Source organism: Desmodus rotundus, chromosome 5, assembly GCF_022682495.2.
Source record: "Desmodus rotundus isolate HL8 chromosome 5, HLdesRot8A.1, whole genome shotgun sequence".
Taxonomy (NCBI): domain Eukaryota; kingdom Metazoa; phylum Chordata; class Mammalia; order Chiroptera; family Phyllostomidae; genus Desmodus; species Desmodus rotundus.
The window spans coordinates 80,972,935-81,261,292 of record NC_071391.1 but is presented as its reverse complement, the minus strand read 5'-3'; the positions used below and the strand labels follow the sequence as shown (position 1 = coordinate 81,261,292).

The 288,358-nt window shown below is 38.1% G+C and overlaps 2 protein-coding genes and 3 pseudogenes across 2 annotated transcripts; 3 read left to right on the top strand and 2 right to left on the bottom strand.

The window, feature by feature from the left end:
• Nucleotides 1-3,701: 3,701 nt before the first annotated feature.
• Nucleotides 3,702-4,853, bottom strand: LOC112314417 (obg-like ATPase 1 pseudogene; annotated as a pseudogene).
• A 116,482-nt stretch (nucleotides 4,854-121,335) lies between these two features.
• Nucleotides 121,336-122,237, bottom strand: LOC112314394 (prostaglandin E synthase 3-like). Its single transcript, XM_045204088.3, is given in 1 exon segment — nucleotides 121,336-122,237. A coding segment is annotated over 1 exon segment (483 nt). The 5' UTR covers nucleotides 122,204-122,237; the 3' UTR covers nucleotides 121,336-121,720.
• Nucleotides 122,238-136,265: 14,028 nt separating this feature from the next.
• ARHGAP20 (Rho GTPase activating protein 20) lies at nucleotides 136,266-258,798 on the top strand. Its single transcript, XM_024570834.4, has 15 exons — nucleotides 136,266-136,580; nucleotides 156,401-156,483; nucleotides 198,128-198,286; nucleotides 205,307-205,456; nucleotides 223,907-223,948; nucleotides 224,844-224,928; nucleotides 227,784-227,861; nucleotides 230,185-230,251; nucleotides 234,358-234,546; nucleotides 242,495-242,673; nucleotides 244,269-244,430; nucleotides 248,082-248,191; nucleotides 252,573-252,762; nucleotides 253,883-253,997; nucleotides 255,080-258,798. The coding sequence occupies exons 1-15, from the start codon at nucleotides 136,476-136,478 to the stop codon at nucleotides 256,942-256,944; spliced, it is 3,579 nt and encodes a 1,192-aa protein (XP_024426602.2). The 5' UTR covers nucleotides 136,266-136,475; the 3' UTR covers nucleotides 256,945-258,798.
• On the top strand, nucleotides 191,997-192,462 carry LOC112314215 (large ribosomal subunit protein eL21-like; annotated as a pseudogene).
• Nucleotides 217,333-219,086, top strand: LOC112314302 (eukaryotic peptide chain release factor GTP-binding subunit ERF3A-like; annotated as a pseudogene).
• Nucleotides 258,799-288,358: the final 29,560 nt, after the last annotated feature.

Here is a 288,358-nt window from a genome sequence, read left to right as displayed (position 1 = left end):
ATTTATTCAGAGGAATTGGCAAACATGATTACAAAGATTGAGAATTCCCAAGATCTGCAGTCCAAAGGCTTGAGAACCAGAAGAGCGGATGGTTCAAGTTCCAGTCTGAGTCTGAGTCCAAATGCAGAAGAACAATGTCTCAGCTTGACCATCAGGCAGAGAGAGTGAATCCTGTCTTGTTCAGCTTTTTGCTCCATTTGGGCCTTCAGAGAATTGGATGAGGCCCATCCACACTGAGGTGGACAATGTACTTTACATTGATTCAAATGCTAACCTCATCCACACTCTTACACACATCCCAAAATGATGTTTCACCAAGCATCTAAGCACCCCATAGTCCAATCAAGTTGACACACATATGTAACCATCACACAGCTTGAGGACAGAATAAAATCCTCAGCGGAGGTAGCTGAAAGTCTATTGCTACGGAGACAGACTGGAATCTATCTCACTGGGAGTCCATCTTACAGAGATCATTCTTGGATCCAAAATGTCTGCGGATGAGGCCACTCTGATGGCTCCTAGACTTGACTTTATCATTCCTCTTGAAAAAGCCATTGTTGATATAGGAAGAAATATGGTTTTTGAACACTAACACCCATTAAGGATGAAAAAGTGTCTGAAGCAATTTTATGTTCTTTTGGTTAATAGCAAATTCAGGGAGATGGGGAGAGAAAATTTGGAAACATTTTTGTCTCATGACGATTTGGCAAGAGAAACGGCATGCTCTTGGCAGTTTCATGTAGCTTCGATGGCATAATAAGAGGACACCAGTTTCAGGCTTTCTTCTGGAAGTAAGGTCCCAGGGCATGGAAAAGACTCAAAGGCTGATTTTTCTTTAAAATAAGTTGATTCTATGCTATTAATGAAAACTCTGTTTCTCATATGAAGCTGCTTTAGAATATAAAAAGCCTGGAGGAGTCTATCCCTTTGCAAAATTTGGCAAGCAAATATAAGACAGGAGTATTTAATGATCATCTTAAAAGAAGTTTTGCTGTTCTGGTTAGTCTAAGTTAGCCTTTTCAGCATGTGATTTGAAAAAGATCCATAATTCACTCATTTTCCTAACTTGCTTCAAGCAATCATAATTTTCCATTGACTTAGAATTTCTCCATCCCCGGACAAACACCAGTGCAACAGAAAATCAGTAAGTCTGAATGGCAGCTGAATTAAAATATTATTCCTTTAATACTGTATTATAATGTATATTCAGACAAGGATTATCCCCACTTACTAAACAGCAAGTTTTTGGCATAGTTCATCCGTAAGTCACCTGTCAAGACTCTGTGGGAAGCAAATTTACCTCAAAACCAGCTTAAATTAATAATGTAAAACAGAAACTATAAAAATAAAAAACTAACCTATTATTAAAAAAAACAGCAATGTGTTTGGTTCTAGATTTAGTTTTAAGTAAAAAATCAGAATATTAAATTGTCTGAAAGTATCCTGCCATCCTCCTCCTGATCCTCTAGTATACTCACAAAGCAAGTGTCATGTTTGTGCTGGATTGGGTAAATTTAGGAAACAAATTTGAGTTATAGGGTGTTACAGGCTTTTGGAAGAAAGAAAGTGCTGTCAGAATAGAAGATGTTGTTCTTAACTTTTTCCATGACACTTGTCTATTAGACTACAGTTTGTGACCATGTTTTATAGTTGGCTGACTGCTCTCTCCTTCCCCCAATCCCTGCCCTCTTATTAAACAAAATACTTGCATGTTCTGGGAAGTGTTGGCAACTCACCCATGTCACTGTCATCCAGGCAGTGCTGTGATGTGGTGAAAAAAATCCCAAGGCTGGAACTTCAGAACAGCTAAGCAACTGTGGGGTATGTGCAGTGGGCTCTGCACAAGCCCCATGCCAGATGCTGGTGTGGGCCAATGGCAGCAAGGGACAGCTGTGGGGAAAGAAGTATACTGCAGCTTCACCTGCAAGTGCTAAAATACCTTCTCTCCCTCTCCCCTCTATTCTCACCAAGACTCCTTGGCTATTTCTGCCAGCTATTCATCTGTTTTTCCATCTCTAACCAACTTGTCTCTATTTCACCACCTCAGATTCATTTATTCAACAAATATTTATTAAGCACCTACTATGCAAGGCACACACTCTTCACCACACCTCAGTCTGTCCTTCATCCTCACTTCTTCCTGAAACTGGTCTGGACTAGGTCACCTATTTATTGTTAAACTCACAGATACATTTCCAGTGCTCTCTCTCTGCAGCATCTGAAAGTGTTGATCTCTCTGCATTTCATAAAACATTCTCATCCTTTGCCTTCCTTAATAACCCTCTCTCCTCATTTTGCTCCTTCCTTGGATGACTTTTTCTTGGTCTCTTTCTTGTTTCTTGTCATTTTGCTGCCTCTTCAGTGTTCATATGCTCCAGGATTACATTATTAACCTTTTTTCAAGTCTACACACCCCTGTGGATAACCCCATGTCTTCTTAAGGCTTCAGCTAAATTTACTCTGAGGGCTAAATTTCCAGCCCACATCTCTCTCCTGAACTCCAGACATATTTAGTCAACTGCTTGCACAATACAACCATCTGTTCCAATTACTACAGCTGCATAGCAAGTCATCCCAAACATTAGTGCTATAAAAGAACCATTGGTTGGGTCACAAACTCAGTACACAACAAAGATAGTTGTTTCTGCTGTATGATGTCTGGAGCCTCATCTGAGATGACTTAAAGGCTGGAATGATTTAATAAATGGAAACTGGAATCATCAGGAAATTTCTCCATTCACATGTATAATGGTTGATGTCTGTGATATTTTACATGAGTGTTGGCTGGGACCTCATCTGGGACTGTCAGCCAGAATACTTACAATGGCTTCTCCATGGGGCCTAGACTTCCCCATAGAATGGCAACCTCAGGTCATTAGAATTCTCAAATGGCAGCTCAGGACACCAAAGATGGATGTCCCAGCTAACAATGCAGAAGCCATGTTGCCTTTTATGACCTAGCCACAGAGAGCACTCAGTGTCACTTCCATCACTTTATATTTGTGACTAGCAAGTCCCAAGCCCACCGATATTCAAAGAGAGAGGATTCGACTCTATTTGGTGACAGGGAATGGTGGCCAGACTGTAAAAGATCATGTAGGACAGGAGCTATTGTTGCAGTTGTCTTTGGAAAGTACAGTTCGTCACATCACTCCTCTCCACCCCCATCCTCACGGTTCTCCAACTATATTATGTATCACAGTGCTTCATACACCCCTTCTCTCCATGCTTTTGCACATACCATTCCCTCTGACTAGACTGTCTTTTCCTACCTGCTAGCCCCCCTACCATCTGATTGATTGATATTCCAATGTTTTATTGAGTGTAGGCATCTGAAGTATAGCAAAACATGGATTATCTGTAGATTCAAAAAGGAGCAAGCCACATTGCCCTCACTGTCAAATGTGACAGAGATTACTGAAGTATCATAAGAGTAATATGGTTCCTGGAAGCTTCTACAGTTTGGAGTAGGGTCTTAGTCATGCAAAAAGCAAAGCTGTTCACATTAGAGACTTTGCATTTCACTGAAGGTACAGAGTATTTTAATTTTAAAATGAATAAAAATAATTCTGTTTGTAGAAGATTCCCATCCTCCCAACTTTGTCCCTTTAGTTTTCAGAAATTTTAATTAAAAAAAATCATATACCTTTTGGAAATTGTACATTTATCTAAGTAATAACTAAAATTTATTTATTCTTCTATTGCTGGGATGTATTAAATTTGAAGAGGATATTATCTCCACTTTCATCAATACCTATTTCTGCCTTGTCTGTACTTTTAAGCAGCCTTGACCAAATTTTCAGAAACTTCCTCTTGAAAATATTTATATTTCATTACTTCAACCATAATGAATCATTTTTCAAAATCTGTGTGAGTCTTCTGCAGCTTGAGGAGCCTCCATGCCCTCCCTGAGTACAGGACACACTTCATCTGGGCCTGCAGTGAAAGAGCATTCTGGTTGGAGTGTTGCAAACCCAGCCTTAATGAACTTTGGCAAAGCACTTTGTGTCTTGTTCTTTTTCAGATACTTCTGTCTCTCCTCAGCACTCAATTCTTGCAACTAGCATTCCAACATCCCACTGAAAGGAATAACCAAGGCACCTGGGTCATACCTGTCCACTCATTCATTAATTTTTATCAACCATTTGTTTTTCCTTCTAATGTAGTCCTTTCCAGAAGGATTAACCAAGTAGACTATTATTTTTAAAGTCAGAAGTAAGTTATTCAGCACTTTAATCTCTTTGTCATTCCAATCATGATAGAAGCAAACAGGTTCTTTTGATCTATAGCCCAGGATTTGACTTTGCACATTATATCAAATTCAGGTTTTGTTTTTTTATCTCTTCCTCTCACAGCCCCTTCTTCCAGTTCATCTATAATGAGCCAATCATTTCCTCATCTTTAAGCTGAAGCTCTTTGTGTATTACTTCTGTCTCAAATAGGAGCTACACGTCCTTCAACATGCATGGCATCATCTTCAAAAGCACGTGTTAGATGAAAGATTCCATCACAGGCACTAATGTGAGTAAAAAGGCATTTCCCAGGCCTTGGCCATTGTGAGCCCCTTTTACAAGACCAGCAATATCCCCTACATTTAGAAAGGCAGGAGTCTTGCCTGCTGGTCTGTGGTACTGGCAAAGAAAATCACACCTTTCATCTGGCACAGGTACTCTGCTGTCATTAGGATCAATAGTGCAGAATGGGAAGTTTTATGCTGAAGACTGACTATTGTTTCACGCATTGAAGAAGGTAGATTTCCCAACATTTGGCAATCCGACAATAAAAGGAGGTTCCAAATCTTCCAATGATTGGGGTGGTTTAATTCCATCACCTCCCCTTTTGGGAGACATTGTGCTCAAAGCGGTGTGGGAATGGAGTCCCAGAGGCAGTGGCAGATGGGTCTTACTGACAGCAGGAGACAGGGAGAAAGGATGAAAGAGAGTGAAGACCAGTCACTTCCACAGAGCAAAACACTTAATAGCAGTGGTGGTGGAACAGGAGGGTGGATCACCTGGCATCACCTGTGTGCAGGTGCCCTGCCCTGCCACTAACTGATTTTTAAATCTAACTTCTATCTGTCCTTCAAGCCTCATCTTAAATGCCAATTTATTCAGACCCAAGATCACTTATAGGAGAAATACAGTGACTATCACCTCATCTTGCTTTCCTCCCTCTTGGTTCCCTTTATTTATCCAACAACTGGATGTGGGGAGGAACATCCCATGCCTGAATTCTGAGTTACTTAACCTAGTTCAAAGTCTGGTTCCACCATGTGCTGATTGTGCAAACTTGAGCAATTTGTTTAACCTCATAAAGCAGGGGTGTCAAACTCATTTTCACCGGGAGCAACATCAGCCTCGTGGTTGCTTGCAAAGGGCTGAATGTAATTTTAGGACTGTATAAATGTAACTACTCCTTAACAGTTAAGCGAGAGCTTGGTGCTGCCGCTGGGTAGAAACAAGGTGCTGGGCTGGATAAAACAAGGTGGAGGGCTGGATTTGGCCCGTGGGTCTTGTGTTTGTCACCTGTGTCATAAAACTTTAGTTTGCACATCTATAAAATGAGGAAATTATTCTATTACCACATGGAACTGAGGGTTAAATGGAATGATGCAAAGATATTAGCCTAAAGTTGCTTTAGTAAAAACTAGTCATTATATCATCCTGAGACTAACTGTATGGGTTAAAGTTTACTTTTAAGAACTGACGACTTAATGCAAACATTTCCCCTCTAATTCTAAGGAGCTATATTGCTCAAAGAAAATGAAAGGAAAAAAATAACCTTTTTGAAATACCTTTACTATAAAGGCATCCATTGTCTGTGTTTCTATACTTTTTTTGTTTTAATGGTTATAATTTATGTACATTCAGTAGTTAAACAGCTAGTTTTAAGTACAAGCATTTGCATATGATGTTCTATATTTAGCATAGCTCATTATTTCTCTCCAAGTATATGCTTTTACTCCTACCATTATGAGAGAGAATCTTTCTGCTTTCAAAAAGACACTTGCCCTAGCTGTCTCTCCTATGAAGTGCATCTCACCTTCTTCTTGTACCATTGGTCCAAGAAAAGCAGCAAATTCAGCATAATTACTACCTGCATTTGACTTTTCTTTCTCTCCATTAATCACTGTGCTTGGCACTCACCATGCATGGTTTTGGTCTGCTCTGAAGATTAAATACAAGGTTCCCCAACATTTTCCTTGTGTAGGAAATAGTCCCTGGTGAAATATTTGCAGTGAAAGAAGCACATTTTTGTAGTGATTTCAAGGTGTTATTGATGCAGGCATTCTGAGGGTCCCAGGGTCTGGGTATTCTGTGGGTTCTTGGCCTCACACAGAAAAGAATTCAAACCATAGGCAGCTTTAAAGTGAAAGGGAGTTTATTAGTTAAGCAATGAGACAGAGAATGGGCTACTCCATAAACAGAGCATCCCCTCTTCAGTGGACTTTGCTTCCTTTATTGAGATTCATTTAATCAGGGGATAGGGTTTTCATTAAGGAGAGGAATGTTCAGGATTTTCCCTGGGAAAGGGGTGGAGATCTCTCAGAGGAGCTCCAGGGGCCACATTGTGTCCTTATATGGGCTTTCCATTTCCAATCACAGTGGTGTGAGGTGTGTCATTTACCATGCTAATGTATACAGCCATGTATATTGAGGCTAGGGGTTACTGGTAGGTGAAATTAGGCACCATGTTGGATCAGCTGGTCTCTGCAAGTTTTAGTCATAAAACCAGTGGGGGGTGGTCATCCTTCTTCTTGACAGTTTCTGTCACTTTTATCAATTGCAGCTGTTCTGCCGTATACCCTATCTTGGTATTTTGGTTTTGTGGTATTTTTGTTTTTTATGTTTTTGTTTTGTTTCTTCTCATTGATTTTTTCTAACTTACCAGTCAGTTACTATTTGCACAGCTTGTGTAGTTGGGCTGTTTGTTTTATGCATCACTGTGTCAAGGAAGGGAAGCTTTCAATGTTTAAAGGCCATACATGAAATAGGCTGAAATTCCAGCTCTATACCTGTTTGAGCAGAGTACATAAAATAAATAAGAGCAATTGAGAAATCATTACAGGGAGATAGACATTGGCTATCTGTATAAATAGAGACATTCAAAGAATGACATGAGTCACCTGCCTTAAGGAGGCAATGAGGTCTCTGTATGGGCTTTTTCAATCACTGGTTAGTCAGCAAATTGAAAGAAAAGTTAAAAAATTAGTGAATAATTGAATTAAGATGGTTTATTCTTCCAAGATTGTATAATAAAATTCCAAGGAATATATACTCCACTACAATTGCTGGACAGGCCCTCAAAACTGCATTGTCTGGGATTTAGAGAAAAATAGAACTTGAAGAGCAATCTCTGTCGATGAAAAATTTAATGGTCTCCATTTATTGTGAAGGTGAGAAGTTTAAGTGTGACTGAGACACAGAGAAAGGAGAGAACCCAGAAAAATGGCATATTCTACAGCTGTTTGAGTCTTCACCAAATACCTAGAGAGAGCCTATATATTAGAATTCTCTTAATCTGTTCTTTTAAATTCAAAATCAGGTTTGTCTCCATCACCAATACTGTGCACTTGTCCTCAGTCATCCCTTTAGTACTCAGACTGGAGATGTTGTGTTAGCAGATTAACCAAGGAGGCAAAGCAGGCTGACAAGAATGAGTACACAGGAAGTTACAAAAAGGGGTGGAACACATATAGAGACATCGCCACCTCATCCATTCTTGTAGGAAACAGTATTGGGTGATCTGGGCTGCGACCCTGTGTGCCTCTTGTGTAACAAGAGTCACCTGTGATAGAAGTTGTTTTCAATCCGTAAAACCACAACCCATCCCTGTGCCTCGATATCACCATAAGAATTTAAATAGTGTTTAAAGTGGGAATGTGGTCACAGGATTTCAAAGCCAAAAAGGTAGTTGCAAAATATTTAATCCAATCATTATATTTTACAGGTCTCAATTTAATGTCACTTCTTCAAATAAACTTTTTCTAGATTTCTGGACTACATTGAGTCTCTTTTACATGCTCCACAACACACTGTTCTTTCACTTAATAATACTTAATATGATTATAACTAAAAATAAATTGTATAATAATTTGCACAAAATCTGTATCCCCAATAATCTTCATGTTCCAAAAGGAAAAGGATTGTATCTCAGAGTTCTTGACATCAGGTGCTCAATTCTTTTCTGTTTAATTAGTTACATAAAAGCTGAATTCACATAAATTGAGAAAAAAAATATTAAGTGAATGTCATAGTCCCAACACATACCTCATTTCCAATACCCAGTGCAGTGTTGTAGTTTGGATGAAGAAAAATAAAATGAAGGAGAATTGAGGAAGTTTATCTGTTACCTCAGGTTTTCCAAGAGTCTATGAAATAACAAAGTATGCATGCTTCATCTCATTTCAGGATGCTTTTATCTACCCATCCCCACGTATTAAATAAACATTTCTTTAGTGCCTATAAGAGTAAGACACAAAATTAAATGCTGGAGATACAAATAGTGAAAAAAATAGTGAGCAAGACAAACTTGTTTCTGCCATGTACTTGTGCACTAATGGTTTGCCTCTCTAGAACACTGTTCCCAGGTCTGCACATGACTGGATCCTTCCCCTCATTTACGTAATGGCTTAAGTGTCACCTCTTTAGATATGATGTCCCTAACCATCCCTAGTCACTGTCTATCCAACAATCATGTTGTATGTTCTCTATAGAACTTAACACTTTCACATTTTTCTTTATTCTTCATTTAATTATATTGTTGTGTATCCTTCTCCCACACGAATACATATTCATCCAAACTAGACTTCAGGCTCCATGAAAGCAAGGGCCCTGCATTTTATTCATTAAATCTTCAGTGCCTATATTAATATCTATTCATCCATGAATATGTGTTAAATGCAATAGTGGCCTAGATCACATGTGATTGTGGCCTAGAATGTGATGTATAGCTGGAGGACACTGAGAGTGAAAAGTAACCCAAGAGCCTGAGAATATCCTTACAAAAATTCTGCTAATTTTTTACCACTTTCAAAGTTTTCCCTTGAAATCAGTTTGCTATACATTCCTATTCCCTTTTACACAGGATAATTTTTTTTATCTGCACCCGAGGACATGATTATTGATTTTAGAGAAAGCGGAAGGAAAGGAGAGAGAGGGAGAGAAATATCAGTGTGAAAGAGAAATATCAATCAATTGCTTCTTGTATATGCCCCAACATGGAACCAAACCCACAACCTAGACATGTGCCCCAACAGGGGATCAAACCTATAACCTTTCAGTTTATGGAATAATACTCCTACCAACTGAGCCACGGCAGCCAGGGCACATAATAACTTCTTTTATCCATAACAAGGATGACCACTTTCACAACTTCTATTCAATGTTGTACTGGAAAGTGCTAACCAGAGAAATTAAACAAGAAAAAAATAAAAGACATCAGCCACATTGAAAAGGAAGAAGAAAAATGTCTGTTTGCAGACAACATGATCTTATATGATCTTATATGTAGAATACCCAAAAGATTTCACAAAAATAAAAACTGTCACAACTAATAAACAAATCCAGAAAAATTTCAGGATACAAAATCAGCATACAAAAATCAGTTGTATTGATTTTTGTTAGTTCTATACACTAACAATAAACAATGCAAAAAGGAAACAATTCTACTTATAATAGCACTAAAAAGAATAAAATACCTAGGAATAAATTTAATCACGCAGGCAAGACTTATACTCTGAAAATTATAAAAACAATGCTGAAGGAATTAAAAACACAAGTAAATGGAAAGTCAACCTGTGTTCATGGATTGGAAGATCTAGTATTATTAAGATATTAAGATTACCCAAAGCAAATGGATTGGAAGATCTAATATTATTAAGATGTTAAGGTTACCCAAAGCAAGCTACGGGTTTAATTCAACCTCTATCAAACTTCAAACAGCATTTTGTGAAGAAATAGAAAAATCCACTCTAAAATTCATGCCAAATCTCAAGGAACTCTGAATCACCAAAACAATCTTGAAAAAGATGACCAAAGCCAAAGGTCTCATACTTACTGATTTCAAAACTAGCTTAAGACAGACATATAAACCAATGAAATAAAATAGAAAGCCAGAAATAAACCCTCACTTATATGACCAAATAATTTTCTTCAAGGATAGCAAGACCATTCAGTGGGAAATGATCAGCTTTTTCAATAAATGATTTTAGGAAAACTAGATATCTACATGCAAAAAAAAAAAAAGAAGAAGAAGAAAAAGAAATTGGACCTTTACCTTGTACCATATACAAAAATAAATAAAAAGCTGATCAAAGACCTAAACCTAAGAGCTAAAACTATAAAGAAACTAGAAAACATAGGGGGAAAGTCTTCATGGCATTGGATTTGGCAATGATTTCTTGAATATGACACCAAAAGCACATGTGACAAAAGAAAAAAGTAGATAAACTGGACTACACCAAAGTTAAAAACTCCTGTGCATCAAAGACATAATCAACAGAGTAAAAAGGCATCCTCAGAATGGAATAAAATATTTGCAAATTATATATCTGATATGGGTTAATATCCAGAATACAAAAAAGCTCCTGTAAATCAAGATTAAAAAAATGACCAGATTAAAACTTGTGCAGAGGACTCGAGTAGATATTTCTCCAAATATGATATACAAATGGCCAATAGGCATATAAAAATGCTGAACATTGCTAATCATTAGGGAAATACAATCAGTACCGTTAGATAATCATCTAATATTCATTAACATGATTACTTTTTTTAAAGTGTTTATTTATTTATTTTTAGAGAGGGAAAAGGAAGGAGAAAGAGAAGGAGAAAAACATCAATGTGTGGTTGCCTGTCACGCGCCCCTTACTCGGAACCTAGCCCGAAACTCAGGTAGGTGCCCTGACTGGGAATTGAACAGGTGACCCTTTTGATCACAGGCCAGCAGTCAATGCATTAAGCCACACCAGCCAGGTCAATGATTACTTTTTTGTTGTTATTGTTATTGCATATTACAGATATATACTTTTAATAATTATTATTAATTTTCTTTCAACTTTGTGACTTAGCTGTTTACAATAATTCTTGATGTTCAATACAGCCATATTTTTATCCATAAATATTTTAGAGCATTCTATATGCTCAGTATTTGGCCAAGCATTAAGGACCCAGTGGTGAGAAAGGTAGGCAAGTTGCCTGTCCACATTAAGTGCAAATTCCAACCAATAACTTAAGAAGGTTTCTTGGCTTCTTGTTTTATAAACATATTACTAGATTTTTAATTTTTGTGTCATCACAACAGATGTTATATTCCTGATAGTTAAAATATACAGTAGTCACAGTCTAATCCCTGCTCAGCAATTAAATATAAAATATCAATACACAGTTGCATCTGACAAATATAGTTGACAATATAATTTTTAAAGGGGTGAGAAAATGTGATTGATTTTTTATTTTTAACCCAAAATATTTATTTTTTCTTTTTTAACATTTTTTTCACATTTTTTATTGTTCAAGTACAGTTGTCTCCATTTCTCTCCCACCATCCCCCCGAACCCAGCCATCCCCACTTTGAGTTGGTGAGAAAATAGAAAACTTGGAACCCTTGTTCACTGTTGGTAGGAATGCAAAATTGTGGAGCCACTGTGGAAAACAGTATGTCAATCCCTCAAAATATCAAAAGTAGAATTACTTTATAATCCAGCAATTCGACTTGGGGGTATATTACTCAAAGAAGTTGAAAACAGGGTCTTGAAAAATGATAGAGAATGATTCCAGGAAGCAGAGAACTAACTTAAATAGGATGGTCAGGGAACACCTTTTTGAACAACTGAGATTTGATCAGCAAGCTGACTGACACAAAACGATGTGGACATTCAAGGATCTGGGACCAAATGAACAGAAAGTCCAGAGGCTCTCAAGCAAGATTAACTTGGTGTTCAAAACAGAAGGCCCTTGAGACTGGACCATAGTGAAGGAGGGGAAGAAATAGGGGAAATAAGCAAGGTCATATTATAGACCCTATAGAGGGTCTTTAGACAAAGTTTAGGAGGTTGAATTAGTCTAATCACAATGGGAGCCTACAAAATTTTTTATTTATAAAATTTGATTTATAGCAACTGCTCATAATCCAACCTCTCTCTAAGCTTCAATTTCTTCATCTGCAAAATTCTTGCAATAATAGTAGCTACTTGATAGTTTTGTTAAGAATATTCAGTTTGGCTGACAACAACTCAATATATATTAGCTATTATTACTATTATTATTTTTTTAAGTATTAGGTGTAGCAGAAGAGATAAGTAGTATTTGGTGAGTTAACCCAGGTGCCCAACACACACAGAAATATCTAAAATTATGACATTTTAATATGATGTCATAATAAGAAATATCACAATCAGTTATACTATATAATGCTCATAGCTTACATTGAAGGTGTAGATTGCATATTGACACAGATTCCCTGCAGACTTCAGTTGCAAAATCCACTTGCAAAATCTGAAGGTATTTCCTGTTTTGTGACTCAAGTTTTATTCCATAGAAGAGGTAGAAGAGAACTTAAACTTCTTCAGTAGATATTATGTTTCTGTCCCTCCAATTTTTTCCTCTTTTTCCTCTTTGCAGTTGGGTGTCCAAAAGGCCTCTCTGGCTTAGTCCTCTAATCCCCCTCCATAGTTGTGGCAGAAACCATTAGCTGTTCACCAAACCATTTCTTCGTCCTCCTGGGCTCACAGCTGGATTGCCTTTCCCAGCTGCCTTAAGCCACTCAGTGGCAGCCCAGAAACTAAATGTGACTAAATGTGACTAAATATGACCAGACGTGACTTATACCACTTTTGGTCAGGCTTGTTCAGAAGTGGTACCTAACATCCTCCTTGCTTATTTCCCCTTATTCTGGTGAGAAGTCCATGCCCAGGGCAGTGTTGAAACCTATGTATAAAAGATGGTGGAACTGCCATTAATCGGGGTCCCTACCTGATTTGCAGTCCTCAGCCCTACCTTGGAACTACCTTGGACTTATGAATTCTATCAGCTACAATAGTTAGCCAACTCTAATACAATGGTGAATTTCTAACATCTCCTAATGTCAGAAATCTCCTCACAAATGTTTGTGACCTAATTTCTGAAAATACGTGGTCCTTAAAAGAAAGCTTTCAGTAGATACTCATAAGATCCCAGAGGATCACTCTGCAGGAAAGTATGGTTTGATGGACTTTGCTGCATCTGCCTACCAGACTCTCTTTTAGACAGCAGCATAAAAATTGCTGTGCTGGATCACTTTCTAGTTCAGTGATGGGTAGCAAAAGGTTCCTCTAGTTAGAGAACTTCATCCATAAACTTAACTTCTCCTAGAAATTATTTTTAGATTCAGCCTATTCTGTGCTCTCAGTATACTGTGCTTCCTTCAGCAGACAGCTCATCACACTGCAGTTTTGTCTGTCTCCTCTCCCGCAGCTCCTGAGAGCACACTGATGTCTTGTTCAGCTTCCTGTCCCCAGGACCTAGCATTGTCACTAGCCTTTAGGGGGTGCTCAGGGGCTTGAATTAATTTGGGGAGTCGAGACTCTCATTTTTTTAAACTTACTACTTTGATATAGAGGTTAAACTCTTCTGTAGTAGTATTTAGTTATCATTAACCAACATCCAACTACAACTAATATCTTAAACTCACTTTAGGAATGTTCCCAAAGCAACAGCTCTCAGTCACCAATGCACTCACCCAAGCTTCAGAACAGTGCTGTGATGTCTATGTCATATCCACAGCACTTTCTTTGTGTGGGTCAGGAGCTCTAACTGGATGTGGTGACAATGGCAGCTCACCACCATGCTAAGCCTGATAAATATCTCTGCAACTCCTGGCTTCCCTTCGGTGCCCACAGGAAAGCAGATGGTGCCCGTCATCCAAGTACAGAGCTACATTCTCTACATGTTGGAGGATCAATAAAATTAAGTGTTGGGCCCGTTCAAATTTTTAAAAACTTTTTGGCTCTCCAAGCAGTCTTGCTTGATTTTGGCAAAAGAGGAAGAAATCACCATGATTCTGTTCAATGTAATTTTTTGTTTTAGATATGAAAATTCCAAAGAGAAGTAGTAAAGACTTTGAGGAGCAGTAGTTTAGTGGATAAGGGCAAAGACTTGGGAATTTAATAGAACCAGATTTGAACTCAGATGCAATACTTACTAGCTTTTCAACCTGAGCAAGTTGCTTCAACAGGCTAAGCCTCATTTTCCTCTCCTGGGAAGAGAGAGTGAAAACAGTACCCAAATCAAAGGATTGCTAAGTGAAATAATGTACGTGCTTACCACAGTGACTGCCATGTAGTAAGTAATCAGTGCATATTACCTATAATAATTATTAGCATCATCTTGCTTTAGATGATTACTGAGGCCCTTAATTTTATAATTGAGTGAATTGAATCCTAAAGGGATTAAGTGATTTATACAGCTAATTAAAAGCAGGACAACTGCAATGAATCAGATTAGTCCAGGTCTCACTTTGGGATTCTGCCCTTTACAACACAGTTTATTTCTCAAAACTCCAGGTTCTGACTATCAATGTAGTGCTCCCCTGATTTGGAAATGGTAATGTTTGCTTTCAAGACTTTCATACCAATTGTAAAAAGAGATAGTTTTCCTGTCTTCGAGATGCTCATAATCTAACCGCAAGGTAAAACTTTTGAATATAGAGGGAAATACAGGGCATCCAGACCTCATACTAAATTGGTCAACAGATGATCCAATATGATTTCCAGACAATTGCCATAGGATGAAGCTGGATATAGTTTGGAACCTTTCTAATAGGCCTTGGAATATGGAGAAAGTAGACCCTGAAGACATATGTAAATAAAATTAAGGGAAGGTGAGGTCAGAAATATCTTCCACCCTCAGGGAGCAACAGGAAAGAAAGACTGAGGGAGAATAATATCCACTAATGGTGAGAAAACTCTAAGAAGTTGGTACTCACAAACCACAAAAGTCTTAGACTGGACTCGTTCTCAGTGTGCCCTTACTTGATTCCATTATATCAACTTCCTTGCCACACTTCAATCTGTTCCTTCTGCCATTGACTCCATTGATGGCCTTTCAATCTTCTGCCCTCAGAACTAGAAATCTTTGCTTCTCCCATCTTCTCCTTCTTCCTCATACCCAGCCATCTCCAAATTCTGTTGGTACAAAAAAAAATAAGTCCACATTTTGAAAATGGCCTTAACTCCCATCTCTCTCCACTGCCCTCCTGGAGCAGGGGCTTCACCTGTAGGAGGTACCCCAGCAGCCTGCTAACTGACTAACCATCTTAAATACAGCAATTAGCACCATAGAGTATAAAATCTGTCAGCTACTTAATCAGTAAGAAAGTTTTGCTTTGTTTTTAAGTGATAAACATCTATACATGATTGTAGAATAGAAGCTTATTTTTGTCTTTTTAACTTAAAAAGTAACCAAACATTTTTATATTAAGAATTTTCCATCTCCTTCTAGACTTATGTCAAGACCTTTTAACATGGAATGAAAATGAATGAATGGTATAATACTTCTGAAAGGAAGATACAACATTTAAATCTTTCAAGTGTTTAGTGCCTTCTACACATTGAATTCTTTGTCAGGTACTGTAATTGTTGCAAAACAATTTTAAGACTTTGTCCCTGCTCTGAAGGACCACACAATCTCATCCTGCTGATAAAGAATGATACTATTGGAGATTAATACATGTTGTCATCCTGTAGTATTAAGCCTAAGATAAATAAATAACCACCAGAACAGGACATGAGGCTAATCTATAAACACCTTGTTCTACCTTCACAGTACCATGTATTTCTAGAACATTAAAATTTGATACAGCCCATTTTTAAATGCTTTGTGAAGTTTCAAGGTTATTTTGGGTGAACATGCTCATCTGTTATCTCAAAATATTTCCATTCTAAAAATATGTAGTAGAGTTTACTAGAATTTTGCTTGTACTGTTTTTAAATCATTTTTTCTCCTGTAATCAGATATCGGAAAAAATATACATCTTTTTAACGTTTTTATTATTTATTTGTTTATTTTAAATTTTTATTGTTATTCAATTACAGTTGTATGCCTTTTCTCACCATCCCTCCACCCCACCCCAGCAGCACAATTTACAATAGCCAAGTACTGGAAGCAACTTAAGTGCCCATCAGCAAAATATACATCTTTAGAATCATGAATCTGCTTGTTATAAGGCAACATGAGTACTTGAGAAAAATGAACTTTTTTAAAAATCAAGGTCTTTTTCTTATTACTAAAGCAATCCATGCTAATTATGCAGAAAAGACCAAAAAAGTAGACAAGCTAAAAAATATAAACACTTAAAATCATCTTCTACTAATATGTATATATATTTTTAAAAAAGAACAAGATAATATAACATACCATTTTGTAACCTGTTATTGTAATATACCATGAATATTTTTCCTTATCAACAAATAAATTTTTGTGACATTTTAATGACTGATAATATTTCACATTTATGGACCATAATGTATCAAATTCAGTGATTTTTTCACACTTTTGGACTTAGGACTCCTTACATTCCTTTTTTTTAACTTTTTATTGTCATTCAATTACATTTGTCTGCCTTTTCTCCCCATCTCTCCACCCAACCCCAGCCAAACCCACCTCCCTCCCCCACCTCCACCTTCCCCCTTGATTTTGACCATGTGTCCTTTAGAGTAGTTCCTGTAATTCCCTCTCCCCACTGTCCCCTCCTCACTTCCCCCTGGCTATTGTTAGACTGTTCTTTACTTCAATGTCTCTGGTTATATTTTGTTTGCTTTTTTTCTTCTGTTGATTATGTTCCAGTTAAAGGTGAGATCATATTGTATTTGCCCCTCACCACCTGGCTTATTTCACTTAGCATAATGCTCTCCAGTTCCATCCATGCTCTTGCAAAGGGTAGGGGCTCCTTCTTTCTCTCTGCTGCATAGAATTCCATTGCGTAAATGTACCATAGTTTGGGGATCCACTCGTTTGCTGATGGGCACTTAGGTTGCTTCCACTACTTGACTATTGTCAATTGTGCTGCTATGAACATTGGGGTGCATAGGTTCTTTTGGAATGGTGTTTCAGCGTTCTTAGGGTATAATCCCAGCAGCGGAATTGCTGGGTCAAAAAGCAGTTCCATTTATAGTTTTCTGAGGAAATTCCATACTGTTTTCCACAGTGACCTCACCAGTCTGCATTCCCACCAACAGTGCACTAGGGTTCCCTTTTCTCTGCATCCTCTCCAACATTTGTTTTGTTGATTTCTTTATGTTGGTCACTCTGGTCGGTGTGAGATGGTACCCCGCTGTGGTTTTAATTTGCATCTCTCTGATGGCTAGTGATGCTGAGCATCTTTTCATATGTCTCCGGGTCCTCTGTATGTCTTCCTTGGAGAAGTATCTGTTCAAGTCCTTTGCCCATTTTTTAATTGGGTTGTTTGTCTTCTTGGAGTGGAGTTGTGTGAGTTCTTTATATATTTTGGAGATCAGGCCATTGTCTGAGGTATTATTGGCAAATATGTTTTCCCATACTGTTGGTTCTCTTTTCATTTTAATGCTGTTTTCTTTAGCCATGCAGAAGCTTTTTATTTTGATGAGGTCCCTTTTGTTTATTCGTTCCTTTATGTCCCTTGCTTTAGGGGATGTGTCTGTGAGGATGTTGCTGCGTAGAATGTCTGAGATTTTCCTGCCAATGTCTTCCTCTAGGACTTTTATGGTGTTATGACTTATATTTAAGTCTTTTATCCATCTTGAATTTATTTTTGTGCATGGCGTAAGTTGGTGATCGAGTTTCATTTTTTTGCACGTAGCTGTCCAGATGTCCCAACACCATCTGTTGAAGAGGCTGTTTTGCTCCATTTTATGCTCCTGCCTCCTTTGTCAAATATTAATTGACCATAAAGACTTGGGTTTATTTCTGGGCTCTCTGTTCTGTTCCATTGGTCTATGTGCCTGTTTTTATGCCAGTACCAGGCTGTTTTGATGACAGTGGCCTTGTAATACAGTTTGATATCAGGTATTGTGATCCCTCCTGCTTTGTTCTTCTTTTGCAAAATTGCTGCAGCTATTTGGGGTCGTTTATGGTTCCATATAAATTTCTGAATTGTTTGTTCTATATCTGTGAAATATGTCATGGATACTCTAATAGGGATTACATTGAATCTGTAAATCGCTTTGGGTAGTATGGCCATTTTGATGATGTTAATTCTTCCAATCCATGAGCATGGTACATGCTTCCATTTGTTTGTGTCTTCCTTAATTTCTTTCTTCAGCGTTGTGTAGTTTTCTGAGTACAGGTCTTTTACCTCCTTGGTTAGGTTTATTCCTAGGTACTTTATTTTTCTTGTTGCTATATCAAATGGGATTTTTTCCCTGATTTCTGATTCTGCAGTTTTGTTGTTGGTATACAGCAATGCCTTTGATTTCTGAGTATTGACTTTGTATCCAGCTGTTTTGCCAAATTCATTTATTAGGTCAAGTAGTTTTTTGGTGGAGTCTATAGGATTTTCCATGTACATTATCATGTCATCTGCAAACAGTGACAGTTTCATTTCCTCCTTTCCAATTTGGATGCCTCTTATTTCTTTTTCTTGTCTGATTTCTGTGGCTAGGACTTCCAATACTATGTTGAATAGGAGTGGTGAGAGAGGGCATCTTTGTCTTGTTCCTGATCTTAGTGGGAAAGCTCTAAGATTTTGTCCATTGAGTATGATGTTGGCTGTAGGTCTCTCATATATGGCCTTTATTATGTTGAGGAATGCTCCCTTTATTCCCAGTTTGCTGAGGGTTTTTGTCATAAATGCATGCTGTACCTTATCAAATGCTTTTTCTGCATCTATTGATACAGTCATGTGATTTTTGTCTTTGCTGTTGTTTATGTGATGTATTATGTTTATTGATTTGGGAATGTTGTACCATCCCTGGGATGAATCCCACTTGGTCATGGTGTATGATCTTTTTAATGAGTTGCTGGATGCAGTTTACCAATATTTTGTGGAGAATTTTACCTTCTATGTTCATCAGCAATATTGGCCTCAAGTTTTCTTTCTTTGTTGTGTCTTTATCTGGTTTTGGGAAAAGGATGATGCTGGCTTCATAAAAAGAGTTTGGGAGTCTTCCATTAGTTTAGATTTTTTTGAATAGTCTGTGAAGGATAGGGGTTAGCTCTTCCTTAAATGCTTTGTAGAATTCTCCTGTGAATCCATTTGGTCCAGGGCTTTTGTGTATTGGGAGTTTTTTGATTACTGCTTCAATTTCACATGCTGTGATTGGTCTGTTCAGGTCTTCTGCTTCTTCTTCATTCAGTTTTGGAAGATTATATTTTTCTAGAAATGTGTCCATTTCACCTAGGTTTTAAAATTTCTTGGCATACAGTTCTTTGTAATAATTTGTTACAATCCTTTGTATTTCTGTGGTATCAGTTTTAATCTCTCCTCTTTCATTTATAATTGTGTCTATTTGGATCCTCTCTCTTAGGACTCCTTACATTCTTAAAAATTACTGAAGACCCCAAAGACCTTTTGATTTTATGAGTTGTACCTGTCAGCCACATCATAAATTAAAACTGAGAAATTTTAAAATATTTTATTATTTTAAAATGTCAATAATAAACCAATTTCCTGTTAATATAACATTATGAAAAACAACTGTATTTCCAAAACAAAAAAAGGTGCTGAGAAAAGTAACATTGCTTATGTTCTTGCAAATGTCTCTAATGTCTGGCTTAAAAGAAGACAGCTGATTTCCCATATCTGCTTCTTCATTCAATCTCTTGTAATGTAACACATCAAGTGGCCTCTAGAAAATTCATAGTAGATTGGGAGAGAGAAGGACAAATATTATCATAGTATTCTCAAGAAGAGGATTTTATGTTTCAGATTGCATGGAAGTGTCTTGGGGACCCTCCTAAAAGAGTCTAGGGCCCCCCAGGGATCCCTGAACTATGTTTTAAGAAATGCTGATCTAACCAATGCCCAATTTGGGAATATCTATATTGTTTATAAACTGCATCTTGATAATTGTATCACTTTCAAAATGTTTGAGCACATTGTTTACTAGGCCAAGTGAAAAGCTAAAATATTCTCATTCATTAGCATTGCAGCAGAAATTTTCAATAATAAAACAACCATTTACTAATTACTTTGTACATAGTAGACACTTCACTAAGGACTTGAGGCATTTTTGACTAAATTCTTATAACAATGTAAATTAGAGTATTTTGTTTTTAATGGGAAAAAATCCAGAAAGTTTAGCAATTGCCTGTGTTTCAACTTAGGTTGTTCAAACTGGAAAGTCCATACTGTCAATCACAACATTCATACTGCCTCCCATGAGGTAGAGAGGATAGACTCAGGGGAGAGAGCAGATGAGAAGTGGAGGGGGTGGTATGTAAAATCATAATTTGTTATTATCTTTAATATATCAATAGCATGATTTATTAGAGCTTAATTAATTGTAGAGATTTGATTTTTCAAAATATTTTCATTATACCTGCTAGAGTTACAGTGAGATCAAAATCAACATATTTATAATAGAATCACCTATATGATACATGTAATTTTTCTGTAGATGTTTCTGCTACATCTTGCTTGCTTTTACTATAACCTCTCATTATTCTATACACTTGTCTTTTCACACCAATGAATAAGTTCACTGATATGCTGATGGGAGTAGTAATAACACATAAAAGATTCCCTTGTTAAGAAACTTCTAAGCACTGAGACTGTGCAAAATGCTTTGTATATGTTATCTGTATTTAATCCTTACATCACATCTACAGAGTAGGTATTAATTACCACCATTTTACAGAAGAAGAAACTGAGGCTCAAAGAGGAAAGAGGTTTTAGGTGGAGGAAATTAGGACTAAACCAAAGCCTGTGTTTTCAAGTGCTTGCTATCACTTCCACCAAGATCATATTTCCTCCATTTTTATGCTCTATAGCGCACAGTAAATCCAATGAAGTGAATAATGAGGATGTGAGATAGAAACAACCAGCATCCCAAAGTGTTGTACTTTGGCCCGAGGTCCGTGAGCCCCTCCATGCAGAAGACAGAAAATCTGCACTCAGTCTTGTTTGACTTGGTCCAGTGTTCAAGATCTGGCCAGTGTCTCTCATCTGATATACCATGGTGACAAGCCAAGGAGCACAGCATGCACTATGATTACTTCTTACTTTTAAAACAGCATCAGTCATTTCAGAAAGGTTGGATTATACAACATGTTGGAAATTCATAACATTTCTGTGTGGAGTTGACACTGACCATTGACTCAGATAGCTATATCAGGTTCTGGCATTGTGCCATGTTTTTAGAAAGAAAACAATTTCCTGTGAGAGCATTTGAGGTGGGTATGATCATAACAACCCCATGATAATTATGGTACATAGGGATGGTGCTTCTAAAATAGGTGAAGTTTATAATGTACACTGAAACTTCTAAAATAACCAAAAGGCTTTGGGTGAAAAGTTTTGTGTATAATAAAAAATCACATATAAAGCCAAGAGGCTATAATATGTATATACATAATTATTTATTCATAGTAACACATGAATGAAATGTAGCATACTGAGAATATATTTATTTCGATAGAAGGAAATATATGCATATAGACAAGATAGCACCTTGACACGGATCCCGGCCCGCAGGATCCTGGGTTGTGGCTGCAACAGACAAATACACACGGACTACAGAAATCCTGTGGAGAAAAAGGGATGGCATGGCCACTCTCTAAGTGAGATAGGGAGAGAGGGCTAGGGAGAGCCCAAGAGAGGGAGAGCCAACCCCCAGTCTGGACAGGCTTTTATTGCTTTTCTGGGCACATTACATCAAGGATGGTCCTCATTTACTATGCACAGGTTCACCACAGGTGATTACCTTTTAAGGACAACAAAGGACAGAATACTGATAATTACTTCAAAGAGAAGGATGTTATAGCTCAAGGAGGAAACTGCTCACACTACATACTTGGTTGCTTTAGCACAGATTTTAGGAAGATAACAATACTCAGTAAACATTTGCTGCCTCAGTTCAGGGTGAGGGAGTTTTAGCAAGAGCAAGTCTCATAGCAGTCAAGGTACAATGCAGGCCTGATTCCCAACGGAAGAACCTATTCATGGTCGTGGGTCCTGCCCGCCAACCTCACTCCCCACTGGCTTTTCCGAGTGGGGGCTGAGCCACATTTCCCATGCGTGGAACAGTTCCCCACAGCGTTACAAAACAGATGGGGGGATGGCTCACGATAAATTATTCCAGAAAGGATCCCCCCTTTCTTTCTCTGGAGGTTCCCCCCCCACACACACACCTACTAGGTTCAAAATGCCCGCTGCCAGAGGAAAGACGTCTCTCAATGCCAGAGACTGGTAAAAAGGAAAGAAATTATTTATTTAAAAGTTATATAGACTTAGGGTAATGCCTTAATGTCTTCATTAAGATACTAAAGTCCTCTAGAATACCCACAGATGCACAGTCCTTCCCTCTCCCTCAGCCCAGTCCAGGGTACCATATCTCAGGAAAAGAAGTAGAAGTCCGTGATTCAGGCTCCTGGCACCATCAGCTGGGTAGCTGCCACAATCTCCAGTTTATCCAAAGCCATGTGGCACCTTCTTATGGCCCACCAGCAAGAGTCCTTTCTCTCCTTTTTTCCTGGCAAAGTCTCCCCTGCTGCCTAAGCTGTGTGGCAAAAAGAAGCACTCCAAAACCACATGGTCTCTCCTGTTTACTCTGCCAAAGCTGCATGATCCTCTCCTCTTCTCCAGAACTGCGTGGTCCTCTCTATTCACTTCAGAACCATGTGGTCCTCTCCTGTTCACTTTAGAATCACATGGTCCTCTCTCTCTACGGCTGCTGCGCCTAGGTTTAAATCCCAGCAGCCATCTTCCTTTGCAGTCCCATTTCTGACTCTTCCTACAATCAGTTACACCTGCCAGCATCCCCATATTCTTCCAGCTTTACTGGGCTGCCATAGTAAGTCTGGGCAGGTCTGGCCCCATGACATGGAGCCAATCATCTCCAAGCTCTCACACAGGCCCTGTAACCAGGGGGAGTTGCTTCCCAGTCCCATCTTGGGTGGAATTCGCTCCCATCCCCGTGGCTCAAAGCCTGGCCACAGCTATTTAACATATCTATGAAACCAGTTAAAGATTATAGATATGTTAAATGACTGTGCCAGGGGTTAGCTGCAAAGCTGTTGCTACCCAAAACAGCTCTGAATGGCCCTGTTCCATGTGTCCCTTCCCCTGGCTCAGGCTTGTGGTGGTGAGGACATCCTATATATATTTTTCTAATATTTCCTGGACACCTTGAGTTTTGGACCCCATTACAAATCTCTTCTTGGGGCCCTCCTCTTGGCTGTACCCTGCTTCAACAGCACCTTGGGCCTGTTGTCCCTGGGAGATCTGAATCAACATGACCTGAGCCCAAATCCACAGACTGGGGAAAGTCCAGCACACACACACACACACACACACACACACACACACACACACACACACACACTTTTTATGTCCTCTGGGACATTTTCCATCAGGCCTTTCTCTTCCTTTCTATTCATACTGCCTCAATTCCATACCATGTCAATCCAGGCACAAAGCCCAGCCCCTGTACCACATCCTGCCCTGCACCACACCCAATACACACACACACACATACACACAAATCCACTTAAACTCAAGCATTTTGAAAGTTTATTAACTTTACTAATGATTTGTGGATAATAAGGTTGAATAATTTGGTGACTCATGTGTCCAAAATCACCTCTTTCCTCCGTTTTTCTTTCTCCTTTCTCTCCCACTACATTAATGTGGAGATTTTTGCCTTACACATGAATAGAAATTCCACTTATATCTGGCAGTCTCAGTTCTCTTCCTCTCAATAAATGCTGTCTCCTTCCTAAGAGGAGCTCTGGGGGAAACATTGTTTCCATCTTCTTACTTGTGTACATGTGGATGGACCATAAGAATGCATGGAGAGTCTATGGCTCACAATGACTCTGTATATGGGTTAGGGATCCGGTTAGGAAGGGGCTGCAACCCACTCAAAGTGGCTTATGTGAACAAGGGAACTTATGGGCTCATGAAATTTTAAAGTCTAAGAGTATACTAATCTCAGGTAAAGTTTGATATAGGGGCTCAATTGAATCATCAGGGCATCTCTACATTACTCAGCTCTGCTCTCTTTCTAAGGTAGGTGTGCAATATGCCTTAAGACTCCAGTCTTGGAAAGTTGATCACATAATGTTTATTTGTGCTTGGTGCCTCGTACATTGCCTGCCACATAATGAAGACCCAATAAATATTTGCCAAATTCAATTGTTTGTTTAGCTGATATTTATTGAGTACCTTGATATTTATATGTCTGCCTTGTGATTACAGTAGTAAACCACACAAAATCTGCTCTCATTCAGCATAGATTCTGCTGAATGAAGATAGATAATAAACATATTAGATAATGTCACATAGTGAAAGCACTATGAATAAATTAAATAAGGCAAAAGAATAGATGGTGACTAAGGTGTAGCAGAAGGTACCCTTAGACAGGGTTAGAGAAGGATCTCTTTGAAGAGAAAATATTTGAGCTAGATCTGAATGATAAGAAAGAGCCAACTTTGTGAAAATAGAGAAGAATGTTCTAGGCAAAGGGAAAAGCAGAGCAAAAGCCCTGTGGCAGGAATGAGATTAGCAGGTTCAATATATGAGAAGACTGATGACATTAGAACATACTGAGCAAGGAGAGGGCTCTCACACGAGGTCAGGGGGGTCGGCAGGCGCTAAATCAGTGAGGCCTATCAGTCATGAGAGGTCATTTGGGTGACAAAGTTGCTTCCACGTTTTAGCTATTGTGAATAATGTACAAATATCTCTTCAAGACCCTACTTTCAATTGTTTGGAGATATATTCAGAAGTGGAATTGCTTGATCATAGGTGGTTCTATTCTTAATGTTTTGCATGTAGAAAACTGCAATACCTGCACCATTTCACATTCCTTCCAAAAGTGCATAAGAGTTCCCATTTCTCTACATCCTCACCAACACTTGCTATCTTCTGGGTTTTTTTTCACACCTATCCTAATGGAGGTAAAGTGGCATCTCACTGTGGTTTTCATTTGTATTTCCTTAATGATTATTAATATTGACCATATTTAATGTGTTTGTTGGCCATTTGCATATAATCTTTGAAGAAATGTCTATTCAAATGCCTACTTTTAATTGGGTTATTTTGGGTTTTTTGTTGTTGAATTGCAGGAATTGTTTATATATTCTGTACATCCACCCTTTATCAGATATATATGGCTTGCAAATATTTTCTCCTATTCTGTAATTTCCATTTCATTCCATTGATTATGTCTTTTTATGCACAGAAGTTTTTCATTTTTATGTAGTCCAATTTATCTGTTTTTTCTTTTGTTGCCTATGTTTTTGCTGTCATATCTAAGAAATCAGTGCCCAATCCAATTCATGAGGCTTTTACCCTATTCTAGGAGTTTTATAGTTTTAGCACTTACATTCAGGTCAACTGCCATTTTTAAAAGATTGCTTTGACTCTGGGTGAGAAATATATTGTAGAGAGGCAAAAATGGAGGTACGGAGTTCAGTTAGGAGGCTCTTACTGTATAGCAAGATATGATGGTCACTTGGGCCAGGATTGCGGTGTGGAGATGGTTCTATCCAACTGAAAACATTTATTGAGTGCCTTCTCCATGGTAATACCAACTGTTGAGTGTTTGCTGTCTGCCAGCTGTAGCAGAGGCTGCTGGTTGTTTACATAATATCCATATTCCTTCTCTTCCCTATGAGAACCCCAACCTTGTTTATGATGCCAAAATGCCCAACTAAAATTTGCCCTCTCAGATTCCCTTAGTCAGGGGAGGCCACATGAAAAGCTTTGCTCTCTGATACATAAACAAAAGTCTGATAGAGATTTCAAGGTAAATTTTTGTTTTCCTGATAAAGGTATTATCCTCTTCTTTCTTCCTTTTTTCTTCTTCCTGACCTGAATATGAGGCTGGAGGTAGAGAGGCCATCTTGTAATTATGACTCAATAAACATTAGAAACAAAAACCATATGCTAAGAAAGGCAAAGGAGAAAGTTCGCAGGAGCCAGGACACAGCACCATCCTAGGGTCTCTATACCAGCCCTGTACTGCTTTCTGATATGCCAGGAAAACAACCCCCAATGTGATTAAGCCATGAGTCTGAGTTCTATGATGCACAGCCAAACACAATTCTAACCCACACACAGGAACAGTGATAAGCATTTAGACGCATTATTGCTTTGAATCCTCAAAACAACTCTATTGAGTATGTAGTATTAGTTCCCATTTTATAGATGACAACATTGATGCTTATATATAAAACTGTGTCCTATATGTGAGACATTGGGCTGAACAATAAGAAAACAGAGAAAATTATATTTTTATGAGCAATAACAATCCAGGCATCTCATTAATTGTATATAAGTAGGAAAAATTAAATAATTCAAAAGGAAAATGGACAACAGTGATTATCTCACTTGTCTGGTAAACATCTACTCATCTTTCAAACCCAGCCAAAATGCCATCTTCTCAGTGAAATCTTCTCAGACCCCTCCATGTCTGAGTACCAACTTTGCAGTCCTCTCTCCTCACATGGCCCCCTGTAGTAACATTTATTGTTTTATTATAATTGATATGCTTAAATGGTGTGCCTCAACCACCAGTCTATGAGCTCTTTAAGGGTAGTAACCAGGTCTTATTCATTTGGATCTTTCTAGAGGCAAACACAATGACTGGCATAATGGGTACAGTGCATGGTTTTTCAATTGAATTAGCAAAGTCTTAGAAACATTTTACAGAAAACAAAATCCTGGTGTTTTCTGATTTTCAAACTGAGATCCACAGCAAATGTTGGGGTCCTATGAAGCAGCTCTAAGAACTGAAAACAAATTACAAATATAGGAAATTAATTATTAGGAGGAATCATGAGAAAAATGAATTCACTGAAAATGGCAATACAAACTAGGGGTTTCCCTGGATTTATGTGGAAAGACAATGTCTGAAGAATTTACAGCAAAGCCAGAAGCATCTGCCTTGCCTTAGTATCTGAGTATCTGAGAACTCTTTTTGGCAGCTGCCTTTAATAAGACCAGAGTCATGAATGCCTCCTTTCCTTTCCTTTCCTTTCCTTTCCTTTCCTTTCCTTTCCTTTCCTTTCCTTTCCTTTCCTTTCCTTTCCTTTCCTTCCTTTCCCTTCCCTTCCCTTCCCTTCCCTTCCCTTCCCTTCCTTTCCCTTCCCTTCCCTTCCCTTCCCTTCCCTTCCATTGCCTTCCTTTCCCTTCCCTTTTCTTCCTTCTTTCCCTTTTTGGCAAGGTATACAAAAGTAAATATTTGAAAACCTCAATATATGACAAGTATTGAAAGGTAGGTAAGGGACCATGCTGATCTTGTAGTAACATATATGTGCTATACAACTGAGAAATACAAAAGCATCAGTAACGAAATTCCAGTCAGTCAGTAGTACTCCTTGACACAAGGCAAGTAAGGTCCTGCCTTCGGCTCCACACTTTAGAGGCTACATTCTGGGCTCCACAATATGTTCCTCCCCTGTGGACAAAAAGTCCACAGAGCAAAAGGACATCTACCCAGAGCCTGTGTCCCCACTTCTAGACTGTGCTTCAGGTTTTTAGAATTCTAGAATTTTCTACATAAATGGCTTCAATCCTATTTCTGGGACCAAATGCAGCCTGTTCCTTGGGCCAGTCCTTCTGAGTGCAGACTGGACTAGGCCCAAAAATGGCCAAGTGGCTACTAGTTGGGTACAGGAGGTGAACAAAGCTTAAACATGGAGGCAGGATGTCCCCAAATTTGCCCCCATGGTACCTCACTCACTGGCCTGAGGCAGAGAAAGATGTCCCACAGACCAGTGCCATCTCTCTAAAATGATGGATTACAATGAAGAACTCCAAGCCAACTAGTAATTGTAAACTCTAACATCACCTTCTAAGTGGGATGCTTGCGAGATATTTTTGTCAAACTAGAAAGATAAAACATCTTTTATTTAATAGTTTGTTATCCTGACTTATAACTTAATAATTAAGACATGTAGTAACTAGACCTCCATTTATACTCTTGCCCCAGGTACTACTAATGTGAGGAGTCAGTAAAGACAAAAGTCAGTAAATAAAATTAAGATAGAAGAATATAACACCTAAAAGACTACCATATTGAAAGACTTTCTTTCTGAGTTCACAATAAATGTGAATTCTAATATGGGAAGGACCTCAGAGCCTGCCTAAGAGCCCATGGCATAAAATAGATTTTCATTAAATATCTGTGGAATGAATTGATGAGGAGCAAACATGTTTACTGCTTGTTCTTTTTGACAACTAACACTGCCCATATGATACAATTTGGGGTATCTACAGGGAAGTTCAGTGTGACTAGCACTACCTTCCTACCAACACCAGCTCTTCTGTATTCCCCATGCTATTGATGGGGTAACCATTCTCTTGGTCTCCCTGACCTTGACCCATGAGCAATATTTTGACCTCATAACTCATTCAATCTCACCCTCAGCCAATCAACAGCCAATACCAAAAACTCCCAGTCCCTGCCCATTCCCCAAATTCCTGTCACAGTCACCATATAAGTCTCACCATTATAGGGAAGCCAGTGAATATTTTTCCCTATTATATGACAACAATGTCTTATATTTATTTGCCTTCCCATAGCACCTCGCATAGGGCTTCACAGCCAATTGACCTAGAGGAAAGTTTGTTGGCTATTCATTGAGTGAATTTTGGATGCAACAGAACTATTTTAAAACAGTTTTATGTTCTTAATTAATTCATGAATACTTTGTGTTTTAAGAGTATAGGTTCTGCAGTCAGATCGTTTGGATTCAAATCTCTGCCTAGCCACTTCCTACTTGTGTCATCTTCTACAAATCAGTCTCAGTCACTCCTAGAAAATGGAAATGATGGTAACACATACCCAATAGAATTGTCATGACAATTGAGTTCACATGAGTGACATAACAAGTGCTCAGAACAGTGCCTGGCACATAATAAGAATTTGATACGTGTTAGTTCTTATTTTTATTTTCCTTACTCTTCTCAACAACCTTACTTGGTATGTTTTATTGTCCTCATTTTATTGATATGGAGACTAGTGCTTGGAGGACTCAAGGAGCATGCCCAGTATCATGGAGCTAGCCAGCACATTGAAATCTAAACCTTGATAAACCCGCACCAGACTTAGAGCAACTCACCCCTCCATACACTACTACAGGCCACATAGTAGTCATGCATGCCTGGTGACTCAGGATGACAATAACAATGCTGTAGACACTAGACAAGAACAAACCCATCAGCCCAAACTGCTCTGTGGTTTTACCCCCTGGAAATAGGGAAGCATGACTGGGGTAATTCCTCAAATCACACTGCCCTTTGAGTCAGGCCTGGGAATAAATGTGAACTGAATATTTGCCTTCTACAAGTCCTCAGATCTGCCCTACGACTTCCTCTGGCACCAGAAACATGCTGTGTCTGGATTTGGTTGCACACCACCACCACTCGGACTATATAGAGAGCCACGTGTCAGTCACAGGAAAAGAAATTTGAGATTTGCAACTGGTACCAAAACAGCTTGATATTTAATATCTTTAGAAGCAGGAGGCTGGCTAAAATTTCTTATTTTTCAAAAGTTTCCATTAGTCATGTAATTCCATCATGTTTGCATACTTTGGTGAATCAAATTTAGCAATTTCTATTAGCTCAAATCTTCAGGAACTGGCTATGGTTTAAGTAACAGGAACAAAAAGCTACAATAATTTAAGTCAATTCAAATTGAAAAAGTAATGTTAACCAAGGAATTTGGCTCTATTTTCTAAAGTTAAAGACAATAACTAGGTTTCCTAGTCAAGATGGCAGCATAGGTACTTGCATCCTCCCAAAACCACATCAAAATTCCAGCTAAACTACAGAACAATCGTCATTCAGAACCACCTGAAATCTATCTACACAGAAGCCCTACAACTAAGGGTATAAAGAAGAAGCCACAACAAGACTGGTAGGAGCAGAGATGGGGACAGGCTGGTTCCACACCCATATGTGGCAAATAAAAATCAGGAGGGATATCTTGGCTGTGCAGGTGCCCCCAGAGGAGTTAAGGATCCAGCCCCCTACCAAGCCCCCCAGCCCAGGGTTTTGCACTGGGAGGAAAAGTCTCCATAACTTCTGGCTGTGAAAATCAATGGGGATTGTGTCTGAGTGAGATGGAGAGCTTCTGGAGTTCCAGATGTTCTTGTTAAAGGGCCCATACACAAACTTGCTTGGACTCACTCACTCTGAGCTTCAGCACTGGGGCAGCTGCAGAGACATATGGCAAGAGATGGAGAGGCAGCTTTCTCCCAGACAGAAGTGCTAGCAGAGACAATTGTTGCTTTTCTTAGCCCTCCCCTCACAGAGCCAGCAGGCAGGTGCCATAGTAAAAGAGTCTTTGTCAACCTGGCTAATACTTTTTGCCCTACCCTGGTGATTCCCTGAGACCTCTCCCCACCCAACTTTTGGACCCACACAAGCTGTTTTCAGTGGCTTTTTCATTCAAATGGCCCATCTTGGCTCATGCTTCAGACTTCTAAAATCTCTCAAACAGGCAGCATCTGTCCTCTGCATGCCCCACACCTCTTGCTAAGTGGCCCCAGGCCAAGCACTGGTATCATCCAGCCTTGATTTGCAGCTTGGCCTACCCTGGGCATGTCCAAGCTCAGTACAAGTAGCAGGCATAAGCAAATTACTTGGTAGCTCATGCTGGGTTGCCCTGGGAAGAACACAGATAATAGCTGCCTTGGCCTGTACCTCCTGTGAGGTCTCAGAACAAGTTCACCTGGTGGATAGCTTTAGGCCATGCTGGGTAGTAAGGGAGGCTGTGCCACGGAACCCTACAGAACACCTACTACATAAAGCCACTCTACCAAGCCCAGGAGATGTAGCAGCTCTTCCTAATACATAGAAACAAACACAGGGAGACTTCCAAGATGAAGAAACAAGGAAACATACTCCAAATAAAAAAACAAAATAAGACTCCACAAAAAGAACTAAATAAAATGGAGATAAGCAATCTACTAGATGCAGAGTTCAAAACACTGATTATAAGGATACTCAATGAACCTTGGGGAAAAATAAATGAACTTAGTGAGAACCTCAACAAAGAGATATGAAACATGAAAATGAAACTATAAAACATAAAAGGGAACCAGTCAGAAATAAAGAATACAGGGTTCCGGCCAAGATGGACCCATAGTCTGAAATGCTTCATTTCCTCACAAGACCAAAAGAAGGACAGCAACCAATTTAAAAACAAAGAACAATTGGAACTGCCAGAAAATCATTGCATGGAAGTCCAACAACCAAGGAGTTAAAGAAACATTCATCCAGACCTGTATGAGGGGTGGAGATGGGCAGCCGGGGCAGAGAGGGCACGGGGCAAGGCAAGGCAGCAGACAAATTGGGAGAGCCCATAATCGTGTGCAGATAAGCTGGGAGGAACAACAGGGGAGCGAGGCAGACCATGAAACCCAGGGTTTCAGCACAGAAAACTAAAGACTCAAAACCCCTGGCTGTACAAAAATCTATGATGGTTGCAGTGGTGAGGGAAACTCCCAATCTCACAGAAGAGTCTGTGTTGGAGAGGCCCACAGAGTACTAAAATGTACGCAAACCCACCCAGCACCTGAATCAGCACCTGAAAGGGCACAATCCGCTTATGGGAAGCAAGGGAAGTGACAGAAATTGGGATGAGAGCCAAGCAAGCAGCATTGTTCTTTCTCTGACACCTCCCCAACAGACAGCACCACAACACAGCCATGTAGGTTGCTCCATCCTGATGAATACCTAAGGCCCCACCCCTTACTACACAACAGGTGCCTTGAGACAAAGAAATATGGCCCAAATAAAAGACGAGATCAAAACTCCAGAAAAAGAAGTAAGCAAAGAGGAAATAGCCAACCTATGAGATGCAGAGTTCAAAACACTTAATCAGGATGCTCACAGAAATGATTGAGTTCAGTTACAAAATGAAGGAAGAAATGATGGCTATACAAAATGAAATAGAGAAAAATATATAGGGAACCAAGAGTGAAGGGAAGGAAACCAGAACCCAAATCAATAATTTGGAACAAAATGAAGAAATAAGCATCCAACTGGGATAGAGTGAAGAAACAAGAATTCAAAAAAAAAATGAGGAGAGGCTTAGGAACCTCCAAGACAACTTTAAACATTTCAACATCCAAATCATAAGGGTGCTGGAAGCAGAAGAAGAGCAAGAAATTGAAAACTTACTTGCAAAAATAATGCAGGAGAACTTGCCCAATCTGGTAAAGGAAATAGACTTCCAGGAAGTCCAGGAAGCTCAGAGAGTGCCAAAGAAGTTGGACCCAGGGAACCACACACCAAGGCACATCATAATTACATTACCCAAGATCAAAGATAAGGAGAGAATCCTAAAAGCAGCAAGAGAAAAGGAGACAGTTATCTACAAAGGAGTTACCATAGACTGTCAGCTGATTTCTCAAAAGAAACCTTTTAGACAAGAAAGGGCTAGAAAGACTTATTCGAAGTCATGCAAGACAAGGACCTACATCCAAGATTACTCTATCCAGCAAAGCTATCATTTAGAATGGAAAGGCAGATAAAGTGCTTCCCAGATAAGGCAAAGTTAAAGGAGTTTATCATCACCACCTCCTTAATGTATGAAATGTTAAAGGGTCTTTTCTAAGAAATAGAAGATCAAAAGCTATGAACAGTAAAATGACAACAAACTCACAAGTATCAACAACTGAGTCAAAAAATAAAAACTAAGCAAGCAACTAGTACAGGAACACAATCACAGAAATTGAAATCACATGGAGGGTTACCAGTGGGGTGGGGGAATTGGGGGTAAAGATATAAGGAATAAGAAACATAATAGGTAGGCACAGAATAGACAGGAGGAGGTTCAGAATAGCATCAGAAATTGAGAAGCCAAAGAAGTTATATGTACAATCCATGAACATGAACTACGGGGGTGGGGGAGGCAATGCTGGAGGATGGGGGTTGTACAGAGGAGGGGGATAAAAGGGAGAAATAAATTGGGACAACTGTAATAGCATCATCAATAAAATATACTTAAATTTTTTTAATAAAAATAAAAAGCCATCTTACTAATAAAAAAATAAATGAAGAATACATTAGGAATTAACAGTGGAGTAGATGAAGCAGAGGATCAAAACATAGATATGGAAGATAAGGAAGCAGAAAGTACCCAATAGAACAGTACAAAGAAAAAAGAATCCAAAAATATGCTTCTAGGACAACTTCAAACATATCAACATTTTCATCATAGGGGCGCCAAACCGAAGAGAGCAAGAAATTGAAAACCTATCTGAAAATATAATGACAGAATAGTTCCCTAACCTGGTGAAAGAAATAGACATACAAGTTCAGGAAGCACAGAGTCCTAAACAAGATGTAGCCAAAGACACTCACACCAAGACACATCATTTTTAAAATGCCAAAGCTTAAAGACAAAGAGTGAATCTTAAAAGCAGTAAAAGCAGTTAGCTACCCACAAGGGAATTTCCATAAGTCTGTCAGTTGGTTTCTTAACAAAAACTTCAGACCAGAAAGGCTTTCCACGAAATATTCAGAGTGATGGGAAAAAAAGATATACAATCAAGTTTACTTTATACACTATAACTATCATTAGAATTGAAGGACATACAAAGAGCTTCCCAGACAAGTAAAAGCTAAAAGTGTTCATCACCACCAAACCAGCATTACATAAAATGTTAAAGGGTCTTCTTTAAGAAGAAAATGAAAAAAATGATAAAAATATGAACATTAAATGGCAATAAACACATATCTATTAATAATTGAATATGAAAAATAAAGTGAACAAGCAGAACAGAAACTGCCTCATAAATACAGATAATATTTTGATGGTTGCCAGATGGGAGAGGTGGTTAGGGGTATGGGTGAAAAAGGTAAAGGGAATAAGAAGTACAAATTGATAGTTACAGAATAGTCATGGGGGTGTAGAGTACAGCAGAGGGAATGTAATCAATAATATTATAATAACTATGCATGATTTCAGATGAGTACTGGATTTTTCAGGATGGTCACTTAGTGAGTTACATAGTGTCTAATCATTGGGTTGTACACCTGAAACTAGTATAATATTGTATGCCAACTGTAGTTGAAAAATTCACTAAAAAAGAATCTAACTAGAAAACTTTTTTCCCTGAGTTCTATACTTATAGTCATGAAAATGAAAACAAAACATGCTGATATAAGAGATTTGTTTTTCACAGCAGGATTTCAAACTATACATTATAGTCCACTGATAGGTCATAAAGTCAATTTAGGGGGTCACAAATAGCATTCTTTCTATAAAAAGGATAGGATAAAAACAATCAGAATTCATTGCAGCTGGTAGGTATATTTTACAAAATTTTTCTTTCAATTATTTACATAGATGTGTGTGTTTATGGTAATAAGTATGTTGCAATATAAAATGTATTTTTTTACTGTAGGTTACTGTAAAAGTGTTTGAAAGCCCCTAAAGAATATCTTCTGCCCTTTCCTCTATACCCTTTATATTTATAGTTTAGTACAGTCAACAAGTCTTTTTTGAATGCCTATATGAGAATTGACATTTTTGCTAATGACCCAGCACCCCAAATTATCCAAGAAAAATTCATTTATGTTCATCACACCACACTTAATTTTAATATGGATCAAAATGAAAAGTGTATCCATGTTCATTTCCAGTACACAAAAAATTAAGTTAACTAGAAAACACCATTGTTTAAGCATACTGTTTGTTTTTTGTAACAATCCTTTGGAAACTTGAAATTGAAAAGTACTTCCTTAGCCTTTTTTTTCCCCTTTTCTATCCTGTGCACACACTGATAAGTTATTACAGGGCAAGGAGTGTTTGAAGAGGATATGAGTTAGCACAGAATTTTTCATTCAAGAAAAAAATGTTTGTTTTGAGAAGAAATGTCACATAAAATGTATACAGACTAAAAACTTTAACCAGTTTATGTTTTCTGAAGTGACAATGTCTCCTTTGACATAATTTACCAGCCTATAAATACTAAGAACTTTTACCATTATTTAGAAATTTATTTTTAGGTAAAGTTTCATTTCAATTACATAGATTCACTGTTGCAAGCTTTAAAAAATACTTTCAAGTCTGTAGCTTTGAGCAGTACCAAAACTCACTGATCAGGTGCTACATTTGTGGGAGAAGACTTTGCTCAAAAAAAAATATCAGCACGTATGTCAGATGGTTGTTAAAATTTTTAAATCACTTTATTTTTAGAAATTTTAAATGATTTTAGATGCCTTAAATACTTTAGGGAAATATCTCTCATAGAGTAAGCTCTCAATAAAAGTTAATTAGATGGCATGTTTGAAGAGTTAATGAATTAAATAATCAAGCAGTAGCAATTAAAAATAGCTAAAATACATTGAGTACTTGCTATGTGCTAGGAACTGAGTTAAGCACTTTACATGTGTTATCTCATTTAATCCCCACGAAAGCATGTAGGTAGAGCATTATGCTTACCTTTCTTAAGGTCTCACAGTTGGTATGTAGCAGAATAAGATCTGGGATTTGACATGAGAAGTGAAATTCAATACTGGCTTTAAATTTTTTTTTTTTATCCTCACCTAAGGGCGCTTTTTCATTGCTGTTAGAGAGAGAGGAAGAAAGAGAGAGACATCAATGTGAAAGAGAAACATCGATCAGTTGCTTTCTCGTACACACCCTGACCTGGAATTGAACCCGCAACCTGAGTACGTGCCCTGGCCGAGAATCAAACCCATGACCTTTTGGTCTACAGAACAATGCTCCAGCCAGCTGAGCCACACTGGACAGGGCCTATCTTTAAATTCTAACAATCATAAGTAAAATCCTTTGAGATTTTGTACCCTTAAGAAAGAGCTCCCCCACCCCACCCCCAAGACCAAAACTCTTTGCCCACAACTTTGGAATCTTTGAAGAACTGAATACGTATGAGAGAAGGTGGTGGGGGAGGGCTTGTATTTTATCTATAGAAACAATCTTGTTCATAGTACAGGTGGAAGAATGAGGGGAGCTGTAACTGAGACTTGAGGGGGCCTCTCATGCTAAGACATTGATCCACTCAAAGCAATTTCCCTCCCTCATTCTAACAGGGCCCTTATACTTCAGTATGCTGTATCTGTCAGTCATCTTCTTCTTCTGTTGGAAACCTGCAGATCCTCAGCCTTGCCCAGGGAGACAGAAGTAGGCTGCTGTCTGCAGAGTACTGGTTGTTGGTTGGATCAAGAGTTGGTGGGGTGGTCCAGATACCCACTAGGTAGATTAATTCAAAAAGCCTCACACAATGAGGGTAGTAATGGTGAGCTAAAGCAGTCAAGCTAAGTTCCTCTGGGATGTGACCTGGAAAGAATGGAGAAGGAAATAAAGAATGCGGAGGGAAGCTGAGACAAATAAGAGATATAAGGCCATGAGAGAGAGAGAGAAGGAAGTAAAAAGAACTCTAGAATGGCTTTTCTGTTCCAGCTCCAATCCATACATGCTAATCCATATTTTATTTTAAAATGCTTCTTTTTTCCCCCCTAAATGTACTCACTAAGTTTATTCTCCTAATTCATTTAAATTTTCACTGGGTATATAAAACAAAAATTAAAATCTTTCCCCCCCCCATTATTAAGTAGAATTTACTTCTGGGATGCAAATTTCATTCAATATCCACAAATCAATTATGTGATATACCACATAAAGGGAGAATAAAAATCATATGATCATATGAAGATATGCAGAAAAATCATTTAACAAAATCCAGTACCCATTTATGATAAAAACTCCTTGCAAAGTGGGATGAGAAAGAACACACCTCAACATAATAAATGCCATATATGACAAATGCACAGCTAACATCAAAGTAGTCACAGGGATGTAAAGTATAGGATAGAGAATATAGTCAATAGTTTTGTAATAATTATACATGGTGCCAGGTGGGTACTAGAATTATAGAGGGGATCACTTTGTGAAGTATATAATTGTCTAACCACTATTCTGCACACCTGAAACAAATATAAAATAATATTGAATGTTGATTGTACTGGAAAAATTTAAAAATAATGTAAACTGCTATGTAAACTGATTGTAAAACTAAGAAATTATAAAATTTAATAAATGATTACATTCAAAAATATAGATTTAGGTACAAAGATATGAAATTTTTTATTTTAATTTTTAATTCAATTTTTTTCATCATTACAGTAATTTCTTTTTTTGAGATCATTTTTTTGTTGTTGAGTTACAGTTGTCCCACCTCTTCCCCCATTGCTCACCCCCAACCTCCCCATAGTCAATCCCCCCATTGTCCATGTGCATGAGTCCTCTACTTTTACATATAGCAGGGACCCTCTGGAAAATGAACAGGCCTCGACCTTTGACAAGTTCTGGGTGACATGATTAATATGAGATTGTTAGTAGATGCTCATGAAATAGTGGTTAAGATAAATCTTACTGTCAAAACACTTTTGGGTGAGTGGTAGAAAAGTTAAAGCTTCCTATGGACCTTTTCTTCCTCAGTTTTGTCAATGGATCTTGGTGACTATTAAACCTCACCCAGAGATCATATCAAAATTCAGGCTTTGAGGCTCCAAGTGAACCAGAAGTTAAATAATCCTTTTGTGTCTCATTGTCCTATACTTTGGTATTATTTTAGGAAAGAGAGGGCAGAGCCAAAACTGAAGGGAAGGGGGTACAGGATGGATGTGTAGGGCAGAGGCACATATGGTTCCTGTAGGAGAGCCTCAGCAGCAGCTGAGCATGAATGCTGGGAACCTGAGGGAAAGACAGGGTTAGGAAGAAAGAAGGAAGACCTGATAAAAGGTGAGAGTGACAGGAAAAAGGAAAAATTAAACTGGACTTCGCATTTTTGCCTAGGGTCTAGTTCTCATATCACAAATACACATTTTTGCCTTAGGTTTCCATCTCATGACATTGCAGCTCTGTAAAAAATGTAAAGTAACATGAATGTCATAGTTTACATTTTTACAAAGGGCTGTCTCACACATAATTGTGGTTAATTCCAACAATATCAGAGTGGGGTAATATTGTTATTAACTATTTTTTTAACAAAACAGGGAGAAGCCAACTCTAAATTCAGGGTCTTTCCGCTGTGTCGCTCTGGGCATAGGCAGATGAAAAGCTTCCCCAGACACCATCACCTCAGCCTTCACCTGCCCATGTGAGACCAAGAGAGAAGAAAACCAGAAAACCTCATTGCTCTTGAACATAGAATCTCAATTCAATGTAAATGGATATTTCAGCTATAGTTATTTCATATCCATGACTTTTTAAGAATTTACCCTCAAAAGACTCATCCCTCCTTGGTGCCCAGCTATATTTATCACTTCTTATTTTGACACAAAAGATGAATATTTCACTTAAGCAGGCTGATTGAAAAGGGTAACACACTATCCTGGTTGTCCTACTTAAAAGGAGATTCTTTATGCTATCTTAAGGTTAAAAATAGCTTGATTTTGTGGTAAAAGCTTGATACCATACATCCAACACATGAGGTGTATTGGGGAGGCCGTAGAACTGGGCTCTCTGACTCTCCTCCTGTTATTTTATTTTTCTTTTAATATTTTATTTATTTATTTTTAGAGAGGGGGAGGGAGGGAGAAAGAGAGGGAGAGAAACATCAGTGTGTGGTTGCCTCTCAAGCACCCCCTACTAGGGATGAGCACCCCCTACTGGGGACCTAGCCCACAACCTAGGCATTTGCCCTGACTGGGAATCAAGCTGGTGACCCTTTCGTTCTCAGGCCAGGACTTAATCCACAGAGCCATACCAACCAGGGCTGTTATTTTCTCTTAAGCTCCCTACCCTATATTGAAAAGTCTTGGTACAAAACAAATAGTTTTATCTTGTGCTCATATTTTTGAATCTCTGAAAATGTATGGGATTTTTATAATAAAGAATGGCAATTAGCATATACTTTTGAATTCATAGTTTATAAAATATATGTATAACCATACTAATCCCCACAATACCCAGAAATTATTATTATCCCTTTGTATAAATGTTGATACTCAGAATCAGGAAGGTGGAGTAACTTGTCAAAATATCATCGCTAGTTGGTGGGAGATCTGGGATCAGAAGTGTTCAGCATCTTCCTAATATTCCATGCTGACTTATGCATAATAGGAAATCCAAACAGGATAATTTACTTTAAAAACCAGCAACAAAAACCTATTCACTCACTTATTCATCCATTCATTCTTTCATTCATTCAACAAATATTTTCTGAGCTTTACTCTATGCTCTTTTCTAGGTACTGGGGAAATGGCATTGAAAGAAACAGAATCTTATAATCCAGTTGGGGACCCATGTAATGATCAAGGTGTGTGTGTGCACATGATAAATATTAAGGAGAAAATTAAGCATGGAATTAAAGAGAACAACTTCTTATTCACTTGTAGCAGGAGAATACAAAAGTACTCATGATGACTTTAATTTTATGGTTTTAATGGTAAAACCACTGTGCAGCCCAAATGTTCATTTCCATGAAAATGGATAAATAATGTGTGGCATATTCACAAACCAGAATATAATGCAATAGCAAAAGTGAGTGATCTATATCTATAAGATATAATATTAATATTACAGGGTGGGGCAACAGTTGGTTTACAGTTGTTTGTAAGGAAAATAATATAATTAACAAATAATAATATAAGAATAAACTCTGTGTTTCATGTACTCACAATTGTAAACTTACTTTTGCCCAACTCTGTATAATTAATATATGATATGTTATAATGTATATGTAATTTATATATTAGTGTAGTTATATATAAATATAACATAAATTATGTAAAAATTTCACAGATTATATGCAATTTACCTATTAATATGTAAACTATATATAATTAATGTATATACTTTCATTGTAAGTGAATATTATTAAATATTAAAATTACAATTTTTTTAATTAAAAAAATTAGACGGTGAAAAACAGGAAGTATTAAAAGACTGCATACAGTATGTCATTTTTATAAAACCAAAATTCAAATAAAACTAAACAATATACTGTTGATATATATATGGTAAAACTATTTTTAGAAGTTAAAAAAGTAAATCAGGGGAGACTTTAAATGACATATTTAATTTCACATAGCTAGTCAAGGGAGAGATGTCTTCACTATATAAAATTAATCCTCTTATAAATATTAGGAAGCATAGGGCTTTGCTGTTGAACAAACAACCAAATGAATCCTAGAGTGTTAGAACTGGAAGCACCTTAGAGATAAGATTTTTCAATGTATTCATTTCACAGATGGACAAACTAAGATCCACATATATTAAAGATTTGCCCAGCACCACACAACTACTTTAAATCAAGAAAGGATAGTTGACTCACATCTTCTAACTCCAAATTAAGATCTTTTCACTCTGCCACAAGCTTTTAAATGTATACACATTATTATTTTGTAGCCAGTTGACTAAAGAATAATTCAAAATTTGAACTATAAGACATAAACAAGTACCATATTTTGCTATATACATGCACAGCCACATATTTATACATATTATACATAGTATTATTATGCCAATGGTATGTAATTATTATATAGTGTACATCCTTATTTTTCCCTCAAAAATTTGGGCAAAAAGTATGCATTGCACACAGCAAAATATGGTACTTGCTGTTCAGATGAATATTAGAGAACTGTGATATACAACAGAAGAGCTATAATGTGGAGCCTTATTTATAACAAAATTAACCAATGTAGGCCTTCTGGTCAAGATGGAGGCATAGGTAGATACACTTTGCCTCCTCGCACAACCAAAAGAAGGACAACAACAAATATAAAAACAAACAAACAAAATAACCAGAACTGCCAGAAAATTGAACTGTATGGAAGTCTGACAACCAATGAGTTAAAGAAGAAACATTCATCCAGACAGGCAAGAGAGGCAGAGATGGGCAGCCAGGGCAGAGAGGATGCACAGCAAGGCTGGAACCACTGTGGGTGAGGCGATGGCTGGCACACAGAACAGTCCCACATTTGCGTGTGGATAAACTAGGAAGAACAATTGGGGAGCAAGATACACCATGCAACCCAGGGTTCCAGCAGGGAGAAATAAAGCCTCAAAACCTCTGGCTGTAAAAATCTGTGGGGGTAGTAGCAGTGGGAGAAACTCCCAGTCTCACAGGAGGGTTCACTGGAGAGACCCACAGGGTCCTAGAATGTACACAAACCCACTGACCCAAGAATCAGCTCCAGAAGGGCCCAATATACTTCTGGGTAGCAGATGAAGTGACTGGAAGCCAGCCAAGAGCAGAGCAAGTGGCATTATTCCCTCTCAGACCCTCCCCCACATACAATGCCACAACACAGTGACATGGGTTGCCCCACCCTTGAGAATACCTAAGGCTTTGCCCCTTACTATGTAACAGGCAAGCCAAGACAAACAAAAAAAAAATGACTCAAATGAAAGAACAGATCAAAGCTCCAAAAATAGAACTAAGTGATGAAGAGATAACCAACCTATCTGATGCAGAGTTCAAAACACTGGTAATCAGGATGCTCACAGAAATAGTTGAGTATGGTTGCAAAATAAGGGAAGAAGTGAAGGCTATGCAAAGTGAAGTAAAGGAAAATGTAAACGGAACCAACAGTGATGGGAAGGAAACCAGGACTCAAAGGAACGATTTGGAGCAGAAGGAAGAAGTAAACAGTCAACCAGAACAGAATGAAGAAACAAGAATTCCAAAAAATGAGGAGAGGCTTAAGAACCTCTGGGATAACTTTAAACATTCCAACATCCGAATCATAGGGGTGCCAGAAGGAGAAGAGGAAGAGTAAGAAATTGAACACTTACTTGAAAAAATAATGGAGAACTTCCCCAACCTGGCAAAGGAAATAGACTTCCAGGAAGTCCAGGAAGCTCAGAGAGTCCCGAAGAAGTTAGACCCAAGGAAGCACACACCAAGGCACGTCATAATTACATTACCCAAGATCAAAGATAGGGAGAGAATCTTAAAAGCAGCAAGAGAAAAGAGGAGAGTTACCTACAAAGGAGTTCCCATTAGACTATCAGCCGATTTCTCAAAAGACACCTTACAGGCAAGAAGGAGCTGGAAAGAAGTATTCCAAGTCATGAAAGGCAAGGACCTACATCCAAGATTACTCTATCCAGCAAAGCTATCATTTAGAATGGGAGGGCAGATAAAGTGCTTCCCAGATAAGGTCAAGTTAAAGGAGTTCATCATCACCGAGCCCTTATTATATGAAATATTAAAGGGACTTATCTAAGAAAAAGAAGATGATCAACACTATGAACAGTAAAATGACAACAAACTCACAACTATCAGCAACTGAACTAAAACAAGCAAGCAAACAGACAAACCAAACAACTAGAACAGGAACAGAATCACAGAAATGGAGATCACATGGAGGGTTATCAGCAGGGAGTGGGGAGAGGGTGGGGAAAGATACAGGAAAGAAGAAGCATAAGTGGTAGGTACAAAATAGACAGGCGGAGGTTAAGAATAGTAAAAGAAATGGATAAGCCAAAACACTTACATGTACAACCCATGGACATGAACTAAGGTGGGGCAATGCTGGTTGGAGTGGGGGTTCAGGGTGGAGGGGAATAAAGGGGAGAGAAAAATGGGACAATTGTAATAGCATAATTAATAAAATATATTAAAAATTAACTGATATATTAAATATGGGGGCATTTTCATTTATGGACATTGGTTTGATATTTGAAATACCTAAAATATAAAGAAGGACTGGACACCTGCTTTCTGAAAACAGAAAAGGAGCTTTATCATCTGAAGAGGCCCTGAGATATTTAATATCCAAGGTAATATCAGTAGTGCTGTTTCTTCAACTGGCAAAAGATTCATTAAAATGTATAAAAATAAGGTGTTGTATCTGTCCTTTGAGAATACTAAGAACCTCAATAGTATTTCCTCAAACTGTTTACAATCTACACTTATAAAGACTTGAAATGTATTTCAGTAACCCCTTCAGTGAATACAAAATGAATTACCATAGGACATAGAAGGAGGGAATGGAACAAGTTCTAGACTTGGAGCTAAAAGACCTGGGTTTGAATGCTAGCTCTACCATTTACTTGCCGTATGCAGTAAAACAAGTTACTTGACCTCTCTGATCCTTGATTTACTAATTTGTAAGGTGGAGATAATAAATACCTTACAGAATTAATAAGCTAATGTATGGAGTATTTGTACAAAATCCTGTGATTCAATCATCTGATCATTCAATAATCCATCCAATAAACATACTAAGCACTTATTTAATGCTATGGAAGTTCCAAAGATACAAACAACCTTCAGGAACTGAAGGGATATATTTTTGCTAGGGTACATAAATAACTACATTATGAACCCCCATGTAATAACTCCCACAGGATTAGTACAGGAAAAAAAAGATGTATGTCTACAGGGCTGAAAGAGACAAGTTCTGACCAGAGGGATGAGGAAAGTTTCCTTAAAGAAGATGGCATTGGCCACTTTTTAAAGAATAGGTAAAATTTCTAAAGGATGAGGATGGTATTCTTGAAGAAATAGCATAAACAAGAGTATAAAGGCAGAAAAATACACCTTCTGACATCTGAATCTTTAATATTTGCTTCCTATATAGGCACCTGATTTTGCCTGATGTGACTTCATTCACCACTGTTCTTCCTTGTAAGTCTATTCACCCCAAACAGATCATGAGTTCTTTGGGAGCCAGGCTCATGTCTCCACAGAGGCTAAGACAGTGCCGGGTCCACAGTGGGGGTTCAGCAAATGAGTGCCTAGCATATTTTTTGAAAGACTCTGCATATGCTTTCAAGATGAGAGGGTGGGGAATAAAAAGTTACCTGCACAGGAAAGTGTTATAAATTAATGAGACTATTCATATATGGAAAGCAGTATGCTTTCCCACAAACTTTGCCATTTTCCCATAAACCCTATGTTTTGTGTTTGCAAAGCAATATAGTTACTATTTTAATTTGTAAAGGAAACACACACACATATCCCAAGAAGGTGAGAGCAAGACTTGATCTCAAAAGCTAAGTGTGACTTGTGTTCTGGATGCCAGTAATGACAAAACAAGAAAAGCTGGGAAGGTTTTGCTCAGGATTTTAAAGGTTCTTTTTCATAAAGAACATTTCACCTACTTTTTCCATGTAACACAAGACTGAGATAAACAAGTTACTTGCAAATGCCAATAGAACAACTTGGTCAGGGGCCAGAAATGGGTGCCTGTGTCTTTTTATTCTCATATCTATGAAAAACTAAAGAAAATTGTTCTTAAAAATATAATAAAAATGCAATTTCTTTTCTTTCACTTCTGATTTTATTTATTTGGGTCCTCTCTCTTTTTCTCTTGATGAATCTAGTTAAAGGCTTGTTGATTTTGTTTATCATTTCAAAGAACCAGCTCCTGGATTCATTGATCCTTTGGATTGTTCATTTATTCTCTGTGTCATTTAACTCTGCTCTGATCTTGATTATGTCCTTCCCTCTACTCTCTGTAGGCTTTGTTGTTTTTCCTCCAGTTTTTGTAGGTGTAGGGTTAGGTTGTTTATTTGAAATGTTTTTGTCTTTTTTAGGTGGGCCTGTAATGCTATGAACTTCCCTCTCAGGATTGCCTTTGCTGTGTACCATAGGTTTTGGTTTGTTGTGTGTTCATTTTCATCTGTTTCCAGATACTTTTTGATTTCTTCCTGTATCTCATTGTTTACCAATTCATTGTTTAATAACATGTTATTCAGTCGCCATGATTATGAATGTTTTTGAGTTTTTTCCTTGAGGTTGGTTTCTAGTTTCAAGTATTTGTGGTCTGCAAAAATGCTTGATATGATTTCAATTTTCTTGAATTTGTTGAGCCTTGTTTTGTGTGGTCTATCTTTAAAGTCTTCCATGTGCATTTGAAAAGAATGTATATTTTGCTTCTTTGGGGTGAAATGTTCTGTTTATATCAGTTAATTCCATTTGATCTAGAGTGTTAGTCAGTGCCCATCAATAAATGAGTGGATCAAAAAACTGGTACATTTACAGAATGGAATACTACACAGCAGAAAGAATGAAGGAACTCCTACCCTTCCTGACAACATGGATAGAACTAAACAGCATTATACTAAGTGAAATAAGACAGGCGATGAAAGACAAATACCATCTGATCTCACCTATATGTGGAACCTAATCAACCAAACAAATGGTCAAAATAGAACCAGAGGCATGGAACTAAAGAACAAACTGACAGTGACCAAAAGGGATCAGGGAGGGGGATAACAGGGGAAAGAAGGGGAAGGGTCAAGACAAAGAACATGGACATGGACCAATGGACATGGACAATGGGGTGGGGATTGACTGAGGAAGTGAGGTGAGGGTGGAGCAGAGAAGAGCAAAGGGAGAAAAATTGGAACAACTGTGACTGAACAGCAATTTAAAAAAGAGGTAAATGGATAAAAATTTATACATATAATGGTATATAACTGAACCATAAAATGAGTAAATCTTGTCATTTGTGACAATGTGAATGGACCTAGAGTGTACTGTGCTAAGTAGAATAAGTCAGACAGATTTATATGTGGAATCTAAATAGCAAAATGAGCAACAAAAAAACAATAACAAAACAATAACAAAACAAACTCATAGATTCGGAAAATAAACTCACGGATGCCAGATGGGACAGGTTGGGGGAGACAAAAAGGTGCAAGGTATTAAGAAGTATAAACTACCAGTTATAGAATAAGTCACAGGAATGTGTACAGCACAGGAAATAGAGTTAATAATATGGTAATAACCATGTATGGTGACAGTTTCTAGACTTATCATTGTGATCAGCTCATAAGGTATATAAATGTCTAACCACTGTGTTCTACACCTAAAGCTAATATAGTATTGTATGTCTACTATAATTCAAAAATATAAATGGCTAGAACAAATACAATGAAAATGAACTATAAATAAAAAAATAAATAAATAAAATGCATATGCTAAAATCTTAAAAAAAAAAAAAAAAGAACATTTAACCTGAATGTCTACCCAGACCAACCAGTCCAGTGCAAGTTTCATAGACATTGACATTTATGTCAACATATTTGTCTTGGTTTGATTCTTTTTTTCATAAATATTGTGTTTTTATTAGAGAGATCTCTTAGCTATTTCTTGTCCTTCAAGTCCAGGATACTTGAGAGTGAGTCCTAATGTTAAATCTAGAAGACATGGCTTGAATTAGATGCTATAAGAAGATTCACCCCCAATATAAAATCATTTATAGGAAAAATATTCAAGGTACTCTGTGTGTACACTCCTAACAAACGCATTCCCAGTGAATCTGTTTTCTCACTCTTTTGGTTCTGTGAAACATTAGGAAAAAAATTGCCAATAGAAATATTTTTATAACTTTATTTTTATTCACAAGTTTTTTAGAAATCCTCCAAAAAAAGCTATGTATATTATATATACTAACAATTATTTTGTGGTTTGATTTTGCACAAAAGAAGATACAACCCACATATTAAGAGTTGGTATTGATATTTTTGTAAAGAAAAAATGCCAAGCAATCATCCAATATTGCTCTAAGGAAATTTTCTGGCCTGAAGGTTTAAAAATATTTTTATTTATATAAAAGTAAAAAGTAAGATCAATTTTGTTTCTTTTTCATTAAATAGCAGGAGGCAATTTGTCTGCATTGTATTTGAGAAATACTTGTCTTCTTGCTTTTGGCAACATAAAATTATCTTGAAAAAGACATCAATGCACAAGAAAGAAGATATCTTTTCATATTTGTATCATATATTGGATTCTAGAATAAGCTGCTCTTGAAAAAGTCCTCCAAATAATTTTTTACTTTTTAAAAGACAATCTTCAGCACCAAAGCAGAGTAGAGGACTGAAAAAGCATCCAGATATTTAAACTCTAAGTAGTTTACTTGTATAATTCAGGGGAAAAACACTTCATTTACTCAATCCCCTATCCATTCATCCAACAAATTTCCCCTGAGACTCTCTGGGGCCAGGCACAGCCCTGCTCCCTGGATGTTAGATGATCCTCTTAGGATTCTAAGGAATCATAAGGAAATCATGTTCTGTTCAAGGATGGAGAGAATGCGAGCAAGAAAGCCAGACAAAACAATGATAATGGTAACAACAACAATTCCATAAGAAGCATGTGTGTTTTACATCAATCAAATCACTTCCTTCACTATATTTGTCAAAAGATTTGCCTGAAAGTTTACTGCTTCTAAACCAGGAGGTTTCGAGGCCAATAAAGATTATTATAAAATGATTGTACTATGTACAGTCACCATTAACATAAGTACAAGTTTTCAAGGATAGCCTCATAGAATATTTTCTCATAAAGAGAATGCTTCCTATTGGGGCACCTGCCTGCAGGGCAAGGCATAGGATGCTGAACAGAGCATCTAATCTGCTTCTCCCTCTTTATCATATACGTATAATTTAAGCAAGATTGAAATATAAAGCAAGATTGAGGGAATCTAGGTAATATTTCTTTTATCACTAAACTTTATGATAAACTATAGTTGATTCAATTCAAACCTGTTCTTCCTTACTTCACTTCAAAGAGAAAACTTTGCTTCATGAAATCAAAAGGATCTATTTGTTTGTTTCTTTGTTTTTTAGCTTCAAAGGTACTTTAATATAAGAATTATTTTCTTTTAGTCATTACAGAATTAAAATCTAGTACTTATTACTATACAGTATTTTTTAACTTTTTGTTGTTGTTCAAGTACAGTTTTCTGCCTTTTCCCCTCCCCACCACCACAGCCCTCCCCAGAGGGGAAAGGGGAGGGGATTAGAGAGGAAAGGATCTGTTTTGTATCCACTCCTGAAGACTGGAACAAAAGAGCCACCTAATGCTAAAGCAAAAAACAAAGCAAAACAAAAAACTTAACAGTGACAACTGATTCTGGAAACGTCCCAGTCATGGTCTCCTCCATCCTGATAGCTGGACCATGTCTTTCTGCTTCCACTGGCAGAAGTATAAAAAATAATATTTTTATATGCCTTGAAGGCCTCACTTAGAAAATGGGATTAATCCTGACTCCTACTGTACAATGCATGGCTCTCCTCATCATAATAAGAATTGATAAATTAGAGAATCTTAAGTACTTAGGATAACTGGAGGGCATGAGGCTTCCACCTCGCCAATAACTTTTCTTTCAAGGACATTTGCTGTTTAATGGCTAAAATATACTAAACTCTTCTATTTTAAATGGTACTATCAACATTGGGTTTTCTAATTAGGGCATTAGCACTAATAAGATAACAAGTGTATTGTCATAAGTGTTACATAGATTTAGGAATGGGAGAAAAAACATTTATTTAACACGTTTCTTATATTGGTATCAGTGATATATTTCCTGTACACACCTGTCCTAAAGTCAGATTTTGTTGTAGAGCATTGTTGGTTCAGTGTAAAAAACAGGGTGAGTTATTTGAGTCCAAGTTGAACAAATCTTTATGTAAAAGAAAACTTATAGACTCTAATTGTTGACTCCTTTGTTTCATATTATAATAGCAGGTATCCAGTCATGTAATATGAAAAATAGAGACATTTATTGAAGAAGAAACAAGATACAAGAAACATTGTACATAGGACAATGATGCCTCAGTCTCCTTAGGAGGCTCCTTGGGACCTCACACAGTTCTCCCAATCACCATCAGCTGCCAGATTGTGTTTTGCTGAATCTCATCAATGGCCTGAAATCTCTTCCCTTTCAAAGGTGATTTTAGTTTTGGGAAAAACCAGAAGTCGCAGGGCACCAAATCTGGGCTATAGAGGGGCTGAGTCACCTGAGTGATTTGATGTTTCACCAAAAAATTGTTCATAAGACATGATGCATAAGCGGGTGCATTGTCATGGTGAATCTGCCAATCACCAGTTGCCCAAAGCTGCAGGCTTCTGAATTATCCAAATAGTTTCCATGGAGGAATGTTCAAGTTTAACGCAAAATTTGATGCAGATTTGTCACTCCACTCAGTCATTTTGAATGCCACAGCCACACAGTACACATGCTCACTCAATAGCATCTATGCCCCCACTGAGAAGTACAGTGAAGTCATCACTGTTCACACATGCACATTCTAGTCCACTCTTGTTGGCTGCCAGGTTACATCAACACCATGCAAACCGTTCTTATTATGTTAACAATGGTCGAACTTTTTCCAGACAGACTTCATATTATAACAATAGCAGCTAACACTTGTAAGCAGAATGTGGAATTCACATTTTATGCATGAAATTACTTAGTCATCACAGCAACCCTATGAGGAAAGTACTATTATTATCTTAATTTTACATATAAGAAAACTGAGGAGCAGATAAAGTAATTTGTCCAAAGTTATGCAGCTAATAAATAATGTATTCAGGACTCAAACTCAGCCAGTCTAATTCCACTATGCAATATATGCATAGTGGAATATATGCAGTATAAATAACACCCAGAAGAAAAAAATTGTGGTATTACTTTGACATGTATTACAATTGAAAGAGGTGGGCTAAAATCTTAGAGTCCCTGGAAGTGGGTAAGACACTACAGCATCTCTCAAACAACACTTCTTTTAAAAAAATTATTAGATTAAATAATAAAATCATATCATTTATAATAACAGGTAAGTAGATAATTACCCCTGTATTTCAGAAGTTTGGGTTAGAATATACAAGATTTTAAGAAATAAGAATCTCATTTTAGGTTGATAAGTCATCCCTTTCTTACTAGAGCCATCATTCTCAACCTAGACTGTGTAACCAAAGAACTTTTCTTCATAGGAGATTCTTACAGGAGACACTCAAAACAGAGTTTCATGATTACATAGGTTTATGAAGTGCTGGATCAAGCCGACTGAAAAGATGTTTCTTGCCGGAGTGTGTCTCAGGGTCTTAACGTGAACCATGAGTCTCTGAAGTGGAAAGATGGAGAGGCACTGTCACCAAGAACACTTTATTTTTATGCAGCATGTCTGGAGTGATGAACTGAAGTTTTTGAACACAAGTTTGAGAAAAACTCATCTAATAGAAAAATTGGGGAGGAAGAAGCTGGGTGAGGGGAAGGGCAGCAGATACCACATAGAGAAGCATGTCTGGAAGTCAGCGGGCAAGCGCCCTCACTGTCAATCTGCAGGTGAACTAGGTCCCCTTATAATACAGATGGTACCCAAGTTGCAATGGTTTGACTTAGAATTTTTCAACTTTACAAGGGTGCAAAGCAATATGCATTCAGAAGAAACTGTACTTCAGGTTTGAATTTTCACCTTTTCCTGGGCTAGTGATATGCTGTAGGATACTCTCTCATGATGCTGGGCGGAGGCAGTGAGATGCTTTTGCTTAACGGTAGGGTAATTTAAATGTTCTGAGCATATTTAATAAGTTTGCTAAGCTATGATGTTTGGTAGGTCAGATGTATTAAATGCATTTTTGACATAATATATCCAACTTATGATGGGTTTATTGAGACATAATCCCATCGTTCGTCGAGAAGCATCATTGTAATATGATTTGATGTGATATGATTGATGTGATGTGATAACATGCATAACAATAAGTATACTTTCATCACTGATAGTTCTACAGAAATCCAGGAGGTCAAAAAATCACTCTCTTGGCAGTTTCTTCTCCAGGGGGAAGGAGTGAGGTTGTTAGCTCATTTGAGCATGATGATGGCCTGAGTCCCCCAAGTGACGGCCTGAGAGGCAGAAGGCTGGCACATACCATACTAGAGGGGAAAAAGCAAGCACAGCACAGGACTGCAGAGGTCACTGCCCAGTCAGGCTAATGTGGCTTGCTATTTAGGAGGATCCATGGAACCAACAATGGAGGAGGAGAGGTGGCCATGAAGATACAAAATAGCCAATTCTGATGAATATGAGAGGTTTCAACTGGAGTGACAAAGGTCTCTCTACATAAATACATACACAATTCCCCTAAGGTTATGCTGAACTAGTTGAGACAAATTTGCGTGTAGCTGGAGTCTTTTCATTTGTTCAGGTGAAAGCTGAACCAGAAAAATAGTAACAATTGTAGCTACCATTCATTAAGCCCTTAACCAGGTGCTAGACACTATATATTAATGATTTTATATTATTTAATCCTCAGACAACACTGTGATGTAGATATTACTGGTTTTTTTCATTTTATAGTTAAAAACCAAGGCACAGTTCAGTTTACTTGTACAAGGTCAAAGAACTAGGAAGCCAGGGACAAATAACAATTAAAGTAAGTTTTAAAATATAATATAGCTCCTACAAGTCCTGCACTTCTTGCTTAAACCCTCCTGTGGTGCCTATTCTATCTCAAACCAATTTATTTAAACAGGCTCAAGATCAAAGGAACCTAACGCATCCTATCTTTCTGTTCTCAAAATTATTTGCTTAGAAACATACTGCCTCCAAATTTAGTGGCTTAAGACAACCATTGAATTATTAATATATGCACCTCATGATTTTTTATGTCAGGACTTTGAGCAAGGCTCAGTTAGATGGCTCTTCTGTTTCATGAGGCATTTATAGCTGTCACTCAGTGCGATTCAGCTGGCAGCTAAGGTAGGTCCAAGATGGTTGCACTCACTTGTCCGGCACCTTGGCAGGAACAACAGCTGGAAGGTTGGGCTCAGCTCAGCCCCATCCTCTCCATGTATACTCAGGGCCTCTCCATGTGGTCTCTCCAGCCTGCAATCAACCTTCTTACATGTCAGTTTAGTGCCACAAAAGCTAAGAAAGAAGAGCCAGTCATCTTAGAGGTAAGGCTCAGAACTGACACAGCATCATTTCTGCCATACTCCAGTGGTCAAAAGTCAGAGTCCAGCCCAGACTCAAGGGGAGAGGAAACAGACCCACCTCTCTACGGCAGGCACTCAACTTTGTCCAACCACGTGGGCTGTCTTTCAGTCCCTCATCGTTATTCCCCTTTCAGGACTTGGTGTGTGCCTATGCCAGGAGTGTTGGTGTCCTCCTGGCTCTTTCTTGTCATTAATTTCTCAGCTTAAATATCATTTCTTCATAGAACCCTTCTCCACACCATCTTGAGGAGTACTCTCCTGGTCATCCAACCTAGCTCTCTAGTTACTTTTCTGACATTATTGTCATCACTGTGATATAATCTCTGTTTCTGTTTTTGTTTTGTTTTTCCTACTTCCTTCAATTAGAGTGGAAGACTTTGTCTATCCTGCTGGCTCCCTCATTTTGAGCACTTAAAACTATGCCTGGCATAAAGTAAGTCCTTAGTAAACATTTGTCAAGTGAAAATATGAAGTGGTGAATTGGGGTTCAAAAGTAGATCTGACTGACTTCAGAGCTAAAACTAAACTGTCTTTGTAACCCTTCATATTCTAGGCAGATATGGTCAGTATAGGCCCTAGGGCAAAGATAATACACAAAGAAGGCAGCTCATAGTCACAAGAAGGGGTTCACCAGCAAGGAAGATGCAGTCAGACCAAGTACATGCAAAACTTGTAGAGAATTCTTCATTCCAGCAAAACTCAAACACTTCTTTGTATGACTTCATTTCAGCCATTTTTGCTTCACTCTTAATGATGAACCATTTCCAAGGTGCTATGTGGCCTTAAGGTCATTTGCAGCCCAGGTCTTTTTTTCTATCTTGGCCCTCTGACTTGGTTTTGCCAGGGCCACACCACCAAGAGTTTTCCCCTGTCCAGTCTGGAACTGGGCCACAGTCATATTTGTGCTGAGGCTTTAGGGAAACATGGTTTATAAACACTTGTTTCCTCTGAGTCACTGCACAGACTTGTCCTTCAGCACAAACATTGCGCTGGGTTTTGTAATGGGGGAAAGAGGGTGGGAACCAAGGTTAACTGGGATCAAATTTGAAAGGAAAGGGGAAGTAAGAAAATTTAAATAGATTTTACTACATCAGTGAGAACCACAAAGAAACCTTTTTTGGGTTTCAGAGGTATTCACAAAGTTTCATCTGTATGTATTTATTTGCCTTAGTAACAAAAGCTCATAGAGAAATTTCTTCCCCCAAGCTTCCATAAAAATGCTGACAATTGGCAAAAGTTTTGTAAAACAATTTGAGAACAATTAAGACAGATATTACAGTATTTTTAAAGTTTATATTAAATATCTTTTACTAAATAAAATTTTGCTTCTAATTTCTAGGCATTATTCACTATATTGCCCTTCACTTTTTAAAATATATTTTATTGATTATTCTATTACAGGTGTCCCCTTTTTTTTCTCCCCTTTGCCGCCCTATGCCCTGCACACCCCCTCCCACCATCACACCATCACACCATCATTTCCCCACCTAAGTTCATGTCCATGGGTCATACATATAAGTTCTTTGGCTTCTCCATTTCCTACGCTATTCTTAACCCCCCCATCTTATATTTTTAAAAGATTTTATTTATTTATTTTTAGAGAGAGGGGAAAGGAGGGAGAAAGAGAGGGAGATAAGTATCAATGTGTGGTTGCCTCTCACGTAGCCACCACTGGGGACTTGGCCCACAACCCAGACATGTGCTCTGACTGGGAATTGACCTGGAGACACTTTGGTTCACAGCCTATGCTCAATCCACTGAGCTATGCCAGCCGGGGTTCCCCTGTCTATTTTATACTTACCATTTATGCTTCTTATTCCCTGTAACTTTTACTCCATTCTCCTCCTGCCCTATCCCTACTGATAATCCTCCATGTGATCTCCATTTCTGTGATTCTGTTCCTGTTCTAGTTGTTTGGTTTGTCTGTTTGCTTGTTTATTTTAGTTCAGTTGCTGATAGTTGTGAGTTTGTTGTCATTTTACTGTTCATAGTGTTGATCATCTTCTTTTTCTTAGATAAATCCCTTTAATATTTCATATAATAAGGGCTCGGTGATGATGAACTCCTTTAACTTGACCTTATCTGGGAAGCACTTTATCTGCCCTCCCATTCTAAATGATAGCTTTGCTGGATAGAGTAATCTTGGATGTAGGTCCTTGCCTTTCATGACTTGGAATACTTCTTTCCAGCTCCTTCTTGCCTGTAAGGTGTCTTTTGAGAAATCGGCTGATAGTCTAATGGGAACTCCTTTGTAGGTAACTCTCCTCTTTTCTCTTGCTGCTTTTAAGATTCTCTCCCTATCTTTGATCTTGGGTAATGTAATTATGACGTGCCTTGGTGTGTGCTTCCTTGGGTCTAACTTCTTTGGGACTCTCTGAGCTTCCTGGACTTCCTGGAAGTCTATTTCCTTTGCCAGGTTGGGGAAGTTCTCCATTATTTTTTCAAGTAAGTGTTCAATTTCTTACTCTTCCTCTTCTCCTTCTGGCACCCCTATGATTCGGATGTTGGAATGTTTAAAGTTATCCCAGAGGTTCTTAAGCCTCTCCTCATTTTTTGGAATTCTTGTTTCTTCATTCTGTTCTGGTTGACTGTTTACTTCTTCCTTCTGCTCCAAATCGTTCCTTTGAGTCCTGGTTTCCTTCCCATCACTGTTGGTTCCGTTTACATTTTCCTTTACTTCACTTTGCATAGCCTTCACTTCTTCCCTTATTTTGCAACCATACTCAACTATTTCTGTGAGCATCCTGATTACCAGTGTTTTGAACTCTGCATCAGATAGGTTGGTTATCTCTTCATCACTTAGTTCTATTTTTGGAGCTTTGATCTGTTCTTTCATTTGAGTCATTTTTTTTTTTGTTTGTCTTGGCTTGCCTGTTACATAGTAAGGGGCAAAGCCTTAGGTATTCTCAAGGGTGGGGCAACCCATGTCACTGTGTTGTGGCATTGTATGTGGGGGAGGGTCTGAGAGGGAATAATGCCACTTGCTCTGCTCTTGGCTGGCTTCCAGTCACTTCATCTGCTACCCAGAAGTATATTGGGCCCTTCTGGAGCTGATTCTTGGGTCAGTGGGTTTGTGTACATTCTAGGACCCTGTGGGTCTCTCCAGTGAACCCTCCTGTGAGACTGGGAGTTTCTCCCACTGCTACTACCCCCACAGATTTTTATAGCCAGAGGTTTTGAGGCTTTATTTCTCCCTGCTGGAACCCTGGGTTGCATGGTGTATCTCGCTCCCCAATTGTTCTTTCAGGTTTATCCGAACTCAAATGTGAGCATGCCCAATCCTCCAGCCATCTTGCCTACCCACACCTCCAGCAGCCACCTTTCTGTGTGTCATCTCTGCCTCAGCTACCCATCTCTGCCCCTCCTACCAGTCTGGATGAATGTTTCTTCTTTAACTCCTTGGTTGTCGAATTTCCATACAGTTTGATTTTCTGGCAGTTCTGTTCTTTTTTTGTTTTTAAGTTTGTTGTTGTCCTTCTTTTGGTTGTGTGAGGAGGCAAAGTGTATCTACCTATGCCTCCATCTTGGCCTGAAGTCCACCTACTGGTTTTTATCATTACTGTAAGTTTTCTATGAATTATACATTCTATATCAAAAGAATTATTTATTTTTGTCTTTTAAACACTTCAACCTCATAACTTAGTGCCAGCCTTCTCATCTGTATAATCGGGCTTGTAATAACAATACTTGGTCACAAAGAGATCAAAGTTATTGTGAAACTCAGTTAAATTAAATCATGGATTGAAAATATGATTCCTAATTAAGTCATTAGCCACTTAACTTTGTGTAAATTATAATCATTACGCTCAGACATTTAAGGAACATTGGTTAGGTGCAGACTTCAATGCCTGGCAGTGGGAGTATAAGAGATACAAATCACAATCCCTGACTTCAAGAGGATTATAAGTCAATACAGAACTAGATATGAGTCATCTGAACCATAGGTTTCTCACTAGTAATTCAGAGTGCTATATATCAAAAAACTAAATTATATGCCTGGAATAGAGTTCAAGTACCACAAATAAATTTTATAACTGATTTTGTCAGTGTCCTTCCCAGACTGCTCCCCACAACCTCCAATTGCTAAGAAGAATTCTGCTCCCAATTACAATTTGTGTGTTACAATTTGTGTAACACACTACCAATCAATCCTCATACACCAACTGGGTATCCCACAATTCAACTCAATTCTGACTCTATCTACCTGAAGATAGCATCAGATCCCATAGGTTAAGGGCTCAGTCCTACAAGATTGTTTCCCCCACCACAACTTCAGACAGCACTCATAAATTGAGGTTGTCACCTGTGCTTCTGACCAGCTAAAGATGGGAGGTTCCAATGACCTCCTTCTTGGGTTCAACTAATTTGCTAGAGCAGCTCACGAAACTCAGAGAAACATTTTATTTACCAGATTATCAGTTTATTGTAAAGAATTTAACTCAAGAATGGCAGGATTGAAGAGATGCACAGGGCAAGGAATATGGAAAGGGGGCACAGAGCTTCCATGCTCTGAGAGCAACATACTTCCTAAATTTCCAAATGTTCACCAACTTGAAGACTCTCTGAATCCCATAACTTTTGGGTTTTAATGGAGGCTTGGCTGATTAAATCACTAGGCACTGGAGATGGATTTGATCTCCAGGCTCTCCCCACTTCCCCTCTCCAGAAGTAGGGTGAGACTAAAAGTTCCAATCCTCTAATCACATGATTGGTTCCCCTGGTGACCAGCCTCCAGCCTCCATTCTTAGGTTACTTAGGTAGTTTCCAAAAGTCACCTCATAAACATAACAAAAAGACACCTTTATCACTCTCATCACTTAGGAAATTCCAATGATTTTATTATCTCATTGTCAGAAATAGGAGGAAAAACAAATATGTATTTCTTACAAATCACACTATCAGGGCTGAGTTTTTTCAGAAGCCTGCATTGTAACCACTCACAACTGTTTCATGCACGCACACTCACACAGACATGGCAGACTGGAAGTATCAGGAATCTTATTGTATTTATTTTATTAATACTCTCCCCAGCAATCTTCAAACTTCAATCAACCACTTTGTAGGCTGGCTTAATAATACACTTTTTCTCTTGACTGCCTTCCCTTTCCTCTATCATTTCTCCTTTTCCTTGCTAGTGTGTCATGCATGGAATCACCTTCCAAATAAAGTATTTGCACTTGAATCCTTGTCTTCAGAACTACTTGGGAAAAAACCCACACTAAGATAGTTTTACTCCTTACAAAGTTGGAGTTATAATGCCCAGATAAGCTAACTAGCTTTGCACAAAATAAAAACTCCATTTCATTACCATATTTATCTTATTAATCTTATTGCTCTTACCTTATAAATAACAATATAGTAAACAGCCATGGCTGTTGTAGCTCAATGGATTGATTGCCAGCCTGCAAACTGAAGGGTTGCTGGCTTGACTCCCAGTCAGGGCACATGCCTGGGTTGCAGGACAGGCCCCCAGTTGGAGGCATGAGAGAGGCAACTGATCGATGTATTTCTTGCACATTGATGTTTCTCACCCTCCCTTTCCCCTCTTTAAAAAAAAGTAAAAAAATAAAATATAGTAAGCAAATTTATATTTGTTCAAGTTCTTCAATATATGCTACATCATTTAATATAAGCAAATAGCCCTAAGATATGGAGAAAACTGAGACAGGAAGATTTGTAATAGAACTGGACCTTAAACCAAAGTTCTTCACAGCAATGTGCTCTTCCCATTACTGCCAGACTGTTGGATGAGATAATCCATGCAGTTGAGAGCAGAATTCTCTGCATTCCTGGAAAAGTAACTTTAAGTGCATGTTTTGTTAGGGTGAGGGATACCATCTTTGTATACAATGTGAAATTTTCAAACTGTTCTTTCTACATGAGAATTGTCATCACTTAACACCTCTAGAAAGGGCGTAAATGGCAGTGTTCTGAGGAAAGACAGTAAGAGAACACAGAATATAGTAGTCTAATTTAATTGGTCCAAAACATTCTACAAGGCTATGGAGATCTAAAGTAGCTTGATAGGTCAACTCTTAGGGCCTTACATCAGAGGCACTGAAGGTTTAAAAATGTGAATGAACTTGGCAGCAGCAGGATATCAGGAAATATAGTGCAACTCCTGATTCCTCTAGCATTCTTCTTTCTCTTCTATGGAAAGTTGTAGTTTCTTCTTCATCAAGCATGACTGGTAATATCAACCTCTGATAAGGTGGGCAGCATAGCTATTAACTTGCCATTGTTATACAAAGTATCTTAAATACTATATCATCCACCTCCCCCTCCCCCGATCAAGGTTTGTGGGAATATTTCAGGTGACCCCTGCTCTGCACCCATTACAAAACCAGTGGTTGGACCCAGTAACAGGAATTCCAGGTAGAGGTAACATTACACTCAAGTGGCTGGAAAAAAAAATCAGCTCTGAAAAACAAAATTCCATTCAGGAGCTGGGTAAGGTGAAGAACAGAGTCTGGCCTGGAAAAGGAGGTTCGCTGTGAACTCCATTGATCATCAAAACTAGATTTGGCCCCAGTGGGAAAATGGATTGTGAAGCAGGAAACCAAAGCATATACCTAGTTTCTGTGATGGCACCTGTGTAAGAGGCCTTCAGGGAAGGCTGGGACTATGGCCAAGTGCCCAGAGCTTGCTTCAGGTATAACAGTTGATGGGTCAATGTAACACTTATAATGCTAGGTTACAAAACTTGTTTAAGAAGGGATATGGGAGAGCGAGTAGGAATCCTCCTTATATACTCTTTACCTTGGCCTGGATTGTTTCAGGAGTCTCTGCAGAGATGAGCTTTTACATTGATTATAGTGAGTACAACAGAGGAACGTGTGCTGTGGTCCCGCCCTGAAGGAGCTGGCCATCCTATTAGGGAGTTGAGTCAGGAACCAACTAAAGAGTCAATAACAATATCAAAGGACTTCATAACTGATGGACAAAATATAAAATCCAACAGTTGGTGATGGATTAGTTTGGGCTGTGTAACTGCATGTGGCTTCATCGAGAAAATGGTCCTTTAGATTGGGCAGGCTTGGAAGCAGCAGCTACAAAGTAAATGACAGCTACACTAAATAGCGTTATTGACATAAAGACCTTTGGAAAAGTAATTTATTTGGCTCACTAATATTTCCTATAAATATGAAGGAACCCAGGTGCTCCCCCCCATAGCTTCCTAAGGATTTTGAAATAGGCATAAATGGTATGCAGAGTATCATTTAATATTTACCCTGTCTCTCCACCATCTCCTCCCCTGAGATCTGAGGAGAATTGCAACAGAATGTAGACTCTGAAGCCTTCTAGACTTGGCCTCAGACTGCTATCCTGGGGTGTTTTGTTGATTACACAGGAAAAATTCACAGGATGTACTCTGGAACAGCTCTTTGAGAAGGGGGTGGTGAGAATGCTATTGCCAATACTGAGGAGAACACTTGGTACTTGGAATTTGCCAACAATGTAGCAGATCCCTTTCACTGTCATCATCTAAGCCATCCCAAGACCTTGAAGTAGCATAAGGAAACGGAACCCTAGAGGAAGGTAAAAATGCCAGAGGGTCTGAAGTTGCAGAGATCAGAAATTAAATTTCTGCTCAGCTAGGTGCCCAAGGTGTTGGCAAATTGCACAAGGTTTTTGTAAACTAAGAATATTATTTACATCTCAGGCTACTTAGAAAAATTAATTGAGATGAATGTCAGGTAGATGTTATAGAGCAGTTCTGATGTTCCAGTCTTGGAATTAGACACTGAGAATATCAAAATGAATTCATTCATTCATTCACTCATTCATTCAGAAAATATTTACTGAGCACTTACTATTAGTCTAATGAATAAAATGAAGCTCCAGCTTATCTTCTATTGAAGCAGATAGGCAAAAACAAATAAACAAACAAAAAAAACCTCAACCCAACAAATATGTACAATGTATTCATAGCATGATTAATCAGTGCTATACAGAAAAATAGGATGAGATAGGGGTCAGAGACTGAAAGAAGGAGGGAGGACTACTCTCAATAGAGTGGTCAAGTAAGACCTCTCTGAGGAGGTAACATTTAAGCAGAATCTGGGGTGAAGTGAAGAAGAAGGCCAAGTGGCTGGCCATCTGGTAGAAAAGAATTCTGGCAGAGGGGAGAAAAGGTGTGAAGGTTTGTGGTGAGAGCATATTTGGCACATTCAAGGAAAAGCTGCCCTTGTGGTTGAAACATAGTAAGCAAAAGTGAGGGTGGCAGGAAATGGGGTCAGAGAACTGGGTAAGAGCCAGATTGCATCAGGCCTTAGAGGTATTGAGAAGATGTTTACATTTTGTTCTGAGTGTTGTGGGAAACCCCTAGAGAATTTTGACCAGGCAAGTGACTGGAATTGCATTTGTATTTTCAAAGGATCACTTAACTGTTGCCTGTAGAATAGATGGGAGGAAGTCAGAGGAGAATAGAAGCAAAAAGAGTTAAAGCACGTTGAGAGACAGGATGGTGACCAGGATTGGAAGGTAGTGATAGAGGTGCTGGGCAGTGATTGGATTTGAGATAGATTTTGAAGATAAAATTAATAGAATTTTCTGCTGTATTACATGTGGGTGTGAGAGAAGGAGAGAAGTTAGAAAGGACTTCCAAGCTTTTTGGTCTGAGTGATTGGATGAACATTAGCATCATTCATTGTGATCGGGAAGAAATTGTTTAACAGAAAAGGAAGTCAGAAGTTCAGTTTTGTACAGGTTGCATTTAAACACCAAGTAGAAATGTCTAGTAGGCATCTGGATAAGTGACCATGTAGTTCTGGGGAGGGATTCGTGTTGATGATATAAATTGGGAGCCAGAAGGGGATAGATGGCATTTAAAACTATGACTGGAGGAGATCGTCTAAGAGTTAGTATAGATGGAGAAGAGAAGTACATAAATCACATCCAATGGAACTCCACTGTTTAGAATTTGGGAGAAGAAAAGGAAGAGACAAAGAGGAATAAATCTTACACTCAAAGAGCTCACCAGGATATAAGCAAATAGCACCATCCCTGGGACATACCAGATAATCAACAAGCATTGCCTTTCCTTTTTTCACCCTTGGTGGAGTTACTGAACTTTAAGGACAAACGGGTGACCATGAGAATTAAAATGACAACAGCATCTATTTCTCACAAGGCATATATCTGTGCTTTAGGGGAAGGAAGCCTCTGTGGCCTGTTAAGAGCATTACGCTAAGTGAAATAAGCCAATCAGTGAGGGACAAATACCATATGATCTCACCTTTAACTGGAACATAATCAATAGAAGAAAAAAGCAAACAAGATATAACCAGAGACATTGAAGTTAAGAACAATCTAACAATAGCCAGGGGGGAAGAGGGAAGGGACAGTGGGGAGAAGGGTTTTCAGAAACTACTATAAAGGACACATGGACAAAACCAAAGGGGAGGGTGGAAGCAGGGGAGGGAGTTGGGTTTGGTTGGGGTGGGGTAGAGCGGTGGGGAGAAAATGTAGACAACTGTAATGGAACAACAATAAAATAATTTAAAAATTTTAAAAAAACACTCTCCTTGTCTTCTAGGGGCCCTGAGCACCCCAATAGTTGACAGTCATAGCAAGACTCCACATTTGCTGTTCAGCAATAGATAACTAATATGCAAAATCACATCAGCCAAAATTTTGTCAAAGAATGAAAGGTAAAAGTTTTCAACAGTACTCTAAATATATGGGTAGCTAAAGGAAAGAACACTGAACTAGGACAAAAGTAGCCTGGATTTTGGTCCAGCTTGACCATGAGGTAGTTGTTTCATAGGCCTGCCTAATTTCACATGTTAATCTCTACCTTCTTCATCTCTAATGAAAATAATAGTCTCTGGGAAGCTTCTAGCTCTCTGATTTCTCATTCTGTGAAGGCTAATTCGACTCCTGGAGTTAAGATGAGTTGTTTCCTGATCAGAACAGCATGTGCAGACTTGAACGTTTTCTGCCCCTGAGGCTTACCAGTAAGTACTTCCTTGCCTTAAAATCTATGGATGCATTGGATAAAATCACCTTCTCCAACCAGCTTACATATTCTTAAAATTCCACAATTGAGAACTGATTCCTTGGCTTGTCTAATATTAAAATTTGCATCCTAGCAAGATCACTTGTATTAGTTTCCTATTGTTACTGTAACAAATTGCCATAAACTTAAAGGTTTGAAAACCACACAACTTTATTACCTTATAGCTGTAGAGGTCATAAGTCCAAAATTAGTCTCAGTGTGCTAAAATCAAGGTGTCAGTCAATCTGCGTTCCTTCTGGAGGGCTTAGGGGAGAATCTATTTCCTTGTCTTCCCAAGCTTCTAAAAGGCCCTTGCATTCCTTGGCTCCTGGGTCCACATTATTCCAACTTCTGCTTTCCTTGTCATGTCTCTCTCTGACTGCGACCCTCCTGCCACCCTTTATAAGGACGCTTGGATTACATTGGACCCACTCTGATAATCCAGGATAATCACCCCATCTCAAGATTCTAAACATCTGCATGTAAGATAACATATTCATAGGTTCTGGGAATTAGGATGTGAGCATTTTGGAGATCATTTTTCAGACTACTTCATTCAAACTCTTACTTTGAAGGCAATTTACCTGTTGATCTAAATTAGGCAAGCCCTAGCCAAGAACTTCAAATTAATCAAAGGAAGCCTTTACTACACCAAAATATATTCATAAAGTCCATACAATTTAATCATAAGAGAGCTCCCTCAGGCTTTCACACAATTAAGTTCAATGAGCAAAGATAAAACATTCAACAGCAAAAGGACAGATGTCTAGGAAGCAGGCCCTCACCAATGAATCTGCTAACACCATGTATTTGGACTTCCAGCCTCCAGAACTAAGATAAATAAATGTGTGTTGTTTATAAGCCACCCAGTCTGATTTTGTGATTGTACCCTGAGGAATTAAGACAATGTATTTTTTCTTTTTTAGGAGAAATTCTACCATTTACCAACCCTGATGAGTTTTCTCATATTCTTAAGCCAATCTGCCTCAATGAGGCCACCACCTTGCCATTAATCACCAGGTCAGTTTAGGATAGTTTACCTCTCAGTTTCAGTCCTCCATCTATAAAATGGGAATAATTAATAGTAACTATTCCATGAGGCTTAAATGAATTAACAAAGCTAAATAACTTACAGTAATGCTTAGCAATAGTAAGTATTCAATAAATATTGTTATTTATACAGTGAAGATGCTAGTAGAAAAAAGATAAAATATTTGGTATGTATAATATTACTAAGGGCTCTGAGGAATATCAAGAAGTCTAAAAATTAGTTCCTGCCCTGTAAAAGACTTGCTATCTAAGAAGTATAAGACAAGTACATAAATAATTGTAATACAAGGCAAAACATGGTCAAGCTATCTGAACTACACAGCACTTAACAGGAAGAGAAACATAAGAAAGACTACTACTATCAGATGTAGGTTTTAAGGAAAATGTCAGGGGAACCGAGAAAAAGGATACAAGGATGGCATTAGGAATTTAAGCCTAGGTAATTGAGTAAAATGAAGGAATTGCCATCAACCTAACCACGGAGGTCAGAATGATGGCGAGGGATGAGGGCTGGTCTCAGGTATGTATGAGTGAAGGTCAATATTTATTCTAGAATATCTAGCTCAGGATACCCAGCAAGTAGTTGGAAATGAAACACACATTTGGAGCCAAAAAGAGAAGCTGGGTTGGAGAAAAAAATGGGAAAGTCATTTCTATAGTTACAGTAGTTCATACTTTAGAAGTAGTTGAAATTATTAAAAGTTAGAAGATTTAAGAAGAGGACAAAGAAAGAACTTCTAAAACATAGGAAAATAGGGAGAAACAAGCAAAGAAAAAAGGAGTAGTCAGAAAAATAGGGAGATCAGCACGATGAGTATCAAAAAAGCTAAGGAGGAGTTTCAAATTTATAGAAGGTCAGCACTGTGCACAATTTTCAGGGAGTAATGTGAACACAGATTTAGAAGAGATGCTCATAATTATAGAATATTTCCACCATTCAGGAGCAATAGATGAAATAACCTACCTCGAGCATAGATAATAGTAAAATAATTAAGTTATGACTTTTGAAAATTTATTACCTTTGCTTCTAATATAATACACTTCATTGTAAGTTTACATAATTTAATTTTTAATAACGGTCATGTTTAACAAGCTCAAATAATTTGTAAAAATATAATGCTGGCAACTGTAAGCCAGAAAAAGCCTGCTGCAGTACACCAATTATCTGGCTTAAAGGTTCACAAATTCATTCCATAATTCATTCATACATTCATTCATATTTAATTCAGCCCTGCACCTTGCTAGGTCTTGAACTTGGGAAGATAAATGTAAATAAGGGACTAAGAGACAATTTTTATTCTCAACTAAGGTTAATAGGGGAGACATACTTGCAAATGCTAGAAATGGTGTAATGAGTGCTGTAATAAAAGTATGTACTGGTCTGACAAGAGCACAGGAGAGAATAACAAGTCCTGTTGCATTGAAAAGAAAGCCATACTCTTTGGCATGACTTATAAAGACCTCTGTGAGCTGATCCCTCCTTCCCTCAGCTCCCATTACGTTCCTTTTGGCTTCCTGCTGGTAGGAAAACATGCTCGTTAAGGACATCAGCTATGCAGTCAGGTGGACCTGGATTCAAATACAGGTCTGCTGCTTATCAGTATTCAATTACTAGGTAATTTTCATCTTTAAAATGGGGCTCATAATACTTACCACAGGTTTTTGTGCAGCTTGATGGAGATGATGTCTGTGAAACATTTAGCAAGTACGCAATCCCTAGCTTGCCATGAACTGTAGCCTGTGCTCTTATGTTATTGGTCCCCACCATGTTCAAATGAAAATGAAGCCCTTGTGCTTTTCTTAGCACAACATGCTTCTCCAGTATCTGTGCCTTTGCCTGGTGAATTCCTGCTCATTCTTCAAATTTAATGCTAACACCTGGTCTCTTCTGTCAAGAATTAGTCGTTCTCTTCTCTGCATCAGCAGCACACCAAGTAAATGCCTCACTGCGGCAGCGATCACAGAGTAACTATGAACTGAGGATCTCTTGAGGTTGGGGACCATGTATCATCTTTCTTGTTCTCCCCAATGCTTGACACAAAGTAGACACAAGATAAATGTTCAATTAGTGAGCATCTTTAATAGGAAAATATAAAAATTTAAATGAAGAAGGAAAGACTTAACATTCTAGAGACTTTGAATTTTTAAAATGTTGCCATTTGACCAGTAATTCCAACTCTAGGAGTAAATTAGGAAATAATCCTAATTAAGAAAATGTAAGTATAAAAGGGTTGTTTTTGCAGTGTTATGTATAATATCACAAACCATAATTTAAAAAAAAGAAGTTAAGTGTCTAATAATAGAGCTATGATTAAGATTGAAAATATTTATAATATAACTACTTGACAAGGTATTATAAATCATTAAATATGGTTGGTATAAAAAATACACAATGGCAAGGGGACATGCCAATGATATAAACTTGAGTGAAAAAAACAATACAAAATCAAAAGTATTATCTAAATGTACACATATATACATACAAAAACACATACGGACATAGAAAAAAGACTAAAAGAACATATACCAAACTGCCAAACAGAGATTGGGTGAGAGTGCAGAGATTACAAGTGTTTAGTGGTTTATTTCCTTTACTGGGGAAAGGACTATTTCTAAATTCATCTTCTGCATTTCTATAAATAATGTAGTACATTTACAAAGTTTTTTAATTATAACACGCTATCAACATGGTTTCCTGAATTTCTCCTAGGAACATTCAGCAGCTTAGGATCATGATAGAGAAGCCTGACAGTTGGACTTTCTCAGAAGTGAAGAGATTTTAAGATTCTAATTAAAGTTAGCATAGGCTTGACCCACAATGAGGTCCAGTCCTGGTAAAGAAGTACTGTATAAAAAATACAACCAGAGACATTGAGGTTGGGAACAGTCTAGCAGTGGCCAGGGGGGAGTGGGGTGGGGACAGTGGGAAGAGGGGATTGCAGGAACTATTATAAAGGACACATGGACAAAATCGGGGGGGATGATGGGGGTGGGGGAGGGAGGTGGGTTCAGCTGGGGTGGGGGGAGGGAGGGGGAGAATAGGCATACAACTGTAATTGAATAACAATAAAAATTTAAAAAAATAAAAATAAAAATAAAAACCAGAATAGGGTCATAGTCTAAGAAAATGTAATCAGAAAGAAGAATTTCAAAGCTTTATAACTTGAAAATAAAGTCACTCTGAAAGCCAGACTAAAGTGATGGATAACTTGTTTGGCCTTATTTTTAGGCACTATTCTAATAAGTTAATTCATCTGGTTTCTTAGCCCACAGGCAGATTCAAGCGATTAGTTGAATGAGGAATAGTAAATCAAGTTGGATGATCCAAGCTGAAGAATACAGGTTCTCTAGCAATGAGAAACAGGAGCCGATTCTGTGAAGGTGGCAGCCACAAAGTCCTAGAAAGTACTGCAAACAAACAGGGACCTTAGGCAGGGGCAAGTGATGTATACCCGTGAATGGCCACAAAGCACACCATTGTATTACAGCACAAAATGAATTTTAGTACAGCAATTCATTCTTGAAACAATAATTCCTATATCACAATATGAACCTAATATATTCCTTTAAAATTGTCAAAGTAAATAATAAAATGTATGTGAAAGCACCTTGTGATGTGTAAAATGATACACAATCAGTCAATTATTATTTCAATACCATCAGCATGTGAAGATATGCTGATATGTGAAGACAGTGAAATACACAATGCATTTTTATATTCTTCTATCCAAGCCAATTAATTTTTAATTGGCACTTAAAAATATAATTTTAATTTATCTGAAAATTTTATTTATATAGAATGCTTCATTTTCTAACAGTGCTAAATAAACAAGGACATTATTTTTCCACTGAGATGATGTCTCATAACTTAGAACAAATGAGATACTCAGATTCTTTCCAGAGCAAACTGAGTGAGAAAGAGAGAGGGAGAGAACACACACAATAGCTCGGGGCATCTAGGGGAGGGGATGCCACAGATGTGAGAAGAAGGAGCAGAAAGAGGCAATAGAGTTGTCTAAAATAAACTTTCCTTACTTCCCACTTTTGCTAAGTGTTGGCCAGTGACTAGCTACCAGGCTTCATGCCAAATTCCAAAAGGACAAGTAAATAAACAGTTAATGGGAGTTATTCTGCAAATTTGCACAAGCCCACCCACACAAGCACTAAATAAAACTTTCTCCAACTGAAATCAGACAGCAGGCAAATAAGAATTGCTACCTATTCTTTCCTCATTTAGGGGTCCTTACTGTGATTCTGGATCAGGGGAGCATGTTAGTTGTCAAGCAAACAAATAGTTAATTTGAGCCCCCCCGTTTTTTTCTTTTAAGTTAGATCCAATCCTGAAAATGGTAACTTTACTTGTTGTCCTTGAGGAGACGCTACAGACAGTGGTGTGGTCAGATTTATGCTTGTAGAAAAAACAGCCCTATATTCCCTGAAATGTCTTAACTTTGACCAGCTCGAACTGGATTTTATTGCTGTTTGATTTCCAGAGGACCATGCGCCTGACTGCCCAAGGGAGTAGACAGTGCTCAGAATGAATATTGAAATACCAAGTCATTATTTGCTCTGGGGGACTTCCAGGGTTGCCTGCTGCCTGGGTTTTAGGGTAGCCGAATAAGTGGTTCCTATTTTAAAGACACAGAGTAAAAGAATTCTCTGTAATCCTTTCCAGAAAGAACAAAATGAAGCCACTGAAAACAGTAATAAATCAAAATAATATGTGTGATGAGAAAGAGCATTTTTTTTTTGTGACAAAAAAGTTGCTGGTGAGGCCCTGGAACCAATCATTGTAAGCAGATCCCTCACCTGCCCTGCATAACATTTGTATGCAGATGAACTTGGTTGAAAAGGAACAGAAAGAACAATTTTGAAAGGGAGTACATTAGCTGGCCTACCAACAACCTCCAACCTCCTCTATGAGTAGGTTGAGCAGAAGGGGAGAAAGGGGAATTGACTGCATAAAGCACATGCCTGTTTTAATGCTCACAGCATCTGAGTCGGAACCCTGTGAATGGCTAATTTATTACAAGCAGGGGCAGCTAGGCATCTGATCAGGAGAATGGGCTAAGGCTTCCCCAGGCACTTTTCTGAAGGCTGGCAGTTCTCAAGTTCATCCTGTTAACATAGTGAGTTAATTCATGGGCTGGTGGTGATTCTGCCAAGGGCAATAATGGTAGACAAAGACCAATCATGATAGTTGGGATCCCCCACTCCACAGTGATGAAAAACTGTAATTTTGTTGAAATATGATTCCTTGGAAGGATAAATATCACAAAGAAACCAATTTTCCCTTTGGAGGAGATATGCTCACCATTCCTGGTAAAAGGCCCTTACCTGAAGTGGGTCCCAAACTCTTATTAGGAGTAAACATCCCGTTTTACCTTCAGGAGGTAGCATTTCACTTAATTATAAAAGTACACCATAAAATGTGTTTTAAAAATAGGGCTCCCTTATCCAACCCCCTGCCCTTGAAGTCTAAGTGCATAGAGGTGTGGGCCCTTGCTTGGACAGGACCAGACTGGAATGCTAGGTCAGAGTAGGACAGTCACCGTAAGAAAGATGGGACCCCTGATTTGAGTGAAAGCCAACTCTGGAGTTTCCTGTAACCATGGTAACCAGATCAGCACCACATATTAATCATAATCAAAAGCAATTGGTAGTTTTTCTAGGTATCACTTAGAAGCATTAGCTTCCTAAGGTGAGTGCTGCAAATAGAGTCTGCAGAATGATGGTTCTGGAGTAGGCACACAGTTCAGCATCACTCATCTCTTCTCCCAGAGAAAACTGCTTCACTGGCCTGCAGCAGTGCTAGGGGTTTCACCAGGGGATGCAGATGGAGAAGTATTATTTGAGAGTAGGGAGCAGAGTCCATTGCAGGCACTGGTTTCTGGAATTCTGTGCCTCTTTCTTATCAAATGTATTCCACTTGTGGATTCATATTTCCCTAGTATGGCCTTCATTGTAATCCTGCTGCACAACTTCAATACGATGTGGCCACTTCTTCCATAAGTAACATCGGGTAGGCCCAGAACCATCTAAGAACAAAGCATTGCCTTCACATGGAACATGTGGGGTTTCAGAGGCCCTACTATGGGAGTTTACAGATCCCCAGTCAGATTAGGATCATCAGCAAGATGAGTTGAACAGAACACATTTTAGCTTCAAAAGACTTGAGTTCAAGCCTAAATTCAACTCACTTCCTGCATAACTTTGGGCAACCTGTCTCAGGCTTAGTTACTCCATCTCTCAAATGGGGATAATCAATTTCCAGCTTGATAACTTCATAGGATTTAATGAGATATTGTATGCCCCATCAGAAATAACCTCTTTCTTCTGTGCCCTCATAGCCCATTTTATTTATGTCTAAGAACACAGGCACTCTGGCTCTTATTAATAGTTTTGTGTAAGTCTATCTCATTAAATTATGAGCTCTTTGAAAGCAGGAATACTGCCTTATATTAATTTCCTTGTATCACCAATCCTGAACCGAGTTCCTTTATATGGATTAGCACTTTATGTAATTTGTATTATAAGGAACTCAGTAAATATAGATTTAACTAAATTTAATTCAAGTAAGTTGAATTGAATTGAATTTACTGCCCTATTTGCCCCTCAACTACCACTTCCTAATGAGAGTATCTGGGTTGGGCAGTATGCAGTGCCGGGCAGCTTGGGCAAGGGGGAATCTGAGTAGGTTCCAGAGTTTGGGGTAGGGTCGAAGCAGCAAACCACAGCGTTGAAGAAGTTGTGTCTGTCATGATTTTCTGTACAAGCTGAGGGTGTGCAGTCAAATCCAAACATTTGAGATATGTTTTTGATGCTATTACTGTCCTTCTTACTTAGCTGAGATGACCCTTTCAGGAATTTCATTTCCCTAATTTGTTTCTTTACTTCTAGATCCAAGGTGTTATCTCTAGGAAAAACCTGTACCCCATTGGATAAGAGGAGAAAGGTTGCAAATGACTTTGGATGTGATAAGTGAATCTGATTTTTCTCTCAAAATTTATTTTTATATTATGAAGTTTTAATAAAGATATCTGCCCTTTATCTTTAACAGGTGAATTAATGAGATAAAATATTGGAAAGAGTATTTGGAAACTTCCAAAGATTATATCAAGTTAAGTTGTTATGAGAAAAAAAATGTAGCATGGCTTCAGTTCCCTCTGTTCAATCACTGTTAACTTAAGGAATGTGTAAACTTGGATTCAGGTCCTGCAGCCAGTTCCTGTGTCCAGCTGTCAGAAATGTCATTGCTGTGTCAGGCTGTTTGGTGGGGTCATCCTTCATACCCAAGATCTCTTCTGCATAGCCTAGGCCACCCATTACTTGGAACTTTGCCTGCCTAATACCAATTATACTCTCAAGCATAGGACAAATCTAAAGTTCCCCTGGGTGTTTCCAGAGGTCAGCCATTTTTGACTTTGCAATCATGCTGTACTTCATAACTTCTATGGGCATTATTTTTTGGGCAGCATCACTCCAGGAAATTCAGAGTGCCCTGGCTGAAGTGATTCCTGCAGTGTTTTCTGCCAACAGGGTAGTTGACGCTTTAGTAGTAGTGGGCACTATAAGCTTTGCAACAAAAGAAATGCAGTCTTTCAAAAACAGGAGTCATAAAATAGCAAATACTTCTATAGTACTTTCTGTGTGCCAAGCACCATCCTAAAGTATTTCTGTCATACATATTTAGTGGATTCCTATTATTACCTTACAAGGTAGGTATTTTTATTAGCCCAATTTGACAGATGATGAGTGTTGAGCATAGAGAAATAATTGCCTTTCCCGAGGTCACAGCTGTGCAGTAGTAGTGTCACCATCTGAACCCAGATAGTAAATTCCAGACTCTTAATTACTAGGATATTCATAAAAAGGAGGCATAGAAAAGCAAAGACACAAATCCCTAAATCTCATTATAGCAAATAATTTCAACTATTTTTCTCTCATTAAGACTCTTGCAAAGTGTGAAGTTTTGTCACCAAAATTTTTTTTCCAACCATCTTTCTGGTGATAATCAGCAATCAACTTGCCAAAATGAAAAAAAAAATAAATAAATCCTTCCTCTCTCCCTTTTTTCTTTCCTCCCTTCCCTTAATTATTTACTGAAGACTAATAGTTACTAGGAATTGACCTCAGGTTGGAATGTAAGCATAAAATATGTCCACAGAGTTCACAATCTATATGGGAGAACAGACATATAAATAGTAAGTCAAAGTATATTAGAGTAGAAATATAAAGAAAATCGTTCTTTGCAAGAGCATTGAGGAAGAATGGTTAATTATGCCTGGAGTTCCAGGAAGACAGAAAGAGAAGAAATAAGGATGTGGGAAAAGTCCAAACATAGCTATTGATTAACTCCCAATAACTGAAAGCACTTTCAAGTCAGTAAGTGTTTATACATAATCTAATATGAATCTAGCATTATATTAGGGGCCAAAAGAATTTAAAAGATAATATGACAAGATCTTTACTTTAAGAAGTATACAATTTTAGTGAGAGGATAAAAGTTATACTCATAAAATTATTAAAAGTCTATTATAAAGTGCCAAATACATCGTGTACACAAGAAATGCAATAGAAAATGAGAGAAGGGAGCTATAAATATGGAATTACATGGAGATAGGACTTCACTATATGTGTTTTGTGTCCGCCTTACTGACCTACTTTTATTTTCCCTTAGGTAGAATTTCTCCCTTTTAAAATTTTGTTACATTTATTTTATAAGCCAATTTAAATCCCTTTTTTATAAAAAGGTAAGGAAGAAAGAAAGAAAAAGGGAGGAAGGAAGAAAGAGAGGGAGAGGAGGAAAAGTATCTCCACTAAACCTTGAACTCTCTTATGCTCCAAACCTTGCAGTCTAATTGTATATTGTTATTTAAAAACTATAGTAAAGCAAAATGGATAAAACCTAAGCTTAAGAGATAGACTTCATAGGTTCAAGTCTCAGCCCTGCCACTTATTAGTGTATCGGACAAGTTACTTGTGTCTTGAAAAAGCCTTCCAGGGAGAATTGGGAACAATTACCTATACGGAGATTTTGAAGGTTTTTGTGTTTTGATTTTCTAGGCCCCCTATGTCATAAACAATACAGTGAGGTCTCAACTTCCTCATCTATAAAATGGAAATAGTAGCAGTACTTTTTTCAACAGATGTATTGAGAGGTTTAAATGAGTTGATTGCATTCAAGTGCTTAGAGTAATCTCTACACATAATTATTATTCATTAATCATTAGACAGTTATTTCCGGAGCATTCACTTTATTCCAAGAACTGAGCTAACTCCTGGGAATATGTAAATAAACAAGTTATAATCCCTATGTTAAGGATTTCACAATCTAGTCCAACAAACACTAAACAATTTTAATTAGCTTGATAGGTGCTAAATTAGCAGTATGCACAAGTCTATATTCATATTACACGTTTACTAGAGAGCATAAAAATGCATTAACATTTTACTAGTCATATCAAGGTATTGGTTAAAATTTAGCTAGCTGTCAACTAAAACTTCTGAATTTTGTTATATGAATTAGTGGTTATTCAAGTTTTCTTCCCATACTATACAATCAATTTTTATGGTTTTATTTTCTGTATTACATTTAATCTGCTTTAAGCCTATCATTCCAACTTATTAGGATTATTTTAAATCTAAGTGTCATCCCTTGCCCTCGCTCTCCCACCCAGATTTCTGTCATCTGTAGATTTGATGTGCACGTTTTCCCAAGAGTCATAGACAGAGCTCCATGACACCATGAAAGACATTCCTCTGCTAGTACCTAGTTATTATTCACCCTTTTCATACGCAGCCAAACAAACTTTACCTCACTGTGCAATTATTCAGTCCATGTTTTTCAGTTTTGTTTTCCAGAATATTGTTCTGAGGTGCCATGTTAGGTAATAAGAATTTATGGTGTTTTGCTAAAATCAAGATACATTTATTCCTTATATACTAACAACACTATCAAAGAAAGAAAATAAATCCCTTTTTATGGTTTATTCTTTTTTTCATAGGATTTTTTAAAATATATTTATTGATTATGCTATTACAGTTGTACCATTTCCCCCCCCTCACTCCACTCCATCCCGCCCCCCCTCCCTCCCACATTCCCCCCACTATAGTTCATGTCCACGGGTCATACTTGTAAGTTCTTTGGCTTCTACATTTCCTACACTATTCTTACCCTCCCCCTGTCTATTTTCCACCTATCATTTATGCTACTTATTCTCTGTACCTTTCCGCCCTCTCTCCCCCTCCTGCTCCCCTATTGATAACCCTCCATGTAATCTCCATTTCTGTGGTTCTGTTCCTGTTCCAGTTGTTTGCTTAGTTTGCCTTTGTTTTGGTTTTAGGTGTGGTTGTTAATAACTGTGAGTTTGCTGTCATTTTTACTGTTCATATTTTTTATCTTCTTTTTCTTAGACAAATCCCTTTAACATTTCATGTAATAAGGGCTTGGTGATGATGAACTCCTTTAACTTGACATTATCTGAGAAGCACTTTATCTGCCCTGCCATTGTAAATGAAAGCTTTGCTGGCTACAGTAATCTTGGATGTAGGTCCTTGCCTTTCATGACTTGGAATACTTCCTGCCAGCCCCTTCTTGCCTGTAAGGTCTCTTTGGAGAAATCAGCTGACAGTCTTATGGGAACCCCTTTGTAGGTAACTGTGTTCTTTTCTCTTGCTGCTTCTAAGATTCTCTCCTTCTATTTAATCTTGGCTAATGTAATTATGATGTGCCTTGGTGTGTTCCTCCTTGGGTCCAGCTTCTTTGGGACTCTCTGAGCTTCCTGGACTTCCTGGAAGTCTATTTCCTTTGCCAGATGAGGGAAGTTCTCCTTCATTATTTGTTCAAATAAGTTTTCATTTTTTTGTTCTTCCTCTTCTCCTTCTGGCACCCCTGTAATTCGGATGTTGGAATGTTTCAAGATGTCCTGGAGGTTCCTAAGCCCCTCCTCCTTTTTCCGAATTCTTGTTTCTTCATTCTTTTCTGGTTGGATGTTTCTTTCTTCCTTCTGGTCCACACCATTGATTTGAGTCCCAGTTTCCTTCGCATCACTATTGGTTCCCTGTACATTTTCCTTTGTCTCTCTTAGCATAGCCTTCATTTTTTCATCTAGTTTTCGACCAAATTCAACCAGTTCTGTGAGCATCATTATTACCAGCGTTTTGAGCTGTGCATCTGATAGGTTGGCTATCTCTTCGCTGCTTAGTGAATTATTTCTGGAGCTTTGATCTCTTCTTTCATTTGGGCCTTTTTTTTTTTTTTTGTCTTGGCGTGCCTGTTATGTAAAGGGGCGGAGCCTTAGGTGTTCCCCAGGCTGGGGGTAATGCTGATCTCAGCGCTGTGACACTGTATGTGGGGGAGGGGCCGAGAGGGGGCAATGGCTCTTGCTCTACTCTCTGCCGGATTGCAGTCACTCCATCTGCTACCCACAATCAAATTGGGCCCCACTTGTGCTGGTTCCCGAGTAGGTGGGCTTGTGCACACTCTAGGTCCCTGTGGGTCTATCCAACAACCTCTCTTGTGAGGCTGGGAGTTTCTCCTGCTGCCCCAACCCCCACAGGCATTTTCAATCAGAGGTTTGAGGCTTTATTTCCCCTGTGCTGGAGTCCTGGGTTGCACGGTCTGTTTCGCTCTCTGCTGTTCATCTAGGTTTATCTATGCGCGAATGTGCGGCCGAAGGGTGCTACTCGCCACACTGCCTGCCCCATTCTCTGCCACTCTGAGTCTGGCCCTCTAGGTTTATCTGTGTGCGAATGTGGAGCCGCAGGGTCTGCTAGTGGTCAGACTGCCTGCCCCACTTGTCCCACACTCCGCCAGTCTGGGTCCCTCCAAGGCAAACGGAGTCCTCTCCGCCCCTCCTACCGGTCTGGATGAATGTTTATTTTTTATCTCTTTGGTGTCAGACTTCCTTGCCGTTCGATTTTCTGTCAGTTCTGGTTGTGTGAGGAGGCACAGTTTATCTACCTAAGCCTCCATCTTGGTTCTCTTTTATGGTTTATTCTGACTTAACAATCACCACCTTTTTTTTCTAGTATTAAATTGCCTAATGATTATCCTGCCTCTCCAGCTCCCCATCCCACCCCCTCCTCACCTTCTAAATTGTGAGCTCCTTGATCAGAAACATATAACTCTTTGTCCATTGTGCCTAGCATAATTCCTGACATATAACAGATGATTAATAAATAGTTGTTGAATAAGTGAATGAAACCATCTGTCCTATTTGGTTTTGGTTCAAGTTTTATCCAGAATATTCCTTTGCTAAATTGCAATAACTATTTCAGGCCAAATATGTGATCACTCTTTGGAATGTATAAGGTATGGGTTATTAGTGATAATAAAAACTTTAGGCATTAACTTAAGAATGATGGTGTAATGTTAGTGGATAACAAAGAGAAAACAGAGTTCAATTTCTGTTACTTGTGCCTTTTCAAGGAAAGTTATTGCTGTGTTGAAAAAGACAGAATTAAATGGGCAAGGTAGATACAGAGATTGTGAGAAATCACCTGCCCACTCTCAATGAGTTCAAGTTTCTCAGTGGATTAAAACCAGGGAATGCAGAAATCATGCAAGTAAAATCATTGTATTCATACCAGTGAACTCTACAGAAAAGTAGAGAAGAGGTCTTAGAAGACATAAAAGGTAAAGGTAAGTAGAATTCTAGCTCTCTAAAATGAAAAGAAAGTGAATTGGCATTTTATTTACTTTTAATTTATTCTATTTTTTTTCTCCCTGGCCTACTGATTTAAACTCTATCACCACTCAAGGGAATCCAAGTGGAGTAGGTGGAAGCTATACTCACCTCCTCCCAGGACCAAACTGTAATTACAACTAAATTATAGAAAAACCAGCCTGAATAACCAGCTGAAGACTAGCTTAATAGAAGCCTTATTACCAAGGATGTATGGAAGATGCCAGATTGAAACTGGTAGGAAGGGTGGAGATGTGAAAAAGGATGGCCCACTCCCACAGGAAGTGGCTGAGATTCTGAGAGATATCTTATCTGCAAAGGTTCCATTTGAGAAGTGTGGAATCTAAACCCCAAGCCAGGCTCCCTGGCCCAGAACACCAGAGCTGGGAAGAGGTGCCCACATAACATTTCACTGTGAAAAGCAGCAGGGTTTTTATTCACCAGGGAGAGAAAGCTAAAGACACAGATACCTTTTTAAAAAGTCAACATGCAAAATTTCCTTCACAGCCACTCACCCTGGGCTTTGGTGCATGGATGGGAGAGCAGACTAGAATTGCATGAGTAGAGTCTGGGGTTTGTGGCTCTAGGGAGAGAGCTGCAGGACAGCTGCTAGGATTCCTGTGAAAAGTCATTCTCCATATAGCAGATGCCACCTTTCTTGGGTAAAGCACATTCCTCTGTGCTACATCAGCCTGGGGGAAAGCAATTGCTCCACACTATGGACTCCCTCTCATCCCACCCCTTGGAGCTTATGCCCTGCTGAGTAGTATAGACAGATGTCTTCCAGCAACTTATCCTAACAGGCAGGTGGCAGGTAGAGGCAGATCTCAGGGTACCTTGAGGTTTTTCTCATATCACCCCAGGCCCAGTGCTAGTAAAAACCTGACTTGGTGCATAGCTTGATCTTTCACGCATGCACCCAGGCCCAGCAGAAGCAGCCATAAACTGTGGATCACTGGTAGTTCCAAACAGAATACTAAGGGCCAGTCACAGGCAGCATCTGATTTTGGCCTACATCAGAGTCCCTCCCAAGAGGCCCAGAGCCAACACACCCAGTGGCCAGCCTGAGACAACAGAGCAGGTTCCAATAAGCTTTACAAGAAGCATATTCAAAGGGAGATCTTGGCAGGCACCAAACCCTGCTGAGGCAAATTCTGCTTCCTGGTGGCAGCACCTGCATTGCAGTTCAAATGCTGTGGTCAGGATAGAGCCTCAGAGTCAGCCAACCTTAGGGTTGATCCCATGCATGAACAGTCAAATAGCAGTCAAGACTCAATTACAATAGATGAGCCCACATGACCCACACAAGAGACATTCCCAGAGCATCCAGCCCAGGTGAGCAAGGGGACTGCACCACAAGACCCCACAGGGTGCCTACTACATTGTAAGACCACCCCACAAAGACTGGGAGTCAAAGAAGATCTATAGAACACATAGAAACAAACACAAGGAGGCAGCCAAAATGGGGGTGGGGGTCAAAGAAACAGGCCCCAAATGAAAGAATTGGAGAAATTTTCAGAAAAAAAAACAGGTAAATGAAATGGAGGCAAGCAATTTATCAGATATAAAGTTCAAAGTAATGATTATAAGGATGCTCAACAGTTTGAAAAAGGATATAGAATCCATTAAAAAGAACCAATGAGAAATGAAGAATGTAGTATGTGAAATAAAGAATATACTGGAAGGAATAAACAGTAGGTTAGATGAAGCAGAGAATCGAAACAGCAGTTAGGAAGAGAAGATAGAAAAAAAACACCCAATCAGAACAGAAAAGAAAAAACAAAAAAACTTTATTTAAGTAAGGATAGTATAAGGAACTTCGGGGACAACATAAAGTGTAACACATCCACATCACTGAGGTACCAGAAGGAGGAGAGAGAGCAATGTATGGAGAACCTGTTTGGAAAAAAAATGACAGAAAACTTCCTTAATCTGGTGAAGAAAAAAGACACAGAAATCCAGGAAGCACAGAGAGTCCTAAACAAGATGGACACAAAGAGGATCACACAAATACACATCATAATTAAAATGCCAAACATTAAAGATAAAGAGAGAATCTTAAACACCACAAAAGAAAGATAGTTACCTACAAGGGAGCTTCGATAAGACTTTCAGCTGACTTCTCAAAAGGAAACTTTCAGCCAGAAGGAATTGGTATGAAATAATCAAAGTGATGAAAAGCAAGGACCTACAACCAAGACTACTTTACCCAGCACAGTTATCATTTAAAATAAAAGAAGAAATAAAGAGCTTCCCAGACAAGAACAAGCTAAAGGAGTTTGTTACCAACAAATCAGTATTACAAGAAATGTTAAAGGGCTATTTTTTAAGAAGAAGGAGGAGGAGGACAAAAAGAAGACATGGGGACATAGTTAAAAAAAATAAAATGGCAATCAATACATACCTGATTACAATAATCACTTAAATGTAAATGGCCTAAGAGCTCCTACTAAAAGACATAAAGTAGCTACATGGGTAATCAAACAAAACCCAAATATATGCTGTCTATAAGAGACACAACTCAGACTAAAAGATACACACAGACAAAAAGTAAAAGGATGAAAAAGGATATATAATGCAAATGGAATGCAAAAAAAATGTGGGGTAGCAATACATATATATGACAAAATAAACTTTAAAACAAAGGCTATCATAAGAGACAAAGAAAGACACTACATAATGATAAAGAGAGCAATGCAACAAGAAGGCATAACTCTTGTAAACATTTAAGCACCCAACATAGGAGCACCTAAATATGTAAAACAAATCTTGATGGACATAAAGGGAGAGATTAACAATAAAACAGTCATAGTAGGGGATTTTAACAGCCCATTGCCATCACTGGATAGATCTTCCAGACAGAAAAATCAACAAGGAAATGGAGGCTTTAAGTGACACACTAGGTCAGATAAATTTAATTGATATCTTCAGAGCATTTCATCTCAAAGCAGCAGAATATACATTCTCATTAAGTGCACATGGAGTGTTTTCTAGAATAGACCACATGTTGGGACACAAAACAAGTCTCAAGAAATTTAAGAAGACTAAAATGGTATTAAGGATCTTCTCCGACCCTAATGGTATGAAACTAAAAATCAATCACAAGAAATAAACTGAAAATCACACAAAGACCCATGGAGGCTAAATAACATGTTACTAAACAATGAATGAGTTAACAGTGAGATCAAGGAAGAAATCAAAAGATACCTGGAAATAAATGGAAATGAGAACACAACCCCAAATCTATGGAACACTGCAAAGGGAGTCTTAGAGGGAAATTCATAGAATTCCAAAACCAGACAAAGGCACTAAAAAAAAAAAGAAAATTATAAGCCAATATCCCTCATGAACATAAATGCCACAATCCTCAACAAAATATCAGCAAACTAGATCCATCATCATATTTAAGAGATCACACACCACGATCAAGTGGGATTTGTTCCAGGAATGCAAGGTTGGTACAACATCCACAAGTCAATAACCATGATACACCACATAAACAAAATGAAGGATAAAAATCACAAGATGCACAAATACTTTATCACAAGTATTTGATAAAATCCACTACCCATTTATGATAGGAACTCTCAGCAAAATGGGAATAGAGAGAACATAATTCCACATAATGAAGGCAATATATATCACAAACCCACAGCCACCATCATACTTAATGGGCAAAAACTACAAGGCTCTCCCTTAAGATTGGGAACAAGACAGGGATGTCTGCTTTCATCTGCTCTTATTCAGCATAGTACTGGACATTCTAGCCACAGCAATCAGAAAAGAAGAACTAAAAGGAATTCAAATAGAAAAGAAAAAAGTAAAACTTTCATTATGTGCAGATGACATGATACAGTATATAGAGAACCCTAAAGATTCTAACAAAAAATTGCTAGAAGTGATAAATCAATTCAGTAAAGTAACAGAACACAAAACTAATATCCAGAAATCAGTTGCAGTTTTAGACACCAATAATGAGTTATCAGAAAGGGAAACTAAGAAAACAATCCCATTCACAACTGCTTCAAAAAGAATTAAATACCTAGGAATAAATTTAACCAAGGATGTAAAAGACTTGTACTGGAAAATTACAACTCATTGAAGAAAGAAATTGTTCCTGGCTGGTTAGCTCAGTTGGTTAGAACATTGACCCTGATACTACAAGTTTGTAGTTTCAATCCCAGGTTAGTGCACATACAAAAATCAACCAATGAATGCATAAATAAGTGAAAAAACAAAAATCAATGTTTCTCTCTCCCCCCTTTCTCTTCCATCAATAAATTAAAAATTTTAAAAAGAAAGTAATTGAAGAAGATGCAAATAAATGGAAGTACATACTGTGTTCATGAATAGGAAGAATTAACATTATTAGAATATCCATATTACTCAAAGCAATCTATAGATTCAATGCAATTCTTATGAAGATACCAATGTTGTATTTCACAGAACTAGAACAAATATTCTATAAATTTATATAGAACCCCTAAAGACCCCAAATACTCACAGCAATCTTGAGAAAGAAGAACAAAGTTGGAGAAATCATGCTACCTAATATCAAACTCTATTACAAGTTCATAGTAATCAAAATGACATGGTATGGGCATAAAAGCAGACATGGAGATCAGTAGAACACAATAGAGAGCCCAGAAATAAACCCACACCTTTACAATTAATTAATATTTGACAAAGGAGATGAAAACATACGAGTGGAGTAAAGATAGTCAATTCAACAAATGGTTTTGGGAAAATTAGAGAGATATGTGCAAAAATATGAAAGTAGAGACCTTCCTTACACTATACGCAGAAATAAATTCAAATGAATTGAAGACTTAAATGCTAGACTCAAAACCCTAAAAATTCTAGAAGAAAACACAGGCAGTAAAATCGAGGATATTTCTCATATCAATATTTTTTCTGATACATCTCCTTAGGCAAGGGAAACAAAAGAAAAAATAAACAAATAGGACTACATTAAACTAAAAAGTTTTTGCACAGCAAAGGAAACCATCAACAAAATGAAAAGACAACTCTCTGAATGGGAAAACATATTTGCCAATAATACATCTGATAAGGAGTTAATATCCAAAATTTATAAAGAACTTATAAAACTCACACACACACACACACACACTCACATACATACACACACACAATCCAATTAAAAAATGGGCAAAGGACCTGAATAGACACTTCTCCAAGGAGGACATTCAGGTGGCTGATAGACATATAAAAAGATTCTGAACATCACTATCCATCAGAGAAATGTTAATTAAATCTGCAATGACATATCACCTCACACCTGTCAGAATGGCTATTATCAATAAATCAACAAACAACAAGTGCTGGCAAGAATATGGAGAGGGTGGATGCAGACTGGTGCAACCACTGTGGACAGCAGTATGGAGTTACCTCTAAATATCAAAAATGGAACTGCCTTATGACCCAGCAATTCCACTTATGGGAATTTTTCCAAAGAAACCCGAAACACTAATTTGAAAGAATATATGCACCCTATGTTTGTTGCAGCATTATTTACAATAGCCAAGATCTGAAAGCAGCCCAAGTTTCCATCAGTATATGAGTGAATAAAAAAGCTATGGTATATTTACACAATGAAATGATACTCAGCTGTAAAAAATAAGAACATTTTACTTTTTGTGACAGCACGGATAGACCTGGGGAGCATTATGCTAAGTGAAATAAGTGAGTCAGATAAAGACAAGCACCATATGATTTTACTCATATGTGGAATCTAATGTAAAAATGAACTAACAAGCAAAATATAGGTAGATTCATAGATAGAGAGCAGGACAACAGCTTTTGGTTGGAGGGTGTGAGGGGAGAGCAGTGGCTGGGTGGAGAGATTGAGCAAAAAAGAAAAAAAGAAGAAAAACTCATGGACATGGACAACAGTATAGTGATTGTCAAGGGGACAGGAGATAGTGGGAGGTGGAAAAGTGTATAGGGGGGATAAGTGGTGATGGACAGAGACTTGACTTGGGTTGTGAAATACAGTGTACAGATGATGTGTTGTAGAGCTGTGCACCTGAAACCTCTATAATTTTGTTAGCCAGTGTTATCCCAATAAATGCAATAAAAAATTAAGAAAAAAACTGTACCACCACTCACTTTCTCCTTGATACTATTTTTTTATTCAAGACTATCTACAAAGTGAAGTGCATTTTCACCTGTTGGCTTGGTATTACTAAGAACCAGAACACAAATTCTCTTGTTTTGAGAGTTTTGAGTATTATCACTACAAGGAACTATTTGTAAGATAAATCTAAGAAAGTTACCCTGTTTGCAAAAAAAACCCAAAGTTACTAATTCTGGTCCTTGCTCTATGTTTAATTCATTTTGATATAATAAGCATGCTTCTGAACATCTAGTACAGGCTAATCACTGTGCAAAATGCCTCCAGGGACATAAAAAGGATAAGTGGTCACCTGACTTTAAGCAAGCTTATGTTTCTTTCTTCATTAGGGCCTTTGATGCCTCTAGGAAGGGCAGCAATCCTTGAGGCATCCTCCCAAAGCCAGCTTTATGAGTGTTGGCTTTTCTCAAGATCTCCTCATTGCAAAGGACCTCAGTACAGTGAGGAAATAGTCTTTGGGGCATTTGTTCAGCTCCATTTACCAAAATATAGATGACCAAAATATACACACAACCACCATCAACAAAAATTAATTTGTAGGTGACTTGAATCTGGAAGAGAAAGCAAATAAAAATACAAAATAAAAGAGTTAGGATTCAGTACCCAATCCAAATATAACACAGTAATGTAGCCAGATGTCCACAGGACAAGAGTAAAAATGGACACTTTTTATGGTTATTATTTGATTGTTACCTTTTTACTAGCTTTTTGTTTATTTTTAGAAATGATTTATTACTTAAAACAAAACCAGTGGCTTGGGAGAAAGAGTGAGTCATTGTTTAGTGGGTACATAATCTCAGTTTTGCAAGTTGAAAACAGTTCAGGAGATAGATGGTGGTGATGGCTGAACAATGATATGGATGCAATTGATACATTTAAAATGGTTAAGATGGTAAAGTTTATGTGTATTTGTATTTTATCACAATAAAAAATTGAAAGGGAAGAAAAGTATACCAAATCTTGAAGACAGGCAAATCTGTAATTTTGACATTTAATTTCCACTATATGAGAAGCTAAAATACTAGACCATCTACTTCAACACTGGTTACCTAGAACTCTACTAATAAAATGCATTCGATGGTGAGTAATGCAGAGTTCTACTTCCTAAGACTACTAACTACCCATGTAAGGGGAAAGTTAGCTTAGCAGCCTTAGGGATTTCATAAACTCTGTAAAACTTTAACACACTATGCTGGAAGCATTTAGTGTAACTACTAAAAACATGGGCTTTGGACAAGACAAACTGGCTTACTTTCCAACAACCCAGACTCTTACCCTTCCTAGGTGAGTGGCTTTGGGACAGTTACTTAAGATCTCTGAGCTTTGGTAAATAATAGGCATTAACATATGCTTCTTGGATTGCTATAATGATCAATTGAGATAATGTCTATGAAGTGGCTAGTCCATAGTAAGCTCTCTCCATATTATTGATTATTATTTGCACATGCTGTTCTTCATGTCTAGTTTTTGTGCTCCTGCCCACACTCACTCTGGCTTATAGAGCTACATCCAGAAAGCCTTACTGACCCTAAAACAACCCCTAGTGATCCCTGAGTATACTGAATTCTGTAATTGCATTTTAATTACTAATATATGTATCTCTCACATTACAGAATAAAGTCTTTAAAGGCAGGAATTGTTTTGTATATCTTCATATCCCAGGCATTTAGTAGTTCCTGTCACACAGTCATAAAGAACAATGTGATATGGCCACTAAATGATCTAATATAATCTTCAGTAGTACTTACAGAAATAGTGTGTTCTCTTAAAGGCAGAGAGAGCTCTTTCTTTAAGAGTTTTTAACATAAACTCTTTGCCCATTGGGATGGCATCTTGCAGAACATTACCTGAATGGTTGGATTAGATCCAGAGCCACCAAGTGTGTGAGGGTATGGCAGGGAAGGTAGGGGATGAGTTTTCCAAGGATTCTTTCTTGGGAAACTATTCTTAGACTATATTATTATGTCCTTTTGTGTTAAACTATCCTCTTCGAAAAAGCGAAAATAGGATATAGTAGATGAATATTTAGGGTATAGAAATTGCTTGTTTAATTTGGTTTAAGTATTCTTAATCAGCAAAATTTTAAAATCGGCAATATTTTCCATTCCCCACCTCTTAGCATTCTAATATTTTTAAAAGTTTACTGATCAGGTCCTGGCTGGTGTGGCTCAGTGGATTGAGTGCTGGCCTGTGAACCAAGGGGTCGCTGGATTGATCCCCAGTCAGGGCACATGCTTGGGTTGAGGGCCAGCTCCTCAGTGGAGGCCGCATGTGAGGGAACCACACATTTTTTTTTCTCTCCCTGTCTTTCTCCCTCCCTTCCACTCTGTCTAAAAATAAATAAATAAAATCTTATTAAAAGTTTACTGATCAGTAAACCAGAAACCTGGAAACTGATAAAAGTTAAGGGTATTTCAATTCTAATATTCTGATTGTATGATACAGAAATCATGTCCTCTACATACAGCCTCTAACCATATATATGGGCCCATTTTAGAAATCTAAGAAATGACTCCCTGAACTCATACCACCTACTTCCAGTAATCTTAGGTTAGGGCTCAGATATGCCAAGATTTCAGGCCAGTGAGAGATTTTTGAAAACTCACTCATAACATTAAATCTAAGGCCCCTTGTCACCAAGAGATTACATTTCAGAAGGATAAACAACCAGGAATGGAAGTATATGTGGTCTTGAGCTAACCAGCCCATTGGTAAAGCAGGTGCCCCAGCTGACTACGAAAAGCAATAGCTGGTAAATTAATTTTGTTTTCCAAAAATAAAACTTAAGTCAGAGCAACCAAAGCCTAATATCTGACATTCCCTGAAAGAACTGCTGCTGAGAACTAACTGCTTTTCCCAAAATATCAAGTTGTCATGTGTTCTTCCAGTATTTCCTTTCCCATCACTCCTAACAAACATGATGGCATTATTTTAAAATATGGCTCAATAATCAGATGCTCCTCTTGCCTCCTTCTTAACTTAGAGATGTCAAAAGCCAATGGTCATCTCTGGCTGACTCCCAGATGCAGATAGTGAAGAAGCAGATGTTGGGTGCTCTCCCACCTTGTCGGGAGCAGCATTACGCCTGCCTGCACTTGGCATTCCCTAGCATCCTGTGCCCTGCTAAGTAAGGTATTAACTGACAACTGACAGATTTTACTAAAAGCCTACTCTTTTCAGTAGTATTTTCATTTTAAAAGTGGACTTAAAAACTAAATAAAAATACCCACAACTTCTAAAAAAAGAAAAGAAGCCAATGGTCATGACATTTGAGTCCATTACATGGGAAGTGAAGGTCTACTCACTAAAACTGGCTGTTAAATAGTCATATATAAGTGGAAACTTCTGCCAAAAGGTCAAATAATATATCTATGGGTAGGTGATGCAAAGGGGGAAGAGAGGTTTAGAGAAAATTTGTGAAACTACACTAGTGTTAGGTATTTGAGCATTTCTAGTATTTTTTAATAATTTTTATGACAAAGTTCTTGCTACAGAATCTGACATTGTACAATTAAAGAGGGCAATTTGTCATCAGTTGTTGTGCAGTCCTGCCCCTGTGCTTTCCTCAAAATAGTTACGTAGTCCTTACCATGGGGAAAAATAGAAAGAATTCCAAGACTGTTTTGTCTATAAAACCAATTTATAACATTTATCTTGACAAGAGTGGCTGAAGGCAGTCCTAATACCTAATAAGAATTCTTTATCAAGTTTCAGAAACCCAATAGCCAGTCAGACTACTTATCCTGAAAATGAAACCATTATATTTCACTAGGAAATACAACTTTGTACTTACCCAAATACCTATTTCGAAATTTCTTTTCTCTCCTCAAATCTCTAATTCCTCCTCCTCCTCTCTACAGCTGAAGTTCTCATCTCATAATTCACAAAAAAATGTAAGCCCAATAAAAAGAACCATTTATTACCTAATGATCCTCCACTTAACTCCTTACATCCCCATCCTTTTCTACATAAATATCTCTTGTTCTAATGGGTCACTTTCACTGACATACAAATATGCCTTAATTCATGCGTCCCACCTTAAAAAAGAAACAGGACTCCCTTGACTCCACAGTTCTCTATTTACCACTGTTTCTCAACAAAACTCAAGTCATCTAAACACTTGTCTCTACTCACCTACTTCTCACTTAGTTCTCAACTTTCTTTTTTTTTTTAATATACAAAAGGTAGTTTCACAAATATTTATTACTTTATGTATCAGTACCCAAACTTTAAATTTATTTGCTATAATACATTAGTATTATTATTTTTTTTTCTTACAAAGAAATAGTTTATTCATTAGTATGGCCTAATAGTTTATTAAGTAGCTTGTTATTTCTATTTTGTCTTTTTCCAGGTAACGAATTGCTTTTTTTGTTGTTGAGATATTCACATAAACTACATTATTAATTTTTTTAAACACACTGGATAGAAAACATCATTATGTTATTCTCCATTATTTACCCAACTGTAAAATGCAGCTTCCAAGTTCCACTTAAGTGTTTATTTATTTTTTTTAATTTTTATAGTTATTCAATTACAGTTGTATGCATTTTCTCCCAATCCCTCCACCCCACCGCAGCTGAACCCCCTCCCTCCCCCAGCTCCACCCTCCCCCTTGATTTTGTCCATGTGTCCTTTATAGTAGTTCCTCTAATCCTCTCTCCTCACTGTCCCCTCCCCACTCCCCCCTGGCTATTGTTAGACTGTTCTTAACTTCAATGTCTCTGGTTATATTTTGTTTGCTTTTTTCTTTTGTTGATTATATTCCAGTTAAAGGTGAGATCATATGGTATTTGTCCATCACCACCTGGCTTATTTCACTTAGCATAATGCTCTCCAGTTCCATCCATGCTCTTGCAAAGGGTATAAGCTCCTTCTTTCTCTTCACTGCGTAGAATTCCATTGTGTAAATATACCATAGCTTTTGGATCCACTCATTTGCTGATGGGCACTTAGGTTGCTTCTAGTACTTGGCTATTGTAAATTGTGCTACTATGAACATTGGGGTGCAAAGGTTCTTTTGGATTGGTGTTTCAGTGTTCTTAGGGTATAATCCCAGCAGCAGAATTGCTGGGTCAAAGGGCAGTTCCATTTTTAGTTTTGTGAGGAAAGTCCATACTGTTTTCCACAGTGGCCTCACCAGTCTGCATTCCCACCAACAGTGCACTAGGGTTCCCTTTTCTCCACATCCTCTCCAACATTTGTTTGTGGATTTGTTTATGTTGGCCACTCTGACTGGTGTGAGATGGTACCTCATTGTGGTTTTAATTTGCATCTCTCTGATGGCTAGTGATGCTGAGCATCTTTTCATATGTCTCTGGGCCCTCTGTATGTCTTCCTTGGAGAAGTGTCTGTTCAAGTCCTTTGCCCATTTTTTAATTGGGTTGTTTGTCTTCCTGGAGTGGAGTCATGTGAGTTCTTTATATATTTTGGAGATCAGGCCCTTGTCTGAGGTATCATTGGCAAATATATTTTCCCATACTGTTGGTTCTCTTTTTATCTTAATGCTGTTTTCTCTAGCCATGCAGAAGCTTTTTATTTTGATGAGGTCCCATTTGTTTATTCTTTCCTTTATGTCCCTTGCTTTAGGGGACATGTCTGTGAGGATGTTGCTGCATAGAATGTCTGAGATTTTCCTGCCAATGTTTTCCTCTAGGACCTTTATGGTGTTATGACTTATATTTAAGTCTTTTATCCATCCTAAATTTATTTTTGTGTATGGTGTAAGTTGGTGATTGAGTTTCATTTTTTTGCACGTAGCTGTCCAGATCTCCCAACTCCATGTGTTGAAGAGACTGTTTTTGCTCCATTTTATGCTCCTGCCTCCTTTCTCAAATATTAATTGACCATAAAGACTTGGGTTTATTTCTGGGCTCTCTGTTCTGTTCCATTGGTCCATGTGCCTGTTTTTATGCCAGTACCAGGCTGTTTTGATGACAGTGGCCTTGTAATACAGTTTGATATCAGGTATTGTGATCCCTCCTGCTTTGTTCTTCTTTCTCAAAATTGCTGCAGCTATTCAGGGTCATTTATGGTTCCATATGAATTTCTGAATTGTTTGTTCTATATCTGTGAAATATGTCATGGGTACTTTAATAGGGATTGCATTGAATCTATAAATCACCCTGGGTAGTATGGCCATTTTGATGATGTTAATTCTTCCAATCCATGAGCATGGTACATGCTTTCATTTGTTTGTGTCTTCCTTAATTTCTTTCTTCAATGTTGTGTAGTTTTCTGAGTACAGGTCTTTTACCTCCTTGGTTAGGTTTATTCCTAGGTACTTGATTTTTCTTGTTGCTATATCAAATGGGATTTTTTTCCTGATTTCTGATTCTGCAGTTTTGTTTTTGGTATACAGGAATGCCTTTGATTTCTGAGTATTCACTTTGTAATCTGCTGTTTTGCCAAATTCATTTATTAGGTCGAGTAGTTTTTTGTGGAGTCTATAGGATTTTCCATGTACACTATCATGTCATCTGCAAACAGTGACAGTTTCATTTCCTCCTTTCTAATTTGGATGCCGTTTATTTCTTTTTCTTGTCAGATTGCTGTGCCTAGGACTTCCAATAAATATTATGTTAAATAGGAGTGGTGAGAGAGGGCATGCTTGCCTTGTTCCTGATCTTAGTGGGAAATCTGTAAGATTTTGTCCCTTGAGTATGATGTTGGCTGTAGGTCTCTCATATAGGGTCTTTATTATGTTGAGGAATGCTCCCTCTATTCCCACTTTGCTGAGGGTTTTTATCATAAATGGGTGCTGTACCTTATCAAATGCTCTTTCCGCATCTATTGATATGATAATGTTGTTTTTGTCTTTGCTTTTGTTTATTGATTTGGGAATGTTGTACCATCCTTGCATCCCTGGGATGAATCCCACTTGATCATGGTGTATGATCTTTTTTTTTTCACTTCTTAATTTATTTATTGTTATTTTTTAAAATATATTTATTGATTATGCTATTACAGTTGTCCCATTTCCCACCCCCCTCACTCCACTCCATCCTGCCCACCCCCTCCCTCCCACATTCCCCCACTATAGTTCATGTCCATGGGTCATATTATAAGTTCTTTGGCTTCTACATTTCCTACACTATTCTTACCCTCCCCCTGTCTATTTTCCACCTATCATCTATGCTACTTATTCTCTGTACCTTTCCTCCCTCTCTCCCTCCCACTCCCCTATTGACAACTGTCCATGTGATCTCCATCTCTATGGTTCTGTTCCTGTTCTAGTTGTTTGCCTAGTTTGCTCTTGTTTTTGTTTTAGGTGTGGTCGTTAATAACTGTGAGTTTGCTGTCATTTTTACTGTTCCTATTTTTGATCTTCTTTTTCTTAGGTAACTCCCTTTAACATTTCATATAAGAAGGGCTTGGTGATGATTAACTTCTTTAACTTGACCTTATCTGAGAAGCACTTTATCTTCCCTTCCATTCTAAATGATAGCTTTGCTGGATACAGTAATCTTGGATGTAGGTCCTTGGGTTTAATCTTGGGTAATGTAATTATGATGTGCCTTGGTGTGTTCCTCCTTGGGTCCAGCTTCTTTGGGACTCTCTAAGCTTCCTGGACTTCCTGGAAGTCTATTTCCTTTGCCAGATTAGGGAAGTTCTCCTTCATTATTTGTTCAAATAAGTTTTCATTTTTTTGTTCTTCCTCTTCTCCTTCTGGCACCCCTATAATTCGGATGTTGGAACATTTCAAGATGTTTTGGAGGTTCCTAAGACTCTCCCCTTTCTTCCGAATTCTGGTTTCTTCATTCTTTTCTGGTTCGATGTTTCTTTCTTCCTTCTGGTCCACACCGTTGATTTGAGTCCCAGTTTCCTTCCCATCACTATTGGTTCCCTGTACATTTTCCTTTGTTTCTCTTAGCATAGGCTTCATTTTTCCATCTGGTTTTCAAACAGATTCAACCGATTCTGTGATCATCTTGATAACCAGTGTTTTGAACACTGCATCCGATAGGTTGGCTATATCTTCTTTGCTTAGTTGTATTTTTTCTGGAGCTTTGAAGTGTTCTGTCATTTGGGCCTTTTTTTTTTTTTTTTCTTTTGTCTTGGTGCCTCTGTTACTTTAAGGGGCGGTGCCCTAGGTGTTCACCAAGGGGGGGTTAAGCTGGTCGCTGCACTGTGATGCTGTACATGGGGGAGGGGCCGAGAGGGAGCAATGGCACCCTCCTCACTCTCCTCAGGATTTCAATCTTTCACTCTGCTACCCACAATCAAACTGGGTCCCTCTGGTGCTGGTTCCCAAGTGGGTGGGCCTGTGCACACTCTAGGCCCCTGTGGGTCTCTCCAACGACCTCTCCTTTGAGGTTGGGAGTCTCTCCTGCTGCAGCCCCAACCCCCACGGGTGTTTTCAATCAGAGGTTTGAGGCTTTATTTCCCTGAGCTGGAGCCCTGAGTTGCAAGGTCTGCTTCGTTCCCCGCCGTTCATCCAGTTTATCTGTGCACGAATGTGGGGTTGCAGGGTCTCCTAGTGCTTGGACTGCCTGCCCCGTTTGTCCCACATTCTGCCAGTCTCAGTCCCGCCACAGCCACACGAGTCCTCTCCACCCCCGTGCCCGTCTCCGCCCCTCCTACCGGTCTGGATGAATGTTTATTTTTTGTTTCCTTGGTGTCGGACCCCCTTGCCCTTGGATTCTCTGTCAGTTCTGGTTGTGCGAGGAGGCGCAGTGTGTCTACCTATGCCACCATCTTGGTTCTCCACTTGGTGTATGATCTTTTTAAGTTATTGCTGGATGTGGTTTGCCGATACTTTGTTGAGTATTTTAGCATCTATGTTCATCAGTGATATTGACCTGAAGTTTTCTTTCTTTATTATGTCTTTATGTGGTTTTGGGGTAGGGTGATGTTGGCTTCATAAAATGAGTTTGGGAGTCGTCCATCTTCTTGAATTTTTTGAAATAATCTGTGGAGGATGGGAGTTAGCTCTCCCTTAAATGCTCTGTAGAATTCTCTTGTGAAACTGTCTGATCCAGTGCTTTTGTGTGGGGGAAGCTTTTTGATTACTGTTTCAATTTCATCAGGTGTTATTGGTTTGTTCAGGCTTTCTGCTTCTTCATTCAATTTTGGAACGTTATATTTTTCTAGAAATTTGTCCATTTCATCTAGGTTTTCACATTTCTTGGCATATAATTCTTCAGAGTAATTTCTTACAATCCTTTGTATTTCTGTGGTATCAGTTGTAATCTCTCCTCTTTCATTTCTGATTACATTTATTAGGGTCCTCTCTCTTTTTTTCTTGATGAACCTGCTTAAGGGCTTGTCGATTTTGTTTATCTTTTCAAAGAACAGGCTCCTGGATTTGTTGATCCTTAGAATTGTGCTTTTACTCTCTATGTCATTTAATTCTGCTCTGATCTTGGTTATTTCCTTCCTTCTACTTGCTCTGGGTTGTCTTTGTTGTTGTTCCTCGAGTTCTTGTAGGTGTAGGGTTAGGTTGTTTATTTGAGATGTTTCTATTCTTTTTAGTTAGACCAGTATCACTGTGTACTTCCGTCTCAGGACTGCCTTTGCTGTGTCCCATAGGTTTTGGGTTGTTGTGAGTTCATTTTCATTTGTTTCCAGAAACTTTTGATTTCTTTCCTAATCTCATTTTTCACTCATTCATTGTTTAATAGCATGCTATTTGATCTCCATGTTTTTGAGTGTTTTGGAGGTTTTTCCTTGAGATTTGTTTCTAGTTTCAGTCCCTTGTGGTCAGAGAAAATGCTTGATATGATTTCAATTTTCTTGAACTTGTTGAGGCTTGTTTTGTGTCCTATCATGTGGTCTATCTTTGAAAATGTTCCATGTGCATTTAAAAAGAATGTGTATTTTGCTTCTTTGCGATGAAAGGCTCTATATATATCAGTTAAGTCCATTTCATCTAGGGCATTGTTCAATGCCACAATATCTTTGTTGATATTTTGTTTGGAAGATGTGTCCATTTTTGACAGTGGGGGTTAAAATCCCCTACTATAATTGTGTTGCTATCAATATCTTTCTTGAAGTTCTCCAAGATTTTCTTTATGTATTTGGGTTCTCCTATTTGGGATCATATATATTTACAATGTTTATGTCTTCTTGGTGGACTCTTCCTTTTAGTATTATGAAGTGATCTCTGGGTCTGTCTTTATGGCCCTTCTTTTGAAGTCTATTTTGTCTGATATGAGTATTGCTACCCCTGCTTTTTTTTCCTGTCTGTTTGCTTGAAAAATTTGTTTCCAGCCCTTCACTTTCAGTCTGTAGGTCTTCTGTCCTGAGGTGGGTCTCTTGTAAGCAGCATATGTGTGGGTCATGCTTTCTTATCCATTGAGCTATTCTATGTCTTTTGATTGGAGCATTTAATCCATTTACATTTAAGGTTATTATTGATAGGTACTTATTCATCGCTGAGTTTTTGTGCCTGTGTTCTTTTCTCTCTCTCTCTCACTTCTCCTTCCTTTCCTTACATCAGCCCTTTTAGCATCTCTTGCAGAGCTGGTTTGGTGGAGGTATATTCTTTTAGACATTTTTTGTCTGGGAAACTCCTTATTTGGCCTTCTATCTTGATTGAGAGCCTTGGTGGGTAAAGTAGCCTTGGTTGCAGGCCTCTGGTTCTCATTACTTGGAATATTTTTTGCCATTCTCTTGTGGCTTGGAGCATTTCCATTGAGAAGTCAGTTGGTAACCTTATTGGGGCTCCCTCATATGTTACTTCCTGTTTCTCCCTTGCTGCCTTTAAGATTCTTTCTTTGTCTTGGAATTTTGCCATTTTAATTATGATGTGTCTTGCAGTGGGCCTCCTTGTATTCGTTTTGATTGGTACTCTCTGTGATTCCTGGATTTGTGTGACTTTTTCTCTCATCAAATTAGGGACATTTTAGATCATTACTTTTTCAAACAGGTTTTCCCTCGCTGTTCATAATCTCCTTCTGGCATCCGTATTATATGGATATTATTACATTTCACGTTGTCCTACATTTTCCTTAACCCCTCTTCATTCTTTCTGAACCTCTTTTACTTTTCTTGCTCATTCTGGGTGTTTTTTTCTTCCTTGTCCTCCAGCTCACTGATCCGATCCTCTGCTTCATCAAGCCTGCTTGTCATTTCTTCTACTATGTTCTTCAGTTCCGAAATTGTATTCTTCATTTCCTCTTGGCCCTTGTTGATAGTTTCTATTTCCTTTTTCATGTTGAAATAGTTTGCAGTGAGTTCATTGTAGTTTCCCTGTAGTTTTTGGTAATTCTGTGTGAGCTCATGAAGCTTCCTTATAACCAATTCTTTGAACTCATTATCTGATAGTTGACTTTTCTCTTTTTCATTTAGCTTTGTTTCTGAAACTTCCCCCTTTCCTTTCATTTGGGGATTGTTTCTTTGTCTTCCCATTGTTTGTGAGACTCTGCCTGTTAGCCTCTGCTTCTTAAGTTGCTCTGTTCTGACCCCATGGGTTTTTGGTGTAAACTTCTGTGATAGAATACCTGTGAGATTTAGTGGTATAGTCTCCTTGATCTCCCGATCTTACTGATCTTGGGCTGTGGTTTATGTTGGCTCTGTGTATATGTTTGGTTTTTGGGTCTTTTTGGGTCTTTCTTTGGTGGGTCTTTCCCACCGCTGTTTATCTGAGGGTCAGAGTGTCCCCCACGTCTTGTTTTCTGTTGTGCAGGTGTGGGCAGGTTTGTTGCAGCTGGTTCTTCCATGTGTTCAAGGTTTTGAGGCTTTTTTCTTGCTCTTGTTCAGTTGTTTGTTCTTAGTAATTTCTTCACTATTTATTTGTATTTTCAAATAGGTCCTGGGTTGAGTTAGTGTTACTTCCACTCCCTCCTTCACCTTATTCTCTTCTTATCTGTTGGTGTTTCCTTGGTTTGTGGGTTTCCTCTTCCAGGAGGTATCCTGGTGTTCCCAGCTTCTACCTACTCTTTTTTATGGTAGGCCTCCTCCAGGCTACAGGTGTGTGTGCTGGAGCCTTCCTTGATTCGCACTCTCCCTAGTGCCTGTGGTCTCAGTTCCCTCCAAGATGAGGTGCAGACATTCCCCGGTGAGTGTGGACTCTCTGGATGGGGGGGTGGCCAGGTGGAGAGGAGACTGGAGCTGTTGCTGCAGGGGAATTACCCAAAGTGCCCCTGAGGGTCTTTTTTCTTTTGGGAAAATCCTCCTGCTCAATCCTACAGCTCCCTCCATACAAGAAAGGGCCTTTCCTCTCACACAGCCCACCTCTCCAGCTAGACCAGGGACTGTCTGGGTCAGGGTCCCACACGGCCCAGTTCTCAACTCTCCCCAGCCAGCGCCCACAGTCTCCGTGGGTTTACCACTTCATCCTTATTCCCCTCCCTGCAACTTCGAGAAACCAGGTCTCTCATGGTGTTGCTCAATCCTTGTTTGGCAGGGGAGGGAGCCATTAACCGGCTCTCTCCCAGGAGTCCTGTGGCAGGCCTGGCAGGCGCGGGCCTGGGGCTACAGACGACCTGGTCCCCGCGCTGGTCCCAGGGACCTTTTTGTCCTGAAGCAATCCCTGTACTGTCTGTTTTTTCAGTGTCCTCTATAGTTTTTGGTCTCCTATCTTCATAAATACTGGGGTGCTGTTGGCTGTTCGCTTTGGTCCTCAGTAGATTGAGTAGGTGTTTCACCCAGGTGCAGACGGCAGTTGACTCTGCTCCCACCTATCTTGCCGCCACCTTCCCTCTCCATTGAACTTTCTTTAATTGTGCTTTTGTTCTCACTATTCATTAGTGACCTAACCTTGCTACTAACCCAAGTCCCCATCTTCATCTTTTGTGACCTCTCAGCAGCATTTGATCTCTTTTTTCTGAGCTTTTTCCATGTCACAATCATTTGATTTTACTCCTACCCCACTTCTACTTGATAGGATCCTCTTCTTCTACAAAATTTTAAATATTGGAGATATATGGGGCTCAATTCTCCACTCTGTAAATCCTCTCTAACTATGTTCTCTTGGTGATCCCATCCAGTCATATGTTTAAAAATAGACTGAAATTTAAGTGCTAGTCCAGGGTGCCATAAACTCCTTTGGCAGTTTGATAAAGCCCAGGAACCTCATTCACAGAATTACATTTTTTAATGTATAAAATATAAAGTATTATAAAGAAAATAAATTGTATTAAAACAGTTATCAAATACAAGAAAATATGTTTACGATATTATAATAAGAGGTACTTCTTTTCTAACATATTAAGTAATATAATAGAGGGTCTAATAACCACCATTGATAATATCAATATAGTACTGAACATAAATAATAGTCAAGATACCTGCATTAACTATAAAGAGATATGAAAATATCTCATCTTTACTAGTGAATATATCACAAATATTGCTAATATTACCGTGGTCTGTTGCTTACAATCACAATTAAAGGAAAAACTAATCTCAATAAAAATCAAATCCAGTAGTACATGGACAATAAATCATAATAAAGTGGGATTTATCTCAGAAAAATAAGACTAGTTCAGTATTGGTAGAAAAAATAAGTATAATTCATTACATTAATAGAATAAAGGAGGAAATTATATGATCGTCTCAAAGGATGAGGAAAAAACATTTGACAAAATTCAATATCCATTTATGATTTAAACATAAAACTCATCAAACTAGTAATAAGAGATATTTCCTCTTTTTTTTTTCTTTTTCTTTTTGTATTTTTTGGAAGAGTTATTTTCTTAATCCGATAAGGGGCGTCTGTGAAACAACCTATAGGTAACATCACACTAAAGGGTGAAATATTAAACCCTTTCCTCCTATGACTGAGAGGAAATAAGGATGTTTTCTTTCACCACTTTTATTCAGCATTATTTTGCAGATATTAGCCAGTGAAATAGGCAATAAAATAAATTAAAAAACATAAATGTAGGAAATGAAGAAATATAACTCTCTTAATTCACAGATGATCAAATATATAGATAATCCAAAAAATTTATAAAATATCTACCGGAACTAATAAGCTTAGCAAGGTCATAGTGTACAGGGTCAAAACACAAAAATCAATTGCATTTCTATATATTAACAATCAATTTAAAATAAATTAAAAATTATACTATTTACAATAGCACAAAAATAGGAAATGTTTAGAGATAAAATTTAACAACATATTGTGCAAAGACCTGTACCATAAAAACTATAAAAATATTCTAAGAAAAATTAAATAAAACCAAAATAAATGTAAAGATATACCACATTCATGTAGTGAAAAACTAGAGATTATTAGAAGATCAATTCTAGTCTCTTTAATAGATCTGTGAATTCAATGCCATCTGAATTAAAATCCAAATTGGCTTGTTTTTGTTGTTATTTTTAGAAAATGAGAAACTAATTCTAAAATTTTATTGGAAATTTGGAAGGTTTATCTAAAGGATTTCAAATTTACTATAAAGACATAGTAATCAAGATATCATATTGGCATAAATATACACACAAAGATCAATGTAACAAGTAAAAATCCAGAAAGAGGCCCATAAAAATTTATATAATCAATTGATTTTTAACAAATATATTAGTAGTTTAAATGGAGAAATTCTTTGACACAATTTGACAACCATATATTTTTTAAAAAACACCACTTCCACTCCTGTACCTTACACCATGTACAAAATTAATTTGAGATAGATAGTACACCTAAACATAAAATATAAAACTACAAAGATTCTAGAAGAAAACATAGAAGATTGTTTTTGCAACCTTGATGTATTCAGAGCTCTTAGAATGCAAAAGTGTTACTTGCAATAAATTTTTTAAATGAGTTCATAAGAATTACAAACCTTTGCTATAAAAAATCATTAGATTATTTAAAAATAAGCCATAGATTTCACTTGAGATACACACACACACACACACATATACGTCCTGGAGGTACAAATCAATAATAAAAAGATATACAACCCTGTTATAAAATATTTAAAAACTTTGAATAGATATCACTCTACAAAAGAAGATACATAAATATCATTTATATGTTTATGTGTTCATCTTTTAAAAGATATAAAAGGTACATTTTATATCTTTTGTGATGGTTAATTTTATGTGTCAACTTGACTGGGCCACAGGGTGCCCCAGTATTTGGTCAAATTCTGGATATTTCTGTGAGTGTTTTGGAAGAGATTAACACTTAAATCTGTAGACTGAGCAATACAGATTGCCCTCCCTAATGTGGGTGGACCTCATTCAATCAGTTGATTAAGTAAACAATAATTCCTCTTGACCAATTGCCTGAGAACCAGGACATCAACTATTCCTGTCTTTGGACTCTATTTCCTGATGCATTGGCTCTTTTTGAGTGTGAAGCCTACTGACCTTCCAAATGGAACTACATCATCAGTTCTCAACCTTAAATCTTAGCAAGTCTGATACTTCAAGGTCAGGGCCCTGATTGGAAGAGAGTGCCAAGACATATTGATAAGATAGTACTTGGAATATTGGAAAAAAGCCATGGCCCACAATAAGTGATGTAGAAATGCCAGAACTGCTAGATAAAACAGAAGAAAAAGGGATCAGAAGTATCAGAGAAATGGTCAGACTTAGGTAGATGCATACTACACGTGGCCAGAAAACCTACCAAATGGTAATGTACCATGTGAAGGTCTGACGAATACTCCATTTACCAAAGCAGTGTCAACTGAACTGATGAGAGCGATGGCAGCATTGCTGCACAGCTGATTGGTGACAGCCCTCTCTGTAGGTGTGACCTGACTACAGGAGATGCTATTTACAGCATGTGACTCCCTAATAACAATGGTGAACCTGCAGTTGTAGAAACAGGTGGTTTCACTTAACTACCGAAAGCAAAGTGGGCCTAGTTATGGTACTGACCAGCAAGGTAAAGGTAGCTGTCAGAGAAATCTGACCCAGAGAGAGTTAAAGCAATGGTTAACACAACTGTTCTCAAACTTGAATGTGCATCAGAATCACCTGGAGGGTTTTTTAAACACAACTTACTAAACCTCACCCTCCAAATTTCTGATTCAATAGGTCTGAGATGGAACCCAATAAATAGCATTGCAAATAAGTTTTCTGCTGATACTGATGCTGCTGGTTTGAAATCACAAGTTGAGAACCACTAATTTAATAGAACATGGCAAGATAAGTGGACAGCCAACAATGGTATTGTTAAATTTTTAAATCAAAAAAGTCATAAATTTCTTATTTAGAGAGGGGCTTATCAGAGAAAGATAATAAACAGAATCCTGACCCAAATTTGACTTAGAATGTGTCCATCTGATCCATGGACCCACCTGGTAATTTCCTCAACATTGGTTCCTTGGCCTGTGGAGCAAGATTCAAAGATCATACTGGGGAGGGCCAAATGGAAACCTTTGAAACTCTCCCTTATAAGCCAAGCAAGAAAATAACATTGCATCGCAAGAATGAAAAAGAAGTTTGTCAACCCTAAAGACCTAAAAGGTACAGAAATGGTGGTCCACATTGTATTGCCTTTTAATTCACCAGCCTGGGTGAATAAAAACTGGATGGATCCTGCAGAATGAAAGTGGGCTAATGCAAAATCAACCAAATAGTAGGCCCAATTGCAGCTGCTGTGCCAGATATGGATAAAAGTAAATAACATGGCTGTAGGTGCTTGGTTTAAGGCTACTGATCTGAGGAAAACGTTTTTTAAAAACTACCTGGAAGGAAGACTAGAAGCAATTTACATTCATGTGAGAGAGACACGGTATAAAGTTACAGGCTTTCCCAAGGGTATGTTAACTATCCTGTTCTGTCTTAATGTAGTCCAAATGGATCTACACCACCTAGGCATTCTGCAGAATATTACAATGATCTAATGCTTGATTTGATGAGATCATGTTAATTGAACAAGATAAGAACATTGGCAAGTACATTGGAGGCCTTGGTAAGATACACATACTCTAAAGGTGGAAGATAAATCCTATAAAAATTCAAAGACATACCAGACCAGTTTAGGGGACCAAATGGAGGAGCCTGACATCCTGTCAAAGTAAAGGATACATTATTTAATCTTGTCCCTCCAACCATAAACACACACACACACCTCCTTTCTTTCAATTCTGGGGGTAGTATATTTCCCACTTAAGAATATTACCTTGACCATTTACTGAGTGACCTGTAAGGATGAAAGGTTTGAGTGGGGCCCAGAGCAAGAACATGTTCTGCAGCAGGTCCAGGCTGTGGTGTACATTGCCTTGCCAATTGGGCCATCTGACTCATATAACCCAGCACACACTATGGTATCTCTGATAGGAAGAGATACCAAGTAAGCACCAGTAGGAGAATTACAAGTAGATCCTAGGGTTCTGAATCAAGGCCATGCCATTAATATCACAAAACTATATATCATTCAACAAATAGCCCCAAAGTGCCTCCTCATCTTAAAATGGAAATAGTACATTTGGAATTGAGCACAAGCAAGAACAGAGAACATAAGCAAGTTAGTGAGGGGGGTTTGTGGGCAATGTACTGGATATCCACTTTGTTTGGAAAGAGAAGTGGGCTACAGAAAGACTATAAACACTTTTTTCTTCTTTAATCTTCCCCCAGGGATATGTTTTATTAATTTTTTTTTGAGAGAGAAGGTGGGAGAGATTGAGAGACAGAAACATTGATGTGAGAAAGAAGCATCAATAGGTTGCCTCCTGTACTCTCCCCAACCAGGGATCAAACCTACAGCCTAGGTATGTGTCCTGTCTGATGATTGAACCCACAACTTTTGGGTGGATGGGACAATGCTCTAACCAACCAAGCCACCCAGCCAGGGGTATAAACTCTTAGGCAGTGATGATTGACTTGGCTGGTTGATCAGACACCCGAAGGAGAAAAATTGGATGGTGGTGTGCAATTCTGGAAAACAGGCATGTGGATAGATATATAGCAGCACAAAATGTGAAGATCTTTGTAACACATGTTAATGTCAACCAAAGAGCATCCAGCTGCAAAAGAGGCACTTAGCAAACAAGTAGACAGAATGACCTAGCCATATAATGTCAGCTTACCCTTCCCACTGGAAAAGACAAAGCACTGACACAATTGGTTTTATATAAAGAGAGGCCAAAGAGGCTACTCAATTGCATGGGTCCCCAATAACCAAGGTTGATTCAGCTACTTCTGCCAAATGTCCCACTTGATGATAATAGGAATCAATGCTGAGTCTCTGATACAACACTGTCTCTTGAAGAGATCAACCACCTACTTAGCAGGTTTATTACAGTAAATTCCCTCCACACTGGAAGGGGCAGCAATTCATCTTGACTGCAATTGCCACATATTCCAAGTAAGATTTACCTTTCCTGCCCACAAAGCCATAGCCAGTACCATTTTCTGAATGCTTACAGAGATGATACCCTGAGAAAATGAAGTATTATTCCAGGCCAGTATATGCCCAATTTAGGGCCTCAGGTGACCAACTAGGACATTTCTTGGTTCGCTTCTGCTCTCTCTTTTTGGTAAGTGAACAAGTACTCCAGTTATAGCCTGAGGAGGGCATGGTGACCAAGAGCATAGACAGACCCTTCAGGTATAAGTGACTGACTTGGTCTATCAGTTAAGCCACTTAGGCCTACAAAAGGAGTAGGATGAGAGTGAATGGAATCTAGAATGGGTAGGAGAGAAATACAAGGCATGACCTTCCTATTAGCTTTAGTGACAAGGGCTGTATTGTATCTTACTAACCTCCTCTTATAAGTTTCCAGAAAAGAAAAAAAAAAAAAAAAAAAACTAGAGTCTTAGAAGAAATCCACCTAGATGGTGTGAACTTCCTACATGCATCAAGAGGAACTGGGCATTCCAAGATATGAATTCTAATAGATCCTGTAGTGGGCTGACAAGAATCCTCTTCAGGACCAAGATACAGATAGCAAATAGCCAAGATATTTGTTACTGAAGTCTTACAGTGTGTCCCTCTCCTGGCTACCTTGAGGTAGGAAGCAAGGCTATGCCTGCTTCCTCCAGCAGCATCCCACGTTCACTGACTGTTCTCTGTGGGATTACAATGGTCTAGCCCTTGTGTGTCAATTGTGGATATCTCTGAAGTCTGAGCCCTTCAGAGCTCCATGTGAAATTAGTTGAGGCCATTGTTGCAACTGCTCTGCAATATTAAATTTCTATTTGCCCAATCCTGCTTCCTTTGCTGCCTCATAAGTGTTGCTGTAAGCACTTTCCAATAAACCTCCTGCACACAAATCTCAGCATCTCAGAGTCTAGTTCCTTGAGATAGGAATCTGCAATAGTCATACTATTTTAAGTCATTTGTAAGATGACTACAACATGACGAGAATGGATGTATGAAGACCACCTAGAAATTGTAAGAATCGAAGCAGGAGATGTTAAAAGCCTGAACTAGGAAGGGGTGTGTGTGTGTGTGTGTGTGTGTGTGTGTGTGTAGTTCGGAAGGTTCTTGACAGCAATCTTGGCAATGATTTTTTTATTTTATACCAACAGCAAAGGCAACAAAAGCAAAAATAAACAAGTAGCACTATACCAAAATAAAAAGCTCTGTACAGCAAAGAAAACCATCAAGCAAATGAAAAAGCAACCCATAGAATAGGAGAAAATATTTGTAAGCCATGTATCTGATAAGGGGTTAATAGCCAAAACATATAAATAACTCATACTTAACAGAAAAAAAGCAGACAATCCAGTTAAGAAATGGTCAGAGAATCCAAATAGACACTTTCCAAAGAAGACATACAGATGGCCAACAGGTAGATGAAAAGTACTCACTATCACTAATCAGCAGGATAAACCAAATCAAAACCACAATGAGATATCATCTTATACCTATTAGAATGGCTATTATCAAAAAGATGAAATAACAAGAGTTGGCAAGAATGTGAAGAAAAGGGAACCCTGTGCATTGTTAGTGTAAATGCAATTTGGTATAGCCACTATGGAAAACAGTATATAGTTTCCTTGAGAAATTAAAAATAAAACTACTATATGATCCAGCAACTTCACTTCTGGGTATTTATCTGAAGAAAACAAAATCACTATCTCAAAAAGATATCTGCACCCTCATATTCACTATAGCATTATTTACAATAGCCAAGACTTGGAAACCATCTAAGTGTCCATAAGTGAATGAATAGATAAATAAAATGTGATTATATATATATATATATATATATATATATATATATATATACATACACACACACACACACACACACACACACACACACACACACACAGAGGAATATTATTCAGCCACAAAAATAAAGGAAATCCTGCCATTTTCAAAAACAGGGACAGACACTGAGTATAATGCAAAGTGAAATAAGTCAGACAGAGAAAGACAAATACTGTATGATTTTATTTCTATATGGAATCTAAAAAATAAACTAAAAACTGAACTCATAGTACATAGAACAGATGGGTGGTTGCTAGAGGTGTGGGAAATGGGTGAAAGTGGTCAAAAGGTACAAACTTCTAGTTATTTGATAAATAAGTCCTGAGGATGTAAAATACAGCATGGAGATTAGAGTTATTAATACTCTATTGCATATTTGAAAGTTTCTAAGACAGTAGATCTTAAGCTCTCTCTCTCTTTGTCTTCCTCTTTCTTTCTCTCTCTTTCTCTCCCAAAGTTCTCATCATAAGAAAAAGAAAAAAATAACTTGTAACTGTAACATGATGAATGATAATTAAACTTAATGTGATAGTCATTCAAGATTATATATATATCTATATTATATATATAATATATGTATATATTATATATATATAATCTTGATATATATATATCTCAAACCATTGTGTTGTGACCCTAAAATTAATACAACATTATACATCAATTATATCTCAATTAAAGGAGAAAAAGGATATAGTAAAATTAATTGTTAAATTAATCCAATGAACATGGATTGAAATCTAAGGAAGAAGTGAATTCCCCTCCAGAATACTGACTACCCCAGCTCACATGTGACCATTCCCTGAAAGAAATCTCTAAACCAGCACTGTCCAATAGAACTTTCTGCAGTGATGGAAAATTTTTGGTCTTTTCCAATAGGAAACCCATAAGCTACACATGACTGTTGATCATTTTAAATGTGGCTAATGTGACTGAGGAATAGAAATTTTATTTAAATTAATCAAGTTAAATTTATGCAACCACAGGAGACTAGTGGTTACCTATCCAAATAGCACAGCTCTAATTTGGGGGGGGGGTGGAGAGAGAGAGAGAGAGAAACCAGTGTAATGGTTAAGAGTAAGAGTTCCACTTAGACCTATTGCATTTGAAGGAAATGTATTCATTTTAATAGGTTTAATAGAAAATATCTAAATTGAGTGAGTAGAGTCAGCTCCTCAGTGATCCTTGTGAATAAATTTTTCTTACAGAAGGCATGTCATTAGAAGTGACCTTCACTAGACCACAATAGGGAGGATAATATGATGCTAGAGGTTTCTTTTCATTGTTGCCACCTCCAGATTTGTGGTCTGCTAGCAATAATGCTCTGAGAGATAATCAATCTTAATAACATTTTTTTCTTTCAAAAAATAAAATGTACTAGAACATAATTGTACAATGTACCAGGTAGAAACACATAAAATAAATAGGAAAGTCCTTAACATAGTGGACCATAGTTTTGATGGAGAGATATATAAAAATATTTCTCTAAAGTCAGAGTAGAATATTTTTCTTTTTCAGAGAAAAAAATATATACTTTTCAATACCCAGAACTATCAGAGGCATACAAACCATATGAGTCTATATGAAAAAGACTCCAAAAGACAACTGATCGATGGGCCCCTCCTGTTACGTGTTACTTTCCTCCATTTTGGGAAAAATTCCCAAATGTAAGTGTTTGAAATTTCATTATCTAAGCCCCTCTCTCATATACTCTTTTATATCATTAAGCTATTCATCTGCAATAGAGTTCCTTCCTTAGGAAAGGCAGCCACAGTAATTACAAAAGATATTCTAAGTAATGCAACAGTCTACTGCAGAGGAGAATGGAAAATTCTTGGGACTATTTCCTCTCCACCATAGCCTATTTCTAACTAATGCAGTTAAAGGCCTAATTTTTTTCTGCCCCCAATCATAGTTCAGTTTTTTACACACTCTTGAAGCTTGGTAAACCAATACTTGTTTGCAATTTCATCTTCTTTCTCCCTTCCTCCTACCCTTCCTCTCTTTCTTCTTTCCTTCTCTCCCCTTCCTCCTCCTCCTCCTCCTCCTTCTCTCTCTCTCTCTCTCTCTCTCCACATCTGTATCTCTCTATATGTCTATACCTATATCATCTACATCTATATCTAATCTATATCTCTCTCCTTCTTTCCAAAACACAGATCCAGATTCTTCAACATCAGAGAATTCACTATGATAGTTCACAGAATGTGATTGTGTGGGTGGGGGGAACTGTCTCCAATTCTTTAACAATGCCTGTGCCTGCATTGTTAAAAGGTAAACAAGAAGGTATATAAAAATTTTAAGAGTTTGAGCAAAAATTATGCTAAAATCCTAAACAAAATATTAGCAAACAGGATCTAGAATACATTAGAAAGATCATACACCATGACCAAGTGGAATTTATTCTTGGGATGCAAGGTTGGTACATATCCACAAATCAATAAACATGATACATCACATAAACAAAATGAAGGATAAAAACTGCATGATCATGAGATCCAAGATGGCAGAGGACTAAGTGGAAGCTACACTAACCTTCTCCAAGGACTAATTTGGAATTACAATTAAATTGTAAAGAAATCCTGAACACTAGCTGGAGAGAAGCCTTATACCACCGACAGATAGAAGAAACCACTTCACCACAATGTGACTGGTAGGGAGTGTGGAGGAGGTGCAAGAGGGTTGGCTGGGCTCCCACAGGCAGCAAGCTGAAATTCTGGAGGGATATTTCAATGGCTGGGGGATACCCCTTAGAAATGTGGGGTCTAAACCTCAAGCTGGGCTCCACAGCTTACAGTACCAAAGCCAGAAAGGAATCCAGATAACATCCAGATATAAAAACCAGCAGGATTTCTGTCTACCAGGTAGAGACAGTGGAGACAGAGAGCCTCTCAAAGGGCGACCAAACAAAATTTCGTTTGTAGCCACTTACCTTGGGCTCTGGCAGAGGGAGGGCAGAGTGCACTAGAGATGCTAGAGGAGAGTCTGGGGCTGGTGGCTCTGGGAAGAGAATGAAAGGAACAGCTACCACGATCCCTATGCTAAGTCATTCCCTATATTTCGGGAGCCATCTTTCCCAGGCAAAGCACTCCTCTCTAAGTGGCATCATCCTTAGGGGGAAGCAGTAGCCCTGCCCACAGGAATTACTCTGCACCACAATGTGGTGCTTAAGCCAGACTGCTGATCACAGCTTGATTAAATTAACAATCAATCAGCTTGACAGTTGATTAGTTTAATATCTAAGGCAGAAAATTCAAAGAAGCAGCCAAAATGGAAGACAAACAGATCACAAATAAAAGAACAGGCGAATTCTTCAGAAGAGGTAGGTGAAATTGAGGCAAACAACTTATCAGATAGAGAGTTTAGAGTAATGATTATAAGGATACTCAGCAGCATGAAAAAAATACATAGCAACTATAAAAAAGGATCAGTCAGAAATGAAAAATGCAATATCTGAGATAAATAATCAATAAGGAGATCAAGGAAGAAATTAAAAGATACCTTGAAACAAATGAAAATGAGGACACAACAATCCAAAATCTGTGGGACACTGGGAAAGTAACCCTAAGAGGGAAATTCATAGCATTACAGGCCTACTAAGAAAACAATAAAAAGCTCAAAGAAACCACCTAACTTCACACTTAAAGGAACTTGAAAAAGAGCAACAAACGAAGCCCAAAGTGAGTAGAAGGAGGGAAATAATAAAGATCACAGCAGAAATAAATGAAATAGAGTCTTAAAAAATGATACAAAAGATAAATGAATCCAAGAACTGGTTCTTTGAAAAGATAAACAAAATTGACAATTCATTCATCAAGAGAAAGAAAGGACCCAAATAAATAAAACCAGAAATGAGAGAGAAGAAATTACAACCATTACCACAGAAATACAAAGCACCATAAGAAATTACTACAAACAACTATATGGCAAGAAATTGAAAACCTGGGAGAAATGAACAAATTTCTAGAAACATATAACATTCCAAAACTGAGTCAAGAAGAAGCAGAAAGCTTGAACAGACTGATAACAGCTAGTGAAAATGAAGCAGTAATAATAATAAAAAAAAAACTCCCAACACACAGAAGCCTTGGGCCAAATGGCTTGACAGGAGAATTTTCCATACATTTAGGGAAAAGCTAACCCTGACTCTTCTCAAACTATTCCAAAAAATCCAAGAACAGGGATGACTCCCAAACTCTTTTTATGATGCCAGTATTATCCTAATTTCATAAGCAGATTAAGACACAGCAAAGAAAGAAAACTTCAGGCCAATATCGCTGATGAACATAAATGCTAAAATCCTCAACAAAATATTGACAAACCAGATCTAGCAATACATTAGAAAGATCATACACCATGATCAAGTTGGATTCATACCAGGGATGCCAGGATGGTATAATACACACAAATCAATAAATGTAACATATCACATAAGCAATATGAAAAACAAAAATCATATGATCATATCAACAGATGCTGAAAAATCATTTGATAAAATCCAGCACCCATTTATGATAAAACATTAAGCAAAGTGGGAAAGGAGGGAGCATACCTCAACATAACACAGGCCATATACAAGAGAGCTACAGCCAATATCATACTCAATGGGGATAAACTAAAAGCTTTCCCCCTAAGATCAGGCACAAGACAAGGGTGTCTGCTTTCACCAGTTCCATTTAACATAGTATTGGAAGTCCTAGCCACAGCAATCAGACAAGAAAAAGAAATAAAAGGCATCCAAATTGAAAAGGAGGAAGTAAAACTGCCACTGTTCGCAGATGACATGATAGTGTACATAGAATATCCTATAGACACCACCAAAAAAACACTACTCAACCTAATAAATGAATGTGGCAAAATGGTGGAATACAAAGTCAAAATTCAGAAATTGAAGGCATTTTTCTATACCTGCATTGAACTATCAAAAAAAGAAATGAGAAAAAAAAATCTCATTCACTATAGCAATGAGAAAAATGCAATACTTAGGAATAAATTTAACAAAGGAAGTAGACAATCTGTACTTAGAAAACCACACAACACTGGAGAAAGAAATAAGGTACACACAAATAAATTGAAGCATATACCGTGTTCATGGATTGGAAGAATTAATATCGTTAAAATGTGCATACTACCCAAAGCAATCTATAGATTCAATGCAATCCCTATCAAAATACCAATGACATATTTCACAGATATAGAACAAATATTTCAAAAATTTATATGGAACCATAAATGACTCCCAAAGAGCCTCAGCAACTCTGAAAAAGAAAAACAATGTAGAAGGGATCACAATACCTGATATCAAACTATATTTAAGGCCACTGTAATCAAAACAGACTGGTACTGGTGTAAGAACAGACACACAGATCAATAGAACAGAATAGAGAGACCAGAAATAAACCCATGTCATATGGTCAATTAATATTTGACAAAGGGGGCAGGAACATAAAATGGAGTAAAAATAGCCTCTTCAACAAATGATGTTGGAAGATCTGGACAAGTACATGCAAAAATATGAAACTAGACCACCAACTTATACCATATACCAAAATAAACTCAAGATGGATAAAAGACTTAAATATAAAATGTGACACCACAAAAGACCTAAAGGAGAACATATGCAGGAAAATTTCAGATATCCCAAGCAGCAATATTTTTACCAATACATCCCCTAGTGCAAGGGATATAAGGGAAGAATAAACAAATGGGATTACATCAAATTTAAAAGCTTCTGCATGGCTAAAGAAAATATCAACAAAATGAAAAGAGAACCAACCATATGGGAAAATAATTGCCAAATATACCTCAGACAAGGATTTGATCTCCAAAATATATAAAGAACTCACATGACTCCACTTCAAGAAGACAAAAACAATCCAATTAAAAAATGGGCAAAGGACTTGAACAGACACTTCTCCAAGGAGGACATATAGAGGGCCCAGAGACACATGAAAAAATGCTCAACATCACTAGTCATAAAGAGATGCAAATTAAAACTGCAGTGAGATACCACTTCACACTGATCAAAATGGCTATCATTAACAAATGAACAAACAACAACTGTGGGCAAGGTTGTGGAGAAAAGGTAACCCTAATATACTGTTGGTGGGATACTAGGGAACCCTAGTATACTGTTGGTAGTATACTAGGTATACTGTTGGTAGTATACTAGGTATACTGTTGCAGTATACCTAGTATACTGCAAGACTGGTGTAGCCACTATGGAAAACAGTATCAAATTTCCTCAAAAACTAATGATGGAACTGCCTTTTGATCCAGTGATCCCATTGCTGGGATTATACTATAACAATCCAGAATCACCAATTCAAAAGAACCTATGCACCCCGATGTTCATACCAGCATTATTTACAAAAGCCAAGTCCTGGAAACAGACTAAGTGCCCATCAGTAAATGAATAGATAAAAAAAAAAAAAAAAACAAAACGGTGGTACATTTAGACAATGGAATACTATGCAGCAGGAAAAAAGAAGGAACTCCTACCCTTCACAACAGCATAGATGGAATTAGAGAGTATTATGCTAACTGAAATAGGCCAGGTGGTGGAAGACAAATACCATGTGATCTCAACTATAAGTGTAACCTAATGAACAAAACAAACAAATGAACAAAATAGAACCAGAGACATGGAAATTAAGAACAAACTGACAGTGCCCAGAAGGGAGTGGGGAGGGTGATAGTGGGGGAAAGAAGGAGAAGGGTCAAGTCAAGGAACATGAATAGAGGACTCATGGGCACAGACTCATGGAGATTGACTGTTGGAGTGGGCATGGAGGACAGGGCAGGGGAGAGGGAGAGGGGAAAAGCATGATAACTGCACAATTTAAAAAAGGAGTAAATACCTAGGAATAAACCTAACCAAGGATGTAAAAGACCTGTACACAGAAAATTATAAGACACTGAAGAAAGAAATTGAAGAAGATACAAATAAATGGAAGTACATATGGTATTCATGGGTAGGAAGAATTAACATCATTAAAATATCCATACTACCCAAAGCAATCTATAGATTCAATGAGATATGAAGATTCCAATGAAATATTTCACATAACTAGAACAAATATTTCAAAAATTTATGTGGAGCCACAAAAGGCCCTGCATAGCAACAGTGATCCTGAGAAAGAAGAACAAAGTTGGAAGAATCACACTACCTGATATAAAACTATGCTACCAGATTATAATAATCAAAACGACCTGGTACTGGCATAAAAACAGACACCTAGATCAATGGAACAGAATAGGTAGCCCAGAAATAAACCCACATCTTTATAGTCAATAAATATTTAACAGAGGAAGCAATACATAATATGTGCAAAAGATAGCTTATTAAAAAAAGATAGTTTATTCAATAAATGATGTTGGGAAAATTGGACAGATACCTGTAGAAAAATGAAACTAGATCACCTTCTTATACCACACATAAGAATAAATTAAAAATGGATCAAAGGCTTAAATATTAGACTTGAAACCATAAAAATCCTAGAAGGAAACATACGCAGCAAAATCTTGGGTATTACTCATAGAAAGTTTTTATTGGATATATCTCCCCAGGCAAAGGAAACAAAAGAAAAGATAAACAAATGGAACTACAAAAACTAAAACGTTTTTGCACAGCAAAGGAAAACATCAACAAAATAAAAAGCCCACAGAATGGGAGAACATATTTGCCAATAAACATCTGATAAGGAGTTAATATCCAAAATTTATAAAGTACTTACAAAACTCAATGCACACACACACACACACATACACACAAAAGCAATGAAATTAAAAATTGGGCAAAGGACCTGAATAAGACCCTTCTCCAAAGAGGACATACAGATGGCCAATAGACACAGGAAAAAATGTCCTATGTCAGTCACTAATCATCAGAGAAATGTGAATTAAAACCACACTGACATACCATCTCAGGCCTGTCAGAATGACTATCATCAATAAATCAACAAACAAGTGTTGCAGAAGATGTGGAAAAAAGGAACCCTCATGCACTGTTGGCGGGAATGAAGATTGGTGCAGCCACTGTGGAAAGCAGTATGCAGTTACCTCAGAAAAATAAAAATGAAACCATTTTATTACCCAGCAATTCCACTTCTGGGAATATATCCAAAGAAACCTGAAACACTAATTCAAAATAATCAACATAACCCCTATGTTGATTGCAGCATTATTTACCATAGGTAAAATTTGGAAAGCAGCCCAAGTGTCCATCAGTAGATGAGTAGATAAAAAAGCTGTGGTACATTTATATAATGGAATACTACTCAGCCATAAAAAAGAAGGAAATCTTACCCTTTGTAACAGCATGGGTGGATGTGGAGAGTATTATGCTACTGAAATAAGCCAGTCAGAGAAAGATAAATACTGTATGATTTCACTCATATGTGGAGTCTTAATGAACAAAATAAACTAACAAACAAAATAGACTCAGACTCGTGGATATAGAACAAACTGACAGCTGTCAAAAGGGAGGGAGGTTGTGGGGGTAGGTGAACTAGGTAAAGGGATTAAGCAAAAAATAAAAATGTCATAGACACATAACAGTATAGTGATTACCAGAGAAAAGGGGGGTGAGAGGAGATAATAAAGGGTACAGGGAGGATAAGAGTGATGGAAGGAGACTTACTCCAGGTGGTGAGCACACAACACAATATACAATTGGCATACTGTGGAATTGTTCACCTAAAACTTACATAATTTTGCTAACCAATGTCACCACAATAAATTCAATAAAAACGTTTAAAAGAAAGAGTTTGAGCAAAAATTGATTCAGTCAGGCAGTATCCAATCTAACAGATAGAGAGGAGTTCCAAACTGTACAAAATAAAAGTTTTATAGTAAAAAATCTGTTGGTTATTGCAAAGTTACTTTCCTATAGGGGGTGGCAAGACTCTATCAGGCAGATTATCTAATTAGTGCTGATTAGATGATTCTTGGTTGACTAGTTAAAGATTCCATTTCTGAAAGGGTACAAACTGTAATTTATTCAGTTTGGTGAAATAGGGCTTAGCACAAGCAACTACATTTGGGGCCTGTTGTCTTGTTTTTAATAGTATAAGTAAGACACAAGATATATGTGTAAAACATCAACCAATGAAATACTTAAGTTCAGAATCCCCCAATTTCTCCACTTGTATTTCATTAGCATGTGAAAGAAGGTTAATATTTGCTTAAGCTAAGTCCTGCTGCAGCTCTTTCAAAATAATATAAACATGCAGTATCAGCTGTAATTTTATCTTCTCCTCTGTGAATATCTGCCTACAGAGTAACAAATATGCCCATAGCAACACAGTCTAGGATATGCTGTTCGTATTTTCACTTGGTGTTTTCTTCCTAGAAGGCATTATTTTCTCACCTTGTCCTTAGGTTCAATGTAGATGGTGCCTAATGTTTTTTCCTAACCAAAAGACTTAAAAGATATATTAATGCTCTAATGCAGCCATCATATGTTCCTCAGAAAATGAATGTATGTTTCCCTGCCACACATGGTGTGCAAACGAGACTGTCTGATTGCCTGTTCTGATGGGGCTAGCCTTTAAGCAATGCCACATGCTTAAGCACATTTCTGCAAAATTTAATTCTCTAAAACCCCATTATACATTCATATATATTTTATTTCCTTCCATTCCTTGCCGATGACTAAAGCATTTCTGGGAGTCAACATAAGCATTTTCTTTTCTCCTCTTCCTGCTCTGTTCTTTGAGTTATGGTGTCATTCTGTAATTTAATATCAACATATTTTATCCCTGGAACTATGCAAGACAGCCTTCAGGGCCTTAATGATTAGCACACATAGGAAAGAAGGGTTTTCTCAAATTTAATTTACAGAGGAGTGAATTCCTATTGTTTCACTCTTATTTGCATACTTTCTGGTTTGTTAAGGCCTTTCTGTATGGCTTGGGAAGGATGAGTGGTCACATCATTTCTCCCCTTCCCCCACTCCTCTCTCTCCTCTCAGCAACAGAGCCAGTGCCTGTCACAAGACTTAGAGAGTCAAGAAACTGCAGAGTTAACTTGAGGCTCCCACCCTAGAGCTAAGGTTCAGGGAAGTTCATGTCTATATTAAACTGAAGATAATAAATACCACTTGTGTAGTTACATTATTCAGCATGCTTTTATCTACATCTCATATATGCCAAGCCAACAAACCCTTGTTAAGTGTCAAATATATTTGAATTGAAGTTTAGAGCAGTTAAGTAATTTGCCCATGTTTATACAGTTGGGAAGTGGAGTCAGAAAGCAAATGTGGATCTCTGACTCTAAATGGAGTCTCTCTGTTCAGTTTTATGCCTTGTGCTAGTGGTTCTCAGAAGGAAAGTACCAGCAGTAAATTCATAAACATAGATTTTTTAACTTCTTTTTTAAACCATAAATAAATTTCTAGTAGGTAGTCAAGTTGTTATGTATCAGTACTATACATGAAAATGCCAGGAATATACACTGACTGAAAAAAACAATATAAATATGCTTGAGGAGATTAAAAATATTTTTATCAAGTAGCCACTTGTTCTTCCTCAGTATAAACATTGCAGTTCTTCTTCTTGATTGTTTTGGAATTAAACAGTTTTTAAGATTCATACTTAAAATCAACTACATAATCTCCCTCAAATGGCTATCTTATGAATGGTTTCATTAGCCCAACCTAGGCACGAAAGGAATGAAGTGAACAGATTCGAGGTTAACTGCTATTTAAGTATTCCTTACTTGGAGACAGATCTATTTGTAAAACTATAAACCTAGGCCAGTTGCCTCCTGAATCAGCCAGTCAACATTTACTATGCTAGGAAATCAGATCATTCTTAACATTAATTAAATATGATACAATTAGCCAAAAATCTCCAGTAGTATTAGCAAACAAAATGAATACATCTTAAACCAACTACAAATTACTTTTTGGGCTCATTTCTGATTTGGGATTACTTACATTCTGGATCCATTACTGAATAACTTAAAAGGCACTATTTTGCTCAAAGAACTTAAAAAATATATTTTTTTACTTTCAGAGGAGCATCTATGATTTTTTTTCACCTATGATTCTATGATTCTTAGAGGGTATATATTATTCCCTTTGAGAAACTAAAGATTCAACTCAAAAAGCATGGCGGGTTTTTTTCCATGGCCTATTACCTCAAAATGTGGGTTCATAACACAGCAGGGTAAAATCAAAGCATAAATTACTAACTGCTATGTTGGTCTCTTATATAAAAATAAAACATGTATTCATTTATTTAGTCAACCCTGAAAAAATCTGTATTATACACTTCTGTACATATATCAGATACTGTTATTTTCATATAACCATCCCAAAGCAGTAACTTCTCCAAGGTTTCTGATTTTCTAACTCACAAACCCAAGCACTTGGATATTGCTTCATAGAATCATAATGTAAAACATTTCCAGGTCTGGATATTCTACAGTAATTGGAAACCTTCCATTCCGATGCTTTATATGTGTGTGTGTGTGTGTGTGTGTGTGTATATGTATATGTGTATGTATATGTGTGTGTATGTATATATACATATATATAATCAAAAAATAAAAGAAAACAAAGGACATGTAATGAATCTGAACAGGCAGAGAAACTTAGAAACTAGAACTTTTTAGGTTTATTTTGTTTTGTTTTCCTCAGGAAAGATTGTTTCCAGGCTAAGGTATTAAATAGAACAATAGTGTCTAGTTGTATTTGAGAATCTCATTTTTTCTGATCTTCTCCAATTTCTTTGGTTTCTAAAGCACATCTAGAACCATAAGCTCTGCAACCACAAAACTCAGCTCTGATCTAGAATGACTCTGTGTTCTCACAAATGAATGACGTCATGTTGAGAATTCCCTCAGAGGGATCTGGCATGACTGACATGCATTTCTATGACTGTGCATGTTTGTCTCATTTCTTTTTGTATAGTTTATGAAAGTATCAATATAGTTTTAATAAGTAAATATTTTTAGGTTACAGAACTGACTTCTCATATTAATATTAATAAAACTCCAAATTTGAAGAACAATAAAAGGCTATATATTGTGTTTTTTAAAAATTGCCCAGCATGTTTACTGTATCATAAAATTGGGCTATTAAGTGAAAGTCATAGGAATCAAGACTTCTCTGTATAGCAAGTTTTCCAAAAAAATGTGAAGAGGGAGAATGAGTAGAAATCAAATCAAATTAATTATTAAACCTACACAGAGAGAGATATACACATAGGCACATTACGTTGAAGTTTGGCACACTGGAGAGGCTAAGAGTGGTGGAATCAGGGATGCATAAACAAAAAAACATAGGTTTTATTTTTGTGTGAGACACCAAAATAACAGTAATTTATGCTTTGATTTTACCTTGCTGTGTTATGAACCCACATTCTGAGGCAATGGTCCATGTACAGAAACTCTCCATACTTTGAGTTGAGTCTTTAGTTTCTTGGAGAAAATGATATGCCATCAGAGAATCATAGAAATACAATGAAAAAGGTTATAGATGCTCCTCTGAAATTTTAAAAACACAAGTGAGTCCCAGCCCTGTCATGTTACTTGGGAAAATTATTTCACCTTTAAATACTTCAGTTTGCCTATCTGAGGGAAAATGGTCCACAGATTTATAATGAGGATTAAATGAGAGAATGAATATAAAGGATAATGAAATCCTACTACTTAGGTTAGATTCCCAGCTCACACAATCCTGGCAAGTGATTTAATGTTGCAGAACCTCAGACACATCATTTTAAATAATGATAGTGCATCTCTCTTAGGTTTATTGTGAAAACCAAAGGACTTAGCCCAGTGTTGAGCACATAATAGGCATTCACGAAATGGGCATTCTTTTTTACCATTCACTTCAGTTCGCAAAAGTGCCTTTCTTGTTTGCAATTATTCTTATTAAACAGTCTAACAATTTAACTTCTATCAGACTCCCCACTATTAAAATTTAGGGATCAAGGGCACAATTCATCTTAAACTTCATTCTGAAAAGTAGAACTTTAGTAATGTGCCTATTTGCAAATGTTTTTTTTAATTAAAATTTTTTCTAAATACGTTTTCTCTAAAAATATTTTGTTAATACTTTTTAGAAATAAATTAAGTAAAAGAAGAAAGTGAGAGTAAAGGGTTTACTCTGCCAGAATTAACTATGGCTAACATCTTAACAAATTAGCTTCTATTTTTTTTTCATTTTAAAGAAAAGTCACACTATTATTTTTGTAAAGATAATGTATACTAATTATAAGGGATCAGCCAATCCAGAAACTAAAAGTTTTAAATCGTTTTAAACCCCACGAACTATAAACTACTATTATTAATATTAGAGAAAGATAATTCAAGATATTCCTTATACAACTACAAATAGATAGATGAATGCAGGTATGTATTCGTGAATGGATAAGGATGTAAGGATGGATGAATGGATGGATGGGTAGATGGATGGAAAAATAAATTTTATTTTTCTTGAATTTTATGAATGAAAATAAGTAATTTGAGGGAATTGTTATATTCAAACAAGATATCTCTTCACAAGAAGACAGAATATACACACCCAATGTGGAAATTGAGAAGCTATTGGCCTCATTAGTAATTAGAAACATGCAAACACAGCTTCTGATACACCAGGTCTGGGAGGAGGAGAGGGACTCAGGAATTTGCATTTTTAACAAGCTCCAAGTTAACAGGTGCTGCAGTATGTAAACTAAATTTTAATAACTACTTGCCTGAAGAGTATCTTTTAAAACATAAAGTGCAAAAGCAAGTAAATCTAAGCAAAAAAAATCACTTGAGGCTTACACACACACATACATACACACCTGCTAACACTATAAAATTACAACATCAGGAGAACCATAAACACAGGGTTCAGGATAGTGTTACCTGTGTTGGGGCAGGTGGGGAGATGAACAACAGCAGGGCCAACACCTTGATCTTGGGCTTCAGCCTCCAGAACTGTGAGAAAATTAATTCCTATTGTTGGATAAAAAGATATTTCTTCACAAGAGATTATTTCCTAAAAGAGCTCTTTAAGGTTCTATGTGCAGAATGAGGGAGACAAAGAAAGACTATAAAATAATAAGATCTGTCATTTAAAAAAACCTAGCTATCAATTTTAGTCAATATTCATTGATGCCATGCTTTAAAGAAGACATCAACAGCCTACTTTCCTATTCCCTTCTTCTGATCTCTCAAAAATTTATTTTTTATCTTTAAATTGTCCTATTATCATAACCCATATTATCATATCCATAATTACTTATATTGATTTTATACTTAAATTGATTCAATGTTTGCCCATCGGTCTTTTTACTATGATTTCTATAATCCTGAATTCTATAGTTTGATTCCTCTCTTAACTGGCTAGATTGACTTTTCAAAATATTCTTTCAATAATGTTATGTTCCCCAATTGTATTATGTTTGAGATTGTCTTCTTTCTGTTTTAATATCAAAATGCCATTTTGGCTGGGTGTAACTCTTGAGTCACTTTTACTCTATAAGCTTTGTAGATAATAGTCTTTTTTTTTTCTGGCTGTGCATTAGTCTGAGCGAACCCCAACCCTTTTCCTCTTGCAGGTAATTTGCTTTTTTTTTTAAAGACTATTTTGCTAGAGCAGTTTTAGATTTACAATAAAACTGAGAGGAAAGCACAAAGATAACCCCTATCCCCACAGATTCATACCCTCCCCTATTATCAACTTCACTTACCAAAATGGTACATATTTTACTAAGGATGAACTGACATTTACACATCATAATCACCCCAAATTAATAGCCTTAGGTTTTGAAAGCTAATTTTGAAGGGTATAGAATTTTAGGTTGATGGGTTTTTCTCTCAACATCTTAAATATTTCACCCCAATCTATTTTTGCTCTCATGGTTTCTGAGAAGTTGAATGTAATAATTTTGATTCCTCTATAGAAAGGTTTTCCCTGCCTACCTCTGGCTTCTTTCAGTATTTTTTCTTTATCTTTGATTTTATATGCCTATGTGTAGTTTTTTTTGGTATTTATTCTGCTTGGTATTTCTTAAGCTTACTGAATCTATTGTTTGGAATTAATCTGGAGAAATTCTCAGCCATTATTTTTCCAAATATTTCTTATTCTTTCTTTCTTCTCATTCTGGTGTTCCTATTATGTGTATGTTGCACCTTTTATGGATGTCCAACAGTACTTGAATATGGTATTCTGGGGTTTTCTTTCAGGATTTTTCTTTTTGGTTTTTGAATATGCTATTGATATATTCTTTAGCTTAGAGATTTCTCCTTTAGTGCTGTCCAGTCTACTAATGAGTCCATCAAAGACATTCTTTATTTCTATTACAGAGTTTTTTTATCTCTACCATTTCTTTTTTATCCTTTCTTAGGATTTCCACCTCTCTGCTTACAGTGCCCATTTGTTCTTGCATGCTTTCTACTTTATCCATTAGAGCTGTTATTAACCATAGTTGTTTTAAGTTCCAACATCCTTGTTATGTTTGGATCTGATACTTTCTTTGTCTTCAAATTGTGTTTTCTGCATTTTATGTCTTATAACTTTTTCTTGATAACCAGACATGATGTGCCAGGTAAAAGGAACTGCTATAAGTAGGTCTTTAATAATGTGGTGGTGAGGAGTGTGTGTAGGCGGCAGAATTCTATATTCCTATAATTAGGTCTCAGTGTCTTACAGAACCTATGACTCTGGACTGTGAACTTCACAAGTGTTTCTTAATTTTTCTCCCTCCTTAGGTGAGTCAGGTGGCTAGAATGTGCTGGAGTTAGGTATTTCCTTTCAGCCTTGATAATATGCCAGCAGATTAGGCTCTATTTAACTAGTTTCCCCTGAAATGGTTCCTTTTACCCCTCTACCTGCTGAAAATCTGAGGAGATTATTTTCTCCAATACTTAGTCCTAGTCAAGGGAAATAAATCTCACAATATTGTGGGGCACGCCTTCCCCCTATATCTGAATCTCCCTGAAGTTTTTAACTTTCAGACTTGTTGGCAATCAGCCTCCAGGAATTCATTAATGATAGTTCAGATTTCCTTACCCTGGCACTGATTCCTGCTGTGGTTTCTGCTGATGAGTCTGTGCTCTGGCAAGCTGTGGCCCCTGTATTTACCTGTCTGACTCTCCCAAATGGGGGCAGTGGTTTGCACTGTATCCTCTCATCTTTTATGGATCCAAGAAAGTTGTTGATTTTTCAGTCTGTTCAGCATTTTATCTATTTTAAGATTAAGTGGTGACTTCCTAAGTGGAAGCTGAAACACTATAACTTTCTTTTAATGAGTGAATAAATGAAAATATCTTCCTTCATTATTTTATTCATCAACAGATATTTATGGGATACCTACAACTTGCCAGACAGGGCTAGGTAGGCACTGGCAATAGCAGTTACCAAAAGAAACTGGTAACCATCATAGTTCTATGCCATCATAGAACTTGCATTATAGCAAAACCTTAAAGTTTATCAGTTTTCCTTCTTCTTTTTCATTGTTTATTCTATTATAGTTGTCCCAATATTTTCCCTTTTGCCCTCTCTACCCAGCCTACCCCTCTCTCCCAGAGTCAATCTCCTCTCCATTGTCCATGTCTATGGGTCATTCATACATGTTCTTTAACTAACCCCTTCCCCTTCTTTTCATCATTCCCCCCTCCCTACCTCCTCCTACAGCTATCAGTTTGTTCCATGTTTCCATGTCTCTGGTTCTATTTTTCTCATTAGATTACTTTGCTCACTAGATTCCAGTTATAAGTGAGATCATATGGTATTTGTCTTTCACTGACTGGCTTATTTCACTTAGAATAATAATAGTCTACAGTTTCACCCATGATCGCACAAAGGGTAAGAATTCCTTCTGCTTTCTTTCTGCTGTATAGTATTCCATTGTGTAAATGTACCCCAGTTTTTTAGTCCTTTCCTCTGTTGAGGGGCACTTGGGCTGTTTCCAAAACTTGGCTATTGTAACTAGGGCTTCTATGAACATTGGGGTGCATAAGTTCTTTTGAATTGGTGTTTCAGATTTCTTAGGGTATATTACCAGCAGTTTTAGATGTAGGGCTAGGTTGTTTGAGATTTTTCTATCTTCTATAGGTATGCCTGTATTCCTATGAACTTCCGCCTCAGGACTGCCTTCACTGTATCCCATAGCGTTTTGGTTGTTGTGTGTTCATTGTCATTTGTTTCCATATACTTTTTGATTGCTTTCTTGATCTCATTGTTAACCCAATAATTATTTAATAACATGTTATTCAGTCCCCATGTATCTGAATGTTTTTGAGTTTTTTCCTTGACGTTGGTTTCCAGTTTCAAGCCATTGTGATCCAAGAAGATGCTTGATACAATTTCAATTTTCTTGAATTTGTTGAGGCTTGTTTTTTGTCCTACCATGTGATCTATCTTTGAAAATGATCCATGTACATTTGAAAAGAATGTACATTTTGCTTCTTTGTTGTGCAATGTCCTATAAATATCAAAGAAGTCCATTTGAACTAGAGTGACACTCAATGCCACAATATCCTTATTGATTCTTTGTTTGGAAGATCTATCTATTGTTGACAATGTGTTGTCAAAATTTCCTCCAATGACTGTATTGCTGTCAATCTCTTAAAGTCTCCAAGATTTGTCTTATATGTTTAGGTGCTCCTATGTGGGGTGTATATATGTTTAAAAATATTATACCCTTTTGTTGGACTGTCCCCTGAAGGATTATGTAGTGACCTTCTTTGTCTCCTGTGATGGCCTTCATTTTGAAGATGATTTTGTCTAATACTAGTATTGCTACCATGGGAATTTTTATGTCCATTAACTTGGAATATTTTTTCCTATCCCTTCACTTTCAGCCTGTGTGGACCTTTTGTTCTAAGATGGGTCTCTTGGAGACAGCATTATGTGGATTGTGTTTTCTTTTCTTTTTTTTTTAAGTCTTCCAACAGTTTATTAGAAAGAATATAGACATTAAAAAATCCCCACTGTTATGAACATAAATTGAGCTTTTCAGCCCTGGTACAAGCTGGATCCAAAAAAAAAATAGAAAGAAAAAAAAAGAAAAGAAAGAAAAAATCCAATAGTGTATTAACATTTTTTCACTCATTTGCCATACTGACAGTGCAAATACAAATTTGGTCTAAATGTACAGACTCTCAAGCAACAATGTACAGCCTTTCTTCGTCCTCCATGCTAATAGATGCAAAAGTTCAAGGGCCAAACAATACCAAATGTATAGGCTTCAAAAACCATCTAAGTCATTCCACGCAGCAACATCCTCACAGACATGTCACCTAAAGCAAGGGACATAAAGGAAAGAATAAACAAATGGGACCTCATCAAAATAAAAAGCTTCTGCATGGCTAAAGAAAACAGCACTAAATTACAAAGAGAACCAACAGTATGGGAAAACATATTTGCCAATGATACCTCAGACAAGGGCCTGATCTCCAAAATATATAAAGAACTCACATGACTCCACTCCAGGAAGACAAACAACCCAATTACAAAATGGGCAAAGGACTTGAACAGACACTTCTCCAAGGAAGACATGCAGAAGGCCCAGAGACATATGAAGAGATGCTCAGCATCACTAGCCATCAGAGAGATGCAAATTAAAACCACAATGAGGTACCATCTCACACCAGTCAGAGTGGCCAACACAAACAAATCCACAAACAAAAGTTGGAGGGGATGTGGAGATAAGGGAACCCTAGTGCACTGTTGGTGGGAATGCAGACTGGTGTCACTGTGGAAAACAGTATGGACTTTCCTCAGAAAACTAAAAATGGAACTGCCCTTTGACCCAGCAATTTCGCTGCTGGGATTATACCCTAAGAACCCTGAAACACCAATCCAAAAGAACCTGTACACCCCAATGTTCATAGTAGAACAATTTACAATAGCCAAGTACTGGAAGCAACCTAAGTGCCCATCAGCAAACGAGTGGATCCAAAAACTATGGTATATTTACACAATGGAATTCTATGCAGCAGAGAGAAAGAAGGAGCTTATACCCTTTGCAAGAGCATGGATGGAACTGGAGAGCATTATGCTAAGTGAAATAAGCCAGGTGGTGAGGGACAAATACCATATGATCTCACCTTTAACTGGAACAGAATAAATAGAAGAAAAAAGGAAACAAAATATAACCAGAGACATTGAAGTTAAGAACAATCCAGCAATGGTCAGGGGGGAGTGTGGAGGGGACAGTGAGGAGAGGGGATTACAGGAACTACTATAAAGGATACATGGACAAAATCAAGGGGGAGGGTGGAGGTGGGGGAGGGAGGGGGTTCAGCTGGGGTGGGGTGGAGGGATGGGGAGAAAAGGCACACAACTGTAATTGAATAACAATAAAAAATTAAAATTAAAAAAACATCTAAGTTAGGGCATTTACTAGTTTTAGCTAAGATACATTTGGAACACTGACATGTGGTCACTTATGTACAATAATGTGAAGTAAATTTTTTGAAAAATATAACTTGAGTGGAACAATCCTGAAGAATATACCAGAGGGACAGATTACCAGTTTAGGGTATCAACCAATTTGTTTCAGCCAGTTCGAGTCCATATACTAAAATCTATAACTATCTTTCCATAATCCGAGAGCTTCCTATTATGTCAATATCTATGTTATGAAGTAAAGGAGACTTAGGTAAAATGTTTTTATTTATCACAACTGTTGTATCAATTGCTTAGGACCTCAACAGCATCATGGGAGTCTGGGAAATGTTCATACATAAGGTTATTGCCCTAGCTAACTTAAAATTGCCCCATACAATGGTACATATCAACCCTTAGTGAAGCCTTTAAGAAAACAAACAGGTTGGAAAATGGGTTAAAGGAGGAAAATGCAGCATTTGCCTTTAGAGCAATCAACTCAGAAATTCAATTACGAAATCTTGCAGAGAAGTTATTTTTCTTTCTCAAAATCTGGTGACGACATTCCTTACTCCAGATCTGGCATTTTTTCATCATCACTGTCTTGTGAATCATCATCTGCTCCATCTATTTCTGGTAAATCTACATCCTCATCACCACCCATGTTGTTCATCATCTCAGAGAAACGATCAAAATTAGACATGTCTTCATCTGAATCATCTTCCCAGTCTTTCCAATTATTGAAATCCACACTAAACCAATTAAGCTTTACCCTTTCTTTAGTTAATCTTGGCCATGACTGGCCAGATTCTCCTTTTCATAAACAACATAAAATTGATCTGTCCGTTCTTTTATGCTTGGAATCATTTGGATCAATCCAATGAAAAATATCAATTTCATTTAAATGTTTAAAATTATAACTTCCTCCAAGACAACCGAATGTAAGTTTGGATTTTTCAAAATTTACATTAACATCTTTACTGTCTTCAACACAAAATTCAATGAAGACATAGTCCCTGCGATCATACCACTTTGCAGAAGCAGGTTGCATCGTGAACGAGGCAGGGGGAAGGGTGAATGGGTGGGCGGGCCTCTCCCGCCTAGCTGCTGAGCAGTGGACTAAACTGTGGTGGCGACTCCAGTGTTTTCTCCCTGGTGCCGCCTCTTCTCGCTTCCCTCAGCGGCTGGCGGCAGCGGCTGGCTCTGGATTGTGTTTTCTTATCCATTCAGCTATCCTATGCCTTTTGATTGGAGCATTTATTGCATTTACATTTAAGGTTATTATTGATACTTATTCATTGCCTTTTTTCCCCATTTTTACCTTTGTTCCTCTGTCTGTCTTATGTCTTCTTCATCTTAATGCAGCCCCTTTAGCATCCCCTACAATGCTAGTTTAGTGGAGATGTACTCTTTTATTTGTTTTGTGCTATTGTTGTTCTGGGAAGCTCTTTACTTCACTTTCTATTTTAAATGAGAGCCTTTCTGGATAGACTAGTCTTGGCTGCAGATCATTGCTTTTCATTATTTGGAATATGTTGTGCCATTCCCTTCTGGCTTGTAGTGTTTCTGTTGAGAAATCAGCTGATAGCCTTATCAGAGCACCCTTCTTTGTTACTATTTCTCCCTTGCTGCCTTTAAGGTTCTCTCTTTGTCTTTAAATTTTACCTTTTTAATTATGATGTTTCTTAAAGTAGGCCTCTTTGGGTACATCTTGATTGGGACCCTCTGTGCTTCATGAACTTGTGTGACGTTTTGCCTCACCAAGTTAAGGAAGTTTTCTGTCATTACTTTTTCAAACAAGTTTTCTATCCCATGCTCCTTTTCTTCTCTTTCTGGTATTCCTATGCTGCAAATGTTGTTATGAAGCTCCCTTAAACTATCCTCATTCATTTTAAGTCTTTTTTATTTTGTTGCTCTGACTGGGTGTTTTTTTTTTAGCATGTTTTCCAACTCATTGATTTAGTCCTTTGCTTTGTCTAGCCTACTTTTAATACCTTCTAGAATATTCTTCATTTCAAATAGTGTATTTTTCATCCATCTGGTTCTTATTCATAGTTATGTCCTTTTTCAAGGTGATAAATACCCAGTCAATTCCATGTAGTTCTTACTGAGTTCCTTGAGCATCCTTTATAACCATTACTTTGAACTCTGTGTCTGATAAGTTGCTAGCCTCCATTTCATTTAGTTCTTTTTGGGGATTCCTCCTTTCCTTTTTATTGGGGGTTCTTTGTCTCCATACTTTAGGTGACTCTTTCTGTTTGTTTCTGCATATCAGATTGCTCTGCTTTTATTCCCTGTCTTCATTGGGTGGCCTTCTGTGGTAGGCATTCTGTTGGACTCAGTGGTACAGTCTCTTTGATCCCCTAAGCTGGATGCCCTTTACTCATTTTATGTAGGCTCTCTTGTTGTAATTGGGCTTTCATTATTGATGGTTCATTTGTTGGTGGGATGTCTCTGCTGTCTGGGTGACTGAGAGTCACTACCCCCACCACATCATGTATGATATTGTATATGTGCTGGCAGAACAAAGCAAAACTACCCCCAAAACCAAACCCACACCAACAATAGTCCCCCCTACCACATGAGCAATATCAACAGCAAATGAGCAAAGATAAATAAAAGTGGAAAGAGGTTAAGAATATTATAAGATAGGAAAAGTGAATATGAGATGACTAAAGGAAAGAAAAATGATTTTGAGAGGGTAGAGGGAAGAGAAATAAGAGTAAGGGATAGAAATAAGACAAAGACAGAGAGAGAATAAAATTTAAAACATAAATATAAAAAGGAAGGGAGATAGCAAAATGACATAAGAGAAAAGTGTAATATGAGGCTTGAAATAAAAATTAAAAAAATAATGAATAGGAAAAAAATATGAAGAAACACCACACAGCAGCAATAGCAATGACCGATGAGCAAAGATTAATGAAGGTGGAAAGAGGGTAAGAATAGTATAAGAAAGAGAAAACAGAATATGAGAGGTCTCCAGGAAAGAAAAATCATTTTGAGAGGACAGAGGAAGGAGAAATAATATGAGTGAGAAATAGAATCCAGGCTAAGATAGGGAAAAAGTAAAATTTCAACTCAAATGAGCAAGGGCAGGAGGAAGTAAAAATGAAGTAAGACGGGGGAGAGAGTATCCTACAAGATTTGAAATAAAAAAATAGTGAACAAATAGGTATAAAATTGAAGAAAAACAGCAGTAATCACAATATGAACAACAAACAAGCAATGATAAATAAAAGTGGAAAGAAGATAAGAATATTATAAGAAAGGGGAAAGAATGTGAGCTGACTAAAGAAAAGAAAAGTGTTTTTGAGAGGATACAGGAAGGAGAAATAGTAAAAGTAAGGAATAGGAACAAGGCATAGAAAGGGAGAAAATAAAATTTAAAACAAAAATAGGAAAGGAAAGGAAGAAGGCAAAATGGACAAGGGAAGGGTACAATGTGAGATTTAAATAAAAATAATATAAACAATATAAAAATATAAATAAAAATAAAAGACAAAAATAGTGAATTAATTGGAATACAATTGAAGAAAAAGAAAAATATTAAAAACCTGTGCAAGAGAAGAAATAATGCAAATAGTGAAGAACAAGGTAGAATTCATCATCAACAGATTTTGGTGTTTATCTTCTCTCTTATTCTGGATCTTCTTCTGGTCCTCTCTCCTCTCCCTTGCTGGCTTTGCTCAAGGTACAGGTGGGTCATCCAACTTCTGGCAGCACCACATGTACCACCTTCACCTGCCTCTAGAGGGGGCTTATATTGTGATTGGGAGTGTGGAACCCCTGGGTCTCCCCTGGGAAGTACTGTTCAGTCTTCTGGGAAAATTGTGGGTGTGCTCCCCTGCCCCTACACCACCCATGTTGGTCTGTCCCAGCATATTTCCAATAATGTATGGTTTCTGATGAACTTGCTATCTGGTTCAAGGGAGGGGCCAATCTGTGTAAGAGGATCAGCTCTTTCTTGCTTAGCACTGAAGGCAGCTCTGTGTGAGAATGGAGACTGGGTGGGGAGCTGGTTACTCTCTGCTGCACAGATTTCTGATCACTGTTTTGCTGGCCTCAGTGGAATAGGGTCCTAGGAACCAGTGTATTTTGTCTCCCTGAGATAAGTTCAAAATGAGCCTTTTTGGAGTTTCTCTTCCTGTCCTTCTCCTGTGGATATGCACCCAGCAGGGGTTTCTTGACCTGGCCTGACTTGTTCTGTAGAGCTTCCTTGTTGGATGTGGTGTTTGCAGTCCTGCAAGAGGTGCGGGCTAGGGAGGTCCTTCCCTTCCCAGAGGTTTGAATTCTACCAGGGACAGGCATTCTGCCTGGCTGCAAAGAATTTCAGGTGCTCAACTCTTGCCCATCTAATTCCCAGCCCACTGTCCTCACATTAGACACAGTCCCAAATTTTCCACTTTGCATAGCCCCTGGCTTGCTAGTCACACTGGGCTGGGGCCCAGAAATCCCTTTGCTGTGCAACTTCCTGATCTCCCTGCCCAGCTGTATTCAGTGGGAGCAAACTGTGTTTTCAATCTTGTCCATTTTTGCTGGCAGGGCAGCTGTGCATGGAGACCCTGCACAGCACGCTTCAGCTCCCCCTTTAAAAAGTCTGTGTCACCCACACTGCAGTACTCAGTCACTGTCCAGTTCTCTGCTCACACCACCTCTCCAAAAAGCTGAAAGTTTCTCACAGACATGGCTGGCTGCCACCTGCCTTCACCCAACCCAGTTGTGACCCCTGATCATTTTGGGAGATAGCATCTCTCTCTCTCTCTGTCTCTCTGGCACTCTCCTGGTTGGTGTTTGGTACTGCAGCTAAGGACGTGCTGCTCGCTGTGTGTTTAGCCTGGATATCCCCAAACCTGTATGTCCTCCCAAGTCACTCCCAGCCTGGGTCTGGGGGGTTCCTATAAGGGACTTGGGTCCCCTACCCTAGGAGGGGAGGAAACCACAAAGCTTCAATTTCTGACTAGTCTCTCCACTGCTGCAGGCACCATGCATGGGGTATTTCCCCTTCAACTTATAACATGTCCTTACAGCCTTTTGTGAAGCATCTTCTGTAGTCCTTGGCTTCAAAACTTCATATTAACTAAGATTTTATTGATTGCTCAGGTTATTTGTTGGAAGATCAGCCAATAATCTGAGTTGGGGGCAAGAGCAAGTGTACTCAGCTTCCACCTACTCAGCCGCCATCTCCTATTCATGTTGTAAACCTTAACAGTTTAATAAGGATATGTCTTGGTCTTAAGTGTTCTGCATTAAATTTACAAAAAACAGAGAATGCTCTTTTGATCTTCAAATTAAGTCGTAGTGTCTAATTCATTTATTTGTTCTATAATGACATTGGGCACTTATTTTTTTTCCTTAGGCATGCAACATTTCATTTCATCTGTCATCATATCTTTGAGCTCTTGTTTATTAAATGCTGGGTCTCATGAAATTCTAGAAAATGCAGTATTTATGAAGAATTACTTTCTGTTTCTTTAGGTTAACTGTGATATGGGTTGAACTCTTTTGCATACAATGCATGATTTTGTTGTGCTATAGTATTTTTGCATAGTTGCCATGTCATTTTGTTTCATCTTGCTCCAGTATTAGTTCTCTACTGTCTCTTCTGAGACTTTATTATTTACTATATATGCTATTTCTTCTGAGATTTTATTATATATTCAAGGAATCTCTGCTTCTAGTTGGGGTGGAGGTTAGTACACGATTTCAGTGTTGAAAAGCTTTTGATAATTTCTTGAATTGTAAGTCTGGAGTCCTCCTTTCCACAGAGGCAGCTTCATTGTTCATTTTTATCACCTGTTTCTCTGCGGTGGTAGTTCCTACTAATCATTTATTAGAAGGAGAGAAAAATAAGGATACTTAAACCCATTTTTTTCTTTCTAGCTTTAGCTGATATTAGGGAGAATTATATTTGGCCAATTCAGAAGTTTGCTCTTGTGCGATATGGGGTGAGGTAAGGAATACAGCACTACTACTCTTCAGAATCTTTTATCACTTCCTCAGCAACCAGGTTTTGAAATCCTTTGCTTAGGTCAGTGGTTTTTTAACCTTAGATGGAGCTATGAAGGTTAAAAAATCCTGATATTCAGGGTGCATCCCAGATCAATTGAATCAGATCCCCTGAAAGTGCAAATATTTTTTAAAGCTCCCAAGATGATTTCAAGCTTAAGAATTGCAAGCTTAGGTTATGTACCTTTCCTTCTTTGTTGGCAGTTTTTTTTTAAAGAAAATTGTTTGCTCACCCTGGCCAGAGTGGCTCAGTTGGTTGGAGCATCATCCCATAATGGTTTTGATTCCTGGTCAGGGCCCCTATCAAGGTTGTGGGCTCAATCCCCAGTCTAGGCACATACAATCCTTGGTCGGGGCATGTTTAGGAGGCAACCAATTGATATTTCTCTCTCACATCAATGTTTCTCTCTCCCTTCCCCTCTCTCTAAAGCAATGTAAAAATGTCCATGAGTGAGGATAAAAGGAGAATGTTTTTGCTCAATCTGTGAATGTTTTTGGAGAGAAATTCTGTAATAAAGTTTTAATTGGCCATCTTCCCAATCCCTTCTTAACAGGAAATTGAAAAGTTCTCAGTAACTATTTGCTAATTACTTAAGAATCATTTTATATGTATGTTACAGTTCTGACTTTCCCTCATCAATACGTACCTATACATCTACTCTGTCTGTGGATCATAGAAGGATCCTTATTTTGAACAACAAAAATAGCAGTACAAGTGCTATAGTTATATGCAGCATTAGGAAAACATAAATTCACTTACTCAACAAACACTACTGGAATATAAGGTCATGATTCTTCAATACCTGAGTGTGTGTGTGCATGTGTGTCTGCACATGCACATTTATGTTGGGAGGGAAAAGAGAAAGAGAGGGATGTGGAGACATGGATTTGATAGTGAAATACTACTATCATAATCTTCAAAATAACCCCAATAGCTTGTATATTTATACCTACTAGACAAAGAGCCTGGTACTCAGAGATATAATAATCCCCCATAATGCCTATAATATAGGCATAATATAGGCATTATGGGAGATGCCTATATTATACATGTGGATAGGAAAAGAGGATCTATTCAAGGTGAGTTAGAGAATTCAGAGAAATAAAGAACAAATGAAATGCAATCTTCAGGAGGGTAGAAGTGTGTTTACAGTATTCATTTTGTACCTTCAGCACCTAAGATTGGTTGTGTAATTGATATCTATTCGTGGAGTGAATGAATCAGAAGTATAGTGTCACAGCTGCCAAAAGAAGAGTGGTAGATCATATGCTACAAAAAGTCATCCTTGAAATGATTGTAGAAGCTATAGCATTTGATCACTGGGAAATCACAGAAAAGACCTCATATTTGCAAGAAGGAAATGCAATAAAAAAGTGGAGGTGGTGAATACGGATTTCTTTCTTCTCCAAAAGCTGGCAAGGAAGAGAAAAAGAAAGTGCAGAGTACAGTAGTAATAACTCGGGAGGGAACCATGATGAAAGAAAGTTTTATTTTAAAACTTTAAGAACTAGAATGCATTGTGTGCAAAGAGAAAAAAGCCAAGGGAGAGGAAGTGATTAAATGGGAGCATGCTCCATTCTCCCATCTCTAGTCTATTAAAATTCGTTGCATACCCAGCAATGTTCTTTTGGGACTATATCAACACACTTACTATATAGAGGCAGGAAAAAAAAAAGATAAAGCAGGGATTAAGCTTAATTAATGATTATTTTTTAACTGTAGAATTTACTAATGATTTAATATGCACATTTTATAATATACATTATCACATTAGCTAATTTCATTAGGCATACAACATCCCTTTTCATTTCCTCTGTCATCACATCCTGAGTGGTATATCCCATAGAACCCTTGATGATGGAACCCTCCCTTTTTTTTTTTTTTTTTTTTTTTTTTTTTTTTAATTTATTTATTGTTATTTAATTACAGTTGTATGCCTTTTCCCCCATCCCTTCACCCCACCCCAGGTGAACCCACTTCCCTCCCCCCTCTCCACCCTCCCCCTTGGATTTGTTCATGTGTCCTTTATAGTAGTTCCTGTAATCCCCTCTACCTACTGTCCCCGCCCCCACCCCCCACCCCCACCCTTGCTATTGTTACATTGTTCTTAACTTCAATGTCTCTGGTTATATTTTGTTTGCTTTTTCCTTCTATTGCTTATGTTCCAGTTAAAGGTGAGATCATATGGTATTTGTCCCTCACTTCCTGGCTTATTTCACTTAGCATAATGCTCTCCAGTTTCATCCATGCTGTTGCAAAGGGTATAAGCTCCTTCTTTCTCTCTGCTGCGTAGAATTCCATTGTGTAAATATACCATAGTTTTTGGATCCACTCGTTTGCTGATGGGCACTTCGGTTGCTTCCAGTATTTGGCTATTGTAAATTGTGCTGCTATGAACATTGGGGTGCACAGATTCTTTTGGATTGGTGTTTCAGTGTTCTTAGGGTATAATCCCAGCAGCGGAATTGCTGGGTCAAAGGGCAGTTCCATTTTTAGTTTTCTGAGGAAATTCCATATTGTTTTCCACAGTGGCCTCACCAGTCTGCATTCCCACCAACAGTGCACTAGGGAACCCTCCCTTTTTATTCAAGAGTATCTTAAGGTACTAGTGTTCCATATAACATGCCTTGGAAAACATGCCTTAGAGAAAAATTCTTTCAGTATGTCTATATAACTTCTTTCCTTTTTAACATATTTCTTTGTCTAATTACCAGTATCATTTTCTGTTATTTTCTGTTGCAAATACTCAACAGTTATATTATATTTTCACTTATAATTTAAATAGAACTTTAAGTGTCATACTTTTAAGAGTCGAAACTGATCTGAAATGCTGTTCCACCACTTATGAGCTGAGCAATCTTGCACAACTTACTGAACTTACTCATGGACTGAGCTCCTTGATTCTTCCGTATAAGCACCAATAATAACTGTGCAGCAGATATAAGGTATAGCAGTGAATTAGGGGTATTGTTAAAAGGGCTAATTTCCACAAATCCTTGGACAGGATTGTAACATAGCATGTATAAACAACTAAAAAATATGCAGTCAATTGAAATGCCTAGAAAAACAAAAATAAAAAAGAAACCCGAAGTGATCTGTGGGGTAGAGAAGTGTCACAGATTGTGCTTACCTTTGAAGCACAAGGCATGTTGTAGACAATAGATGATGATTAATTCATTAATTTGGTCTGGCTCACAGAGCAACCTAACTTTGATGGGAAACAGATATTTCTTCTTTTTGCTGTTTCTTATTAAAATATCAAGTTGCTTTGTAAAATATATATTTAAAGTGATTATGCTAAGCCTCTGACCAGCAAGCAAGCTGACCAGGGACTAAGTGGAAAGATTTGGTCCTCCATGTAAAACATACATAGTTTTACATGGAGGTTGCACAATTTATGATGTTTTCCAGTTGTAAGGAACAAAAAGATGGCAATATCAACAAGTGAAGTCGTTAAGAACATGGGTTTTGGTGTCCCGGGTTTGACTGCCACTCTTGCATTCAGTAACCATATGATCTTTAACAAGTGGCTTTTTATCTCTGAGTACCAGGCTCTTTGGCTTGTATAAATATACAAGCCATTGGGGTTATTTTGAAGATTATGATAGTAGTATTTCACTACCAAATCCATATCTCCACATCCCTCTCATTGAATGGTAGCTTGCATCAATGATAGTACTGTTGACATCATAAATATATGGTCTTTGTACTCAATCAGATCTGGGTTCAAGTCCTGACTCCATCGTTTATTAGTTCTATGACCTCAGAAAGTTGCTTAATTTCTCTGAACCTCATCTTTATATCTAAAATTAGTATAATAATGCCTACTTCTCTGGTGGAGAGTGAAGGCTGCGTGAGATAATGTATATAAGGTATATATAACACATGGCAGGCACTCAATAGATACCAGTTCCCTTTTTACCATTTTTCCTAGAGAATAATGTCCAAATTTTTACCATGGAGTACAAGGTCCTTCATAGTCTGGCCCCTGGCTCTTTTCCAGTGTCAGCTTCTAACATCCTCCCTCTATCTTCCTCCTTCCCTTCCTAACTTCTCTGTTTTACAGCTCATTAGCTTCTACCCTTAGACCTGGGATTATGTTCTTTGAGGAAATATCCCATTTTGAGATTCTAACCAAGTGTCTGTCACATAGCAGGTACATGATAAATATACCTTGAATGCATGAGTTGTATGGACATCTACTTTTATAGTTAAACTTATTCATCATTATTCAATATTTGGAAAACATTTTGGTTTCACTCTTAGGCTGGTTCCTGTTAAAGGTCTGCTGTTAGTTTTCCCAAGCTATTAAATGTTGCTTTTTCTTATTACTTTGCTTTACAGTTTGTTTCAAAATATTCTGGATGAATTCTGCCTGTGTCAGACATGGTCACCACTCCTTCAGCTGCCCTGTCATCACTTCTGTTTCATGACATCATCCTTTTCTACAACATAACATTCTCAATGCAGAGAAAATGATGTCACTGTCTAAAGAATAATAGGACTAGTCCAGGATTGTTTTTTCCCCATCAGAGGATCTTCCTCAAACCATAGAGCATAATGGAGATGGCTATTTGTAATAGTTGATTCATTCATTCAAAGATAAATCATTGAAAAAAATCATTGAGAGCATACTTGTGTGCCTGGCAGAAAGAAGTGAGGACTGGTAAAATAGAATATTTAATTTCAAGGAGCTTACAGCATATAAAACAGATAATAACAGTATAGTATAATATGTACTATAAAGGAAATATACCCAGAAAAGGCAGTATAGCCAAGTGGTTAAGGGCACTCCCTAGGTTCCAACCTTGGCTTCACTACTTACCAGCTGTTTGAGCAAGTTATTTAACATGTGGTTGATTTTCCTATCTGTAAAGTGAGGTATAAGGGAATATTACCTGGTAGGGTTAATATGAAGATTTAAGGGAATTAATATGTGAAAAATGCTTAGAACAGTGTTTAGTATGAAGTAAGTACTCAATAAATGTTATCTGTTACTAAAACTGAAGGTACACTTAATCCTGTGTGTGTGGGTGGAGTGTGGAGGTAGCTAGGTAAAGAGAAATAAAGACAGGAAGTTACTATTGATGTAAATCTTGAAGATATATTTCCTCAACAAGTATCTACTGGATATTTACTATGGACCATGCACTACATAAATAAGTGTAAAGCAGTAGAGGTTGGAAAATAGAGAAGAAAAACTTCCTAGGCTATGGGAAGAGCAAGCTCAAAGTGATAGAGATATGAGAGGCCAAGGCAAGTTCTTGCGAGTGCATATAGCTCAATGAGGCAGAGAATAGGGTGAGACTTGAAGAGGGGCAAGAGATTATAAGAGAAAGAAGAGGGGGTGAAGGTGTCAGACTGTAGACAACCTTGAATATCATACTATGGCATTTGAAATATGTTCCATAGACACAAGATGGCAAAGAAGGTTTTAAGCAGGTAAGTGATAGGATCAGATCTATGTTCTTAAAACATTACTCTGGTGATAATATTAATCTGAGCCAACTCAATTTTCTTTAAGAAGTAAGACCTCCTGCAAAACTCCTTATCAGAGATTGGTAGGACTGTTTCTATGCAAACCAAAACTAATGAAGTTTGAAATATAAGCACTTACAAATTAAGAAGTGAAAAGTGAATTTTCCATATATGCAGTATAAATAATACTTTTGTTAGAGCATGAAGTATTTGTTGCAAAAAAGAAATACCTGATAATACATGGAACTCTCTGAATGAAATAACCACTCTAGCTTGGCCCTTCTGTATCAGTCTCATTTTTCTTTATCTATCTCTTTTCCTGTGTGTATGTGTGTGTGTGTGTCATTCATTCATTTAACCAACAAACATTTATTGTGCCAGGCACTTCTCTGGGCACCTGGGATGCAACAATGAACAACAACAAAAACAAATAAAAGATTCCTACCCTCTGGAGTACAGAGACGGTTCATAAACATTACAAGTAAATTAGAGTTTTGGACAAAATGGAGGTGTAGGTAGAAACCCTTCACTTCCTAACACAATGAAAAGGAGGATAACAACCAATCTAAAATCAATAAACAACCAGAAGAAACAGAAAATCTAACTGCATGGAATTCCAACAACCAAGGAATTAAAGAAAAAATCAACCAGAACAACCAGATGGGTAAGAACCTACAGCAAGGCCGAGGTGCAGACTGGGAGGGTGGGGCTGCCTGAAGGCAAAACTGAGACTCAGAGCTGACTGTGGACTACTGCAGGGGTCGCTGCGGTGGGAGAAACTCCAAGTTTCACATGAGAGTCTGGTGGAAAGAGACAAGCAGGCCAGCTGCATTGTTCCCACTCTGGCCCCTCCCCCACAGGCAGTGCTGGCAGGGCAGCAAGGAGGGTTGCCCTGCCCTGATGAATACCTAAGGCCCCACCCCCTTACAACTTAACAGGTGGGCCGAGACAAAGAAATATGGCCCAAATGAAAGAACAGAGCAAAACTTCAGAAAGATAACTAAATGATGAGGAGATAGCCAACCTATGTGATGGAGAATTGGAACAGAATGAAGAAACAAGAATTTAAAAAAGTGAAGAGTCTTACAAACCTCTAGGACAACCTAAAACATTCCAATATCAAAATTATAGGGGTGGCAGAAGGAGAACAACAACAACAGGAAGAAACTGAAAACTTATTTGAACAAATAATGAAGGGAAACTTCCCCAATCTGGCGAAGGAAATAGACTTCCAGGAAGTCCGGGAAGCCCAGAGAGTCCCAAGAAGTTGGATCCAAAGAGGAATACAGTAAAGCACATCATCATTAAGCTACCCAAGATTAAAGATACATAGAGAATCTAAAAAGCAGCAAGAGAAAAGGAGATAGTTAACTACAAAGAAGTTCCCATAAGGTTATCAGCTGATTTTCTCCAAAGAAACCTTATAGGCAAGAATGGGCTAGAAAGAGGTATTCAAAGTAAGTCATGAAAGGCAAGGACCTACACCCAAGATTACTCTATCCAGCAAAGCTTTCATTTAGAATGGGAGGGAAGATAAAGTGTTTCCCAGATAAGGTCAAGTTAAAGGAGTGCATCATCATCAAACCATTATTATATGAAATATTAAAGGGACTTATCTAAAAAACAAAAGATAAAAAATATGAACAATAAAATGACAACAAACTCACAACTATCGACAAATGAACCTAAATGAAAAGAAAAACGAGAACAAAAACTAAGCAAACAACTAGAACAGGAACAGAATCAGAGAAATGGACATTACATGGAGGGATTTCAGTGGCAAGAAGGAAGGGAGAAATGGGGGGGGAAAGGCACAGGGAAGAAGAAGCACAATTAGTAGGCATGAAATAGATGGGGATAGATAAAAAAAATGGTATAGGAAACAAAGGGCTCAAAGAACTTATATGTACAACACATGGATGTGAACTAAGGTGGGGGGAATGCTGGAGGGTTGGGGAGCAGGGTGGAGGGGGACAAAGGGGAACAAATTGGGAAAACTGTATTAGCATAATCAACAAAAATACTTAAAAAAAGTAAATTATGTAAGATATTAAAAGGACATGGTATTATGGATATGAAAAATCAAGGAGAGTAAAGAAAAGTGGGATTGTTCATTCAAGGTAGGAATCATAAGAGGATGACTTCAACAAGGAATGAAAGAAACTGCAAAACCCTCTGCAGTGTAAAATTCATGATAAACTCTATGGGGGGTGCAAAGTCCTGTCACTGCACATGGGTCTTAGTAGCAAAAAGAGGGTTACCCTGATAAACTATTATATATATATATATATATATATATATATATATATAAAAAATTTCTGTACTAGCATGGTTTGTATAATTATATATAATATCCATGCATTTACAAAGACGGTGTAAGTCTGTTTTAAACAATGTGATGTGGACAAGGGTTAAAAAGGACTGGGACATATTCTGCCCATTACTTCCACAATAAACAATTCTGGGGTTTGGTGGCAGTGTGTGGGTGTGTGTGTTTTGGACAAATCCCCTGCTTGGAACAGAGCCTGCCAGAGCCCTATTCTTCTACAACCTGTCCTGATAACAGCCAAAGCCAGCAGGAACCTCGATCTTTTCCTTTTTCATACCATGAAAACAAACAAATCTCCTTCAACAACCTACTGCCATAGAGTGGTGTTCTTCACCACTACCCTGCCCTTTATGTAGGCCTGACTCCAAAGGAAGAATGCCACCTACCGAATCATCCGCACCAGTCAGCCAGTCCTGCACTCAACCCGGTCCGCTCCAAATCCCCTCCCTCTGATTATTCTTTGGCCTTAATTTTTTTTGCCACTATTTGGACAGGAAGTTATGCTCTCGGAGCAGTATCTGATAAACACTTCCACATATTGTAGCCTGTTCAATAGCTAGGCCAAATTTCAGTCCTCTTTCTGCCCGCATTTTGCTTCAGTGTGCTTTCACGTTTGCAATGCCCCTGTCTTTGCCGCGCACAGACACCGGAAACCGCTGGTGTAAATTGTGCAGGGACTGGTGACCGTGGGCTGCAGAAGCTTAGGAGGGTGACCCGGGGCTGGCTAACGTTGGGATTTGCACAGGAGGTCAGGCGACGCTATGGGCTTCCAAAAGTGTACAGCCGCGGCATTCTGCAACGTACAACTCCATTCCGTGGCCTCCAGGGTGCGGTTGGGGACGAGGGTAGGGGTACCCCTCTGCAGTCCGCTGAAAGCGAGACAGGAATCCCTGCAAATCCTCCTTTCAGGCTGAAGTCACCACAGCTGCGCTGATGCACGCGCTGCAGCGGCGCCATCCCCCGCGGGCGCAGCGCGGGAAGGGATGCGGTCCTTGCGGGTGGGCTGAGCGGTGGGAGAGGCGCGTGTCCGTGCACTGAAGATCCCGGTTCGGGACACCGAACCGTGAGGTGCTTTGTGCTGGACCCACTTGGAGTGGCGGCCTGCGAAGGTCAGTCGGTCGTCTTTGCCCTAACACTTACACAAAAAAATGCCAGGCCGCTGCCCCGCAGGCGGAGCCGCCGGGAGGAGTTCCCGGCTGGAGGGAGGCGGCCGGGGGCGGTCCCAGAGCTGGGCGCCGAGCGCGGAGGGGCGGGCCCGAGGCGGAGCGGGCCGCAGCGGGCGCGGGTAAGCGGGCACAGCTGCAGTCGCCTACAGCCCGCGGGGTCTAGTGCAGGCGAGTGTACATGGCCCCGACGGGAGGCGCGCTGTCCGCACCCGGAGCCTGGCTGCCCGCGTGAGCGCGGCGGCTGCCTCGGCCCCGCGCGTCCTCGCCCCTCCGGCAGCGATCCTGCGGCTATGACCGCGTAGCCTCCTCCTGGGCTGGGATTTGCTTCAAAGTCTTCTTCATGGAAGCGATGTCCCCCCAGCAGGAGACTCTAGGGGGGCAGCCGGGGCGCTCCTCCTCCCTGACAGGAATGTCTCGGATCGCTGGAGGCCCCGGCACCAAAAAGGTGAGGACCCTGAGAGGGGCCCCGCGCCTGCCGCTGCCCCGCCGCCGCAGCAGCTCCGCTCACCGCGCGCGCCCTCTGCGCCGACCACCGGGGCGCGGGGGCAGGACGCCGTGGGGATTTAACGCTCGAGGCTCGCGGCCCCGCCGCGTTAGTTCTAGAACGTTCCCGCCTTACTCATCCTCCTAGCGGCACCGCGGTCTTCCAAATCACCCCTGTACCCTTCGCGTTTAGAGTCGTAATCACTCTCGGAGCGGACCAGCATCCCCCCTCATCTCCATCCGCCGCGGGGTCTGCAGACAGCCCAACCCCAGCCCGGCGTGGGGCCCCGGATTGGGGCACCGCCTTTCTAGGGCCCCTCCGGGGGCTCGTCCCCTGGATCTATCCAGAGGTCCCCCGGGAGCTCACCATCTCTTGACGGGGTCAGCCCCGAGGTCAGCAGGGCTAGAGGCGTCCAGTTGGACGCGACCACCAGCAATGAAGAAGGTAGGTGGCTGAGCTGCGGGCCCCGGGGGCTCTGGCCCCTCACCTGGATGCGGCATCCGCGGGATTTGGGTTGAGTGGGGAGGGATTGGGGGGGCGGGTTCTTCGCCCACCGTGGGGCTCGCGGAGAGATTCTGGGTTTCCGAGGCGGTGGTCAGACTTCGAGGTAAGTTAGGGATGCTAACGGTCGACACTGCAGGGTCGTGGAGGTTTGGTTCGGCCTAGGACCGGGCTGGGTGGGGCTGGTGGGCTGCAAAACAGGGTCGAATGGGCCGAGGCCAGGGGCCTTCGCCCTGCTCTTGTGCCCTGGCCCTCGGGACTTGGCGGGGCTGGAGAGGGGTCTGGGTGTAGCTGTGGGTGTGGGGGCAGCGTGCGCATTCCCTGTCAAAGCTGAGGTGAGGGAGGCGGGCCACAACTTGTGGCGTTCCGTTAGGATAAACGCAGCCGCGGTGCGGCGTGCTGATTCCGATCAGGTCAGGTTTCTTTGGAACGGTTCCCTGAGCAAGTGCACGTGGCCGCCGGCGGCCGGCCTCTGCTGTTCTCTCTGTGGAATTAATTTGGATGTTTCTAGCCTTGGGTATTTCTGCTCTTGCTCCTCCCCTCCCCCCAAGACTTTAAGATATTTGGACGTTTTTATTATGTCCTGGTGGTTCCCTTCCAATTTCTGTGGAAATAAATTGGATTAGAGGGATCATCCAACTCATTTATAAAGAACTATCTTAATGCATTGTATTTATATAATTAGAGCCGTAAGAGGTTGCGCAGGCTCCCAGATTGTCCTGATCTTACTGCCTTTCACGACTCTTCTCACCAGCATCCTGGGTTGGCTAGAGGTCGATTGAAGAGAGGTGAGATCTGTGCGATGAGTATAGGAGTGTGCGTGAGCTCCCACGGACCTTGACCGTGTCGCAGAGCCATCTAGGAGTGAACTTGATGTATTAGCTGTAGTGTCTGCTCAGCCTTTGATGTATTAGACTGCGGTTTGTCCTTGTCGCTTTTCCCCTTCAGAGATGCAGGGGTTGTACGTGTGTGCATGTGTGTGAATTTACCAGGTTAACATTACTTTTGGGAAGGTAAATCAATGTTCAGAAATCAGCATGGGTTTTAAAGCAATTTTTTATCCTTGTAAACCTAAGGAATTGGGGGAAATCAAAGATTTATATTCCTGAACAGTTCTCTTCCTTTTTAACTAAGGATAATTAAGCTTAAGCATACCGGCAAAAGGAGAAAGCATTAGAGTGGCTTGATCATGTATAAGGTAGTACTTGTCCAAAAAGTGAAAGGTTGCTTTACATCTTAAACCATTGTCCTTAAGATGCTATCCATTATAAACTACAATGGGTTACTACATTGCCAATCTAGTCTTTTCCTTTTCCTTTTCTTTAAAGGGAAGAGATTTTTGCCAATCTGGTTTCTCTAGGGCTTTTTACTTCCTTTGTGGTAGGGGGGAGGTTGAAGAACTGTTTTATTTTGCTTTTAATATGTTTTCCCGGAAACGTGCATCTCTGCTTATTTTAAACATTAACAGGTGTATCTGTTTGATTTCAGACCTCCATCTTAGCAATAGAAGGTAAAAATAAAATATTTCCAAAGTGTAGCTCATAGAATCATTGTCATTTGTACTCTTATGAACCAGTCTTCAGGTATTCCCAAAGCTCACCAAATCGATCTTCATTTCTGTTTCATCTCCCCTTTTTGGTGTTTGGTTGTCTTAGTGAGTCATGAGACATTTCTAAAAATAAAGTCTACTTATGTGGCTGTAATGTTAATTACTAAGGCTTGGGTCAATGTTTAAATTGCCAGGTACAATCAACATTTTAAAAAATAAAATAGAAAACATTAGTACATTAGTAAGGGTAAAGCCTGTTTTTTATAACTTCTTTTCCTGTTTCATATAGGTATGTGTATTTTGTGTAGTGATGTAACATGTGTTTCTTACTGAATGGTCAAAAACTTTAAAGGCAGGTTCATTGGCCAGACCATTGTATGGAATAAGTTCACTTGGCTTTTAGTTGTAGCTCTGTTACTATCTCAGTGATCTGAGAAAATCATTTAACTTGTTTCAGTTTACTCATTTTTAAAACAGGAATCAAAGAGATAATGCTGGAGAAAAAGTATATAGATGATAATTATATCTTGTACTCTGTGAAAATAAGGTGGTTTTTAAATAATAGGAGTTAAAGAAAAGTAGCATCTTTCAAATTGGTCATCCTGAGAGTCTATTAACCCATTGGTACTGTCATTGCCTAGAATGTAGATCATATTCCCAGAAACTACTGTCACTGAGGCAGTGTTGTACAGTGTGGTAGAATTTAGAGTCTGATGACCTAGGTTCAAGTCTCCATTGTGTTGGTACTAGCTTTCTGACCTAGGTAAGTTACTTAAACATTTTGGTTTACTATTTGTAAAGTTAAAATAACAATAATACCTACCTGCTCAAGATTGTTAGGAAAATTAAATGTGACGATGAGCTAATACTGACATATAATAAACCCTCAATAATTGTTAACTCTTATTGTTTGTAATTTCCCATATATCTGTAATTCATACTACTGTGTCCCAGTTGTTCAAGCCAAAAATCTAGGATTCATTTTCAACTCTTCTTACTTCCTTACTCTACAACAACCATCAGAAAGGCCAGTCAAATATTACTTCAAAACATATTTTGAATTTATCCACTTCATCTCCGCTGCTGCCACTATGGTCCAAGCCAAACCACCACCTTTCACTTGTACCTTTGCAAAAACTCTCTAACTTTAGTCTTAACACCTTTCTTGCTCTTACCTGATCCAGTCTCCATTTAGCAGCACCAGAGTGCTGCTAAAAATATAAATTGATCATGTTGCTCACCTGCTTAACAACCTGTAGTAGCTTTTCATTACATTTAAAATAAAATTCAGACTCCTCTTAGGCCTCTCTGCTTCTCCATCCTCATCTGAACCTTTGCCACCTTGTTGTATTCACCAGCCACATGGACCTTCTCTATCAAACATCAGGTCATTAATTCATTTCTATTCTGAGTCCTTGGTTTTGCTGTTCCCTCTGCTCCGCCACAGGTATTTGCAATGTTGATTCTTTTATGCTATTCAGACATTAGGTCCTCCCAGAGGCCTGTCCTAACTACCTAAGTGGAAGTTGCCCCTTAATCATCTCTATGCTTTGTGTTTTTTTTTCATCTTAGCATTCATCCTTGCCTGATATTTTCCTATTTATTTACCAGTTATGTTACCTGAATTCCTCACTGTGAGAATAGGGACCTTATCTGTATTGTTCAAGGCTGCTTCCCCAGTTCCTAGGACAGTTCTGTATATTAGGTACTCAATAATATAATTTGGGTTAGGTACAGCAAAGATACTGGTTCTTGTATTCAGAGTTTATGATTTAGAGCAGAGTCAGCAAACTTTCTTAAAGGGACAGATAAGTTAGGTTTATAAACCACAAGGTCTCTGTTGCAACGACCCACTCTGCACATTGTAGCACTAAAGCAGCCAGAGATAATATGTAAATGAATTGTCATAGCTGTGTTCCAATAAAACTTTATTTAGAGACCTGGTGGTGGGTCCCTGGTGTATAGTTTGCTGACCTTTGGTCAGACCACCACTGATGCCTAGAACTTTCTGTGATGATAGAACTGCCTTTTCTCTATAATGTCTAATTTAATACCTACTAACTACATGTGGATACTGAGCACTTGAAATGTGGCCGGGTCAGCTGAGAACTAAAAATGTTTAACAGCTTCACTGAAGTATAATTGACATATGATAAATTGTACAAGTTTAAAATATATAAATCAATAAGTTTTGACATATGTATATACCTGTGGAACCGTTACCTCAGTCAAGAGACTGGACATATTTGTCGCCCCTAAGTTTCCTCATGTCCCTTCCCAATCCCTTTGTTCCCTCTCTGTTCCTAGGCAACTATAGATTAATTTTCATTCTCAAGAATTTTATATAAATGGAATCATTCTGCATATTCTTTTTCACATTCTTTAATCCAATATAATTACTTTGCAATTCATACCTTTTCTTACATGTATCAGTAGTTCAGTTTATTGCTGATCAGTATTTGATCATATGGATAAACCAGTTTGTTTATCCATTCACCTATTAATTGGTATTTGGTTAGTTCCAGGTTTTGGCTATACAAATAAAGCCTCTGAAAACATTCATGTACAAGGCTTTGCATGGACTCAGGCTTTCATTTCTTTCAGGTAAATATTTAGGTGTTTAATGGCTGAGTCATATTTTAGGTGTATGTTTAATGTAAGAAACTGTCAAATTATTTTCCTAAGTGGTTTTAATTTCCACCAGCAGTGTATGAAAGTCCAGTTTCTCCACATCTTCACCAGCACTTATTATGTATCTTTTTCATTATAACCATCCTAGAGAGTATAAAGTGGTTTTGATTTACATTTCCCTAATGATTAATTATGCTGAACATCTTATCACATGCTTACTTGTCATCCATATGTTATCTTTAGTGAAGTGGCTACTCAAATATTTTGCCCAGTTTTAGGTTGTTCATTTTCTTGTTATTGCATTTTGAGAGTTATTTATATATTCTGGATTCAAAGTCTTTTGTCATATATGTGCTTTGGAAGTGCCTTCTCCCATTCTGTGGCTTGTCATTTAATTTTTTTAACAGTGTCTTTCAAAGAACAGAGTTTGTAATTTTGATGAAATTAGATTGTTCATTTTTAAAATGTAATTTTACTTCACTGTAATTTATTTGAATTTAAATTTAAATAGCCACATATGTCTGGTGAGTACTGTATTTGATAGCACGGGTTGAGAGGAAGAGGCAAAAACAGTTTTAAAAGCCATAAATAGTAATACCTTTTACTAAAGAAACAAAAATGCTACTGATTTAGACAAACATGGATATGAAGCTAGACCACTCTGGCATTAGGGTGTTCAGGAAGGCTTCTTTTAAATGATATTTAACTCTTTTATAAGTGACAAAGAGCATGCTATAAAAAGATCCCAAGAACTGGAAGCAGTTGTTCAAAGGTTCTGAGGTAGAAAAGAGCATTATGTGTTTGAGGAGCTAGTTCGTAGATGGTATATAAGAAGTCAGTCTCTTTATTTTAGCCACATTTAACCTCAAGCAGAATTACCTAGTTGGTTCTTTCACCTTTATTTACTAGTCAGATGATTTGACTATTTCCAAAAATCAAAGATGTATCATCACTGAGGCTCTTCAAAAGAATACATAAGAGATTTGTGCATTATTTTTTTAAATGTGGCTGTAACATATAATAACAGCATATAGATAACTCATTCTGGATAGAATTATGGATAATGTATCCTTGAGGATATATACATTTGAACAGAAAAGTTTTTATGAAATGAAGAGGAAACATATATTAGAATAATTTCAGCTAGGGTAATTTATTTCCTACTTGACCACCCTGACCCCTTGGTTTCACATACTAATTGAAAACTCTTTAAATAAGATGGGTAATGGGATAGGGGACAAAGACAGGCACAGCAGAAAGTAAGTAAATAAGTCACAGCAAAGGATTTTAAAATAGCTCCAACATTTTAAAATGTGCCAGCTGCTGTTGTATACACCTCATTCTGTCTCCTTTGTCTACACTCTCTGGGTCCAAATCTGTTTATAGAAACTCATTCTAGAACACCCCTGAGAGCTGACTTTGGCCATGTGTGTGTCTTGTGCTGGAGTTTGAATGAAACATCTTGATGAATAAGCTTTAGTTTTATTCTTTAATACTGAGGAAAATATTATGCCTATGGTTCAACTAGCATCCTACTGAGTTCTTTCTGTACATAAAATCAGGCACAGGAGATTGTTTCTGCTGAGAGGAGTCTAGAATTATCAAAAACTGAATTGGATTGATCATAAATGACCTCTGTTATCACTTGTATGACCTCTGAACTTCTGATGGTACTATGTTTCTTTGTCTATAAAATGGGGGTAATAATACATATCTGGTGTATCTCACATGGTTTTTTTTTATGGGTCAGAAGAAGAAAGTATATGAAAACACTTTTTAAAAAGTACAGCAACCATTAGTATCTTTTACCAGGTGAAAGCAGGTGTAAAGTTATAAAAAGTTTTATTTCTTTGAATTTAATACAAGAACATTTACATGCAAATGAGTGCATGCTATCTGTCTTATTCAGCTCAGGCTGCCATAGCAGAATACCATAAACTGGGGTGCCTTAAAACAACAGACATTTATTCTTCACAGTTCTGGAGGCTGTGAATTCCCATGGTCTGGGTGTCAGCTAATTCAGTTATGGTGAGAGCCCCTCTTCTTGGCTTGCAGTTATCATCTTTTTGCTCTTTGTGTGTGGCAGCTAGGGAAAAGGAGCAAGGGAGCAAGAGGGAGAGAGATGGGAAGGGGAGGGGAAGAAGGATGGAGCTGGAACTAGATATCTCTGGTTTCTTCTCATAAGGGCACTAATCTCATCATGGGGGCACCATTCTCATGACCTCATCTAAACCTAATCACTTCCCAAAGACCCCCCACCTGCAAATATCATTATTTTGGCAGTTAGAAAATGAATTATATGAATTGAGGGGGGACACAAGCATTCAGTCCATAACACTATCCTTCAAAGTAGTCACCCTTGAAGGTCATAAATATCAAATATAAGGTAGCAACTTGAGCAAAAAGATGAGTTTGCTGTTTCTAATTTATAGAATAGTAAAGGAAGTTTTTAAAACCTCTTTAAATGAATGCTAACTATATGTGTTATGTATTAATTTTATATGAGGTAGGGGTTATTATCTTACTCTTATAGAAAAAGGAACTGAGCCCTGCCAAGGGTACACGCAGTAAGCAACAGAGCTGGAATTTGAACCCAGGTCTTCCAACTCTATTTTTATTTCCAACTAGACTATAGATGTATTTGTTATTATGTGTAACATAAGATGTACGAAGGAATGGATTCAAATTATATATAACCAGCTGAGAAAAGCGCATATGTATTTCTTTTGAGAAGTAATTTTATTCTTTGCGGAACAGAATCTCTACCCTCTCCATCTACCATTGAATGTCATGTTCATTATTGCCAATAAGTAAATGTATTCTTCATGGTTCCCCAGAAGAACAGACCAATAGGAGTCTCATGATCTGCCATCTGCAAGCTGGGGATCCAGGAAAGCCATGTAATTCACAACCACCTTTTCCCAAGGGCAAGAAAAGATGAGATGAGACATCCCAGCTCAACAGGAAAGGGGGTAAAGGGAGGGGAAAATTCCTCCTTCCTCCACTTTTTGTTCTAAAAAGACCCTTAAGAGATTGAATGATGCCTACTCACTTTGGGGGGGATATTCTGCTTTACTTAGTCCAGTGATTCAAATACTATTCTCACTAAAAGTACCTTCACAGACATACCTGGAAATAGTGTTTAATCTGGGTACATCATGGCCATTCAAGTTGGCACATAAAATTAATCATTCCAGTTGTTATTGACTAACAGCAACAATGAGACAATCATTGGTCTAATTACATTGGAAAGCCGTGACTTTTATGCCTTGTTATCCATCACTTTCATGTGTTTTACGTAAAGCCCTTCCATTTCAAGAGTTCTTCAGCCAGGCTTGCTTTCCATGCTGATATCTCAGTCTTGCTTTCTGTTGGAAAACTTGGTATATTCTCTAAACTCAAAACTATATTTCAAAGTTGTATATGGGTGCACTGAATCCAATGCCTCAGGTGATTGCATCATGGGAAATCATATGTGGGAAGCCCAGTTGAAAATTTCTCCATTCATTAAATGTTTCATATCCTGAATCTTGAATACAGGAAAAAACTCTTGCTTAAATAGGTGTTTTTTCACTTGTGTTCACTTAAAATGTGAACACAATACTGCATTTTAACATAGCAAAATAAAAATTAATTTTTGTGACTCTATTGTGTGTTCTATAAAATGAAAGTTCAGGACAATCTTTTATTTTTACACATCTGTGTAAAAAGTAATTGTTAATTTTGAATATTGAGCATTCCAAGTTAAAATAGAAAGTTGTAACTATAGACTGAAAATTCACAAGTCACAGATACCTAAAGAGTACAGTTACTGCTTTTGGTTGAAGTGAAGATTGTTGTAAAGCAATTTATCACTCCCTGTGATTTCAACATTCTCCCAGGTTATGATTTGATAAAAGGTTTGCAGGGCAAAAGGTGGAACATGTTCAGTAGACTGGAAGAAGTGAGACAACTGATAATATACAGAAAATTAAAGCTCCAGCTTTAATAATTAAAGTGTCTGATTCTTTCACAGTTCTCCTCCAGCTGTCCCGAATTTAGTGGCTGTTCTTATTAAAGACATCCTATACCTTATAGAACCATGTAAAATTTAACAAAAATATGTGATTATAAAGCTTGCCTTCCTAGAAGGTATCAGTGTCTGAAAATATACTAGATTTCTATCTAAAATGCCACTAAAACATGTTATACACTATATATACACCTATATGTACATATAGTCACATACACAGTGCTTTAAGGAAATATAAAGGGTCCAGCAGAAATAACTCCCCTTTTTATTACAAAATCTTTATTACAAGCATAAGCATGTAATTCTGTAACATAACAATATCACACTCAAGCACACCACATGACATTTTAGGTGAAATGTTCAAACTAAACCCATAAATTATTACACCCATATTATTACCCTACCAACCACACTCAAGTAGTTATTACTTCTGCTGGACCCTGTACATACATTTTATTGTGATTTGATAAGAGTTTAATGACTCATAACCCTCATATCTCCAGAGCATTTGGCAGAAACCTCTGTTGTGGGCTGAATGTGTCCCCTGCAAACTCTTATGTTGAAGCTCCAATCCCCAGTATTACAGTATTTGGAGGTAGGGGCATTTGGGAGATACTTAGGTTAGATGAGGTCATAAGAACCAAATCCCCATGATGGTTTTAGTACCATTGTAAGAGATAAAAGCTTGCCTCACCCCCACCCCCTGTCCCCCATTCGAGGATAGAGCAAGAAGGCAGTTGTTTGTAAATCAGGAAAAGGGCCCTCACAAGAACCCAGTCTGTGAGCACCTTGACCTTGGGTTTCCCAATCTCCAGAATTGTGAGAAATGTCTGTTGTTTAAACCATCCAGTGTGTGTTATTTTGTTATAGTACCCTAAGCTGACTGACTGCCTCTAAATAAACTTTTATTGAGCAAAAAGTTTGCTCTCTGGTTCTTTCTGTTGCTATCTCCAATGTTCTAGATCACAGGGACTCTCCAGATTCCGACGTGCGCAGAAAGCCTGCAGGGTGAATGCTCAGTTTGATAATGGCAACTGCAGCAGTTTTTCGAAGCAACCTAGGATGGAGGTAATGTTTAGTTTTACTTGTGGAAGACTCAGCCACAGTGTGGGAGGCTGGAAAGAGAGCAGAGACAACAGTCTGCTGTCAGCCACCAATAATGGGGCTTATGGGCAACACTGCCCAGTTATTTTATAATTTTGTTTCAGTCTTATTTTCTTTATCTAGGACAAGTTTAGATGAGAAACATCCAACCCACAGCAGAAATAGCCCTATCAGCACTATATGTCAGTGCTGTGCTGAGCAGCCTTGACCTAATTTTGATAGACAGCTGTCACATGGCACAACTGAAAGGTAAAACCTATTTTTGGATGTCTGGTCACTGGTGTGTGGACTCTGAAAATGGAATGTGCCCACATCAGCTCATATTTCAAAGATCTGAGAAACCCAACTGCTCTGTAGCCTTTCTCTTTCCCTGTTTACCTGGGTCCTAATTTATATGCAGGAGAGGTGTCTGTATTTTCTCTTATACCCCTACATTCAGCCTCTTGAACCTCAGCTTGACAGTAGCCATTGCTAGGTTATACTCTATCTGAATCTGGGTAGACATAGGCCTGTTTTTTTATTCTTATTTGATACATTCTTTTACCATTATGGCTTTTGGACTTGACCACCATACTCTGTCACTCTACACAAGGAAAGTGAGAAGTTGCTGTAAGGCAGAGTTTCCCAGCCGTTCCAGATGTATCTGATATATTCAGCCTCTTAGCCTTTAGACAGGTAGATACGTACTGAGACAACCAGAGCTTTTTTTGTTTATTATAGTCTGTGCCTTGGATGTACAAATAACATCACTTTATATGGGGAATAATGTGAAAATGTAGGGAAGCCCTGCCTGGAAGGGATCACAACGGGAGGAGCATTGGCCTTGCCTACTCCAGGGTGCTCCAGGGAATTGTGACGGGATGTTGAAACCAGTGGCTTTGCGGAAGAAGAAAATCCAGTGAACTTGAAGGTCTGTAGTGATACTCCAGAAGACAACATGGGTGGGATGGAGGCAGAGAAACAAAGAATAATATATAAGGGGAGTTCTACTGCCCCCGTATTTATTTACGGACAGTACTTACGTACTCTAAAGCTTTGCACTGTATGTTACATTTCCATGTCAGAGAACTTGCACGTATATAATCTTAATTCGATTCTTTGTGGTAGGTTGGATTGTTATGTAATTTTACAAAGAGGACTCTGAGAAGTTAAGAATCAGGGTCCAGAATTTAGGCCTAATGTCTACTAGCCCCATGCCCATTTTTCTACATTGCATTGATTCTCATACTTATTATTTTATTTCATAGTGGTTGTATCATGGGAAGAGGAAGGATAGCCAAAAGTAAAAATGTTTCTTTCTTAGCCTCAGAAAATAACTTTTATTCCTTTATAGTACTCTGTGTTGTGATGATATTTGTTTTAATTAAATGTTCAGAGTGATTCTGGATGGAATGATTATGAATAAATAGAAGATCTTATTTATCAGAGGCCAAACTGACAATAGTGAGAAGCTTCAGCTCACCCAGTGGTCAAAACATTTTTGTGATAATAGGGCCTTAGAAGCAAGGTGCAAGGTTAAGAATAATTTTCTTGTTCCTTTGAGGAGCCAGTGTCTTTGAGTTATGTCTCCACAAGTAAATGTTGCAGTCATGTAGGACGACAAGAAATGATACAGACTAGCCACATAAGGATTAATAGTCAAATTTGAATAGGCTAATTTACAAATGTGATTAAGTATTTTTTCTGGCTTTGAAACTTTAGAGTATTTACAAGCTTTCATCAAAGGCTTTATTTTAATTGTATGCTAACTTTAAATGTTTGAAAGTGACTTCATTACATTTGACTTAAATTCAACTGCAATGCTTGAATTTTTCTTCAAAAAGTGACTGGAAAAAACAAAAGTATGAAAAATTGCAGTGCACCTGACTTAAATTTTTCATCCTGTTCCTTTCTTTTGATAGGCTTTTTTCCCCTTTAATCTAAACTAAGAATAACCAGATTCAGAGTGATTTAGAGGTATCAGAAATAATACTGTATCTCTTGATTGACATGAAGTTAAATTTCCAGTGAGAGATTACATCTAGGTTTTTATATAAACAATGCTTTCTGAGTTGTTGAAAACAGAAGAAAAAAACTTTTTGCTGCAGTGACCTGTTTACAACCACATTTTCCTACATTGGCACACTATGTTACCAACTTAAACTCTCAGGTACAGTCAGTGTTAATTCATTGACCTAACACACAGGCATTGAGCATTTACTACATGGAAATACTGAGTAGGGCACTGGAGGAATGGGGGAGAAGTGGTGGCAAATCATGACAGCCAGCCAGCCATATTCCTTAGGTCTCTGAGGAATTCAAATGGGCAGCCACTCAAACATTTAGTACAAAAACTTGTTGGACCAAAAGCACATAAATAAGTTCCATCCTTATGTGTTATACTTCAGATGATTGTCATACAAATAAAGGAAATTGTAGCTTCTGGTTATGAACCAGTTTGCTGGGATGGAGCCTGATGATTTAGGAATTTGGTAGTTAACATTTTTTAACAGTTTTATTGAGATAACTATATCTCAATAAAACAATATAGTTATCTCAATAAAACTTACCATACAGTTCATCCACTGAAAGTGTACAACACAGAGGCTTTTAGTACATTTGCAGAATTGTGCATCCATCACCATAGTCAATTTTAGAAAAACCCCCAAAAGAATCACCATACCCCTTAGCCATCACATCCCAATACCTTCATCTCCCCGAATCCCAGGCAGATAGTAATCTAAGTTCTGTGGATTTGTTTATTCTGGATATTTCATATAAATGGAATCATATAATATGTGGTCCTTCGGGATTGACTTCTTTTAATTAGCATAATGTTTTCAAGAGTCATTCATGTTGCACACATATCAGTACTTTTATTGCCAAGTAATATTCCATTTTATGTATATACCACATTTTGTTTATTTGTTCATCAATTAATGTACATTGGAGTTGTCTCCACTTTTTGACTATTATGAATAATGCTGATATGAACATTCAGGTTTTGGTATGGACATGTTTCCATTTTTCTTGTATGTCCCTAAAGGGGAATTGCAAGATCATCTACTAACTGTGTTTAGCCATTTGTAAAACTTCCCAACTGTTTTCGAAGTGATAGCACCATTTTACCTTTCCCACCAGCGGGCCAAGTTTAGCTTAGAGACATGATTGGAGGATGTGGAGTCCACTATGTTCACATCCTTGTCAACAGTTGTTATTTAGCTGTCTTTTCTATTAAAGTCATCCTGATGAGTATAAAGTGGTATTTCATGGTTTTGATTTGCATTTCCCTGATGGCTAATAACGTTGAACATCTTTTCATGTGCTTATTGGTTATTGCGTATCTTCTTTGGAGAACTGTCTTTTCAGATCCTTTGCCCATTTTAAAATTGGCTTGTCTTTATTGAATTATAACAGTTCTTTATATATTTTAGATACAAATCTCTAATGAATGGCAGAAATTTTCTCTCATTTTATGGGTTTTCTTTTCACTTCTTAATAGTGTCCTTTGAAGCACAGAAGTTTTTCATGTTGACAGTCATGTCTAATTTACGTTGTTTTTTTCTTTTGCTTGTATTTTTGGTATCCCGTCTAAGAAACCATTACCTAATCCAAAATCACAAATATTTCTGCCTGTGTTTTGTAAAATTTTTATAGAAGAATAAATTCTTCTATAAAATTTTTTTTTCTAAAAGTATCTGCTCTGTTAAATCATTGAACCATTTTTAATTAAGTTTTTTATGTGGTGTGAGGTAGGAGTCCAGCTTCATTCTTTTGCATGTGGGTAGCTAATTGCCCTTGCACCATCTATTGGCAAGTTATTAAATTTATCATCAGACAAATGCTTACCATGTAGCTCAAAGTGGTAAACATCAACACTGTGTCAAAAGATGTAGTTTGCAGTGTGCAAGAATGACTCTTACCATCCTGTTTACATTTCCTTAATGACAACATTCCAGCAGAGTATCCAAAGTTTTGTATATTTGCTTGCTTGTTTGTTTTTCTGTGTGTGTTTTGAGGACAGTGGTATAGATGTGGAGGACAGGTGGATTTTAAAATTGACATAAAACCTTCACTTATTGGGTGTATAGTTTGTGCCAGACATTCTACTGTGCTTTGGGAATGAAAAGTAGGCCTGCTATGGAGTATAGAGTTCCAGTAGATGATTGAAGGAGGGTGTGAGGTAGTTTGGAAAGAAGACACAGTCCCTGCTTTTTAGAACCATGCAGAAAATAAATGGCTGTAACTGAAGTATGATGTGTAGAGCAAGTTAGGAACACAAGAGATTGAATATATAGTTAATCGACTGATTAAAAGAGCGTTGAAGTGGAAAGCACCTTGCAGATTAGCTGGTGATGTTGCTAGAGTTTTGTGTTATTGAAATACAAAAAAACCCCAATTAATTATAGACCTTTCTTATCTTCAATTATGACCTCTATTCATTTATTCTTTTGGAAGAATAGGTTTTTTACTTTCAATAGAGAAACAGCTTAGAAAATCAAAGATTTAACTTCTCTCTAGTATTTACAGTCTACTTTCCTAATAAATGCCTGCTAGTAAAAAAACACAGCAGCTTTAAAATTTCAATTACTATTTATTTCCGTTTACAACTTTTTCCAAGTTCCTTCTCATCCTTCCTATTTAAGAGTGGAGGAATAAAGGCTATTTATGTTTGTTTGTTTTTTAGCTCTTATAAAACTCTTGTCTAGTTTTTTGGGCTGCGTAAGAGTAGGTAAATGGAATGATAGCAAGAAAATTGTTATCAAAAGATTAATGCAATTGAATTTTTGCCTAATGTATAGTTTATCAATTTAGAAAATAATATTACCTTTTGAAAATATTCAGTTTCAGAATCGCATGCAATATTTCTAAGGTCATCTAGATATTAACATTAAGAACTTGGACATTCTGAAAAATCACATTGTGGATTTTGATTTTTAAGCTCACAAAGAAAACATACAGTTTTAAACCTTCTTTCTGTTTCCTGTGAGGCAAAGAATCATAGTTTTCACTGTCATTGAACAACTGTGTTATTTTTTGGTGCTAATATAACATAGTCTCAACCTATCCTGATAAGATTGTACTATTATACATTTGTGAGATAATCAATAGCCTCATTCTATTTCTATGCATTGCATTTCCCACAGTCATTATAAACAGAAAGAACATCCAAGTCTTTATTGCCTGAGAACAGATTCTTTGATGTGTGAATTTATTTAAAAATCACTACCAGCCCTTTGTTTCATAGTACTTAGGAGCAAAAGAAAGAGATCTGGCCCTGGCTGGTGTGGCTCAGTTGGTTGTAGTGTCTTCTGTACACTGAAAGGTTTTGGGTTTGAAATCCCAGGCAGGCCACATATCTGAGTTTCAGGTTCAATCCTCAGTCAGGGCATGTACAGGAGGGAACCAATGGCAACTAATTGATATTCTTCTCTCACATCAATGTGTGTCTGTTTGTCTCTCCTTCCATCCCCATCCCCTTTCTTTCTCTCTAAAAGCAATGAATAAATGTCTTTGGGTGAGGATTAAAAAAAAAGAGATCTGTGTATTTTGAATGAATTAATACATAAATTTATTTATTAAGCCCTCATATTGGCAACTCTTAAGACATTACTTACAAGAGAAGTGAATCCTCTGAATTTGAAGTGTGTGATGTACGTATTGTTTATTTTCTTGCAAATCCAGGGTGAGTCTTTGGTGGATACTTATTTTGAGAATATCAGAAATAGAAGGTACCTGTGAAACTATGTAGTTGAAATTTTCTTTTTCTTAGATAAGGAAATGGAGGCCTAGAAAAGTGACTGGATTGCCTTGAGTTACATATCTCATTAGTGGTAAAATAAGTTCCAGTACTAACAATAGGATCTCAAAAATAATATTCTGCCTGTACTTTGAGTTCATCCTCCTGAATATGGGTTCGCTGGATGAGGTAGAAACACTCCATTTGACTCCTCATACATCAGACAATGTTATAACCAAGAAAACACAGCCTGATTACTACATATAAAATGATCCTCTGTATTAGAGCTCTATGAAAAACCATTTTAAAAGCATCTGTGCAGAAGAAAATATGTCACCCTTCTTTGATTGTTCATTCTCATGTTTAACAGCCATTACTCTCAGAAAGATTTCTTTATATCAGAAGGTTTCATATTTGGGTTTCAGGAATCACTGAGGAATCCATATTATGTGAGTTTCTGAACCCTCTGAAATTATGTGCATAATTTAGTTAATAGCTTTTATAAATTTCTCAAAGAACCACTACCCAAGATCAACTTGGATTCCTAGTCTACAGTTTAGCAGTTTCTTTTTGCCTTATCTTCCTTGGAAGATACTTCCTATCCTCCATATTATAACTCTACATTAATTTGGAGATTATTAATGTTTCCAAATGAAGAACTTCAGATCAGTTTAACTTTTCTTATAGGCTCCTTTTTTCCTCCACATGTTAAATTATTTTTATGGCTATCTTTTGAACCCTTTCCAAATTCTTTATAAACCTGAAAACCAAGGAGCTCAGGATTACAACTTATGTATTAATGAAGATCTAGTTTAGGAGCTTGGATCTGACAGTGAGTGGTTTCATAGGGTTAGGGGCAGTAGAAATAAGACTGAGGAGATAGGTCCATAAACGCCTCCCCCCCCACTTCAAGGTAGGCTGGCAGACCCTGACAGTCAAGAGAGTTAGAATGTGAAGGGCCCAGGTTAAGCTTAAAAGAATTGGGCGTATTATTTCAAAGTTCAAAGCATAGTGAGCAGATCCTGAATACAGGTGTTGGGATAGTGAGCAGGAAGCAAGCCCAGATGTGAAGGTGACACGGAATCCAGCAGAAAATCTGCATATGCTCCTGCCTTCTTTGTCAAAAGAACCCTGAAACACCAATCCAAAAATACCTATGCACCCCAATGTTCATAGCAGCACAATTTACAATAGCCAAGTACTGGAAGCAACCTAAGTGCCCGTCAGCAAATGAGTGGATCCAAAAACTGTGGTACATTTACACAATGGAATTCTATGCAGCAGAGAGAAAGAAGGAGTTTATACCCTTTGCAACAGCATGGATGGAACTGGAGAGCATTATGCTAAGTGAAATAAGCCAGGCGGTGAGGGACAAATACCATATGATCTCACCTTTAACTGGAACATAATCAACAAAAGAAAAAAGCAAACAAAATATAACCAGAGTCATTGAAATTAAGAACAATCTAACAATAGCCAGAGGGGAGTGGGAAGGGGATACTGGGGAGAGGGGTCTACAGGAGCTACTATAAAGGACACAAGGACAAAATCAAGGGGGAGGGTAAAGGTGGGGGAGGGAGGTGGGATTGGCTGGGGTGGGGTGAAGGGATGGGGAGAAAATGCAGACAATTGTAACTGAATAACAATAAAAAAATTTTTTAAAAGAAAGAATATCTGCATATGAGCAAACTGCCACCTTTCTTAGTAAAAATCAATGCAGTCTTCTATTATTGAGACTCTTCACTTGGAGAGGGTGTTGTCTTCCAGATTTCCCTTCCCCTGTAACGTTCACAGTCCCACTAGCCTCCAGATGTTAGATTCCTGAGACTTATGTTTCCAAGAGGTGTGACTAATGGAAACAGTGGGGTGAGGTTTACAAGCTATAATTTACAAAGTAGGTTATCAAAATTACTGGGGTGGGGAGGGATTACAGACAATTATAGAACTCTGATGAAACTATGGATGGGCTTTCTCTCCAGAGGGAAGGCACCAAATATTCGTACATGTTATACAAATAATTTTATTCAATCTAACTTGCCGTGAAACTGATTCATGGTTAATAACTGGTTGAGAAATGTGATATTCTGTATTTCTTATCTGCTTGTTTCCTGTCCTTTATTAATGTTTTATATAATTGTTTCATTTGCTATCTGAGCTCTGCTGGGGAGGTTTGGGCATACAGTGTCCACATGTGAGCCAAAAGATTAACAGGGGAAGCAGTAATACTGAGGCCATGGCACTGGTGATACCAATACTTCAGAAGAGATCCTTGCGGGGCATGGTGAATTTGGGGGATGAGGACTGTGCCAAAGAAGTCCACCATCACCTTCTCACTGGATAATTCTACCTCTGTTCCTATGCCAGGGTGTAGATTTTATTTTGGTAACTAAGAAGCTGTGACTTTATGAATCACGTAACGAGATACTGATACTGAGCTGGTTAGCTGTACGTGGTTCTTTTTTTTTTTTTTACCTTAGTGAATTCCTCATACACTTGCTTCTTTATTTTTAAAATTTTTTATTGTTATTCAATTACAGTTGTGTGCCTTTTCTCCCCATCCCTCCACCCCACCCCACCCCAGCTGAACCCCCCTCCCTCCCCCGCCTCCACCCTCCCCCTTGATTTTGTCCATGTGTCCTTTATAGTTGTTCCTGTAATCCCCTCTTCCCACTGTCCCCACCCCACTCCCCCCTGTCCATTGTTAGATTGCTCTTAACTTCAGTGTCTCTGGTTATATTTTGTTTCCTTTTTTTTCTTCTTCTATTTATTATGTTCCAGTTAAAGGTGAGATCATATGGTATTTGTCCCTCACCATCTGGCTTATTTCACTTAACATAATGCTCTCCAGTTCCATCCATGCTGTTGCAAAGGGTATAAGCTCCTCCTTTCTCTCTGCTGCGTAGAATTCCATTGTGTAAATATACCATAGTTTTTGGATCCACTCGTTTGCTGATGGGCACTTAGGTTGCTTCCAGTACTTGGCTATTGTAAATTATGCTGCTATGAACATTGGGGTGCACAGGTTCTTTTGGATTGGTGTTTCAGGGTTCTTAGGGTATAATCCCACGTGGTTCTTAATGGAGTGTAGCATCCAGTTCCCAAGCATGGATGGTCTCGACCCTCAGGCAGTGGGTGAGACCTCTGGCCAATGTAGGGTGGGAGGGTAGAGCAGGAAGAATGGCTTTGGTAAGACATCCTGAACTTTACTTATGGCTCTTTATGACTGTTGTTAATTTTACTCATCCATGCTCACTGACAGGCCCTGTTACTCTATCTAGATTTATTAAATATATCATTGAATTTAGAGAGTAATTATATGGATAATTCAAGGTAAATAAAACCTCATTTACCACAAATTTAAGGTCCTCTGAAACAGAGTGCCTGAATTTTCCAGTTAATTCTGTATTTGTAGAATACCTAGAAAAGGGGGGAAAAGCCCTTTTTTATCTTTTTAATATTTTATTTATGTATTTTTAGAGGGGCATGAAGGGAGGGAGAAAGGGAGAGAAACACTGATGTGCAAGAGAAACATCGATTGGTTGCCTCTCTCATACCCCCAACTGGGGACCTGGCACACAACCCAAGCATTTGTCCTGACTAGGAATTGAACCAGTGACGTTTTGGTTTGCAGGATGATGCCCTTCCCATTGAACCATACCAGTCAGGGAAAATGTCTTTGTTGGTTGTTTTGTTTTTGTTTTAAACAATAGTAAAAAAATATATTTGAAGAAGGTATTTCCAAATCTGTAAATATTTAAAGGATCTATTAAATGAGTAAGAATCTAGTTTACATCTTTTGCTTTTACTTTTTTGTTGTTGTTGTTCCTCCCTTTACTTGATCTGTTCAAATCCTGTCTATTCTTGAAAACCAGGTTGGGGCCTCCCCTTCTTATAATACAGATAGTAGAACCTGCTTCAATGACATTTTGGAGTATAACTGAGATAATTCCATTCTGCCTTTAGCATAGGGCCCAGCACATAATAAGTAATATGTATGTTAGCTGAAAAGGATGGTAATGGTTATGATAATGCTTTTTCCAGATACTCTGGTCAGCATTTGACCTTATTCTCAGACCATAAAAAATACTTACTTTCCAAACCACTTTTTGATACTAGCTTCCTAGTTTAGATGTTATTATTTTATCTTTATGATGAGATTATACACTTCTTCATAAGCAATATAAAACTTGCTGAATTTGATTGAAAATTGACATTTACTTTCTTTGCAAGCCCCATGGCCTTATTTTGATTCTTTTCCTCAACAGAAAATGAAAACACTAGCAGAAAGGAGGAGGAGTGCTCCGTCTCTTATCCTGGATAAAGCCCTACAAAAACGGCCTAGTACCAAGTAAGTGAAAAGCTTTGTATCATATATTTTGTATGTGCTACATCTTTTTTATGTGTGGGGTTGTTTACTTGTTTGTTTCTTTATCGGCACCAGAATTCTCTGTTTAATGATAGAAAATATGACTTCCGAGGTTATGAATAAGGCCCATTCTTTCCGTGAATCATAAAGCATTTTAGAGCTGGCACATCTGATCAATTGTTGTCAAATTTATTCTAACGTAGATCACACATCACATAGTATGCAAAAATGCAAGTTCCACACACTGTTAAAGTTATTTGCAAAATAATTAGAAATTGGAATACTAAAATATGAGTTATTTTAACCACCATACATTTTTGGTTGTACACAAGCCTTTGCCTAGTTCTTTATCATAAAGTGATGCCTATGTATGGTTATAAGACAAATGTTTTGCCAATTGTAGATATGAAGGAAGATTAAGATTATTAAAAATGGGTGGAACCAGAGAGCATTATGCTAAGTGAAATAAGCCAGGTGGTGAAGGAGAAATAACATATGATCTCACCTATAAATGGAACCTAATCAACAAAACAAGCAAGCAAGCAAAATATAACCAGCAACATTGAAATTAAGAACAAACTTGACAGTAACCAGAGGGGAGGTGGGAGGGGATAATGGAGGGAAGAGAGGAAGGGTTTTCAGGAACAACTATAAGGGACACATGGACAAAACCAACGGGGGGTGGAAGCAGGGAAGGGAGGTGGGGATGGCTGGGGTGGGGGGGTAGTAGAAGGGGGTAAATGCAGACAAACTGTACTTGAACAACAATAAAATAATTAAAAATAAAAAAGGGATGTTGATTTCTTTTAGCCATTATTGGTTAAATTAATTAGTGAATTCATTAGTGAAAATTGAAGTGGAAAAACAAGCTAATACCTACTGAAATGGTCACGTTGCCTAATGAGGCTGAATACTGTTTCAGTGGACATTTTGAGAATATCACAATGTGTAGAAATTGAATGGATGTTCAATCATTAACTTGTTCATTAATTTTAAAATGGCATTATAATTCAGAAGTTAGATGTTCAAAGGAGTCCTGTAATGATCTTCTTCTAATCCGTGAATCCTTTTATGTAAATAGAAATCCTTATCACCTTTATTTAAAGTGAGGGTATATCTAATATTTCTATGAATGATGTGCTAATTTAACACATAAAATCTATATGGAAGCATGGCATTTTTTTAAATGACAAAAATAAATTATATAGCTAAATCCCAGTCAGTGAATCTTTCAAAATACTCAGTACTCGGCAAGTTCTGAGACTCAGGCAGCCCCCCACCTGCCCGCAAAAGATGCATGATATAGCCATTGGGTGATCAGGAAATGTAAATTACTTTTAATAGAAGCCTAGTAAAAATGTAATTAGGAAGATACTCTTCTCCCAAATAAATAAACAATACAGTAATACATTTCAGTACCATATTTAAATAACCTTTAGATTATTTGCATGTGTGTGTCTTTGCATTAGTATGGATAAAAGAGAATGGTTATAGGTTCACAGTTTGACCTGATTACCTAGAAAACTCAGGAGAAAGTATTTTTTAGAGGAAGTAGAGAGGGGAGGCAGAATTATCAGTACAACTGTCTTTAATTCTACTGTATATGTAAAAATAGCTTTATTATTTACTTTATTAAAAAGCAGAAGCAGTTTAAAGTAAAATTTCTTACTAGAAGCTTCTGGGTTGGATGCATGCTAGGCTTTTCAATTAAAGTAGCCTTTACTTCGGAGAAGCTGTAGCCTGAGATCAGAGGTCAACAGTGGCCTGTCTACTGCTTAACCCAGTGCAAGAATCTGTAACAATGCAATTAATTGTAGGCACTGAAAGCTCATATAGACCAGTGGTTCTCAACACGGAGGTACTCATCTTTAGGGGGCATTTTGAAATTTTGTACAGCTTTTGAGTTTGTCTCAAGGATTTAGTAGGCAGTGGCCAGAGATGGTAGACAATCATGTAATGCACAGGACATCCTACATAACAAAGAATTGTGTGGTTACTGCATTGCTTTTGAATGTCACGTATAGGGCATATTTGTGAAGGAGGGAAAACCTTTATATAAGTATGCATGCCTATAACTCAACTCTCTATATAAATATTAAGTGTATTATATACTTTTGTATAGTTTCAAAAATCACTAAAATTTCCAGAAATGCAGCTACCTTGCATATCAAGAGATTATTGCACTTTGTATTGTTTGAAACCATTTCAGAAAATCACTTGGCTTTATTTCAGTTCCCTGTACTTGTTGCATGGAATGATTTCTTATCCTACTTCTCTTAAATTTAAATATGTTAATTAGAAGTAGGTATAAGTACCTGATCACTTCATTGACTTTTAGTGTGCTCATGCCTGAGCATATACATATTGAAATACATAATTTATTATGAATTACTTTCATTTCATTTGCTTGTATGTTACTGTTAGGGTATTTTATTGATATGTTTTCATTTCAGGATAGAAAAGGAGGAATTGGAATAAGTGTATATGCATAGACTTTTACATAGAAAGGGAGGCATATGGTTTAACAGGATTGAGAACAACTGATATAGATGAAATGCCAGGTTAGAGAAAATGCTAATAACACTTGCCCAACTTCCTGAGATTCCTTTGAATTAGAGAACCAGTATGATAATGTGCAACCATCTCCTGTCTCCTCATCACCTCTGCAATAATTGGTACTTACATTAGAGCCAGTTCCCCAAATTCCTGCCTTAGAAATATGATGGGGTTTGTGTCAAAGTAATTGCAGCAAAAAAAGCTTAAGTTGAAGTTGTGCATATTTTAATCTTCAGTATATTTCCTATGAGTTTCTCTGAGTCAGTAATATGAATACAGAGTGCTGGGGAACAGGACCTTTACCTATCTTATAGAAATAATGTTTTTACTCTATGTAGTGTTGGTGGTTAATGTATACACCTACCTTCCCCCTCACCCAAAAAGCTGTTGGGTGTTGTATGTAAAGAACCTTAAAGGTCTACTAGTCTAGTAGTTTCTAAGTCAGTATTCTGTTAGGGGACCCAGGCACATTTTTCAAAACTCTTCATAATAAAATAATGCTTTGTACATACCTGGTGTGCAATTATTATTTGTTGGGTGAATTAGTGAATGAGCAAGCGACTCCATTTTCAAATGAAAATAGAAATTTGGTAAGTTAGTTTCTGACAGAGGTTTGACTTTCCTGCTCTCCTTTAAGTAGTCAATACACAAGGGACTTTCCTTTTTTATTGGTATTATTTGTGAAATTCTGGCTAAGGAAAAAGGGAGATTCCTTTTAACAAAATAATTATGAGTTATTATTAGGAAGTTATTTCAGCAGCAAAATACCACAAGAACTCATGTATATGGTCTGGAAATACCACATATGTTGGCGTTCTTATGATAGTTCATCATTGTTTACTTAAGGATAAATTTAAACTTTCCCTCCAGAAATTCACTTGTTCTGATATGGTATTCAGTTCACCTTATAGAAATTATACAAAAATATATGCACTTTTATTTAAAATTACAATCTGTTAGCACTTCTAAGTTGGTATTCACCTATTCCTATCCTTACCTCCAAATTAGTTTCCTGTGTCTTGCTGTTTGCAAGACCTTGTGCTAGGTACGTTAACATTACCTTTTAAATCTCTGCTTGCTGCTACTGAGAGGAGAAAAAGGCAATGCCTAGAATGAGGCAGAAGGGGGTTTTGTCTGCCTTTAAATGTTGGCTCTCCATCCTGACCTTATGTGTGGCCTCAGATAAATTAACCAATCTCAGTCTGTGTTTTCCTCTGTAAAATATTAATCTAATGAAATCAAGTTTGATAATGAAAAGCATCTACTTTATCATCACAGCATTGTATAACTAAAAGTTACTTATTGAGCCTGTCTCATTATATAGTGGAAATTGTGTCATTGACATGCCCAAAGTCACATAATTTATTTAGCATTAGAGACAGGACTGCAAACCCAGGTTCTTGGTCTTGATGAAATATTCTTTGCATTACACAAGCAAAAGCTGTATGATATGATGTATAAGAGCATGGATTCTAGAGCCAAATTGCCAGGTTTGAATCTCAATAATACCCTTTATTAGCTGTGTGATCTTGGGTTAACTTTTTAAACCAGGGATAATAAAGAAAACTACTTCATAAGGTTGTAAAGGAAGACTAAGTGGGTCTTACATATGTAGAGCAGTCTGTGGTCCATAATCTATGCTATATGTATAAAGGCTATGCATTTTTATTACTAGTGATAGTAGCAGTAGTAACAACGGAAGTAAAAATACACATTATCCTGGTAGATTCTTTCCATCACAGATGGGAAATAAAAAACATGAAAGATGCCGTCTGGAAGCCAGCTAGATTCTAATATTAAATTCATTTTAACAAGACAATTATATCTAGGTCTCGCCTGAAGCAAGATTAGCTCAGAACATTTTGGATTTATTCTTGATAGACCCTGACAACTCTTGAGGTTTCCCTAGGACAAAGTCCAAAGTATGTGTAGAATGATTCTGGGAAATAAGAGCTTGAGACACAGAGGATTGACCTGCTTTGCTTGGCCACTTAAGATGAAGAGGCTCTAGGAGATTCCTGTGTGCCAAAGCTATGAACCAAGATTAGACACACAGAGAATTTTCTGGCAAGGATGCTAGGGTGAGAGGCTAAATTAGAAGGCATTGGAGAACTAGGAAAGCAGCTGTTTGCTAACTGGCTTGTACTTTTCTTTCTGTAAGTTCATTCCTATTATTCATGGCTACACACACACAGCCATGCCAACATTGTCCTCAGACTATCCTCCATTATGTGCTAAAAATTCCTCATCATTCCATTTCCCTTTGTTTCTTTTGTCATGTTAGCATCATAATTTTAATATAAGTCTAAAGTAGATGATAACTTATCATACTTCCAAATGAAAGGAGAACATTTGTACTTCAGAGTAGTTTAGTGAGGATTGTGGTAAAATCTTTCTTAACAGAATGGAAAGATGCCTCCTGTGACAGCTGAGTGTGAACTTTCCAGATATGATAATTGGAATGAATTGAATGCCCTCCTAAAAGATGCTCTTATGCCGAGACTGTAAGGTAGTTATGGTAACTTTGATATACCCTATTTTGCTGTGTATAAGGTGCACTTTTTGCCCAAATTTTTGAGGGAAAAATAAGGATGCACATTATACATGGGTAGTACTAATGCCATATCTATACAAATGTTTTTAATTATTTTATTTATGCTTATGCATTGAAAGTATAACTCTAGAAAGCAATAACAATATCCGTGTGCAAAATAATACCCTGGAATATGGTAATCAGTTTTGTTTCTAAATGTGAAAAGATAAAAAATTGAATTAAAAAATTAAAATGAAAGATTTTTTCCTGAAATTTTGGGCCAAAAATGTGGGTGCACATTATACATGGCAAACTATGGTAATTTAAAGGAACAGTCAATTTAAAAGAAAAGTTACTAGACTTTTCTTTTGGAATTCTATGGACCTTCTGTGCCCAGATAAAGTTAATTGGTATAAGACTTTTAAATTAAATATTGAATTTTAGAGTTTTTTTAAAGATGTTTTAAAAATTATAGTAAACTACAGTTGACCCTTGAACATGGGTTTGACCTGCATGGGTCCACTTATACCTGGATTTTCAATAAATATACAGTTGGCCATCTTGGCCCTTTGTATCATTGGGTTTCACGTTCGTGGGTTCAACCAACCACAGGTCTGTATTTTCAATGCTCAGTTGGGATCCACAGATATGGAGGGCTGATTATTCTATGCCATTTTGTATAAGGGACTTGAACATCTGTGGATAATGGTATTTGTGGGACTGTAGGACCAATCCCCTTCAGATACTGAGGGACAACTGTAGTTAAGTTTTGGGAGAGACAAAAGTTATAGATGGATTTTCAACTGCACTGTTCTTGGTGCTCCTAATCTCTTCATTGTTCAAAGGTCACTTGTATACTGGCCTGTTATCTTAGGAAAAAAAACAATATCCAACCCAAATGCTATTCACTGTGCTGCCTTGCTTACAAGCCAGTTGGCCTCTTCCTACAGTTTTGGACAATGTGTTCTGAGGTTTTAATTGATAGATCCAGGGATAATTCAAGATATATGAGGAAAAGAACACAAAGTAGAAATTTATTACATGAAGATTGCCAATGGTGTGCAATATCCCTTCTTTTTTGCAAGGAACATTTTCCAAAGTTGTAAAATTCAGATGTAAAGGAAAGAGACAGCAATTGCTTTATAAGGTGGCAAAGTTGGCAAATTTTTACCAAAATGGAATTCATTGCTTCAAGCAAAAGTCTTCCCAGGCCTACATATCACTTTATTATTTTCAAACTACTTTCATTATTCATTAAAAATGATCGAATACATCTGTTCCTGGTGCGATGTACTATTTTCTTATGGTATGATTCTGGGAAGAAATCTTTAGAAGGTTATATTAAATCTCCCCACATTCTAGTGGGCTTTGACAGGGCCAAATTAATTTATTTTCCCATTTGCAGAATAGTACATCCATTTAATTTCTTCATTCCATCTATAGCTTAATTTGCTAATTGCAGTTATGATTCAATTTATCTTTCATTTTGGCACCAGGAAAGCACCACCTCATTAGTGAATGTTTCTTCAACCATCCTCACATCTTTCCACAGGGTTAGCAAGCTATCCTAAGACATCCGTACTGTACTGGGTTAGCTACTCCCTTCCCCAGCACAGCCAGGATTTCTCAGAGGAGGGTTTGATTTTCATGATTGACTTTCCTTCAGAACCCTGAACAAAAGCACACATGAAGGAAGCAGAAGAATAATTGTTACTGTTATTAAGAAGCCTCATACTATTGTGATTAAGAGAAGTGCAGACTCTGGAGCCATTCTTTCTGGGTTTGTATCTGGCCCAGATTCTAACCAGGCATGAGAACTCTGGCAAATTCCTTAGGCTCTCCAGACCTCACTTTCCTCGTCTGAAAACTGGGGATAAACTCATAGGGGATTGAGTTAATATTATAATGTAGTAGTATCTGGCACATTGTAAGAATTATATAAGATTTTCATTAAATAAAATGATTCAGAATATTTAAATCTTTATGCTGGCCTGTCACATGATGTCTAATTTTCTTAATGTTCCAGATTTAGGTCTTGTCTTCTAAACTTGTCTATCTGCTTTTTGAGTGATGGGACCATGTTTTTTAATCTTCACATCTCCATGTACAGTGTTGGGTATAGAACAGATATTCTATAAATATTAGCTAAGCTGAATAAGTGATTCTTTTCTCCCCCTAGCTAAGTAGATCATCTCTCATTTGGAGTGGAGAGAGGGTAAGAGACCACTGCTGCCTGAGAAAGTAATACAGTATAGGGCAATTTTGAAAAGCCACACAAAGAAGTGACAATTCTATAGTGACCAGCTGTTCAGTGTATATTGATTTAATGCTTACATGTTTAACATGTCATCTGTCTTAATGTGCCACTGCCACTGGTTCTCTGATGCATAGCTCCTGATGTAATGAGAACATGCAGAGAATGAATTCTAGTCCCTGCTCTATCACTGTATGACCCTGGTAGAGTCACCTAGCCTTTCTGCAACTAGGACTCTTTCCTCATCTGTCCATGGTAGGGGGGCAGGGTAGAGTGTAGTTGACTAAACCCTTGGCATACTTCCTCCACCAGCCTCCAACTCTATGATTTTGTCTTTCTTTGTGCTAACCATAACTCAGTCATACAGAGAATAGAAAATGGTGTGAACAGTCATTGCAAACCCTTTTATCGCAACTCTGAAAACACCTTTAAGAGTATATCTGTGACACTTCTGAAGACTAAGTAAACCTTTTATCTCCTTTTAGTGTAAAGGTCAAACATTTGCTTATGTGGGATTTTTGATCAGTTTATTGTCATAATGTCATTTTGATAGCCTCCACAATGACTCCAGTGAGGCCCATTTCCTGATATTTATGGCTTTGTCTATTCTCTCCTCACTTGTATCAGAATTGACCTGCATTACCAATAGGACATGGCAAAAATGATGGTGTATCACTTCTGACATTAGGTCATAAAAGACTGAGCTTCTGTGTCAATTACTGTCATACTCTGTCTGCCTTTCCGAGCACTTGCTCTGGGTGAAACCATGCCCTGAGCACCCCTGTGGGGAGACCTACCACAAGAGGAACTGAAGCCTCCAACCAATAGCCACAGAAGTGAGCTTGGAAACAGATCTTCCAACCACAGTCAAGTCTTCAGAGATTGCAGCTCCAGTGTGACTGCAACCTCATTAGAGACCTGAGCCAGATCCACCCACCTAAGCCACTCCCTGTTCCTGACCCTCAGAAATTGTGTGAGGTAATATTACAAATGTTGTTGTTTTAAGCTGCGATGTTTTGGGGTAATTTGTAATTAATATAGTCATATTCAAGTCATGAAACTAGCTTTCTAGAATGTTTCTTCCATGTACCTCATGCTGTTATTTATATCTAGAGCTAGAAAGATTGAAACAGATACTGCTTCTACTTATAAATGAAAATGCTTATTCCCCATATCATGTAGTTTGTTGGAAAAGGGGCTAGACAACGTTCTTTCTAAACAGCTTCATTGAGATACAGTATAATTTCCCTATTTAAAGTATACAAAATTAGTTGTTTTTTAGTATATTCACAGAGTTGTGCAGCCATCGCCATAGACTTAAAGCATTTTCATCCCTCCTAAAAGAAACCCCAGAGCCATTAGCTACTCCTCACTCTCTCCCACATCCCTTCTTCTCTTTAACTCCAGCTCTAAGCATCCACTCATCTCTTTTCTGCCTCCATAGCTTTGCCTCTTCTGAACATTTTATATAAATTCAGTCATGCAGTAGTATGTGGTCTTCTGTGACTGGCTTCTGTCAGTTAGCATAATGTTTTCAAGGCTCATCCATGTTGTAGCTTATATCAGTACTTTGTTACTTTTATTTTCAAATAATATTCCATTATATGGATATACATACCACATTTTGTTTTCCATTCATCAGTTGATGGACATTTGGGTTATTTCCACTTTTTGACTATTATAAATAATGTTGCTGTGAACATTCATGTACAAGTTTTTGTGTGGACATAAAGTTTCATTACTCTTGAATGTATACCTAGGAGTAGAATTGTTTTGTCATGTGCTAATTTCTTTGTTTGCTTTTTGAAGAACTACTAAACTATTTTCCAAGGCAGACGCACCATTTTACACTCCCATTAGCAATGTCTCAGGGCTTTACTGTATATTGCCGTGTATAATGCGCCCCTACGTTTTTGTGCATGTTACACATGGGATTATTGTCCCCATGGTATATAACCACTATACCCATGTATAATGCTCATCCTTATTTTTCCCTAAAAAATTTGGGCAAAAAGTGTGCATTATACACAGCAAATACAGGTAATTTCTACACATCCTTAGCAGCCCTTGTTATTTTCCATCTTTTTGACTCTAGCCGTCTTAGTGTGGAGGGATACCTGGGACAATCTTAGGGCTCATGTTGTTTGTTTTTCTTCTGTTGGTGGTCACTGTCCTATGTTCCTGTTGTCCAATATCTGAGATAATTATTTCATTTTTTTTCTTTTCTTTGTTTTTTTAGATTTTAAGTCATTCTAGCATGGTCAGAAAGACAAATGTTGAATGACTTTTTCTTTTTAAGTATTTCCTTCCTCTCACTTATTTTGAATGAATGATTTTTTTTATTTTTAAGTATTTCCTTCCTCTCACTTATTTTGAATGTATTTGTTCTTCTTTTCCTAAGTTCTTAAAATGGAAACTTGGATTATAGATTTTAAACCTTTCATCTTTTTCTAAAATTAGAAATTTTTTGTAAGCACCGCTTTAGCTGCATTCCACAAATTTAGATACATTGTGCTTTCATTCTAATTTAGTTCAAAATGTTTTCTAAATTTCCCTGTGATTTCATTTTATATCCATGGTTTAATTTCTAAATATTTTGGGACTTTCCTGATGTCTTTCTGTTATTGATTCCTAATGTAATTGTATTGTAATTGGAATATTCTGTATAACTTCTGCAAATCACCTACTAAGATTTTGATTAGTATTGCACTGAATCTATAGATCAGTTAGGGTATAATTGATACCTTAACAGTATTGAGTCTTCTAACACATGAACAGGATATATTTCTCTATTTAGGTCTTCTTTACTTTCTGTCAGAAGTGTTTTACAGTCAATTGGCATATATGCATGGACAGATGTCTAAAATGACCATCAAATGTAAAAACTAGTTATTTCTGGGTGGAGAAAAATTGGTTGAATTATGGCTATTTTCTTTGTATTTATTTGTATTATTTGAACTTTTATGATATATTGTTTAAAACAATATATAATTTGGAAATCAAAAAATGAAGTTAGCAATGAAAAAAGTGTTTTATGGTTTTTAGTATACTGGCATTTTATATATTTTTGTCATTTTACCCCAAGTATTTCACATTTTCATGATATTTATAAATGGGTTTTTTTAATTTAATTTTTTAAAGCGTTGCCTATATGTAGAAATACAGTTGATTTTTGCACATTGTACGTCATCTATCCTTCAACCTTGCTAAACTCACTTATCAATTTTAGTAGATTTTTTTTGTTGGGTCTGTTGAACTTTCTGTGTAGGCTATCATGTCTGTGAGCAAGAATAGTTTTATTTCTTTCCAATCTAGATGCTTTTATTCCCTTTCCTTGCTTGATTTCTCTGGCCAAAACCTGCAGCACAATAATGAAGAGAAGCCATGAAGATGGACATCATTGCCTTATTCCTAATAGTAGAAGGAAGAAATTCCCTTCTAATCCTATCTGGCTGACTTTTTGTCACAATCAAGTATTGAATTTTGTCAAATTTTTCACCATTTATTGAGATGATTACATTATTTTTGTTTTTAATTTGTTAATATGTGAGCTATATTGATGTATTTTAGAACATTAAAACAATTCTGTATTCTTAGTATAAACCACCCCTCTTGGACATGATATATCCTTTTCAGCTATTGTTGAATTTGATTTGCTGAAGGTTATTTTCAGAATCTGTGTCCTTGAGGGCTAGTGGTTCGTAGCTTCCTTTCTTTGTAATGTCTGGGTCTGGCTCCAGTATCAGGGTAAGGCTAGACTCTGAATGAGTTGGGGAGTCTCTCCGCTTCAGTTTTCTGGAGGAATTTGTGTAGGATTGGCGTTACTCCTTTCTTAAATGTTTGGTAGAATTTTGTTTTGCTCATTTGTTTTCTGGAAAGGCTTTAACTACATATTCCATTTCAGGTTATTCTTTTGAGTAAATTATGATAGTTCAAGGATTTTTTCATTTCATCTAAGTTGTCAAATTTATAGTCCATAAATTTCTTCATAATATGCCCTTGTTAACATCTATAGACCCTGTAGTGATATTTCCTTTTGAACTTGTGGTCTTAGTAGTTCTAATATTGATGTATAGTAATGTCAGTCTCTTTTTTATTTTATTCCTGATTAATCTAGCTGAGGTTTGACAATTTTTATCAGTACTCTCATACAGCTTTTGGTTTCATTAATTTTCTCATCACTTTTCTGTTTTCTATTTCAGTGGTTTGCACTTCGATCTTGATTATAACCTTTCTTCTGCTTGTTTTGGGCTTAACTTGCTATTTTTTTTTTTTAATTTCCTAAGGTGAAAGTTGAGGTACTTGTTTAAGATAATTCTTTTCTAATATAGACATTGAATAGCCTAAGTTTCTCTCTAAGTGCTACTTCAGTGGCATCACATGAATTCTGATATGTAGTATTTTCCTGTTTAGTTGAAAACACTTTCTAATTTCCCTTTTGATTTCTTCTTTGATATATGGATTGTTTAAAAGTATGATTTTTAGTTCTTGGTTCATCTTGTGTATTTCCTGCCTCAGACCTAGAATTAGGTATTTCTCCAAGACTGTACTCTGATTAGTGGGGGATTCATTGCTACTAGGTTGCTATTCATTTCTAGGTCTTTTTAGTGGATATCATGAGAATACATCTTCTTTAGAGACAAACATGTCATAACTGAATATAAGTTGATTTCCAACTCAAATTTAGGACTATAGGTGTTTTACTTAACCTTTAGAACAATATTATCAATACTACCACCAGCAACATGATTATTGAAACTAGTTTGATTTTTTAAAGCAATTATCTTTAGTCATGTGTACAAAAGAGTCATATTACTGTTTTGGAAAGTCACTTGGTATAGTTTATCTCTGTGTGGTTATTTTGCTAATTTGTTTTAATTTCATTTTTATAGTTTTATTAAACTTTATTGTATAAAATTTTAAGTTTTATAGTTATAATTTTATAGTTTTATAAAAAGTTATTAAAATGTTATAGTCTTATGAAATTTATAATTACATAAATATTTACATAGTCCAATTGAATTTATTCAAACAAGACATATTCAAAGAAATTTAGTTTCTGTTTCTGTCTCGTCTACCTTGTTTTTTTCCTTTTTCATTGGTAACTTAAAAAATCTAAATTTTATATATTTGTCCTCTTTCTTAAACAATAACATACTATGTATTTTCCACCCCACTTTATTTACATTACAGTATGTCCATATGATCACTTCATACTAGTATATAATTTTCTTCCTTTTCTACAGCTTTTGGTAATTCATTGTTTATATATAAGTACCATGGTTTATTCAGCCAGTCTGAATGATTGATTACTTTGCTTTTACTCTTTTGCTATAAACGAACCTGCAATAAAAAAAATACTTATGTGAAATGGGATTGCTATATATGGGGTCCAGCACAAGTAAGGCCTACTTGAGTGTGGTTAGTAGGGTAATAATACAGGTGTAATAATTTATAGTTTTAGTTTTAACATTTCACCTAAAATGTCACGTGATATGCTTGAGTGTGATATTGTTATGTACAGAATTAAAAAGGCAAAAGATTTATATGGTCTGAAGAGAAGCCAGAGTATGTTATGTACAGAATTACATGCTTATGATTTTATAATAAAAGATTTTTAAATAAAAGGAGGTGCTATTTGTACTAAATCCTGTACATGTCATTTTGGTAGATAGTACCACACTTTCCCTTTATAAAAGATGTACCATTTCCGTCCTCATTACTGATGCAGAAGAGTTCCTGTTTCTGCTTCAGCCTCACTAACAGTGTGTTGATATGATGTATCAGGATAGTTTTAATTTACATTTCTATTGGTGTGAAGTAAAACTTATATTTTAAAATACATATTATACTAAATAAATGTAAACTAAATTTAAAAATACTCTGCTTTGAAAACATAATTACAAATGCATGACATGAGAACGAAAACTCATTGATGCAATTTAGAAATATAAAATGTTCGTAACATAAAAATAAATGCTGAATTATTGTTTTGACTGTCAGTTTTTAAAAAGATTTTATTTATTTTTAGAGAGAGGGTAATAAGGGAGGGAGAAAGAGAGCAACAGAAACATTGATGTGAGAGAGAAACATCAGTTGGTTGCCTCTCAAACGTACCCCAGCTGGGGACCCGGACGTACAATCCAGATGCGCACCCTGACCAGGAGTTGAACCACCCACCTTTCACTTTGTATGTCAGTGTCCAACCAATTGCACCACACTGGTCAGAGCGACTGTGTCAGTTTTTTTTAAGTATATTTTTGATGTGTTGATGGGAGCGTCACTGAATTTTTCTTAAAATTGAGAACGTAACACCCAGATAATATTTTCATGTCAGTATTATGGTAAGAAGTAAAATTTTTATTAAACTTGCAAATTAACTCATTGGTCATACAGGTCCTTTTACAATTAACTTCTGGATGTGAATTTCTTGTCCTGCTATTTTCTCTCCACTGTGCCCCCTCCAGTGTTTTAGGTAAACACATAAGTTCTTCATTTATTATATAAAAATGAACTTATGGTTATATCTGCACCTGGATACTGAACTGGACTAATTTCCTCTTGGACTTAGTAATTGTTTGCTTTTAATGAAAAATAAAATAAGAAGAAAACAAAGGTATCAGTACCAACTTTTTATTTCTTTTTTAACCATCAACAAACATGAAGAGATGGGATAACTTTTAAGTTGAACTACTAGTTCAACAATGCTCCTCAGATATATTTGTTTTATAATTGTGAAAACTTCTAAACTGAATATCATTAATTTTTTAAATCTAATGACAATTAGAGATAACTCTAATTGGGGGGTGATTTAATTGTCTTCTAACATTGTAATTAAGGAAAAGTTTTAAACATCAGCAAAAATTTATAGGCTACTACAATGAATACTCATATACCCACTACTATATTATATCTATAATTTTTGTCATTTACCATATTTATTTCATATATTCATCTAAGTATCTATTTGTTTCTGAACCATTTGAAAATAAATTAAAACACATTGCTTTCACCAGAATACATAAGCATAAAACTCCTAAAAACAGAGCATTCTTTGATACAACAAAACCATTATCACACCTAAGAAAATGTAAATTTCCAAGGATTTCCAGCCCAAATGGAGGCATAGGTACATACAGTTTTCCTTCTCACACAACCAAAAGAAGGATAACAACAAATTTAAAAACAAAAAACAACCAGAACTGCCATAAAATCAAACTGTATGGAAATCTGACTATCAAGGAGTTAAAGAAAAAACATTAAATAGAAGAAAAAAGGAAACAAAATATAACCAGAGAAATTGAAGTTAAGAACAATCTAACAATGGTCAGGGGGGAGTGGGGAGGGGACAGTGGGGAGAGGAGATTACAGGAACTACTATAAAGGACGCATGGACAAAATCAAGGGGGAGGGTGGAGGCAGGGGAGGGAGGGGGGTTCAGCTGGGGTGGGGTGGGGTGGAGGGATGGAGAGAAAAGGCACACAACTATAATTGAATAACAATACAAAATTAAAATTAAAAAAAGAAAAAACATTCATCCAGACTGGTAGGAGGAGAAGAGACAGGCAGCCAGGGTGGAGAGGATGCACAGCAAGTCAGCAGCTGGAGGACTGCTCAGGCGAGACAGCACTGGTGGTCCCACATTTGCATGCAGATAAACTGGGAGGAACACCTGGGGAGTGAGACAAACCATGCAACCCAGGGTTCCAGCATGGGAAAAGAAAGCCTTAAAACCTCTGACTGTAAAAATGTGTGGGGGTAGTGATGCAGGGAGAAACTCCCAGCGTCACAGGAGAGTTTGTTGGAGAGACCCACCAGGGTTCTAGAACATACATGAACCCACCCACCTGGGAATCAGCACCAGAAGGGCCCAATTGCTTATAGGGTAGCAGGAAAAGTGACTGAAATGGCAAGAGCCGAGCAAGGAAGGAAGCAGTGTTGTTCCCTCTCTGACCCCTCCCCCACATACAGTGCTACAGCAAAGCCACATGGGTTGCTTTGCCCTGGCGAATACCTAAGGCCCTGCCCCTTACAACACAACAGGTACTCTGAGACAAAGAATTATGGACCAAATGAAAGAACAGAACAAAGCTCCAAAAATAGAACTAAGTGATGAAGAGATAGCCAACCTATCAGATGCAGAGTTCAAAACACTGGTAATTAAGATGCTCACAGCAATGGTTGAGTATGGTTGCAAAATAGAGGGAAAAGTGAAGTGTATGAAAAATAAAATAAAGGAATGTACAGGGAACCAACAGTGATGGGAAGGAAACCAGGACTCAAATTACCGATTTGGAGCAGAAGGAAGAAATAAACATTCAACCAGACAGAATGCAGAATCAAGAATTCAAAAAAAATGAGGTGCGGCTTAGGAACCTCCAGGACAACTTTAAACATTACAACATCCAAATCATAGGGGTGCCAGAAGGAGAAGAAGAAGAGCAAGAAATTGAAAACTTACTTGCAAAAGTAATGAAGGAGAACTTCCCCACTCTGGCAAAGGAAATAGACTTCCAGGAAGTCCAGGAAGCTCAGAGAGCCCCAAAGAAGTTGGACCCAGGGAACCACACACCAAGACACATCATCATTACATTATTTATGATTACAGATAGGGATAGAATCTTAAAAGCAGCAAGAGAAAAGGAGACAGTTACCTACAAAGGAGTTCCCATAAGACTGTCAGCTGATTTCTCAAAAGAAACCTTATAGGTGAGAAAGGGCTGGAAAGACTTATTCGAAGTCATGCAAGGCAAGGACCTACATCCAAGATTATTCTATCTAGCAAAGCTATCATTTAGAATGGAAGGGCAGATAAAGTACTTCTCAGATAAGGTTAATTTAAAGGAGTTCATCATCACCAAGCCCTTCTATTGTGAAATGTTAAAAGGACTTATCTATAAAAAGATCAAAACTATGAACAGTAAAATGACAATAAACTCACAACTATCAACAACAGAACCAAAAAAAAAAAAAAACCAAAAACTAAGCAAACAACTAGAACAGGAACTGAATCGCAGAAATGGAGATCACATGGAGGGTTATCAGTCAAGAAGGGGAGGGGAAAAATGGGGGGAAAGTCGGGAAGGTCTTCAAAGTAACCTTTCTTCTCCTGGCCAATAGCCCAAGGAATGCAGATGTTAGCCCTACTGTTGGCCATACCAGAAGAAAAGTTGTTGATGTTGGAGGTTTTGTTGAAATCCAGTCAGGCACCGGGCATTATCCAGGCCCTGTTCAGGATTGTAGGCTGGAATGGTACTGGTGCCATCTGTTCAGCTTCTCCATGGACTCCTCGATGTACTTCAGACCGTTCTTTGCCCACATGGCCTTGGTGCTGAAGGAGACCTCAATTTTTTGCCCTGTGGTCTCTCCATAGGGTTGCTAACAACATGGCAACTAACTTCCCCCACAGTAAACAATCCAAGAGAAAGACATGCACACACACATAAGTGGGCACACAGACAATGGAGCTGAAAGCTAGGATAATTTTTATAACTTCATCTTGGAAGTGACATAGTGTTACTTTGGCCAAATTCTCTTGGTTATAGGGACCAGCACTAATACAGTATGGGAGGGCATGTAAGGGTTTGTATACCAATAGGCAGGTAAGGCATACCAACCTGGAGGCTGGCCACTGCTGCCCACATTCTGGATTTGTCCAGTCTTTTTGTGTTGTCATTCAATTTGTTCCTTTATTTCTCCAATATTTCCTATAAATTGAAAGTTGTGTCTAACTACTTGATTATATTCAAGCAATCATTATGGTCAAGAATGCTTCATAAATGATTCAGTGTATTTCATATTGCATGACTTCAGGAGGTATGTAATGTCAGGTTGTCTTACTTGGCTAAAATGATCTGATATCCTTTGTAAAGTTGTTTTTTTTTCCCTTTGCAATTTGAAAGTAATCTGTGAGTTGATATTTTGACCCTGAATAGATATTCTGTTCTTTGGGCATGATTTGAATCCCATGTGTTTTTTAATATCAGTAGTTAACTTTTTGTGATTTTGTTGTCTCCTTAGAGCCTCTAAATAAACTGCTTCATTTTAAGTTCCACAGTGCTATGAGATAGATACTTTTAATTATCCTCATTTATACATAAGGAAATTTTAAGCTCCTAGAGTTTAAATATTAAGGTATACAACTAGTAAATGACAAAGCCTGTATTTAAACTCAGCTGTATCTGACTCCAGAAACTATGTTATTGACAACACTGCTATAGACACATAGAACCTTTTTTTGTATTTGTATATTTATTCCTTTTTTGTTGTTGTTCAAGTAGAGTTGTCTCCATTTTCTTGCCACCACTTTCCCCTGCTCCACCCACCCCCACCTCCCACCCCCATCTTTTCCCCCTTTCACTTTGTACATGGATCCTTTATACGTTTCTTTTTTTTAATTTTTATTGTTATTCAATTATAGTTGCATGCCTTTTCTCCCCATCCCTCCACCCCACCCCAGCCAAACCCACCTCCCTCCCCCGCCTCTACCCTCCCCCTTGGTTTTCTCCATGTGTCCTTTATAGTAGCTCCTGTAAACCCCTCTCCCCTCTCTCCCCTCCCCTCCCCACTCCCCTCTGGCTATTGTTACATTGTTCTTAATTTCAATGTCTCTGGTTATATTTTGTCTGCTTTTCTCTTTTGTTGATTATGTTCCAGTTAAAGGTGAGATCATATGGTATTTGTTCCTCACCGCCTGGCTTATTTCACTTAGCATAATGCTCTCCAGTTCCATCCATGCTCTTGCAAAGAGTATAAGCTCCTTCTTTGTCTCTGCTGCATAGAATTCCATTGTGTAAATGTACCATAGTTTTTTGATCCACTCATTTGCTGATGGGCACCTAGGTTGCTTCCAGCACTTGGCCATTATAAATTGTGCTGCTATAAACATTGGGGTGCATGGGTTCTTTTGGATTGGTATTTCAGGGTTCTTAGGGTATAATCTCAGCATTGGAATTGCCAGATCAAAAGGCTGTTCCATTTTCTGTTTTCTGAGAAATTCCATACTGTTTTCCACAGTAGCTGCACCAGTCTGCATTCCCACCAACAGGGCATTAGGGTTCCCTTTTCTCTACAGTCTCACCAGCACTTGTTGTTTGTTGATTTATTTATGATGGCCATTCTCACCAGTGTGAAGTGGTATCTCATTGTGGTTTTAATTTGCATCTCTCTGATGGCTAGTAATACTGAGCATCCTTTCATATGTCTCTGGCCCCTCTGTATGTCCTCCTTGGAGAAGTATCTGTTCAGGTCTTTTGCCCATTTTTAATTGGATCGTTTGTCTTCCTGGTGTGGAGTTGTTTGCATTCTTTATAAATTTTGGAGATCAAACCCTTATCTAAGGTATCGTTGGCAAATACAACAAAGTGTAAAAAGGAGGTCTCTTGAAAATATAGGGAGGAACTCAGGTTTTAAAGGAGCAAGCTATTGAGGTTGATATCTATGGTTCCACTCTGTGCATGACATAATGTCCAGAATCCCCTAGTTTAAAATCAAAATCATTACCAAACTCTTCTACTCAGATGAGAAACTACTAATTTAAAGATTTCTAGAGGCTATTATACTACTCGGGAACTCATTCTTATATTATTTTATGTTCTAGAAATAGAATTTTGTTGTAAATTTACATATATCTGATGCACAGTTGTGGCTACAACTGTAAGATAAATTTAGGATTAAAGAAATTATTTCAATGATTCCAGACAGATTTTTATAGGTGAGGGCAAAAGAATGGAGGGAGAAGGAAAGAAATGTGCGTCAGTGGAAAGGAGAATTATTTCCTTTTTTATGGTTAAGACTTCTAAAGCAATGCTGACAAATAGTATTTTTTTAGATGAGAATGTTCTGTCTGTGGCTAGAAGCTACTATATTGAACTATGCAACTTTTAAGGGTAATTACAAATTCAAATTGAATGTAAACTTTCTTAATTGTTTGTCTTCAGATACTTACATTTCTCTTTTTGTGCTAATAAGGAAATGTGGAGTTTTAGAAATCATGGAATTTTAGAATTGCAAAGACTTTTCTAAAATAATTATGTAGATCTTTCCATCAGTCCTTTTTATTTTGTGAACAAGGAGCCTAAGACTGAGTGAGACTGAATACCTTAGATCACACAGAAAGGGAGCATTAGAGTCAGGGCTAGGGCTAGGGCTAGGACTAGGGCCCAGGTTTTCACTGTCCCTCCAGCCTCAATTTTTCTCTCATATCTGGTCTTAAAAATCAGGGAGATGAAAAAGAGGCCAATGTAATCAAGCACAGAGAATCCATAAAGAAAATAGCCAAAGTGCCAGCTTGTCCTCTAAAGCATTAAAAATAGACACCTAGTAATGTGGGTAACCTCTTTTAGTTCTGAGAGGAGGTGACATTTGGGAAAAGATCAGGATATTATCCTTAGAGATTGTATTCCTGAGACTACACAATCCACCTTGGTGTAGGAAGTAGGATGGAGCTAGTATTGATAGGCTTGGATAAAATTGGCTTTCTGCTCCCAGGATATAATGAAAATAATTAGAAAAAAAGGCTGACCTGCCAACACTCTTCTACCTATCCTACCCCTAAGTTAGCCTCAGAGTTAACCCCTTTCAAAAATAATGGAAGAACAATTTGTTCCTCTTTCCTTTCAGTCTTTGCCTTACCCTGTTATTATTTATTCATTTGTCTCTTATTCTTACAGATCTCTCTATAAACCAGTGACAGTGATCTCTTCTAACACATACCTCAGGTAATGAGAAGGAGCATCACTCTGAAATCAAAAATTCCTGAGGGCAGTGGTCCTCAGAGCACGATGCTGGAACCAAGAGCATCAGCATCACCTGGCAATATGTTAGGAATATTGACTATAGAGCCCTACCCCATATTGAATCAAAAAAATTTTAGGACTAGGGCTCAGTATGTAATTCAGATATAGGCTAAAATTTGAGAACCACTGTTCTAGGGCATTCTCTAGGCCAAGTCTTATTTCTCAGAAGTGATTAAACCATAGACAGGTAGCATAGCCCAAGGAATCAGATTCCGGTAATAGAGTTAACCCTTAGCAACACCAGGAGGGCAGTTTTCCAGGCCTCTTCAAGATTACTGAATGTCTGGAGAGAGCTACTGTAGGCTCTGGTAGCCCAAGACAAATGCAAACAGTAAACAACCACCCTTTCATGACTTCATTAGTGAACTGAGTTTGTAAGACAAACAAGTGAACTAAATTCCAAAGGGTGACAAGCCCCCCTGAAAAGAGATAGGACACATAAATTGTTTCACCTTCGGAAGAGCATAGGATGAAAATGTGGTCACAACCACAACCATCATCAAAATGAGTCCTGGATGTTGTAGACCTGGGCCAAACTTTGGTCTTCATTTAAAAAAATGGAGTCATTGCTGAACAATATATTCATGTTGCACAATGTTTGCATTATGTGAACCTGGATTTAACTTTATCCTGTAAATAAGAATGGTTTTTCAGCACATACTCTATTTTTTAAAAATCTGCTTTCCCTCCTACGTAGACAACAGTGAAACAGATGAAATTAGTAGTTCTTCCTACTTGCCAAGTGTAAATTGTTACTTGCTGTTTCCAGTAGGAGGGACTCTCTCCTGAGCTACTTTTAAATATGTATTGTAGTTTTTGTGCCAAGGACGAGATAGGAACTGTAATATCTTAAGGAATAAGAAGATTATACTCAAGGTACATGAAAGCAGTTGTTACTCTAAAGCAAGTGACCCCTTTAGACTTCTTAAGATTTTTAGAAACGTCCCAAATAACTACTGCCGCAAAGGATGTGCGGTGCCTCTGTCCTCTGATAGAGAACCACTGCTAATAGTGGTAACAGCCATTATGTGTTGAGCACAGACCTGTTCCATATGTGCTTAGCTAGGACCTTAGGTGGATTATCTCATTTAATCCTCACAACCACCCTGATTGGTAAGTATTAATACTTCCATCTGACAGACTGGAAAAATGCATTTTAAAGGGTTTAACCAACTGTCCAGTTCACATTCTTGAAGTAGCAGACCAACTTTAAAACTCTGATCTGTCTGCTTACAAAACTGACGTTATTAATCCTCATCTCTTGGTTCTCTGTCCCCCCCATACCTATAGCCTTAAACACTTCTATGGTTTACTTACCTCTTTTCCTCGAATATACTCCTCTCCTGTTGTCCACTTAGAAAACTACTTCAAGGATCAGTTCAATTTATGCCTGTGACAACTTTCCTGCCCAGATTTTTCTATCTTCCCTCTTCAAGCTCCCCCAACTCCTCATGCTAAGTTCCCATCATGATTTTTCATTTAAACTATGTTATTTCTCTCTTACCACACATTGTGACATAATCACTCCTTTAGGGGTCTCTCTCAATGGCCAAAGACTACCTCATAGTCAAGTTTAGTTTCTTGTTCTCTTTCCACATAGCTCTAGCCTACATTTACACCTCCATTCTATGATATTCTCAGAATCTTAGAAATTTAGAACTGGGATGGATTTAAGAAGTAGAGGAGGAGAAAGAAAAGAGAAAAGAAGGTTTAACTTATATCCTGAAGGACCAGGAGTTGAAAAAATATTAAGTGGCTAATGACTGTTGCTTTTCTTAATAAAATAAATCCTCAAGACCATAATTCCCATCATAACAATGAGTAAAGGCCATATAGTCTTCAAAATTATAACTTTTCTTAAATTCATTAGTGAACTGAGTTTGTAAGACAACCAAGTGAACTAAATTCCAAAGAGCGACAAGCCCCCCTGAAAAGAGATAGGACACATAAAGTGTTTCACCTTTAGAAGAGCAGAGGATGAAGATGAAACCATCATGAAAATGGGTAAGAAGGAATCTACTGAAAGTTTAATGCATTTCTTAAAGGGCAAATGTGGGCTAAAGTATCAATTTAAAGTAACTGGAAGCCCCATTTATTTTCTTTTCCATAGGCCTCTACTGGTTTTCTCACAAGAAAGATTAGACGTAAATCAGGAGATGGAAAAGAGGCATGCAAAGTGATATAGGTATGCAAAAAATGTTTGGTTTCCTCTGAGAGATAGGCATGAAACACTGCCTTATTCCTCAGACCCTTCTTTCATATTAAGCAAAAGCCTTAAGCCACCAAGAGAAGGATAACAAACCCTGTCACCATCAGGGCCCAGCTGAAGTTCCATTGCTCCCTGAGGAGAGGTAGAATCAAAACCTATTTGCCTGTTGGAAAGCAACATCTTCCTCACCTATAGGACTTAGGCGGATGTTCCCTGTTATGGGTTATCTACCCATGTGAGAAGGGCAGAGAAACTTCTTAGTCCCAGATTCTATGCCAATTAAAATAAGAGGTCTAGTCCCATTTAGGGGGGAAGGCAGAAACTCTTTTCTGCCCAAGACAGAATTTTCTGTCAAAAATTCAAGGCAGAATTTGACTGCCACAGTGTTGAAGAGGGACAGGAACAGAAGACCCTGCTTCAGAGGTCCAGGTGCACATATTCTGCCAAAAATTTAGACAGACTAGGAGGACTGAAAATCTCATGTGCCCATGAAAAGCCTAATGCTGACTAACAAGCAATAAGGGTCTACTTCTAGGGCAAGAGCAAGAGCTGGTGAAAGACATCCCATCTCTCCTCCCTTCTCCCACTACAGGGAAGGCATTCAGGGACTGCTAAAAGCTGAAAGTGGAGCAGGGACAGTGAGAAAAGCTCCAGTATTTCAGGACTCACACTGAGCACTAGGCAACAGTAGGTCATCACTAGAAGAATCTAAAGTCTGTACGCTGAGGTTAAACAGATAGCAACAACAAAACCCAAACACAACTGGGCAACTGACTAAATTGATTCAGCTTCTCATGCTAATGGCATAATAGAAGATACATGCCCACTTCCATGAATAAATACTATTTACTTCAGTCTCTATTGTTCTTCTATAGCAATGTCCAGTAATCAATCAAAAACTTCATAACATTAAACAGCAAGAAAAAAAAACAACATTGAAAGATAAAACAGCCAACCAGATTGAGAAATGAACTATTTGTTGGAACTATCAGACAGAGACATTAAAACAACTAAGACTAATTACAAGGGTCTAGTGGAAAAGGTAGACTGCATTCATGAACAGATGGGAAATTTTAGCAGAGAGATGGGAACTAAAAAAGATTCAAATGGAAATCTTAAAGATAAACATGTGATATCAAAGATAGTGAATTTTTTCAACAGATTCATTCTCAGGCTTGACACAGCTGAAGAAATAACCAGTAAACCTAAAGATGGATTAACAGAAATTTTCAAAAGTAAAACACAAAGAAAAAAGATGTTAAGCATGCAGGAGCTATAGAATAATGTCAAACATAAATGGGGCAGAAAAATATTTGAACATATAATGGCCAAGAATTTTATAAAATTATTGGAGAAGCTCAGAAACTCTCAAGCTGAATAAATAAAACCTAGATCCTCCTGTAATGGAAGTGGAGGGAGAATATCCAGGCAGGGAGGGATGACTGGAACTCTCAATTCAGTATCTTATCCCTTGACTTTTATAAACCATTGAGGATCTCTTCCTAGTTACTACTGGTGTCACCACACTGGCAGTTTAAGACACTGACCCAAGTGTAGATATAAGAATCTTAATGCCAGCATCACAGCAGGCACATGGGAGTACCTAAGCCACACACAGGACTGCATTTCTCAATGTGCGTTCAGTGTAAGTGGGAAACATTACTCCTGTCAGATGTTCAGGTGAGGGGAAGAAGTTTCTTTGTCACTTTTCGCTGTACATAGTAAAAGCTCTGGAAATAGGGAGGTAAAGAAACCTCTTCAGCCTGTTGTTTCTCTCAGGTTCCTTTTTCCTTTTATTATATTATGTCTTCACAGAACAAACTGTAGAAGGGATAGGATTTTGTTTCTCTCATTCATCTCTTAGAACAGTGCCTGGGATGAGTTCTGGCCAAGATGGAGGTGTAGGTAGACACACTGTGCCTCCTCGCACAACCAAAAGGAGGACAACAACAATTTAAAAACAAAAAACAACCAGAACTGACAGAAAATCGAACTGTATGGAAGTCCAACAACCAAGGAGATAAGGAAGAAACATTCATCCAGACCGGTAGGAGGGGTGGAGATGGGCAGTCAGGCAGAGAGGACTTGAGGCAAAGCGGCACCTGGCGGACCCCTCGAGGTGGTGGATTGTGGAACGGGGTAGGCCAGGCTGCAGCTGGCAGACCCCACAAGGTGGTGGCTGGAGGACCCTGTGGCCCCACATTCGTGCATAGATAAACCAGGAGGAACAGCAGGGGAGTGAAACAGACCACGCAACCCAGGGCTACAGCACGGGGAAATAAAGCCTCAAACTTCTGATTGAAAACACCTGTGGGGGTTGAGGTGGCAGCAGGAGAAACTCCCAGCCTCACAGGTGAGTTTGTTGGAGAGACCCACAGGGGCCTACAATGTGCACAAACCCTCCCACTTGGGGATCAGCACCAGAGGGGCCCAATTTGATTGTGGGTAGCAGAGGGAGTGACTGAAGTCCAGCAGAGAGTGGAGCAAGCACCATTGATCCCTATCAGACCCCTCCCCCACATACAGCATCACAGTGCAGCTAGGAGTGTTACCCTGCCCTGGTGGATACCTAAGGCTCCACCCCTTTACGTAACAGGTGCACCAAGACAAAAAAAAAAATGGCCCAAATGAAAGAACAGATCAAAGCTCCAGAAAAAATATAACTAAGCAACGAAGAGATAGCCAACCTATCAGATGCACAGTTCAAAACACTGGTAATCAGGAAGCTCACAGAATTGCTTGAATTTGGTCACAAATTAGATGAAAAAATGAAGGCTATGCTAAGAGAAACAAAGGAAAATGTACAGGGAAACAAAGGAATAGTACAGGAAATGTACTATTTCCTTCCCAATAGTAATGGGAAGGAAACTGGGACTCACATCAATGGTGTGGACCAGAAGGAAGAAAGAAACATCCAACCAGAAAAGAATGAATAAACAAGAATTCAAAAAAATGAGGAGAGGTTTAGGAACCTCCAGGACATCTTGAAACGTTCCAACATCCGAAGTATAGGGGTGCCAGAAGGAGAAGAGGAAGAACAAAAAGTTGAAAACTTATTTGAACAAATAATGAAGGAGAAATTCCCCAATATGGCAAAGGAAATAGACTTCCAGGAAGTCCAGGAAGCTCAGAGAGCCCCAAAGAAGCTGGACCCAAGGAGGAACACACCAAGGCACATCATAATTACATTCCCCAAGATGAAACAGAAGGAGAGAATCTTAGAAGCAGCAAGAAAAAAGGAGACAGTTACCTACAAAGGAGTTCCCATAAGACTGTCAGCTGATTTCTCAAAAGAGACCTTACAGGCAAGAAGGGACTGGCAAGAAGTATTCCAAGTCATGAAAGGCAAGGACCTACATCCGAGACTACTGTATCCAGCAAAGCTTTTGTTAGAATGGAAGGGAAGATAAAGTGCTTCTCAGATAAGGTCAAGTTAAAGGAGTTCATCATCACCAAGCCCTTATTATATGAAATGTTAAAGGGACTTACCTAAGAAAAAGAAGATAAAAAATATGAACAGTAAAAAGACAGCAAACTCAGTTATTAACAATGACACCTAAGACAAAAACAAAAGCAAACTAAGCAAACAACTAGAACAGGAACAGAACCACAGAAATGGAGATCACATGGAGGGTTATCAATAGGGGAGGGGGAGGGGGAGAGAGGGGGGAAAGGTACAGAGAATAAGTAGCTTAAGTGGTAGGTAGAAAATGGACAGGGGGAGGGTAACAATAGTATAGGAAATGTAGAAGCCAAAGAACTTATAAGTATGACCCATGGACATGAACTATAGGGGGGAATGTGGGAGGGAGGAGGTGGGCAGGATGGAGTGGAGCGAAGGGGGAGAAATGGGACAACTGTAGTACCATAATCAATAAATATATTTTAAAAAAAGAACAGTGCCTGGCAGTTGTTAATTTATTCAACAAATATTTGTGATAACTTTCATGCAGCGTACATTCTAGTAGCGGGACATAGATAGCAAAACACAAACAAATGAGATTATTAGTAAGTAGTACTTAGTATAAAAAAATAAAGTGAGGTGAGAGAGAGTGACTAGGTAGGATAGCTGGACATCTGTTAACATCTCATGGAAGATACTCAGAGGAATGCTTGGCCTTATGGAAATAAGGACAATGACATACTATTAAAAAATGTCATTTATCAGTTAGGGCTTTTCTCCCTTTCTCTTAGCGAGCCCCAAAGAGCTCCACTCTTTTTAAGGCACCAGATCAAAGAGTAAGAAGTCAGACTAGGTACTCTTACCCATTTTAGAGACCTGCCTCTTCCTGTGTCAGAGAAGACCCATGACTGTCTGTAAGGGGCTTTACAGGACCATAACAAGATAGACATTAATCATCATCATTCATCCAGCAAATATTTATTGAGTATTTTCAGTGTCAGGCACTGCTAGGAATATACCAGTGAATAAGACAGACTGAAGCCCTTGTCTTCATGGAGGCCAGGGACCCTGATTTTGTTCAGCTCATATTTTGGACACATTAAGCTCTGGTTCTAGAAAAGAGGAAGGCTTATCCTCCTCACCCCCTATCATCACCACTACCACCCTCCTTTTGTTTTTTTGTCTTAGGATATTTACTTAGTTTTCTAGTTATAAAAGAAGAATATAGTCTGAGCAACTCAAATGCAGTTAATTTGACTCTGTTTTTGTAAAATGCTAACACCCCCTGTATATACCCAGAGTTGAGGTCAGTGGAGAAGCTTTTTTCTGAAAAATGAGAAGAATCAAAGTTCCATTGAAATTCAGTTGTAACCTGCTTGAAGATTTATTCTTTAGTCTTCTTCAAACCCCTAGATTCAGAAATCTCTGAAATGTATTTCCGATATAATTTCATTGGGAATCATAGAAACAGTAGAGCACTTTCCCACTCACCTTTCTTTCTGGCAAGGCCTCTCTGACAGGCAATATTGCTTTATCACTTGTGCTGAATAGTCACAGAAAGCACGTTATAGCCACACACTAAAATTTTCACAGCCTGGAGATAAGTTAGGCCACATATGTGTCTGCTCAGCTCCACCAACGCAGATGCAAGGCGTGCTTTGTGCTTTGTTAAGGCAATGATGTCAGTTTAGCTATGTAAAAAATGACTTAAAATGTGGTTTGGTTTTAGTTGAGCTGTCAATTTTTATTTTGTCTAGCTTTTAATATGTGAGTTTCACGCTTTAACATGCACCAGCAGTTATTTATAAGTATTCCATTTATTACTAACATTTTTAAAGCTTTGAATAAAATAGAAATTAAAACATTTGTTCCATAGCATTAATTTATGATCATTACAATCAATCTCTTATAATTTGAACATGAGAAAAAAATTTGAGAATGATGAAAGGTTTTTAATATGATGGTTCCCCATGATTGGTGTCCAGCTGTTGAGGGCTTTAAAGCTCTTTGTTTTACTTTAGTTCACTTGGATTTCAGTTCAGCAAACATTTGTTCAGTATTTCGTAAGGTGCAAAACTGAAAGGTTTGCCCTTGCATCAGGGGTTAGAATTCCAGAACCACACCGGGCATCTTCACACATGCTTTCGTGCATGTGCACAGAACCAAGTCTTTGAGAGGAGGGAGTAAGTCTGAGAATCTGTAAACTTGGGCAAGAGAGACATGGTTGGCTTTGGTTATTTCTAACAGCTTTTAGCTTTTTCTCACTTTTTGGAATGCTTTGATCATTTGAGGAAAGTCCTGCCACTATGAACTAAATTGCATGAAGTCAAATGTTCATCTTTCTGGAATTCTTCTCCTTTCCTCTTTTATTTTTTTTAGGAGCAATGATGGAAAAGATTCCAGAAATAGAGTGGTGTGAGTGTAAAGGTGGACTGCAATATAAAGTTAGGGAGAGAACAGGAGCAACTAGCAAATGGGTCTGCCTCCTCTCAAGAGAGTTAGTTACTTTCTTTACCCTGTGTCCCCCTCAACTGTGGTAATCATCCATCAAAAGAGGAAAGGACCTCTGTTTCCCACCCTGACCCTACCCCCAGCAAAAAGTATTAGTGTCAACACAGATTCATAGCAAAGTAGCTTTGGGATTTGGTTTTTGTTTCTGAATGATAAATTGAGTGATTTCTCCACTTTTGTAGGCGGAAAAGAAACTAAGGATACTTTTGTTTGCTTACCTATTTATTTTGCAAACATTTAAGTACTCTATGAAAGTGATAGTTCTAGAAACAGGGGATCAGAAATAAGACATGGACCCTATCTTGCTACACAGTGTAAAGTGATCACTAGGAGCTTGTCATGCAATTTGGGAAACATGGCATACAGGTACAAAATAAGTAGAGAACATAAAAGATAATAACATACTAAGGAGCACATATGTAGTACATTCAGTTAACAAGTAACTATAACACCTGAGTCACATACTGGTAATATACCAGAGTACAGATAATTTTTTAAAGGTTTCATTATAGTCTCTGTGTTTAGAGAGGAGAAAGATCAAGTATTACAGGTAATTTAAACATAAACTGCAATTTTTTTCTTGCTCTCAGTGTCCTTTGAGTAAATATGTTTTTTCAACATGACCTATTTCAACCAGAAAAATGGAAAAATAGACAAAGGTTATTTATTATGAGAAACACTAGATGAAAAGTACTGCCAAAACTACTGCTTCCTTCCCAAAATCTAATCCAAGGCCTACTTGCTTTCTGCATAGGAAACTTGTTCCAGGCCTGACTTTGCAATACGTGGTTTTGTGACCTTCAGCAAATCACCTGTTCTTTTTAAACTCAAGTTCTTATCTCTTGTTCAAATCATTACTCTCTGAAAAACTCACAAAATGCTGACTCCTTTGTGAAACTTTTTCTGATCTCTTGTCTTCCCTGCTTGCTCTCCGATCTTCTTCCCACTTCACCATCTGGTTGATTCCAAGGACACTTTGTGACTCCTAAACTCCCTTAGTATTTTGTTACCGTTTTTTTCTGTAATACTCAACCACTTCTGTATTTATTTTGTTTTGTTTCTTGTTTGGGTGAAAGATGTTAAAGTTGTACAGGGTAAAAAATAAGTTATTTAAAATCCACATCCTTTAAAAAATAAGATGCCTGTCCTATAAGAACTATGTCATATCATATTTAATTCATATATTCGCACCAATGGTGACGGCCCCAGGTGAAAAGGATTAATATTGGAAAACGGACAATTTCTTAAATAAAAAGTTGTTTTTCTTTACCCTTTAAAGATATTTAGTACAACATTTGTTGACAGTATATGTTGTATATGTTCAATATAAAGCTTTTATTTTAAGACTTGGGTTTACTTTTGTTTGAAATTGGAAAGTATGTTAGATTTTAATGCTTTAAGGTTCATGTCAAGATTAGATTGCATGAGCACTTAAAATATACTATGTCAGCCCTATCTAAAACAGACTACATGGTCTTTTTAATGTTATTATTTTTTATTCTGCCTACAATAAGTGACTTTTAGTATAGTAAAACAACCAGGTAATCTGGAAAACTCAGTTGCCTGAATTATGGGGTACTTTTATCAAAAAAAGACAAATGAGAATATTTTATTGCAAGCTAACAGCTGAGCTTTAGTTATTTAAAAAGCATTTCATGTTATGATTAGAGACTTGTGAGCCTATTGCTTTTTCTGGAATCATAACTACCGGTGTCCCTAACAACTGCTAAATCCTACTCAAGGATTTAGTCATATATACAGGGTCCGGCAGAAGGAAGGCCTGCTTGAGTGTGGTTGGTAGGGTAATAATATGGGTGTCGTGGTTTATAGTTTTAATTGGAACATTTCACCTGTCATATGGTGTGCTTGTGTGTGATATTGTTATGTTATATAATTACATGCTAATGATTTTGTACTAAAAAAGGGATGCTATTTGTGCCAGACCCTCTATGTGTATGACTTTGGTAGACAGGAAGGTGATTCAGCCCCAAAGGTTGAAACAGAAAGCATACCAGGCTTTTGAGCAGTTATTTGAGACTTTCATGTACAACATAGTTTTAAAACATCTTTTTGAAAACTGAAATACACTGACTGTCAAAGGAAGTGTTCTGAATCTTTCCTGATTCTTGACTTCAACATCAATGTTATGAAAAGCTGCTTGAATTTGATAAAAGTTGCTGCTGCTGAGCACAAGAAAGCATGCTTTCCATTCTCAGACAGAAAGAAGGTACTTTCTTAGCACTATGGAGGGGCAATTTTCTGAAATATATGAAAATATCTGCTCTAATCAGGAGATAACTTTTATGCCCTATTCAATGTAGCTGTTTTATGTGTTATAATGAGAGAATAGTGTTAGAGCTTTATAATTACTGTACCAAATACTGGCTAAGACCATTTTATTAGCACTTTAATGGATTTAGGAACTTCTTTTGTCTATTTTCAGCCTTATCTAGCATCTTTTTAACACTTATTTTCAAGACAGTATGGTTTGGGACCATTTAAATGGTGACTCTGCAGAATCATCAATTACCTAAATTTTATGTTAACCAAATTGGAATCATTTCTTCATAAATTTCCCAGAATTGTTCTTGACAAGGTCATTGGTGACTGCCATAATTCTAGGTCCAATGGTCAAATCATCTTTCTTGACCTTTCTGCAGCTTTGGACACCCAAATCTCTCCCTTCTTCCCTGGGCTTCTTGGTTCTGTTTACAGACACCCAGCTCATTCTACTTTGGTAGTTTCTCCTTGTTTTGAAGCTTCTGTTAGTGTGTCCTGGGGCTTAGTACTTGAACTTATTCTCCACCTAAACTAACTCCCTAGATGATCTGATCTCTTTCATAGCTTTAAAATCTCCATTTTGGTATCTGATAGGTAATTCAAACTTAATGTGTCCAAGACCAATTCCTTATCCCACCCGATCCCAATTAGTCATGCCCAAAATCAGTCTATCATCAAATCCTATTAGGTTCTACTTTTGAAATATATCTAGTATAGAACTATTATTACATCCACCACTACCAAACCACCATTATTTCTCTCCTAAGTTACTAGTTTTCAAGAAGTGTCTAATGGGCTTTTACTTAAGGGATTTTAGCCAACTCATTATTGTGATTTTCTTTTAAATTTTCTCTAAGCAAGTGTTTATTACATGCTTCCTCTTTGTCACCCTCTATGTGCTATTTACCTAATAAATCATGTCACTTCTCTGTCAAAATTATCTCCTCATTGTATCTCACTCATAATAAAAGGTAAAATTCTTTGCATGGCTCTGGCCACTTCATTGGCTGCTATATTTCCAGGGCCTTAATGCACTGTAGGCAATCATTAATACATAAGTGACTGGGCAAATTATTTGTAAATATGGAATATGCTTTGGGATTTTAAAAGTAAAACTTAAGCCTTTTGAACTGGCAATTCTCCTGCTGGGACTATACCCTAAGAACCCTTAAATACCAATTCAAAAAATCCTATGCACCCCAATGTTCATAGCAGCATAGTTTACAATAGCCAAGTGCTGGAAGCAACCTAGGTGCCCATCAGCAAATGAGTGGATCAAAAAACTATGGTACATTTACACAATGGAATTCTACACAGCAGAGAGAAAGAAGGAGCTCCTACCATTTGCAACAGCATGGATGGAACTGGACAGTATTATGCTAAGTGAGGTAAGCCAGGCAGTGAAATACAAATACCAAATGATCTCACCTATAAGTGGAACCTAATCAACAAAACAAACAAGCAAGCAAAATATAACCAGAGACAGGGAAATAAAGAACAACCTGATAGTAACCAGAGGGAAGTAGGAAGTGGGATAATGGGGGAAAGAAGAGGAAGGGTCATCAAAGAACATGTATAAAGGGCGACACATGGACAAAGCCAAAGGGAGGTCGGATTGAGGGTGGGTGGGAGGTGTGGGTCGGTGGGGTGGGGGAGAGTGGTGGGGCCAAAATGGAGACAACTGTACTTAAACAATAAAAAAAAATTTAAAGTTAAACTTCATCAAATAGTTTAGCCATCTCAATATAGAAAAACCACACATTGAATTTAAAAATTCCCTTAATATTCAACTTTCTATTTAACATTTACTAAAAAATTATTTCTTTTATTTCCCAAATGATTTAATTTGAAATAAGTTCATCAAACCAAAATGTGCTCAAAAATTTACTTCAAAGCCTTTAAATGAGCTTTTTTCCCTTTAAGAGACTTCAACCAATTCATTGCCTTATTTTTTTAAAATGCCTTAAAGTGAGTATTTATTAGGTGATTCTTTCTTATTCTGCAATGTATCACATAGGTATTTTTTAGTAAAATAGTAGTTCAAGGTTCCTGTCAAAGCTAAGCCTTCTCTATTTGTTATGAATCAACTATTTGAATCAATTTATTTATGTTTCAACCTGTGTATTGACCTTTTAGCACTGTGAGATGGAGGTAGTAGTAGATAGCTTAAGTCACTGCGGTGAGTATTCTGCCTTAGTTTCTAATTTATGGGTATAGTGTGATATTTCTCAATTTTTTAATTAGGTATTACTAGATGACATGTTTTTAGCAGATCCAGAAATTGTAGATAGAACCACCTATAATCAGGTGTGGCCCTTTTGTTTCCTTCAGTGTATCATTATATAATTATTACCTGAACCAAACTACTCAAAACTACTGGAGTGCCCAGTCAGCCTATTGGTGACTTGGTTCTTTGTTCTTGGTTCTTTGTTCATTAATAAATAAACAAACATATAGCCATGTCACATTGTAATCACTATACATATAAATTTCCTTCAGTAGCATAAATATGTTTGGCAATCTTATTTGATTCAAGAAGATGACTCACACCAATTTTACTTAGTTGATAATTAAGATACACAGTATTGCCCTGGCTGGCATGTCTCGGTTGGAGCATTGTCGCTAAACTGAAAGGTCACAGGTTTGACTCCTGGTCAGGGCACTTACCTAGGTTGCAGGTTCAGTCCCCAGTCAGGGTGCATACAAGAGGCAGCCAATCAATGTTTCTTGTCCTCTCTATCCCTCCCTTCCCCTCTCTCTAAAATCAGTAAGCAAGTCCTTGGGTAAGGATTAAAAAAAGATGCACAGTATTTTTAAGTCCACATAAGTGACTAAATTGAAGTTCTCAGAGACAATGCTCATAAGATCATGTTCTCTCCTTTCTTGTAATGTCTTGTCAAGTACTTTTGACTAAGTGAATTCCTAATAGATGTTGTTGAGCAACTTCTGTGTCAAGGCTATTAAAAAGTTACGTAGTTTACTCCCATCTTTGGAAATAATATTTCTATGTATGGATTTTCCTCTGTTAGTATAACTGTTTATTAAAGTGTCCTTCTCTGTCCTTCACGCTCTCCTTCCATATTGCTATCCTGTCTTTGCTTATTTAATTTTTATGTTTTCCATGCTCTTTAAATATTGGCATCATTGATATAAGATTGTTGTTCTCATTATGTCACATATACTGCTTGTTCCGATCAGCATTTTGATGATAATGCAAAGGTTTTCCTTTGTATATTTCTTACTTTTAAGGCCTTGCTTACTCTATTTATCCAGCCATTCATTCATATAACCTATAAGCCCTTATCCTAGCTTAGTTCATTTTGATCCTGGTATTAACATGATTACTAGGCTCTGTTCTATAATACCAAGTCAGAATTAGGACTCTGTAATATGAGCTACATGATGCATCATTTAATCATTGATGTTAATTTGGAAGTGGAATAGTACCAAATTAACAGTACATGTTAATAGTACATGTTGCATACAACCACATCATGTTATATCTCTATGTAGAGTTTTTTTTGGTAATTTGAATGTGATTTTATTTAGATAATAACTGTGGAAATGTAATACCACTTTCTCATGTTTTATCACATCAATAAGACAGATAATTGCTTTAGACTAGATTTCCTTAAAGTGTGCTTTTAATGTTGAGTTGTTTGAGATAATCATGAATATCTAATGACACATTTTTATTGCTGAGTAAAATATAATATTGATATCGATAGTGGTATTTTTAGCTTCTTTTCAGTAGTCATCTCCTTTTTTTCTAAATCACTTCTGGACTAATTTATTCTCTAAGACTCACTTGAGCTATCTTTACAGGTAATAACAGAGTTCTGACATATCATCATAACCATGTCGGGTAAAACAGCTAGAACTTGAATGCTAGGTTAATGAGTTGGGCTTACTCTTACACAGTGTACATGCCATGAGCATTGATAATATACATCAGAAAGATTAATTTGATAGAATGAGAAGTGAGTAGCATAGATTGAAGAAGAGAGAGTAAGGAAGTAGAGAATCTAGTTATGAGTTCATTGCAAACAATTGTAGAGGTTATAAGGATCTAGACTGAAGAGATTTTATTTTTTAGTTAGTATATCCTGTAAACATAAGATGTAATTATGTGTGGGGAACAGAAGAAAGAAGAGTCAAAAGTAACACTTGGGCCTTCATACATTGCTGGTGGTAATTTAGCATGGTACAGTAACTATGGAAACAGTTTGGCAGTTCCTCAGTAACTTAAACATAGAATTACCATATGATCCAGCATTTTCACTGCTGGGTATATACAAAAAAGAAAAACACATGTTCAAACAAAAATAGGTACATGGGCGGGAAAATGGAGACAACTGTATTCAAACAATAAAAAAAGATTTAAAAAATGTACATGAATTTTTATAGCAGCAGTATTCACAATAGCCATAAGATGGAAACAACCCAAATCCCCATCAACGGATGAATGGATAAACAGATGTGCTATATCAATACCATCAATGGAATAGTATTCATCAATAAATTGGAATAAAGTACTGCTACATGCTACAGTATGAATGAACCTTGAAAACATTATGCTAAGTGAAGGAAATCAGACACCAAAGGCCACACATATTATATGATATAAAATATCTGGAGTAGGCAAATCTATAGAGGAATATTGAAGTTTGTAGTTGCCAGGTATTGGATACAGTGGGCAATGGGGAGTGACTGCATAATACAGGTTTTCCTTTGGAGATGATGAAAATATTTGGTAAGTAGGTAGTGTTGATAGTTGCACAACATTGTAAATGTGCTAATTGCCACTGAACTACACATTTTAAAATGGTAAGTTTTATTTTACATGTATTTTACCATAATTTACAAAATAACTCAAAATTAAGCTAGGTTTAAAAAAACCCTTTCCGCTGGCACCACCAAATTCCAGTAATTCGCCAAAATGACCAACAACAATGGTAAAGAGGAAAGGCACCCGCTATATGTTCTCTAGGCCTTTTAGAAAACATGGAGTTGCTTCTTTGGTCACTTACATGCCAATCTACAAGAAAGGTGATACTGCAGACAGCAAGGGAATGGGCACTGTTCAAAAAGGAATGCCCCACAACTGTTACCAGGGCAAAAGGGGAGGAGTCCACAATGTCACCCAGCATGCAGTGGACACTGTTGTGAACAAACAAGGGCAAGATTCTTGCCAAGAGAATTAATGTACGTGTTGAGCATATTAAGCACTCTAAGAGCCAAGATAACTTCCTAAAATATGTGAAGAAAAATGATCAGAAAAGTAAGAAAGCCAAAGAGAAAGGTACCTGGGTTCAGCCGAAGTGCCAGTGTGCTCCTCCCAGAGATGCACAATGTGTGAGAACCAATGGAAAGGAGCCTGAGCTGCTGGAACCCATTCCCTATGAATGCATGGCATGAGAAGTATTAAAAAAAAAAAGTGTAGGTAGCTGACAGTATAACTAGACTCAAAGTTCCACAAGAGGAAAGGATAAATCTTAATTTATTTACCCTGTATCACCACCATTGAACACAATGCCTAGCCAACACACATACAAAGGTCATTTGTTGGTTGAAAAATAAATAAAATAAGTATATTTAAAAAGGTTTGGGCAGTAAGTCTATATTCTTTTTCTTAGTTAATTCCATCTTCATCTCACAACTAATGAGTTTGCAAATTTTATCTATATTTTAATATCTTTTAAATATTTTTGTCTTCTGTGCCTTTCTCACTGCCAGCACAGTGCCGTGACATTTATTGCCTAAGATTACTGCAATAAATTACTAAAGGTTTTCCTTCCTCTAAGCTTGCCCTCCTCCATTTTCTTCAATATATTACAAAACACAGTGCCCTGCTTAAACTTCTAGTGCTTTCAGATAAAATCTAAATGTGATAAGAAACATCTAAAATCCATCTGCTGTTGCTATTCCCCAGGCCCTTGTCACTCCAGCCTTTCTGAACCACCCCAGTAACTGAAGCACACCGTGCATATTTGGCATGCTATTCTTTCTGCTTAGACTGTTCTCAGCCTTCATTGATCTGTCCATCCTTTAAGACTTTGGTTCCTTCAAGAAACTTTCCTAACCAATCCAGTGTCAGATAGGGGCTCCTATTTTTACTTCTCTCTGTGCTCCCAGTACTTTGCCTATCTCTAATCACACTTGTTTCACTGGTTTATCATTGTGTTTGCTTGTCTAATTCCCATATCACACTGCTAACTCCTTGAGGCTAGGGACCACATCTATCTCCAGGGCCTGTGCATGGCATACACCCAGAAAAGGCAACCTGTATCACTATTACAAGTAATTAATTATACGGTATCATATATTCAATATATGTTGAATGAGATTATTTAAGAATTTCAAAGCAGGATATAAGTGCTAGATAGCACATAAGAGATATCAATCAAGGATTCATCTGAGAGAAAATTTCCATAGAAATGATGGCATTTGGAATGAGCAGTGACCATGGGCTAGGCTTTGAGAGGTTGTCAAGGTCCTACCTAGTACTTGTCATCATAATCATTAATTGATTGCCACGTGTAAACATAGACATTTCCAAGAAGTATTCTATTGTAAATTTTAGTTTATTCTGTTTTGTGGTCTAAGATGAAAAAATGACACCTCTAAAACTACCTAAATGTGGATTTGCTTTTAGAATGAGCCTTAGTAATAACTATTAAGTTATTAAGTTGGTAATAACTATTAAGATATTACTATGGCCAGGTTTCATGAGAACTATTATCTAGTTTTTTAAAAAAATGATTAAGGCTAAAATGTACTTTCTGCCTTTCAGAAATAGCTTCACAAAGCTATTTGAAAATGGAATGTTCAGACATACGAAGCATACAGCAGGTTAATTCTTAGACTCTGCTTGTATTTGTTAGATCATATTAGAGCTCTGTTAATTATCATTTGTAAATCCTAATCAGGCTATAGTAAGAGGCTAAATAGAAGGTTATAATCTTACTCCTCTTCCCCATTTCCATACTCTAGACACTAAAATAAACATATCTACATTGCACTCAGAATAAAAGTAAACACTTCAGAGTCACATAATTGAGAAATACATTTTTAAGTAGGAAACACTGATTAAGATTGTAGTTTTAAAAAGAACAAAGGTTAATTGTATTTTTGTTTTCTTCTGCAAAAGAATTTTTTCACTTTAAAGTATGTGAGTGCTGAGATGTTTATTTTTACTCAAGTAAATTCTACTGCATGAATGTTGGGGGTGGGGTGGGTAACCAATGCTTAGGTCGCTAAAGTCGTGAGGCATCTCTTCTCATAATTCTATGTAGATCTTTAAAGTGTACATCAATAAGTCCATTCCAAAAAAGAAAAATATTTTAAACTCATGGTGGATTCTCCTCCACAATCAAATCTTATTTTAAAGTATTATTGTGAGGTGTAAAATGAGTTAGTATGTATGAAAATTCTTTGAAATTGCTTTAAAATGTAAACCATTTTAAAAAATAATGTAATTAACCTTTGGTCTATTCTAACCCCAAGCAAAAAAAAATTTAATTCAATAATTGCTTCAGATTAGCCATTATTTATAAGAATTTAAATATTTTAGAGGTTTTGCATAAACCCAGGTCAGCTAACTATGGCCTGGACAGGCTGCCTGTTTTTATAAAGTTTTACTGGATCACAGCCACACCTATACATATAAGTATTGTCAATAATTGGTTTTGTGTTACCAAGGCAGTTGAAGTTGACTACAGAGACCCTATGACCCACAAAGGCTAAAATACTTAATATCGGACCCTTTGAGTAATAATTTGAGGATGCCTAGACTAAACTGTCCTGCTATTTAGTGCTTTATCATTATAATCAAAAAGCAATTATTCATTGAATATCTAAAATAAAAATGCAGAAAATGATTTTTCCCCTTGCAAAATTCTCCTATCAGGCATTTAAGAAACTAAACTATGTAAAATGCTGTGTTGGCCATTAATTGTTTGATAGCCTTGTGAAATTTCATTCTTATTTTCTATAAATTTGAAATTACTGCCTAATAAAAGATGCCATTTTGCCTCCTCCTGCTCCCCCACCCAAAAGAATTTCAAATAAAAAGGACTTTTTCTCTGTGATGGGCCTTTTCTCTCTGCTTAATTCCAGGCCATAATATCAAACATAGAAACTCTCTTTCCCTTTTCTTTTAAAGGACTTTGATTGACTTACTTGCCTTGTTATTCACTTCTACATAATATGTGTTTAACTAGTAATTAGTGAGTATAATAGAACTTACATATTAGGAAAGGAAGCTATAGGTCAAAAACCACAGGAAACGATGGAACAACTCTCAGAAGTTCACCTTATTTGAAGTAGAAATATATGCTACTTCTATTTACTTTAATGTACAGTTGTAAAACTTTAGAATGTTATAGACAAACTTCAATGTGTATTAGAATCATCTAAATGGCTTGTTAAAATATAGAATACTGACCCAACCTTCCAGAGTTACTGATTCAGGAAGTCTGAGGTGGGCTTGAGAATCTGCATTTTTAAAAAGTTCCCAGTTGATGCTAATGCTGCTTGCAGGAGACCACACTTTGTGAACACCTATAACAGAGGAAAGAATGGCTAAACGTTAAGGCATTACTTCAGAGAGTTATCAGGATAGTGTATGATCCTTAGCTTTTTTAGTATACCCGGGGAGATTAGACACTGTGACCCATACTGTTGGTGACAAAATGAAAACAGCACCAGTGGAGTCAGACTGGACCTTGGTGCAGCATCCTGGGTACTTGAGTTCTAGCTAAGAAAGAATTCAGAGTCAAGACTCAAACTATAAGAGAAAGTTTATTTAGAAAGTCATAGAGGTAGAAGTGAGCTGTAGAAGGAATGGGCTCAGGAAACAAGTTACAGAGGCAGAAGAAGGACCCTTGGAGCTTATGAGAGAGGAAGGTAAAGGTAATCACATGAGGGGGGTAGAAATGGGGGAGACAAAAGGACATGCTCTTGGGAGGGAGAACTGCACTGGGTCATCGTTCATAAGGCAGGGGTGTCAAACTCATTTCCACCGGGGACCACATCAGCCTCTCAGTTGCCTTCAAAAGGCCGAATGTAATTTTAGGACTGTATAAATGTAGGAGCAAGGAGCTCGATGCTGCTGCTGGGTAGAAACAAGGTGCCAGGCCAGATTCAGCCTGCGGGCCTTGTGTTTGCCACCTGTGTCCTAAGGGCATTTAAGGGTGGCGATTTAGGGGGAGGATCTCAATAGAATATTCACCAGCTTCCCAGGTGTGTCCTTCAGGGTTGTGGTCTCTACTGATTGGTTGGTGCCAGGGCAGGGGGTCATTAGTCAGTGCAGCTTGTCTTGAGGTCATCCTTGGCATCACTTGTCTGGTTTTGCTGCTTTTCTGGGCCTGGAACTGAAACACAACTAAGGCCTAGATGTATTTGATGTGGGTTAGAACTTCATTGAGCTGGTAGCTTAATTTTTAAGGACTATTCTCTGCCCCCCTTATTCATTCCCCTTCTAAGGGGGTCAAACTCACATGACCAGCAAACAGAAAGGTCAGAGGCTCTAAACCACATAACCAGCGACATGCTGGGGGAAGATAAGTCACCCTGGGGTGAGGTCCTTGTTTTCCCAGTTTTGCCTGTTGCTAGGCAGCCAGGGTTTTCCACCTGGTGACGACCTGTACCTAGCCTATCATCCTTACTCTGCTCATGTCTGTCTAACTGCCTAACACAATACTATTCAAACTCAAGAAACATATATAAGCCAACCTGTCCATTTATTGTGGATGCCATGTGAAGCAGATACTATGGATGACAGGACATGGCCTCTTACATCCTATACCTTGATGGAGACAAATTCTGTTTCCATTTATATGAGATTCTAGAAAAGGCAAATCTAACCTTTAGTGGGGAAAAATATAATGGTCACCTTCAGTGTGATATAGTAGGGGTTGACTTTTGTAAGGAATTTGAGGGATTTGGGGGCTGATCAAGGACAAGGATATGACATTGGGCAAGGTTGCATGAGAAAGGAAGTCCCTCACAGCATGAGACTATCTAGGCTTGTGGTCACAGGACCACCATATAGAAGGGGAGATGGGTGAGGGAATTCCGGAAGTGATGGAGATTGAAGAGGTGTCTCTGGAGATTACATGTCTACTTCAGTAGCAAGGTTGGGAGTCTCTGGGTCAGAGAGCTACAAAGGGTGGTAGTGAGGTGGGGTCTTACAACCACAAGGCTTTATCTTATCAATGGATACCAAATGTTAGGCATAGTTTTGCGGAGTATGCAAAGCAGACGAACTATAAATGGCTAAAGATCTGTTTGTTTGGGCTATTTTTAAAATAATTTGGTATATACGAATTTGAGTTTGGTTCCAGCAGACTTTTTTGTTAAGGAATCTCAGTCTAGAGTGAAGAAATAAAAACAATCCAAGGACTGGTACATAGAGGCCATCTTCAGCTAATTTGTATAACAACTGAGAAGGGATAATGTTAATGTTAATGATAATGTTCTATATCTTGATAAGGGCTTAGATTACACAGGTGAATACAATTATCCACACTCAGTGAATATGCACCTAAGGTTTGTACAGTTCATTGTGCATACATTTTTCAAGGATCCATATGCCTTTTATTTTATTTTTATTTTTATTAAATTTATTGGAGTGGCATTGGTTATTAAGATAACATGGGATTTTTTAAAATTATAAATATTGAAATGTAGTTAATGATATTTATGCGGAGGCATTTAAAGGAAAAAGCCCCACTGTATGCAGTCTCCACTGAAATGCCAAAAATAAAATGGATTAGTGCGTAGACGGAAGGAAAGACAGATAGGTATATTAAAACAAGTATGGTAAAGTTTTAATGGTAGAACGTAGGTTGGGGTGTTTATTATAAAACTTCCAATTTTGACTTATGTTTGAAATTTTTTCGTAATAAAATGTTAGACTACTTGTGGAGATAGACTAGGAGACCAGTTAGGAAACTATGCCATTGTATAAAAAATTATAGAATTTTTTATTTCTTGACCACCTATAAGCTATAATTTTATGGGCACTCAATTCCATATGTGATCATTTGACTAAGGATCTGTGGTGTTTGATCTGTTACAGGGAGAGTCCTTCTGCCAGCATGGACACATTTCTTTCATCATCTATGTGCTCCAATAGGACTCTGCTAATTGATAGCCGAGTGGAACTCAAAAGAGGCCTGCAAAGGCAGGAGCGGCATCTTTTCCTGTTCAGTGATCTGTTTGTTGTGGCCAAAAGCAAGTAAGTATACTCTACACTCTCTCCCAGGTATTATTATAAAATTGCACTTCCACTGACTAAATAACCTTTCTATTCGATGTTCACTGTGAGAATGTCTGGTCTCTATTACAATAGCTAATTGGTGAAGTGAGTTTTATGTTTGTTTTGTTTTGCAAAAAAGGTTTCAATTGTTTATTCATTAAACAAGTGTAATTTAAGCCCCACTCTGTGCCACACTCTGCATAAATGTAGGAGATACAGTGAAGAATGTGATGGGTGTGGTCCCTGCTTTTTGGTGCTTTCATTCTAATGGTTTGGGGGGACATTAATTACAGATTGTGATAATTCTATGAAGAATATAGGGTGCTGGAGGAAGTAAAAATGGAATATATGTTAAGTAGATATAGTTAGAGGAAAAAAATTAATGAAGGATGAAAAACAACCAGCCATTCAAATATTAGGAGGATGACCATTCTAGGCAGAGGGAATACCAGGTACAAAGGTGGTGAGGAAAATTTGTCCCTTTAGAGGAGTTAGAAGAAGGCCTGCCTATGTATATAACTGGAGCATAATGAGCAGGAGAGGAATAGGAGTTGAGATGGGAGAAACAGACAAAGATTAGGTTACCAGGTCGTTTGTAGGCTGTATTAATTATCTACTGCCATATAACAATTTACCCCCCAAAAATAACAGTACATAACTACATACACCTCATACAGTTTTTCTGAGTCAGGAATCTGGCAGTGGTTTAGCTGTGGTTCTGACTCAGGAGCCCTCATGAAGTTGCAGTCAGGCTGTTGACCAGGGTTATAGTCATCTCAGAGTTCGACTGGAACTAAGAGAGTCCACTCCCCAGCTCACTCACATGAATGCTGGCACACCTCAGTTCCTCACTGGCTATTGGCCTGTGACTGTAGTTCCTTTCCATGTGGGTCTCCCAGCGGACTGCCCACAACATGGTATTGCTTCCTTGGAGAGAAAGATGCAAGAGAGTGAGAAAAAGAGTAGGCAAATGAGAGAACACCCAAACTAGAAACTGCAGTCTTTTATAAGATAATTTTAGAAGTGGCATATCATTTCTGACATATGCCATTGGCCAAACACACCATCCTTGGTACAGTGTGGAAGGGAACTACTCAGAGTGTGACTCTCAGGAAAGGAGATCATCGGGGGCCATCTCAGAGGCTAGGTATCACACAGGTTTGTATTTTACTCCAGAGGGTTTTAATTAAGACAGTAGTATAATGTGGTTCATATTTCTAAAATATTGCTTTGGCTGTGAGAGCTAAGGGATAGATTGGAGAATAGGCACAAGTACAAGCAAAGAGACTGGACAGGAGGTTATTGGAGTAGTCCCGATAAGTGGTAATGAGGTCTTTATCTGAAATGGCAATTCAGTGAGGGATACAGACATATCTGGAATACACTTTAGAGGATACCAGAACTCACTTTTCCACTCAACACTAAATGCCAATGCAATTAACACCCAGCCTAGAACATGGTGGTTGCCACTTGTTCCATCCCCTATTCTCACTGTTTATGAAAAATCATAAAAGATAACAGTATTTTAAAAAATCTAATGTCATCAAAGAGATTTTTAGTCCTCAAATATGATATTTTTTCCTACTGTCCACACTTTCATACCTAAATTATGCCATGTTATAAATAAAACATAAACATGGCTAAATACTAATTTTACAAAACACTATATTTAATCTGAGTGATAATAATAAGAGACTTCATATTTATTTGGATCTTATTATATGTTAGGTATTTTTCTAAAGACTTTATAACTGTTCTATCAGGTCAATATTATTTTTCTCATTTTACATAAGAAATTTTTTTTTAGTTTTTCTTTTTTAAAAAATTTTTATTATTATTCAATTATAGTTGTATGCCTTTTCTCCCCATCCCTCCACCCCACCCGAACCCACCTCCCTCCCCCACCAGCACCCTCCCCCTTGATTTTGTCCATGTGTCCTTTATAGTAGTTCCTGTAAACCCCTCTTCCCACTCTCCCCTACCCACTCCCCCCTGGCTATTGTTAGATTGTTCTTAACTTCAATGTCTCTGGTTATATTTTGTTTGCTTTTTTCTTCTGTTGATTATGTTCCAGTTAAAGGTGAGATCATATGGTACTTGTCCCTCACTGCCTGGCTTAGTTCACTTAGCATAATGCTCTCCAGTTCCATCCATGCTCTTGCAAAGGGTATAAGCTCCTTCTTTGTCTCTGCTGCGTAGAATTCCATTGTGTAAATGTACCATAGTTTTTTGATCCACTCATTTGCTGATGGGCACCTAGGTTGCTTCCAGCACTTGGCTACTGTAAATTGTGCTGCTATGAACATTGGGGTGCATAGCTTCTTTTGGATTGGTGTTTCAGGGTTCTTAGGGTATAATCCCAGCAGCGCAATTGCTAGGTCAAAGGGCAGTTCCATTTTTATTTTGTGAGGAAATTCCACATTGTTTTTCACAGTGGCCGCACCAGTCTGCAATCCCACCAACAGTGCACTAGGGTTCCCTTTTCTCCACATCCTCTCCAACATTTGTTTGAGGATTTGGTTATAATGGCCATACTCACTGGTGTGAGATGGTACCTCATTGTGGTTTTAATTTGCATCTCTCTGATGGCTAGTGATGCTGAGCTTCTTTTCATATGTCTCTGGGCCCTCTTACATAAGAAATTGATACTTAGAGACATTAAATGACTTCTTCAAGATCCCAAAGTTGGTAAGTAATTGAGCCCCACATTTAAACCTAGGTCTGTCTTATTTCAAAATCCATGCTTTTAACCAATATGTGGTCTGCTGTCTCTATTACCTCTTTTCTTATGGATTTCATAGAAGATTCCTAAACCATTTAGTTTTTTAACCATTAAATCAGTTTTTCTTTTTTTGATGAAATAACAGGATCGAATAAATACTCATCTAGGAAGAAATGATATAAATGCTTAGTAAATTATTGATATTTTTTAAAAGGCAAAGATAAAGATAAGAAAACTATTTTGTACTGTGTTGGGTTTTCTTCCTTCAGAAAAAGGTCTTTTTTGTGGGGTAACACCTAACATGAGACCTACCCTCTTAACACAATTTTAAGTGTACAATACAGTATTATTAACTAATAGGCACAATGTTGTACAGCAGATCTCTAGAACTTATCTTGCATAACTGAAACTTAATGTTCATTAATTAGTAACCTTTAGTAACCCTTTCACCCTCCCCCAGCCCTTGGCAACCAACATTCCACTCTGATTCTGTAATTTTGACTGTTTTAGGTACCTCACAAGTGGCATCATGCAGTACGTGTCCTTCTGTGACTGGCGTATCTCACTTAGCATAATGTCTTCTAGGTTCATTCATGTTGTCATATATTTCACAGTTTCCTTTTTAAGGTGAATAATATTCCATTGTATGTATATACCATATTTTCTTTATCCATTTAGTTATCAATGGATAATTAGGTTTTTTACACAGCTTGGCTATTGTAAATAGTGCTGCATCAAACATGAAAATGCTGGTATCTCTTCAAGATCTGGATTTCAATCCATTGATAAATACCTAGAAGTGGGATTGGTAGACCCTGTGACAGTTATGTTTTTAATTTTTTCAGGAACTTCCGTAGTGTTTCACATAGTAGCTGCACCATTTTGCATTCCCACCGACAGTGTACAAGGGTTCCAGTTTCTCCATATTTTCATCAACTTTTGTTGTCTTTTGAGCTTTTTTATTTTTTTGTTTGGGGATTTGTTATCATTGTTGTTTTAAATAATAGCCATCCTAACAGGTATGAGATGATATCTCAAGTCTTAACAAAATTAATCAGATTGAAATCTTACCATGTATCTTTTCCATCCACAGTGGGATGAAACTAAAATTCAGAATATGTTTTTGAATAGGAGTAATACTGGCAAATATAGTTTTGGAAGAGGAGATGATTTTATGAGGAACATAGAAAAAGAAAAGTCTCTCCATCCAAGCCTTTGTACTAAGTCCATTTGAAACTCTATGCTATTGACAGAGGCTATTCATAGAGGAACAAATAATTATTTTTTTAAAATGTGCAATTAGTTACCATCCCTTTATTTAAAACGTATGGGATGGCTTCTATATGCTAGGTATTATAATAAGGGAATCACAAAGATGTAATTTAATTTTCTTAACAAACCCCCAAGACAAGAGTGGTATTAGATATTAAACACTGAAACTCAGGGAGAGGGGAGGTTTGTCCAAGGTTATGTACTAGAACAGCAGTTTTCAACATTTTCATCTCATGGCACACAGAAACTAATTACTAAAATTCTGTAGCACACCAAAAATATATTTTTTGGCAATCTGACAAAACATGGGTATAATTTTGATTCATTCACACTGGATGGCTATTGTTGTGTTGGCTGTTGTCATTTTTTATTTGACAGTCTGAGGGAAAAGAGGTCAGTGCCCCTGACTAACTAGTCAGGTATTGCCTGTTTTAAAAATTCTTGTGCCACACCAGTTAAAAATCGCTGTACTGAAAAATGATAGAGCTAGGATTTTAATCGAGGCCTTACTTCCAGTGGCTGGTCCTTTATACTGTTCCACACTGTACTTTGTGCATAACTTTGTGCTCAGCCTAGAAGTAGATAAGCAAGGAATGAAAACTTATAGTAATATATTTTCTGCACTTTGGGACCTTAAAAACTATTTACTTTAACATGAATTCAGTTCTTATGAAAGAAAGTATTCTCCTTCACCTTTTTTGGATTTTTTCCTCAACAATTATGAGAATATAAGTCTTTTGTTTTCTAATTGGAAGTCATTGTTCTGAATATTGCCAGCGTCTAAGTGGTTTTATGTAAAGTATATAATGTTTTGCTAAAAAGTTTTAATGTAAAGACAGTTTCTCTCCCACTAGTAAATTTCTATTTTAGATATATTGGCAAAGTCTGTGCCTATCACCTACTTCTATAGCCAACTTTTTATTTTGATTGTTCCTTTCTCACATAAGGTGCACATCATTTTTTTTCCATATACTGCTTCACAGATAACTCTTCTTGTCCACTTAAATGTTTCTTGTGAGGTGACAAAATCTATATCAGTTGATTTAATGCTGTGCTTATTTAAGCAATTCAGTTCATGAAAGATTATTTTAAGTATGTTCTACATTCACTGGAAATATAAAAAGTGTGATTGGGGAGAGGGGATTTAAGTGGGGGAGGGGAGTAATGAACCTAAGATCCTTGAAATAGAAAAAACTTGTAGGTACTAAGAGAAGAGAGAGTAATACTGAAGATAGAAAAGCCGAACGAAAGCCCATGGAAATATACTCCCATCCAGGGCTTTTTATAAATGCATAGTGTTTAAGAGCATAAATAAGCTCTGGAATCAACACTGCTCACATTCATGTTCATATTTTAGCTCTGCTACTTAAGCTGTTTGAATTTTGGCAAGTGTCTTAATCTCTCCATGACTCTATTTCTTATCTGTAAAATGCTTGAGGATTAAACTAAATATATATATATATATATATATATATATATATATATATATATATATATATATATATATATGTAAAGGGTTTATAACAATGACAGGCACATGATAAGTTTTCAATAAATAATAGCCATTAGAATGGAAGTCATTATTTGCACATTTAGACACCTTGTTGTTGTTTCAGGAAGAGGATAATCTTGGCACATTACTGATTTAGGGAAAGAATTGTCAGAATAATTTTTTTCAGGTCAATAGATGTGGCAGTTCCCACATGGTATCTGAACCAACTAATATACAAAGAGACCTGCATTACTAAACACAAAATGCATGAAAACAGATAAGAAGACATACCTTTCCTTCCAAAAGATTTGTAGTTTCACTTTTATGTTACCTAAATGATTGCCATCAAGAAATAAGATTTTAAAAAGAGAAATAAGATTTTATCTTCAGTTGAGTGTTTAATTAAAAAATTGAAAGATCCATAGCAATACAGTGAAAAATATTGAAATGAAATATAGAAGGAAGCCATTGTGCCATCAGGCATTTTTTATTACCCTTACATTAAGTGTGCCCTATGGGGAGCATAAATAAGGCATTATCCTTCATGCATAGTTCCTGCTGAAGAGTTTTAGCTTTAAACATTCCATGAGGAGTTTTAGGAATACTTCCATATGAAGTATGTACAAATGGTTCTGAATGACAGGAAGTACCCAGGTTTCCCTGGGCATTCTCTTTATCCTTCCTAGTGCTGTCTAACTACTTATGTCCTAGGTCCAACTTGAGCATTAAATATGTGAATTAGGTCAAGTGATATGGTGGTATCAGTATCAGGGTTCTAAGGAGATAGGTAGAATTTGTCAAAAAGCAATTTCATTGCCAACTTAAAGTAGATCACCTTATGAGTTCCCCAGAGATAAATATTAATTATGTCAATTCTACTTAAATATAATACTTCCTGGCCTCTTTTTTTTTTTCATTTTAGTGTAGGGTCTGTTTTTAGGCTAGTTTTTTTCCATTTTAACCAGAATATAAGGGAAATGGTACAAACAAAATCTAAAATAACTTTTGCTTCTAAAGACTAGAGAATCTTATAACCACTCAGCTGGAAATACATTATAAATTCCTCTAAATTCAGGTTATATTTTTTAACATATCTATCTCTATCAAGGTAAAAAGTTTATAAATATTTTAATTAATAAGTGTATTTTAATCTCTTGTTCAGGTACTCAAATGCTTTTGGAAATAAGCAAATTATAATAAATCAATTCATTTTTTATAACAGCAGTAAATTTAAAATTGGGATTTTGATCCCAATGCAATGCTTAACATACAGAAAAATAAAGTAGCCAGTTTATAGCTCAATGCAGGCATAAGGACTAATACACAAAATGTTTTAAAGATGTTTTTGGGCTATGGTAGCCAATCATGCTACAATTTACAGTGGTAAGCACTGAAGATGAAAACAATGAGTAAGATTTTCTTTGCTTTGATTAAACTGTTCTTTTAGCACAAGTACAGAAACTCATAAAATTTAAGAAACAAAATAAATCTTGTCTGGTTTTTATATTCCTAGATATAACAACAACTTTAAGATAAAAAATAAAATAAAGTTAAGTGACATGTGGACAGCAAGCTGTGTGGATGAAGTGGGAGAAGGCAACACCGATGCCTTGCGATCCTTCGTTGTGGGTTGGCCCACAGTGAACTTTGTGGCCACCTTCAGGTAAGAATATAGCTTGTATATGGGTTAGCTCCTATAAAGTCCAGTCAACTGTATAATTTCTAGGATGGAGAGAAAAAAGTTAATTAAATTTTGTTCTAATTTTTTAAAGGAAAATATTTTATTCTGATTGAGTTCTTCCAAAGTCAATAACTCACCTTTTGACACACCCCCAGTAAAGACACTTGCATGCTATATGTCTCTCCCAAAGAGTTTTTTGTTAAAATATGTGAAAAGTAATAGTAAACATTGAGAACTCTGGGAGTCATTTATCTTGACTAGTAATTTTTAAAGGGGCTCCACTGAAACGCCTCCAAGACCATGGAAGAAGAATGGAGTTATCAGAGCTGTGGAACCCCCTCTCCAACATTCCCTCTCCTAATGTTTAGGTATTGTTTTACATATTGTGCTTTTGAGTTGGTATTTTCAAACTACTGAAATAGACCTTTACTGAAAAAGGTTTTACAAAATTGTCTAATTACATTCAAAAACTGCCAAATTTTCTAAAGAAATTGTTTTTAACTATTGAAACAAAATTAATTGCATGATATAAATGGTGCCTGAATTGTACATCGGGTTCTAATTTTGTACCTATAGAGATGTAATGATCAAAAGCAGATTTATCATTCAAGAAGTTAAAGTTAGTTTTCTAAGATTTACTCCCTGGCTAAGATGGAATTGGAGAAAGAGTGGAGAATATTTGTGCTCTTATCCTCAACATGCTAAATTGGCACTTTTCAGTAAGGATGAGCACACCAAAATGTATAACTAATTTTTAACAACTGTACCTGCAAGTCTAGTATTTGTTTTACACCTAAGGAGTAAAGAGTTGATGTTCATCACATGTGTGCAATGTCCTTTTTCTTTCTTTCTTTTTTTTTTTTTTTGGTTTTTCTCTCCACACTACCAACAAACTCCTCAGGCATCATCCTAAAGCCAGATAACTGAAATTTTCCAAGCTACTAATGAGCTAATAAAGGAAAGACATGTCATTAATTTGTGTTATGCACTGTTGGTCACCACAAGATTTTAAGAACTTATTTGGAAGAAACATGTGTTTGTATTATCGTCTGCATATCTTCTTTTCCATGACAATTTTCCCTAGAAATTACCATTTTTAATTGCTTAATCTCCTTGGAGTTATAGGTGAAAGGAAGCAATTTCAAGTGAGACGTTAGACTACATGATATCTTTAAACAAGGAATTCCCATGAAGCTTCTTTTGAAAAGAAGCAAGAATATGGAAACAACTGTTACATACATCATATTCCTCCAAAACTGGAATGTTTAACCAAATAATTAAGGTTAACATCGCTAGTAATTTCATGTGACTGTCACGTATCCCTTGATAGAAAGTGATGAAAAGGACTATTCGAGAACCAAGATGGTGGCGTAGGCAGACACACTGTGCCTCCTCGCACAACCAGAACTGACAGAGAATCAAATGGCAAGGAAGTCCAACACAAAGGAAATAAAAAATAAACATTCATCCAGACCTGTAGGAGGGACAGAGATAGGCAGCCAGGGCGGAGAGGACTCCTGTTGCCTTGGCGGACCGAGAATGGCGGAGTGTGGGACCAATGGGGCAGGCAGTCTGACCACTAGCAGACCCTGTGGCCCCACCTTCGCGCACAGATAAACCAGACAAAAGGCGGGAGCAAAGCAGACCTCGCAACCCAGGGCTCCAGTGCTGGGAAATAAAGCCTGAAACCTCTGATTGAAAACGCCTGTGGGGGTTGGGGCAGCAGCAGGAGAGACTCCCAGCCTCACAGGAGAGGTTGTTGGAGAGACCCACAGGGGCCTAGGGCGTGCACAAGCCCACCCACTTGGGAACCAGCACCAGAGGGGCCCAGTTTGATTGTGGGTAGTAGAGTGAAAGACTGGAGTCTGGTAGAGGGTGGAGTGAGCGCCATTGCTCCCTCTCGGCCCCTCCCCCAAGTACAGTGTCACACCACAGCTACCAGTGTTACCCCACCCCAGTAAACACCTAAGGCTCCGCCCCTTAAAGTAACAGATGCGCCAAGACCAAAAAAAAAAAAAAAAAAATGGCCCAAATGACAGAACACTTCAAAGCTCCAGAAAAAATACAACTAAGTGAGGAAGAGATAGCCAACCTATCGGATGCACAGTTCAAAACACTGGTTATCAAGACGCTCACAGAATTGGTTGAATCTGTTCAAAAACCAGATGAAAAAATGAAGCCTATGCCAAGAGAAACAAAGGAAAATGTACAGGGAACCAATAGTTATGGGAAGGAAACTGGAACTCAAATCAACGGTGTGGACCAGAAGGAAGAAAAAAACATCCAACCAGAAAAGAATGAAGAAACAAGAATTCGGAAACATGAGGAGAGGCTTAGGAACCTCCAGGACATCTTGAAACGTTCCAACATCCGAATTATAGGGGTGCCAGAAGGAGAAGAGGAAGAACAAAAAATTGAAAACTTATTTGAGCAAATAATGAAGGAGAACTTCCCCAGTCTGGCAAAGGAAGTAGACTTCTGGGAAGTCCAGGAAGCTCAGAGAGTCCCAAAGAAGCTGGACCCAAGGAGGAACACACCAAGGCACATCATAATTCCATTACCCAAGATGAAACAGAAGGAGAGAATCTTAGAAGCAGCAAGAGAAAAGGAGACAGTTGCCTACAAAGGGGTTCCCATAAGACTGTCAGCTGATTTCTCAAAAGAGACCTTACAGGCAAGAAGGGACTGGCAAGAAGTATTCCAAGTCATGAAAGGCAAGGACCTACATCCAAGATTACTGTATCCAGCAAAGCTATCATTTAGAAAGGAAGGGCAGATAAAGTGCTTCTCAGATAAGGTCACGTTAAAGAAGTTCATCATCACCAAGCCCTTATTATATGAAATGTTAAAGGGAGTTACGTAAGAAAAAGAAGATAAAAAATATGAACAGTAAGAATGACAGCAAACTCACACTTATTAATGACCACACCTAAAACAAAAACAAGAGCAAACTAGGCAAAGAACTCAAACAGGAGCAGAACCATAGAGATGGAGATCACATGGAGGTTTGTCAATAGGGGAGTGGGAGGGGGAGAGGGGGCGAAAGGTATGGAGAATAAGTAGCATAGATGATAGGTGGAAAATAGACAGGGGGAGGCTAAGAATAGTGTAGGAAATGTAGAAGCCAAAGAACTTATAAGTATGACCCATGGACATGAACTATAGGGGGGGAATGTGGGAGGGAGGGGGTGGGCAGGATGGAGTGGAGTGAGGGGGTGGGAAATGGGACAACTGTAATAGCATAATCAATAAATATATTTAAAAAAAAGAAAAGGACACTTCACCTTTATGGCATTCCTTCCCAAAATACATAACCCCACTCTAACTATGAGAAAACATCAGACAAACCCAAATTGAGGGATATTCTATAGGTTATCTGACTAGTAGTACTCCTCAAAACTGCAAGGTGAAAAAAGAAAAAAAGAAAGAAAAGACATAGAAACTGTCATAGACCAGACACTAAAGCATCGTGATAACTAAATGCAGTGTGGTATACTGGATTGGATCCTAGAATAGAAAAAGGACATCAATGGTGAAATAGTTGAGTTTAGTTTACAGTATTGCACCATTATTAGTTTCTTAGTTTGACAAATGTTCCATGATAATGTGAGAGGATGAGAGGAAACTGAAATTGGGTGGGAGATATACAGAGACTTTCTGTACTACCTTTACAATTTTTCTGAAAAACCGAAATTATTTCAAAATTAAAAGAGTACTTTTTTAAAAAAATGTAGTGTTGGAGAGTACTGCATCTGCCATGGCAGAGTGAGGTATTAACAGACTGACAACCCTAGAGATAATAACTGTAAACTCTGAACAAAATACAAGCAACTACCTGAAGGTTCTGGAAAGTGAACAAAACTTGGCAGATTTTGGTGGGGAATTGAAACTTGGAAGGAGGCACCAAAACTAGTATGTGTGTTTCCTGTTTTTAAGGCATTATACTGAGGCAGGCAACAGTTACATCATGGTGTAGGGTAACTAAATTGGCAAAAAAAATTTTTTTGCTGAAGAACCAGAGAAATGTCTGGGTCAGCCATAGCCACAGAAAAGTGAGGAAGGAAATCTCAAAAAAGAGAGAAGCTAAGAACAAAAGCTCCAAATTTTGTGTATAAGACTCTGCCCAAGTCTCTAGGTGATTGCTGTACCACACTTGCATGGAACAACTCAAGGCAGCTTGAAGCTAAGGATAAAAGAATTGAAGTGATCCCTCCACAATACCTGATATCAAACTATATTACAAGGCCACTGTAATCAAAACATCCTGGTACTGGCATAAGAACAGACATAGACCAACAGAACAGAACAGAGATCCCAGAAATAAACCCAAGCCTCTATGGTTAACTAATATTTGACAAAAGCCGGAAGAAGCATAAAACAGAGTAAAAATAGCCTCTTCAACAAATGGTGTTGGGAGAGCAGGACAGCTACATGCAAAAAAATGAAATTTGATCACCAACTTACACCATACACAAAAATAAATTCAAGGTGGATAAAAGACTTAAATATAAGTCATGACACCATAAAAGTCCTAGAGAAAAGCATCGGCAGGAAAATCTCAGACATTCCACACAGCAACACATTCACTGATATGTCCCCTAAAGCAAGGGACATAAAGAATAAACAAATGAGACCTCATCAAATTAAGAAGCTTCTGCATGGCTAAAGGAAACAGCATTAAAATGAAAAGAGAACCAACAGTATGGGAAAACATATTGTCCAATGATACCTCAGACAAGGGCCTGATCTCCAAAATATATAAAGAACTCACACGACTCCACTCCAGGAAGACAAACAACCCAATTACAAAATGGGCAAAACACTTGAACAGATACTTCTCCAAGGAAGACATACAGAGGGCCCTGAGACATATGAAAAGATGCTCAGCATCACTAGCCATCAGAGAGATGCAAATTAAAACCGCAATGAGATACCACCTCACACCAGTGAGTATGGCCATCATAACCAAATCCTCAAACAAATGCTGGAGAGGATGTGGAGAAAAGGGAACCCTAGTGCACTGTTGGTGGGATTGCAGACTGGTGCGGCCACTGTGAAAAACAATGTGGAATTTCCTCACAAAATAAAAATGGAACTGCCCTTTGACCTAGCAATTGCGCTGCTGGGATTATACCCTAAGAACCCTGAAACACCAATCCAAAAGAAGCTATGCACCCCAATGCAGCACAATTTACAGTAGCCAAGTGCTGGAAGCAACCTAGGTGCCCATCAGCAAATGAGTGGATCAAAAAACTATGGTACATTTACACAATGGAATTCTACGCAGCAGAGACAAAGAAGGAGCTTATACCTTTTGCAAGAGCATGGATGGAACTGGAGAGCATTATGCTAAGTGAACTAAGCCAGGCAGTGAGGGACAAGTACCATATGATCTCACCTTTAACTGGAACATAATCAACAGAAGAAAAAAGCAAACAAAATATAACCAGAGACATTGAAGTTAAGAACAATCTAACAATAGCCAGGGGGGAGTGGGGAGAGGGGATTACAGGAACTACTATAAATGACACATGGACAAAACAAAGGCGGAGGGTAGAAGCAAGGGAGGGAGGTGGGTTTGGCTGGTGTGGGGGGGGAATTGGGGAGGGAATGCAGACAACTGTAATTGAACAACAATAAAGTAATTTAAAAAATAATAATTTAACTGAGGAGGCACTGCCTACCTCAGGTGAGATGGAGTTTGTAGCTTGAATCAGATCAAGTTGCTTGTCTGTTAGAAACATCAACACTTTGGCAAATACAACAGAACTCAGACTCTCCAAAACAAAAACATCATGATGTCTAGGATACAATCTAAAATTTCTTAACATATAAAGAAACAAAAAAGGGAAAAGATAATTAAAAAGCTAATATTGAGGTGATCCATATATTGGGATTAACCAAAAAAGAACTTTAAAGTAACTTATAATTACCCTCAGTAGGTAAAAGGGAAAGCCAATTGAAATGAAGGCAGTCTCAGCAGAGAAATAGAGAATATAAAAAAGAGACAAATGAAAATTCTAGAACTGAAAACATCAACATCTTAAATTTTAAAAATCTCCTGTGTGGCCTTAGCTGCAGAATGGAAATGAAAGAGGAAAGAACGAACTTAAAGATAAATCAATACAAATTGTCCAATCTGAAGAATGAAAGGGGAGGAGTTTTTTTTAATGAAAAATGCATCAGAAACTTATTGGAAAATACCAAAAGATATAATATACATGTAATTGGAATTCCAGAAAAAGAAGAGAAAGGGAATGAAACATAATAAGTATTTAAGAAATAATGGTTTGAAAACCTTGGAGATTTGGTGAAAGACAAAAAATGTACGGATTCAAGCTCAGTGATCAAACAGGAGCATGAAGAAAACGTCACCTTTTAATGTTATCGATAAACTGCTATAAATCAAGGACAAGAGAAAAACTTGAAAAAGCCAGAGAGAAACAACACATTACATACAGAGAAATAACAATTTGTATCACTGTGGGTTTTTCATCAAAAACCATGATGGTTTCAAAAGACAATGGAATGGCATTAAAGAGTTAAAAGAAAAAATTTTAAACCTAGAATACTATCTCCACCAAATATCTCACAAAAATGAAGGTGAACAAAGATCTCTTTTTAACTCTAAGAATTTATTGCCAGCAGAACTATACTACCAAAAAAAAAAAAAATGCTGATGGAAGTTTTTCAGCCTGAAGTAAAATGATACCAGAGGGAAGCTCAGACCTTTAGGAAAGAATGAAGAACATTAAAAATGGTGTATAGATCTCAGTAAATATCAAGAAAGTCAAGGTTATGATCAGTTTAAAATGCCATTGGTAGCTCAAGAAGCAGTGACTATACAATCTATAAGGAAACAAAACACTCATAGCTTTGAAATAGAAGACTGACAAACAACTGCCAGAATCTGTGGGGCATTCCTAATCAAGTCAAGTTGGGGGAAGTGCAAACAACAAAAGTAAATTTTCCATGTTTTACCTTGGGAAATGGGGTAGATCATCACACATCTCAAAAAATGCCAAGGGAATTTCATATCTTTTTCATTGCTTGTCTTGATTCACATACCTAGGATCCGGCACTGCACCTTGATTTTACAATAACTATATGGTAAATCCTCATTTAACATCATCGATGGTTCCTTGGAAACTAACATTCAATAAAGCGGTGTATAACAAAACTAATTTTACCATAGGCTAATAGGTATAAACAAGAGTTAAGTTCCTACAGCATATTTCTGGTCAAAAAACATCACCACACTTCCAAATAAAGACCCAAATCACTTCTAATATTAAATATTGAGATAAATCTGAGGTATACATCAATTTAAGAAAGATTATGAACACAAGTAAGAATTATTTTTCCAACCCGTCTATTCCAGTTGAGGGTCACAAGTGGCTGGAGCCTATCCTTGCAGCTCAGGGTGCAAGACAGGACTCAGTTCTGGACAGGACTACATTCCATCACAGTGCATCCTCATACACACTCCCACATTCACTCATTCATTCTGGGACAATTTAGACACACCAATTAACCTAGTATGCTTATCTTTGGGAGTGGGAGGAAACTGGAGTACCCAGAGGAAACCCATACAGATATTGGAGATAGTACAAAATCCACATACAATAGCCCCAGCCAAGAGTCAGGCTTTTTTCTCATTAATGCTATGATGAGACAGTGATGAACAAAATATTATTCAAAGGTCTGATGTATAGTAAAATGGAAACATTGTCCAAAAAGACACAGGAAATATTTAAATCTGAAAGAGAAATCAGAAGAATATTTTAACTTAAGTACCTAGTATGAATCTTAGTCTATAAACAGATATGCAAGAAAAGCCTGCTCATTTATAGATCAAATTAGAACCCACCTTGAGCCCCCATTTTGCCAGGCTATTAAGAAATAAAATTTTCTTATTTACTGGAATTCCTATTTTATTAGGGTAGAAGCAGAATACAGGAGATTTCTCTGATGTCCCCCAAACAGATGGAGAGCTTCTGACCTTAAGTTGATTGTGGTCATTATTTTTTTCTATGCTCAGACTTGTTCTTTTATATCTAGAGGTGCTCACTCCTTGCCACATATGGAGTGAAGGTATCTTTGTTAATATGCAAACCTTGGTGCCTAGGAAGAAGCCTCCCTAGTTGCTCCTTAGAACCATTTGTTCTGGGTTCTTTCTGTTTCTTTAGGCACCTTGACTGAGGAACGTATGGTTCCCAGCGCACTGTCAAGAGACCGACTTCCCTCCCAAATTTGAGGGAATCTTTCCAATCTGTCTTGCCCTTTTTATTTCTCTGAGATAGACTGCTTTCTCCCCTCTTGGCCCTTATCAAATGAGCTGAGGTGTGTATGAAACTTTAAGGTAGGTAGCCTTGATTTTTTGTTTGGAGTTCTGTATAAAATGCCTGAGATTAAGAATTACTAGGGAAGAGAAGTCACGTATGCGTGTGTAGAGCAGGAGAAAGAGAAAAAAATACAAGAAGACTACACAAATCAAATCTTAATAGATTAACTTGACATACTTCATAGTCATGCATAATAATTTTTAAAGTAATATATTCTATGCATTCAAACAGTGAAACACTAAAGCAATGAGAATGAATGATCTAAAAACCACTTGCAGTGATACGAGTCTCACAAACATAATGTTGAGTGAGAGAAACCAGACACAAAATAGTACATACTGCGTGGTTATGTTTACATGAAGTACCCAAACAACAAAACTTTCTGAATAGTGGAAACTAGTGCCTAAAAAGGAGCACAACAGACCTTCCAAGGTGGTTTTCTATTTCATAATCTGGGTGCTAATCACATGGGTATATTTATTGTGCAAAAATTCTTCAAGCTGTATACCTCAGCATTCTAAAGTGTTTTGTATGTATCATCATATGTGCCAATAAACGGTAAAAAGTTTAAAAAAATAGTGTTTTAAAGAGGCAATTTTCTTTAACTGCTTTGAAAAAAGTTAACAAACCTAAAGAAAACTCACCTATTTTTCAGCATAGATTATTGCTTAATAAGTCAAAGATTAGACATAAACAAACTTTGAAAAGCTGCTGTTTAGGAAAGGTTGTAAGAAATTGTGAAAGGTGAAAGTTGCATGGTCATTGGTAGAGGTGTAATACACTACCTCATGACCAGTCCTGGGAGATGGACTTGGACAAAACTGCAAAGCAACAAAGTTAGAAACAAATTACAAGTATTTGTTGTGTACTTTTCTGTAATGAAAATAACTAATGTTTTCACTTCTTTGAGGAGTTTAAAAGATTGTAAAAGCTGGAGAACCAAGATGGCGGCGTAGGTAGACACACTGCGCCTCCTCGCACAACCAGAACTGACAGAGAATCGAACAACAAGGGGGACCAACACCAAGAAAATAGAAAATAACCATTCATCCAGACTGGTAGGAGGGGCGGAGACGGGCACCGGGGTGGAGAGGACTCGCGCGGCTGTGGCGGGACTGTGACTGGCGGAGTGTGGGACAAATGGCGCAGGCAGTCCGAGCACTAGCAGACCCTGCGGCCCCACATCTGCGCAGATAAACCGAGAGGGCCGGACTCAGAGTGGCGGAGAGTGGGGCAGGCAGAGCAGCGGGTAGCACCCCGCGCGGCACCAAATTTGCCCACAGATAAACCTGACGAACGGCGGGCAACAAAGCAGACTGTGCAACCCAGGGCTCCAGCTCCGGGAAATAAAGCCTCAAACCTCTGATTGAAAGTGCCCCTGGGGGTTGGGGCGGCAGCAGGAGAGACTCCCAGCCTCACAGAAGAGGTTGTTGGAGAGACCCACAAGGGCCTAGAGTGTGCACAGGCCCACTTACTCGGGAACCAGCACCAGAGGGGCCCAGTTTGATTGTGGGTATCGGAGTGAAAGATTGAAATCCGGAGGAGAGTGTGGCGGGCGCCATTGCTCCCACTCGGCCCCTCCCCCACGTACAGCGTCACAGCGCAGCGACCAGCGTTACCCCGCCCTGGTGAACACCTAAGGCCCCGCCCCTTAAAGTAACAGACGCGCCAAGACAAAAAAAAAAAAAAAATGGCCCAAATGACAGAACACTTCAAAGCTCCAGAAAAAATACAACTAAGCGACGAAGAGATAGCCAACCTATCGGATGCACAGTTCAAAGCACTGGTTATCAATATGCTCACAGACTTGGTTGAATCTATTCGAAAAACAGATGAAAAAATGAAGCCTATGCTAAGAGAAACGAAGGAAAATGTACAGGGAACCAATAGTGATGAGAAGGAAACTGGGACTCAAATCAATGGTGTGGACCAGAAGGAAGAAACAAACATCCAAGCAGAAAAGAATGAAGAAACAAGAACTTGGAAAAATGAGGAGAGGCTTAGGAACCTCCCGGACGCCTTGAAACGTTCCCACATCCGAATTATAGGGGTGCCAGAAGGAGAAGAGGAAGAACAAAAAATTGAAAACTTATTTGAACAAATAATGAAGGAGAACTTCCCTAATCTGGCAAAGGAAATAGACTTCCGGGAAGTCCAGGAAGCTCAGAGAGTCCCAAAGAAGCTGGACCCAAGGAGGAACACACCAAGGCACATCATAATTACATTACCCAAGATTAAACGCAAGGACCTACATCCAAGATTACTGTATCCAGCAAAGCTATCACTTAGAATGGAAGGGAAGATAAAGTGCTTCTCAGATAAGGTCAAGTTAAAGAAGCTCATCATCACCAAGCCCTTATTATATGAAATGTTAAAGGGAGTTACCTAAGAAAAAGAAGATCAAAAATTGGAACAGTAAAAATGACAGCAAACTCACAGTTATTAATGGCCACACATAAAACAAAAATGAGAGCAAACTAGGCAAACAACTAGAACATGAGGGTTGTCATTAAGGGAGTGGGAGGGGGAGAGAGGGGGAAAGGTACAGAGAATAAGTAGCATAGATGATAGGTGGAAAATAGACAGGGGGAGGGTAAAAATAGTGTAGGAAATGTAGAAGCCAAAGAACTTATAAGTATGACCTATGGACATGAACTATAGGGGGGGAATGTGGGAGGGACGGGGGTGGGCAGGATGGAGTGGAGTGGGGGGGGGGAATGGGACAACTGTAATAGCATAATCAATAAATATATTAAAAAAAAAAAAAGAAATTGAAACATTCAAAATGTCCATTAATAAAGTAATAGTAAATTAAAAAAAAAAAAAAAGATTGTAAAAGCTAACGAATAACAAGACCATATGAAAATAAGCTTTCAATTGTTTTTGACTTTAGGAATTAAATACAGCAGTGACCAGAAAAAGAAGAGTAATTGATACTACTTTAGTTGTAAATGAACTGATGTTACTCAGAAGATTATAGTAATTAAGAATAAGTTTTCCACGCAGGCACACATGAGGAGGGTTGGCGGCCCCCATCCAGAAAGCACAGAGTTGGGACTGGAGCCAACTCAGCGGGTTGCCTCCAGTCCGCGCAGCCAGTTCCTTCCTACCTGTAGCCCCTGCCTGCATTTTCTGTCCTCTTTCACCACAGCTCCCATCATGAATATGTGTAATGGCGGCAGTTGCAGCAGCGGCTCAGTGCCCAACTACTAAGACCAGGCGGATGTGGAAGCCTCGAAGTAGGACCCGTGTGCTTCCCCAGTGTCCGGGCCCTGCATAAACACCAGCGCCAGCTGTGCCCATGGCAACTTAATGTCAATTCCAAACCCTTGGTGCTGAAGTCCATGCTGGGAGGTCATGCCATCCTTCTGGTGGGCCAGAACCAGCCATGGCCACCCCTGGCTGGTGCCTCCAACAACAATCCCAGAGCTGGAGCTGAGCTGGCAGCAATGCGGTATGCCCTTGAGCACCCGTAGAACCTTCTGAAGAGGAAGAAGTTGTGTGAAGGTACAATTCCACCTGTTTAGCATGGAACTTTCAGAACTTGTTGTAGAAAATGGAAAGACAGAAATGTTCCCAAAGAATCATGGGAAGACAAAGAAGAAACAAGTGAAGCAGAGCAGGAGGTGGTTCTTTGCAAGATGGAAGGCCCCCTAGAAGAAAATGCCCAAGAAATGATGGAAGCAGAAGAGAAAATACCAAAACCTCAATCTGTGGTTGCACCACCAGCTGCTCCTAAAAAAAAGAACATTTAAATGTAGCATTCATTGGTCACATCAATTCTGGCAAGTCAGCCCTTGGAATACAAATAATGCATTTGACTGGAATAGTTGACAAAAGGACACTCAAAAAATATGAAAGTGAAGCTAAAGAAAAATAAAGAGAAACTTGGTACTTGGGCCTTAGACACAAATCAGGAAGAATGAGACAAGGGTCAAACAGCAGAAGTGGGTCTGTGCCTATTTATGAAACAGAAAAGAAGCATTTCACAATTTTTAGATGCCTCTGGCCACAAGAGTTTTGTCCCAAATATGGTTGGCAGTACTTTTCAAGCTGATTAGACTGGTAATCTCTGCTAGAAAAGAATTTCAAACTGGATTTGATAAAGGAGGACAGCCCTGACCAGTGTTGCTCAGTTGGCTGCTCATCATCCTGCAAAGCAAAAGGTGGCTGGTTTGATTCTGGTCAGGGCACGTGCCTGGGTTGTGGGTTTGGTCTCCCATGGGGGCGCATATGAGAGGATGTTTCTCACCCTCTCTTTTCCCCTCTTTTCCTCTTTATAAATAAATTAAATAAATAAATAAGTATATCTCTAAAGGAAGGAAGGAAGGAAGAAAAGAAGAAAGGAAGGGGAAGACAGGCAAGAGAACATGCAATGTTGGCAAAGACAGAAGGTGTGAAACACTTAATTGTGTGCTTATTAATAACATGGATGATTCAACAGTGTGAATTGGAGCACTGAGAAATTTGAAGAATGAATGTAAGGAGAAACTAGTGCCATTTTTTATAAAAGTTGACTTTAATCCCAAACAGGACATTCACTTTATGCCCTGCTCAGGACTGACTGGAGAAAGTTTTAAAGAGCAATCATATTTATTTCTGTGGTACAAGGATTGCCATTTATTCCTATCTGAATAATATGCCAAACTTCAGTGGATCAGTTGATGGACCAATCAGCCTGCCAATTGTGGATAAATACAAGGATATGGGCACTGTGAACCTGGGAAAGCTGGAATTGGGACCTATTTGTGAAAGCCAGCCGCTTATGATGGTGCCCAACAAGCACAACATAGAAGTTCTTGAAATCCTTTCTGATGGTGTAGAAATTGATTCTGTAGCCCCAGGCAAAAAGCTCAAAATCAGACTGAAAAGACTGAAGAAGAGGAAATTCTTCCAGGTTTTATACTTGTGATCTTAATAATCTTTGTCATTCTGGACACACATTTGATGCCCAGATAGTGATTATAGAGTACAGATCCATCATCTGCTCAGATTATAATGTGGTACTGCATATTCATACCTGTAGTGAAGAAGTTAAAATAGCAGCCTTAATTTGCTTGGCAGACAAAAAATCAGGAGAAAAAAGTAACACTCAACCCTATTTTGTGAGACAAAAACAAGTACACCTTATTCGCTTAAGGACAACAGGAAACACCTGCCTTGAAACCTTTAAAGACTTCCCTCAGATGCATCAATTTACCTTAAGAGATGAGGGTGAGATCATTGCAGTTGGAAAAGTCTGGAAACTGGTTCCAGACAATGACTAAACATTTTCTTTACTACTCTGAACAACACTGTGAGGAAATTTGACTACAGAAGCCCACTTTACACCACCTTCTCTTATTTTCTGTTCAGTAACAAACCTCTTCGCATATTTTGCAGTGTCAAAATTCGCAGCAAAAGCCCCTGTTATGTCAGTTTTCTGAATTACATTGAATTTTTGCTATGCCATTATTTAATTTTTCACAAGATTTATTTTCCCCCTCTCAAACTGTGTCCTTGGGCAGATGTGGCAATAGCTTTGTAAGTGATGTGGACATAATTGCCTACAATAATGAAAATCTACAGAATTTTTTAAAATTTTCTATTTTCCCCTTAGGCATACATAGTCTTTTTCTCCCAGAAAGATTATTCTGAGTGTGCGAGTGTGTATGCACATATTATAAAAGACATCTACCATGTTAAAATATGCAATTTGAAATGTTTTTTGGTAAGAAGAAGAAGTAGAAGTAGTAGTTTTCTAGCTCCAGTCAAGATGGCAGAGTAGATAAATGTAGTACTCACATTCTCCCACAACCACATTGGAATTACAATTAAATTAAAGAACAACCATCATTCAGAACAACCTGAAATATAGCTGAACCTTAGTCCTACAACTAAGGTTATAAAGAAGAAGTCACTGGAGACTGGTAGGAGGGGCAAACAGGGAACACTAGTCTATACCCATGTGTGACCAGAAGGATGTATCAGCTGCAGAGGTCAACTCTTAGGAATGAGGTGGTCCCAGTCCCACACCCAGCCTAGGGTTCCCATGCCAGGAAGGAAAGTAACTATAACTTCTGGCTTTGAAAACCAGTGGTAATTGTGGCTGAGTGAGATGCTGGGACTTCTGGAGACCAAGGCATTCCTCTGAAAGAGCCCACACGTGGACTTAACTTGGACTCACTCACTCTGAGCTCTAGCACTGGGGCAACTGCTTGAAAGACACCAGGAACATACAGGGAGGAACTGAATTAACTGGCAACAGGGCGAGGGCTGGAGGGACAACTTTCTCCCAGACGGAAGTGCTGGCAGAAGCCATTGTTTCTTTCTGAGCCTTCCCCTCACACAGATCCGACAGGCAAATGCCATATCTGAGTCTCCATCAACCTGACTAATATTGTTCCCTTGCCCTGATGAATCCCTGAGATCCCACCCCACCCAACTTTAGGGCTCATCCAAGCTGTTTCCAGTGGGTTTTCTATACAAACAGCCTGTCATAGCTCATGCTGCAGACTTTCCTAAATTCTGTCAAAGGTTCACAAAACCCAGACAAGCAACATCTAGCCTCAGTGTGCCCCAAACACCTTGCTAAGTCACCCCAGTCCCAGCACTAGCAGAAGCTGGTCTCAGTTTGTAGCTTGGCCTCTCCTGGGGCTCCCTTTCAGTACACAATCTAGAAGCTCAAGGAATGATGGCTAACTCTGAACAGTTGAAACAGTTCTCATAAAGCCACTAATCCAAAGAAATACACTCTGTTTCTTAGATCGTATTTGAGAATGACTGACTCTTGTTAGAGTGCCTCTAAGCCCAGCACTGGTAGCAGCCATCTGAAGATCACTCTGTAGCTCATGCCAGGTAGCCTGTGGCAGTGCACAGGCAGCAGCTGACTTTGACCTGCACCACCAGAGCAGTGTACCCAGTGCACAACTTCAGAGTACATCAGAGCATCACTCTCCAACCACCTCCACAAGTGACGGACTCAAGATGGGCACTTGTCAGGAGCCAGAACATCACTGAACCGAATCCTGCTTTGTGGGGTCAGCACCTGCACAGCAGATCCTCCTCTGTGGTCATGGCCAGTTGTTACAATTGATCAGCCTGGGGTAAATTCCACTTATGTGCCGATAACAGTCAAGCCTCAACTATGATAAGAAGGTGCACAGAGCCCACACAGTGGCAGAGGATGTGCCAGGCAGAGGATGTGGCCATGGAAGCCCTGCTCAGGTGACTGAGGATGTTGCGCCACTGAACCTTCAGGACACCTACTACATAAGGTCACTCTACCAAGACTGGGAGACATAGTAAATCTACGTAACACATATTGTAGAAATAAACACAGGGAGGGAGCCAAAATGAGAGACAAAGAAATATTTCACAAATAAAAGAACAGAACAAAACTCCAGAAGGACTAAAGAAAATGTAGACAAGCAGAGTCCAGATGTAGATGCACAGTTCAACACACTGGCTATAAGGATGCTCAATGAACTTAGTGGGGGAAAAGATGAACTTGGTGAAAACAAAGACACAGGATACATAAAAACGGGAATAAAAAACATTTAAAAAGCCAGCCGGAAATGAAAAATACCATAACTGAAATGAAGAACATATTACAAGGAATCAACACTAGAGTAGATGAAGCAGAGGATCAAATCAGCAATTTGGAAGATAAGGGAAAAGAAAACTATCAGAACAACACCAAGAAAAAAAGAATCCAAAAAAAATGAGGATAGTGTAAGGAGCCTCTGAGACAGTTTCAAGTGTATCAATATTCACATCCAACTTATCAGATGCAGAGTTCAAAACCCTGGTAATCAGGATGCTCACAGAAATGGTTGGGTATGGTCACAAAAAAGGAAAAAGTGAAGGCTATGCAGAGTGAAATAAAGGAAAATGTACAAGGAACCAACAGTGACGGGAAGGAAACTGGGACTCATCAACATTTTGGACCAGAAGGGAGAAATAAACATTCAACCAGAAAAGAATGAAGAAACAAGAATTCAAAGAAATGAGGAGAGGCTTAGGAACCTCCAGGACAACTTTAAACATTCCAATATCCAAATCATAGGGATGCCAGAAGGAGAAGAGGTGGAGCAAGAAATTGAAAACTTACTTGCAAAAATAATGAAGGAGAACTTCCCCAATCTGGTGAAGGAAATAGACTTCCAGGAAGTCCAGGAAGCTCAGAGAGTCCCAAAGAAGTTGGACTTAAAGAAGTACACACCAAGACATATCATCATTACATTACCCATGATTAAAGATAGGGAGAGAATCTTAAAAGCAGCAAGAGGAAAGGAGACAGTTAACTACAAAGGAGTTCCCATAAGACTGTCAGCTGATTTCTCAAAAGAGACCTTATAGGCAAGAAGGGGCTGGAAAAAAGTATTTGAAGTCATGAAAGGCAAGAAGCTCCATCCACGATTATTCTATCCAGCAAAGCGATCATTTAGAATGGAAGGGCAGAAAAAGTGCTTCCCAGATAAGGTCAAGTTAAAGGAGTTAATCATCACCAAGCCCTTATTATATGAAATGTTAGAGGGATTTACCTAAGAAAAAGAAGATGATCAAAAATGTAAACAGTAAAGTAACAGCGAACTCACAGCTATCAGCAACTGAACCTACAAAAACAAAAACTGTTTCTAGCAAACAACTAGAAAGGACAGAATCACAGAAATGGAGATCACGTGGAGGGTTATCAGCCAAGAGAGGGAGGGGAAGAATGGGGGGAAAGTACAGGGAATAAGTAGCATAAATGGTAGGTATAAAATAGACAGGGGGAGGTTAAGAATAGTATAAGAAATGTAGAAGCCAAAGAACTTGTATGTATATGACCCATGGACATGAACTAAGAGGGAAGAATACGAGTGGGAGGGTGGATGCAGGGCATAGGGGAATAAAGCAAGAGGAAATGGGACAACTCTAATAGCATTATCAATAAAATATATTTAATAAATGAATCTTTTTTAAAAGGCATATATCCATATGTTTATTGCAATATTATTTACAATGGCCAACACATGGAAGCAGCCTGTGTCTACCAGTAGATGAACATATAAAGATGTGGTATATATATACGATGGAATATGACTCAGCCATAAAAAATGAAATCTTGCCATCTTGAACAACATGAATGGACTTAGAGGGTGTTGTCTGAGTGAAATAAGTCAAACAGAGAAAGACAAATGCCATATGATTTCATTTATATGTGAATCTAAAAAACAAAATAAACAAACAGGCAGAACAGAAACAGACTCATAGATACAGAGAACATTTTAACGGTTGCCAGAGGGGAGCAGAGTTGGGGGACTGGATGAAAAAGGTGAAGGGATTAAGATGTACTAATTGGTAGTTATAGAATAGTCTTGGGATTGTAAGCTATAGCATAGGGAACATACTCAAAAATACTCTGATGCCTATGTATGGTGTCAGATGGGTACTAGATTTATTGGGGTGATTACTTTGTAAACTATATAAATGTCTAATCACTGGGCTTTATACCTGGAACTAATGTAATATTGTATATCAACTGTAATTGAAAAATAAAACAATATTTAAAGAAAAAATAGAATAATTTTGTGTGTACTAATTTACTAAATTATAATTCTGCTATATGTATGAAGAAATAAAGGTTTATTTTCCTGACAAAAAACTGGTTTCTTGGCCATTGGTATGTCATATTTCTCTTTTACCTCTTAATCTCAAGTTAAGCATACTTTCTATTAGTATTGCACTTACAACTACAAAAAGACTCTAATATAATCACCCCTGTTTTACAGATGTGATTAAGAGATTGTCCTTCATCATATAGTTTGCATATATCCTTGAAATCAGGTGTTTGGATCAAGTACTCTTTCCATTGTAAGAGTACAGCTTGTAGAAGAGTCATAAAGTAAGAAAACAGCTATCTCTTTGAGGTTTTAGTGAAACTATACTTGACTGTGTAGTTTCTCCTAATAGAGAACTTCAGGGTTCTCCAGAACACAGTTATGCCAGGTTGCAGTTGTGTGCAGCTACATCAGTAACAACAGACTGTTGATATTTCATTGACTTAAATATGTTCACATAAGTATTTTATGTGTTTAATTTTTCTCTCCCATTTTATTTGCAGTTCCCCAGAACAAAAGGACAAATGGCTCTCTCTCCTTCAGAGGTATTTTTTCAGTATACATATTTTTAATCTTTAACCTGTAGTTAAATGATTTAATTCATTTCTGCAGATATTCCAAACTATTCCCCTTTCTTCTTCATAAAAATTGTTCATGTGTCCTCAAAATAAGCTGTTACTTATACTGTACACTAACTACTAAATACTATAATGTTTTCTCATTACATGTATTTCTTACTTTCTAGGAAGGAAAACATGGAGATCTGGTCAGATTATTTTAGATAAAAATTAGTAATGTCTTCTATATCTTTTCCTGTCTCCAACCTATCATTTGGAGTTAATAGTTTCCTCAAAGCAAGTGTTAAGTTTTCATATACGGAGAGTTTTCTGCTGAGCCTCCTAAAAGTCAGTGATTATTCTTACCTTTGAACATACAAACTAAAATGGTCAATTTAGGTTCATCTGTTATTCCCATGGTTCCCTCCATTCTTCCCTCTCTCCCTTCCCAAGCAATGGGGTAACCAAGATTTATATCCCACTGAAGAGCTGAGAAGTGAAAGGCCACTATTTTTGGTTTGATCTAGTAAAGTATTACATGTTCCTGGAGATAAGTAAGGCGCTGGGCCTGTCCAGCGAGGATAGGGAAGCTTTGAGGATAAAACATCACCCACAGGTGCCTAAACCTGACTGCTTCTCAAACCTCCCACTTGAAATGGGTCTCCCATTGTTTTTTGTGCCCATGCCTAATGTCCTGAGAATTTTTTCTCTTCCAACCCATAATGTAATCTGACTTTGCTGAGTCTTTCCATCTGTCTTTTTAAAAATAGCATATAAGTATATTGAAAATATTAACAAAATAGATTGATATAAAAATAAGCTATTTAGCAAACAAAATCCATCTGACTCAGTGTTGTTTTGGGTTGTTGTTGCATTTGATTAGATACATCAATCTAGAGAAAGAGAAGGACTATCCGAAGAGCATTCCCCTCAAAATCTTCGCCAAGGACATTGGGAATTGTGCCTATGTAAGTGTTTCTAAGCCACAAAATTAAATTCTAAGTCCCTGCATGAGGCAGAACACCATGGATTGAAAAAAAAGACAGACAGGCAGGCAGGCAGACTGTGTATGTGCTTTGCAAGGTAGGCATTTATAAATACCACTGTGGTAAAACGTATTTTCCCGGGTATGTATATGTCTTTGTATATATGAAAAGTAAACCCTAGACAAAATGAAGCAAGAGAAATTCATATTAACCACGGTATTTAACATTTACACTTGGAAGGAATATTGCTTGTCAGATGTCTCTTTCTTCCCCCTGGCATTAATATTTCTCTGGATCCTTTCAATAGCAGCTGTAGAGGCTTGTACTAAAGCCATTTCCACAAGGAGATATTTCCTAATAATATTAGGCAATTTTTCCAACTTAGCACTTTTTTAGTAGAGAATGGTTTTGGAAAGTTCTTCATTCTTTTAGTTTTTAGGGGGATTGAATTACTCAGGTTAATAAATGGATGAGCTATGAGAGATGACATTTTAAGGGATCAGCATATTTCTACCACAGTTTTTATCATATTGGTCAAATAAAAATTAAGTCTACTTAATTCTAGTTATTATGAGTAATATGATGGCTAAAATATAGTACAAGTGTCAAGACATTATCAATGATGAATGAAATGGAAACTTGCGAATATTTTTATTTTGACTTTGAATTGCCACACTTCACAGCAGCTCTAGATCACACCGAATAGTTTTGTGTGTCAGAAAGTATGTAATACAAACAGTTGTGTTTGGGCCAAAAGCAGAAGTTGTGCAAAAGTTCTGACATGAGTGCCAGATGTTACTGCTTGAGGGAAATATTCAGATTTTTATGGTATAAAGACTACAGAGGTCTCCTGTAGCAAAGTAGCAAAAAACAAACAAAAAAAAACACAACTTTTTCTGCTGGCTTTAATTCCCTTGTTGCGGCAGTTGGTTATATTCAGTATTTTCATAGAAAATCCCATGAACTTGTTTTGTTTTGTTTTTTTTATCACTTTTAGTATATGGAAATTATGTACTTAGGAAAGGACTGGTGTTCCAGTCTCTTTGTGGAAGAGAGGACAGGTGATACGGTTGGGTGCTGGGTTTCTATCACTATTGTGCTGGTTAAGTTAATGATAATGTGACACACTCTCTTTGCTGTCTGAAGTTGCTTCATGGCAATAGTCTCCTTTCAGGGAGTCCTGCTTCCAGAAAGAGTGGTTCCCACCAAATAGGAGTGCACGTATGGGACGCATTCTTTATCCTTGACCTTTAGTTACATAACCTGTCAGTGAATTCTACTAATATGGAAAAAATTAGCTACATTTTCAGTATTGTCTGTTTGTTTTATTTGTTTACTAGCCAAAGGGCACTATCTGATGAAATTCATTTGGTTTTTTGTCTACCAGAGAGACATGCATGGAAAAATACACATCCTATAATTAGCATTTTGAACATATGTGCCTAATATTAAGAAAAATTGTCTTAGAAACCAGTGTTTTGGGAGTGATTATTAAGTGTTACAGGATAGATTCCTCACTTCATGAGAGAATTTCTTTAAACAGATTTAGAAACTTTTTTAAAATAAGAATCAGAAGCCTTTCATGAAATTATATCTCAGGTTAAAGCCTGATATATAAAACATCTTTGCCACTCTGGTAAAAGACAAACACTGGGTTGAGTGTTCTAAGACCTCCCTGTTGGATTCTGAAACACTTTTTCATAAATCTTGGAGCTACATGGAGCACAATTTGAAATCAATAAACAAAACAACCTTTAGAGGCAATTTTTTGTGCCAGGTGGTTCAAAGAGGAAAAAATACTATAATGGATAAGTGATGAATTATCAATGGATTTCACTTAGCTTTATTTTTATATCATTTTTGGTTTTATATCAATTTGTTTTCACATATGTTACCTCTATTGTGCCATCTAAGCCCTATTAGAGACACAGCCTTAATTCCAGATTTATCTGATAATTATAATATGTAAAATACATGTGCATAGTAAATATTTCTTTTTTGATAGCATAGCACTGTCTTGGAAATTGACAGCTAGAGCTATCTCAGAATCTTGTTACTCCTTTTTGTTTCAAATTGTCTTTCTGTTTTAAAGTAGTGTTTTCTCGATGTAGTTTAGCACAGAACTATTATAGATAACCCTATTCAAAGGCCAAGTTGGTAACAGAATTGAGCTTTCTAAAGTTTTCAGTCTTCTTTGCTAGACTCATTGGTTTTAGGGCCTCCACAGATTTCAAAATGAAAATCTCCATAGCCACCCACAGTGCCTGACATATAGAAAGTGCTCAATAAATAGTGGTTTTTAAAAATTCTAAACTTTAAATGTCTTTAATAACCAGTTCTTATTCTGATTTTACCTAAACTGACATTTTACCATGCAAAGAAATAAGAACCCACCCTGTGAAACCAGTACTCAGGAAGAAATAGAAAGTGATCCAGCTCTCTCCCTTTTATTACACATGGCATTATGGGAGCACAATTTTGAAAATGATCAAGAAGGCTCACCTCACTGATTTCTTTTTGGTTGCGAGGGTGGACCGTGTATTTTTCTGAAATATATTTACTGTCTCTTTTTTGCTTACAGTCTTAGATTTGTGAGCCACATATCTAAAAGAAATATTCTTTAAGAGAAATACCAGTAGATATTTTATTAAATGGCATAATATATAATGGAATGCAAGTAAGTTATAATCAAGGGTTTGTGTTCTAATTAAGTCATATACTTTACTCTGTCAACACATGAAATCAAGATTTTCCTTTAGATAATCATTTGACAATAATTATTTGTTTACCTGTTTTAAAATCCTTTATTTATAGCTGTATTTCTTTTTTTTCTACAGTCTAAAACTATAACAATAACGAATTCAGATACAGCAAATGAAGTTATTAACATGTCGCTACCAATGCTCGGGATAACTGTAAGTGACCCTGCCAGGTATTCTTAACTAACAAACTTTGATACTTTTGATCCATGTAAATGTTTTCCCTTCCATCATAAGGCAGCTGATTATTAGAGATTCGAAAGTCATATTTGTCCCCCAAAATGTAGAAAATAAAGACAGTAAGGTCTGAATATTAGCTTAATATTGGGGACAAATATTAAAATGGGAGTAGCACCCATTCTACTCCCATTTTAAATTCCATGCAAACTTAAAAGCATAAGATTAGACTCTAATTTTAGGGTGCTAATAAAATAAAATGTATTTATTGTATATGGAATATACATATACAGGTGGGGAGTTTTTTGATATAAGATTTTTAATAAGAAAGTTTCCACTCCCTTCTCCTTTCCCACTTGTCTCTATATGACTATTCTTTCCCCATATCCACTCCTGGTTCTTCTCCCTTACCTAATTATTTTTATTATCCCAAGATTTAATAAGCCTTAGGATGAAGAATTCTGAAAGATTTTCTCTATAGTAGAATTTTTACATAAAGAACATATAGCTAGAAACCATATTAACTGGCTGCATGTCCAAAGGATGGGATGGCTGGTACCTCTAATGAATTAGTAAATTAAAAACAAGCTGTGAATTAGGTCATGGATTTAAAGAGCTTTAGTATACAGATTACATTTTCCCCTATTTTGCTTTTAGTTTCTTTCTATTTTATGGGACAAAGACAAGTTTTTGAAATCTTATTAATAGAAAATACTGGGATATTGGTGGATGAAGCAGGGGAAAGAGAATTGGAAAGTTCTTTTCTCCTCTCCACCAGTATATAACACCAAACAGTGGGTACTTGTGTTAAAGGGAGGGACTTTCAGAAGGGGGAAAACTAAAGGACGCACTTGACCAACACCATTTCTTGAGTGAGATTCTCAAGGAAAACATGGTATTTCTACGAGGTGACATATGGCATACGGTTAATGTGTGCTAGAGTCTTACTAATTGTATTTTGATTTGCTTTTACCCAACACCACAGGAAGCCTTTAAAAACTCAGGCCAGCCAAAACTTAGGATAAAAAATCTGATTTCTGTTCATTACATTTAATATATTTAAGATATAATTAAGCTTATATGCATTGAGTAAAGGCACCTCTGTGTTGATTTCTTAGCTTATATAATTATGTCTTGGAAGAGAGTGAGTAGTTTTTAAGGGGAAGGAGGGGAGATTAATTAAGATGACTCATTTTCTTATTTATGCTTTTCCTTTGGATAAAGTGATCCATGTCCTTAGACCAAAAATGTTTCCATTCAGTATAATGATTTTTACTATTCTAAGAGATTATTACAATGTTTTCAGGCACTACCAGAAAAATAAAGGATTTTTATTAGATTGCTCTTCCTATTTGCAATACAGTTTCTTGATTAGGGAATGAGGAAGGAAGTGATGAATAGACTGGGGAAGAGGTGGGGAATGGTATTCTTCAGAGCCACTACCTTTCTTTATAAGGTCAGGGCCATGATTTTTAACCAGAAGATAAAATCAAGAATACTAATATTGCCCATCTGTTTTGGCTTCATTTAAAACATTTTTGCTTTTTTTCTCTCCTAGAAGATACAGTAAAGTTTGTATAATTTAGTGTTATTTCTTTGAAGTAGGATTTTGAGTATTGCTAGTAATTCTGCTAGTAAACAGTTCTGTTGTTTTCCATCACTGGGCCTGTTCTCTAGACAAAATTCTTGTCCTTTCTGTCCCTAGGACTGAACTTGCCCAAAATAAAGGCAGTGTAGACTGTGCCAGCTACCTACATCCTCAAAGCCTCTTAGTTGTTCTTCTGCTTAGAAGCATCTGAGCTAATAGTTAGTTAGCCTTAGAGATTTTTAGTTTTTCATCACAGACACAACGGTGTTTGTGGTCCTGGATAACAAGGTTCTCTTTGCAGGGGCATGCTGGAGATTAAGTCCAGTATTCTCTGAGAAGTATGGAGACATATCAGAAGTCAGGAACTTAAATAAGATGTTAGTTTTTTAGAAAACCAGGAAGTTTCTCTTCCTTTGTGATTGCACATTCCATGGGCTACCCATAATAGTAAGGTTCTGATTCCATTGCAGTACTTCAATTCCTAGCCATCACTAGGAAAAAAAGGGCAGGATCCTGAGTACTCTGTTGGGATTGGAGAGAGAGGAGAAGGGTTGTAGAAATCAGCACTGTCATCTTTAAAAACTATAACCACTTCCATGAGACTGAAGGTATTTATATTGTTCCCCTTTTTTGCAAAACATAAAAATGCCAAAAATATGTCTTCATTCAATTAGTAAACATTAAAGAATTGTTGTTAATTCTTTTATTTTCAAGGGCTCTGAGAGAGATTACCAGTTATGGGTCAATTCTGGCAAAGAAGAGGCACCATATCCACTTATTGGTAAGTTTCTGTGAAGATCTAAGATAGGCTTGATTGTGTTTTAATTGTAATTCTAAATGTCTCAGGGAACTAGTCACATGATCCTGAGCTTGATTCTGTTAAATATTAAATTCATATAACATTCATTTATTCATTCAATAAATATCTGCCAAGCATTTTCTATATTCTAGACAAATAATATGTCTTCACTCAAATAGCTGATGGTGTAGTTGAGAAGAAAAATGTCAATTTTCCTCTCTTCTCTTAAACTTTACAGAGAGGGAGAGAGAGCATTTGCCAAACCATGTTAAATTTTTTTCTACAAGAAAGTAATATGTATTTGGTATTCCTTTTCTCCTATATTTTTATTTGTTATATTAGACTTTTTGATTTCCTGCTCCCTTTTCTACCTATTAAGTTTCCTTTATGGAAGATCATCTAGAATCCAATCATGCCTCTTAATCCTACAGAACTTTACTAGAACCGTAAAGAAAATGAGATTAACCTATTTAGATTCCAAAGAATCTTCTCCAACTAGCTAATACTTTTTATATTGCCATTTGTCTAGCCAAATTTCTTAGCATTTATTTTGAGGAATTATTGGTAAATAGGTTGATCTCCCCTTATTTAAATCATTTAGCTAAAAAATATTTTTGATCAGTTAAGATCATTCAGTGTGGTTCAAAAAAATTGAGCAATTAAAATGAGGGACAGTGTCTTTAGCAGATCTTGAGATGATTACAATGATGATGATGATGATGATGATGATGATGATGGGCAATTTCTGTTAATTTTTAAATGCTTACTTTCTGCCAGACATCGTCCAAATGTATCATTTGCGTTATCTCATCTAGTCCTTTCATTTACCTGTGAGGTCAATATTGTGTAGTTCAGAATGTTTCAAGTGATCTGAATAATCTAAAACCAAACTTTTCTACTAAACCCAACATTTTGACAAAAGTTTTGTTTCGGATTATTCTCAGACTTAAGGCAAGTCAATCATGCCCACAGCTGAGGACAAAACTCACTGCAGTTCTTGCTTCTTTTTTTAATTGTATTATTTTTGTACAAACCAGTGAGCAACAATTAAAGTTGTGCTTAAAAATCAAGTAAATACTTAAAATAAATTTGAATAAAATATATTGATTTAATTAATCCTATCAAGATGGTAACTTTCAGACTTATAACAGGTTCACGCTTTATCACTGTCCCTAAAACACCATGATCTTTTATTTAACAACAGTTCTTCATTGCCTATTTTATTGTGCCTTACAGACTTCAGCTGTGGGTTAGTTGTTTGCTATTTTGATAAACTGAGTTTTTTTATCACTATCATAGTAGTGCCCCCCATTTTTTTGCCTTAGTCTCTGGATGATGTGGTGTTAACAGAACATTGAGATTGTATGCCTATGCCAGATAAAAAGAAAAAGGAAGAGTTACATTCAGTGATAAATCAGGAATACAAGAGAACTTAAAGTACTAAAGAGCAAAAATTCATATTTCAGTCAGTTGTCCGGGATTTAGTTTTTCTAGTTTACAGACTTCTTACTGCATCTTGTTTCTGTTTCTGACACCCTGCAGTCTGTCTTCTGACTGCTGTCTATGAACACCTATCCCAGAGGGCAGCCGTGGGAGGGGAGCGTAAATCAAACCCACCAGTCCTGATGCTGTTGAGTAACACCAATTATATAACTAATAAAAAATAATGAAATGTCTTTTTCACACAGACATCTTGTGTTGAATAATAGTAATTAATGATGCTTGAAATATATAATACTTTGCCCTCATTATTTTAAGTTATATTAACCACTAACATTTACTTATTTGATCTTTCTAATACTGTGTGATGGGTAAGGCAAATGTTTTAAGTCATGGATTTGAGGCTGAGAGAAGTCAAGGATTTGCTAAAGACTTATAGATATAGTTATCATCAATGGAAAAACTGGAATACTGGAGTTCCAGCCAAGATGGAGGTGTAGACAGAAATGCTTCACTTCCTCGCACAACCAAAAGAAGGATAACTAACAATTTAAAAACAAAGAACAACCAGAACTGCCAGAAAAACATTTGCATGGAAGTCCAACAACCAAGGAGTTAAAGAAACATTCATCCAGACAGTAGGAGGGGTAGAGATGGGCAGCTGGAAGGAGAGGATGAGTGGCAAGGGGCAGCTGGAGGATGCGATGGGCAATCCCACATTCACACACAGACAAGCCTGAGGGAACAGTGGGAGACCGAGAAATCCAGGGTTTCAGCATGGGAAAGTAAAGACTCAAAACTCCAGGCTGTACAAAAATCTGTGGTGATTGTGGTGGCAGGAGAAACTCCTAGCCTCACAGGAGAGTTCTTTGGAGAGACCCACGCACCTGCAAATCAGCACCTGAAAGGACACAAACTGCTTGTGGGAAGTGAGGGAAGTGATGGAAAGTGGGGCGAGAGCTGAGCAAGTGGCATTGTTCCCTCTCTGACCCCTCCCTCACAGACAGCACCGCAATGCAGCAAAGAGGGTTGCCCCTGGAGAATACCTAAGGCTCCGCCTCTTACACATAACAGGTGCACCAAGACAAAGATATGTGGCCCAAATGAAAGAACAGATCAAAACTCCAGAAAAAGAAGTAAGTGACAAGAAGAGAGAAAACCTATCTGTTGCAGAGTGCAAAACACTGATAATGAGGATGCTCACAGAATTGATTGAGCTCGGTGACAAAGTGAAGGAAGAAATGAAGGCTACACAAAGTGAAATAAAGGAAAATATACAGGGAACCAACAGTGAAGGGAAGGAAACCAGGACTCAAATCAATGATTTGGAACAAAAGGATCCATCTAAGCATCAACTGGAACAGAATGAGGAAACAAGAATGCAAAAAAATGCATTCTTTTGGAGAGGCTTAGAAACCTCTGGGACAACTTTAAGCATTCCAACATCCAAATCATGGGAGTGCCAGAAGAAGAGGAAGAGCAAGATATCAAAAACTTGATGTGAACAAATAAAGGAAAACTTGCCCAATCTGGGAAAGAAAATAGACTTCCAGGAAGCCCAGAGAAATTGGACCAAAGGAGGAGCACACCAAGACATATCACAATTAAGTTACTCAAGGTTACAGATAAGGAGAGAATCTTAAAAGCAGCAAAAGGAAAGGAGAGAGTTACCTACAAAGGAGTGCCCATGAGGTCATCAGCTGATTTTTCAAAAGAAACCTTACTGGCAAGAAGGAGCTGGAAAGAAGTATTCCAAGTCATGAAAGGCAAGAACCTGCATCAAGATTACTGTATCCAGCAAAGCTATCATTTAGAACAGAAGGGCAGATAAAGTGCTTCTCAGATAAGGTCAAATTAAAGGAGTTCATCATCACCAAGCCCTTATTATATGAAATGTTAAAGGGATTTATCTAAGAAATAGAAGATCAAAAACTATGAACAGTAAAATGACAACAAACTCACAACTATCAATAACTGACCCTAAAAAACAAAAACAAGAACTAAGCAAACAACTAGAACAGGAACAGAATCACAGAAATGGAGATCACTTGGAGGGTTATCAGTGGGGAGGGGAAAGGGGAAAATGGGGAAAAAAGGTACAGGGAATAAGAAGCATAATAGCTAGGCACAAAATAGACAGAGAGAGGTTAAGAATAATATAGGAAATGGAGAAGCCAAAGATCTTATATCTACGACCCATGGACATGAACTGTGTGGGGGAGGGGGAATGTTGGAGGGTGATGGGGGCAGTACAAGAAAGAAGGGGAGAAAGGGAAGAAAAAATTGGGACAAGTGTAATAGTATAATCATTAAAATGTACTTTAAAAAAACTAGAATACCTTTAAATATCTTAGATGCAAACATAGGAAACATCACCACTGTGCAAACCAATTTGTGCATTCGAAATAAGATATTCTTAAAAGATGACTTTTCCCCCTCCCCCCCCCCCTTCAGACTACTCTAGTAGGGCCACCTGCATTATGCAGTGGTCTCCAACTGTAAGAGTGTTCATGGTGAGCATTCAGTCAACAAAAGGATTCTTTATACCAAAAGTCCCAGGAGCAAACTGCAGTACATTCCAGTATGTAGCACACATGCTCACAGTACCATTCAGCCTCAAGTCTACATTTAGATCTTTCTTTGTGTAGGACATGAATATCCCTACGGAATTAAAATGAGCCATCTTCGAGACACTGCACTCCTGACACAGGAATCAAAGGACTCCACCAGCCCTTCCAACCTCCAGGAACCCTTCCTCATGGAGCAGCTGCCACGGGAGATGCAATGCCAGTTCACCCTGAAGCCCAGCCGCCTGGCTGCAGGCCGGCAGCTGAGTGGTGAGTTACTTCTTTCTTCATAGAGTCTTTTTTTTTTTTAGCAAAAGTCTTTATTCAATTTTGAAAACAAAATTTGTACAGAGGCAAAGACTCAGACTTCCAGCCAGATGAGATTATTTTTTCATTTGAATTTGCAAAGTGTTTTGAAATGAAAATTTTAGAAGATAGTTTTATAAATCAGCAGTAGGTATGACTAACTTATAATCAACAGTACAGTCTGTTCCTTCTTTCTTCACTATTTCCCCTTTAACCTAATGCCCACTGCAGAGTCAGAGGCACCAGGCAACGCTGCAGGTGCCTCAATGCCTTCTTTGTACTATAAAACATTGCACCGTGTGTTCCCTCTAAAGAGCCATATTATAAAAAGCAGGCTTTCAGTGATGTCTGTCAGGAGTCTGTGATGCCCTGCGTGGATCCCGGTACTGATAAATATGTGAGACTAACATGATTTCCACAGAAATCTCTCCTTAGTCTACGAGTCTAATCTCAATTCCCCATCACAGCCATCGCTAACCCACACATAATAAAGAATGATAAGGTGATATTTAGCATAAGAGGATCATCATTAACCCTAACTCAGGTTTCAGCTTTAAGCCCTCAGTCTGAAAGTAAGATTATATAAGAAATAGAAGAAAAAGGATACCAACAAGTGTGAGTGAAATAGCAGAAAATCGATGCTGAATTTCTGTAGCTGCCTTTTGTACCAACTGAGGGACCCAGTGAATGGTGGCAACTATTTTATATACACTTCCCATGTGAACATCCAGATTCATCTTTCATTGAATTTTTGAGTCATCTTGCTAACATCAGCTGTAAAAACTTACCTTACACTTGGGCTAATATCTTCTCTCCCATAATGGTAAATTGAGTTCCTGAAATCTTAATATTTTTTACTACATCTCTGGACCATTTTGAAGGGGTATTATAGAAATGTTGTATAGCTTTTGGTCCACTAAAATCCATGAGGGGACAGGTTTTGGTCTGCATTGTTCACTGCTGTATTCTCAGCACCTGGAACAGTGCCTGACATACATAAATAAGAACTCAAATATTTCTTAATGAATGAATTTATTAATAGGTCTGTCTGTTGTTACTGCTGATTAAAGATACCAAGGAAACATTTCCTTCCTAACTAAGCTGAGGAGAATAATGTTTTACTCTTCACCTTTATGCCCATGTTTTTCAAACAGTTTCTCTGGGTCTCTTGTCAATTTTATTTTAATCAATTTTACCAATAACCGGGGTTAAGAATCTGAAGAGCCACAACTAAAATAAAGATATAGCTTTAAATCTCCGTTTCTGAGGGAGACTTTCTCTAGTTAGCTTAAGGAAAATATCTAATTATCCAAAGTAACTGTAGGTGAACATAGGCATCCCCAATCTGTTTTTCAAATTTCTGCCTCAGTGTAGGGAAAATCTACTGTAATATCATACTGAAAACAGAGTAGCAATAGATCTCTCAAAAGGCTACCCCTGCAACTTAAATCACTATAACTCAGCCTTCGGATGTCTGGTCCCCAGTGAAACAGCTCTAGTGTTAATTGGGGGTTCAGGATATAAACATTAAAGATCTGACCTCAAGACCCAACTTAAATATCACTTCCAGGAGATCTTTGTTCCTTCGGACAGGTAGTTGCCCCCTTCTCTGTGTATGTAGAACAGTTTTTTACATGTCTCATGTAACACATAGAACATTACATTGTGATGATTTCTTTACATGTCTTATTAGACTGTGAGCTAGCTTAAGGCCTGGGGACTCATAGCAGTGCTTAGTCCAATAGATGGAACAGAAAAGTTAAATGGAAGATTAAATGGCTTAGGCACACCTATTATGGAAAAACTTGAGTGGAGCAGAAATCTGGGGTTAAAGGGGAATCTTTCCATGAATGGTCTGAAGTAGCTTCTGAGGTTCTAGCCCAAACTGAACTCCAGTTCTGCACCCACCGCAGGCTCTTCCACATGTGTGTCAGCTCAGGGCTAATGGAACTGAATTTTTATGGTAGATGGTAAAATTCTAATTCTAATAGTCTCCCACACATATTTCCTACTCTGGGGTAGGGCGTAGGGGCAAGAGGGTGTTTATTTAAGTATTTGGCTAGAATAGAATTTCTAACTAAGGCTTTGTTGTTGTTATTCTATAAACACAAACTATTAAGAATTATAATTTTTAATATTCAGTTCCTTAACTTAATCATAAAGAAATACTAGCTGAATCTTGCCAGGATTCTTTAGGAAAGTTAGATTTACATGAATTTAGTTTGTGCTACATTTGTATTACCCTTATGTTTCTAATAGCAATAGCATGATTTTCATCAATTTTTGGACATTTAGAAAGCAAGAGCTATGCATTGAAAGCTCTTTAAGAAAATCAACTATAATGAAACTTTTTTCCTCTCAGTCCCAGAGGGAATATGAACTCTAAAACTGAACAGTATACATAACAAAAGGCATGCCTGCAGCTGAAACTATTTATAATACAATACAGGACTCAATTTCTACTTTATGCTATATGTCTGCACTCATGGGATAGCTGGGTATATAAATTTATGATAAAGAATTCTTCCTAAGAAGCATGTGAAAGCTAAAAAATTCAAATAAATCTGATAGTTTTAGAAGTAATGAAGCCAGGTTAAATGTGAGGAAACTAGACTGAGTACAACTACTCAACATATACACACATAAAAATTAAAGAAATATTTGCACAAATTGACATTGCTAGGCATACTGGAACCCCCTCCTGGATTTAAGAATGGGTTTAGTTTCCTTTTATGTTTTTTCAAAATGGGATAGGTTGGGAATGTCAGGGCAAGAAGAAAGCACTCTAGTTAAGCAGAGTCTGGTATCCCTATCCGCATACTTCAAAGGCTGTTATGGCAAATGGAGAATGGGTATGGGGAGAAGGTCCTCTTCGTAGGGAGGAGATTGTCTTAGCAACTTTAATTTTAATCAAGATCACTGTGACCCATGCCCTGGGCAAAGTAGTATGTTTCATATATTATCCTATTTAATCCTTTCAATAAGCCTTCAATAGGTAGGTAATATCATTTTTATTTTAAAGTTAAGTAAAGAGGTTAAGTTACCCAAGTAAATGTCAGCACGAAGAGTCTAACTGGGCTCCTGACTCTAGAACTAAAGACCTTTCTTTACACTTGGGTGTGTGAACACTGATGATGCATTTCTGCATCCTGAGGAAGCCAAGGGTAGATGGTGGTCTGAAGGCCATTTGGTAAAATGTTATTTATTTATCTCCCACAACTTGGCTCTTATAAGTATTTGGTTTCATTTGGTTATTCTTTTTTTCTTTTTTTGGAAAAAATTTTTTAAAATTATTTTATTGTTTTTCAATTACAGTTGTTTGCATTTCCCCCTCATCACTCCCTGCCCCCACCCTAGCCATCCCCAGCCTCCCTATTCTGAGGCAATAAAACATTTATATGAAATAAGTATTTGACACTGCAGACAATGTCTGCACTGAAAAGAGCATCTCCTTCAGCGTGCCATCACCAGGGAATGTGGTCACCTCTGGTGGTTTGGTTGGCTGGCTGTACCACACAGCCAGCATTTAATGACCAACTGCCATACTCCCTCACTGGAAAAAAAGGAGTCAAACCCTGTGTGGGTGCCACCAAGGATGAAGGCTCCTCAAATCTCAGCTCGTTAGCCTTAACCACAAGCTATTTTGAATCTGCCTTACACATGGGTGCTTCAGGGGTCTGTAGAGATTTGGGCAAATTATACACAGCATTTGGGGCTCCCACTAATTTACTATTCTCCTCCTAGAATTTTCCCTCCTCACTTTCCAGCTGCTGTGGTTACCTCCACCTCCATTCTCTAGTTCTCCAAGCCAGTGAGAGTGCAGGTTTCTCTCAAATTTCAGCAACGCCACCACCCTAGAGTCTGTGCTTGGACTAAAAGCTGTGAGAATAGAAAACTTACCTAGTGCTATGCCTTTTTTCCAAGTGTAACACTTTTATCTCAAGTATTTCTCTTCTTTTGGTCCCTCTTTATTGACTTCAGGTAGGCTTTTTAAAAATGTTGTCCAGAGTTTATAGTTGGTATCTATATATAGGTGTTAGGGCTCTGGGGCAGGAGACTGTGGTAGGGAGGTCTGAAAGGATCCTTAAAGAGTTGACTTTATTTTAAATATCAAATCCTGTGCACTGGGATTCCAGTCAAGATGGTAGCACAGGTAAACACAGCTCGCCTTCTCACACAACCCATACCAATTACAAATATACTATAGAACAACCATCACTCAGAACTGTCAGAAATCGAGTTGAATGGAAGTCTGACAACTACAAAATTAGAGAAACCATGTCCATCCAGACTGGTAGGATGGGCAGAGATGCAGAAAAGGCTGGTCCCACATTGACATGTGGTAGATAAAAATTCAAGAGGAATGTCTTGGGAGCAAGGAGTCCCAGCCCCATACCAGGTCCCCCAGCCCAGGGTTCTCGTGCCAGGAAGATAAGTCGCCATAACGTATGGTTGTAAAAACCAGTGGGTACTGAGTTGATGGAAGAAAGTGCTAGAGTCCCAGGAAGTTCCTCTTAAAGAACTCATACATGGACTTACTCAGATTCCCTCCCTCTGAGTTCTAATACCGGGGTAGCAGCTTGAAAGGTTCCAGTGGCATACAGGGAGGTACTGAAGTGTCTGCAAGCAAAGTTAGAGCTGGGGCACAGCTTTCTCCCAGACAGAACAGCAGGCAGAGGTCATTGTCCCTTTTCTGAACCTTTCCCCCACAAAGCCATAGAGTTGGCAGGTAGATGTCATCCCTGAGACTCCATCAACCTGGCAAATACTGTTTGCCCTGCCCTGGAGATCCCCTGAGACTCCATCCCACCCAACTTATGGGCCCACCCAAACTATTAACAGACATTTTTCCATATGAATGGCTGATTTAGGCTCATGCTTCACAACTTCCCAAATCCTCTCAAACAAGCAAAAGCCAGCCTCAGTGAGTCCTCAGCCCCTGTGCCTCTTGTTAAGTGGCCATAGGCCAGGCACTAGAAGCAGCCAGCCCAGATTCACAGCTTGACTTCACCTGGGAATCTCCAAGCCCAGACAAATAGCAGCCATCTCAGATTGCTTTATAGCCCAGGCAGGGTGTCCCCAGGCAAAACACAGGTTGGGGCTGACCTTGCCCTATACCACCTGGGAAACCCCAGAGTCTGCACACCCAGTAGACAGCTACAGACCATGTCAGAGTACCGCCACCCTGCCTCCATGCAGCTGATAATCTATGGAGGGCAGAAGTTGGTGGTCAGTGGTCACAGCCAGTCCTTGCAGCAGCCTGGACTGGGTGAATCCCTCCAATTGACCTGCAAACAGCAATCAAGGCTCAACTATAAGAGGAGGGTGTACTCAGCCCACACAGAGGGCACACGTTGAGTACCCAGCTTGGGTGATAGGGGAGGCTGTGACATTGGACCCTACAGGATACCTACTACATTAGGACCTGCTACCAAGGCAAGGAGTCATAGCAGTTCTACCTAAGACATAGAAACAAACACAGGGGGGCTGCCAAAATGAGGAGACAAAGAAATATGGCCAAATGAAAGAACAGATCAAAACTCCAGAAAAAGAACTACACAAAATGGAGATAAGCAATTTATCAGATGCAGATTTCAAAACACTGGTTATAAGGATGCTCAAGGAACTTGGTGAGGACCTCAGCAGCATAAAAAAGACCCAGTCAGAAATGAAGGTTACACTAATTGAAATAAAGAACAATTTACAGGGAAACAATAGTAGAGTGGGTGAAGTTGAGAATCAAATCAATGATTTGGAATATAAGAAAGCAAAAAACAACCACACAGACCAATAAGAAGAAAAAAAGAATCCAAAAAATGAGAATAACGTAAGCAGCCTCTTGGACTACATCAAGTATTCCAACATTTGCATCATAGGGGTGCCAGAAGGAGAAGAGAAAGAGCAAGAAATCAGAAATCTATCTGAAAAAATAATGACAGAAAAGTTCCCTGATTTGGTAAAGGAAATAGACATACAAGTCCAGGAAGCACAAAGAGTCCCAAACAAGATGGATGCAAAGAGGCCCACTCCAAGACACATCATAATTAAAAGGCCAAAGGTTAAAGACAGAGAGAATCTAAAAAGCAGCAAGAGAAAAGCAGTCAGTTACCTACAGGGGAGTTCCCATAAGACTGTCAGCTAATTTCTCCAAAGAAACTTTGCAGGCTAGAAGGGATTGGCAACAAATATTCAAAGTCAGGGACCTACAGCCAAGATTTCTCTACTCAGCAAAGATATCATTTAGAATTGAAGGGCAGATAAAGAGCTTGCCAGATAAGAAAAAAACTAAAGGATTTCATTCATTATTATTTGAACCATTATTGTATGAAATGTTAAAGGGACTTATTTAAGACAAGGAAGAAAATCAAAGCTATGAATAATAAAATGACAATAAATATATATCTATCAACAATTGAATATAAAAAACAAACTTAGCAAACAAGAAGAGAGACAGAATTATGGATACGGAGAGGGTTTTGATGGTTGCCAGATGGGAGTGGGGAGAGGGAGAGAACAGGTGAGGAGGTGAGGGGGTTAAGAAGTACAAATAGGTAGTTACAGAATAGCCATGGGAATGTAAGGTACAGTTAGGAAATGGAGTAGCCAAAGAACTCATGCTCATGACCCATGGCATGGACATGAACAATGGTGGGGAGATTGCCTGAGGGATTGGGGGGGTGATGGGTGGAGGGGGCAAAGGGGGAAAAATCGGGGCAACTGTAATAGCATAATCAATAAAATATAAGTTAAAATACAAATAAATAAATATCAAATGCTGTGCACACCCATCTATTTTTATGTTAAAATTAGAGACAGATGACATCAAAACTGTTTTAGCACTATGATACCACAAAATCATGATTCTCAGTTGACCTCTCTTCTCCATTTTTGTTAATGTTGTCTTTTTATCTTTTTCCACCTAAATCTCTCCTTAATCTAATTATTGTTCAAGAAGGATTTATTGAGTGCTTACTGATTAAATGTGAGGCACGATAAAATCTTGCTCATTTGAAATCCAAATAAAGTTCCAGTGCCTCCTGGATCACACCTTCCCACCCAGTGGGTAGATGTGCTCTCTTATTCTTCTGAATGCCTCTGATACTTTGTTTCTCCCTTATGATATTTTATTTATTAATGTACTTGCTGCTTCTCCCCACCACCACCAGTTCTGTTCCCCTCTTAGATTATAAATTTTGCCATGGCAAGGGCAAGTATTCATGTTTGCAACCATCCATGCTGCATTAACAGTTAAGTTGGGAACTGAAAAGATACCTGAAAGCCTTTGCAGTTGGAAGGAAAGGGGGAGAAATGTAGGACATTAGCTTCCTGCTCAGTAGTGGAGTGGGACATCAGGTAATAAAGCATTCTTTGTTTCAAGAGAACATCTCAATAGAGACAACTTTCCTACTCCTCCTCCTCCTTCCCTCTATCTTTGCCTCCCTCCCCCTTTTACTCCACCCCTTCTTCCTTTCCTTACTATGTAATTCTTAATCTTAAACTTTTTTGTGTGCCTAGTCTCATCTTTAATGTGACAATATGCCTGTCTCCTGGCTAGCTCAGTTGGTAGAGCATGAGACTCTTAAAATGTGACAATATATATGTTGGTATGAAACACTTTTTGCTTTGTTACAGTACAGTAAGGGATCATTTCTTTCACCTTTGAAAATTCAGTGTCAAAACTCATGTAAACAAACCAGTGATGTTCCAAAAATGGATAGGAGAATAACCCAAATATTTGATTTTCTTAATTTATAAAATATTATAATGAATTTCATAGATTTAACTAATGGTAACAAAAGACATCTATAAGCACTTTTTCTCTTTGAGCCATAGTAATAAACATAATATAAAATGGAAACTGTAGAAATAAGATTAAGTGAATTAAACTAGTTTTTCTACTTCACTTCCTTAGATTCGGGTCAGAAGACATTTAAAAGGAGAAGATCTATCATAAATTGGGCCTTTTGGCGGGGTTCTAGCACTCACCTGGATAACTTGCCCATGTCACCAACATCTCCTATGGCAGGACAGCTCTTTGGAGTGTCTCTGCCAAATATTTGTGAAAATGACAATCTGCCCAAACCTGTCTTGGTAAGTCTCATTCTGGCCTTAACACCAGTGGGAAAGGAGAGGGCTCTGGGAGGTAACTCTATCCCAAAATGGAAATATTATAGACATCCATGACTTTGGCTAAGAATCTTTTTTATTACTATTTCAAAGAAGAAAAATCTGATTAAGCTATTGCAGAATCATAACTTAGACATAATAGGGAGAGATCATCTAGTACACTTTCACAGGAAAGGGCCATGTCAGGTTTCTCAAATAATTTAGAATGTGCTTGGTAGACAGAAAATTCACATTATCCCTCACATTCCTCTCACTTTTCTTGAATTCTGCATTGTTCTGAAAGTCTCCTTTAACTGCTTTAGCAACAAAGATTACACAATCATATGCTTTGGAAAAATCTTATGTGTGTTTTATTTGTATTTTGAGTGTTTATGCATAAAGGTACATCCTCTGGCATGTAGTTATCTTTCTTGTATAGTGTGGGTCAGATGAAAGCCACTGCGTTTGTCTTGTCTCCAGGTGATATAGTAAATGATCATTGCTAAGCAACATTTATTGAGCATCCAGTCTCTTCTAAGTGCTATACTAGACATATGGGTTTTACGGTATATTGTGCATCTATAAGTGCCAGAAACTAGCCTGCCACGTTATTGCTACCCCTGCACAACAGAGTTGAGTAGTTATCATCGTTGTTGTGATCCCTGCTTTACAAAATGTTCTTTAAAGCTTCAAGTTTGCCCAAGATCACACAGTAAGTATGTGTTTAACTAGGTTTCAGATCCCATGGGTTGCTTGTCTCTAACACCCATTCCTTTTCTTTTCTTTTCTTTTCTTTTTTCTTTTCTTTTCTTTTCTTTTTTTAATTGTTCTTCAAGTACTGTTGTCTCCATTTTCTCCCCATCACTCCCCACCACCCCAGCTGTCCCCACCTCCCACCCTCTATCCTGCCCACCTTTGGCTTTGTCCATGTGTCCTTTCTTCATGTTTCTTGACGACCCTTCCCCCTTTTCTCCCCAATATCCCCCCTCCCCTGGTTTCTCTTCAATCATATAAATCTTTCACCTTTCGCCCATTCCTTTTCTACACTGAAAGCAGAGGATGTGCAGCTTAAAAGAAAGCAAAATGTAAGATTGATCAAAATGGAATGGAGAAGGCTTCCTGGGGTAGATATTTTTAGCCTGATTTTAAAAGAAGGAAGTAAATACAGGAAAGGGAATGACATATGAAAATGCATAAAAAGAAAGACAAGCAAGTGGGGAACGAGCTTGACAATAATATTTCCCTATTTGGAGGGAAGAGTTTGTATTAGAGAATAATCAGAAAAGAGGAGAGAGAGAGGAGACCAGTTAACAGATACCTTGAAGCAGTCAGAAAAATTTTATTTTAAAGTGCCTAATAGTTCATTGAAACAAGACAGTCTAATTAAAGCAAGTGTTTAAAGTAAAAATGTTTTTTAGTGTTGAGTAAATAGAAGAAAAGACATTTAGAGATACCAACAAATAAATTGGCTTTGGTCCTTCCAGCAGTCCTTCAGGACTTTCCCCAGTTACCCCGGCCTCTGGCAGCTGAGAGTGCTTGTATGTGTAAAGTGCCATTGCTTTTTCTCTGCTTCCCCATAGGATATGCTTTATTTCCTTAATATAAACGGACCCCTCACAAAAGGAATTTTCAGGCAGTCGGCCAATATGAAATCTTGCAGAGAGCTGAAGGAGAAACTGAATTCTGGAATTGAAGTACAACTAGACTGTGAATCTATTTTTGTAATAGCATCTGTTTTAAAGGTAGGAAAAGTTCTCCCTTCATCTTCCTCACAGTGAAGCTCTGAAGAAAGACAATGGGTTTCTTTCATTATTCCCATTTGCAAAGAGCCATAATAGATATAGAATCTAAAAAGTGTTAAAAAATTTCACAAAGTCAAGATTGTCCTTTAAAATCCACTGCTAATGTTATGGCATGTCTGACATGCCTTTTTAAGTTTTTTATTCCACACCACTCTCCTCATCTTCACTTCTACTATCCCATGCAAAAAAAAAAGTTGTTAAATTAAAAATTATCAAAACATATACATGTTTATTAAAACAAATATCCTGATAATAATGACTTTCTCACAATTTTTCAAAAATGAACTTTATTAAATTGAGAAATAAGTTTACCATACAAACATTTGCCTAACAACTGAAACAAAATTGCTTTCTAAGACCACTGAAAATTCCATTCATTTATACAATTCCTTGTCCCCTAATGCCTTTTTAAAGTAAAAGTGGAATATGAGTGACTGCTATTCCCATATTATTCCTATTATAAAAACCCTTCCCACATTTGACATTCCTACGGTTCTTACCTTCACCCCACAGTTATTTAAGTCACATCCATAGCTGGGTTAGAGCTCTTCTAAAATGCCTTCCTCCCACATTCCTGAGAATGCCTTACATTTTTAGAAAACAGACTTAACCCAGCTTTTAGCAGAACTTTCGACCCTAGCAATAGCTTCTGCAGACCTGCCTCAGTCTCCCATGTCCCAGCAGGATGGGAATGCACCATGCCAGGGGTAGAGACAAGGCCCCACCCTGCATCTCAGGGTGTGGAGCGAAAAAACAAACTTAGGAAAACATAGTGAAGAAGACTCTCCCACACCCCCTACTCCTGCAGGATGGTCAGCTATGTACAGAATCTTAATTTCATGACTTAATGCACAGTCAGAGGTTTCTTGGCAAATGGGCCATGTCTACTCTTAAACAACCCCTGTTGTATGTGGCCTTGTGCAATGAAGATTCACTCAGAAGAACTGGAGAACTGGAACTAGGGCCATCTAATCTATTTTGCACAGGGTTGTGATTACCCTTCAACCTTGGAATACAATAAAGATGGATGGTATGTTCAGCCAGATATATGTCAAGGATATATATATTCACAATGAATTTTTTTTCTTTTTATCATATAATTAGGCTTCCTCCCACCTCTTAAGAAGTTAAAGCCTATGTTTTAGAAAATTTTCCTTACTGTGCTTTTCTTCAAAGTACCACACTTCTTAAAATTTTGTGCTAAATTATTGCAGCTATTACAAAATATAATTTGAGAAGAGTTTGATTGTATTCCAAATTATAGAAATATTACTTGTACAAAGATAAGCAAAAGACAAAATCTAATACAAAAGATTGAAACGTCTGGTTAAATAGGTTACAAGTAGTTGAAGTTTTATAACCACGTGACTGTTTTACTCTCACTTCTTCCAAGCGGTTGCAGGAAAGGAGATATTTTTGCCAAAATTTTTTGAGCTTTTGTTTTGGTTCTTGTTTTTAAGACTATTTGGAAGTGGTACTTTAGTTTTCCTTTAATTTTGTACTTATGCTGGTTTGCTTAAATATAAGTTGAACTCTTTAAACTATACTTGAAAGAAAATTGCTTGAGACACTAACTTTGATCCATCATAGCTTTGAGGAAAGTTCATTTTTAATCCTGCAAGAATCTCCTCTCAAATGAACTTGGTGATTCTGCTGATGACTTGGGCTCTGATTTTGGAGGGGAGGAGACTTTCAGTTGAGTGCTGTGAGTTGGTGATTGTAATTCAGAACCAGCTCTCATATTCTTTCTCATCTGTGATGGTGGTTGCATTTCGTAACTTGTTATTCCAGCTGTGGAGAGTTCATTGAGATGTTACGACCTATTATCTTTCAAGTGTAGGTTCAAGATTTAATGATGTTTTTCTTCAAGACAGATCATAAGTATGTTTTCCACTGAGATTTTAAAAAAGAGCTATTGTCACTGCCCCACTTTGAAATAACAGATTTTTGCCTCTTCTAAATCTGACTTTTAAAGTAGGTGCAGCAACTAAAATTAGTTTGGAATTATGAAAATTCAATAGCTTTACCCCAAAAGAGGTAACTTTTGTAAAGACACATCTGAATCACAAGCATCCAGCTACATTTCTACTGGGAGATAACAATAGAAGAGAGAAAGATGTAATTCAGCAGAATGGATCAATCATCTTCCTACTTGTTAACCACTCTTTAAAAAATTGTATCACAATAGGGGACATGACTGCAAAGAGGTTTTTTAAATGACCTGAGAATCTGTCATAGTTACTTGGCCTTCCCTTGTCCCTCATTAATATTTGTCCATATGATATAAAGCACCAATTCAGTAATGACCACTACTGTGTCTGGGACTCCTCTTGGCACTGAAGTGTGCAAGTAGAGAGGGAGGGGCTACCCCTGCCCTGGAGGGGCTCAGAAGCTAGTGGGAAAGATACACATGTGATCAGCTAACTATAACAATAAGATATCACTGCTTTCATGTTAGTGATGCAAACATGACCTATAAGTAACAAGTTGTGTGTTGCCTTTTGTAAAACACATAGGTGAAGTTGCTGATTTGTTTTTCCAGCAATACTTCGCTCAATTTCAGCTTTCACCTATCTCCAGATTATAAGCAGGAACTTGCAAAATAAGAGCCACCCATGGGTACAGTACTTAGACATGAAATTGTTTTTCTCTGCCTAACGCTTCCTGAGGTGGAGAACAGACCATGCCAAAAGCAACAAAGGGCATTGGCTTAGAACAGAAATGAACGTAGGACCAGAACCAAATTTAGTTTGTTTTTAAGCTTTTTATAAACAAAGGTTGAACAACAAACACCCTTGGCCATATACTGCTTGTGTTACAGTCTGGTTTCACCACACCCAGGCCCACCAGGGGTTTCAGCAGAATAGGGTCTCGAATGCCAGAAAGGATGATGTGCTGGGGACATGTTATTTAATGAACAACAGGCACGGGGGTGGTGCCCAGGCTCCCAGAACCCAGCCATTGCCTGTGATGCTTTCTCCCCCAAGAAGTGAGAGCCTTCTATGGGGAATACAGGAAGAAACTCTTAAGTACCTCTAGATGGAATTATTCACCAATACCACTAGAATGTAAAGTTTGAAAATAACAGGGACTTCGTTTTATTCACTGCTCTGTCCCTAGCACCTCAAGCAGTGCCTGGTACATATGAGTAAATATGTATAGTATGATTGGATGAGTGACTACAACATTATGAGCCTCACAGATATCTTCATGTATTTCTTTGAACTAGTGATTTGAAAGGGGGGAGGGAGATTTAGAATAATTTGTCAGGCCCTGTCACATAGTACTAGTATGTCACATGTACACAGACAGGGCCTTTCACCCCAAACAGGTTGTCCTGTATCTTTCACACTATAATCCAGATTCCACTTTTGTTTTGTTTTTCTAACAAAAACTCCGGGTTTTGTTAAAAAAAAAAAATCAAAGCATGTGTTTCTATGTGTGCACATCAGTGGAGAGTTGGCATCGAGATCTGTGTATTCCAAAGAAGGGAAAACTTAGCTGAACTTTTCAACAAAATGTATTATAATTTCCTTAATACATATTTAGGGTGGAAAATAATGATTTAAAATATTTTTCCCTCTCTGTAAGGACTTTCTACGAAATATTCCTGGAAGTATTTTCTCATCAGATCTCTACAATCACTGGGTCTGTGTAATGGATCAAGGAGATGATGAAGAGAAAATAAATACAATTCAAAGGTAATTGTTCTAATTTGGTTATGTCTCAAAAATATTTTTTAAAACTTATATTTTATAAGCTTGTCTATTAAAGTAATGACGAATATCAAAATCATATCCATGGGAACTGGTTTAAAAATAGATGAAGCTAACTACTGTCATTATTATCATTTTCTCCCTGATCTTATTAACATGGCACACTTGACCATTGTACACCTTCTGTATATCTAAATCTGAGAAGAGCTGAAACCCATTAGACCAGTAGCTAGTACTATAAACCCAAACTACAATTTATGATCTTAATTTTGGTAAACATTTAACCAGACAACTCCTTATATAGCTCACATGGCAAATGAATTCATACAGAAAAAAATTTCCTCTCTCAAGGAACTCTCAGTCTGGGAGAGTACATAGAGAAAGCAAGAATTAGAATTACAATTTGAGGAATTTCTGGTGAAGATGTCTGCATAGGCAAACATGGCTCACCTCTTCGCACAACCACATCAAAATTACAACTAAAATATAGCAACAACCATCACTCAGAAATGTCAGAAATTGAGTTGAATGGAAGTCTGACAACTACAGAACTAAAGAAACCACATCCATGCAGACTGGTAGGAGGGGTGCAGATGCAGAATGGGCTGACCCAACACCCACGTGGATGAAAATTCAGGAGGGATATCTCGGGAGCAAGGAGTCCCAGACCCACACCAAGCCCCTCCAGCCCAGGATTCCAGTGCCAGAGAGATAAGTCCTCACAACTTCTGGTTGAAAAAACCAGCATGGATTGAGTTGGTGGAAGAAACTGCTGGAGCCTCCAGCAGCTCCTCAAAAGAACCAACACACAGACTCACCTACTCAGACTCATTCCCTCTGAGCTCCAGCACTGGGGTAGCAGCTTGAAAGGTACCAGAGGTATACAGGGAGAAACTGAAGTATCTGGCATCAGGTGAACAGAGGCCATCGTCCCTTTTCTAAGTCCCCCACAGAGCCAGCAAGCTGGTGCCATGTCTGGACTCCATCAACCTAGTTAACACTGTTTGACCTGCCTTGGAGATCCCTGGAGACTCTGCCACATCCATCTTTTGGGGCCCACCCAAGCTGCTGGTCTTGGCTCCTAAATCCTATCAAATAAGCAACAGCTGCCTTCAGTGAGCCCTAGCAGCAACCAGATTAGATGCACAGCTGGGCTTTGCCTGGGAATCTCCAAGCCCAGCACAGGTAGCAACCATCTCATATTGCTTTATAGCTCATGCAGGGTACCCCAGGGCACAACAAAGTTGGGGGCTGATCTTAGACTTTACCACTCAGAAAACTGCAGGGCCAGCACACCCAGTGGATGGCTATAGACCACATCAGAGTACCACCACCCTGCCCCCGAAGAACTGACCCTCCACAGAGGGTGGAGGCTGCTGGTCAGTAGTCACAGCCAGTCCTTGCAGCTGACTGGCCTGGGTAAATCCCTCCAGATGATCTGCCAACAGCAACAAGAGGAGGATGTACTCAGCCCACACAAAGGGTACACCTCATATACACAGCTTGGGTGATACCAGAAGCTGTGCCATTGGACCCTTCAGGACACCTACTACATTAGGGCACAATACCAAGACATGGAGTCAAATCAGGTCTAGCTAATGCATAGAAATAAACACAGGAAGGCTGCCAGAGTGAGGAGACAAAGAAACATGGCCCAAATGAAAGAACAGATCAAAACTCCAGAAAAAGAACTACACAAAATGGAGATAAGCAATTTATCAGATCCAGAGTTCAAAGCACTGGATATAAGGGTGCTCAAGGAACTTAGTGAGGACCTCAAAAGCATAAAAAAGACCCACTCAGAAAAGAAGGATACACTAATTGAAATAAAGAACAATTTACAGGGAAACAACAGTAGAGTGGATGAAGCCGAGAATCAAATCAATAATTTGGAACATAAGGAAGCAAAAAACAACCATGCAGAACAACAAGAAGGAAAAAGAATCCAAAAAACAAGGACAGTGTAAGCAGACTCTGGGACAACTTAAAGTGTTCCAATATTCTCATCATAGGGGTGCCAGAAGGAGAAGAGAAAGAACAAGACATTGGAAATCTATCTGAAAAAATTGTGAAAGAAAACTGTCCTAATTTGGTGAAGGAAGTAGACATACAAGTCCAGGAAGCACAGAGAGTCCCAAACAAGATGGATGCAAAGAGGCCCACTCCAAGACACATCAAAATTAAAATGCCAAAAGTTAAAGAGAGACTCTTAAAAGCAGCAAGAGAAAAGAACTTAGTTCCAGATGGTTGGCAGATGGGAGTGAGGAGAAGGAGAATGGGTGAGGGGATCAAGAAGTACAAATAGGTGGTTACAGAATAGCCACGGGGATGTACAGTACAGTATAGGAAATGGAGTAGCCAAAGAACTTACACACATGACCCATGGACATGAACAATGGTGGGGAGATGGCCTGAGGGAGTTGGGGGTGATGGGTGGAGGGGACAAAGGGGAAAAAAATCTGGACAACTATAGTAGCATGATCAATAAAATATAATTTTAAAAAAGAATTACAATTACAATACAGTATAATCTGTGCTATAAATGAGATATGGGGAGGAGATATTGTGGAATTACTGCAGAGAAGCAGTTAAGTCTTGAAAAGTGTCAAGGAAAAAGGGAGTTGCACAGTTACAGCCTGATCACAGGGAATGCATCGTCTATACTCACGCAAAGGGAAGTTGCTAGCAGAACTCACCCACCCCCATTCTGTGATATTTCCTGCATTATAAGACAGTGTGAAAGAAGTGTCCATTTAAAAAATATATATTTCCACTTCTTTGAAAACCCAAGAATCCCAATATCATTTCTTGCATATAGTTGTTTGGTATAGTTCTTTCTTGTGCAACTTTATGAATTTTTATCTACACACTGCTGTTGATAGACATCTCTTACCCATAGAAGAACATAGTACAGCTGTTGAAGAAAACAGATATCAAAGCCTCGGAACAAAATACTGTTATCTCTGCTTTGATATGGTTTGGTGGAAACCATTCAGAGATAGTGAAAATTAGATGGTATACTTGTGGCTCATTGTCTAAAACTAAACACTACTGTTAAAGGATTATTTGTTTTTTTAATAAAAGGTAAAATTATGACTCTTACTACAAATATAAAATGAACACATAAAAGATGCAATTGAAATCGTTAATTAATGAGAGAACTGATAAGATGTTGAAACCAGTTCAAAGGAGATTTTAAACTACCACAATTTATGTATTTGAATCAGAGATGCTGAAATGAATTTACAGAAAGATGCAAAACTAGCTTTCTCTATTGGGGCATTGAGGGGTAGGGAGTAAGGCACAAATAAATCACTTTTCTCTTCACCAAACAGAATTTTCAGTTCTATGGACAAGTATTAGGTGCACTGCTGTCATTTATCTGCAACTTAGAGTTTGTAAAATTAGCTCAAAGGCATAAGACCTCCATAAAATGCTAGACAATGTCTTACTTTCCATTGAATATACACAGTCATCTTTTGGTCCATTTCAATGTCTTTCATAATTTGTTCCTACAAAATTACACTCATTGTAAGTTTACTATGCTGAAGAAATGCCTCTCTATAATTTTTGCAACGGGAGTCAGACTACCTAATTTTCTCCTCTTGGTTGCAGATTCTTGTTAAAAACAAACAAAAAAAAAGCAGCAACCATGAATATCAATATATATGTTTTCTGGATGGTAATAAAAATCATTTTCAGTGAATGATAGTTTAGAAATCCCTTATCAATTCAAAATAAGAACAATAGAAAATAGACTATGATGAGCTTGACTTACATGTGAAACTGATACTAGTGAGATGAGATTTGGGACAAATTGACTTTGGAAGCTAGTGAGGTAGAGCATAAGCTCTCAGAATGGACCTGGCAGTCTTAAGTAGCTAAAAGATTGGGTTCCCCCCAGAGATAACGATTCTTGTGTTGCTACTTGGAAAGAAAGGAGCACTTTAAGTTTAAGGGTTGCTGAATTTCATCAGAAAGCGTTTTGTGAGTTTGGGTTGAAAATATTATGAAATGTTACATGATTTACCTAAGTTAAAACACATTATACTAGTTTCAGGTAAATAGTTCAGGCAGCATTTTTTGAGCCACTTTTCTGCATTCTTTTACATTTTCATTAAGTTGTGAAGCCTATGTTCAAAATATAAAAACTAAATCCACAGTGCTTATTTTCTCTCTTTCTGTACAGAAAGTCCTCATCCTGCATGGTGCCGTATTAACTGAAATTCTTGCACATCCGGACTGTGTTCTTGTTTTGCATGGGAAGCCCATGAAAAGCGAGGGTTGCCTCTTTATACAAATTTTTAATGAAATGTCTTGCTTTAAAGAGCTTAAAAATGTCTTGCATTTTTTTTTCTGTCTTTAGGCTGTTAAACCAGCTTCCAAGCGCCAATGTTGTTCTTCTAAGGTACCTTTTTGGCGTGTTACACAACATTGAGCAACATTCCTCCTCCAATCAGATGACTGCGTTTAATTTGGCAGTGTGCATCGCTCCAAGCATTCTTTGGCCTTCTACTTCCTCCAGCCCAGAACTAGAAAACGAATTTACAAAAAAGGTAATAAAGTTTTTCATTTTTATGCCCTGGGGGACTGAGTCTCCATTTTGAACGTAAAATTCAGGGTGTTTATTCTGAAAGACATTTTCTTAAATAATATAAATTTGAGTTATTAATTGTTTTATCCTATCCTGGTAAACTTTTAAAAAGTGCTTTCTTAAGCAGAAGAGTGCTAGTAGTTGGGTTATTTCTCTTTTCCCTTTAAAGAGGCAAAAAACTATGACTGACTTAAACCATAGAATAGTAAGAAAGCAATTGATACGATTTTAAAAATAAACAAGCACTTTGAAGTTAGACAAGCCAAGGTTCAATTCTCAGCCCCAGCTCTTGCCAGGTGTACAATCTTGGGCAAAATCAATTATATCGATCCAGTTTCTCAACTGAAAAATGGAGGTGGTAATAATACCTAGCTCATCACACTCCTGTAGTGCCTAGTGTTTAATACAGGGTTTGAGGATATCAATTCCCTTTTCTCCCACTATTCTGCCTGCTCCTTTGGTTCAGTATTGGGGCAGGGAAACTAGTACATCTCAGTGGAGGCACAAAGATCTGTAGTGAAATCTTACCTCTTCCCCAAGCACCTCCAGTTATGGAGCTTAAGGGAAGGAAATGCATAGGTAGAGAGGATCAGTCAGGCAAAATGCAAATTTTCTCTCCAGCTGTCTCTCTCCTTCACAGTAAACCCACAGAGGATGCCCTCTTCCCAAGCTTATGACCCCTGCCTTTTATATAAGAAATACATTTTGTAAGTTTTTATCTGATGATGCTTTATGGATTTTAATAACAAAGTGTATTTCTTCACCCCAAATACTCTGTAGAGAATACTTAAAACTACAATAATTTTAAAGACAGAGCTATTAGAATAAAACTGCTAGCATTAGGCCAAGGCCACAAATAATAACTTTAGTCCACTGACTAAAATTAATCTCTATACATAAATTACCCTTGATAGTATCATAGTTTCTTAGGGGAAACTATTTTGTATACTTTTAAAACAAACATGAATTTTTCACAGGATTCTTTTGCATTTTTTGTTGAAATCAGGGTTCATATATGAAACATCATTTATAAAACACGCTATATGAAAAATAGCACTTCATTTTTATCCCTTTTTGTGCAGGTCACTCTGGTGATTCAGTTTCTGATTGAAAATTGCTGTAAAATATTTGGAGAAGAAATCACTTCCCTCTTTGGAGAGGTTTCAGTGAGATGTGATACTAGAGAGCATACCTCAGGTATTGTGAATAATTGGATTTTTTAATGAAAAATAGGCACATGTCTGTGACGATGGGGTGACAGTGATTGTCCTGGGTCCCACAGCAGCTAAAGTGAAGGGAACCACTAATCTGGGTCCATGGGCCTAGGACTCCTTCATTAGGAAGCCTGCTAATGCTAACTCTCTGGTGGGGTTAGAAATGTGTAAGACAAGATCCCATACTTCAAGAAATTTTTAGTGGTAGCATTTATGGTATGATGGTTTTAACCCTTTTTTAAAAAAATAAAACTTTACAAGGAATGCTAATATATGTAATAGAATGACTGTAGTTAAAACTGGAGTAGCGGGCTTAGAGGCAGACCTGGTCTTTCTCTTACTCTTCTTTCTCTTAGTGTCCCTGAGACACCTCAGAACTTGGGTGTGCTATAAAACAGTTTAAAAAGGACCGGAATCATGGGTGTGAGTGGGAGCAGAATTGAAGACATTTAACCTCCCAGAATAAGAATTCCTACATCACCAATTACTAGTTATGTTATCTTTAGCCAATTATTCTATGCCACTGAACATCGATTCTGTATCTATAAAATATGGATAACTATAATGTCTAACTTTTATAGTTGTCTTAAAGATTAAATAAATAATGAACATTAAAAAACTTTGTCAAAGAGAAATTGATAGTTAGTAAATGGCTCCCCTGAGACTAGATTTAAGTATGTACATTCACCAGCAATCCACATGAGAAAGCATTCTTATTCAGAACCTAGGTATACTTGGCATTGATGCTTTTATTTATTCTTGTTTGCCATTTCTTGTGATTATGACATGTGTCCTTGCTTTGAGGAAATCTTAGTTAAGGAAAGCACAGTTCTTCAGGAACTGAGATAAATCTAGTATACCCAAACAATTTCATTTTATATTCTGCACTAACAATTTAAAAAGTTGTGAAAGATCCTTTTTTTTCCTTGAGAGTAGAAATTTGAAAAATCTATATGGAAAGAGGAACTAAGCACCATAAGTTTGTGGGAGTTTTTTTGTTTTTTTTAAGGCAGCATGTATTTGGAATAAAAAACAATGTTGATCATGGTTTGATTTTTTTCACAGATATCTCTTGCTTACAAATGACTGATTCCTCCTATGACAGCTTGGAAAATGAGCTGAATGAGGATGTTGATGCTCCATGTAGTGACCTGGTAAAGAACCTTGGTCAGGGGAGCAGAAGCATGGACTCTGTCTTAACTCTTAGTGACTACGACCTCGACCAGCCTGAGGTGGAAGGTCCTTTAACCCTCAGTGACTTTGACTTAGACCGTTCTAAATCTGAAGACATTCAAATGGAACAGCCTCTTGAATCTACACCGGTGACCGTTACAGTACTATACAGAAAGGCCCCCCTGCAGGACCATGCTGGGGCCACCTCTGGCATGACAACCCCCAGCTATCTGTCTACAGCTGCAGCAGATGCTTCAAAGAGCCCGAGGCGACATCGCCGCTGCTCGGAGCCCAGCATGGACTATCTGGACTCAAAGCTTTCCTCTCTCAGGGAGTTTTACCAGAAAAAGCTACGCAAGTCCAGCTGTGATGCAATTCTCTCACAAAAAGATGAGGACCATCTGAAGCAGAATCAGTTCCTACAGGAAGAGGGTAAGATATATTTTAAACAGAGTTTAGTTGTAGGCACTGATATCAAGAAAAATGCCACTAATAAAAATGCTAAGAAGAAAAGCTTGTTTGGTAATGAAGGAAATCCTGTGAAGCTTCTCCCTAAATCCAAGCCAGTGGCCATTTCTGTGGCATCTTACAGTCACATGTCCTCACATGATCATCCCAGGGACCAGCCCTTTGATGAAGATACGTCCGGACACCCCTCACCACACACAGCAGATGCTCTCAAGAGCACACGGAGGCACCGGCGCTGCTCAGAGCCCAACATTGATGTCCAGCACTCCAAACTGAGCTATCTCAGGGGGATTTTTTCAAAAAAACAAAATAAAACTAGCTATGAAGCCAGTCACTTGCATGGAGAGGAGGATTATCTCAAGCAGCACAAGTCTTTGCAAATGGAGGGGCAAAAGCTTATTAATCAGAGCTTGGTCATGGGGATTGAAGTGGGCAAGAGTAGTGCCACAAACCAAAACACTGAGAAGTTTCTACCCTCAAGATTAAACATTTGCCCAAGGACTAGCTATTCTAGCTTGTCCTCCCCGGGCACTTCCCCATCTGGCTCATCAGTGAGCTCCCAAGACAGTGCTTTTTCTCAGATTTCAGAACATTCTGTGTTTACACCCACTGAAACTTCCTCTCCAATAGATTGCACTTTTCAAGCTCAAAGAAAGCAGGAAGAACTTTCTTCTGACTTTTGCAGTTCCAGTCTCATTTCTGGACTGCCTGGTACCTCCTCAGAGCAGGCCAGCAGCCACCTGGCCTATATAAAAAAGGACACTATAGAACGACATTCACAAATGCATTCTGTAACTTTGCATCCCAGCATGTGGCTGAGAAATGGTATGGCCAGTTTGAAAAACTGGTCCCTCAAAAACAAAGCAAAGGCAACCAGATCAGAGGAAAAGAAAGTGGCTTTTGTACAAGGACCCATGCAGCCACCTCCACCTGCTTCTGGTGTTTCAGAAGCCAACTCACTGCAAGAGAAACAGAAGGACATGCCCCTAGGGGTAACAGAAGGACTTGGAGCTGTGCAAATAGCCCAGCAGTATAGCGCTGATCCCTGCCGAGTCTTAGAGAAACACATTGACTCTCCATTCAGCCTAGTGGAAGACAGACTCAAGTTTTGTATGAAGTCACATGAGGAAGGCGAGACGAGTGGGCAGTGCTCTCCTGGTTCTCTGCCTCGTGCGAGTTCCTCACCCAGCTCTTTGATTGTAGATGATGTGTCCAGCCCAGGCTTAGGGCCTACAGTAGCTGGTGATGTTGGGGACAAACCGTCAACCAAAGACATTTTACCACAGTAAGAGCAGAAACTGGGCTAATAATGACATGAAGATAATAATTATTATTACCCTTTTATAATATATCTGGGATAGGTAGCATAAAGATAATTATTGCTAATACTTAGGACAACAAAATCTCTTTAATGAAACCATTTGGCAAAAAGTTTAGACTGAAAAAACAAATGCATCACCTAAGTGTTTGTGAGGCATTTCCTTACTAGAGCATGGGGTTGGTCCTGTCGTGTGATTTTAGAGATAACCAGCAGAGTTAGAGAAAGCATCTTCTGTGTAGAAAACATGCCTTATGTAAGATTAATCTCCTGAGAAGGACAGGGAGTCATAAGTGAAGAATGGGGACGGTGGAGAATGGGGAAGGGTGCAGAGAAACCATCCACACTCCATGGAATGTCTTTAATAAATAGGCAAGAAAAATGCCACTAATCAAAGTGTTGGAAAGAAAAGAATGCCTAGTAATGAAGGAAATCGTGTCAAACATTTCCCTGAATCCAAGCCAGTGGCCATTTCTGTGACATCTTATAGTCACATGCCCTCACTGGATTAGTCCAGAAAACAGCCCATTGATGTAGCTGACTGGAAAAAAGTAGAATGATCCAAAAACCATGAGTATCATGATATCTTTTTTCTGTTTTTTCTGTGTTGCTTGATTCTTTTTCCTATTAGCATTGCATTGCTCTGCAAAGGCTCCAGAAGACAGAGCTATGAAGAAAAAGAAGGAAATGTTGCTCATCTCATTGTCCTTCCCAAAGGTACTTACGCTGGGAACATTCTCCTGAAATGCAGCTTTTCTGTGAGAAGGTGACCTGAAAGCATGTGTTGTCTGAGTGTGGAGGAAGGCTGCAACAATGGTCCTTTTCTCTGTTACACCAATGCTGTTGCCAACATGTGATCAAAGTCTGGCTCCTTTTTGCCGAAATGTTTTTCTGTAGCCTTGCCTCTTAGAGCACACAGCCAGAAAAAATTACTGATAAATCATCCTTTTTCTGATTATCATTTGGCAGTAAAGAGAGCAATTTTAGAGGTTACCAGGTTGTGAAGAGTTGCAGAATAGAATACCCACCAAAGTGGCTGTCAGGCCTTCTTAATTACCGGCTTTGGATTTTCTTACCTATAGATGTTTTTATATATTTTTGTCCCAAATGATTCATGGTTTACAGATAGTGTATACCCCATTGGTTTATTTTATATCCATGGAAATTTCTCTTTTCTCCTGCCTTAAAGTTACACTGGTATATCTCCTGGATTCTCTCCATTGATTATTAGGCCTGGCCAGCCACTGTGAACGGTTAGAGTCAAGAAAGGATGTGCATCTTCTTTCATTTGAACTTGTTACTTAGAAGAAGTTGCTTAGAACCCATTGTGTATCTTTAGTCCACCATCAGATGGACCTTTCTCCCACAAACTAGCTTATTCTGTATTATCTTTCTGAGCCACCAGGAAACTTTCATGTCAAATATTCTTTCCCTGTTGTCCTAAATGTTGCATTTTTCAGTTATAAAGGAAAACGTATTTTCTGTAAGATATAAAAAGTCCTTTCAGTATTAGCTATGGGTGCTACCTACCTCTAGGGTACATGGCCCTGTTTGTCCTAAGCATTATAATTAGCTTTTAGAACTCTGGGTCCAAAGAACTCCTTCATGACACTGGCTATCTCAGTCACAGATGTGAAGTAGATGTCACTTTCTAACTGACCACTCCTGTACTTAGGTTCCTAATGTCCATATGCATTTTTTGGTGGTATATAAAGGCAACAGGGATGTCCCTTACCCTTAGGGCAAAACTACTGTTGGAACTGCAAGATGTGAATGAAACTTCCAGCTTAGAATGTCTTTCTGGAAGAAATTTCTTCTCTACTTAACAAAATAATAGTTCTAGCCTTTATATATATATATAAATCATATATATATATATATATATATATATATATATATATATATATATATTGATGAGTAGAAGAAAATCATCTACCCAGTTTGAAGCATAAAAGAAAATAGATGTTGAAGCTCTTAAATAACCATTCCCACTCTGTGTTCCCTTAGCTACTCCTGTATACTTAATGTGAATAGTTTGTTAATATTGCTGTAAAGTATCATATGATTTGAAGAACATGCCATTTTATTATACTCTGTTAATCTATATAATATATTAGACTGATGCTTTATCTAAAATGCTTTGAGTTTGTATAATATATCTTGACAAATTTTACTATCATGTTATGTAATAAATGTGTATTTTTGTACTTGCAGAAACTGCTGCTAACTTTTAAAGTTGTTTGGTTTTCAAGGCACTGATAATGGAGATGTATGAAGTCCATGCAGTCAATTAAATAAAATATCCTCCAGAGTTAACAATCTTACCAGAGCAATATTGCCTTTGTAGAATTGTTTTTAGTTAATGAGCCAAATTTCTACTTAACATTGGAAATTTTATAAAATGTAATTAATGTAAAATTGGAACTTTGAGCTTTTAGTCATATGCCACAGTCAGGCTTTCTAGAAAAAAAAAGTTTTTTCTCTTATATTTTTCTAATCTTAACATTTACCAAATAGTCATGCTTTAGACACAGTCATCATTTTTAGGCATTATGTTTTCACTGTGCTCCTAGAATCAGATAAAGTCCATATTCTCATATCAAAATAACCATTAACTCACTTTAATTGACTGGATGAAATTTTCTTACCTAAATTTGAACCATTCTGACCAAATTGTCCCAGTTGACCCCAGACACACACCCAGACATCAGTATCTCAGGTCATATAAACTTATTAAATATTACTGGTTTCTTATGACAACTACATCTGCACTTCTCAGAGTTCATTGAGGTTCATTCTGTGTAAGTTTAACCATCATTTCATAGAGATTCAAGAAAATATACTACCTTAGTAAAAAAAAACTATTTGCTCTATCAGCAGTGAAGACCACAACTCCTCTGTCAGAAATATTGATTAGATTTGGGCAGTGTACACAAAGACTGATGTTGATTTCACCCTAAATTTCACAGAAATACAAAGACTATTGCTTAAAAAGAGTCATAATCTACTAAAAACATTGGATTCAAGAAATTATCTCACACTGTGTTTTTCTACTTTTCATGACATGACATTGAATTGAAAAGATGTAGCATTTCCTAGAACCAATGACATTGTTTGTTGAAAAGAAACTAGGAATATTTTGTATCTTAAGTGAAAGTATGGTAGTGTTTATCTTTCCTACCTAGTCATGTTTTAATGACTTGAAAGGAAGTCTTTGCAAACTGCTTATTTCAATACAAAGAAAAAAACTAAATAATAAAAATTGAGTAAAATGTTAACATTAATATCTATTCCAGTTATGAGGGTATCTTAAAAGCTAAGTTTTCTGCTGAGAGAAAGATTACTACTGAGTTCTGTGTGCTATCTACCCTAAACATGAGTCCTACTCTGTTTCTAAGTCACCTGTCAATATAAATCCTTCTTTTGTATTGTTTTTTAAACACAGTGACCTCCTTGAGCTTAAGTTCTGCATAATGTCAGATCTGTGGCAGAATTAGCAGAGAACTCTGAAACTCTGTGGTGTAGTTTGGAAATTTTTGTTTTGAAGTCCCGAAGAAATAGTACACAGATGTGATATCAGATGTGTATTGTTACTCAATTTGTACAGTGTGTTATTGTGCAGTGCCAGAGCACACATACAATTTTTAAGTAGTTCAAAGTGTTTTATTTTTAACCTAATTTGTTAAGGCAAAGTAAATACATCTCCTGGAGTTGGATTTTACATGGCAATATGTGGTGCAGATTTGGGAGACATTGAGGTTTAAATGCTAATTGTGTTTATCTAGGTTTTATTTGACATCACAGTAACTTGGAATTAAATTTAGAACATCTTGCAGCCTCTTGATCTGTTATGAGGAGTGAATAAATTGGCTAAAAATCTCTATTTGTGAGGTAGGCCTACTACTCTGAGCAAGTAAAATGGATGCTATGAAGAAATATTCCTTCTCTGCCAGGTCACGGGCTGTGATCGTCATGGCCTAACATTCTGGAAGCAAAGAAACGTATCTTTGCCCAAGAATGGGATGACTGAGAAACAGAGAAGCATCAAAATATATGAACACAGAGAAGCTTATTGCTTGAGGCAGAGCAAATGAATAGAGGTAACAAAGCTAAAAATGAATTAATTCAAGCAAGAAACTGAATCATAAGGAGGTCAAAGAAATCTGAAAAGAAGGAAAGAGCATGGCTGGGAGGAGATGGAAGTATTAAAAATGATATCAGTACTCTTCAGGAAATTCAATTTTTATTGCCAGGTACCATTCTAGACTCTAGGGATACAAGATGAAAAGAGATTTTTCTGTCCTCAGGGGCTTTAAACAACTAAGGAAAAAAATGGGCTGTGTAGAAGAAAGGGCACATTACCATTTATTGGGCACTCAGTATGCCTGCATGCACTGGGGATACGTGCATATATGTATTTTTTCATTAAATGACCACAGTAGCCCTACAAAGTGGGTACATTCACCTAGAACCTCATTCTGACCCCAGGCTCTTTTGTTAACTTTTGCACCTTAAAATTTGGATTAAAGTAATAATTCCTCCAAAATAAACCAGGGACAATTTATATACAAGAAATCAATCCAAACTTACCAAGTTATAGTATCTTGGCTAGATATCTCCAATTTAAGAAAACCATGCAGTGTCAGATATAATTCAGTAAATGTAAAAATAATTGGGCTAAAAATTTGGTCGACAAAATGGTCTAGACTTGTTCTCTCTGCTCCTCCCTATTAAGTATAACCATATGGCTAAGTATAAGAATAAATCCTCAAAATAAAGCAAAGGACAACCAAAAGAGACCCCTGAGAGGTGGTAATAGAAAAGCAATTGGTCCAAACCCTAGGACTGGAGAAACAACATAGTAGCAGAGCATCTTCCATCCCCTCAACCAAGAAGAAGGTGACTCAGGCCTGACCTTTCCCAACCTAGGAACAGAAGGTAACTAAGATACGCACATTCCTCCCCCTGATCAACTGAAGTCCCTCTGACATCATTGGGTAAGCCAGGTACCACCCACAAGAAGGGCAGATGAGTGCCCCACTAATATCAAGTGGCCAAGAGCAGAAGTATTCTTTCCTATTAAGTTTGAGACTGCTCCTCCACTGGAAGACAAAGTAGGCAACAACAGAAAGAGGGACTTAGCCTCAACAAGCAGTTTAGCCTAGGAAGCACCTTTGCCCCAGCAGGGCTAACACCTCCCTCCCCCACCCAAAGACACTGGGGTGCCTGGATAAAGTAGTCAAGAAGGACTTCACTGCAAAAAGCACCCAGCCAGGGGAGTCTCAGGATGTGGGACAAAGAGGCTTCTCTGGTAGAGAACAGATCAAAATTACACCACAAAGCCTCTGAAAATTAAACTGCCTTTGGATTCACCAGCCCCAAAGATAGGCCAGGACCTGTGTGTTAGTGTGAAACAAGGTGACTCTACACTAAAATAAAGAATTTATATAGGACCCAGAGTCTCCCAACATAATAGACAAAAGGTCCAGAACACAATAGAAAATCACCTGTCACACCAAGAACCAACAAAATCACAATGAGAAAAGACAACTGACATGAAGATCAAGATGATTTTAAAATAAGCATCTTAAAAATGTGTCAACAACCAAACAGAAATTTTCCTGAAACAAAAAAAAAGATTTCAGCCAAGAAGGAGTTATATAAAAGAGCCAAATGAAAATTATATGACTGAAAATATATAATAAATTTTTGATAACTCATTGTGTGGACTCAATAGAGTGGGGATGACAGGATAGAATCAGTGAACTTGAGGACAAATTGAATTTACACTGACTGAACACAGAAAACAGATTGAAAAAAGAATGACATAAGTCAATTACCTGAATCTATGACTATAACAGGGTGCAGCCAAGAGGGAGGGGGGCCCAAATAGGGATTTATAATGGGACACCAGAACTCAAGGTGTCCAGGAAATATTAGAAAAAATATATATATAGGATGTTCTTACCCTAACAAGCCTGAGCTGGGGGAAGGGACACATGGAGCAGGGCCATTCAGAGCTGTTTTGTACAGCAACAGCTGTGCAGATAACCTCTGGCGTGGTCATTTAACATATCTATCAACTTTAACTGGTTTCATAGATATGTTAAATGGCTGTGGCCATGCGTTGAGCCAGGGGGATAGAAGTGACTTCCACCCAAAATGTTAACTGGGAGGCAACTCCCCCTGGTTACAGTGCTGCATGAGAGCTTGGAGATGATTGGCTCCATGCCATGGGGCTATACCTGCCCAGACTTACTATGGCAGCCCAGTAAAGCTGGAAGAATACAGGAATGCTGGCAGGTGTAACTGATTATAGGAGGAGTCGGAAATGGGGCTGCAGAGGAAGACTGGCACTGGGATTTAAACCCAGGCGTGGCAGCCCTGCGAGGAGAGGACCATGTGGCTTTGGTGGAGTAGGGGGGATCACGCAGCTTGGGTGAGAGTCAGGACCACGTGGCTTTGGGTTGCTCCTTTTTCCCACACAGCATAGGAAGCAGGAGAGACTTTGTTGGGAAGAAAAGGGGTGAAAGGACTCTTGCTGGTGGGCCGTGAGAAGGTGCCACATGGCTCTGGATTAACTGGAGATCATGGTGGCAACACAGCTGATGGCGCTGGGAGCCTGAATCACAGACTTCTGCTTCTTTTCCTGAGATACAGTACCCCAGACTAGGGCAGAAGGAGAAGGAAGGACTGTGTGCATCTATGGGTATTCTAAAGTACTTTAGTATTTTAATGAAGACATTAAGTCATTACTGTGAGTCTGTATAGCTTTTAAATAAATAATTCCTTTCCTTTTCACCAATCTCTGGCATTGAGAGATGTCTTTCCTCTGGCAGTGGGCAAAGCAAACCTAGTGGGGGGGGGGGAATGCCCAGAGAAAAAGCAGGGGTCCTTTTGGTAATAGTATATCACTCCCCTGCCCTGGGTTTGTTCTGTAACATGACCTATGGGACAATAACAAAACTCAAATAACAAAACTTCCAATTTCATATCATCAGAGTTCCAGAAAGAGAGTTCTATAAGGCTGAAACAGTATTCAGAGAAACAATGCCTGAAATTTTCCCAAATTTGATGAAAGATACAAACCTACATATTTAAGAAGCTGAGTGAAACCCCAATTGGGTTAGTGCAAAGAAAGACACATGATAATTAAATGTTTGGAAACTAAAGACAAAAATTTTTGAAAGCACACAAATGGCACCTTACTTATAAGGAAACCAATTTAAACAGTAGGATTTATCATCTGAAAAGATGGAAGGCCAGCAGAAAGTGGCACATTCTTCAAGTGCTAAAAGAATTGTCCACATAGAATCCTATGTCCAGTGAAACTACTCTTCATAAGTGAAGGAAAAATTAGGACATCCTCAGAGGAAGGAAAACTTTTAATAATTTGTCACTAGCAGACAAATTCTTGAAGACTAGTTAAAGGAATTTATTTAAATAGTAAATGCTAAAAGAAGGAAATTTGGAGCATCAGGAAGGAAGAAAGGACAACTGAAAGAAGAGTACATAATAATAGACCATATTTCTCATGAGTTTTTAAGTCATATTTGATAATTCAAACAAAAATTATAACACCATTTGATACTAAAGACAATGATATTTAAAAGTGTGAAAAGCCAAGTGTTCTAAATGAATATGATATTTTCATACTTCACTTGAAGTAATAAAATGTTGATACTGGTAGAATAGGGTATGATATATATATGGAGAGAGAGAGAGAGAGAGACATATTCAGAGCAACTACAAACACTATATATTTGGAGAGTACATCTCTCCAAACACAATAATTAAATCGAGATGGAATCCTAAAATAATGTTTAATCCATAGGAAAGCAAAAAAAGGAAAAGAGTGAGAAAGAGAGAGAGGATTGAAAACAGAAAACAAATAATGAAATGGCATACTTAAGCTCTAACATATCAAAAATTACCTTCAATATGAATGTATATATACAACAGTCAACATACAAAGACTGACAATGATTTTTTTCAAAAAAAAACCTACCTAAAAGAAACTTAGTTTCAATAACATAGGTAGGTTGAAAGTGAAGAGATGAAAAAGATACACCATGAAATCATTAATCAAAAGAAAGCAGGAATGTTTTTTATAACATTAAATGCTTATACTTTAAAAGATCTCAAATCAATACGCTAACTTTCTATTCAAAGAAACTAGAAAAAGAAGAGCAAAATAAACCCAAAGCAAACATAAGAAAGAATAAAAGATTAGAGCAAAAATCTACAGGGTGGAGCAAAGGTGGGTTTACAGTTGTGAGTATGCAAGTTTATTCTTACATTATTTATTAATTATTGCATTACTTTCCATATGAACAATACTCACCTACTTTTGCCCCACCCTGTATAAACTTGATCTTAAGGAAACAATAGAGAAAATAAAAGTTCATTTTTAAAAATTAGTAAAATTAATAAACCTCTATTGAGATTAATGGCAAAAACCCTACAAACGATAAATATTAGGAAAAATGAGTATATTCTTATAGATCCTGTAATCGTTAAGAGAATAATAGGGGTCAAAATCGTGGAGTAGATAAATGGGGTACTCAAATCCTCCAAAAATCACACCAAATTACAACTAAACTAAAGAACAACTATCACTCAGAACTACCTGGAATGTAGCTGAACAGAAGTGCTACACTTAAGAATATAAAAAAGCCACATGGATATCGGTAGAAGGGGCAGAGATTCAGAAGAGTCTGATCCCACCCCTACAATGGCAGTTCAAAATTTGGAGATATATGTCAGCTGCAAAGGTCTCCCCTGAGGAATGAGGGGTTCTAGCAACACACTAGGCTCCCAGCCCAGTGTTCCAGTGCCAGGAAGAGAAGTTCCCATAACTTATGACTATGAAAACCAGTAGAAATTGTGACTGAGTGAGACACAGGGCTTCTGAAGTCCCAGGCAGTTCCTCTTAAAGGGCCTTCACACAGACTTACTCGGATCACTTGCTCTGAGCTCCAGCTCTGGGGCGGCAGGTTGAAAAACATCAGAAACAGACAGGGAGGAACTGACATCTGGCATCAGTGCAAAGGCTAGAGGGGCAGCTTTCTCCAAGGCAGAAGTGTTGGCAAAAGCCATTGTTCCTTTGCTGAGCCCTCCCCCAACAAAGGTGGCAGATGGGCACCATATCTGAGTCTCCATCAACCTAGCTAATAGTGTTCTCACCTCACCCTACTGGTCCTTGAGATCCTATTCCACCCAACTTGTGAGCTCACCCTGGCTGTTTACCATGGCTTTTCTGTACAAATGGTCTCTCTTGGCTCATGCTGTAGACTCTTCTAAAGTCTCTCAAACAAGCACCATCTGGCTTCAGGGTGTCCTGTACTTCTTGCTAAGTGACCCCAGGCCCAGCATAGTGGCAGCTGGTTAGTTTACAGCCTGGCCTCTCCTGTGCACCTCCAGCTCAGCACAAGTAACAGCTATCTGTAGATCGCTCTGTATTTTATACCAGGTAGACCCAGGCAGGGAACAGGCAGTGGCTCAGATTGGCCTAAACCTCTCAGAAGCCACCAAAGCCAGGACACCTGGTGGACAACTTCAGACCCAACTACCCAACTACCAGAGCACCACCTAACTACCTCCAAGAGCAACACATACAAGGGAACCAGAGCCCTGCTGAAGCAAGTCTTATTCTGTGGGGATGGCTTCTGCAGAGCAAATCCTCAGCTGTAGTTGCAGTCAATCCTTGCAGTTAATCAACTTAGGGCTCAATCTCTCCCTATGACTGAACACAGCCCATACAGGGGACATATTTGGAGCACTAAGTCTGGGTGACTGGGAAGACTATACCACTGGGCCCTACAGAACACCTACTACATAAGGCCACTCTACCAAGACTGGGAGACATAGCAAATCTACCTAATGCATAAAAACAAGCACAGACAGCTGCAATGGGTAAACAAAGAAACATCTCCCAAACAAAACAACAGAACAAAACTCCAGAAAAAGAACTAGAAAAATGGAGACAAGCAATCTACTAGATGCAGAGTTCAAAACACTGCTTTTACAGATGCTCAGTTAACTTAGAGGAAAAGTGGATGAACTTAGTGAGAACATCAACAAAGAGATAGGAAACATAACAAAGGATACAGAAAACATAAAAAGTGCCAGTCAGAAATGAAGAATACAATAACTGAAATGAACAGTGTGTTACAGGGAATCAGCATTACAGTAGATGAAACAGAGCACCAAATCAGAGATTTGGAAGATAAGAAGAAAATACCCAATCAGAATAACACAAGTGTAAGGAGCCTTTGGGTCAACTATAAGCATACCAAAATTCATATCATGAAAGTTCCAGAAGGAGGAGGAGAGAGCAAAAAATTTAAAACCTATTTGAAAAAATAATGATGGAAAACATCCCTAACCCGGTGAAGAAAATAGACATACAAGTCCAGAAAGTCCCATACAAAATGAACCCAAAAAGGCCCACACCAAGACACATCATAAATAAAATGCCAAAGGTTAAAGATAAAGAGAGAATCTTAAAAGCAGCAAGAGGAAAGCAGTTAGTTACCTACAAGGGAGCTCCTATAGACTGTCAACTGATTTATCAACAGAAACTTTGCAAACCAGAAAGGACTGGCAAGAAATATTCAGTGATGAAAAGCAAGGACCCAAAACCAAGACTCCAGAACAGCTATCACTTAGAATCAAAGGACATATAAAGAGATTCCCAGACAAGAAAAAGCTAAAGGAGCCATCACCACCAAACCCACATAACATGAGATATTAAAAGGTATTCTTAAAAAGAAGGAGAAAAAAGATTAAAATTATGAATAATAAAATAGTAATGAATACATGTCTATCAATAATAAATAATCGACGCAAATGGATTAAATGCTCCAATCAAAAGACATGTGGTGGCTGAATGGATAACAAGACCCTTACATACACTGCCCAGAAGAAACTCACTTCAGATCGCAGACTAAAAGTAAAGGAATGGAGAAAGGTATTTCATGAAAATGGAAACAGAAAACAAGCCAAGGTAGCAATGCTTATACAAGACAAAATATATGCCTACACAGAAGTTATAATAAGAGAAAAAGAATGATCAGCAATTCTACTTTTGGGTATTTATATGATGAAACCCAAAATACTAAACCCAAAAGACATATACAACCATGTATATATGAATGGGGTTCCAAAATGGCTGCAGAGTAGCTGGAAGCTCTGTCTACTTATTCCCAGACCCAGACCACCTTGCAGCTAAACTAGAGAGTAATCAACTTGAAAATCCAATTGAGTGTAAATGAGATCATGTGAATGAGCCTGTTCATGGGTGAGTGTGTGGGTATATGTGAGTGTGCATGGGGCCATCCACCTGTAAGGGCACTTGGGGATGGGCAGCCCAGGCTCTCCTGGGGGAGCCACTACCACCAAAACCACCAAGCTCAGCACCTCAGGTTATGTGGGTTTGGAGCAGGAGCCATTTTGTGGAATTTACAAAATCCTCTTTGGGAAGTAGCCGCCAGAGTGGCCACGCCTTGGCACCCAGGCTTGCCTCTGTGCCCTCCATATCTAGCAGGCCACACACCCCACAACCACCAGGAGCCAGTGTCTGAGGACTGCAGTACTTGCCAAGGAGGGGGCTGTCGCCTCCCTGGGCCCAGGCACCACTAGAACCACAAACTGAATAAGGTCTGAGGAGTCTGCGGATGAGTCAAGGATACAGTAGCACTGGGGATGGTGAGAGGCAGCTGGGGCGGCTGCCTGCAGAGGCCATGGAAGGAGTACAGCAGTGCAAAATGGAGGCTGAGGCTCACCAGGAGGAGTGGCGCAAGTGCCCTGCCACTGTCTTGTTTATAGTTTTGCTGCTGGATTCTTCCCTTCCTTCCCTGACCCCATCAGGATGATGTGTGGGGAACCGTTCCAAGCGTGGGAAATGTGGCTCAGCCCCCACTTGGAAAAGCCAGTGGGGAGCAAGGTTGGCGGGCAGGACCCACGTCCATGGATAGGTTCTCCAGTGGGAAATCAGGCCTGCATTGTACCTAGACTGCTATGAGACTTGCTCTTGCTAAAACTCCCTTACCCTGAGGCAGCAAATGTTTACTGAGTATCTTTATCTTCCTAAAATCTGGGCTAGACCCTCCAGGTATGGGACCTAGCCTTTTGGACCACTTCTCTCTTTACATTGCAAATATCCTCCTTTGATGTATTCAGCGACACCCTCTCCTTTGTCTGCAAAAGATAACCACCCAAAACAAACCTTTGCATAGTAAAGCGGGACCTTCTTTGATGTAAGGGGCCTAGAAAAACAATAAAAGCCTGTCAAGGCAAGGGTCAGAGGGCTCCCCTCTTGAGGGAGTGGCCGAGGCACTCAGAGGCCCCCTCCTCTTGAGAGAGTGGCCACACCGTCCCTTTTCCCCCACAGGATCTCTGTAGTCCATGTGTATGTGTGTGTATATGGCAACCACAACAACAGATCTTGCTGGCTGAGATCTGCGTCAATGATGGAAGACTTGAAAGAAGACGGTGCATACTGGATATGTTCTATTGATTTGGGAGAGAGAGAAAGAGGCACCAGTGTCAGAGAGAAATGTTGATAGGTAGCCTCCTGTACATGCCTTGATGGGGGATCCAAACCACACCTAGAAGCCCTCTCATGGTAGAGGCAGTCATGGTAGGGGTTGAGCTCCTTAGCCAGACAGAGAAAAGTTCCTACCAACCAACAGTCCAATAACAATCAGGACCCATATAGAATAGGAGGCTCCACATAACCCACACAAAGGGCATTCCTAGAGCATCCAGAATGGAAGATAAGGAGTCTGCACTGTGGGTTCTCTCTGGGCTGGAAAAAGGCAAAAATCACTAGAGAAAAACCACCCATCTTTATTTTTCTTAAAGGGGCAAAGCACAGGTTTTATGTGTGAGGCTACCAACCTTGGGTCCCAGCGAAGGGAGGGTAGCACGGACTGGAGCTTTGTGAGGAGGCTCTGGATTGGGAGCCACTGGGGAAAGCCTTGGGGAGAGCATTGTGGGATTTTCAGGGCCTGGATATACCTGGCTCCATAGCAGCCATCTTTCTTGAGAAGAGCTAGGCACTCCCAAGGGAAAATCAATTACCTTACCCTGTGGGATACCACTCCCCTCACCCTCTGAAATTCCCCTCTCCACAACCTCTGAAATCCTGTTTGCTCTACTCAGCAAATTATTTTTTGTTCTTTTTCAGATTTGCTGTCTGGGGCTTCCGTCCTGTTTCTTTCTCTTTCTTTTCTCCCATCCTTCATCTTAACCCTTGCTGAGGAGATAGCAACATAAACAGACTCAGGGTTCATCAGAGACTGGTGGTAGGGTGCGGCCAATCCATACACTATCTTGGGAAACAGACTGGTACTTCCCACTCACGGGACAGCCACAGAAACATCCTCCCGGTGTCTGGCAGACCCAAAATCTTGGCTCTGGAATCCTACCAATGGCCCCGCCCTGCTGAGAACAGGGAAATAATCCAAGATAGACTCAGACTAGTGGTCCAGGGGAAGGGAGAACACACCTACCATCTTTCCTGAAGTCTGAATAGTACCTGTCATGAGAGATCCAGGAATTACAGACCCTGTTTCTGCTAGAAGTCCTCTCAGAAATATCAGACCTGTGACTAGTCTAACATTGACAACAAGCAAGCAGGCAGATACTGGCAGAGGTGGGTCCTGTGGTGACTTGGGACATTTGCTGACACACCCCAGACCCGATAGTGATAAAAGACAGTTTTTCAGAATAACTTGGTCCACTCTGGGAATAGCAAAGCCTGGAGGAATAAGCTACAAACTGTGGGTAGGCTATAGCTTCAAAAAGGTGACTGAGGGCCAGATGTGGACAGCACCTCACATTGGCTTATACCAGACTCATACATCAGAATGATATCTGAAGAGAGAAACCAGACAAAAATATCTAAACTGTGCTGAAACAAATCCACTTAGTTCTTTTCTCATTATCTTAGCTATTTTTTTCTTTTTTATAGCCTTTTTATTTTATTATCTATTTTTTCTTTTCCTTTTATGTTTGGTGCTCTAATATTTCTTTTATATCTCCTATTCAACAGTTATCTTTGATTACCCCACTTTTCTCTTCTCTCCTTTTATTATTCTTGTCATTTTTTTCTGTGTTCCTTTTCCCTGTTTTCCTCTTTCAATTAATTACTAGTAGTAGTCCTATTCCCCTTTTCCCTCTCATAACCTCTTTTCTTTCCTTAGGTTTTCTCATATTTATTTTCCTTTCCCCTCTTCTCTACTATTCTATTTCTCTTTCTGCTTTTATTATTCTTTGCTCTCTTGTCTTTGATGCTGCTGTTGTGGTTGTGAGAGTTGCTTGTTTTGGTGTTGTTTTCATGGTGTTTTGCTTTGTTCTGCCAGCACCTATATGACAGCGTACAACACATGGTGGGAGTTGAGCCTCTTAGCCAACCAGCTAGAGGGGAGTTCTTACCAACAAATGGGCCAAAAACAATCAGAATGCAAAAACAACAGGAGAGTCCACATAAACCACACAAAGCACATTCCTAGAGCATCCAGATCAGGAGATCAAAGAGACTTCATCACTGGGTCCCACAGGACTCATAATACACAAGATCACTCCATAAGACAGAGAGTCAAAACAAATCAATTGAATACATAGAAGCAAACACAAAGGCCCAGCTAAAATGGAGAGACAAAAAAACAACCATGAAATGAAAGAAAAGGAGGAATCTACAGAAAAAGAGCTAAATGAAATTGAGGCAAGCAATTTATCAGAAGAGTTCAAAGCTATGTTTAAAATGATGGTCAGAGAACCAAGATGGCGGCTTAGGCAGACACACTGCACCTCCTCACACAACCAGAACTGACAGAGAATCGAATGGCAAGGGGGTCGACACCAAGGAAATAAAAAATAAACATTCATTCAGACCAGTAGGAGGGGCGGAGACAGGCACCTGGGTGGAGAGGACTCTCCTGGCTGTGGTGGGACCGAGACTGGTGGAGTATGGATCAAACGGCGCAGGCAGTCTGACCAGTAGCAGACCCTGCGGCCCCACATTGGCACAGATAAACCGAGAGGGCCAGACTCAGAGTGGCAGAGAGCAGGGCAGGCAGAGCAGTGAGTAGCACCCCGCGACCCCACATTCGCGCATAGATAAACCCGATGAACAGCGGGGAGCGAAGCAGACCACGCAACCCAGGGCTCCAGCTGGGGAAATAAAGCCTCAAGCCTCTGATTGAAAATGCCCGTGGGGGTTGGGGCAGCAGCAGGAGAGACTCCCAGCCTCACAGGAGAGGTCATTGGAGAGACCCACAGGGGCCTAGAGTGTGCACAGGCCCACCCACTCAGGAACCAGCACCAGAGGGGCCCAGTTTGATTGTGGGTATCAGAGTGAAATATTGAAATCCAGAGGAGAGTGAAGCAGGCACCATTGCTCCCTCTCGGCCCCTCCCCCGGGCCCCTCCCCCATGTACAGGGCCATGGAGCAGCAACCAGCGTTACCCCGCCCCGGGGAACACCTAAGGCTCCGCCCCTTAAAGTAACAGACAAAAAAAGGCCAAGACAAAAAAAAAAAAAAAAAAAGGCCCAAATGACAGAACACTTCAAAGCTCCAGAAAAAATACAACTAAGCAAGGAAGAGATAGTCAACCTATCGGATGCACAGTTCAAAACACTGGTTATCAAGATGCTCACAGAATTGGTTGAATCTGTTCGAAAACCAGATGAAAAAATGAAGCCTATGCTAACAGAAACAAAGGAAAATGTACAGGGAACCAATAGTGATGCCAAGGAAACTGGGACTCAAATCAACGGTGTGAACCAGAAGGAAGAAAGAAACATCCAACCAGAAGAGAATGAAGAAACAAGAATTCGGGAAAATGAGTAGAGGCTTAGGAACCTCCAGGACATCTTGAAACGTTCCAACATCCGAATTATAGGGGTGCCAGAAGGAGAAGAGGAAGAACAAAAAATTGAAAACTTATTTGAACAAATAATGAAGGAGAACTTCCCTAATCTGGCAAAGGAAATAGACTTCCAGGAAGTCCAGGAAGCTCAGAGAGTCCCAAAGAAGCTGGACCCAAGGAGGAACACACCAAGGCACATCATAATTACATTAGCCAAGATTAAACGCAAGGACCTACATCCAAGATTACTGTATCCAGCAAAGCTATCATTTAGAATGGAAGGGAAGATAAAGTGCTTCTCAGATAAGGTCAAGTTAAAGAAGTTCATCATCACCAAGCCCTTATTATATGAAATGTTAAAGGGAGTTACCTAAGAAAAAGAAGATCAAAAATAGGAACAGTAAAAATGACAGCAAACTCACAGTTATTAACGACCACACCTAAAACAAAAACAAGAGCAAACTAGGCAAACAACTAGAACGGGAACAGAACCATAGAGATGGAGATCACATGGAGGGTTGTCAATAGGGGAGTGGTAGGGGGAGAGGGGGGTAAAGGTACAGAGAATAAGTAGCATAGATGATAGGTGTAAAATAGACAGGGGGAGGGTAAAAATAGTGTAGGAAATGTAGAAGCCAAAGAACTTATAAGTATGACCCATGGACATGAACTATAGGGGGGGAATGTGGAAGGGAGGGCAGGAGGGTGGGAGGATGGGTAGGATGGAGTGGAGGGGGGGGGGGAATGGGACAACTGTAACATCATAATCAATAAATATATTTTAAAATAAATGAATAAATAAAATGATGGTCAATCAACTCATTGAGAACTACAAGTAATTTAGTGGGAACTATAGCAACATGAAAAATAACATAGAAGCCTTGAATAAGAACCAGTTGGAAATGAAGAATGCAATATTTAAAATGAAGAACACACTAGGAGAATTAAAAGCAGACTAGATGAAGCAGAGAACCAAATCAGTGACCTGCAATGCAAGGTAGGAAAAAACACACCCAGTCAGAGCAAAAAAATGAAAAATAAAGATTAAAAAAGAACAGGATAGTTTAAGGAAGCTTTGAGACAAAACGAAACATAACAATATCCGTATGATAGGGATACAAGTAGGAGAAAACAGGGAGCAAGAGTTAGAAAACCTGTTTGAAAAACTAACGACAGAAAACTTTCCTAAATTGGTGAGAGAAAAAAGTATGCAAGTTCAGGAAGCACAGAGGGTAATAATAAAGATGAACCCAGAGGCCCACTCCAAGAAACACTTCAATCAAAATGATAAAATTTAAAGACAAGGAAGAATCTTAAATGCAGCAAGAGAGTAACACACGAGGGAGCTCCAATAAGGCTATCAGCTTATATCTCAACAGAAACACCACAAGGCAGAAAGGAATGGCACAAAATATTCTAAGTAATGAAAAGCAAGGACCTGTAACCAAACTACTTTGTCCAGCAAGGCTCTCATTTAAAATGAGAGGCAAAATAAAGAGCATCCCAGACAAAAGAAGGCTATAAGAGTATTTCACCACCATGCCAGCAAGGGATTCTAAAGGGACTGCATGAAGAAGAAGGTGGAGGAGGAGAAGGAGAAGAAGGAAAAGGAGGAGGGGGGAGAGGGAGGAGGAGAAAAAGAAGGAGAAAGGGAGAGATAGAGAAAGGACACAGGTACAAAGGGAAAAACTGGCAATGAATAAGTACCTATCAATAATAACCTTAAGGGTAAATGGATTAAGTGTTCCAATCAAAAGATATAAGGTGGCTGGCTGAATGGATAAGAAAACGTGACTTGTATCTATGCTGTCTACAAGAGGCCCACCTCATAACAAAAGATATACACAGACTGAAAGTGAAGGGATGCAAAAAATATTCCATGCAATTAAAAAAAGAAAAAAAAAAGGTTGGGTAGCAATACTTACATCAAACAAAATAGACTTCAAAACAAAGGCCGTAACAAGAGACAAAGGAGGTCACTATATGGTACTTAAGGGAGTAGTCCGACAAAAGGATATAACCCTTGTAAACATATGTACCCAATATAGGTGCACCTAAATATATAAAGAAAGTATTGGAGGACATTAAGAAAGAGTTAGACAGCAGTACAGACATTTTAGGGGATTTTAACATCAGGCTATCAATCATGGATAGATCTTTCAAACAAAAAATCAGTAAAACTATTGCAGCATTTAATGACAGTCTAGATCAAAGGAACTTAATTGATATTTACAGAATATTTTACCCCAAACAAGCAAAATATACATTTTTTTTTCAAATGCACATGGATCATTCTCAAAGATAGACCATATGGTAGGACAAAAAAATAAGCCTTAACAAAATCAAGAAAATTGAAATCATATCAAACATCTTCTCAGATCACAATGGCTTGAAATTAAAAACAACCTCAGGACAAAACTCAAAAACACTCAAATATATGGAGGCAGAATAATATGTTATTGAATAATAAATGGGTTAACAATGAGATCAAGTAAGAAATCAAAAAGTATCTGGAAACAAATGGTAATAGACACTCAACAACCCAAAACCTATGGAATAGTGAAGGCAGTCCAGACAAGAGTGTTCATAGCAAAACAGACCTACCAAAAGAAGATAGAAAAATTTCAAATAAACATTGTAATGGTACATCTAAAAGAACTGGGGGAACAACAACAAACAAAGCCCAAGCAGAAGGAAGGAATAATCAAGATCAGAGCAGAGTTAAATGAAATAGAGACTAAAAAAATAACTCAAAGGATCAATAAATCAAGGAGCTGGTTCTTTGAAAAGATAAACAAAATTGACAAGCCATTTTCCAGACTCATCAAGAATAAATAGAGAGGACACATATAAATAAAATTAGAAATGAAAGAAGAGAAATAACAACTGATACCACAGAAATACAAATGATTGTAAGAAATTACTATGAATAACTATATGTCAAAGAATTGGACAACCTGGGAGAAATGGATAAATTTCTGGACATAAAATTCTTCCAAAACTGAATCAGGAAGAATCAAAAAACCTGAATAAGCTGATAATAACTAGCAAAAGTGAAGCAGTAATAAAAAATTCCTGGCATAAAAAGCCCTGAACCAAAAATGGCTTCACAGGCAAAGTTTATCAACCATTCAAAGAAGAACTAGCATGTATCCTCAAACTATTCCAAAATATTCAAGAAGAAGGAAGATCCCCAAACTCTTTTTAAGAGGCCTAATCCCAATACCAAGTACCTAATCCCAATACCAGGTAAAGACACAACAAAGAAAGAAAACTACAGGCCAATACCTCTGATGAACATAGATGCTAAAATCCTCAACAATATATGAGCAAACCAGATCCAGCAATACTTTAAAAACATCATTCACCACAATCAAGTGGAATTTACTCCAGGGATGCAAGGATGATACAATATTCATATATTAATAAATGTGATATTAAATATGATATATCACATCAAAATGAAAGACAAAATCACATGATTATATCAATAGATGCAGAAAAAGCATTTGATAGAATCCAGCACCCATTTATGATAAAAACATTCAGCAAAGTTGGAATAGAGGGAGAATACATCAACATAATAAAGGCCATATATGAAAAACGAACAAGGGTATCTGTTTGCACCACTCTTATTCAACATAGGACCAAAAGTTCTAGCCACAGCAATCAGACAAAAAGAAGTAATAAAAGGCATCCAAATTGGAAAGAAGGAAGTAAAACTGTCATTATTTGCAGATAGCATGATAGTGTATGTAGAAAACCCTATAGTCTTCACCAAAAAACTACTTGACCTAATAAGTGAATTTGGCAAACAAGCAGGATACAAAGTCAATATTCAGAAATCTCTGGTATTGCTGTACATCCAAAACTGAAGTATCAGAAAAAGAAACTAAGAAAAAAAAATCCCATTTGCCACAGCAACAACAAGATAAAAAGTACCTAGGAATAAATTTAACCAAGGAGATAAAAGACCTCTACTTGGAAAACTATACAACACTGAAGAAAAAATTGAGGATGATACAAGTAAATGGAAGCACATACCCTGTTCATTGATTAGAAGAATTAACATCATTAAAATGTCCATTCTACCCAAAGCAATCTATAGGTTCAATGCAATTCCTATTAAAATACCAATGGCATATTTCACAGATCTAGAGAAAATACTTTAAAAATGTATATGGAACCAAAAAAAAAAAAAAACCCAAACCCCAGCAATATTGAGAAAAAGAAGAAAGTTGGGGAGTTCACAAAACTTGATATCAAACTATACTACAAGGCCACTGTAATCAAAACAGTCTGATACTGACATAAGAACAGACATATAGATCAATGGAACAGATTAGAGAGCCCAGAAATAAACCCACATCTCCGTGGCTATAAAATATTTGGCAAAGGGGACATGAGCATACACTGGAGTAAAAATAGCCTTTTCAATAAATGGTTTTGGGAGAACTGGACTTGTACATGCAAAAAAAAAATGAAACTATGTCACCAACTACATCATACACCAGAATAAACTCAAAGTGGATAAAAGACTTTAATATAGATTGTGACACTATAAATGTCCCAGAGGAAAACATAGACAGTAAAATATCAGCTATCCCATGTAGCAGTATTTTTGCTGATATATCTCCTAGGGCAAGGGAAGTGAAGGAAAATATAAACAAATGAGACTACATCAAATTAAAAACCTTCTGCACAGCTAAAGATACCATCATCAAAATGAAAAGGGTACCAACTATATGGGAGAACATATTTGCCCAAGATACATTGGACAAGGGTTTGATCTCCAAAATATATAAAGAACACATACAACTTAACACAAGAAAGACAAACCATCCAATTAAAAAATATACAAAGCACCTAAATAGACACTTCTCCAGTGAGGATGTACAGATGGCCCATAGACATGTGAAAAGATGCTCAACATCACTAGCAATCAGAAAGATGCAAATTAAATCCATGATGAGATATCATCTTATACCAGTCAAAATGGGCATCATTAACAAATCAACAAACAACAAGTGGTGGTGAGGATGTGGAGAGAAGGGAACCCTAGTGTACTCTTCATGGGAATGCAGACTAGTGCAGCCACTGTAGAAAACAGTATGGAATTTCCTCAAAAAACTAAAAATGGAACTGCCTTTTGACCCAGCCTAACCACTTCTGGGAATATACCCTAAAAATCCCAAATCACCAATTCAAAAGAACCTATGTACCCCTATGTTCATAGCAGCACAATTTACAATAGCCAAGTGATGGAAACAGCCTAAGTGCTCATCAGTAAATGAGTGGATAAAAATACTGTGGTACATTTACACAATGCAATACTACACACAGAAAGAAAGAAGGAACTCCTACCTTTAGTGACAGCATGGATGGAACTGGAGAATATTATGCTAAGTGAAATAAGCCAGGTGGTGAAAGACAAATACCATATGATCTCACCTATAAGAGGAATCTAATGAACAAAATAAACTAACAAACAAAATAGAACCACAGGCATGGAAACAAGGAACAGACTGACAGTGACCAGAGAGGAGGTTAGAGGGAGTAATGGTGGAAAAAAGGGAAGGGACTAGTCAATGAGTACGTATGAATGACCCATAGACATGGACAACAGTGTGAGAATTCACTGTAGGAGTGGGGAATGAGAATGGTGGAGGAAGGCAAAGGGGTGCAAATTGGTACAATTTGTTATACTTATTGTTATTCTGTAACAGAATAACAATGAGTATAAAGAGATAAAATTCACCAATTAAAAAAAGAATCCTTTGGAAAACTAAAATTAAAAAGTGTGATATCCCACAATAAAAACATTAAAACTAAAATTAAATATACATAAAATAAACAAGGATAATCAGCAAATACTACAAACAATTTTACACTCACAATTTGACAACTTAAAAAAGATGGAACAATTTCTCAAAAACCACTAATTAGCAAACTTCAACTAATATGAAATAGATAATCAGAACAGTCCTACAGTCATAGAACAAATTGAACTCACAATTTAAAAGCTCCTGGAAAATACCAACAAACATTTAAATAAACATTAACACTAATTTTATACAATATCTTCCATAAAATAGAAAAGATAGAAACACTTCCAACTCATTTTATGAGGACAATGTTACTCATAAGATAATCAAAGACAGAACAAAAAAAGATTATAGAACAATGTCTCTCATCAACTTAGATGCCAAAATTCTCAACCAAAAAAAAAAGAAAGAAAGAAAAGCAGCACAGTGAATCCAACAATGTGTAAAAATAATTATACATTATGACCAAGTGGAATTATTTTTCAGGTATGCAAGGGGATTCAACATTTTTAGATGCCAGGACTGACATGATTGCTTACATACAAAATCTAAAGAATCTACCAAAAAAAAAAAATTTACCCCAAGAACTAACCACTGAATTTAGCAGGATTTTGGGATACAAGATCCACACACAGAAATCATTTGTACTTGTATATGTTATAAACATGCAAAAAATAAAATTTAAAACAATACCATTTATAATAACCCCAAAGAAAAGTAAATACTTAGATAAAAACCTAACAAAATATGCATAAAATATGCATTTTGAAAATTGTAAAATGTTAATAAACTTCTGATGAAAGAAATCAAACAAGACTTAAATAAATTTAGAGATATGCAATGTTCATGGTTTGGAAGACTCTGCATATTAAAGATGTTAATTCTTCCCAAATTGCTTTATAGACTTAATGCAATTCCAACCAAAATCTCAGGATTTTTGTAGCCATAGACAAGCTTCTTATAAAAATATATGGAACCTCTGGCCAAGATGGAGGCATAGGTAGACATGCTTTCCCTTCTCAGACAACCATAAGAAGTATCACAACTAACCTCAAAACAAAAAACAACCAGAACTACCAGAAAATTGAACTGTATGGAAGTCTGACAACCAAAGATTTAAAGAAGAAATATTCATCCAGATGGGTAGGAGGGGCAGAGACAGTCAGCCAGGGCAGAGAGAATGAGGTGTGGCAGTGGCAAGGCTGCAGTGTCAAGGCAACAGCAGTGTCAGTTGGTGGAATGTGCCACATTCATGTGTGGTGGATAAAAACTGGGAGGGACACCTGGGGAGCCAGCGATCTTAGCTCCAGGCCAAACTGTGCAGTCCAGGATTCCAACACCAGGAAAATAAAGCCTCATAACTTCTGGCTGTAAAAACCAGTGGGGGTTGGGACAGTAGAAGAAACTGTCAGTCTCTCAGGAGAGTTCATTTAAAGGACATGCATGGCCCTAGAATGTATGCAAACCCACCCACTCTGAGATTCAACACCAGGGCAGCAGCAAGAAGGGCTTTGGTCGCATTCAGGAAGTGGGGTAAGTAACTAGAAATGGGGCGAGAGCCAAGCAAGTGACTTTATTCCCTCTCCCTCCCCTCCCCCACATGTAGCTCCACCAAGCAGTGAAGTAGGTTGCCCTATCCTGGTGAACACCTGAGGCTCTGCCCCTTATAACATAACAGGTGCACCCAGGTAGAGTTGAAGCAGCTCTACCTACTACACAGAAACAAACACAGGGAGGCTGCCAAATTGAGGAGACATAGACATATGGCCAAATGAAAGAACAGATCAAAATGTCAGAAAAAGAACTAAGCAAAATGGAGATGGCCAACCTATCAGATGCAGAGTTCAAGACACTGGTGATAAGGATGCCTTAGAGATCTCACTGAGCACAGCAAACTCATAAGGGAAGAAATGAAGACTACACTAAGTGAAATAAAGAAAAGTCCACAGGGAACCAACAGTGAAGGGAAGGAAGCCAGGGTTCAAATCAATGATTTGGAACATAAGGAAGAAATAAAGTCAACCAGTACAGAAAGAAGAAACAAGAATTCAAAAAAAAAAAAAAAAAAAGGAGAGAATAAGAAGACTCTGGGACATCTACAAACGTGCCAATGTCCGAATCATAGGGATGCCAGAAGGAGAAAGAAAGAAATTGAAAATTTATTTGAAAAAAATACTGAAAGAAAACTTCCCTAATTTGGCAAAGGAAATAGACATACAAGTCCAGCAAGCACAGAGAGTCCCAAAGAAGTTGGACCCAAAGAGAATCACACAAAGACACATCATAATTAAAATGCCAAAGTTTAAGATAAAGAGAGAATCTTAAAAGCAGCAAGAGAAGAGAATTACCTACAAAAGAGTTCCCACAAGACTATCAGCTGATTTCTCAAAAGAAAATTTGCAGGCAAGATGGGACTGACAAGAAGTATTCAAAGTCATGAAAAGAAAGGACCTACAACCTAGATTACTCTACCCAGCAAAGCTATCATTTCGAATTGAAGGACAGATAAAACACTTCCCAGACAAGATGAAGCTAAAGGAGTTCATCATCACCAAGCCCTTAAAATATGAAATGTTAAAGGGACTTATCTAAGAAAAAGAAGGTCAAAACTACGAACATTAAAATGACAACAAACTCACAACTATCAACTGAATCTAAAAGAACAAAAACAAACACAAACTAAGCAAACAGCTAGAACAGGAACAGAATCATAGAAATGGAGATCACATGGAGGGTTATCAGCAGGGAGGGGGGAAGGAAGAATGAGGGAAAAGGTACAGGAATTAAGAAACATAATTGGTAGGTACAAAATAGGCATGGGGATGTTGAGAATAGTATAGGAAATGGAGAAGATAAGACCTTATATGCATCACCAAAGGACATGAACTAAGTGGGGGCAGATTCCTGGAGAGAAGGGGGTACTTGGTGGAGGGAGGAAAGTGGAAAAAAATTGGGATAACTGTAATAGCATAATCAATAAAATAAACTTAAGAAAATGAAATAAAATAAAAATATGTGGAAAGGCAGAAGCCATAGAATAGTTTTTACTTTTAATCCTAACCCAAGGACATGCCCACTGATTTTAGAGAGAGGGGAGGGGAGGGAGAGGGATAGGGAGGGAAACACTGATGTGGGAGAGAAATATCAACTGGTTGCCTCTCACACTTGCGTAGACCAAACCCACAACCCAAGCATGTGCCCTGATTGGGAATCAAACCCCAACCTTTCAGTTTATGGGATGACACTCCAGCCAACCAGGCCACATAGGCCAGGGAAGAAGCCACAGAACAGTATAAACAATCTTGACAAAAAAGAATAAAGTGAGAGGAGTCACCCTATCCAATATTAAAACTTACCATATAATTACAGCAGTCAAGATAATGTTTTGGTGTGGAGATAGACAAAAAGGTCAATGGAACATAATAGAAAAACCCAGAAACAGACCCAACAAGTACGATCAACAGACTTTTGACAAAGGTACAAAATACATTCAATGGAGGGAGGGCAATCTTTTCTACAAATTGTTCTGGGGCATCTGAATATCTAAAGCACAAATAGAAACTCAACCTAAACCTCATCCTTCTACAAAAATGGATTCAAAATGGATCAGGAACTTAAATATAAATGTTAAATTATAATGTAAAATATAAATTTAAACTATAAAATCTTTTTTTAAGTAGGTGAAGATCTTCAAGATCTAGGGATAGGCATGAAGTTCTTAGATTTGATACTAAAAGCATGATCTGTAAAAACTAAAAATTGGACCTCATTGGAATTAGAAACTTTTGCTCTGTGAAAGAATATGTGAAGAGAATTTGAAGCTACAAACTGGAGAAAATATTTGCAAGCCACTTATTTGACAAAAGACTACTATTTAGAATGTGTGTGTGTATGTGTACATATATATATATATATATAATCTCAAAAATCAACAGTAAAAATTTTTTATATAGTCTGGCTTGTCTGGCATGTAAGGTAGTTGGGAATCATCACTTTTATCCTCACAACAAGATAAAAACTAAACAAATAAAATCAAAAACTCAGATTCATTGAAGAATGGAGGTGGCCACAGAGGAAACTCTCACCCCAAACATTACAGACAAGCAGATACCGAGAGTCACAGCTTACCAGAGCAAAAGCCAGAAGCAAAATCCTTTGCTGGAAACAGTCCTGGAGAGAAAATCTTAAACTATAATTGATGGATTTCTGAAAGCCCAGTGTAGACAAATTTGAGAGTCAAAAACTCCAGTGGGCCCCTCTTTACCGGCAACCACACTTATGTGAGTTTTGCTTCCAGAAGCCCTACCAGGTTCTCAGTGAAGATCAGAAAAAGATCCCCTCATTCTTCCAGCAAGGAGAGGAGAAAAGAATCCATTTTGAAATATGCCCAAGGCATTCTGTTTTTAACAAGGCTGCCCTCAAGGAAAACTGTTGTACCAGAAGCAACCTGGAAGAAGGGTTATGCTCAACTGCAGGCCACTCAACTGCAGACCACTTCCCATCACACCTGAGGGAGAGAGAGGAAAAAACAGAAACCTAGTCATTGGAAAGGTTTTGGTTTTTGTTTTCATCAAAATGCTTTAACTCAGGAGCAAGAAACACTGCCTTAAATTCTCATTTATACAATGAAGATATCTGCTCTACTGAAAGGACAGGAAACAATGACTAACTCATTCAACAAATGTGTATTGAGATGTGCCAGGTGCTGTCCTGGCTGGTTACAACAGTGAACAAGAGAGCACAAGAAAAATGTCCCTGCGCTTGTGGAGTTTACATTATAGAGAGAAAGACAGACAATAAATAAGACAAATAAAATATTTATTGTACAGGCACACCTCATTTTATTGCACTTCATTTTATTGTGCTTCGCAGATGTCACATTTTGTACAAATTGAAGGCAAGACACTCCACCAGCAAAAAGATCCAAACTCACTTTATTGCGGTGGTCTGGGACCAAACTATAATGTCTCCAAGGTGTGCTTGTATTAGATAATGATGAGTGCAAAAGAGAAAAATAAAGCAGGAAAGTGGCAGGAGCAGAAGGATCAGGGTAAAATTTTAGAGAAGGTGTCCAGGGAAAGCTCTCTGAAAAGGTGCTTTTGAGTAAGGAGTGGAAGAAGTGAGGAAGACAGGCAGTGAGTTTAGTGGACATCTATGGCACCAGCATTCCTGACAATGTGATGAATGAGAAAAACTATCAAAAAGTTATAACATTGTCATGTGTGTGTGGGGGTGAGGGAGAATTAATTTTATGTCTTAGATATTTTGTGGTCTTTTTTCCTCCTGTTGTCTGTAGGCTTTTACAAAAGATTAAGAATATTATCTAGAATCACAGCCATTTGATGTAACCTAAGAAATCGACATCCCAACATCAAATGACCCTCAGAGTTCCACAGTTGGGAAGTGACAGGCCATTTCCCAGAGCTGTTTCCATGGGCTACATGCACCCTGGCATTTGCCTACCTGAGAAGCTGGTCCCTTGAGGCTTGCTTGGCACCCACAACTGGGTTAAGCCAAGTCCAGGTTGTGACTCAGAGACCAGTTTCCTTAAGGCATTTCTCAGATGCCCAACACTTTCTCAGCTGAGGATCTGTTTCTGCTCAGCTCTGGTTTCTAATCCCGTCATTTGCAAACACAGGGCGGTGGTCCTTTTCAGCTTCCCTCAGCAAGGCTGTCCATGCAGGGCCACCCTCTGATGCCATACAAATACTCAGAGCTATGGCAGTGGACAAAACAACACTTGTTTTTTTAAGAGTAGGGCATGCAACAACAGTTCTCAGTCTCAGTCGGGAAAGTTATATTTGACTCAGTCGGGGTCTGAGGAGTTCTCTTACGTAAGGATCTACCTTCCCTCCACAAGGTGTCAAATACAGGCCACAGCTGCTCACACTGTCAGAGTAGTTTGTTTCAGTCAAAACAGCTCTTGCTGCCATGTGGCACCAACGTAAACAAGTGGTTGGTTAGGTGCCATGTAGACAAAACAACTGTTGAAGGGCTGGGTTTTCACTTTCCACCCAGCTCAAGTTGGCATGATATACGGTGGTGCCTGCCAAGTATGCGGGCAGGTTGGGGCCCTGCATGCATTGCTGTTTGCGGGACTGGCAGCAGCCCCATCTCCCCACTGTCTTTTAGTAGCCTGAGGTGCTTGGTTTGGAGGCTGGGCAACAGAAGGGAGCTAAGTTTGAACTAGGATGGGGGCTGAGTGTGTCAGTTCCTGAAAAAGTCTCAGATGTTTCCCAAGTTCACCCTCTTGTCCAGAGTGGGATTTGCTGGGACTTGACATTCACCACAGCCTGTGCCTTTGTGTGACTGACCAGGCTACAACAAAGGCTTTCTTGGAATCTGAGGTTAAGAAAGATGAAGGGCCAGTGCCGCCTGTCTGTCTGCAATGGGCATATTGCATAATAATAGCTCTCTCTGATCTTTCTTTTGCATGTTCTGGGTTTCTCCACATTTTCCTTTTGGCTTTGTAATGTGACACCCAGCTGCTGGTTTCTTATCTTTGCTGCCTCTTTCCACCTCCCTACTCTCCTCTGTCAGATCCACACAGAGAACTGATACCCCCCCCCCCCCCCCCCCCCCCGCTGCTTTGAGGACTTAGGGATCATGTCATTTGCCTTACCACCCTCCATCTGCTGGACTCATTGTTTAATGATGGTATAGCCAGGCAAGGACCATAAACCATCCCCTTGCCCCTCTGCCTTTAACCTGCCTTTATTTCCTACCTCTCCCATTATTAAGTGTCTTGCTCAGGCAGTCCACAAAGCTCTCATCCTACAGAGTATAACAGGGCCTAAATATGAATATTTGGTCTGGAGTTTTTCAGTTCCTCCATAAACTCAAGGGATATAAAAACAAGACTGTTCCTGGCTGGTGTGGCTCAGTGGATTGAGTGCTGGCCTGTGAAGCAAAAGGTCGCTGGTTCAATTCCCAGTCAGGGTTCCATGCCAGGTCCCCAGTTGAGGACCCGTGAGAGGCACCCACACATTGATGTTTCTCTCCCTCTCTTTCTCCTTCCCTTCCCCTCTCTCTAAAAATAAAAAAATAAAATCTTTTAAAAAACCCCACAAGACTGTTGACTGTCTTAGACAGTTTTTATACTTTCTAAGCTTTTTCTGGAGGAGGATAACAAAGAGCCCTGTGCAGAGCACAGAAAAGAAAACATTTTCCATCTGTGGGGAAGCTTCAGGAGTTACCACAGTCCTGTGGCGCCCCCAGGTTTGGCTGGTGGGTGGCTGCATGATGAGCTATGGCATGTACGGTCCAGTCTGACACTCCTGGATCTAAGGAGCCCTAAGCTACTAGCTCAGCAGGAGCATAATGAGAGTAGGTATTTTCCAAGTGTCCAAAACTCCCCAAGTGTCCTGCTTCCTTTGCTCCTTCCAAGAAGGAGGACTGTGCTTTGCAGCAAGAGAAAAAAATGCCACATAGCTTTTCTCAAAGACATTGACCACAATGAGCAGAAATTTCTCATCAGGGGTCCCCAACTGCTTAATCTTCTCAGAAGTAGAAATGGAGATACCCACATAATTTTCAACTTTAGAAAAGCCAATTATAAAACTACACTGGCTAAAGGTAAATATAAGCACCATTCTTTACTTTTGATTGTAATTAATAAATTTAGTACACCAACTTGTGGGAAAATAAGGGCTGAGGTTGTTGCCTGACAAAATAAACTGCTTATAATTGCGTAAGTGAGTGTTTGGGAGGTTACTTTTCTATATACAATTGTTACAGAACAGGTGGGGGGTGGTTCATGATAAATTATGACAGAAAGGATCCCCCTTTCTCTCTCTGGAGGTTCCCCCCCACACACACACACCTACTAGGTTCAAAATGCTCGCCGCCAGAGGAAAGACGTCTCTCAATGCCAGAGACTGGTGAAAAGGAAAGAAATTATTTATTTAAAAGTTATATAGACTTAGGGTAATGACTTAATGTCTTCATTAAGATACGAAAATCCTCTAGAATACCCACACATGCACAGTCCTTCCCTCTCCCTCTGCCCAGTCCGGGGTACTGTATCTCAGGAAAAGAAGTAGAAGTCCGTGGTTCAGGCTCCCGGCACCATCAGCTGTGTGGCTGCTGCAATCTCCAGTTAATCCAAAGCCATGTGGCACCTTCTCATGGCCCACCAGCAAGAGTCCTTTCTCCCCTTTTCTTCCCGCAAAGTCTCTCCTGAGCCAGGTAGCAAAAAGAAGCACTCCAAAACCATATGGTCCTCTCCTATTCACTCCGCCAAAGCAGCATGATCCTCTCCCTTCTTCCCCAAAACCTCATGGTCCTCCCTCTTCTCCTTCAGAACCACGTGGTCCTCTTTCCTTTCCTCCAGAACTGCGTGGTCCTCTCTCTTCACTTCAGAACCCCGTGACCTCCCTCTCTATGGCTGCCATGCCTAGGTTTAAATCCCAGCGCCCATCTTCCTTTGCAACCCCATTTCTGACTCCTCCTACAATCAGTTACATCTGCCAGCATCCCCGTATTCTTCCAGCTTTACTGGGCTGCCATAGTAAGTCTGGGCAGGTGTGGCCCCATGGCATGGAGCCAATCATCTCCAAGCTCTCACGCAGGCCCTGTAACCAGGGGGAGTTGCTTCCCAGTTACAACTTAGGGGGAATTCACTCCCATCCCTCTGGCTCAAAGCCTGGGCACAGCTATTTAACATATCTATGAAACCAGTTAAGGTTATAGATATGTTAAACGACCATGGGGGGGGGGGGTTAGCTGCAAAGCTGTTGCTACCCAAAACAGCTCCGAATGGCCCTGTTCCATGTGTCCCTTCCCCTGGCTCAGGCTTGTGAGGGTGAGGACATCCTATATAGATATTTCTAATATTTCCTGGACACCTTGAGTTCTGGACCCCATTACAAATCCCTTCTTGGGGCCCTCCTCTTGGCTGCACCCTGCTTCAAAATCATATCTTAAAAATTACAACATGCAGGGGGAAATTAATGAAAGAAGCCATTAGAGGTGAAAAGACAAGACCTGTTTGGCAGCTTGCTCAGGGATTTGGGTGGGAATCCCCATCAACTGTCTACCTCTCAGACTCTCCTGTAGCCCTCCCACTGCACAGAGCCCACTGCCCCACAGACAGCCCCATGGCACTAATATACTACAAGGACATTTCCTGCAAATGCAAGCATGTAATATGATGGATTTGGGTTTTACAATTTTTATTTCTGCCAGTCCCCCCAAAAAGATGCTCTTGAGCAGTGAGATGCTCAGGAGTAAGGGCTGGGGGAGGAGGAGGGGTAAAATAACACAAGCAGTGTAATGAACTTCTGTAGGCCTGATGATAATAATAGTGGTAGTTATTCACATAATGCTCACAGTCACTCTTTGAGTACCTTACAGCTTTCAGAATTTATTCAGATCCCATTATTCAACCTATTATGATGTCATGAGCAAATATGATTATGCCCATTTCACAGATAAGTAAATTGGTTACTCAATTAGTAAAATGTTGAGCCAAGTCTTGACTCTAGATCTTCTGATTACTCCTCAGTAACCTTGTGCCTTTTCAAAGCACCATGCTCCAGAGTTGCTGTTTACTTAAAGGGTGAAGTTTCTTCCTTTCACCCCTGACTCCCAATTATTCCAGATTATTTTTGGGCTTTTAGACCTACTCTCATGGCTGAAAACAACCACTCAGATGAAAAATAGACCACCTAGCACTAAAAAT

Bases quoted from the DNA above. Each gene is read 5' to 3' on its own strand.
- ARHGAP20 (XM_024570834.4), top strand. From the start codon at position 136,476: ATGGAAGCGATGTCCCCCCAGCAGGAGACTCTAGGGGGGCAGCCGGGG. The intron at 198,287-205,306 runs GTAAGTATACTC...TTATATTCCTAG, and splicing joins TTTGTTGTGGCCAAAAGCAA to ATATAACAACAACTTTAAGA. The intron at 244,431-248,081 runs GTAGGAAAAGTT...CCTCTCTGTAAG, and splicing joins TAATAGCATCTGTTTTAAAG to GACTTTCTACGAAATATTCC.